This window comes from Podarcis pityusensis, assembly GCF_964106645.2.
Source record: "Podarcis pityusensis genome assembly, chromosome: 14".
NCBI lineage: Eukaryota > Metazoa > Chordata > Lepidosauria > Squamata > Lacertidae > Podarcis > Podarcis pityusensis.
The window spans coordinates 36579996-36868353 of NC_138039.1; the positions used below are offsets into that span (position 1 = coordinate 36579996).

General features: G+C 44.6%; 7 protein-coding genes across 15 annotated transcripts; 3 read left to right on the forward strand and 4 right to left on the reverse strand.

Annotated features, from left to right (window-relative positions):
- Positions 1-37243: 37243 nt before the first annotated feature.
- RHCG (Rh family C glycoprotein) lies at positions 37244-71321 on the reverse strand. The gene is made up of 11 exons (XM_080980461.1): positions 70855-71321; positions 56244-56430; positions 54206-54356; positions 51347-51494; positions 50352-50518; positions 46659-46796; positions 43618-43754; positions 42126-42250; positions 40480-40553; positions 39336-39429; positions 37244-38341 (listed from the first exon to the last, which is right to left on the reverse strand). Exons 1-10 carry the CDS (start codon positions 71045-71047, stop codon positions 39358-39360), a joined length of 1392 nt encoding a protein of 463 aa, XP_080836587.1. The 5' UTR covers positions 71048-71321; the 3' UTR covers positions 37244-38341; positions 39336-39357.
- A 354-nt stretch (positions 71322-71675) lies between these two features.
- On the forward strand, positions 71676-110138 carry TICRR (TOPBP1 interacting checkpoint and replication regulator). 3 transcript variants are annotated; one of them, XM_080980229.1, is made up of 22 exons: positions 71676-71695; positions 88499-88784; positions 89806-90047; positions 90575-90809; positions 91841-91979; positions 92615-92757; positions 92962-93171; positions 94349-94482; positions 95618-95718; positions 96240-96333; positions 97421-97500; positions 100637-100876; positions 101173-101269; positions 101552-101615; positions 102563-102709; positions 103827-103917; positions 104055-104116; positions 104550-104690; positions 105942-106087; positions 106306-108433; positions 109304-109423; positions 109745-110138. In XM_080980229.1, exons 2-22 carry the CDS (start codon positions 88532-88534, stop codon positions 109858-109860), a joined length of 4983 nt encoding a protein of 1660 aa, XP_080836355.1. In that variant the 5' UTR covers positions 71676-71695; positions 88499-88531; the 3' UTR covers positions 109861-110138. The 3 variants fall into 3 exon arrangements, with proteins under 3 accessions (XP_080836355.1, XP_080836354.1, XP_080836353.1); XM_080980228.1 differs by lacking the exon at positions 71676-71695 and adding an exon at positions 80378-80396; XM_080980227.1 differs by lacking the exon at positions 71676-71695 and adding an exon at positions 86720-87712.
- Positions 110139-110419: 281 nt separating this feature from the next.
- Positions 110420-132063, reverse strand: KIF7 (kinesin family member 7). Its single transcript, XM_080980274.1, has 18 exons — positions 131616-132063; positions 130263-130463; positions 129331-129748; positions 128268-128805; positions 127624-127767; positions 126576-126773; positions 125304-125497; positions 122362-122474; positions 120828-120980; positions 119382-119584; positions 119044-119241; positions 117881-118006; positions 117104-117280; positions 115509-115724; positions 114617-114823; positions 112929-113127; positions 112618-112764; positions 110420-111173 (listed from the first exon to the last, which is right to left on the reverse strand). The coding sequence occupies exons 1-18, from the start codon at positions 131941-131943 to the stop codon at positions 110797-110799; spliced, it is 4137 nt and encodes a 1378-aa protein (XP_080836400.1). The 5' UTR covers positions 131944-132063; the 3' UTR covers positions 110420-110796.
- A 6768-nt stretch (positions 132064-138831) lies between these two features.
- On the forward strand, positions 138832-144708 carry LOC308462673 (ras-related and estrogen-regulated growth inhibitor-like protein). The gene is made up of 4 exons (XM_080980540.1): positions 138832-139067; positions 140774-140827; positions 142372-142448; positions 143908-144708. Exons 1-4 carry the CDS (start codon positions 138929-138931, stop codon positions 144331-144333), a joined length of 696 nt encoding a protein of 231 aa, XP_080836666.1. The 5' UTR covers positions 138832-138928; the 3' UTR covers positions 144334-144708.
- A 7592-nt stretch (positions 144709-152300) lies between these two features.
- PLIN1 (perilipin 1) lies at positions 152301-173715 on the reverse strand. 2 transcript variants are annotated; one of them, XM_080980431.1, is made up of 9 exons: positions 173584-173715; positions 172549-172612; positions 171240-171444; positions 168336-168418; positions 166401-166653; positions 163050-163204; positions 159354-159497; positions 156548-156790; positions 152301-154465 (listed from the first exon to the last, which is right to left on the reverse strand). In XM_080980431.1, exons 2-9 carry the CDS (start codon positions 172591-172593, stop codon positions 154061-154063), a joined length of 1533 nt encoding a protein of 510 aa, XP_080836557.1. In that variant the 5' UTR covers positions 172594-172612; positions 173584-173715; the 3' UTR covers positions 152301-154060. The 2 variants fall into 2 exon arrangements, with proteins under 2 accessions (XP_080836557.1, XP_080836558.1); XM_080980432.1 differs by lacking the exon at positions 156548-156790.
- A 7124-nt stretch (positions 173716-180839) lies between these two features.
- On the reverse strand, positions 180840-194859 carry PEX11A (peroxisomal biogenesis factor 11 alpha). 2 transcript variants are annotated; one of them, XM_080980554.1, is made up of 3 exons: positions 194558-194859; positions 184404-184519; positions 180840-182126 (listed from the first exon to the last, which is right to left on the reverse strand). In XM_080980554.1, exons 2-3 carry the CDS (start codon positions 184498-184500, stop codon positions 181570-181572), a joined length of 654 nt encoding a protein of 217 aa, XP_080836680.1. In that variant the 5' UTR covers positions 184501-184519; positions 194558-194859; the 3' UTR covers positions 180840-181569. The 2 variants fall into 2 exon arrangements, with proteins under 2 accessions (XP_080836680.1, XP_080836679.1); XM_080980553.1 differs by lacking the exon at positions 194558-194859 and adding an exon at positions 188565-188700.
- Positions 188732-215195, forward strand: WDR93 (WD repeat domain 93). 5 transcript variants are annotated; one of them, XM_080980368.1, is made up of 18 exons: positions 188732-188852; positions 190427-190755; positions 191186-191396; positions 193177-193241; positions 195016-195098; positions 197036-197201; positions 198580-198621; positions 200043-200130; positions 201232-201415; positions 202739-202809; positions 203047-203133; positions 204267-204398; positions 206021-206228; positions 207072-207132; positions 207907-208063; positions 211572-211722; positions 213182-213301; positions 214585-215195. In XM_080980368.1, the coding sequence occupies exons 2-18, from the start codon at positions 190489-190491 to the stop codon at positions 214601-214603; spliced, it is 2112 nt and encodes a 703-aa protein (XP_080836494.1). In that variant the 5' UTR covers positions 188732-188852; positions 190427-190488; the 3' UTR covers positions 214604-215195. The 5 variants fall into 5 exon arrangements, with proteins under 5 accessions (XP_080836494.1, XP_080836491.1, XP_080836495.1 ...); XM_080980365.1 differs by having other exon boundaries at positions 195016-195094; positions 197029-197201; XM_080980369.1 differs by having other exon boundaries at positions 195016-195094; positions 197029-197186.
- The last annotated feature ends 73163 nt before the right edge of the window (positions 215196-288358 follow it).

Sequence of the window (288358 nt, forward strand, 5' to 3'; positions counted from 1 at the left end):
AAATTGAAACAGACCAGTTCACCCATCCCTACAAAACTATGGTTTGCTGCCACATCTGAACTGGACTAGCAGCTGACCTGGGTTTTTATGGGATAACTCTTTTCCTTATCTGGTGTTTTTAAGCTAGCAGCTGTTTTAACCAATGTTATTTCATTCAAAGAGAATTACTGTATTGTTTTTAATGATTCCACTAGCTGCTCTGGACCTCTTCAAAAGCAAGAGAGAAGCGATATAATAATAATAATAATAATAATAATAAATTGAATGCCTGCACTTGCTTGCTTTAGCCCACCGAAAATGGAGGCCTTTTCAGGATGTAAGATCTTCAGGGTTAGGCAGAAGCTGTAAAACGTATACCTTAGCTGTTCATGTGGCCGCTTTCTCTCCCCCTTGCTCCAAGCATTTGAAAAAATACCAACTCTGTTTTTTCCATCCCCTCCCTCATTGGGGGAGGGAAAAAATGGGGGAGAACAACCCTGATAATAAAGTTCTTATTTCCAGCACATTTGCCATTTCCTGGTCTAAGTAAAGAGTGTCATAAGAGTGACAAGCTAAAAGCCACTGATTACTGTGGATTCATGGCATTTATTCTCCCAGTGAAAAGAGCAAACATCAGAAATAATGTGGTCCAGCCTGCCTTGGAGCCTAACCCTGCAATTAATCAGCATTCATGTGAAGAAGGTGCAAAGCACATCTGATATGTATGGAGAGAGAGAGAGAGAGTAATTAAAGGCAGATGCTTTGGGGGAGGCGGGGGGGGACTCAGAGAAGGGGAGAGCATCCTTAAAACATGCAGAGGGCTGAAATGCTCTAGAGGCAGCTGCTGATGCCAGCGCTGCCTTTGTCCCTAATATTCAGGCACACTATATAGGCATAGCAAGCCCAGATTACTGAGTGAGCATTCTCATTCGGTAAAATGGCACCAGCTACGCACAAGGGAAGAGGTACAGTATCAGCAGGCTTAGGAGGGACATTAAGGTTTCAGGAGCACAGAAAAACTTTAGGTGAATAGCAGTAAGCTAGAGGTAAAGGGACCCCTGACCATTAGGTCCAGTCATGGCCGACTCTGGGGTTGCGGCGCTCATCTCGCTTTACTGGTCAAGGGAGCTGGCGTACAGCTTCCAGGTCATGTAGCCAGCATGACTAAACCGCTTCTGGCGAACCAGAGCAGCGCACAGAAACGCCGTTTACCTTGCCGGCGGAGCGGTACCTATTTATCTACTTGTTCTTTGATGTGCTTTTGAACAGCTAGGTTGGCAGGAGCAGAGACCGAGCAACGGGAGCTCAGTCATGGGGATTCGAACCGCCAACCTTCTGATCAGCAAGTCCTAGGCTCTGTGGTTTAACTCACAGCGCCAATAGCGGAGGGACCACTTAAATAGCTGAAAGAGCTGAAAAGAGAGACTCATTGTGGCATAATGCAGTGTTGCCTCAACCAGGGCCCCCAAGGATATTCCAAGGGGGCCACAGGTGAAAATCTCATAAGTGGGGGGCCATGGCATGAGACTACAGGACCACAAACCAAAAACTCAGACAAGAATGGCAATGTTTTGAAGAATATATGGATAAACACCGTTCCAGAAACAACAACAACCTGCCGATATGTCTAGATTAAAGGAGTAAAGGGAAATAGAACCTAGTGATAAATCACTTTATAAAGAGAACAAAATGCAACAACCCAAAATATTGCAATGTTTGGCATCAAATTTAAAGCATACAGAAGTCATGGTGGGGTGGAGGGAAGCCATTGTGATGGGTAGTCATGGGGGTGGGTATGATTTTTGTTTGTGTAAATAGCAGTTTACTTTCTGTATGTCTATGCTGTCCCCCCCCCGCTTTCTGTATTTATAAAACTCAGTAAAAATTAAAAAATTAAAGAGACTAGAGGGCCAGAGAGGGAAGTGAGAAGGGGAGGAAACAGAGAAGTAACCGAGAAAAGAAAGCAGAAAAGAAAAAATGATGCAGATGTTTCTTTGCAAGAAGCGTTGAGCTACACAGCGACATAGCAGCCAAAGTAACTTTCAGTCAAGGAAAACACCGTTTTTTTTGATAAAGAATACAATATCAAAAAAGTTTCCTCAGCTTTGGGATAAAGCGAAATAGTTTTTCATGGCATTTCCTACTTCGTATTTGGTAGAATCGGGTTCCAGTTGTGTGACTCATTCACTCAGCCAAACGCAGAATCGCCTTAACATAATGGACAGAGGTGGTCTTCGGTTATTCCCTCACAGGGATAGAACCAGATATATGAAAAAAGCTTGTTGCTGGTCATCAAGCACAAGGGTCACATTGATCAAGAAAAACTTAAAGTACAATTTTTTGTGTAATTGTATTTTGTATAAATTATAAAAACGATAAAGAAAACACGTTCAATTTACAAAGAAAACTTTTAAATAGCTACCTTTCTAACAGTAGGACGGAGGTGGGGGGCACAGGAAGGAAACAAGGTCAGAAGGGGCCATGGTTGGAAAAAGGTTGAGAAACACTGGTATAGTGGTTATGGTGTCAGATTAGGATTAAGGAGACCAGGGTTCGAATCCCAACTTGGCCATGAAGCTCATTAGGTGACCTTGGGCCAGTCACTGTCTCTCAGGCTAACCTACCTCACAGGGTTGTTGTTAGGATAAAAGGGGGGAGAATTATGTATGCCCCCTTGAACTCCTTGGAGGACAAAAGGTGGGATAATGAATAGATTTATTACTACTATTAATAGTAATAATATCAAAGATTAATGTGGCGCTGTGGGTTAAACCACAGAGCCTAGAACTTGCCGATCAGAAGGTCAGTGGTTCGAATCCCCACGACGGGGTGAGCTCCCGTTGCTCGGTGCCTGCTCCTGCCAACCTAGCAGTTCGAAAGCGCATCAAAGTGCAAGTAGATAAATAGGTACTGCTCCGGCGGGAAGGTAAACGGCGTTTCCGTGCGCTGCTCTGGTTTGCCACAAGCGGCTTAGTCATGCTGGCCACATGACCCGGAAGCTGTATACCGGCTCCCACGGCCAATAAAGCGAGATGAGCACCGCAACCCCAGAGTCAGCCACCACTGGACCTAATGGTCGGGGTCCCTTTACCTTTACCTTTTAAATGTGGGGCTTAGGAACACAGGAAGCTGCCTGATGCCAAATCAGATCATTGGTCCATCAAGCTCATTATTCCCCACACAGGCAGGCAGCTTTCCAGGGTTTTATGGCAGGGAAATTTCCCACCACACCTGAAGGGGATTGAAACTGGGACCTTCTGCATGCAAGACAACTGCTCTGCCACGGGTATAACTTTTTATGCCAGCTTATCTGAACAATGTCGCAGCTGATGTGCAATGGTATTTTGCATTTGGCAACTGGCATTCGGTCAATACTTGACTCTGTTTGAGAGCTTGCAACATTTGCATTTGTTCAATAGTTGGCACGCAATGGTAATAGTATGTGACTGTCAGCAGTTTGTGAGATCTCATAGAGGGTTTCTTTTTTTAAAAAAAAAAAGCAAATCACATTCAAAATGTTAGCTTAAATTTCAAATATGAATGGAGGAAATGGTGTGTTTTGGCAAATATGCAAAATTTGCAGAAATTCGTTTCGGGTCTAACCCCGAACAAGAAGTCGTTTTGGGTTCAAATCCGGCATGGGTGCAATTTGACCCAGTTCCTTCACTCTCTTTCTCCACTGATTAATTCTTTTCCCTGCAGATTGTTCTCAAATCAGCACCAGGTAACCTTTGCTGAAATTCCCTGCAGCACAGACAGACTTCCAGATCAGCCTATATCACAAGGAAAGGTGGAGGCGGGAAGGCCACCCTCTCATCTTACAGCAAGTCCTTTCCTCTCGCAAAGGGAAACAGGCTGTTTGTTTTGCTAAGTGAACAAGAAGATTTTCAGAGGAATGCTCTTTAATTCAGCTTTCGAATCGATTATCTGAACCTTGTCACAGCTCAGCGGTGCAGAAAGGAGATGTGAGCGAGGATGTGGTCGGGGATAAATTGCTCTCCTCATCGTCAGGCTGCCCTGCCCTATCGCTGGCTCACTCTGTCGGGCTTGGGGACAACCCCGTAGAGACCTTTAATCCACAGGGATCAGTAAATTAAGCCACTAAAGCATGAAGAGCCTGAGCTGTGTTTAATCGCCCTCTTTTGTGTACTGCAGTGGCTAAATGACCGTACAAAGAGAAAAACCCACATAGGGGTCAATAAAGGATGCAGTGGGCGATTAACCCTCCTAACCTCTCTGTTGCTAGGGCAAAGGGCCTGACCAGGAGCCAAGATACTGCTGGGGAAACAGGACTAGCGGTTGCCAACAGGTGAAATGGGGAAAACTAAGAAGAGCCTTGCTGGAGGAAGCCAATGGCCAGTCTAGTCCAGTATCCTGTTTTCATAGCAGCCAAATAGGTGTGTGTTGGAAAGCCACTAGCAAGACCCAAACAGAAGAGGAGGGTAATAACAGCATGAGTCAGAGGGCAATAAGAAAGATTCTAAATTTGGTTCCCTTGGTGTGGGTCCCTATGTAGTCAAAGCAGCACCATTTGTGCTCAAGGAGGAGGAGGGATCAGCAGGCTAGGGAAAACCCCAAGGTTTGCAGAACTACCCACTAAAAATAATAATAATTGGGGGAGGAGGAGACATAAGTGGGAGAAATTCTGCAAAGAAACATCTCAATAAGGACTCTCTCTGTGGTTGTCCTAGGCCCATGGAATGACCACAAGGGGAAGCAGGATGGAAAATAATACTAATAATAATAATAATAATAATAATAATAATAATAATAATACCTTTATTGTCATTGTACAACCTGTGTACAGTGGTACCTCGGGTTACAGACGCCTCAGGTTATAGACGCTTCAGGTTAGAGACTCTTCTAACCCAGAAATAGTACCTCAGGTTAAGAACTTTGCTTCAGGATAAGAACAGAAATTGCGCGTGGGCAGCACAGCAGCAGTGGGAGGCCCCATTAGCTAAAGTGGTGCTTCAGGTTAAGAACAGTTTCAGGTTAAGAACTGACCTCCAGAGCGGATTAAGTTCTTAACCCGAGGTACCACTGTACAATGAAATTAAATGAGCCTCCGTCCGTCCCCCAACACTCAGTCTCTTCTCAAGCAACACACCACCACGTAAGTCAATTTCGCAATGTTATTTTTCATTCAACAGCCTAACAGCCCACAGATAGAAGCTATTTTTTAGCCTGTTGGTACAGCTGATTATACTTCTATATCTCCTGCCCAAGGGTAGAAGATTAAAGAGGTGATGGCCATCGTGTGAGTCATCCCTGAGAATTTTTCTCGCTCTCCTAAGGCAATGATCCCTTGCGATGTCATCTAGCAGACTCAAGGGACAGCCCATGATATCATGTGCTGTATTCACCACCCTCTGTAGAGACTTTCTGTCCATGGCTGTCAGGCCAGCATACCACACTGTGATACACTTTCTATTGTGGACCGGTAGAAGGAGTTCATCAGTTGTTGTTTAACATTATTTTTTCTCCAGACCCTGAGGAAATGGAGTCTCTGTTGGGCCTTTCTGACCCCCTGAGTTATATTGATTTTCCAAGTGAGGCGCTCACTAAGGTAAACTCCCAGGAATTTAAAGGAGTTTACTTTAGTGAGGACCTCACTTGGGAAATCAGTGAGGAATATCCCAGGAAAGGGCGTGGCTGACTGGAAGAAGAAGAAGAAAAAGAGTTTGGATTTGATATCCTGCTTTATCACTACCCGAAGGAGTCTCAAAGCGGCTAACAATCTCCTTTCCCTTCCTCCCCCACAACAAACAGGTGAGTGAGTGGGGCTGAGAGACTTCAGAGAAGTGTGACTGGCCCAAGGTCACCCAGCAGCTGCAAGTGGAGGAGCGGAGACGCGAACCCGGTTCACCAGATTTTGAGTCTACCGCTCTTAACCACTGCACCACGCTGGAACTCTGAGCGACAGCACTTTGCACAGTAATATTTCATTGCAACTGCCACTCATTTATTCCACCCTCATCAATAATCTTACGTCCCTTTGGATATTACATCTATCTCATTTTTTCCATTGTTCAGCTCAGTGGTAATGCATCTCCTTTGCTTGCAGGGGGTTCCTGGCACAATCCTCAGCATCTCTGGGTTAGGCTGGGAGAGACTCCCTGCCTAAAACCCTGGAGAGCTTCTGCCAGTCAGGGCAGGCAACACTGAACTGGATTGACTGGTGTGACTGAGTACAAGGCAGCTTCCTATCTTCCTATGTCTTCAGGGAAGCACCATCCTCAATCAGGGATGGTGGATCTACAGTGGTGCCTCGCAAGACGAAATTAATCCGTTCGGCGAGTCTCTTCGTCTTGCGGTTTTTTCGTCTTGCAAAGCACGGCTATTAGCGGCTTAGCGGCTATTAGCGGCTTAGCGGCTATTAGCGGCTTAGCGGCTTAGCGGCTATTAACTGCTTAGCGGCTATTAACGGCTTAGCGGCTTAGCGGCTTTAAGAAAAAGGAAACAAACTCGCAAGAACTCGCAAGACGTTTTGTCTTGCGAAGCAAGCCCATAGGGAAATTCGTCTTGTGGAACGACTCAAAAAACGGAAAACTCTTTCGTCTAGCGAGTTTTTCGTCTTGCGAGGCATTCGTCTTGCGGGGCACCACTGTAGCTTGCTTGCAGATGATCCCCGGTGCAATTTCTGGTATCTGCAGGAAAGGATGGGTGAAAGCCTTGTCTGATAACCCAGGAGAGCTGCTGTCAGTCAGTGTGGATAACCTTGAGCAAGACAGAGTCAACAACAACAATCTTTATTACGGTCCAGAGACCCAACAAATTGTTACAAAGCAATACACAATTCATACAGCCTACCTCCAGGTTAAACAAGCATTTTGTTCAGAATATAGGGATCATTGGTTCTTGCAACCACCAATAAGAACTTTGCCCCTGCTAATGTTCTAGCATTTGTCTGGTCTTCCAAAAGGAACTTGACATAGTGAGCCTCTGATTTTCCCGGGAAAGGTACCAGCAAGGGTAGCATCAGTTCAGCCCTGGCTTGCTCATATTTTGCACAGTGCAACAAAATAGGTTTTATGGAATCGATGCAAGACAGATTCCTATGTTCCTTCGTGTGGCCCCGCAAGTGAATACCACTACGTGAGCAGCAAGCACTTCCATGTGCAACCCACCATTGAAAGGCTTCTGTTTTTCCTTTATTTAAGGCAGTTTACTTCTCCATACTCTTGCCATCCACTGGCTTTGTCTGCCTTTCTGATGAAAAACGGATGCAAATGTTAAGCCAGAGGGTGGGGAAACATCAAGTCTAAAGCATTGCTTTTAGCCTCTACTGCTAAGCAAGAGCTGCCACCTTCTGATGGCTGTCTGCAATATAAGTTAGCAGAAGAGCGAACTGATCTGCTTTCCTAGGGTTTGGCATCTACAGTCCGTAAGCAATTGCAATCTGCCTCCTTATTAGCAGACCGATCATGAAATCAACCTTCTTTTGTGGAGAATCGTTCTGCCATCATCATCATCTTCATCATCATCATCATCATCATCATCATCATCATCATCATGACCCCTTGCCTGTCTCTATCCCAGCACTAAGAAATTCATCCCCCCACATGGTGAGGCAAAGAAAAGGAAATTCATGTTATGGAAGCTCAGTGCTCAATGGAGAACACGTTCACAGCTGTGCGAGAAGGGAAACACTTCAACAAAAGAAAGCTTACCGGTCACAACATCTAAGGATTGGGGAGAGATTCAATGCAGTTCACATTTAAAGGCGAATCTACCAAATTAGCTGTTTCCGAAATACTACAGAAATTGAAATGCAGCCGTCTTTCGAAATCTTCACTACTCTGAATTTTGCAATGCACTTCTCCAGTAATGTGTGCAAAAATGCATAAACTGGGGTAAAATGCACAGGAAAATCGGAATGTTCATGAAAATAGCATGCAAAAAAGTGTTGCATTTGAGGAAATGGCTTTGCAAAAATGTGCATAATATGCAAAATTGTATAAAATTGTATAAAAAAATGCAGTGCAATGCTGATGAATTTTCATGAGGACTTTAAAAAAAAAAATGCAAACTGGTGTGGAAATATGGAGAACTGGATTTAAAATTGGAAAAAAGAGAAACAGAGAGAAATAGACAGATTCGCCATTCCCTAACCACATCTTGTTGTTAGGGAAACCTGCACCCATTTCTGCCCACCATGCCGTTTCTAACAAAAAAGGGCAACTCTAATAACTGGTCCTCCATTATGCAAAATCACAGACCAATGGGAGTGTGTGGCTCTGTCATTGCTTTGTTCTAAACTGGATCGTAGCATGAATGTAAAAAGAGACATTGCTGGGAGGGGCATAGAATTTTGGGAGATTCAGAATGTTGGACCATTCCGAATGCTTCTGAATACCAATTGCTGGAAGCCACAGGAGGGGAGAATGCTCTTGCGCTCGTCTCCCGCTTGTGGCATTCCCACAGGTGTCTGGTTGGCCACTGTGAGAACAGGATGCTGGACTAGATGGGCCATTGACTGGACTAGATGAGCCATTGGCCTGTTGATTTATCTAGCTCAATGTTGTGGGATCTTCCTGTGTTCTTATGCACTGTGTCCAGTCATGCTTGCCATATTTTAAGAAGGACATTGATCAATTGGAGGGTACCCAAAGGAGGGTGTCCGCATTGGCGATGGGGTGAGGTAAGCAAATCCTATGAAGAATGGTTTTTTAAAAAAACTGAATGCTTCTCTTGAAGAAGAGGAGACAAAGGGGAGAAACGACAGAGGTCTTCCCATAGCTGAAGGGCAGGAGGTGGAGGCAAATATGTCAACCTCTTCTCTTTCATTTCCTTCTACTTTAGGAACATAGTAACCTGCCTTATACTGAACCAGGCTGTTGATTCATCTAGTTCAGTGTTGTCTACACTGACTGGCAGCAGCTCTCCAGGGTTTCAGGTAGGAGAGAGCTCATGCCAAGGTTGCAGGTTTGATCTCCATGTGGGACAGCTGCATATTCCTGCATAACAGGGGGTTTGACTAGATGATCCTCAGGGTCTCTTCCTACTGTACAATTCTATGATATTCCCAGCTCTACCTGGAGATGCTGGGGATCAAACCTGGGACCTTCTGCATGCAAAAAAGATGCTCAGCCCCTGAGCTATAACTCTTCCCCTTCTGCCCTTGTCTTCATATTGCCTCAGCAAACTGGGTTTCTGGGAACTAAGTGTACCCACCAGTGTAGTGTTCCAACCTTTGTGAGTATTTCTCTCTTTTTCTCTCTAAACAGCTGGGTATATGCACCAGGAATCCTTTCTTCTTCAGAAAGGAAGGTGCCTGCTTGACCTTTGTTAATAATATCACTATAAATGTTGCAAGGTGTTTCATGAAAGGGGGGAACATCCTCAACAATGCTCTTCGAATAAACAGTTTTATTGCAATTAAATCATGCACAGATTAAGGAAAGAGCCCTTTGAACCTCACTGGGAGTGTTGGGCACACAGACAGACACACATCGCCCATTTAAATCTCTCGTGAAATTTCAGAGACTTGCTGCAAAGTCACCCTCCACAAGTTAAACCACACTATAGCAAAATGAAGAATATTTATGCTGCAACCAGGAGGCACAGAATATTGCTTTTGAAAAACAATTCTGGAATTCTATTCCACCCGCCACAAACATGTGTGCGTTATGTATCAAATGTGGGGAGGGGACGACGACGACAACTACATTTTGGTAGTCTTGAATGAAAAGCCTGGTTACTCATCCCCAAAACATCACTGGCCCATCCCATAGCTTCCCCCTGCCCTTAATCCCTTTTCAGTTTCCTTTTGAAGGAGAATAACCTGTAGTATTCCTCCCTCCCCTTTCCAGAAACTAATGGACTCCTTAAATAGCAAAAATTGCACACTGTAATTAAGATCTTGCTTTTTAAATGATTAATCATTCTAATCCCTTCAAGCAGCTTCCCACTTATTTCTCCTCACACGTTGAAATGCAGATCGGAGAAACGGGGGGGGGTGCGGAGAGGTGGGGAGGGAGCTGAGGAGAATGGCTGCAGACTGGAGGAGCAATTATATCTCTCACAGCTGTCCTTCTGTGTGGCAGTCTCTCCAGATGTCCAGTTATCACAAGGCAGAAGGGTGTCTGAGCAGCACCCAGCGAGAGGTGTCGTGTCAGCAGGCTCAGCCTGTGCTAGCAAATGGGAGGCCCACCCATGGGCTCGCCACTCTGTTTTCATGATAGCCAGCAGTTTCGTGGTAGTCATCATACGGCATGAAAAAGAATGGGGGCGGGAATGAGAATTCCCTTCCCTAGGTCAATCTGATTGAGGGATTTTGTTTTCTGCTGTTCTGGGAGGAAGGGCCTGAGCAAAGCAGTAGCGCTCCTGCTTTGCATGCAGAAGGTTCGATTCCCGACATCTCCAGGTCGGGCTGGGAATGCCCCTGGTCTGAAACTCTGGAAAACTACTGCCATTCAATGTGTAGACAACACTGAACTGGATGAGCCATTGGCCTGGCTCAATATATGGCAGCTTTCTGCATTCCTAATAATAATAATAATAATAATTTATTATTTATACCCTGCTCATCTGGCTGGGTTTCCCCAGCCACTCTGGGTGTCTTCCAACAGAATATTAAAATACAATAGTCTATTAAACATCAAAAGCTTCCCTAAACAGGGCTGCCTTCAGATGTCTTCTAAAAGTCTGGTAGTTGTTTTTCTCTTTGACAACTGGTGGGAGGGTGTTCCACAGGGCAGGTGCCACTACCGAGAAGGCCCTCTGCCTGCTTCCCTGTAACTTGGCTTCTCGCAGTGAGGGAACTGTCAGAAGGCCCTCAGTACTGGACCTCAGTGTCCGGGCAGAACGATGGGGGTGAAGACGCTCCTTTAGGTATATCTGAACCAAGAGGCTCAAACCATAACACATGCTGCCCTGCTGCTTCAGATGGTAATGTTTCTCATTGCTTCACATACTTCAAAATGTGGTAAGCCAGTCCTGGTTTGAGTTTGGTCTCTAATGACACAGATCTCCTTAAGTTTTAAGAGAGCTAATGCGGAACAGTGATTAAAGTGTTTGCCCTTTGACCTAGGAGACAAGGCTTCAAATCCCCAATCCACCATGAAGCTCTCATTGGGTGATCTTGGTGCCAGTCAATAAAAAAGTTAAGAGATAAATTCAGCAGCAGCAAACCATAGCTGAAAAGGACTAATGGAGGACTAATGCCTGGTAAATTTTTTTTTATAAAGGTCTTCTTCACCTGATGCCAGAAAAACCATATTGTGGGCACCAGGTGAGCCTCTCTGGGGAGAGCATTACATAACCAAGGTGTCACCACCACCATCCCTATCAGTTGGATAGCCCCTCTTGTGCCTCCTACCACTGGGGGTGGTGTTGTGGTCTAATCCACTGAGCCTCTTGGACTTGCCGATCAGGAGGTCGGCGGTTTGAATCCTCACAACGGGGTGATCTCCTGTTGCTCTGTCCCAGCTCCTGCCAACCTAGCAGTTCGAAAGCACACCAGTGCAAGTAGATAAATAGGTACCGCTACGGTAGGAAGCTAAACGGCATTTCCGTGCGCTCTGGTTTCCATCACAGTGTCCCGTTGCACCAGAAGTGGTTTAGTCATGCTGGCCACATGACCCGGAGAGCTGTCTGTGGACAAACGCCAACTCCCTCGATCTGAAAGCGAGATGAGTGCCACAACCCTATAGTCACCTTTGACTGGGTTTAATTGTCCATGGATCCTTTTCCTTTACCACTGCATTAGGTGAGGTTGGTTGGAACTAATGAATGGCCCTTCTATATTGCTTCTCTTAGAATGTAGGACCCCTGCTCTAGAAGATCTAACCAGCTTTTTTCCTGGTGGAGTCTCAGTGCCTTCTGAAGGCTTCTTTCACCAGATGAGTCCTTGGCTGAATCAGTCTTCCAGTCTATCTTCCCTGGTTCCTTTGTGACTTATTTTTTAACAGACGTTCCCCGTCTGGTTTTGTTTTGAATTTGTTTCCTTTTTAATTTGCTGATGCGAAAAGGCAGGACAGAAAGATTGCAGCATATGCACGTACTTAAAAAACAGCAGCAGCACTGTCCTGAGATAAAGACTAACTAAAATATTGGGGCATAGGATTTTGTTGCGTCTTAAAGGTTGAGCAATACATTGTCATATCTCATACATATAAGACACATTGGGGAAGGGGTGGAATAGCAGCCATGTCCTCATTCAAGCATTCTGAAACCGCACAGAAACCAACTCTGTTTGATTTAGCATCCTGTGACCTCACTGAACATGGAATACATCCTGCAACAGAACTGGCTGGGTTGTGTGCAAGAGCGCCCCCTGGTGAGAGCCACCTCAAGGAGCACCAAGGCCATCTTTTGCCAGTTGCTTGAGACGATGTGTAATAACATGTTTTTTTATGCCCAGGCTTTCCCAGACACATAGGATTGAACCCTGCTATTAATGAATTCCTGTTTTTAGAGTACTGTTTTATGAGGTTTTGTGTTGTAGCTCTGATTTTTAGTGATAATATTTTACTGTTTTTATGTTGCATTTTTCTGTACACCGCTTAGAGATTTTAAAATATTAAGTGGGTTAGAAAATCAATCAATCAATCAATCAATCAATCAATCAGTAAGAGATTCGCTTGGCTTCTAATGGGAATAACATAAAACTAATACAGGAAGGAAGGGAAGGGAAGGGAAGGGAAGGGAAGGGAAGGGAGGAAGGACCCACTTGGAGCAGAAGATCATTAGCAAAGAACTAGTTAGGTGGCAGTTTCAAAAGGTAGTGATGACGACTGACTTGGATGGCTTTATAAGAACATTAGACAAATCCACATAGGATAAGGCTATCAGTGGCATTTGGTGGCTATGTTCTGCCTCCAAGGTCTGCCCACCCACATTCAAGGGTGGCAGGCTCTGAGGCACACATGCATACAATTGTGCATCCTCCAGCATCACACCTCTGTTCACTCACTGCTTTGCCTGGCATCTGCTTGATGCTGACCCAAACAAATGCTTCAGTGGAGCAGTAGAGGTACCAGTGGGCCTGCCATTTGACCAGTGTGTGTTATCTGAGTGGAGCAAAGCATGCACACAAGCCATGCCTACTGGAGTGGAGGTACTTCGATGGAAGTTGCCTCTTTGCTTGCATACTCGGTTGGAGGAACTTTCCCAGCACCAGTGTGTGCCCCTGCAGATTCCTTTTCATCGTGTATGCATGATGGTTTGTGCTCATTATGGTATTGGGGCAGTTCCACATGAACCTGAATTGCGTGGGGTTGGCGGTCCCTTCCAGTGGCGTGCAGAGAAACTTTTCATAGGGGAACAGTTAAGGTCAGAGTTGATATCTTGCAAGAGCAATGGGGGGGGGGGAGGTGATATCTCACACACGATAATAATAATAATAATATTTTTTTATTTATACCTCGCCCTTCCCGGTTCAGAAAACCAGGCTCAGGGCTGCTAACAACAAATTTAAAACACTTAATTGTAAAAGCAGCATAAAATACAGTAAAAAAACATGAATAACGATAAAATTCAAAATTCAGAAATCAATTTGGGTGAAATCCTCTAATAAGCATTAGATAGTCACCAGGACTAGCTGGCTGAATTAGTCCTACTTGGGCCAGCGAGGAGGCCAGGGGAGAATTAGCTGTGGGGTCTCAGAGCGGGTAATCTTCATAAAAGGGGAGGGGGAGGGAAGAGAAGGGAAATAAAAGATCAGGCTGAATTCAAATTAAAGGCCAGGCGGAATAGCTCTGTCTTACAGGCCCGATGGAAGGAGGATAGAGCATTCCACCAGGTCGGAGCCATCACTGAAAAGGCCCTGGCTCTGGTAGAGGATAGTCTGACTTCCTTAGGGCCCGGGACCTCTAAACTATGGACCTTAAGGTCCTCTGCAGGGCATACCAGGAGAGGCTGTCCCATAAATACGAGGGCCCTAAGGCACATAAGCATCACACCTCCCTCCCTAAGCCAGGCAAAAGCTTCCTGGGCTTTAGGAAGGAGATGCAAGGCCTCTGACAGGATGCTGGATCCCTTTTGCCTCCTTCGCAAAGCCAAGCAGGCTTTGGGAAGGTAGCAGGAGGGCTCTTGGTCCCCATCAGAGCATCACACCTCCCTCCCTAAACCAGGCAGAAGTTTCCTGGGCTTTAGGAAGCAGGCTCCAGGCTTTAATACTTTAATACTCTAATTTACCGGGAACTTTTAGGGGACTAGCCTAGTCCCCCTAGTTGACCGACTGCATGCCACTGGTCTCTTCCAGCTCTACAATTCCATGATTCATGTTTGCACCCGTTTCATACTGCTTTTTCCCCAGTCAGTGCATGCATGACCTGTAACTTCCTGATCAAAAACTGCAACTTTTTATACCTTGGATGTTCCAGGGGTGGAGAGGGCTGGAGGATTGTCCTGTTTTTGTGGTGCTGTGGCACCAGAGTGGCCCTCCAGACAGCAGTAATGCAATAATCTCAGAACAACAAATATTATGGAATTCCTCTCCCAAGAGAGGTTAGATTCCTTCCTTCTTTGCTATCCTTCGGTTGGCAGGCTAAGACCTTCCTGTTCAGGCAGACCTTTGAAGTGCAGATGATGTTGATCACTGGGCTGCTGCCAGGGCAAATTGTATTGTCATTGCTGGTTCTAAATGTGTTTTAATGTATTTTAATCCCCCCCTATTATTTTTTATTTTAAAATAATGTTTTCAAATGTTGGAAGCTGCCATGATTCCCAACTTGGGAGAAAGGTGGGACAGAAAAACTGTTAACAATAATAAGTGGGCAGTCTAGTATAAATCCAACACATTATTGCATCAATGACGTTGCTGAACACACCTGTACACAGACCAACAAATGCAGCAGTCTGATAACAGCTTAAAAAAAATTTGAGGGGAGCATATCTCCTACTATATCTGAATGTATGGAGGAGGGCAAATGTTGTCCCTATTTTCAAAAAGGGGGAAAGAGAGGACCCAAATAATTACCGCCTAGTCAGTCTGACATCAATACCAGGGAAGATTCTGGAGCAGATCATTAAGCAAACAGTCTGTGAGCACGTAGAAAGGAATGCTGTGATCACCAATAGTCAGCATGGATTTCTGAAAAATAAGTCATGTCAGACTAACCTGATCTCGTTTTTTGACAGAATTACAAGCCTGGTAGATGAAGGGAACGCAGTGGATGTAGCCTACCTTGATTTCAGCAAGGCATTTGACAAGGTGCCCCATGATATTCTTGTAAAGAAACTGGTAAAATGCAGTCTTGACTATGCTACCACTCAGTGGATTTGTAACTGGCTGACTGACCGAACCCAAAGGGTGCTCATCAATGGTTCCTCTTCATCCTGGAGAAGAGTGACTAGTGGGGTGCCACAGGGTTCTGTCTTGGGCCCGGTCTTATTCAACATCTTTATCAACGACTTGGATGATGGACTCAAGGGCATCCTGATCAAATTTGCAGATGACACCATACTGGGAGGGGTGGCTAACACCCCAGAGGACAGGATCACACTTCAAAACGACCTTGACAGATTAGAGAACTGGGCAAAAACAAACAAGATGAATTTTAACAGGGAGAAATGTAAAGTATTGCACTTGGGCAAAAAAAATGAGAGGCACAAATACAAGATGGGTGACACCTGGCTTGAGAGCAGTACATGTGAAAAGGATCTAGGAGTCTTGGTTGACCACAAACTTGACATGAGCCAACAGTGTGACGTGGCAGCTAAAAAAGCCAATGCAATTCTGGGCTGCATCAATAGGAGTATAGCATCTAGATCAAGGGAAGTAATAGTGCCACTGTATTCTGCTCTGGTCAGACCTCACCTGGAGTACTGTGTCCAGTTCTGGGCACCACAGTTCAAGAAGGACACTGACAAACTGGAACGTGTCCAGAGGAGGGCAACCAAAATGGTCAAAGGCCTGGAAACGATGCCTTATGAGGAACGGCTAAGGGAGCTGGGCATGTTTAGCCCAGAGAAGAGGAGGTTAAGGGGTGATATGATAGCCATGTTCAAATATATAAAAGGATGTCACATAGAGGAGGGAGAAAGGTTGTTTTCTGCTGCTCCAGAGAAGCGGACACGGAGCAATGGATCCAAACTACAAGAAAGAAGATTCCACCTAAACATTAGGAAGAACTTCCTGACAGTAAGAGCTGTTCGACAGTGGAATTTACTGCCAAGGAGTGTGGTGGAGCCTCCTTCTTTGGAGGTCTTTAAGCAGAGGCTTGACAACCATATGTCAGGAGTGCTCTGATGGTGTTTCCTGCTTGGCAGGGGGTTGGACTCGATGGCCCTTGTGGTCTCTTCCAACTCTATGATTCTATGATTCTATTGAGAAAATTTGGTCCTTTGTGACTATGATTAAACCAACTTACTATAGACCAACCAGCCTAACACGCGTGTTGTTGTTGTTGTTGTTTTGGGGGGGATTGTAATGTTTCAGAACAAGTTCAGTGATAATGCCCAATCTTATGGTGCTTTCAACCTGCCACAACGGTATTTCTTTATGGCCTTTATCTTTGGTTTATTCTGTTTAATGATAAGAATAATAAAATTACAAACCAATCCGAAACAAACTTTTAGTGCTTTGAGTACATTTGAAAATTAAAAGTCGGTATTTGGCCAAGTGCACTCAAATGAATAAGAGCACAATCCTATATAGCTGTGTTTCTAGGCCCTCTGTAAGACTTGAGTGGAGCTTACTTGCAAGAAATTGGCTGTAGGATCTACACTTTAGTGCTAATAATAATAATAATAATAATAATAATAATAATAATAAATTAGTATTATTTATACCCCGCCCATCTGGCTGGGTTTCCCCAGCCACTCTGGATAGCTCCCAACAGAATTAAAAGCACAATACAATATCAAACATTAAAAACTTCCCTAAACAGGGCTGCCTTCAGATGTCTTCTAAAAGTCAGATAGTTATTTATCTCCTTGACATCTGATGGGAGCGCATTCCACAGGGCGGGGGCCACTACCGAGAGGGCCCTCTGCCTGGTTCCCTGTAACCTCTTTTCTCACAGGGAGGGAACCACCAGAATCTGCTTTAAACAAAAAACCACCAGAATGGAGGGGACCTGTCTAGGTGACAGTCTGGTTTCTAGGTGAGACAGCCAGTCCAGACCAGCAGCAAACATGTATCACTTGTCACTGGGCAGTGGGATCAAGAAGGTAGGAGCGGCTGCAACCAGCATCTGTTTCCTGAGGCAATCTGCCTAATGATAGGGCCAGCCTGATCTGAAGTTCATCCTAAACTCTAACGTCCTCCTCTCATTCCATAACAATTTCCCCATAGTCAGATATGTTGTGAAACAGCCTGAAAAGAATCATTCCCCGTATTTGTGTATATGAAACGTATACATCAATAAATTCATTGGTGATATTCATAGAGCAGAAGAAAGAAGCTCTGTAATTATAGGCTGGAGTTCTAAAAATGATTTCTCTCTCTCTCTCCCCCAAGGAGTACAATTCTGAAACAGCCTCTCTCAAACTGTCATGGGAATAAAGAGGCTCGTGAGCTTTAAAATGCTGCTGGATACATTTTGAAGGGTATTTGATTGCATGATTCATCTGCTTCGTTTGATGGACTCCGCTGAATTTCCCCACACGCCTTTCCTTCCAAACATACCTCTTGGTTCGTTGATGGACACAACTTGAGACAGGACCAGGGTTTGCAAGCTTTCTTTATTGTATTTTCCTGAACTTGTCTGGGCAGGATATTGACAAACTGAAGACACATGGAAGGAAGAGCAAGACAGATGATGAGGGGCCTGGAGACTGAGTCCTTTGAGGAAAAGTCAGAAGAACTATGTATACTTAGCTTGGGAAACATACAGTTGGGAGGTAATAGAATTGCCATCTTTAAATATTTGAAGGGCTGTTACGTACATGGACGGACAAATCTGGCAGTTTCAGTTTCTCCTTTCAGTCTTTCGTTCAGTTCCTCACATTTCCACTTCAGTTTGCAGTTGCTGCTTTTTAAAGTCCTCGTGAAAATTTACCACCATTTTGGTGGAAATTTCTCCTAATAGCCATGTTCATATGCAACAGACACATTTTTTGCAAAGCAATTTCCGCTAAAATACTGTGATTTGTTCTATGCTATTTTCACGAATGTGTGTGTTGTGATGCTCAATTTACTCTAGCATATGCATTTTTGTACACATTACCTGAATGGAGACGTGCATTGCAAAATTTGAAGGAGTATGAATTTTGAAGGAATATTTTTGTGAATTAGGTACATTTACCTTTAAAGGTGAACTGAATCAAATTTCTCCCCCACCTTAGTTACAAAAATGGACCCCATTTGTTTCCTGCTGCTTCATAGCAGAGGCACCAGCTCCAGGGATCCGAGCCCACCCCCCCCTATATTTTGGTAGTTGGGTCTGCCCCCCAATATTCTAAAAGCTCAGAGGCGAAGCACTGAGCCAACTGAATGTCCTCCCTTGGGGAGACCCTGTTTGGATCTTTGCTAAGGTGGCCATGTGTCCTGACTTCCAGAAGGCAGCCTTCTCTTTGAAGGAGCCCTCAATCTGGAGAGCTGTCAAGTCCAGTTTACAGATAAAAACCCATTACAAGGGAAAGCAGGAAAGGTCTTGAAGTTGCCCATCAATGGTTATCCTCTGGATGGCAGATGGGGGAGAAAACTGATTCAGTTCACATGTAAAGATGAACGTACCAAATTTTAACTTTCCGAAACAACATGCAAATTGAAACACAGCCATCCTTTAAGTGTTGCACTTTTCAAAATTCTGCAATTCAGCTCTCTGGCCAAGTGACACAATGCTGGATTTTGGGCAGCGCAAGCAGTTCTCCTGCACAGGGCACTGAGCCAAGGGGGTGCAGAACAGAGGGCAAGAGGGAGGAAGGCATGAGAAGAAGAAATATTTAGGGGGGCACCTAATTTTGTCCTCACTCAGGGCAACATATTACCAACGTCTGCCCCGAGTAGTGTGTGCAAAAATGCTTATTCTAGAGGAAATCGTACATAAAAATGCACATTTTAGTGAAAGTCTCACAAACAGGCACCACAAGGTAAAACTGCTTTGCAAAAATGCATACTAGGCAGAAATGCATACGAACATGTGTTTATTTGGAGAAATTCACAGCAAAATACTGATAATTTTTTATGGGGAAGATATATGTATCACAAAGTACTGCAGAAATGTGGAGAACTGAATTTAAGACTGGGAAATTGAGAAATGGCTAGAAGCAAAACTGACAGATCTGTCCATCTCTTGCAGGCAGGCAGGCAGGCCACCTGGTCACAGTTTGCACACCATGGTGAGAACCAATGCATTTCTCTTTCAATTGCAATAATTATTTTGAAATTTGCACCTATATATATATAAAGCAACATATGACAGTTTTATGAACATCTGTGTTGTCTTTCGTCCTGTTTTGGGGATGTGTTTCCTTTTGGGGGGCAGTGAGTGTGTGGCCACCATACTCTACGAAGCGGGTAGACGAAGGTGGGCTCCGTGGAGATAAAAACCCGTCAGTGAATGCATACAAGGAAGTCTAGAATCAAATGGTATATAATGACTTTCTTTCACCTTCTTCTTCCATTGGTAGTTTATCTGCTCCTCAGTGGGAGTTCCCAGTAGCAGGATCCCAGACTGGGATCCCTTGTTTTGTCTGACCAGTCTGTTCCTGTCAACTCCATTGTGACTTGACCAAAGTTGACTGGAATTTTTCCCCCTTTTTCTTTTTTAAGCCTTAATGTAGTCAGAATGGCGATCCCAATAGAGCGGCAGGCGGGTTGAGACTTTGCCTTTCATTCCAACACTAACAAACAACGTAGATATCCTTTTCTACTGGGCCCTTCATTGCCCAGGCTCCAGACAACAGCTCTGGCCTAGACTAAAGTAATGCCAAATCAGTATGCAGAAGTGGAAGCCACGCCAATGGATTAGCATAAAGCACTCTAGGAGGTAAATAGACATACAAGCAGCCACTGTGAGCCATGAGGAGATTCCCCTTTGTTCGGGGACTTCTATTGTCACGGTCCCTGAAGAACAGTGACAGAGAGAGGCCTCTGTGTTGGTTTCTTACACTTTTGACTGCTGGATAAAAGGTGGGGGACATAAAGGAATGGGGGAGAACTTTATTTTAATTTTTTAAAAGTACAGACGAAGTTACAGACGTCTGTTAAACGTCAATTATGTCTGGATAAAGACGTCTGCTTAAGGCTTAGTTATGGCCCTTTCTCCCACAGAGATTTTTTTTTGAAAAAACTAAGGCTAGCCAAGGATGCCTTTGGCAACCTAATTTGGAGATTGTAACTATAAACAAGCCCAGTATTAATGGAGGCTGGCAAGAATGCAAATGAACGAGAGTCTGTAGCTGTGGAAGAGGCGACAGTCTTGAAACTTTGAGGGTGAAGGGTGAGAGAGTACATGAAAGGAGAGAGTGGAAAGGGGTCGTCTCCAATGTTGCCTGGAGCTATAGACATTAGGGTGCTATATTCTTCTGATTTTCATATTCACCCTCTTGGGTTCTTGGGCTCATTAGAATATTTAGAAATCACCGCTTATGTCGTTAATGTGGTTGAATTAAGGAGAGCAAGTTTTTAAATTCAGACACTAGCTTATGTGTATTTACAAACCAGAAAGGGATGGGGGCGGAATCTACAGTCAAGGGACAACTTCTTCCCAATCCCAAATATGGCAGTCAGACTGGATGACTTCCAATTGTGGGAGCAATCCAAACTGAATATTCACAAGCATGAGCAAGTTGGGATCCTGTGGCTCTCCGACCCAGCTGGCCAATTCCTGGCACTATGCTGGCCCACATACTGGCTCAGTCGCAAATACACCAGGGTAACTCTCTCATCCCGGCTCAGCTGGGGCTTAGCCAGCTGAGTTGAACCTGGTCGAATTTTATGCTGGTATAAACCCTGAAAAATTGGCATTCTGGGGGAGAGGTGGGGATGAGACCAGGCAGGCGGCAGCGGGTTTTGTTTTACACTGGATCCTATCTTGGTTCAGCTCAGCCATATGACCTGACAACCCAGAGGAAATCAGCACCAGCAAAACGGGTGGTGTATCAAACTAAAATTTAAAGGATTGTTTCCCTCTGCCAGACTTGAGTTAGCTGAGCAGGCAGTAGCCTCACTCCTGAAACAATCATATTTTACACTGACTTAACTTAAACTGGCATAGATTTCACTGGCTTATTTATTTATTTATTTATTTTTATTTACTAAGCCTTCACCCTATGGTCCACTGAGCATGCAGTTTTGGTTGTCTGGATTCTCTTCACAGCTTTGGGTGTCTCATATATTGCGGTATTAATGGTTAAGAGACCTGTGCTCTGTGAATTTGTCTAATCCCTTTTAATGGGCACCACAACATCTGGCAATGAATTCTATAAGTTGATATGTTGGTGTTTCCTTTTCTTTGTCCTGCATCTATTTGCAGCCAATGTCATTCAATGGTCTTGGATTCTTGGGGGGGGGGTGTGTATGTGTCCCACCAGCAGAGCATCATACCACTTTTAACAGACATTCATTCCCCCAATGAATCCTGGGAATTGTAATTTGTTAATGGTGTTGGGTGTTGTTAGGACACACCATTCCCCTCACAGAACTACAATTCCCAGAGTTCCCTGGGAAAAGGGATTGAATGCCAAACCACTCTGAGAATTGTGAGAGGAATAGGGGTCTCCTAACAACTCTCAGCACCTTTTACAAAATTTTACACACCAAAAATTCTTTGGGGGAAGCCATGACTGTTATTCAGACTAATAACTTCATGACTAATAACTCTGTTTCCTCCTAGCTTTGGTAGTATTGGGCCACAATATTCAGCCCCCTTTCCATTTTTCATTAAAGTAGGATCAAGAATACATGTTAACCGGTCATGATTTACGTTGCAAGCCAGAGGCAAGATCATGGCGATATCTCACTGGAAGATTCATGCAGTGGGTGACCAACAATCTGGAAATGTAGACACCAAAGGGAATAAATGAGAATCAGAATATGGCTTCAGCAGACGTTATTGTCTTTCGTTCTTGCCTCCCTCTGTCTCCATCCCAGACATAACACACACACACACACACACACACACACTTTCTCTCTCAGTAAAGTTGTTTGAAAGTCTGCTGGCAGTTTTAATGGCAACGAATAACCCATTAGCCATGATCTGATCGGCTTCGTATCTAAGCTGTATTCTCCCTGCTGACAAGTATTTGAAAGAGGGGAGGGACCACTTTCAGCCCAAACGATGAATCTTTCACAGACAAGAATGGGCCTTTTCTCTCAGGCTGTTTCGGCGGCTGGTTGCTAGGCGAGGCGGTTGCAGGCCAGGGCCTAGTCTGGCAGGCCTCAGGTTAACGGGATAAGGAGATTCAGACCAAACATCTTGTTTTGTAGAGTTTCTTTCTTCCTTGGCGTTTGATTGGCAGATAACATCTCGCCTTGAATTCCAACCCAGATAATCACAACAGCTTCTTGAGTTATGGGGCTAGAGAAGGGAACGTGGAGACATTGGTATTGGGGGTCGGTGGGTGGGTGCAATTTCCCAACCTCTCCCCAATGACCATAAAAAGGAATCTGTGAGGAGGCTTGCCATGAATAACAATTTGTTTGAACCCAGTTAGAAACTTCCAGGCTTTGATTGATAAGGCTCCTTCCCTGAGGAACAGCTGTTTTGTTCCATTCCATTCCCACAAAGGTAGACTTTCCCACTCCATGAAAGCGTCAAATTCCTTCAGGGAGCTCAGTGCGATGTTAAAATAAAGGCAGTCTTAGTCTTGAGAACAAAAATGAAAGCAATCAAAAAGCTATGCCGCTCTCACATGTGAAATACTCTATCTCTGTGTGTCTGCTGCCATTACAAAAATTGCTCCAAAAATCGCATTGCAAAAATTGTATTAAAAATGGCAGCTAAGGCAACAATCATATATATGCTTGCCTGAGAGTAAGCCCCACTGAGTGCAATGGTGCAATCCCATACATATCGACTCAAAAGTGAGTCCCTTTGAGTTCACTGAGGTTTTACTTCAGTCCCAGGGCAGCCTCAGCTGCTTATACGATGGCTGGTTTTATAAGTTATTAGTCTGAACATTCTAGCTCATCTTCCTGTACAATGGGAAAGATGTTTGTTTCGTACTTTCAAGCTGTTAACACACCAGCTGAAGTTATCTTTGACTATTAAGAGCTTGGGCGTATGAAAGAACAAGCTCCCTTCTCATTTACAAACACTTCCCAAAGCTGGTTGCCTACAGTATGTTTCTATATACAAGCAAATATACAAGCAGCATTGTTTTTGACATCTCTTTTTCACTGAAATTGATCAGAGTGAATTGCATAAATAGTTACCAAAGATTTGGTCATAACAGATAGCAATATGAATATCGTTGTTTCTAGCAGAAGCAAAAATGTAGCAAAACAGAAACAGCGCCAATTGTCCCTTCTGCTCCCACCCAACCACCCCCCTTCCCCCCTACAATCAGAACAGATTGTAATGCACTTTTGTGTGTTCTTTTCATGTGTTTTTACACACACTTTAACCCCTGGCATGTGCATATATATATTTTACATGTCACTTGACTGGAGAACTGTATCGCAAAAGTCAGATAAGGACAACTTTTTGACGGATGGCTGTGATTTTTCTTCACATGTTTCTAACAGTGTGAATTTGATAGATCTGCCTTTCAATGCAAACTGAATCAAACTTCTTCTCCCTTTTGTCCATATTAATATACTTTGTTCCTTCTGTGCCTGCCTATATATATATATATATATTCCATGCATCAACATTCAAGGTGGTGGAACTGGACCAGACCAAGGAAAGAGAGTAGGTGGCAATTAATGGGCTATTATACCATAAATCAGAACCTCTTCTCTCTCTCAGTAGGAATTCTATAGTCTTCTTCAGCCCTGCAATATTCATGCTGGACATTCACTTCCTCCTTCTGTTACCCTGGACCACTCCCAAGACCCTCAGTGATCCCAGATGACAAACTTCTGGCAAAAGCAATTACAAAGATGCCAGTTTACTATCTTACAGGAATCTTTGGGGGGCAACAACAGCAACAACGCAAGTCTTGTTTTATCACAGCTTCGAAGAGCAGATATGTAAAAAGTTCTATAAGCAAAACTCCCCAGAAGTCAAAGGTCAGCTGCAGGATTTTCTGATGGGTTCCTCACTAAGCACAGTTCCACTAAGAATTTGCAATAAGCTTGCCTATAGATAGTTTTGGTAATTGCTGCTGTCATTTTCTTGGCAGAAGTGTCGATAATTACTGTCGCCTGCTGCTTTGCATTGTGTTTGATTGATTTTTTTTATTTTATTTTATTTTTGGTTACAGCTTTTTTGTTACGGCTTTTAAAATCATTGCTATCTATCCTGAGATTGCGGAAGTGATGAAGGTTGAAATGTAAATGCAAGCAAATAAACAATTACGTGCCTGGGTACAGTACATGAAAGTTAGAAAGGACTTTGTTGACTTTTCGTAACAGAAACCTTATTTGTATGTTGTAGGAAAAGTAGCCCAGTCTTCCCCTGTATCCTAAAAGCCCTCCTTAAAAAATCCTCAGTAATAATAATAATAATAATAATAATAATAATAATAATAATTTATTATTTATACTCTGCCCATCTAGCTGAGTTTCCCCAGCCACTCTGGGTGCCTGCCAATCGAGTGTTAAAAACAATACAGCATTAAATATTAAAAACAGGGCTGCCTTCAGATGTCTTTTAAAAATAAGATAGCTGCTTATTTCCTTGACATCTGATGGGAAGGCATTCCACAGGGCGGGCGCCACTACCGAGAAGGCCCTCTGTCTGGTTCCCTATAACTTCACTTCTTGCAATGAGGGAACCACCAGAAGGCCCTTGGAGTTGGACCTCAGTGACTGGGTTGAACGATTGGGGTGGAGACGCTCCTTCAGGTATACAGGACCGAGGCCGTTTAGGGCTTTAAAGGTCAGCACCAACACTTTACATTGTGCTCAGAAACCTACTGGGAGCCAATGCAGATCTCTCAGGACTGGTGTTATGTGGTCCCGGCAGCCACTCCCATTGACCAGTCTAGCTGCCGCATTCTGGATTAATTGCAGTTTCCGGGTCACCTTCAAAGGTAGCCCCAGGTAGAGCACATTGCAGTAGTCCAAGCGGAAGATAACTAGAGCACGCACCACTCTGGCTAAGGAGGAGTCTGATTGCTGGACCATTACACCCAGGCATTTTGATGAATCATAGAAGAGTTGGAAGGGACCACAAGGATAATCTAGTCCAACCCCCTGCAATGCAGGAATCATTCGCCCCATGTGGGGCTAGAACCCATGACCTTCAGATTAAGAGACTCCAGAGGCAGAAAATCTAAATCTGGGAACCTTTTCCCATCTCATAGCTGCATTCCTTTTTGGCCAAACTTCCAGAGGTCAGAGGCCAAAGTGGGCAGAGTACAAAAGGTTCGTTTCTGCACTTGCTCACACATTTGCTGCTCTCCTCCATTCAGGGAAGCAAGAGGCCTTATCAGAGTTCAAGGACACACCACCCTGAGGCAGCAGTGGGGGAACTTTTCCAGTCTGAGGGCCACATTCCTTTCTGGGCAACCTTCTGAGGGCCACATAACCAGTGGTGGGTGAGGCCAGAGGCAAACATGGGTGGAGCAACAGAGGCAAATTTTACATTTGTACAGTAGGCTACTTTCTGCACCCACTCACTCACCTCAACCGGTCCCCCTCCTGGGGTGCAAAAGTTAAAGGACACAACCAAGATTGGCAGTTACACTCAAGGAAGGTGCAAAGCAGGGACAGTGGCTAGGGAAGTGGGGAGCCCCCTGGAATCGTGAGGGCTGGAAAGAGGGGTTTAGAGGTTTCTCACTCTTGATCTAAATGGCCCCCTCAGTTGGAATCCACAGTGCAATCCCCTCCCACTCTCTTGCACAGCTCCTGTTTATTTTAGTAGGAACTGTGCGGAAGAACTGCCCGGTTCTCTGTAGGGCCAGATCTATCTAGCTGTCAAACTGTGCTGCTTTTTAGGGTTACCCATCACCCACCGCCTGAGCCAGTGCATGGCTGCCTATGTGGCCCTGAAGCTCCCCTGCTCCCGCCCGTATTTCTCGTGCTCGGTTTTGTACGTGTGTGCATTGTGGTTGGGTGGGAGGTGGGATTTGCCAGCAGCAGATCTGCACAATGACTCCAAGGGCCGGCAGCATCTCCTGAAGTGAGGAGGCCGTGCTTCTCACTCCATTAGCACATGAATAAGGAGGGAAGGGGGGTGGTTGGGTGGGAGCAGAAGGGACAAGCCCCCACTGTCCACTCAAGCAAACAATTTGGCTAGTAAATTGACATAATTACAAGGGGGGAGCGAGAGAGAAGGGGGAAAGGACCCCCTTCTTCTGTGCTCTAGAGGGCCTGACCCCTACTGAGTTACTTAGACCCTTTGTGAGCCATGGTGCTAGGTACTGATTAGAAAGCATATGTCCTTTTCAAGGGCTCTAAGTGATTGGCTGCCTTAATCTGATTACACTTTTTTTTAGCAGAGCTTCTTCTGAAAAGGCCTGGAGAGTCTTGCAGACACACTGCTGGGGGAGGCTCAGCAAGAGGTGGACACACGGGCAAGGGCCCATGCAGAGACGCAAAGCCGAGCACGCACACACACATGAAGGAACATGGCAATTGACATAGAATCATAGAAGAGTTGGAAGGGACCACGAGGATCATCTAGTCCAACCCCTTGAAAAGCAGAAATATTTTGCCCAAAGTGGGGCTCAAACCAGCAACCCTGAGATTAAGGGTCTCATGCTCTATCAACCAAGCATGTGCATGTACGCACATGTATTCAGACCCAGATGTAAGTAAGGTAAAGGGACCCCTGACCATTAGGTCCAGTCGTGACTGACTCTGGGGTTGCGGCACTCATTTTGCTTTATTGGCCGAGGGAGCCGGTGTACAGCTTCCGGGTCATGTGGCCAGCAGGACTAATCCGCTTCTGGTGATCCATAGCAGCACACGGAAACGCCGTTTACCTTCCTGCCAGAGCGGTACCTATTTATCTACTTGCACTTTGACATGCTTTCAAACTGCTAGGTGGGCAAGAGCTGGGACTGAGCAACAGGAGCTCACCCCGTCGTGGGGATTCGAACCGCCGACCTTCAGATCGGCAAGTCCTAGGCTCTGTGGTTTAACCCACAGTGCCACCGGCGTCCCTAGACCCACATGTACATTTATGCATATACACACCTGCAGTTGTGCACACAAAAAGAGGTATGAACGCAAGCCCAAGGCAACTGTCATGTGCACGCCTACACATAAGTTAAGCATGTGCATACATGCAGTCGTATGCCCACCCAGACACAAGAGACAGAGAGAGCTTGCCGTATACGTAAATCAACACCTGGTACAAAGAGATGGAGGCAAAAAGAGATTAACATTCAAAGTTCTATAGCAAAATCTACATAAACATTACACAAGAATGATATTGTGGACCACACACCTAAACAGGTGCTAATGTGCACTCAGAAGCACATGCAAAAACTAGACATGCCCCCTTCATTATGCACATAAATTGAAGGAGAGTTGCAGCATAGATCTATTGACATATATGCACATTATCACTGGGCCCGTAACTTAGTGGTAGTGCATTTGCTTTGCATTCAAAAGCTCCCTGGTTCAATCCCTGGCATTGCCAGGTAGGGCTGGGATAAATGCCTACCTGAAACCCTGGAAAGCTGCTGCCAGTCAGTGTGGACAGCACTGAGCTTGATGGATCAATGGTCTGATGCAGTATAAGGCAGTGCCTTATGTTCCTAAGAACAGACATGTAAAAAAGGTAAAAGGTAAAGCACCCCTGGACGGTTAAGTCCAGCCAAAGGCGACTATGGGGCTGCGGCACTCATCTCGCTTTCAGACCAAGGGAGCTGACGTTTGTGCACAGACAGCTTTCTGGGTCATGTGGCCAGCATGACTAAACCACTTCTGCCGCAATGGAACATCGTTACAGAAGCCAGAGCGCACGGAAATGCCATTTACCTTCCTGACGCAGTGGTACCTATTTATCTACTTGCACTGGTGTGCTTTCGACTGCTGGGTTGGCAGAAGCTGAGGCAAAGCAACGGGAGCTCACCCCGTCATGCGGATTTGAACCATTGACCTTCTGATCAGCAAGCCCAAGAGGCTCAGTGGTTTAGACCACAACGCCACCCGCATCCCTCACCACGTACCTGTGTACTCACCACATAGATACCCCTACATGCCATATATTCGACCTCACATAGAACAACTGAAGATGCATGAAAACTCATCAGTGTATAATGACATTTTGTCATGCAGGGAAATAATAAAAGGCATTTCACAATGAAAAAAATCACATACTAGCTGCGGGGTCCTATATATGTCTAGTCAAAGGGGCGTTACAATAAATTTGATGGGGTTTACTACCAGGTAAGTGGATATAGGATTGAATCCTAAGGTGGTAGTCAAAAGTCTTTGAAATTATTCGCCCACGCCATGGAAGCCCTGAGTTTTAATAGAATGCAGAATGTTGGGGGCAGATGGACAACAGCATGTAACACATCTGCTAAAATATCTAAACTGGCTGCCCATATCCTACTGAGCCAGGCTCAAGGCCCTTGGGTTGATACACAAAGCCCTGAACAACTTGGGTCCAGGATACCTTAAGGACCATCTGGGCCCAGGGTGACAACTTGAATAAAATATTGTGGGGCCCCAGGTAAGCCCCACCCCACACAAACGATCACATAACGTGGTGCACACACACCGTTTGAATTTGAATGCCCATCACCTTTGTGGGGGTGCGCCCCCCTCAAATAAATTATCTGGGCCCTTCTATCTGCAGAGGAGCACTATTAGATGTCTCCCATGTTACAGAGGTCCGAATGGCCTCAACCAGAAATTGGGCATTTTATGTTGTTTGTCCAGTGCTGTGGAACCCTCTTCAAGCAGGCATCCTTGCTTGTGATTTGCAGTTGTCTCTTGAATACAATTTTTTATGCTGACAGGTTTATGTAGTTTTAAAACTTCCCTAAGTAGCCTGTCATTTTAATGATGGCTTTGTATTGCTTTTAAAGGTTTCTATGTTGTTGATGTTTCGTGAGTGGGTGGTATGTAAACACACATACATCTATCTATCTATCATCTATCCTCTATCTATCTTTTAATGGCTACTTACTGATTTTTTTTAATTGCCTCTTTTGATTTTGTACTTGTAGTTGCTTATTTCATCATTCACTGCCCTGTGAACCAAACCTATTGAAGGGTTCTATGCGGATTTATAAGCATCAATAAAGCAAATAAGGAAGGACTGGTCAAACTTGACATAGGTGTGTTCAGCTACTTGAGGACTGTGCAGGACACAACTTTGACTTCCATGCGGGAAAGAGCCATCACAGATCAAGTACCAATGGCTGCCAGCTCAGATCACCTCCTCAAATGCAGTGGGTGTCATTTGCACATTCAGCCCTGAAGTAGTCCCAAGCAACATGCATATCTTAGTGGAGGGTGGTTCATTAGGACATACCTGATAGCCTTATTTGCATCCAATCCAGTGGGTGGCGAGGGATGTGAAAATATACCCATTTCAGTTTCTCTCAGTTTCTCATTTTTTCCCCAATCTTAAATTTGATTCTTCACATTGGTTTGTATATATATATATATTTTTAGATAAACGTCCTCGTGAAAATTCATCAACATTTCAGTGCAAATTCCTCCTAATACACATTTTTCAGGTGCAATTTTGCCTAAAATTTCTGCAAAGCAAAATACAATGCATTTTTGCATGTTATTTTCACTAAAGCGGGCAATTATCTGCACGCTTTATGCATTTTTGTACACATTACTTGATTAGAGAATGGCACTGCAAAATTCTAAGAAGCACACATTCTGAAGGATGCCCACGTTTCGATTTGCGTATTGTTCGGGAGGCTGCTAATTAAGCAGGTTCAGTTTTAGATGTGAACTGAACTGAACCTCTCCCCCATCTCTAAGGGTGACACTAGCTATGAGCTTCCTCCTCCTCCTCCTCCTTAGTCCTGGTGTTGCCCTTATCAAAACTTAGCAGGGAGGAGGATGGGGGCAAAACGAAGACTTGGTGGTTCTGCCTGCCGTCAGCTCTGGCTCCCCCTACTGTTGGACTCCCTGCCTTGCGCCCAACCAGCCCCAATGGGCGCCAGCCTCCACTTGCAAACATGTGTGAATATCTGACCCGTTACTCTCATGCCTACAGGGATGAATGCAGCGACACTTCCCCCATAGCTCAGTCCTTGTTCTTAAAGGGAGGCTACTGATCTGAATGAGGGCCTCCTCTGTCTAAGTAGCTCTACAGGGAATGGATCATGATCTAAGCCCACCCGCCTGCCTACTAACCATAGGATTAAGGGCTGCTGTTCTCTGGCCCGCCTCTTTCCCCGTTCCTCTGCTAACTAACATCATCCCCTGGGGTAAGCTACCATCTTTACATGATAATTTTTTTAACCTCATTTCTGCTTCTTGGCCTGCTGCTCTCAGGGGATTAGCTGCTAGGCTGGGCCCGAGAGCCTCCTTGAACGTGGCTTGCTTCAGCCACCCTCCACACCCCCCCATGGGAACCTGTCTCAGGCCAGCTTCGGTCAATGGCTTCATCCCTTTGCATTCAATTTGTACCTCCTAATCCCCCACAAAGACTTAGGCCTCAAGGTTTCAATGGCTCCTTTTCCCACATGCCTTTGGTCTCCCCCCGTCCCCTCCCCGCATGCACTTTGCCCTCCAAAACAGGATAGACTTTTGCTCTGTACAACCCTCAACGGGGAGGATACTTGCTTTTCCACTTAGGCTCATGACTGGCATTTGCTAGGGAAGAGGGGGAAGGTTGGTGGGGGAGCGCCAAAAGTAGACTGAAGCCTCAACAAATGGAACTCCACGGTCAGCTCAGCGCGAAAACACCTTGACTATTGAGGGATAAATTCCTTCCTCCGCCAGGGTCAAGGGAACCCTTCATGGCAAGAACTAGTGGAGGCTGACTTCATAATTACGCACATTCATCAAATGTTTCCTGTGACTTGAGAGCCTGGGCACTTCCCACCCTCGACGAAATATTAAAATGGCTTCTCTTAGACCCAGCGGCTCCCAAATTCTTTGCTGGGTCACACTGGTCAGTTATGCGAGGAGCTGCTGACAAAGCAGTCGTGTGTCCAGTTTTGCAAGGGAGGGTCTTCTGGCAGCTTGGGATGGGTTCATCTGTAACGCTTTACAACCTTAAATTTAGTTCTCCACATTTGCACATCAGCTTGTGAATCACAGTCATACCTTGGTTCTCAAACAGAGTGCGTTCTGGAAGTCTGTTCGACTCCTGGAACCCTTCAAAAACCAAGGCGTGGCTCCCAATTGGCTGCAGGAGCGTCCTGCAGCCAATCCGAAGCCGCGGAAGGCAAGCTGGACGTTCGGCGTCCGAAAATTGTTCAAAAACCAGAACACTCACTTCCGGTTTTCTATCATTCAGGAGCCGAAACATACAAGTACCAAGGCATTTTGGCAACAAGGTATGACTGTATTTAAAAACAAGTCCTTGTGAAAATGGATCAACCTTTTAGTGCAAATTTCTCCCGACATACACATTTTTGTATGCTATTTTCACTAATCTATGCATTTCTATGCACACTTTACCCCCAACATACCTATTTTTGTGCACATTACAGTGGTACCTTGGTTCTCGAACTTAATCCATTCTGGGAGTCCGTTCGACTCCCAAAACCATTCAAAAACCAAGACGCGCCTTCCGATTGGCTGCAGGAGCTTCCTGCACTCAAGCAGGAGCCGCGTTGAACATTCAGCTTCCGAAAAACATTCGCAAACCGTAACACTTACTTCCAGGTTTGTGGCGTTTGGGAGCTGATTTGTTTGGCAACGAAGCCGTTCGGCAAGAAAGGTTTGACTGTACTTTGCCAGAGACCTGCACTGCAGAATTTGTAGAAATACAAGATTGTATGGGTGGCTGTGTTTTGGTTTGTGTATTGTTTTGTAAAGTGCAAATTAGGTGATTTGCCTTTAAATGTAAAACTGAAACATATTTCTACCTTACTGGCAGAGCCACCTAGTTCAGGGATGGGCAGAAGGTAGATCAGGATCTGCAAGCAGATCTCAGAGTGATTTGAAGCTGATCAGCAAGGATCTGTGAATCCCCCTTGTTGAACAACAGCAAGAACAACGCATGTCTTGTATTGGAAGGGCTGTCCAGTTCAAGTCAAGTTTCAAGATAGAAACCAGAAGAAGGGAGGGTGACCAGCTGGGAACAGGGCCTGAAGTTGCCCTTTAGCAGGGAGCAGACTGGATTGCAGACTGAGCAGGTATAAAGGTCCATTGGTTGCAATCTTCCCCACTAAGGTGTGATGTGCTACAGTTTTATTTGAATTATAGTTATTACTTCTATAAGGATGCATATAAATTAGCATGTGCAAATGATAAATCTGTGCCCTCCTTTGTTTCTAATACACATTCTTCTATGCTGCTATCACAACTATGTACAATTAAAAGCACACTTTCCCCTCACGTACACATTTTTGTACACATCATTTGGTTGAAGAACTGCATTGTGAAAAGTGAGAACTTCAAAGGATAGGGTCACCTCGGCTCATGCATTGTTTCAGGACGTGTGAGTTCAGGAGTTTTGCATTAAAATGCAAGCTGAACCAAATTGCTCCCTCATTCCTAGCTGGGAATTATATTTCTGAATGCTTTCTTCTTTCAAAAATAACAATAATGCTTCCATGCAAGCAGAAAATTAGCACAGGAGAATCTTCTCCCTACCCCCCTTTTTTTTACTTCCAGGGAATTTTACACTTCAAAAATGGCATTTTGCACCTGCCATCTGAATTAGCACACAGTCCCCTCTGTTCCCTCAGGATTCTGCAGCCTCGTTTGATGGCACTTGCAGGCTAGATAAGAGACTCTTCGTTGGCGTCTTGTCTGCGTCTGATCTCACTTTGCCCAGGTCTGACATGCAGCTGCCCAGATTGTGGATCAGAACAGAAAATAGTAGTGCTTTTTTTGTCTTTCTCTCTCTTACACACAGACAGACAGACAGACAGACAGAGAGAGAGAGCATGTGCAGAGGGCATGATGGGTTCATAATAAACCTCTGCTCTAATGTCTTCCCCTTGATGAGAAACAACTCAGCAACATTGTTAAACCAACGTGGCTTGTCCAACCTTTTGACAACTGACCTCCCCTGGCCTTTGAGTAGGCCAGCTGATAAAATCCTTTAAAAGCAAACAGGGCATAATGTTGTTTGTGGGGGGACAGGAAGCAGAGGAGAGGCAGGTTTGAACCAAATTTACATGCTAAACCCTGTTAAGGGCAGCAGTCAAATTACAGATGGAAATGAGGCAGAAAGAGCAGAAAGGGAAATAGAGTTCATTGTGAAAACAGTATTGCTGTATTAGGAAGATGTTGGGAACCTGTGGCCTTCAGGATGTTGCTGGACTGCCACTCCCATCATCTCTGACCTTTGGCCATGCTAGCCAGGGCTGATGGGAGTTGGAGTTCAACAATATTCTGGAGCGCAAGTCGCCCATCCTTGCTTTATTGGAGCCACTGTCAAAGAAACAGCGACATGTGAAAAAAATGGGATGTCCCAGTTATCCTGGGACAGTTGAGGGGTATGCAGTAAGTGCTATTTAACACCAGTCCTACTCAGAGTAGACCCATTGAAATTAAAGGCCCCAGTAGCACTATATATCCCAAGCAGTATCATACCACTTTAAACAGTCATGGCTTCCCCCAAAGAATCTTGGGAACTGTAGTTTGTTAAGAGTGCTGAAATTTGTTAAGAAGCCCCTCTTCCCTGGGAAAAGGGATTGGTTGTTAAACCTCTCTGATAATTGTAGCTCTCTGAGGGGAACAGGGGTCTCTTAACAAATCTCAGCACCATTAACACACTGCAGTTCCTGGAATATTGGGGGGGGGGGGCGTGCCCTGACTGCTAAAAGTGGTATAATAGGGCTTTAAATATGTGCATATATGGCTTAACACTCTATTTTCTCTGTGTTAGTTTCCTCGCTGATAGTGGGCACGCAGAGGGGTTCATGAGCTCCCTGGTGTGGAGGGGGCTAGTTCCTTGGCTAGTAATATTTTAGAATAAATTGGCTGGCCCTTTCTTGCCTGAGCAGAGTCCAGATCCAAGGCCACATTCATGCATCCACTTTCTGAGGTTTTGTTAACTGAGAAATGTGAGGGCAACCCAAAACTGATTAAGAATGTGTTGTTGAATTGCCTGGCATTCATCCTCCAGAGATGCGTGGTAAAGCCCCCAATTAGCTGGAGGCACATTTCCTAACTGAAAAAATCACTAGGCACTGATTTGCTCCTCAGTTCAGTAAGCAAAACTGAGAGCTTATCCACGCATCCCTTTCCAGGCACAGATCTGCGCTTAAAAGCTCAGTGTCCTGTCCAGGCCCCAGAGCTTTCTCCATGAAAACCTGCTCTTTAGTGCTCAATCAGAGCAAATGTCGATTCAGGTTTTTGCTGTTTGCTCCAACTGAGCTTTAAAGAGCAGGTTTTTCATGGAGAAAGCTCTGGAGGAAACAAAAAGGCACTTGGACACAGAACTTTAAAGCACCAACCATGCCTGGAAAGAGTGGAGGAAAGATACCCTTTTGTGTAAGGTAGAGCCAATATTCCCTCCCTAGTTACCCAAAGTATGGTCCCCACCTGCAAAAGAAACAGGGACCAACTTTCGTTCTTGGGGAAGTGGAGGCATTCATTTTGATCTGTGTGGAGGAGGTGGTTGCTACTTATGAGGAAGTCCAGCCTGTGTAAATAGTCTCACTCTGTCCATACTTCCCAGAATGCCTCTGGGAAAGATGTGACGTTGCTTTTTTATTGCGCAGTTTTTGCCAATGCACACTTTCTTTTTGCAAGCGGCTTCTCCTGATAAATGCACTCTGGTAAACATCATTTGGTTGGAGAACAGCATCGCAAAATTCAGGTAAGACTTAAGAGCCAAGCAACCAACTTTGATACCTGAGGGCAAGCAGGTCAGCAAGCAAACCATCCCTTGATTCTATTCCCTTATAACTACACTACCCAGGGGTCTTTGGGGGGAAGCTATGACTTTCTAAGGGGACGTGGGTGGCACTGTGGGTTAAACCACAGAGCCTAGGACTTGCCGATCAGAAGGTCGGTGGTTCGAATCCCCAGGACGGGGTGAACTCCCGTTGCTCGGTCCCAGCTCCTGCCAACCTAGCAGTTCGAAAGCACGTCAAAGTGCAAGTAGATAAATAGGTACCGCTCCGGCAGGAAGGTAAACGGCGTTTCCATGTGCTGCTCTGGTTTGCCAGAAACGGCTTTGTCATGCTGGCCACATGACCCAGAAGCTGTACACTGGCTCCCTCAGCCAATAAAGCAAGATGAGCGCTGCAACCCCAGAGTCGGTCACAACTGGACCTAATGGTCAGGGGTCCCTTTACCTTTACCTTTATGACTTCCTAAAGTGGCATTATATGGCTTTTAAATGTATAGTGCAGACGGGGCCTTATGGCATCTCTTCCATGCTATAGCCGCCATGCAGCCAAAATTAATTGCCAGCCAGGGATGTAGGCAGTTTCTTGACTGTTGCACCCTTAAAGAAAAGTTACCTCAGGTCAACTGAAGCCAGACCGTCTTGGCTGATCACAGCATGCCGGATCACCTTCATCTCCAATTCCCATGCCGTGCGGTGGGAACTTGTCGCCTTTGCCACCACCTCCCCTCCCCATCCTCACAAAGCAAACTGTCCAATTAGAACAAGGTCTCTTTGCTTCCATCTTTGCCGACAGTTAATTAAGATGCAGTTGCTGGCAGCAGTTGACAAATCCCAGGACTGTGTTGTAAAGAGGTGTGTGTGTGTGTGTGTGGCTTTATCCAGCACGAGAAATCAGGGTGTTGTATCCTAAGGGGACATGCACAGCTGACGTTCAACTCCCTCTCTCTCTCCTCAGGTGTGAGAAGTACATGCAGACGCAGCAAAGAACAGCCACTTTCCCCTCTCTCTTTTGCATCTGGTCTCCTTTCCCACTCCACTTCTTATAAGCATCGCCTCCCGTGCCTGTTTCCTTGCTCCAAACGCTCCCTTGTCTGTTGTCCCAGATCCACCTTACTGGAAACAGCCTGTGAAATAAGTCTGTGTAGTGATAACTGAAGTCACATTACTAAAACACTTCTGATTCCTCTATCTCAAGATCATCCTCACTATTTTGCCAGGATGGCAACAGTTTCTCTCAAGTATCACGTATACTTTTCAAGATTGTGATCACCTACGAATAAGGTGTTGTTAGGGCTGGACTAGTGGGTGCCAGTCTAGGGCCCCATCCATCCCAGAGGAACCCACCTAGGCCAGGGAGCTCCCAAAATCCAAGCAGCACCATGGCCAAGTGGCCTTTATTTTTCTTTTGAGTGTTATGCTTCCTTCAGCAGCACAGAGCTCTGGTGGTGGCTTCCAACTCGGCAGCCGTTCCTGAGACACCTGGCATTGTGTAGTCATCAATGAGTTTCCTCCTCCCTCCCAATCCCTTTTCCTTTTGTGTTATGTCTGTTATATTTAAACCTGATGGAAGGAGCTGTCATAAAAGAATAATCTCTGCAAGCTGCTCTGGGTGCCTCTTTTTGTAGCTAAAGAGCAGGGTAGCAATGTGTGATATCCAATATAGACCCATTGAAATTAGGAACTTGCATTCATTAATTTCAGTGGGAATACTCTGAATAGGACTAGCATTGGCTTAGAAACAAATATAGTTCAATGAACTCCATGCTCTCTCTAACATACTGTGCTAAAGTTTCCCCAGTGTGACACTCCCTGCCTTTCTATAGAGCTTGGAACCAGGAAAAAACATTCCAGTGGTTCTCTCCATACCATCAGGTTTCTCCTGTGTCCACTACATCTATGTTCTTAGTTTACAGTAAAGCACTCCATTTCCCCCCCATCTTGGCTCAGAGGCTTCAAGAATTAGTAAATAAACAGCTATACATTGTCCCCTTTTCCAAAGATCTCTGGCAGATGAATTCCATCCTGCGGCTCTATGCAGGGATTCAAGCAAGGTTGTCTCCCAACCATAAGGACATAAGGAGAACCCGCTGGATCAGGCCAATGGCCCATCTAGTTCAGCATCCTAGCAGGACCCAAGCGCATAAAAACCTCTCTGCTCCTGTGGCTTCCAGCAACTGGCATTCAGAAGCATTTATGCCTCTGACTGCGCGTTGGCTGCCCTATTTGGAGAAGCCATTGCGAACTGAACCTGCAACCATCTGCGCACAAGGCAGATGCTGTGCCACTGAGCTAAAGGTAGTGCCTTTGCTGGTTATTAGAATGAAAAGAAGGAAAAACAAATTTGAGGGTACAGTCTAGCATTAAGCGCTTTTAATATCCACTGATTCCAACAGGAGGGATTTCGACAGCACGCGTTTCAAGTCTCCCCTTCTCCAGCTGCGTTATCACAGATCTTTCAGCACGCTAATCACAGGCTGGCTTTCGGAGCCTTGAGCATTTTGGTCTTCCTGACCCCAGACGCTGCCACCACGAGTGGGTCCACCGCGCACTTAGAGATGAGAGGGCATTCGAAAGCTCTCTTCCAGATTGCCTCTGGCTGAGAAGCTTCCTAGGGGGCGGGGGATGGAAGCAGAGAATCTCAGACCAATCTGAGGAATATGAAGGGGCCGAAACACAGCATTGCAAGCTCTTCTCAGATCAGCTCCAGCTTGGGAATTTCCCAGAAAAGGGGGCAGGGGAAAATCAGAGGGGACATCCCAAGCCCATCTGATAGTTCGGGAAAATGTATTACAAGCCACTTTTAGGATAGCTACATATTCCATCATTTTTCAAGCTTTGCTGCCTAACGATGCAGAATGCCTGGATGGAGGGAAAGAAGGAAAGGACAATATTATTCCCCTCTTCTTTCTTCTGCTCATACCGTTTCTGCTCTAGGCACCTTTGGATGAGGCTAGTCAGGGGAGCTGTTGTGGACATGCAGGGGAGGCCAGTAATTCTCCGGCTGAGATTTCAAACTGAGACGGTGAATACATTTGGGGCTTGCAAAGCTCACCTTCTTTTTAGGTGATCTTTCACATGTTCTGCAGCTTGTATCCAAGTCCTGAACTTGGGGGAACTTTGCTGCCGCTTCTAACCACATGATATTATAGATTTCCACTTGTCTTTGCAGGCAGCAGGAGGATGTAAACACTCTTTCTTCCAGGCTAACCTCACAACGGTGCAAGATGCAGGAAGAGAAATAATAATAATAATAATAAGGGCACAATCTATTCCATGAAGAATCTTTGCATCCAGACAAATGATGGTAGCAAATGTTACAGCTTCCAGAAAACCACCAACTTCTTGTGTAATAGAGAGTGTAGGAGGTTAAACAAAACAAAACAAAAATCACTCAAGGAATTCCAAAAAGAGAGGCTGATTATACTGATCTGGTTGTCTGCATTGTCCTATAAGAAAAGAAAAAGAGAGGCTCATGTGTAAAGACAGGGGAGAAATTCCACTACGTTTGCATTTATCATTCACTCTTTCCAAAACAATACAAAAACAGAAACACAGCCATCCTTTGAAATTCTCTGAATTTTTCAAGGCAGATCTCAAAGTAATTTGTACAGAAAGGCATAAAAATGCTGACCATTGGCTTGAAGAACAAGGGTTTAATTTTATTTGCATATACTAGGGTGAAGTATGCATGGAAATGCATTATATTAGGGAAAGCCAGTGGTTTTTTTCTGGGAGGACGCAGGTGTATGCGTACCTCTAAACATTTTGTGAATTGAAAGTTTGGCCTCATTGAGGGGCAGTATTTCAATATGAGTAGGAAAATGAGAGTACCTCTAAACTTTTTTTTTTTTTTTTTAAAGCACTGGGGGAAACTGATTTGCAAAAATGAGTCCATTAGGCAAAATTGCATCCCAAAAAGTGTGCATTAGGAGAAATTCACACAGTTATAAAGAACTAATTAAAACCTTTTTAAAACAATTAAAACCAACGATAAGTTAAAAAGTCAAACTAGAACACATGTCAATGTTCTCCATGCCTAGACACACTTGCCTAAAGAAAAATGGTTTTTAGCAGTCACCAAAATTGAAGGCACTTCCGAAGTGTGGGTTCTGTCACACTAAAATATCAGTTTACTACAAATGAGGGGAAAGCATTATGTGGCACTTGTAATGGTGTCGGTTCTGCAGACTGAAGGGGCTGAGTGAGTATAGATGGGTAAGGTGAACTTTCATGTAAATTGGCCCCAGACTGTTAGATGAGATCAGGTGAGATTGTGTGTGCAAGGTGGGACTAGGTGAGATCATGTACAGGTTATGTATACTAGGAGAAACCTGGATGAAAACACACACATAAAATTTCCTGCAGGTGAACTGAACTCAAGTCTCGAAAAATCTGAAATTGTCAAGATTCATTTGTCCCGAAATAGGGGTCCAATTTTACCATTGGCATGGACTCCAGTGGATTAAGGGTCTGTCACAGGCTTTGCGTTTGAGTCGTTCATACAATACAGGCTGCTCTCTTCATCCCCAGGTACCTGATAAGGCGAAAACATCTGTTAGGTCCCAACTTATTTATTTATCACGGTTATCTGCAGCTTTTATGGCTCTGGAGAAAGGAGAGGCCCGGAAGACGCACAAAGAGGGAAAACAAAACAAAACTGTTATACAATGAAGTCCTCATGTGACAGGGAACAGCACCATCTCGTGGCTTAAAAAGGCTTGTTTTACTTTCCTCACCATAGAGTCCACACAAGGCTTAGATGTCTCAGACTACAACTCCCATCAGTCCTAGTCAGCATAACCGAGGGTGATGGGAGTTGTAGTCCTAAAAACATCTGCAGGGCAAAAGCTTGTGAAAAGGCTGGTCCACACCAATATGGTCTGTCTAGAAGTGTAGTTGTTATTAGTATGGATAAGAATAGAGAATATGAATGACAATCTACATATTTATTCAGTTTTGTTTACTGGATAACCTGCAATATGGACTGAGTTTGGTCATATTTTTGGTAAAGGGAGAATTTTGTATCAGAGCAAATTTATTTTGTTCTTATCCCACTGTTTAAGCACAAATGGCTCCCAGAGTGGCTTACGTATAATGAAAGCAAGACAGTCCCTACCACAACACACAAAGAAAAAGGAACAGGGAGGGAAGAGGAGAATTAAAATTCAGCCACCAATTTCAAGACAGTTGTTCTTATAATAACCAGCTGGCCCAGTTTAGGGGCAGAGGTTTAGCAGGAGCACGTGCTAAATCTGTCTGTTGCATAATATAGCATTGCTCCAGATAATATCTGACTTTCATTACATCAAAGATGGGGACCTGTGGGCCTCCAGATTTTGTTGGACTACAAATTCCATTATCCCTGGTTATCGGCCAGGCTGGCTGGGACTGATGGGAGTTTGAATCCAGCAACATCTGGAGAGTTACAGCTTTCCCCATCCTGTGCTAGATGCCCCATGTTCCAAATACTCGGCAAGACAAAAGATTATTCCACACTTTAGAGCTGTGGATCAAGTCAGCTGAATCAAACTCTGTAAAGACAGAATCCTTCAGCTGTCTGAACCTAGAGGTCTAAATCACTTACTTCCCAGTAAACATTATCCTCAAAGCAGTTTTCATCTGTGGGGTCTCCAAAGAAAGGCAGTTTCAAAATGCCACCTGAAGGAAAAATAACAGAGCACGGAGTTCATGCTATTATTTTTATTTTTTATTTAATTTATGTACCGCTTCTGTGCCAAAATGGCTTCTAAGTTGTTAGCAACTGTGTAATTAGATTATGAAAACAGCTTTAATTAAAAAATAAAAGAGAGACCCAGTTAAAAAGCTGTGCAATTAGAGCAGTTAAAAATAATTAAAGCAATATGACACGCACCTCAGGGCAATATGGTTTTTCATTAGGCCCCTGGCTGCAGTTTGGTGGGACAGGCCAACTAGGAATCAGGGATGCAGCAGAAATTTGATTCAGTTTGATTGTTGTTTCATTTAAAGGCACACCTGAGTTGAAATGCAGCCACCCTTCAGGATTTGCAGTTACCTGAATTTGGCAGTGCAGTTTTTCAATTAATGTTTACAAACATATAAAATATACTACGGGAATAGATAGAACTGAATAATAGGAGTGAAAATAAAATGTATTTTATTAGGGGATATACTGCGTGCCAAAATGTGTCTATCTGTTAAAACTGCAAAAAAACAACAACCAAAAAGTGATCATGAGAAACTCCTCAAGAAACGAATTTTGGGCCCAAGACTGTTTGATGTGTGCCAGGTAACAGTAAACTGAATTATTGGAAACATTGCAAATAGGTTGTTTTTAAAAAAACAACCAAAAAAACCCATAGCCCAACATGCCACAAGATGGCGGTAGTGAAACACCACAAAGAACCATGAGGCTAAAATTGTAGGCAGTTGCTGGGAAAAGACAGTAAAGAACTCAGGATGGTGGCGCAGGCTGGACTTTGAATACCAAGGAAGCAGAAGGACATTTGCCATTGTAGGCCCAGATCAAAGCCTGATCTGACTTAACACAACCTGGGCTCCCTGGGTCAGTCACATAAAACAAAGACCATATAACACCGGTCCTGAAAGACCTACATTGGCTCCCAATACTTTTCTGAGCACAATTCAAAGTGTTGGTGCTGACCTTTAAAGTCCTAAACAGCCTTGGCCCAGTATACCTGTCGTTCAGCCCAGACACTGAGGTCCAGTCCCGAGGGCCTTCTGGCGGTTCCCTCATTGCGAGAAGTGAAATTACAGGGAACCAGGCAGAGGGCCTTCTCGGTAGTGGCGCCCACCCTGTGGAACGCCTTCCCACCAGATGTCAAGGAAATAAACAAATATCTGACTTTTAGAAAACATCTGAAGGCAGCCCTGTTTAGGGAGGTTTTTAATGTTTGATGTTTTATTGTGCTTTTAATATTCTGCTGGGAGCCGCCCAGTGTGGCTGGGGAGTAATTAATAATAATAATAATAATAATAATAATAATAATAATAATACAGGTAGCATTCCTGTTTGTCAGATCAGAAAGGGACAAAAAGACTAATGTGACACGCAGCCTGAATTCCGAGTCAAAATGGAAAGGCACATTTGGACTTAGTCATGACTGGCATTCTCCAGAGTCTTAGGCAGAGGGGTCCTTCCCATCGCTTGCTTCCTGATTCTTCTCATTGCAGATGTCAAGGATTGAACCCTGGGCCGTCAGCATGCAAAGCTGTGGTTCTACCACGCACCTACGATGGCCCCTCCTGCCAAAGCCATGCCCAATGATACAGCGATGCCAGCTGCCTGGAAGCCGCCTTGGACGCTGGGCGTTCTGTGGCTGAAGTCTCCCGTGAAGTCAAAAGCGCGGATGAGCCTGCATGGAAGGGAAGCAACAGGGGAAAGGGAGGGGAGTCAGGCTTTCCCACATGTTCAGAGAGAGCAACCCAAAGTCCTTTCAGAAGCGTCACTGTTTTGCCAAAGCAAAGCCCATACTTTCCTCAGAATTGTGAGCTTTTCTTTAATACACAACGATATGGTTACACTTCAATCAGGGCTTGGAAATCCCAGGCCCAGGGCCAAATGTGGCCCCTTTGGCCTTTTTGCCTGGCCCTTGTGCCACACCCCATACTAGCCATGTTTTGCGCCCAGAATGTTTTGACTTCGCTGAACTGCACCCTTGAACTCTGATGATGATGATGATGATAATAATAATAATAATAATAATAAATTTTATACCCTGCCCTCCCCAGCCAAGGGAACGTGGGTGGCGCTGTGGGTTAAACCACAGAGCCTAGGACTTGCCGATCAGAAGGTCAGCGGTTTGAATCCCCGCGATGGGATGAGCTCCTGTTGCTTGGTCCCTGCTCCTGCCAACCTAGCAGTTCGAAAGCACGTAAAAGTGCATGTAGATAAATAGGTACCGCTCCAGTGGGAAGGTAAACGGCGTTTCCGTGCGCTGCTCTGGTTTGCCATAAGTGGCTTAGTCATGCTGGCCACATGACCCGGAAGCTGTATGCCGGCTCCCTCAGCCAATAAAGCGAGATGAGCACCGGAACCCCAGAGTCGGCCACGACTGGACCTAATGGTCAGGGGTCCCTTTACCTTTACCTTACCCTAGCCAAGACCGGGCTCAGGGTGGCTAACACCAGGTATAAAAACAATTGATTAAAATACAACTTAAAAACAAGATTAAAATACAACATTAAAATGCAGCCTCATTTCAGTAGAAACTCAAATCAAAAACTTTTGGGGGGATGAAAACGTCAAGTCTTCACCAAGGCCAACTATCCAAACCGGTCCTGTGTGGGCCAGAAAAAAGCCAGGGAAGTCGCCAAATAGGAGTTCCATCACAGAAGGAGAAAGGAAAAAGGAAAGAGGGGGAGGAGATCAAGTTGATTCCAAGTCAAAGGCCAGGCGGAACAACTGAACAATAATGCCTCTTTGCATCTAAGGAGGGGGGAATAAGAGAGGTGAGTGTGCGTCGAAAAGTAGCCTGCTGTACTAGGGTGAAATTTGCATTTGTTACCCCGCCCACATTTGCCTCTGGCCCCGCCCACCACTAGGAAGATTACCCTGAATGGAATGTGGCTCTTGAGTTGAAAAAGGTCTTCCAGCTTCTGCTAAGTAACAGGCATTAAAATAAAAATTAAAATGCAGGTGAATTGCCGCCATAGAGTCAAGTTCTATATCTCCTTCATCCCCCACCCCAAACAAAACACACCACCCTTCAGAGATGCTCACCCTTCCTTCCCGTAGACTCCTTCAGTCGCAGCGGCAGCCGTGACAGCCCCCACAATTCCTCCTATCAGTCCTGGCATCCCATGTAGGTTGTGGATACCGCATGTGTCTTGAATACGCAGTTTGGACTCCAGGAAAGGCTGGCAGGCATGAGGAGAGAACAAGGCATTTAGAAGCAGAACCCGAAACACAGTGTTGCAATGCGGGGTGCTCCTGTTCAGTCATGACCCACTTCTAGAATACTCCATTCCATGCCCACCGCCACACACTGGTTTTCTGTTCCCAAATAGTCAGCCAGTCACTGCTCAGTCAGCTGTTTCAAGGTTACCTCTCCCTCAGGATGCTTGTCTTTTTTAAAAAAAAATAATACAGTGGTACCTCGGGTTACAGACGCTTCAGGTTACAGACTCCACTAACCCAGAAATAGGAGCGCGGGCGGTTAAACCACAGACCCTAGGACTTGCCGATCAGAAGGTCGGCGGTTCAAATCCCTGTGATGGGGTGAGCTCCGGTTGCTCGGTCCCTGCTCCTGCCCACCTAGCAGTTCGAAAGCACGGCAAAGTGCAAGTAGATAAATAGGTACCGCTCTGGTGGGAAGGTAAACGGTGTTTCCATGCACTGCTCTGGTTCGCCAGAAGCAGCTTAGTCATGCTGGCAACATGACCTGGAAGCAGCGGCGTAGCGTGGGTTATCAGCACCCGGGGCAAGGCAAGTAATTTGCGCCCCCTAACCCGGGGCAAGGCAAATAATTTGCGCCCCCTAACCGGGGGCAAGGCAAGTACAGTAATTTACTCTCCCAAGCAGCAGCAGCAGCGAGGCTTCTCTTTCCCCCGCGCTCTCCTGGAGCTGCCTCTTTTCTTTCCTTTTTTCCCTTTCTCCAAGGCTTTTCGCTTTCTCTCCTTAATTGATTCCTCCTCCACACCGCAGCGTTTCCTAGCTGCTCCCCCCCCTTCCCCTCTCTCTCCTCCTCGCTCTGCTTGCCTTGCCCTGCACCGGCAGCAGCAGGCGCAGCCAGACCCCCGCCAGCCAGCCCGCCCGCCCGCCCGCCCACCCGGCTTCCTCTCCTTTTTTTGCCCGCGGCAGAAGGCTTCGCTCTCCCCCTTCCGCGACCTCCTCGCCAAGCCGAGCGAGCGCGGGCTCCCTAACCCGTGGATTTTAGTAGGGGCAGAGAGCTGCTAGTGCGAGCGCGCCCCCCGCCCATGTTGCGCCCGGTGCGGCCGGCCCCCCTGGCACCCCCCACGCTACGCCACTGCCTGGAAGATGTACGCCGGCTCCCTTGACCAATAAAGCAAGATGAGCGCCGCAACCCCATAGTCGGTTACGACTGGACCTAATGGTCAGGGGTCCCTTTACCCTTACCTTAACCCAGAAATAGTACCTCGGGTTAAGAACTCTGCTTCAGGATGAGAACAGAAATTGCACTGTGGTGGCATGGCAGCAGTGGTAGGCCCCATTAGCTAAAGTGGTGCTTCAGGTTAAGAACAGTTTCAGGTTAAGAACGGACCTCCGGAAAAAATTAAGTACATAACCAGAGGTACCACTGTAATGTTGTGCTTCAGCAAACCTCGAGGGTCCCTCAAGCTTACCAGTACCACCTGCTTGTGGTGAAGGTGCTGTTCTGGCTACATAGGGAGCCGTACCTGTCGTTCCCCCCCCCCAGCTGTTATTGGACTGCAGCTCCCATCATCCTTCACCATTGGTCATTCTGGCCAGGACTGATGGGAGATGTAGTCCAACGACATCTGGGTTCTCCGTGCCTAGTGCAGGGTAGAGGTTAGGCACAAGGAAACCCAGGTTCAGATCTCCACTTGGCGAAGTAGCTCACCGCGGGACTTGGGATCTCTCAGCCTAACCAACTTCGCAGGCTTGTTGTGAGAATCAAATGGAGGGGGAGGAGAGCCATGTATTCTGTCTTGAGCTCCAAGAAAGGAAGCCAAGATATAAACATAGTGGAGGGAGAAATAGGCCCCATCTGATTGGTCCTAGAACAATAGGATTCAGAATGCAGGAGTCTGATTGGTCCTAGAACAATGCAGCAGTATGATTGGTCCGCAGGAGCCACCCAATCCAGCTCCAGGTGGAAGTGAATCCACAACCTGATTGACCTATAGGAGAATCCCGGAATTAGCCAATCACGCGCAGCCCATTGTGTAAATAATGTATATAAAGCAGATATTTTGGGGGAACTTTCATTCCTCCTTACCACTATGAGCTGAATAAAGAGCATGAAATCCACTCTCGATTCCGAGTATATTTCACATGCATTGCCGAGGACTCTGGTACATATTATAGATCTACGGAGGGCAGAATATTGGAGATTCCCAATCCACAAGTACAGTTGAAAAGCTGCCATAAAGCATGTAGGACCAAAGGATCGTGTCACTTGTGGAGCATTTCACAATATAGTGGCATATTCGGAAGTGCAGGGTCATTTCATGATAGTCACAGCTATGCCCCTCAATGCCACACCCCTTCTACAATTAATATTTGAAATTTGAAATACTTTATTGTCACTTGTACAACTTGTATACAGTGAGATTACACGAGCACCCCCCACTCAGCTCTCTTAGTCTTAATTCCCCTTGTTTACTGACACCCACCCACCAAACCCGAAAGTCAGTTGCCCTGTGTTATCTTTTCATTCAGCAGCCTAACAGCCCATGGATAGAAGCTGTTCTTTACCCTGTTGGTGCGACTAATCATGCTTCTATATCTTCTGCCTGAAGGCAGGATATCAAGAAAGTGCCGGCTTCTAAACATATAAAATAATCTGAAAATTGTGCAATAATAATAAGGGGTGCATTGCAACATTGGAGCCGATTTGTAGGGGCCGAGGTAGTTTCCCCCCCAATGCATTTTTGAGGGGGCCAGGCCCCATCAATTTTCAGAGGACATTTGGCTCCGCCTTAGCTATTCAACAAATTGTATTGCACCCCCTCAACCAGCTGGAGAAGCTGGCGCTTCCTCATTGCAATGATCAATGCAGATCTCCATGTGTTGCCTTGAAGCTAGATCTAATATTTTCTAAAAAGAGGTGCCCTTACCGTGAAGTAGACAAACCCAATGGTAGACACAATGCCACAGATAAACCCAACAATGAGGGAGCCATATGCGGTTAGCATCATTTCTGCCGCAGTCCCCACAGCAACGCCCCCTGCCAGGGTGGCATTCTGGATGTGGACCTGCACAAAACAACAAATTCAGTATTTAATAATAATAATAATAATTTTATTATTTGTACCCTGACCATCTAGCTGTGTTCACGGAAGAACCTTAAGGACCACCGGGCTTCCTGTTTACTGAGGTGCAGTTAGGCCAGGAGTGGTGCCCTTCACACATTTTGGACCCCAATTCCCATCATTCCTGATGGTTGTCCACTGCTGGCTGGGGCTGACGGGAGCTGGAGTCCAGCAACATCTAGAAGACCATGGGTTCCCCATCTCTGTTTTACAAAGGATGGAAGTGAAACTCACATCCCTTATCTCTCACATGCTGGTCCATACAATCTTAGGCTGTGTACATTTATACTTCTGAAGTACAATCAGAGCACCTTTTACCCCTCAGAGAATCCTGGGCCCTGTACTTTACCCCTCGTAGGTACAATTCCTGGCAATTAAAAAGAAAATTACAAGGCCCAGAATTCTTTGAGGGAAGGAACGTGCTTTAAAGTAGGCATAGCCAAACTTGGCCCTCCAGATGTTTTGGGACTACAACTCCCATCACCCCTAGCTAACAGGACCAGGGGTCAGGGATGATGGGAACTGTAATCCCAAAACATCTGGAGGGCCAAGTTTGGCTTTAAAGTGTGTGTACTTTGCCTTATTCTCCTTCTGTCGTCACCCTTTCTGGAGTCCTGTGGTGATGTCTTCTTCCATCACTCTTCTATAAACTGTTGGAAGCCAACCAAACCTTCCCAGCTCATTCGTCAAGCCTCTGCCCTTCTCCTTTCACGGCATCTACCTCCTCTTGTCAGTTGCCCCTGCTGTTTGCTAGCCCTTTGCTCCTGGACATTTGCAGGTTATCTTCAACTCATTTTTACTCAAAACAGACCCCCCTTAAATTAATGGGCCTACGTTAGGCCATTAATTTCAATGGGTCTACCCTGACTAAAATTTAATTAGCTATAACCCTATGTTTACTTATGATTGCACATATTGTTTGTTTTGTACTCATTGCAGCTGAGATTGGAGCCTTCGCAGCCCATGGATCTTCAACAGCCATCTTCACTGAATTGTTTTCGGTGCCTGCTAAAATGCTGGTGTGTAATATGAAGTCTGGACATGTGGTTTTAATTAGGATAAGTGTTTTATTAGAGCATGGTGCGGGTAACGGCAAGGTTGCAGGTTCGATCCCCATATGGGACGGCTGCATATTCCTGCATTGCAGGTGTTCGGACTAGATGATCCTCAGGGTCCCTTCTATCTTTACAATTCTATGATAATGGTTTCATTTTATATTTTAATTTCTTTTATATAACTTGATTTCTTACCTTTGTTTTTATGTTTTTAAAAATCGCCATTTTAGATCGCATTTTGTAAATCCCTGGGAGGTATCCCTGTTCTAGTAAGTGACACATAAATGTTAAATAGAATAAATAAATAAACTGAGGTGTGCCCAGACTGTCAGTAGGGGGTGGGTTCAAGTGCACACTGAGAAACTGAGCTTTGTGCAGTTAAAGTGGATTAAAGTGCTTTGGTGACTTCAAGAAAATCACTTAACGGCAGCAACAACAGCTTTTGTGGTTAGGAAAGTGTTGGGGGAACGCGTTGAAAAGTGTATGATGAACCAATGATTCACAGGATATAAACACTGCAGAAGCAAAGGGGGATGAATGGTCATTGTCATATATAGGCTACCAGGAAATGAATAAGAATGAAAGCTCAGTCAACACGAGATATGATAATCTAACCCCATGAACTTTCTTCAAGCAAATCAGGATGACTGCTCAATGAGCATGTCATACAGATAAGTAGTAGAATTCCAAGCCTTGCATCAGGGCTAGCCAACTCCCATCAGACCCAGCCAGTATAGTCAAGGATCGGGGATGATGGAGGTTGCAGTTGGAACAATATCTGGAGGGAGACCACCTTGGCTACCCAAGGAATGTGAGAAGGGCTGTAGCTCAAAGGCAGAGCACACGTTTGTTCTCCAACTTTGTAGAGTTCAGTTCCCTATCAGGCATTAGAATCAAAGTCACAGAATCAAATAATTGTAGAGTTGGAAGGGACCAATATGCTGCCCCTACCGCTTATGGCTGTGGGATGTAGTCCATTGGAGCAGTCAAATGCAACATTCCTTGTTTGCCTAGAGTGGACACAGACAGGGGGATGTTGAACCAGCCAGCTGAACTCCCTGTCCCACCTGGTCTGGAGCATCCTCCCCCTGCATGTTACCAGGGAGGTGGGCGTGACCCTTGCAGACCCCACAAAAGGTCCAGCCACGCAGCCATCCTCCTCTTTTGATGCCTTTTCTTCTCTTGGACTGCAATGCTGGCTCCCTGCCAGCAGCACAGGGTCTCATCCTTACAAGGATGTAAGCCACACTGTATCTGTAACTATAAGCTAAAGCCTGCCTTCAGGGATCCAACTGTGAACTGAATGTGAGTAAACCTCTTACTACTTTTAAAAGAAGCTTCTTGTGTCTTTATTCTTTTTAGGAGGGATAAAAGGGGACTCACCAGGAACAGAACCCAATCTGAACAATGCCAGATTGGATTGCTTAAGTAAAGAGGTTCAAACGAATTTACCAACTACCTTCCTGCTATATATTGGGGAATGTCGCTCTGCTGCTGACTCACAAGCATGAGTTAGGAACGATACTATGAAATCAATAAATCTTCTTGTAGTATCTACAACATTCCAACAATAGCACCCATGAAAGGTCTCAATAAATATTTTTCAATAAATATGAGAGGTTGTTTGCTCCTCCTGCTCAGTTCCTGCTTGCACTGACACAGCCCCTCCTAGGCTGAACACGCCTCCTCAGAAATATCCAGATTTCATTGGATACTAGGATTAGGCACCTACCTGCCCTCACTTCCTTTCTGAAAAGAGGAGACATGCAAAGAGGTTCTCTCTGTGTACAAACATGGTAGTGACTGGTGCCCATGGGATTTGTTCCACCAGCTTCAAAAGCTTGGTGATCTTGCCCTACATCTGCACTCACATAATCTCAGGATTAGAAAGACCTCTCTCTGGATCCTGGGAGAGTTGTTGACAGTCTGAGCAGACAATAGTGGACTATAGTCTCAGTATAATGGAGTTTCCTGCATTCAGTAGGCTATACTCTTATCAAGGGAAAGTGACGCTCCTCCTCTTGCTCTCCAGAACCCAATTCTGTCTACTTGGTTCCACTGATTATCCTTCCATTCTTTATTTTCCACTGGTGCCAGCTGCACGGCTGAAGAGATAAGCCTTCTCAGTTAAAAGGCACACTGAATAGTGGCTTGCCTCTTCAACATTTAGCGGAAAACGTTAACATTTTTTCCTCCCTTGCTCTTCCATAATGACCATTGGCGGTCCTTGGAAAAGTGGTTTGAAACCACTACACCCAAGAATTTTGGAAACCTTTAATTTCTCTGCAACTCCCCCCAAAATAATTGCTTGCCAGAGGCGTGTGTGGATGTGTATCTCCCTACAGTTCCTATGAGCCCACAAAACACAAGGAGCAAAGAAGGGAGTGTGCTTATGTACCCCATGCTAGTGGTGGCAATGTGAAGATCGTCAGTCTTTGCTCACCATGTTCAGCTTGCCTTTCTTCTGCAACAAGCTCGAGAAGGCCACAGTCGTGAGGACACAGGCCGCCAGAGAGCAATAGGTGTTGATGGCGGCTCGGTGTTGGGCATCTCCATGATCAGAAATGGCAGAGTTGAAACTGGGCCAGTACATCCATAGAAATAAGGTGCCTGGAGGAGGAGGAAGGATGAACTAACTTGCAACATCAGATTAACAGAAGCATCTAGATCAGTGGTTCCCAACCTTTTCGGTATGTCAACCCACAAATCCAATTTTACTTGGGTTCACGACCCATTCATTCATTGTAACATGAATTTGGGGCTGTAGTTCTTCTTTGCCACCAGCGAGTGGTCCCCAAGAGTTAAAATATAAGGCTCAAGCCCTGCCAGTAACCATTATCAGGAATCCTGGCAGACAGGATTTCTGCTGTAGACCGATTCCTGTGATGTACGGTATTTCTGCTGTAGACCACCTCCTTTTATGATGTACGTATGATGTTTTGGGGGTTGGTCTTGGGCTACAGGGTGGGAAATTTCAAAAGTCTATATAAGGGGTTGCACACCATTGTTCAAGGTTCTCCCTCCAGCGTGTGGGGAGTGGGGACCCTGTTGCAACAGTTAATAAAAATCAGGCTTACTAGCCGCTTTGCTTCTCAATACCCTCTGGTTGGCCTCTGTTATTTTCTCCTACTGATAGGGGACCCACTTAAGGACTCTATACGGGCTCTTGGATACCCCATAAGGGAAAAGGAGCAGTTTTTTTCTATAACACACCACTGATGTAGAACAGGCTGACACTGAGCCTTGTGAGCTGACAAAGAAGCACGCTGTCATCTGCAGACCATTTCATTGTTCAATCTGTCTCTGAGCTACTTTGGCAGGATTAAGGATGGAGAGAAGGGACATTCTTCTCATTAGCAACTGGGGCCGATCTTCCCTAAGCCTGGCCACCCTGCAAGCTGAAGGCGGAAAGCATCAAAAACCAAAGGCAAATCTTACCAATCATAGAGAAGAGATCTGAGTGGTAGACAGAACCCTGCTTATCTTTGGTCTGCTCCAAGTTGGGCCGATACAAAATGGCGGTCACCACTAGTCCAAAGTAAGCGCCAAATGTGTGAATGGTCATGGATCCACCAGCATCTTTAACCTGCAGTGATGGGAGAGAACAGGGGTCAGTCTTGGGAAGGAACGGGAGGCTCTCCATGACTGTCCCACAAGCAGCTAGACCACAATGAGAAAATCCCCTCACAGAGCAACAATTCTCAGAGCGGTCTTACAATCCAATCCCTCTTCACAAAGAACTCTGGGAATTATAGTTCTGTGAGGGGAATAAGGGTCTCCTAACAACTCTCAGAACCCTTACCAAACTACAGCTCCCAGGATTATTTGGGAGAATCCATGACTGTTAAAAGTGTTTTAAATGTGTGGTGTTTTAAATGCATGCCCTCCAACATGTTATGGCGAAAAACTGGGATGCGCATCTTCCAGGCTGCGCTCCCAGAGTACACAGCCAAAACACCTCACATTTTGGGGCTCCATGATCTCATGACATATCGCGATCTCACATGTTTTCAGGTACCATGCTCTCACGCGAGAGCAGAGCCCCAAAATGGGATGTTCCCATTTAATCGGGGCAGTTGAGTGGTATGTAAAACATATGGTGTGAATGTGGCGAATCTTGGCAACAGTGGAAGCTTTCTCCAATGTAGTCAACGAACCCTCCCCAAGCTCAGGACCACAGCAGAAGTCAAAGGCTTAAAGCTCCCCAACACCCCAGATCTAGATTGAGGGAGGCCTGTGCTCACTCACCCTTTAAAATAGGGGTAGACAACCTAAGGCCTGTGGACCGAATGCGGCCCAATCACCTTCTCGATCCGGCCCGTGGACGGTCCGGGAATCAGCATGTTTTTACATGAGTAGAATGTGTCCTTTTATGTAAAATGCATCCCTGGGTTATTTGTGGGGCATAGGAAGTCGTTCATCCCCCCCCAAAATATATATATATATAGTCCGGCCCACCACATGGTCTGAGGGAAGGTGGACCGGCCCACGGCTAAAAAAGGTTGCTGACCCCTGCTTTAAAACAACTACTATTTGTGCAATTGCTAATCCCATGAGTGGTGTTCTGTCCAGTTTGGTTCTGAGCTTGCCACACAAAAACAGCCTTTTGGAGCTGATAAAAGAAGAATGTAATGCGGGAAAATATAGGAAACTAATCTGGCTTTCCGTTTATGGAGTGAATTCATTGTAATATTATTTGGTGCAACTGACATGAATTTGGCAAACAAGTAATATTTCCCAGCGCTTGCAACATTGGTGAGTGAAGCCCAAGGCTGTCCTTGCATCCCACACAGTGACCCAAAAAAATCTATTTTTGAGCTTGCCTCCCTCAGGGCACAGTCCAATTCCTCTATCTGATGGTCTGAGGAATGTCTTCCTCTGGGGGCCTTTACACACCATTGCACTACTTGTGCAATCACATTCCACAAGGCCAGGACTAACTCCAGGTTTTTGTGTGCTTTGGAAAAGAGACCTGCGCTGGGCAGGTCTTAAAGCTTAAAGTTCACCAACACCCCCTCCCCCATTTATTTATTTTTTTTGCCAGAGTCCTGATCTCGATTGGGGAAGGCCTGTGCCGACTCACCCTTTAAAACAACTACTATTTGTGCAATTGCTAATCCCAAGAGTGGTGTTCTGTTCAGTTTGGTTCTGTCCCTCAAGCAGTTTTCCTTTCATCCCTCCCCTTCCCACACAGGTAGGAATTTGCTCTGCTCCATCTGCACTATACATTTAAAGCAGTATCATACACAGTCATAGCTTCCCCCAAAGAATCCTGGGAAATGTAGCTGGTTAAGGGTGCTGAGAGTTGGAAGGAAATCCCCTATTGTCAGGATGCTGTCAGCGGCTCCCGGCTGGTTGCCCAGGAAAGTATAAAAACAAGGAAACGTTTCAGACAGTCCTTTTTTATTCCATACTTTACAGAACCCAGCCTCTTGGATAATGGCATGGTCCTGAGTAAATCTCCACTCCCCTTCTCTCCCACTTCTTCATTAGTCATCTCTTCTATGGGTGCTGATAAATGCCCTCTGTCTTTGAGCTCTTTGCTCTCCTACTTCTAAGTCTCGCCAGGTTCTGGGAGATGGTGGGTCTGGAATGCTTTCTAGTGATAACATGTCAGCCAGCTGCTGCTCCGGCCCTGCCTGCTCCTCCACTCCCCTGATTTCCCAACTTTCCCCTTCATCTGCCCTCACCCCCTTGTTGTAAAGCTGTACTGTCTTCCTCTTCCTCCTCCCTGGAAGGGTCAGGATGGGGAGGCAGTCTCCACCATTCATCCTCTGCCCAGACCCTGACACCTATTCTCCTTACAGAGCAGCAGAGGACTTTGGGCTTTCAGATTTCAGTGGCGCCCTATGCAATACCAAAATTTGGTGCCTCCCCCCTGGCCTCTCATCTTCCTTTGTTTGTCATTGTTACAACGTCCCTGCAGCACCCTCTAGGCTTGGCGCCCAGTGTGGGCGAAGCAGTCGCTCTGCCCTAAATCCACTTGTGTGCAGAGCTATATTCCCCAAAGTTTCCTGGGAAGGAGAATTAATTGTGAAACCACTTGGGCACTAGTAAGTGTCTGTGGACTCAGCTACATTGGCAAAGAAAAAGCGCCTCGTATGTGCTGTATATTCATTAAAACACTGTGACACCAGGTGGCGCTGTGGAGTTCCATTTTTGCCAACCCGATTTCTTATACAAAGTTTACGGCGCGTTTAACTGAAACACTTCTTGGATGTGTCTAGATCCAGCCTGTGTGTGTGTGTGTGTGTGTGTGTGAGAGAGAGAGAGAGAGAGAGAGTTAAATAGCCTTACATGGAGCAGGTCCAGTAGGATGTATTCATTAACGGAGAAGAGAGTCACTTGAAACAGTGTCATGATCAGCAGCTGCACAGGACTGATTTTGCCCAGGACGGCGCCAAAGGCGATGCAGACAGAACCCACACAGAAATCTGCACCAATCATGCTGAGAGGAAGAGGAAGAGGAAGGTTAGAAATGAAGCACATTTATGTATATACAGTGGTACCTCAGGTTACAGATGCTTCAGGTTATGCGTTTTCGGGTTGCGCACCGCGCCGAACCGGAACGGGTTACTTCCGGGTTTCGGCGCTTGCGCATGCACAGAAGTGCTAAATTGCGCTTTGTGCATGCACAGAAGCACCGAATCACGACCCGTGCATGTGCAGATGTGGCGCTGCGGGTTGCGAACATGCCTCCCTCACGGATCACGTTCGCAACCCGAGGTTCCACTGTATATCAAAACCTGTATAAACCAGTGTACTTCCACCTTGAGTCCCCAGACGTTGTTGGACCAGTAGCGGATCGTGTGTTGGGTGGCAAGCAGGTATGGTGCAAACAGACCTGCGGGAGCCCTGGATGGGCACATCACCGCATCATTTTCACCATACCACTGTCCTTCTGCCTCTAATTCCACCCATATGACTGACTGGAGATCAGGCAAGCACCACTGCCTCCCCATGCTACTCCCCATGCTCCCCAATGCTACTGCGTTGGATCACAACTCCCATCATCCTGACCATTAGCTAAGCTGGCTATGGTGATGATGGGAGTTGTAGTCCAACATCTAGGACCCAAGGATGAAGCAACGCTGGGATAAACTGAATCCCTTCCGTATCAGGAGGCCCTCAAGATTCACAGGGAGGACAGAAACACCACGTGTGGATCTTCCGTGTTTCCTGGTCTCCCTTGCCTCTCCTTTACTTTACTTTCCTGTTACAGTGGTACCTCAGGTTAAGTACTTAATTTGTTCTGGAGGTCTGTACTTAACCTGAAACTGTTCTTAACCTGAAGCACCACTTTAGCTAATGGGGCCTCCCACTGCCGCCGGAGCACAATTTTTGTTCTCATCCTGAAGCAAAGTTCTTAACCTGAGGTACTATTTCTGGGTTAGCAGAGTATGTAACCTGAAGCGTATGTAACCTGAAGTGTATGTAACCCGAGGTACCACTGTATTTGTTTTCTAAATGCCTGTTTTAAAGTGTACAGTGGTACCTCGGGTTACATACGCTTCAGGTTACAGACTCCGATAACCCAGAAATAGTACCTCGGGTTAAGAACTTTGCTTCAGGATGAGAACAGAAATCGTGCTCCGGCGGTGTGGCGGCAGCAGGAGGCCCCATTAGCTAAAGTGGTACTTCAGGTTAAGAACAGTTTCAGGTTAAGAATGGACCTCCGGAACAAATTAAGTTCTTAACCTGAGGTACCACTGTAGATTCCTTGAAGCAGGGACCTGTATTTCTGACTTAACTGACCCTGTGGTGGTATGCTACAGAGATATAGTAAACAACAACTGGGCTATTGTCTTGATCCAACTGGCTCATCTTATATTCTTCTGCCTATTCAGACTCTTAATGCCATATTTTAATGCTCTAAGCATTCATTTTGTCCTATTAACAATTCTGTGAAACTCAAAAGTTTCCATATCTTTCTGATTCCCTATAGGGCAAATGGATTCTGTCTCACTCGCCAGCCCTCCTTCCCTGTTCGTATCTTTACATTTAAATACAGTGGTACCTCGGGTTGAGAACTTAATTCGTTCTGGAGGTCTGTTCTTAACCTGAAACTGTTCTTAACCTGAGGTACCACTTTAGCTAATGGGGCCTCCCACTGCCGCCGTGCGATTTCTGTTCTCATCCTGAAGCAAAGTTCTTAACCCGAGGTACTATTTCTGGGTTAGTGGAGTCTGGAACCTGAACTGTCTGTAACCCGAGGTACCACTGTACAACAAACTGGTTCTTTTCACCAGTGTATCACACTAACCTTATAGTCCAGCCAAGAAATACGGGACCCCCACCCACCCACCCCAGCCAGGTTCCATATGGGCAAACTTACCTTTCCACTCCAATGAGTATCTTCCCATTCTCAAAGGTATGAAACCAGCCCTGAACCAGGAGAGCCCACTGGATCCCAAAGGCGGCAAGGAGGAAGTTGAATGCGACAGCCCCAAAACCGTAGCGTTGAAGAAATGTCATGAGGAACCCAAAGCCCACAAAAATCATCACATGAACATCTTGGAAAGCTGCGTTAAAGAAAGAAATTTCATTGACATTGGTTCAAAAACGTGTGTTCAATAGAATAAGAAAACAAGAAGAACATAACGTTTAGAGAAGATTGGAAAGCGTTTATGGAATATATGGGAAATAACTGTGTACAGCTGAAAACGCTGGCAGTGTTAAGATAAATTCAAGAGTGTAAATAAGTTATGATGGATGTAATAATGGAATGGGACGCGGGTGGCGCTGTGGGTTAAACCGCAGAGCCTAGGACTTGCCGATCAGAAGGTCAGCAGTTCAAATCCCCACGACGGGGTGAGCTCCCGTTGCTCGGTCCCAGCTCCTGCCCACCTAGCAGTTCGAAAGCATGTCAAAGTGCAAGTAGATAAATAGGTACTGCTCCAGCGGGAAGTTAAACGATGTTTCCATGCGCTGCTCTGGTTCTCCAGAAGCGGCTTAGTCATGCTGGCCACATGACCCAGAAGCTGTATGCCGGCTCCCTCGGCCAATAAAGCGAGATGAGCGCCGCAACCCCAGAGTCGGCCATGACTGGACCTAATAGTCAGGGGTCCCTTTACCTTTACTAATAATGGAATACTGAATGGTATAGTTTCTGTAAAATATGCAGGGATTGTAACAAGAACCATGGAATGAGAAGAAGGGAAGTCATCTTAAGGATGTGAAAATGAGTACTTTAAATTGTAAAACAGAAAATTTAATAAAAATTATATATAAAAACAAAAGTATGTGTTCACCCCAACCCTCATCTCACTTTATCTGCATATCTAGCAACCATGCTCGCTTCCTGTTTTATTTCATTTCACTTTTAATTCCCACACCACCTTTGAATATTACTATGCACAAGGCACTTTACAGCAACAGAATATGCAACAAAGAACACACACCAGATGATAATCTGATCCAATACAAAAAGTCATAATAAAACATAACTTTAAAATGGAACGGCTTAAATCAAACAAAGTAATATTCAATAATCTATTAGAATATAAGAGTACACAATAAAATCAACTCTCAAAATACCAGCAAATAATAATTAAACAGAAATTCACTCTTAACAATCACAGTAAATAATTGCTAAACTATGATCAATAAAAATAACTGCAAGTTGTGATGCATAAAATGCCACAGTACCTACAAAACCATGTAAAAGGATCAAGTTGAGAAACAAAGATGCACAACTTATAAAACTATTTTTTAAAAAAAATCCCAAATCTAAAAATCCCTAAAAATCTCTAAATGCTGCTGAGGACTCTCACACACAAGTGGCATCGAATGATGCCTTAAGAATACAAAAACATAAGTAGAATTCTGCTGGATCAATGGAATATACTTAGGAAACTGCATCATACGAAGTCAGATCATTGGCCAATCTAGCATACTATTGTCCAATGACAATGACTTTCAAGAAGGAGCCTTTTCCTAGTCCAGCTGGAGATGCTGGGGACTGAACCTAGGAAGCAAAACCTCCTGCAAGCAAAACAGATGCTTAACCATTATAGTCTTTCCCTCTTAGTATCAGACCAGGGGACCACCTAATTGCGTTGGTTTTAAAATTTCGTTTGTTGTTTTGGTTAGAGGGGAAATACTTTAGATATATTAAAAAGGAGAATTCCCTGGGTGTCTAGATCAAGGTTTGGGGTAAGTACTCTTTGATGAGAGAGCACCAGCAGAGATTTAAAAGCACAAACATGCAGCAAAGTAAAGCAAGGAAATATAGGCTATTAGACTTTTAAAATATCCCCTTCTAAGTTGCCTCCAAAGCCCCCCATTTCCCTTAGCATAGAAAGAGACCACATGTTTGGTAAGTTAAAAAATGATTTACTTACCAACTTTTCAAAGGTCAGATTCATGTGTTTTTCCATACAGCAGCAAGAAAAGACAGGCGGTATAACTTAGGCTGCTGAATGGTAAATGTTTCTAAATTATTTGTATAGAAACACAAAGATGGCTTGCTTAAGCCATGCGGTCTAAGCTTGGACCTCCTCACTAGTCAGATTTACAGAGTGGAAGAGAGAGAACAGAGTTTGGTAACCTTTTCTCCCAAGGTGAAGGGGTTTGACCCAGTTAAGCTGGGCAGGACAGCTTATCCTATGGTAATCTTATAATTATACAATAATAATAACTAGCGATGCATTGCAATGACCAATGCAGACCCCATGTGTTGCTTTGCAGCTAGATCTACTGCTGTGCACATATGCGGCAAATGGTTTGGTATACTCCAGTATCTTCTTTCAAAGTGACTTAAGTTGTGTTTCCCATGAAATTCCATTGTATGTAGCAGAACTTGCATATCATTCTCTTGAAACTGAAGCAGCTGGAGTTTCATTCCTAAATGCTTAGGTTTGGGGACATACAGAACAACTCTGAGCTCATCAAGACTTCGTTCAGCTCCGAGGGCCTTCTGGCGGTTCCCTCACTGCGAGAAGTAAGGTGACAGGGAACCAGGCAGAGGGTCTTCTCGGTGGTGGTACCCGCCATGTGGAACGGCCTCCCATCAGATGTCAAAGAAATAAACAACTATCTGACTTTTAGAAGACAACTGAAGGCAGCCCTGTTTAGGGAAGCTTTTAATGTTCAATGTTTTATCGTGTTTTTAATATTTGTTGGGAGCTGGCCAGAGTGGCTGGGGAAACCCAGTCAGATGGGCGGGGTATAAATAAATGATGATGATGATGTGAAAGCAAGCATATTTGTGAAACCCCAAACTATGGACTTCTCATTCAGAAACCGCTAGAAGAGACCGGAAACATCCTGTTATTTGACGTTGCTATTGACGTATCCTCTGTGTGTGTGTGTGTGTGTGTGTGTGTGTGTGTGACAAAATTAGTAAAACGTATCACACGCTGATATACTGGCCATTTGCACTACACAAGGTACACAGTGCACAGCAATTTCCCACCCACCCCCTTGGGCTTCTGCAACTCTGTCTGCATTGCAAAACAAGTCTATACATTTCCAGCCACTTGCCATCCATCATGTCCTCGAGATAGAAATCAGCTCCAGTGATGTAAAATGACACTCAGCAATTATCAGTGGTCCAGGAGGTCCTTAGGCTGCTGAATAAGACCAAGATGAGGGTTATGTTTCCTCCATCATTTGGCCTGGGAATTCCCACCATACACAAACAAGTAAACTTGCATGAATCAGCCCATATTCTGCCCTCATGCATTTAAAGGGCATATGCACTGTGGCTTATTCACTTGCATTTCGAATCTGGCCCATCCCTAAGAAATGGAACATGAATCACTGGGCTAAGTATATTCCTGTTCAGAATGGAAAGAAGCAGAAGTCCCAGCAAAGGACGAATGGATACAAAAACTTATGGAATATGCAGAAATGGCGAAAATCACCGGAAGAATAAGAAATCAAGATAGCAAACTTTTTTAAATAAAATAATGGAAATGGTTTATTGAATATTTACAGATGAACTGCAAACAGATAAAAGTGTTGGCAGGATTATTGTAATAACCTGCAGTTTCGTAAGAGTTTATATTTAAAGTAGATAATTAAATGAGCAAATTAAATGAATTTGGATATGCAGAAGATATTAAAAAATAAATTTAAGGAACTGCAGAAAGAGCAGGGGGGAAGTCAAACTTTGAAATGTTAAAATAATTGTAAAATTTATGAAATGTATAAATTTGAAAAGTATAAATAAAAACTTTTTTTAAAGGGAATGGGTACACAGCTGGCAAACCAGATGAAAAAGGTAAAAAGCACGCACTCTGTGCCCCCAAGATCATATGTGCTTCCTCTTCCATGGAGGATTTAATGGTGGGAATTGGTAAAAGGATATATTAATCATATTTAATCCTACAGAGACCTGTGTGGGTGTGTTAATAACAAAGAAAAGTGGCAGCAAGCCTGTATTCCAAAGTGTGGGGCTTTAGCAGTCTCTCTGATGGGGAGAAAACCCCTAACAGAATTTCATTCTTATCCTTAGGCAGAATAGCGATGCATGGGAATATGCTGTTAAACCTTATTTATTCCGTTTAGCTGTATAAAGCAGCTGATGCCCCTTTCTATCCCTCCTGCAATGAAGCAGACCACACACTGAAGTAAGTTTAAAATACTTTACTTACGTATTTGATGTCACAGTCCTGCATTATTCTATGCAGCAACGATAAGAAATGCAGGCATATGGGTAAAAAGAAAGCAGCAAGATAGCTTCAGACAGGTGTCTAGAGCTGGAAGCTATTGAGAGACACATGCTGCTTCCATAGCTACATCGTAAAGAAAGGAGAAGGGGAAAAGAAGATAAGATATACAGCATTTCCTTCCTCACTGGGGGTGAGGGGACATGACCTAACTGAACCTTCTCTAGCAATTAGAGCTCTGTGGTCCTTGACCCTTTTCATATACTAACAATCATGCAGTTATGTCTGACTACAAAATCTCCCAGAGATCTGGTCAAGTAGGATCTGGAGCCCTCAGAAACAGCCCAGAACAGTAAAGGGGGAGTCAGGCCTTTATGGGAGACTGGCAGGGATCTCTCCCCCAGAAAGGGAACTTGGCCTCTGAAGCAGAGGTGTAACAACCCCTAAGACCCCGGAAGTGATGGCACCAATGCCCTATCTATCCCAGCATCCTGTTCTCACAGTGACCAACTCCCACTGGATGCCCATGGGAAATACTCAGGCAGGATCTGAGCAGAAGATCACTCTCCCCTCCAGTGGTTTCCAGCAACTGGTATTCAGAAGCATCACAAAAAGTATGTGAAAGATGTACCTCAAGGCTGTCAGAGGAAGGGCAAGGGGTTGTTCAATGAATCCCATAAAATCTTGCTTTGTTTTCACTAATGTTTGCTTCTGCTACCAGACAGGCTGGATCTACCAATGTATTTAGAGAAGCCTTGTCAAAGTTAACCTGCAGAGGTGGAAAGGATGGTAGCAGGACCAAGCAGGATTGAATTCCCCAAGAGCATCGGTAGGCAAACTAAGGCCCAGGGGCCGGATCCAGCCCAATCGCCTTCTAAATCCAGCCCATGGACGGTCCGGGAATCAGCATGTTTTTACATGAGTAGAATGTGTCCTTTTATTTAAAACGCATCTCTGGGTTATTTGTGGGGCATGGGAATTCGTTCTTTTCTTTTTTTTCAAAATATAGTCCGGCCCCCCACAAGGTCTGAGGGACATTGGACCGGCCCCCTGCTGAAAAAGTTTGCTGACCCCTGCTCAAGAGGATAAAAACTTTCTAAAAGAATGGGGAAAATTTACAAGTTATCTAGGAGACCACTGTAAGCTGATGGAAGCAAGAGCAGGATTTTGACACACTTGTAGTGTAAAAAATATTATGGCAATATGGTTCGATATAAAAACTGGACTACAGAGTAATGTGCAGTTGTAGATGTTTTAAAACAAGACCCCATGGACAGGATGAGGGAAAGACGTGAGATTCAGGGAATCTCCACATATAGTATTACTTTATTGATGTGTGTTTATTTGTATTTTATATTTGTAAAATTAATAAAATGGTGTGTTTTTTAAAAAAAAGAATTTCCCATTCATTAGTTGATGGGCAGTGGGAGCCGACCAGCTTTCTTCAGGTACATGAAAGATTTCCACACAGGGAGCTCTCTCATACACCCAGACCCAACAGCACTGGACTCCCCACAAGGTGGTACAGTCCTTTCTTCAGGGATTGGCTGTGTAAGGCAATCCAGCCACTTTTCCAGCGGTCCCACACTTGATGTAACATTTGAAGCCAACAGCTGGGATAGTTCCGTCGATAGAGCTTGAGACTCTTAATCTTAGGTTTGTGAGTTCAAGCCCCACGTTGCACAAAAGATTCCTGCATAACAAGGGGTTGGATTAGATGACCCTGGTGTTCAATTCCAACTCTACAATTCTATGAATCTATGAACAGTCATGGCACCCCCTCTTCATGAGGAGGGGGAAACTTCCTGGGATTGCTTTGGGAACTCGTGTGATTCAGAGGCAAAGTTAAAATGTGTCAGCTAAATTTCAAGTTAGTACAATAAGTACAGAAAGAATAAAGTAAGCGCTGTCTGGTCTCCTAGAATACAAAGGAATGTTAATCCTATGCAAAAGTGGAGGAGGAAAGAGATAAAATTGCACGTCAATAGGAAACAGGATTGTCCAGTTCAGATTGTATCCCTTAACCGACACAAATGAAGAACTTTGGCAGCTGAGTCAATCATAACCAACATGTTCTATCCCTAATATAATATATTCATGTCGACTCCCAGAAGAAGAAAATGTTGTAACGCTACTACTGCCACCAGTAGAGGAAGTTTAATGATTAAACAGTGTCTGGCTTAATCCAGGCTTTCTACTGATGTGAGGGTGAGACTGAGCAGCTAAGCTTTCCAGGGACTGAGGGAACTAGCCGAGATTCTCATCTCAAACTCGTGTTTAATGAAGTGAGGTGTTTTGTTTATGAAACCCAAGTGAGGAGCGTGTGATTTTCCCCAAGCACGTCGCGTCGGAACTCTGTTAATATCAATGCCACTGTAAAAGTCTTGGGTGAGTGGGAGCATTTGGGAGAGGCTGCATAATAGAGAAAAAACAAAACACCCAGGCTTTGCCATACTACCAAAGTGGTGGCAGTTCGTGAATGAGGAAGACATCCGGTGACATCACACCCAGCTGAAATTAAGTAAGGTTACCATCTGCACCATACGTTTAAAGCAGTAGCATACCACTTTAAGCAGTCATAGCTTCTCACAGAGAATCCTGGGAAAGGTAGTTTGTTCAAGGGTGCTGAGAGTTGCAGTCCTCGAGAGTGGTTTAACAATCACTCCCTCTTCCCAGGGAACTCTGGGAAATGTAGGCCATTTCCTTCAAGGGTACAGTACTTGGAACTGCAGCTCTTTGAAGGGTAATCCACAGTTCCCAGGGTTCTTTAGGGGAAGCTATGTGTTTTCTATGCATGGTGTGGAATGCGTGTGACCTCAAAAAACAGGGTGCCTCTGAGAAGATGCTTAGACTTGTAATTTGTTTCCACTACCAGAACTGAACTAAGCTTACGGTCTATTCACACAAAATTCCACTCCTGGTTACAGTGGTACCTCGGGTTACATACACTTCAGGTTACATTCGCTTCAGGTTACAGACTCCGCTAACCCAGAAATATTACCTCGGGTTAAGAACTTTGCTTCAAGATGAGAACAGAAATCGTGCTCTAGTGGCGCAGCGGCAGCGGGAGGCCCCATTAGCTAAAGTGGTGCTTCAGGTTAAGTACAATTTCAGGTTAAGAACGGACCTCCGGAACAAATTAAGTACTTAACCCGAGGTACCACTGTGTCTTTCTTCCGTTCAGCAGCCTACTTTAGGTGGAAAAAGTCAGCTTGTTGTTGCTACTGTTAAACAACTGAGAGTCAGAAATCCTGGCTTAGGAAAAGCTAACATGCTGCTCTACAGATGTTGTGTGGACTATAATTCCCATCAGCCACAGCCAGCATGGTGAATGATCAGGGATGATGGGAGTTCCAGTCCACAACAGCTCGAAGGCGCCACATTGCCCACCACTGTCCTTGCCAATCTCCTTCAAATTAGCCAGGGATCCCAGTTGACTTTAAAGCAAACTAGTTGGCCCAACCAAAAGATCTAATGACTCCTTTTCAGTCCCTTCATATTCTGTGGAATCCACAGGGTTGCAAAGACCAACAACAATACTAGTCAGTGCTATAAAAAAGAGGTGCCATGAACTACTGCATATAATGTATGTTTGCATGTATTTGAGAAAGGGTGGTAGTAATTCTTTCCTTGAAACCTGAGAAACAGCGCACAGTTTCTCCCCAATCCTGTGACTGCTTTTGTCCTCCAGCCTATACCGCTTGAAGTGAGTCAGGCTTCACCATCTCTCTGTTTGGCACCTATCCAAATCGGGCAAAACAACACACATCCTGATACACCCATTAACCTCCATCCCCAAATGGTTGTATACAGGGAAGAACCAGGCACAAGAACCAAGACAGGTAAGATGAGAAGGAATAGAGAGGATGGGCTGCTCAGGGGCGATGGGCACAGAATGGGGAAAGCGCTCCAAACATTACAAAGAGGGATGGGAGAGGAATTTGCTTTCCTTTGCAATTTAAGGTGAAACTACCCAATTCATGGTGGGACGCGGGTGACGCTGTGGGTTAAACCACAGAGCCTAGGGCTTGCCGATCAGAAGGTCGGCGGTTCGAATCCCCACGACGGGGTGAGATCCCATTGCTTGGTCCCTGCTCCTGCCAACCTAGCAGTTTGAAAGCACAAAGTGCAAGTAGCACAGTGTTTCCATGCACTGCTCTAGTTTGCCAGAAGCGACTTAGTCATGCTGGCCACATGACCCGGAAGCTGTATGCTGGCTCCCTCAGCCAATAAAGCGAGATGAGCGCCACAACCCCCAGAGTCATCTGTGATTGGACCTAATGGTCAGGGATCCCTTTACCTTTACCTTTACCCAATTCACACCTCTTGAACCGATAAAGGTAAAGGTAAAGGGACCCCTGACCATTAGGTCCAGTCGTGACCGACTCTGGGGTTGCGGCGCTCATCTCGCTTTATTGGCCGAGGGAGCCGGCGTTTGTCTGCAGACAGCTTCCAGGTCATGTGGTCAGCATGACTATGCCACTTCTGGTGAACCAGAGCAGCACACGGAAATGCCGTTTACCTTCCCGCCGGAGCGGTGCTTTCGAACTGCTAGGTTGGCAGGAGCAGGGACCGAGCAAAGGGAGTTGACCCCGTCGTGGGGATTCGAACTGCCGACCTTCTGATCAGCAAGTCCTAGGCTCTGTGGTTTAACCCCCAGCGCCACCGCGTCCCTCCTCGAACCGATACATGAATGTAAAAGACATTTATCCTTTGTAAGGTCCACTTTTCAGAATTCTGCAGTGCAATTCTCCAACCAAGCTGCATATATTAGAGGGAGGTGTGCATACAAATGCATATATTAGTAAAAAAAACAAAAACAATGCACATTCTGCTTGCCCAAATGAGTATGTTAGTCAAAACTGCCTGCAAAAACATATCATTAGGAGAAATTAGTGCTAGAACGTTGACAAATTTTCATTAGCATTTCTTAATAATTGCAAACTGCTATGGAAATGTAGATAACTTGAGTTTAAGATTTGAAAAAATTGAGAAACTTAAATGGACAGTTTCTCCGATAATGGAGTTGTTCAACACATGTGGAGAATAGCTGCACTGCCTAAGATTTATCTTGAGGCTTGCTAACGGTGGCCAGTTTTTCTCTGCTCTTTTCTTCCCTATTCTCCCAAGGGACCAGGGTATTCCTTTTGGCATTGGCAAAAGAAACAAAGACTTGCTGACATTTAGGCTTGACATTTCCTTTCCCCCATAGCCTTTGGTTCAAATGGAAATCTTGTTTTGCTGACCCCAGTCTGATCAAATTCAGTATTCATTTCCATGTACATTTACCTGAAGGGAAGCCCCTTGAACTCAGTGAGCCTGACAGTGCAATCCTACCCATGTCAAAGCAAGACCCATTGACTTACTCTCTGGTAAGAGATTCAGAGTTCTGTGGAACTCAGAAGCTTACTCATTTGTTGATCACTTGTTGAAATTTTTCTTTGCACAAGTATTGCACTGTTGTGGATTTCCACCCCACCCAGCCCCTTACCCATTACATATGGCAATGTTAAGGCACCCAGTCTGTAGTACATGAATAGGAAACCTGTGGCCTTTCAGATGTTGTTGGACTTCAACTCCCAGCATCCTTGGCCAGCGTGACCAATGGCCAGGTAATGATGGGAGTTGTAGTTCATCAACATCTGAAAAACCACCCTGGTCTTTCCTCTTAGTGCTTAAACTGGTGAAACCATCATTCTCTCCCCACATGGATTTCTAAGAGCTGTGGTCCTATGTGAGTTGCATACAGATTTATAAGAGAATTCTCAGCATCCCCACCAAGCTACAGTTCACAGGATTTATTTTTATTTTTTTAGAGCCATGCCTGCTAAGCTGATACAAAACCAATATAAATTAGAAATGCAGATGTTCCTGAATTCTCCATTAGAGTGTAATCAATACAGATCACAAATTTAAAGCCCAAGGCTGCCCCCCAAAGAATCTTGGGAACTGTAGTTTACCCCCACACAGAGCTATAGTCTACAGTTTCCAGGGAACTACAGTTCCCAGGATTCTTTGGGGAGAGTCACATGCTTTAAATTTATGGCATGGGTGTGTCGATTGCACATTAAACCAATTCACACATTTGGCTGCTGCTGAAGCAGAGATCTGGATCCCACTCCAAACTCCTAGCTTGTCCATTTTCCAATTTGCGTGAAACTTACTTAATAAGTGGCTGTTGGAAGATTTCTGCCTTAGGCTGCTACTGTTTTAGCTCTCTCGAGGTGGGTTGTTAGTCTTTTGCAGCAATAGACAACAAAGACCTGGGGCACCTTAAAAGATGAACCAATTTATTATCGCATAAGCTTTCGTGGACTCAAGGCCACTTTGTAAGATGTGCAAAGTGAAATCTTAGTTGGCAGGGAGAAAACTGGGAGTTGGGCGACAATGAGATACAACCCCACTTCAACAAATCAGTTGTAACTAAAGCACAAATCTATGTTGAAAAGGCACACCCTTCAGTGTAGCAGATTGGTGATCACATACTCAGCATTGCTAAGATGATTGTATCAACACCTGTATTGCGGCAGGAACCAATACAGATAACCATTGATAACAACAGATATCCTGGCATTGGTCAACTAATTAGGCTTACAAAGACAATCAAGAACGCATCTTTCCTTAACAGCTGATTTCTGATTTTAACATTTTTATATGGTTCTATCGTATGATTTTATGCATAATTGTTGTAACCCACTCTGCTATTTTTTTTTATGAACGGTGGGATACAATTTTTAAATACAAATAACAATGCAAAGTTAGTATACGTAGGGTGGTTTTTAAAAACCTTTACCTCAATGAATTGTAATTCTGTTTATAGGTAGGTAGCTATGTTGGTCTGCTGTAGTCGAAACAAAATAAAAAAAAAATCCTTCCAGTAGCACCTTAGAGACCAAATAAGTTTGTTATTGGCATGAGCTTTCGTGTACTGGAAGGAATTTTTGTAATTCTGTTGTTTCACAACAAATATTTTGTGAATATTACATGTGAATAACTGCGCATGTGTACAGCTCAGGGTCTGTGTACCCAGGCAGAGGGATTGCAACCCATTGAATATGAACACCCCTATTGTATTCTTGCTTTGTGATCCTTTTATTTCTGAATGGCAACCTTGAGGTCAGTTACAGAGTGTCCTGGGAGTTTGAAAGATTCTCCCACTGGTTCATGAATAGTGCAATCTCATTACATGAATGTAACATTTTTTCCTTTGTTTCAGCTTGTTAGCTGTTTTCACATTTTGGCTGGGGGGGGTGGGGAGGAATGTCGAGATTTGTGCCCGCTTATTCTTCTACATAGAGACTGGCACATCTGTCCTATGTAGAATACCGATGGGCATTGCTACTAGATGACGGCACGAGGGAGAGAGAAAAATCAGCATCCCAAAACCCCTTTGCCAGGGAAGTTTTTAATGTTTGACATTTTATCATGTTTTAATATTCCGTTGGAAGCTGCCCAGATTACTACTACTACTACTATTATTATTATTATTATTATTATTATTATTATTATTATTACAGTTGCCACTAGGATTGTTTAAGCAGAAGAACTTGTGGAGGCCCAGTGTGGTGTCCTGAACAGAGTATTCACTTGAACTGAGAAGGAAGCGTGTTTTGCCATGAAAGGTCATTGCATAACCTTTGGACAGAAACTACCACCTCAGCCCAACATTCCTCATAGGATTCCCATTTAGACATAATGGTAAAGCCAGTGAATGGTACAATCAGTGAGGGGTCTGAATGAGGAGAGTTTTGAGGGCCATAGATAGAGGCCTAGAGGTCCACATTTGGTCCTCAGGCTTGAGGTACTTCACTGTTGTCCATAGAGGTTCTTACTTGGCTCAGGCTCCATCCACACTCAACACTGAAAGCCCATGACTTCCCCCAAAGAATAATAACTGAATTTTTAAAGGGGGCTGGGAAATGGTAAGCAAACCACAGTTCCCAGGATTCTCAGGGGGCAGCCATGACTGTTGAAGTGCTATAAATGTGCTTTAAATGTAGTGTGGATGTGACCTCATCCTTTTAACTTGGTTTTATTTAATTAGTTGGTTGCATTTATATTTGAGGGAGTGTCTCCACCCCCATTGTTCAGCCTGGACACTGAGGTCCAGCTCCGAGGGCCTTCTGATGGTTCCCTCATTGCAAGAAGTGAGGTTACAGGGAACCAGGCAGAGGGCCTTCTCAGTAGTGGTGCCCACCCTGTGGACCGCCCTTCCACCAGATGTCAAGGAAATAAACAACTATCTGACTTTTAGAAGACATCTGAAGGCAGCCCTGTTTAGGGAAGTTTTTAATGTTTGATGTTTTATCGTGTTTTTAATACTCTGTTGGGAGCCTCCCAGAGTGGCTGGGGAAACCCTACCACATGAGCAGGGTATAAATAATAAATCATCATCATCATCATCATCATCATCATCATCAGTGCTTTTTTCTGGGGGTACGCAGGGGTACACAAACCCCTAAACATTTTGTGAATCTAACTTTGTCCTCATTGAGAGACAGTATTTCAATATGAGTAGGAAAAGGAGAGTACCCCTAAACATTTTTTAAGGAAAAAAAAGCACTGATGATGATGATATCCCACTTTTTTCTCCCAGGAGCTCACAAGGTGGGGTACATGGTTTTCCCCTTCCTCACTGAATCCACACAACACCCCTGTTAAGTAAGTTAAGCTGAGAGGCAAGGTGAGCTTCCTGGCAAAGTTAGGCTTTGAATCCTGGTCTCTCAGGTTTGGTCCTAGTTCAACATCTCTTCCCTAAGCAGGGTCATCTATTCCTTTCTCAAGCTGCCCTTGCCCTCCAATATGCACACTTAGCTGCAGTGATGCCTGTAGGGCAGGAGTCTAGCCCCCACTTCAGCAGAAGGAGCAGAAGGACCCTCAAAAGTCAGTTGGGTGGGCTTACCATGGTCTCCCATCCAAAGAGCACTATCCCATAAGAACACCAAGTCCACAGTTCTACCTAACCTAACCATACCAATTGTTCAACCGAATAAGCTCAAGGATGGTCACTGGCTCAGAATGCTTCCGTAAATCAGGTGTGAGGGTAGCTCAGTCTGTAAAGCATGAGGCTCTTAATTTCAAGGTTGTTGGTTCGAGCCCCACGTTAGGCAAAAAGAGCACTACATTGCAGGGGGTTGGACTAGATGCCCCACGTGGCCCCTTCCAACTCTACAATTCTGTGAACCTTTGGCCCTCCAGATGTTGCTGAACTACATCTCCCATCAGTCCCAGCAAGCATGGCCAATGAGCAAGGATGATGGGAGCTGCAGTTCAGCAACATCTGAGGGAGAGAACTAAAGGTTCCTCACACCTGCAGAAAAGGCTTTGCTCTCTGCATTTAACTATATCAAGACTCCTTTGTGCAAAACTGCATTAAAGTTACGTTTTTGCTGCTAGAAATAGTTTATTTCTGTATCAGAATGCCCGAGCACACTGCCCACCCCTTCCCCTAAGTGAGGAGGAAACTAGTCTTGTCTAAAGCTAGGACTGGCCCAAAATTCTTTTTGGCCTGAAGCAGAACAGAAAACAGAAAACCTCTCCCCAAGTCACGGTATACAGTATTTTGGCACCTGAGAAAAATCCCTGCCTCAAAATAGAATTAAAAAATAGATACTTGATCATTGTTGCCCTTTCACAGCATCTAAGATCAGCTGCCTGAAACAGCCACGGCACTTTGTCCAATGGTAGGGCTGGCTGTATATGACCAGAACACTGAAATTAAACTGATCTGGGACTGAAATCATTCCTCTGTGATAACTTGCCTCACCAATGCAGGATCATGATTCCCGTTTAACCCCTTTCCTTTGGGTGCTTGCCAACACCCAGTGTGCAGTGGTTGGGGTCCCAAGGTCTACATATAGATGGTGCCCCATGGATGGGGTCCAATGGGAGAAATAAAGAACCACTGGGCTCCTCTGGATCACCTGTTTACTGAGCAGCTATCCTGATTCCCTTGCGCAAAGCTTACACAGAGGCTAGTTTATACCTGGTGTTTCTTGAGCATTGATTTTGATTTGTTTGCAGGAATTTTATACAACAATGAGCATTCATCCTGATTTTCTTGCAGGGGTTTTATGCAGCTTTCTGCTAAACCATTCGTGCACCCCTCACTTTCGAACACCGTCAACTGTCCCGTCACTTTCTTAACTGCAAACAGTCTGTTTCTTTTCTTTAAAAAGTGCCTTTGTTGCACCAGAGTGACAGAATGCTTTGATCCTCATCAGTCACCCAAACCTAAATTTCCTGGTATGCAGTAAGAACCCCTCCTTCAAAAATCCCGACAATCTGGAAAGGCCCCCGTAACGTTAATGGCCAAATGTCAACATTACTTACACGGGTATCTGAAGTAGAAGTCATTCTCGGCGTCGCTCGTGATGTTCTTCTCCTGCTTCGCCTTCTCCCAGCCGGCTATATCGGATTCTGCGTTGAAGCGCACGAAGACGCCAAAAAGGATGATCATGGCAAGCTCCCAGAGGAGGCAAACCAGCGGCAGACGCCAGCGCATGTCGGTGTTCCTCGCCATCATAGTCCTCGCAATCAGTTTGTCATTTGCCTGCTTGTTTGGTGAAGGGGAAAGAGGAGCTGTGTGTGAGCTGGGAGGTGCGAAGTTACAGTCCCAACTGCTGGGGGAAGTTCATTCATTTTATGTCATCTGGGGAGAAGTGGGTGTGACCGTGCGGCTGTCAGTCATCACTTCAGACACTCAAGGACACTGGCAACCAGTCCCATTTCAGAGCTTGCTTAATAGATCAGGGCACTCTCTCATATAACCAGCCACAAACAAAGGGGCGAGGCACATGTGTCGGGCCGCCTTAAGAAACTGAGTGCATTCTGTGTGCTCAGCATCACAGATGAATAGATTCAGCATCACGGCTGGATGGATTCCATGATTAGCATCACAGCATCCTAAGGTGGGAGCGGCTAGAGGTTGATAAGCCAGGGTTATCTGTGGGGTACACACAGTGGCTGAGTTTGTGCTGGTGCGGGGAGGCAGCCGCAGTGCCATCACAGCTAAGAAAATGACCACTCTATGTATCTCATCTACATTTGCACTCTGCTTAGGAACCATACCTGTTGCACTGCGTTCTCATGTGGACTCACTGTTTCAGTTTGCGAGTAGGAGGAGTGACAATCTTTACCTCCCCAGGTGAGCGATGGGGAAGGGACTTAGCAGGTGAGAGAGTCGGGAGGGAAGGCTGACATTCAAGGGATGTAAGTTAACTGTGGTGAATCTATGCGGACTGGTTTTTTGAAACGGAGATCCCCCCCCCCTTTTGGCCTTATATACTGCTGTTTTATTTCTGCGCTAAGCTTGATCCTCGCACCTGTTTAGTTTCAAGCTGTTAAAACAGTCTATTGATTTGTACAAAGTTGCTTGCACAGGTTGATTTTTTAATGATATATTTAAAGACTGACATTATGGGTTATTTGTAATGGTTCCTAACATGGTTTCTGAATTGCGGTTGTCCTTTGTGCGGTGTAGTGTGAGCTGCTTCGGGCACACGTGTGTGCGTGTGTGTTTGTGTGCGTGTGTATTGACAGCATACATTTAAAGCACTACGACACCACTTTAAATGTATGAAAGAACCAAGGCCAGAGCAGGGAATGATTTAGAGAAGCAGTGGGTAGCCTCCCCTGCGTATCTGTATTTTGGGTCCACAGGATCCTTCATTGATTTCATTCTTTCATCTCCTGCACTACACTAAGAGCTATTTACTTATTACATTTCTGACCTTTCAAGATGGTGTACATGGTTTCCCCCCTCCCCTACCAGTCATCAGCACAACGACCCTGTGAGGTAGGCTAGGTTAAAGAGAAATGTTCAGTTCAAATATCCCCCAATGATTTTATGGCTGGGTATGGAGATATGGATTTTGCTTTCTCCCGGGCCTAGTCTGAAACTCTAGCTGTTACACAGGAGTTTTCTTGCGGCATATAAAATGCAGAACTAGCACCTTATTATATATTACTCTCTAATTCTAGATGGGTGGAAGCTGGCTGTAGTTATTAAGTGTAGCATGGGGAAATAGACTCTGCATGTGCTCAGAGGAATTCTCTTCTAATGCAGCTTTTAAACTCCTAGGACTTGATCCTGTCATTAAAAGCCACCATTTTATTTTATTTTTTATATATAATTTTTATTAATGTTTTTTGTTTTACAATATAGAATACTCATTTAAACATCAAAATATCAATGACTTCTTCTCTTTCCATAGTTCATTTTACATATCATAAATCCCTGCATATTTTACATAAACTAAACCATTCAGTATTCCATTACAGTGGTACCTCGGGTTACATATGCTTCAGGTTACAGACTCCGCTAACCCAGAAATAGTACCTCGGGTTAAGAACTTTGCTTCAGGATGAGAACAGAAATCAGGAGGCCCCATTAGCTAAAGTGGTGCTTCAGGTTAAGAACAGTTTCAGGTTAAGAACGGACCTCCGGAACGAACCTCCAAGTACTTAACCTGAAGTACCACTGTATTACGTCCATCAAAACTTATTTACACTGTTGAATTTATCTTAATGCTGCCAGCATTTTCAAGTCAACACAACCCCCCCCCCATATTCAATAAACATTTTCCAGTCTTCTCTAAAAGTACCGTATCTTCTTCTTCTTCTTCTCTTATTCTATATGTTAAGTCCGCAAGCTGTGCATATTCCATCATTTTAAAACCTTACCTCTTGCTGCTCTCAGCAATGAAGTTGAACGTTCGAAGATTCAGGACAGATCAAAAAACATACTTCTTCATGCAGTGCATAGTTGAACTGTGGAACTCTGTCCCACTGGAGGCAGTGATGACCACTAACTTAAAGGTAAAGGGACCCCTGACCATTAGGTCCAGTCACAGACGACTTTGGGGTTGTGGCGCTCATCTTGCTTTATTGGCCGAGGGAGCCAGCGTACAGCTTCTGGGTCATGTGGCCAGCATGACTAAGCCACTTCTGGTGAACCAGAGCAGTGCACGGAAACGCCGTTTACCTTCCCGCCGGAGCGGTACCTGTTTATCTACTTGCACTTTGAGGTGCATTCGAACTGCTAGGTTGGCAGGAGCTGGGACCGAGCAACGGGAGCTCACCCCGTCGCGGGGATTCGAACCGCCAACCTTCTGATCGGCAAGTCCTAGGCTCTGTGGTTTAACCCACAGCGCCACCCGCGTCCCCACCACTAACTTAGATGGCTTTAAAAGAGAATGAGTCAGATTCATGAAGGTCATGACCCATGATGGCTATGCTTGGTCTTCCCCAGGAGGCGAGAGTGGTCTTGTGCTTGAGTCCTCCATGCTGGTTTCCCACAGGCATCTGGTGAGCGTCTATGAGAACAAGATGCTGGACTAGATGGGCCATTCAGCAGGCTCTTCTTATCTTCTTCTGGCCTCTTGGTTTTCCTCCAACTCACAGCAGGCCTTGCTGCCCTTCCCTTTCACCTCTTCCCCCCTCCCGTTTTCTTCCCTAACCTCCTAAGGAACACAGAAGGCCATTCCAGAATTGCCTGCAGCTGTCTCTATGGGGATGGCATGTAAACCGTCTGGCTTGGTCACTGGGTGTAAAAAAACCCCCAACTGCCACTGGGGCACTGCGGTGTACATTGTTAGCCGTTATCTAACTTATACTCATCATTAGAACTACTAATGCAGGTTTTTAAGTTGCCGTTCACCTGGGGGCAAGTTTTAATTGACTCCTTGGCAATCGTTCTCAAGTAGCAAGTTGCACGGTGCTGTTTTGCTTTATATTTTTGTTACTTATTTTATTTTATTTTAAATGCATTATCTGCCCTTTACCACCAGGTCCCAGGGCAAGTTACAACAGTTTAAGATTAAGAACAGTTAAAACAAATTACAGTAACAGGGAAAAGTGCACCCCCCAACCCCCAACCCCCCACATCTCAGGTATCAAAGGCCAAAGTAAAGAGATATGCCCTCAGCATTTGCCAAAAGCAGCAAAAAAGGTAAAAATGTAAAGGACCTCTTGACGGTTAAGTCCAGTCAAAGCCGACTGTGGGGTGCGGAGCTCGTCTCGCTTTCAGGCCGAGGTAGCTGGTGTTTGTCCACAGACAGCTTTCTGGGTCATGTGGCCAGCATGACTAAACTGCTTCTGGTGCAACAGAACACCGTGACGGAAACCAGAGTGCACAGAAACGCCGTTTACCTTCCCACCAGAGCGGTACCTATTTATCTACTTGCATTGGTGTGCTTTCAAACTGTTAGGTTGTCAGGAGCTGGGACTAAGCAACGGGAGCTCACCCCGTCGTGGGATTCAAACCGCTGACCTTCTGATCGGCAAGCCCAAGAGGCTCGGTGGTTTAGACCACAGCGCCACCCCTGCAAGTGTCCTGGAAAAAATGGGACAGCCCCCCCCCTTTGAGAGCACGGCGGCCCCAAAGAAAGTGCTTTTTCAGGGCCACAATCCCGTGCTTTTTCGGGGCCGCCTGTCTCCTTACTTACATCCAGTCCAGGGATCCAGTCCTCTTTAGACGTAGCGTCGCCAATGTCATTCTAGATCTCTGCAGAGGCTAAAGTAGAAGTATTTGCCTCTTCCTGTCATTGGCTCTGACTCTACCCTTGGGGTTTTTGTCTCTCTCCCCCCACCCCATGAGTCTCTATGGGCACCAGACTTCATTCATCCCATTTGGGACTTATGTAGCTCTGGGAGTGATCTTGCTCTGCCTCTGTTTTACCATCCAGTGGTGGCCGATCAGAATTGTAACCCAAAACATCTGTAGGGTGGCAGAGATCGAGTTAAGCAAATACTTTTTTTTCCACTGGAAAGAAAGCAGAGAGTCTTTCTTTCCTTGTTTGCACCCATTATGGAAACCAAATAACGTCTTTTCCACTGAAGCAATAGACTCTCTCACCTTGCCTTATTTTCCACCAGTTCTCACCTTATCGGTCTTTGGGATCAGAACTTTGTGGGCAGTCTTCCAAACCATGAAGTTGCCTGCATGGTCCAGTGATTCTCCTCTAGTCTAAACACAACCTCTCTCCCATTTCTCACCCCACTGTGAGGATCACAGTTGGCTGCTAAAAATCATGGCCCAACTGCACTGGCTGCCAATTAGTTTCCGGGTCCAATTCACAGGGCTGGTTTTGACCTACAAAGCCTTAAATGGCTATACTTCAAGGACTGCCTCTCCTCACGTGAACAGACCTGGACCCTGCAATCATCATTCACGCGTGCCCTCTCCACAAGAGGTCTGGAAGGTGGCAACACGAGAACAGGCTTTTCTGCAGTGACTCCCCGTTTGTGGAATGCTCTCCCCAAGGAGGTTTGGCTGGCGCCTTCATTATACACCTTTAGGTGCCAGGCAAAAATGCTCCTCTTATTTTAAATGTGTTTATGGGAGTGGGTGGAGGGAGAGGGTTATTGGTCTGTGTTTGCTGTTGTTTTGTTCTTTTTATCATCTTTTAATTTTATGTTGTGAATTGCCCTGGGATCTGCGGAGGATGGGTGGTATACACATTTAATAAATAATAATATTTCCGGTCATCAGCTAAGGCACAGAAGGGGAACCCATCTGGATATTTGTCGGACTACAACTCCCATCGTCCCAGGCCATTGGTCATGATGGGAGTTGGAGTCCAACAATGTCTGGAGGGCCACAGATTCACCGCCATTACTTGCAACACTATCTTCAGATGCTTTGTTTTCTTCCCAACAACCTATGGGGAAACCCAGCCAGATGGGTGGAGGAGGAGGAGGAGGAGGAGGAGGAGAAGAAGAAGTCACAATATGTTTGCACAGGCTTGCAGGGTGGTTAGACAATGTCAGCCATTTTGTCAAGCATTCCCTCTTATTTCCTTACAGGGTAGTTATACAATGCCGTGTCAAGCAGGTGTATCCCACATTTCCCCTGTCACTTTCCTTATTGCAAAAAGTCTTGATTTGTGGGGTGGGGGAAAGCATGTTTGCTGTGCATGTTGTGGAAGCATCCTACAACCCCCTATCTTTCCCGGTTGTCACCCATTGTTGGCTAGTGTTGATGGGATTTGGATTACAACAACATCCAGAAGGCCACAGGGTCCTCCATCCCTGATCTAAGGGAACGACAAACGCTGCTGGAAATGGTTGAAACAGAACAGCTGAAATTTGAAATGGTTACAAGGAGATCCTGGTAGAATGAATGGAAGTCTGGGTAACATGAAAGGACAGTCATCTAAGGGACAAGTGCTTTGTTTTTCCTGTACGCAGTGTTTTGAAACACATCTTGACATTGTTTTCATTTGAAAGCATTGTATCACCAAGGAATGGGACAATGCAAATGCCAATCAAGGTGTGGTTAAAGGAAAACATGTTGCTCACTGCTTCACTTGCAAGGAAGAGGGAAAAAACCAGGGCTGTCTCTAGACCACATTGTGCCCCGGGCGAGGATAGCCTTTGCCACTCCCTTCTCTTTGTTCAACTTTTGAATAGCTTCTTTTTCATTTCCTTGGCATCCCAGTTCCTGGCTTTTGCAGATGATTGTCGTGCAGGACTTCTCCCTGTCATCAACCACTATCAAGTTCAGGGCCGGATTTACAGGTCAGGGCTGGGCAACATTTCGCCCTCCAGATATTCCTGAAACTCCAACTCCAACCATTCCTGGTCACTGACCATGCTTGCTGGGGCTGATGGGAGTTGTACTTCAGGAGCATCTGGAGGGCCAATGATCCCCGCACCTGGCATAGGTGTTCTGGAAGGGACAAAAAGGAAAAATCAACACTGCCCTTTTAAGAGAGCAAAGTAGCAGCTTATGGGGGTAGAGTGAAGAGCTTTTGACATGGGATCTGTTCATAGAATTGTAGAGATGAAAGGGGCTATGAGGGTCATCTAGTCCAACCCCCTGCAATGCAGGCATCTTTTGCCCAACGTGGGGCTTGAACCCTCAGATTAAGGATTCTCATGAAGAACCCTGAGATTAAGAGTCTCATGCTCTACCGATTAAGCTATCCTTTAATGATTTTATCTTCTGCTTCTTAATCTGAACTGTTTTCAGTCTGCTCTTAGCCTTATGATGGTGCTTTTAGTAATTTTGGGTCATTTGTTTTGGGTCAGAAGGCATTAGTTATTTATTTGTTTCAGTGTTTGCTAGTAAAGCTGCATCTGCATTTGCTTATAAAGAAAGCAAGGAGGAAACGTGCAAAGTAAAAATATATGCTTCATAGTGTTTGCAATGTGCAGTCTTCAAGCAAAACTTAGAAATGTGATTTCTATTTTAAAAAAATCAGCAACTGTGCTTATAAATGATAACAACACCCAGAGTTCTTCCCACTGTGTAAAAATGATATAAAAAGTAGAGTATAAAAAGTAGCAACAGTGCAAGGGAGATATGACCATTTCCACCCACCTCTGTCCTCTGATAAGGCAAGTGAAGGAGGTCACTCTGGTATCAATTTCAGTTTCAGGAGAATGGGGTGTTGTTTGGTGGTTTGAATACAATAGCACATCAGTTCAGGGAGCGCAAATGTTGCAGGTTTCCATTCGCTTCAGGCAATGCCAAGAAAGGTTTCAAGAGCATATCAGTCTTACAGCTTGTAGCATTACATTCTCGATTGCCAGCCTTTGGCAAACCCCCCAAAATTAAATGTATGATTTTGATTTTTCTCCATGGCAAAATGATGCCCCACCACTGACATCCTCAGCAAGGAGTTTTCCTGCAGAAAGAATACTTTTCATTGTGTTTATATCCTACTTTTTCCTCCAAGGAGCTGAAGGTATTGTACATGGTTCCTTATGCATTTTATTTAATGAGACTCAGCTAATTCAATGAGCCATAACACGGCCTGAGGACTAAGCTTCATGAATGATAACGGTCTGAGAAATCACACTCCCTGTTCTCTAGACTTCCCAGCATAATTGTGCTTATTAGGGAAGATGGCCTACAAAAAAATGTGTATGTGTATGTTAGGTGTTATTCACAATAAAGTGCTGATGAATTTTCAGAAAGCATTAAAAAACAACAACACAAGGGAACATTCTTTCATATGTGGTGGACCTGTAAAAGGGTAAAAGAGCATTGGGGGGAAATCCATAATGAATTGAAAAAAAATGTTTAAAAGTACTTTCCCCCCAAAAAACAGAGTCCATTGGGTTGGGGATAATTCAGATGGAAATTCCCAGGTGTCAGAAAAGGTTATTTGTGTATGCCACTACTGTGGCTGGTGTTTTGTTAGCCCCAAAATGGAAAACGAGTGAGGTCCCAAGTAAAGAAGAATGGCAACTTAAACTGATGGAATATGCACAGCTTGCAGATCTATCTTATAGAATAAGAGAACAAGAAGAATATACATTTAAAGAAGACTGGAAAATGTTTGTTGAATATATGGGGGGGAATCGTGTACACTTGAAAATGTTGGCAGCATTAAGATAAATTCAACAGTGTAAATAGGTTTTGGTGGATGTAATAATGGAATACTGAATGCTTTAGTTTATGTAAAACATGCAGGAATTTATGATATGTAAAATGAAACATGTAAAGAGAAGAAGGGAAGTCGCTGATATTTTAAGATTGTTTAATGGAATATTCTAAATTGTAAAACAGAAAACACACACACACGTAAACTGCAAACTGATGTGGAAATGCAGAGAACTGAACTTAAGATTGGAAAAATGAGAAACCGTAATTTAGAGCTGATAACGTCAAAGCCTTGGGGTTGGAAGCTGATCTGATTGGGTCACCCATCCCTACTTGCCAGCTTAGATCCATGCTAATGCTGGACTTCTGGGTGACAAGAGTGCGCAAAAAGGTGACACTGGCAGCAAGATGCATTGCTGACGAAGGAGTGAAGGAAGGAGACTGCAAAGAGCAAGGGAGGAACGAAAGAGCCACAGCAACTTGCCTGGAGCAGGACAACCCAGTTGGATCAGCTTCCAACCCCAAGGCTTTGACGTTATCAGCTCTTAACCTGGCGGTTGTCAACCAACAGATTTTTATGGATCCTATCTTTCCATCAGAAGTCAGTTAGAAAACTCCGCTAGGCTCTTTGTTGTTTTCTGTTCTCTTGCCACTGCTGATAAGGCAGGTTGTGACTTCACCTTTCCTACATGTCCCTTTCAGGTCGCTTCGACAGGTACATTCTGGCATGGGCCATTCAAACACCTATAAGAACACAGGAAGCCCGTCTTGCACCATGGCTGGCCATTGGTCCATCTAAGTCAATCAACCAAATATGTATTACGGTCATAGAACAGCATAAGTAGGGTGGGGTACAATCATGTGTAAAATGTTTTGGAAAGCTAAAAAGTATTAAAACAGAAGGTATATCTAAAAGGAGAGATGCGGCTGGCGCTGTGGGTTAAACCACAGAGCCTAGGACTTGCCGATCAGAAGGTCGGCGGTTCGAATCCCTGTGACCAGGTGAGCTCCCATTGTTCGGTCCCTGCTCCTGCCAACCTAGCAGTTCGAAAGCACGTCAAAGTGCAAGTAGATAAATAGGTACCACTCCAGCGGGAAGGTAAACAGTGTTTTCGCGCGCTGCTCTGGTTTGCCAGAAGTGGCTTAGTCATGCTGGCCACATGACCCGGAAGCTGTACGCTGGCTCCCTCAGCCAATAAAGCGAGATGAGCACCGCAACCCCAGAGTCGGTCACAACTGGACCTAATGGTCCGGGGTCCCTTTACCTTTACCTATATCTAAAAGACTATAGGAAAAATCTAAAAGAAACTAAAAGAATCTAAAAGAAGGGTTAGGAAGAAGAAGAAGAGTTTGGATTTGATATCCCGCTTTATCACTACCCGAAGGAGTCTCAAAGCGGCTAACATTCTCCTTTCCCTTCCTCCCCCACAATAAACACTCTGTGAGGTGAGTGAGGCTGAGAGACTTCAAGGAAGTGTGACTAGGCCAAGGTCACCCAGCAGCTCTTGCCACATTAAACGGATATGAAAGAGCATAAAAGGTTAGTATATAAAAGACTACAACTATCAGTGCAGAGAGCACTCTGATGTGAGTGTTCATTCAATCTAGTTTGTGGCACAGGTCATCATCTGACAAATTTTGAATGCTGCTGTGCAGAATCTGGCAGCAATGTATGTTGTAGCAGGATTGGTATCTGACAGCAGCTGGGAGGTATAAAATAAAATTGTCCTGTGTGCCCTGGGTACAGTGGTACCTCAGGTTAAGTACTTAATTCGTTCCAGAGGTCCGTTCTTAACCTGAAACTGTTCTTAACCTGAAGCACCACTTTAGCTAATGGGGCCTCCTGCTGCCGCCGCGCCACCGCTGCACGATTTCTGTTCTCATCCTGAAGCAAAGTTCTTAACCTGAAGCACTATTTCTGGGTTAGCGGAGTCTGTAACCTGAAGCATATGTAACCTGAAGCGTATGTAACCTGAGGTACCACTGTACTTATGGAGTAGTGGGGAGATGAGGCTAATATGAGTGTCTCTATACAGTATAGGCACTGGAGAAGCACATGCTCTATTGTATCTATCTGACCAGAGTCACAGGGGCATTGTCTCTCCGAGTAAGCAATCTTCCTGTAACGACCTACAATGACAGCCGAGGGGAGGGCGTGACATCGTGCCAGGGTAAAAGCTCTCCGGAGCTTAGGGACTTTGAGTTTAGCTAGATATGCTATGGGGGAGGCAGAGTACCTGGTGGATTCATTGGCAGTTAAAGTTGACATCCTGGCTAAATCCAATCAGCGCTCTGTGTCTGCTACATGTTGTTCAATGAGTCCATCCAGTGGCGTAGCGTGGGTTGTCAGCACCCGGGGCAAGGCAAGTAATTTGCGCCCCCTAACCCGTGGATTTGCACCCCCTAACCCTAACCCCCAGATGTTGCGCCCGGTGCGGCCGGGCCCCCCTGCACCCCCCACGCTACGCCACTGAGTCCATCTATCTCAGTATTACCTGCACTGACTGGCAGAGGCTCTTCAGGGTTTCAGGCTGGATTCTCTTCCCAGCCCTACCAAGAGCCAGTGTGGTGTAGTGGTTAAGAGCGGTGGACTCGTAATTTGGTGAACCGGGTTCGCCTCCCTGCTCCTCCACATGCAGCTGCTGGGTGACCTTGGGCCAGTCACACTTCTTTGAAGTCTCTCAGCCCCACTCACCTCACAGAGTGTTTGTTGTGGGGAAGGAAGGGAAAGGAGAATGTTAGCCACTAAGAGACTCCCTAGGGTAGTGATAAAGCGGGATAGCAAATCCAAACTCTTCTTCTACCAGGAGATTGAACCTTGGACTGTCTGTATGCAGAGCATGTGCTCTCTCACTGAACTACGGCTCTTTCTGAGTCATCAAGTGGCCATCAAGTAAGCATCCTTCTGAAAGCAGATAGTCTAATGCTCGAGGCCCGTGCTTTCATTCTGGTTTTCTCTTATCTGTTAGTACCAGGTTCTGAAGGCCACTGGCTATTGCTGTTTTCATGTTACATTTTAGCTTCATTGGATTTCTGGGTTATAAACTCATTTGGTTATCTGCCATAAGGAAAGCCAGTGTAGTAATTTAAAAATAAATAAATGTGCATGGATGATCCAGGAAGAGTTCTACAGTGGAACCTTGGTTGTCAAACAGCTTGGCTCCTGAACAAATTGTCTCCCAAATGTCGCAAACCCAGAAGTGTTCTGGTTTGCAAACGTTTTCTGAAAGCCAAACGTCCAACACAGCTTCTAATTGAGTGCAAGAAGCTCCTGCACCCAATCAGAAGTCACGCCTTGGTTTTCAAATGGTTCTGGGAGTCGAATGGACTCCCGGAACGGATTAAGTTCGACAACAAATGTACCACTGTATTTATCTTTGACATAATCAAGAGGGTATAGGATGAAAGTTGCCTTCTAATAATAATATAAATAGTCCACCTGTCCAGCCATGCACAGCTATACTCACCTCTATCCAGAAGTCTGTTTCCAAAACTTCTCTCATTCGTTGCTCTGAATATACAGCTTCCTCCCTTAAATCTCATCTCTTCACCAGCTCCCTGTCTATTCGGAGATCATTGCAAAACTCCTTATCCTGACCTTTAATACAGTGGTACCTCGGGTTACATATGCTTCAGGTTACATACGCTTCAGGTTACAGACTCCGCTAACCCAGAAATAGTACCTCGGGTTAAGAACTTTGCTTCAGGATGAGAACAGAAATTGTGCAGTGGCAGCGGGAGGCCCCATTAGCTAAAGTGGTGCTTCAGGTTAAGAACAGTTTCAGGTTAAGAACGGACCTCCAGAACGAAGTAAGTACGTAACCAGAGGCACCACTGTATTCCCCTCCCTGTTTTATCTCTGGTCCCATATCATGATAAATTATATATATATATCATGATATATATATCAGCAGGAAATGCAGCCCCACCTACCTCTGATCTACATGGTGACTAAGGGCTCTCCCCTTAGTCACTACCCATCCCATTCCTCTATCACATAGGTAGGATCCGCTACCCCACTATGGCTACATTACTTTAGGTGGCTTCAACTATTCCTGAGAAAACAACCATTCATAAGAACTTACATGTTTCATCTCCCATTAACTGAGACAACTTTGTGGCATGGTTACCTCCGTTCATCAACATGATCTCTGTGGACGCTATCAGTTGTGCTGATATATTCCTTTCCCTTATATTAATCTGTAATTGTCAGACAGGGTTGTTGTTTTTTTAATGATTATGCCTTGTTTCTTATTGACAACACAATTATGAAAACTCAATAAACACTTTATTAAGTGCAATAGGTTATCTTTCAGAAAGGAGAGGGCAGCTGATAGGGTGAAAGTTTTATTTGTCAAGACGAGGGGCTCCAGGTATTGCTTTTCTTCATCTCTGGCCATTGGCTATGTTGGCTGGGGCTGATGAGAGTTGGAGTCCAACAACATCTAGGGAGCCACAGATTCCCCACTCCAAAGCTCTAAGAAGAAGAAGAAGAAGAGTTTGGATTTGATATCCCGCTTTATCACTACCTGAAGGAGTCTCAAAGCGGCTAACATTCTCCTTTCCCTTCCTCCCCCCCCCCCAAACACTCTGTGAGGTGAGTGGGGCTGAGAGACTTCAAAGAAGTGTGACTGGCCCAAGGTCACCCAGCAGCTGCATGTGAAGGTGCAGGGAAGCGAACCCAGTTCACCAGATTACGAGTCCACCGCTCTTATCCACTACACCACACTGGCTCTCTAAGGAAGAAACTGTACCAGTATTTCTAATTTGCTAAACAATTAACAAAAATCAACGTCAAAAATAGATACTTCTAAATTGCCTTTGCATCCCAGGAGCACAGAACTGCATAGCTGACCCCACCCCACCCCATTTTACCCTCACAACAATCCTTTAGGCTAAGAGGTAGTGATTGCTCCAAGATCACCCAGGAGCTCCATGGCTGAGTGAAAAATTTAAGCCAGATCTTCCCAGCTTTAGTCCACAAGTCTAAACGCTACATGTGTAATTGGGGTGATTTAAAAAATAAATAAACCAGTGACTTGTTTTTAGAAAATGCAACTCTAAAAGGTTTAAAGGTTCAATTTCCAGTCATGAAACTCCCATTTCATGTGTTGCTGGACTTATGTCCCACTAAGTTCAATGGGACTGTCAGTCTCACGCAAGTGTTGAAAGCCAGTGTTATAAGAAAAAACTGCTCCTTTTCGCTTATCAGGTATGCAAGAGCCCGTATAGTCCTTAATTGGGTTCCCTATCAGCAGGAGAAAATAACAGAGGCCAACCAGAGTATATTGAGAAGCAAAGCAGCTAGTAAGCCTGATCTTTATTGCAATAAAAAAGTACTGTTGCAACAGGGTCCCCACTCCCCACACAAAGGAGGGAGGAAAGAATCCAGAACAATGGTGCACAAGCCCTTATATAGACTTTTGAAATTGCCCACCCTGTAGCTCAAGACCACCCCCCAAAACATCATATATACATCACAGAAGGAGGCTGTCTACAGCAGAAATCCTGTCTGCCAGGATACCTGATAATGGTCACTGATTGCTTTACCTGGGCAGCCTAGCCATTCTTTTGTGATGGGAAATACTTTAGTTCCTGAATTCAGGTCACAGGCTCACCCTATTAATACACAAATACACCCTTTATGAAAGGATTTGCAAGCAAAAGACAATGTGAAGGCTTTCCCCATTTTCCTCCCTTACTGCAGAGGAATATTTGAGGTCACTGGGAGAGTCAAAATGGCTTCAGGATGGCTCTCCTGTACTATTTCAGACATGTGGTTTATATACTTATGTATGTGTTTGCCTCGTACATTTCTGAACATTTAATTTATGTTTGAGACCTTAGAATTCTTATAACACCAGTGTGGCATAGTGGTTGGAGTGTTGAACTAGGACCTAGGTGACCAGGGTTCAAATGCCCACTCGGCCATGAAGCTCACCTGGGTGAGCTTAGGCAAATAACTCACCCTCAGTCTAGCCTACCTCACAGGGATGTTGTTGAGGATAAAAATGGCAAAGAGAAGTAGAAGTATGTAAGCTACCTTGAGCTCCTTAGAAGAAAGGTGGGATATAAATCAAATAAATAATTTATTACAATTAGCATGCAGCCTTACTTGGGTGGAAAATAACCTAGCTCTATCCGAACAAGCAATCATTTCCTTATAAGTGAGCCTATATTGACATCTAGTGGTAAAAAAGAGAAAGAAACAGTAAGGCTTATTATCTCAAGGCTTATTTGCCTGACAAACTTGTATCGGTTTCATAACCGTCTTAACAGTTCTGGCATTGCTGTTCCCCCGAGATTCCTGGAAATTGATGAGAGATTAGTGAACTGACTGGCCAGGACCAAGAAATCGGTTTCACAATAGGAAACACCATCATTTAACTTTAAAACAAAAACAAAACAAAAAACATATTCAGGACGATTATTATTATTATTATTATTATTTTACTAAGAGAAGGGAGAGGGACCCAAAAAGTGGAAGGGAAAAGAGGAAGATTGTAGAAGACAGGAAGAGATGAATATGCACTATTCAAAAATTAAAATTTGCTATAATGTTGTAGGTTCAGGTTATAGGCGAGTCTCTGGTCCAAACAGACGGAAAACTACTGCATCCAGTCCATCAAAGCTTATCCTACAATGCAACCCCTCCCAGAATTACAATACTAAGCACACTTGTCTAAACGTAAGTCCAATGGAACTCGGTGGGGCTTTCTCCTGAGTAAACATTTTACAAGATTGCACTGTAATCTGCCAAGGTGGTGCAAGACCCTGTTTGTCCGTTGCACACAGCTCTGAAGATTACAGCACTTTATCTTGGCTTTACTGCCTTATAGGCTAACAGAGATGCTCCTTTGAATACCAGTATTTGTGTGTTCTGTTTAACAAACTATCACTGTCCTTATTAGGTCAGGGTTCCTTTCCAATAGCTTATTATTAACAGACTCTGCTATTACTCCCCACCCACCAGTCACCTCCTTTCCCCTCCAATGCAAACTCTTTAACATTTAAATTCAAAATAACTCCGCCCACAGTCCAATCTGTGCCTCCCAATTGCCAGCCAATGGGAGCTCGCGTCCCAGAGCTACTGGCCAATGAAAGTGAAGCAGGAAGCTGGCCGGGGGAGAAAAACCAAAGAAATATAATGCCTAGAACAGCCTAGAGGCAAAACATAGCTAAGCAAACCGACGACCCAGTAATCTGGAGGGCCAATAACAGGGATAGAAAATTATACAGATCTTCAGTGAGGTTTGCTCCTAGGTCAGCGTGCAACTGGCACAGGCAAAAACCTCTGGACACTTCCGGCCTAAGAACTGATTTTCCATAGAGAGAAGTCCAGAGCGGCAGGATTACTTTTTAGCCGGAAGTTCGGCCTCCACGTCTTCCTAGATGAAGGGGAGAGGGAATCCGCTCTTCCGCCACTCAAGCAGTTAGCCAATCAGAAGAAGCCCAGCGCTGTTTTGTAAAAGGAACAGGAGTCCGAAGGAGCTCGCGAGAGCGGGGCGGAGCCTAGGAAGCCACCCGGGCCAATGGCGAGGGCGGCTGCGAGGCGTCTTGAAGCCAATCAGAAGAGCGAAGAGGGGAGCGCGCCAGCAGTTCGACTGAGGGATGCGCGCAGGAGATAATGGCGGCGGCGACATAAGAAACGGGGGCCTGTTTTTATTCTGAAGCTGTGGTGCGGTTGATCCCGAGGGGGCTTAGAGAAGCTAGTGGGGCCCTTTTAAGACTTGAAAATAGCAGTTAACCGAGTGCTCCCTTAGTATTAAGCTGTTACTCTTATTAAGAGCCCCCTTTTAGGGAGGGTTGGGGGGAGAAGGTGGCAGTGAGGGGCGTGAGAGGAATTCGCTGGGGAGGTTTGTTAATGCAGGGGGTGGGGGAGGGGCAATAGGACTTAAATCTTAAGGGAAACGTATTTTTGGCGTCCCAGGCAGAATAGAAAATTCAGTTTGTTTACAAGCCTGGCCCTAAGAATGCTTGCCTGGAAGTAAGTTCCCCCAGTTGCCTCTTCAGTGGGGCTAATCTTTCTTAAGGAAGTGTATCCAGGAGCAGCCTTGGGATGCTAAGGCAAGGAGGCTGAGCTGGGTTTGTCCTTAGATTGCCGGCTGGTTTATGTAATCTGCATTTTCGTGAGCGCCGCCCTGGACTGCCGGACCGCAGGCACCATACCAAAAAAAAAGCACTTTCTGTAGCGTCATGACTTGCTCCTACAATGTGGTTTTCCTGTTGGACACTGCCAGTTCTGAGCGGAAGATTCACCTTCACCTGGGCACCTTGAGGATCTTGAACTACTTGGGCTGCAAGTTTGGCCTAGCTAAAATCCGGTGGGGCTTCAAGTTCTTTGACTCCTCAGGCGCCCGGGGCAGAACTTCGCGAGTGGGCAATTTCCGTGAGCTTGGATCCCGCAGTTGGGAAGAATTCGAGGAGGAGCTGGATGCAAAGTTTGGAAACCAGGACTGCAACCCAAAGTCATCTGGCTCGGTACCCCGAGCCACACTCACTCAGAACATACTGAAAGAATCGTTACTTGACTATCAGTGGGACCGGCCTGAAATTGCTTCGCCATCCAAACCAGTGTTGAGGAACCAGAAAAGCAAGTTAACTGTGACCCTGAACAAACCTCCAGGGAGTTATATTCCTTCTGAGGGCTTCGTGAATGCTATTTTCCTCTTCTCTCCTTGCCCTCATTCCCAGAGAGAGCTGCTGCAATTTGTTTCTGGAAGTCCTACTCATTTCTCTGATGAACTGCTTGCTTCATGTGATCTGACAGAAAAGTTCATCCCTAAGAGAATCCGGGAAATGATGGCTAGCCAGAAAATCTCATTGTATTGGGTGGACACTGCTGACTGGATCAAGGTAATATGAGAGAATTAATCATTATGGATGCTGCATCACAAATGATTACCCTGCCATCTTATGTGGCATGTTGCTAGTTTTGTTTGTTTCCCTCTCTTCCCCAAAGAAGCACATGGTGTCAAATGCTGGGCTTGCCATTTTATCCTCCCCCAAACTTGTTAATGTAGGTTAGGCAGAGAGAGAGATTGGTGGTGCCATGGTGATGTTGTGGGCTTTATGCCTCAATTACTATTTGAACCCAGATCTCACTGGTCAGGGTCCAATACTATCTTCTACAACCCATTACGCTCCTCTGGTTTTCACAGATCGTGACACTGCAAGGGTATGTTTGTATAAGTGTGCAGTCCACATTATGAGATGTGCATAGAACTTCTGTGCATGTGGACTACCTGTTCTCTTCAACAGAGATGACAGCACTTAGCTACATACACAAATATGCATGCACAGAGTTACCTCCTGCTGAACCTCAGACCCATTAGGATGTGTAGGGAAGCAGGTGGTCTTTCAGATGCTTACCCTGATTGCCTGGAGGTTACTTTTTAGAAGCCTGCTTTTAGTATATATGCCTTGGTTCTTTGCTAAAAACAAAAACAAACCACCAAACGTTCAACCAGCACTGAACAGTTGTTTTCATAGCAATATTTAATAACAAAAATTGCATAATTGAAATCTCTCAGACCATAATATTTCTTTTCCCTCTGCTTGTAGGCAGAATACATTGTATCATTAGCCTTTGGTCATCCTACTAATACCACTAACCTGAGCCTTTCTGTTGCCTTGTTTCAGCTTCTTGGAACGTCAGACCACATTGGCTACTGGATGTTGGTTGAACTGATGCGCTTATTGGGGGGCAACATCTTGCCATCTGAGACTTTAATTCAGTGTTTGAGTCACCACTGTACAGGGGATACCCCTGACTTTCCTATGGAGCCTGTGTCCTCTGGGCAACCATTCACACCATTGACTACAACCCTGCCTTTTGATTCAACTTTGAACTGCCTGTTTACCTCGCCTTCCTCATTGCAAGCGTCCTTCCCTCATGTAGAAGGAGTGTTGTACCTCAAATCTGATGGTAATGAAAGTCTGTTTTGGCAATCATTCGTAGCCGAGTAAGATTGTCTTCCATAAGCACGGCTTTAACAGTGAGGCCGTAAGTGACTGTGGAGGCCAATTCTGGATCCACACGTCCTTCCACAGTGGGGAGATAGGTTTCCGGGTGGGTGTTGATCACGGTGAGGGTTTGCCAAACATGCCTTCCTCTTAGCACGTTTTCCCCTTTCATCCTGAGTTCGAGCGTCTTCAAAGCCCATGACACCTTTGGTAAAGGCTGTCCTGGTCCAGCTGGAGCGCTCACAGGCCAGTATTTCCCAGTTGTTCACCACCAGCATGACACTTTCCATTTTTAAGTTCGGAATAGAGTCATTACCATCAATAATGATGTTAATGAAAGTAATGCCTGGATATAGCCAGCAAGTACTTCTTTTCGCTTTTCTGTACAGCTCAAGTGCTGTGAAAAGGATACATTATTCCAGCGCTGGGTAACTTGTGGTCCTCCAGAAGTTGTTTGATACCAACTTGCAACAGCCCCAACCAGCGTGACAAGTGGCCAGAGAGGAGCTGTAGGATCTCCATCCCTGTTTTATTCTTTTAAGTAGTTGTACTTTCAAACTGACCAATTAAATTGTTTCCCAATTGAAGATGTTTCTAAATTCTTCAGCAAACAATTAGGGTAACAATGAAGTTGTTCTCTGGAAAGCTGCTGTCTTGAGTCTTACCTTAAATGTGAGATTGTTAATCTTTTAGCTAAAACATGTAGCTTGTTGCTGAGAGCATCCTTATAAGAAGACAGAGAGACAGCAAATGTAATACCTGCGTTAGTATTATTACTAACATCTGTCTCAACTAAACTTGTAAGAAGCTATAAGGATCAGTTCTATGCTTCTCAACCTAGTAAATAAAGTGTAAATCTCTTTATTTTTTCCATAGTCGCTGAGTTCTCAGTTAATTAATAATTTATTTCCTGCTTTAATTAACTATTTCTTTTCCATTTTAAAAGCTCTTAAACCTTAACTCTTGTGTTTTCCCTTAAACAGGAGTTGAAGAGGCACAAAGCTGTGGTGTAGTCTTGGAGCCTCTAACTCTAAGCCAGAGGCACCTCAAAAGTCCAGTCAGTATTACTCTGAAATGCACTATGACCAGCTGGAATGCAGTGCATGCTGGGAGCTTTCACACACAGAGCTGGATACTGCGAAGCACATTGTCAGGACTGTCAGTCCAAGAGACTTCATTGTTTCAGCAGTTTGTAAAACCCCTCCAAGCACAAGGGCTACACATGGTAAGGGTTGTGTCTGTTCAAAATAGCAACTCTCATTTAGCTGTGAAGAGCTAGCTAGTTTTCAATATTTATTTGTCACATTTATGACTCATTCTACTTGTTGAACGTTCAGTAGTACATGTATCACTTTTTCCACGGGAGATCTTATATTAGCCTGAGTTGCACCTTTCAAAACCTCAGATATAGAGCTGAATCAGATATTTTGGCACCATTCTCTAGTCCAGGGATTACCATACTGTGGTCTGTGAACTGCTAGTGGTCCAAGACCTTCATTCAGGTGGTCTGTGGTGTATCTATAAAAATACATTTACATATCCTACAGCATCTAGCACAGAGTGCAATACCCTTTCCACAACAGGCAGAAAAGTCATTAAGTGATTTACCAAGATTCTGAGCAGTTTTCAAGTGGTCCATGTCTATGCACTACAAATACTGAGGGTTGTCCTGAATACTGAATAGTGTTTCCTTTCTGAGCAAAGGTAGAGCTGCCTACATGATTTTTTTTTTCTTCCTTACCTTTTTGAAAGGTTGCTGAAGTGTCTCCATCTGGGGCCTATTGTCCCTGTACTGGGATTTTCTCTCCCACCTCGAATACCACTGCAGTTCTTTCTTTACTCTGTGCCGAGAGAGCACCAGAAGTTGAGAGAGCCTTCCTTCAAACAGCTCTAGAAGGGAATCTTTCGAAAGAGGAGTCTAGCCTTCCAGAAATCGTGAGCAGCGTGGTAAATCAAGTTGGTGATGACTTTGATCTGGCAAGTTCTGGTACGTTTACATGCTTGCTTGCTTAGAACTTTCCAGTGAACCCCACCCATGTTGTTTCGTCTGCTGAGGAATCCTCAGGCCTGCTGTGCCTCTTGTTTTATTTATTTATTTAGATTTTTAGCCTCCCTTTCAATCAACTGGTTTACAATGGATTATAACCACACATAACAGACACACAACTTTTCAGCCCTGAATTCTCTTTAGTTGGAGCCAAGGCACACTTCCATTCAGCTGTTCAGTTGGAGCTAAGTGATTTCCAGGAGAGTGTGGGTGGGGAGAGAGCAAGCTCCCTACAGCTGCTCCTTCTCGTCAGTGGATGAGGCCAGAGTGGTCTTCCCCTTGCCATGATGTTCTTCCTGGGTGATGCAGGAAGAACATCATGGGGGATGCATCAAGGGGATGCAGTTTCCCAATGGCCCTTGGTTCCATAGTTCCAACAGAAATCAACCAGAGTTGCTTCCCTTCAGTTCTCCACTAACAGTGCCCTACTTGAATTGAGAAACATGCCCTTAAAACATAACCCACCTTCTCTTGCAGCTGCACATTGCAGGGGAAAGTTGGTAACGAGGAGAAAGGCATCTTTAATCAGAGCATCTCATTGAGAAACCCCAGATAACTATCCAAGAAACTCCAGTGTTTGCTGGAATATAGCTTTAAAGCCACTGATCTAAAAGAGTGATGCCCTGCCTGTTTAAAGCAGTTTTGTGGGCAAAATGTATCTAATGTCTGTGGTGTGTTGGGGAGGACGGGGTGTTTGAATCTTTGCTCTGGTTAGTTTGCTATAGACTCATCCATATTGTTGGAAAGTAGAATTGTACGCAGATGACTTGGAAAATGAACTCTGGGGAATTAATTTCTAAGTAAATGAAATAAAATATCACCTTGAAGTATTTTTTTAAAAGAAAAGTATGGTATAATAAATAGTTAAATAACTAAATAAACATGCATAACATTTGCAGCAACTTCATTCCTAACTGTGGGATAGACTGCAGTCGTTACAATTCTTGGATGTTTTTATTCTGTCTTTGCAGACCCAGCAGAAACTCTGATTCCAGAGTGGGCACAGCAGGAGCTGTCCTGCACCCACCCCTGGAGTCCTGCCGTGATTGAAGGCTGGTACTCTTTCTCAAACCTCTGTGGAGCAAGTTCTCACTTGATGGAATCATTCAGGTGATTCTTTTTTGCTCTGCCTTCAAAGCCAGTCTAATTTTGGGAAGAGCAGGTCTGTGATGTGGAGGGTTCTATAATCAGCCTTACAAAATATACAGTCGTACCTTGGAAGCTGAATGGAATCCATTCCGGAAGTCCGTTCGACTTCCAAAACGTTCGGCTTCCAAGCGCAGCTTCCAATTGGCTGCAAGAAGCACCGCCAGACATTCAGCTTCCAAAAGAACGTTCACAAACCAGAACACTCACTTCCGGGTTTGCGGTGTTCAGGAGCCAAAACGTTCAACTGCTAAGGCGTTTGTCAACCAACGTACGACTGTATTTGTATTGGCTATGCCTTATCCGTTTTTTTTTCTTCTTCACATGGTATTTCCATGGTATTTCCATGTTAAATAAATGCAAAATTAGAATTATATAAGATATGGTTTTCAGAGCTTCACATTTCAACATGAATGAATATGTCCTATTCGGACAAGAGATTGGCCTCAGGTCTAGGATGACTAGGAAGACTTGCAGAGTTCAGCGGAGCTGGTTAGACATGCTACATATTGCAAGCTTTCAACTGTAGTGGAAAGGAAAATCTTTGCTTTTGCTGTCAAAATAAGATTTATAAACAGAAGCAATCTTTCCCTACACAGGTTGCTGCAGGCAGGGTCTTCTACTGAGGAAAAGGAGGCTCCAAAGCATGAAAGGGAACTTACCCACTGTCTGTCTGAATTTTACCAGAAGAAAGCCTCTGGCGTCTCTGCTACATCCCAACAGCGGGATCACAGGAAGAGACGTATGCACATTCCACTGTCACTTGTCTACCCTCTTCCATTCTTCAAGATAGCTGCCTCTCTTGTGCTTTAATAAACACCCTGCTTCTACTTTCATTTTTTAAAAAGCTACTTTATATGCATGTGGTATTCTTTTCTTCTGTTGGATGTGGTTCACTATGATTTCTCTAACTCCAAGTTATGCCTATGTCTGTTGATTTGAGCAGGCGGAGTTCCCCGGACTCCTGTTAGGCAAAAAATGAAGACCATGCCTCGCTCCCTTCAAATGCTAAACGCTGCAAGGCTGAATGTAAAGGCTCAAAAGTTCCAGCCAGATGGAGAGCTGCCAGTCAGTGAGAATGTTTCCCAAAAGTTATTACCGAGAAGATTGAATGATAAAGTGGAAGAAAGGGGGGAAGCAAAGAAAACCAAGATAGGTATGTACAAGATGAAGTCCTCTGCCCATCCTGTGTTTTGGAGAGTGCAAGAGAGAGGCTTTGTAGGAGAAGCAATGGGTTTTGCAATGGCTTCGGAAGTAGAGGGGGAAGGAAAATGTTTAGGATATTCTAGCTATAAGAGCATGAGTAGAAGGCACTGTGCTAAATGTAGTAGAATTGTGGAGTATTTCTTGCTACTGTTGGCACCAGTATGGGGACTAGTGCAATCTGTGAGCCAAGGTATGAGAAACCTGCAATGGTAGAATTGCTTTTTTATTGCTCCCTCACTGGAAAAAGCATTTATGAAAGAACGTTCTTTCACGTGTGGTGGACCTGTAAAAGGGTAAAAGAGTATTGGGAAATCATTTATAATGAATTGGAAAAAAATGTTTAAAAGCACCTTTCCAAAAAATCCTTTCCAAAAAAACCCAGAGTCCTTTTTGTTGGGGATAATTCAGACTTAAATTCCCAAATGTCAAAAAATGTTTTGTTAGCCCCAAAATGGAAAACGAGCGAGGTCCCAACCAAAGAAGAATGGCAGCTTAAACTGATGGAATATGTGCAGCTTGCGGACCTAACATACAGAATAAGAGAACAAGAAGAACATGAATTTAGAAAAGATTGGAAAATGTTTATTGAATATATGGGGGGAAATTGTGTACACTTGAAAACACTGGCAGCAATAAGAAATATTCAGCAGTGTAAACAAGTTTTGATGGAAGTAATAATCGAATCTGCAGGGATTTATGCTGTGTAAAATGAACCATGGAAAGAGAAGGGAAGTCACTTATATTTTAAGGTTGTATAAATGAATATTCCAAATTGTAAAACAGAAACTTTAATAATTTTTTTTTTTAAAAAAAGGAAAAAGCATTTATGGTTGCCTACCTCATGGGTAGTCAACACGGTGTCCTCCCACTGTGGTCATACTTGAATTCCCTTAGCCCCAGGCAGCATGGCCCAGTGGTTGGGGTAATGGAAGTTGAAGTCCCGTCTACACCTGGAGGACACCATGTGGCTACCCCTGGCCATTCCTTTCTTTTACCTACTAAAGATATGTGTTTCAAATAATCCTTTAGCGCTATTCCTTAAGTGTTTGATTGCATGAACTGTTCATGGCAAGTTCTTGATTCCCCCCTCCCACTTTGGTTTACCTATGTGTGCATTTGTTTTGTAGGCTTCAGGACTGAGGAGGAGATGCTTTCTTTTATATCTACAAACTACCAGAAGGCGGTGACAAGCGGAGAGAATTTGTTTGCGTATGCCCAGGAGACGGTGGCAGCTGTTAATGCGTTGCAGAAATCAAATGAGGTAGGGTAGCTAGACATGCCTGCTTTTCCATTTAAATATAAACATATAGGAAGGTGTTTGGGGGTAGGAAGAATGTACAACAGTTTATTAAAACAGGAGGCGATTTCATGCCGTTTTAGAGTTGGAATGGAAATGGAAGAAAATGCTGGATATTCAGGCAGCAGCACCAATGAGGCCTTTCTTTACAGATCTCTGTCTGCCTGCAATGAGCACAACTTTGTGGGACACAGATGTCTTTTGCTGTAAAACATACCATCCATTGACCTCTTTTGGCAACATGCTTTGGGGAAATTTCACTGGGGTTTTTTTCTTTTTTGCCGGTTTGCATTCCTCCCTCCAGCCCCTCTAATAATCAAAACAAGGATTCTGTTCTTGCACAAACCAAGATACTTCATCACAAAAAGGAGGTCCCTTTCAGCTCAGTCCTAGATTATTCATCCAGAGCAGAGTTTTGGAACCTGTTGCTGGACTACAACTCACATCAGCACCAACCAGTATGGCTCGCGGTTGGGGGTGATGGGATCTGTGATCCGCCGACATCTGCAGGGTCAAAGGTTCCCCACCCTAATCCAGAGCAATAAATTGCAGGAATTGTGCTTCAAGCACAGTAGCAACATTCCCAGTGTTGGGATATATTTCCTGGTGAGAATCAGTGTGTTTGCTAAGGTCAAATTAGATGGCATGTTACATGCATGGTTGTTCTTAATGTCTCATCTGGTTTGGTGCTAAATCTTGCTGGCAGTGGCAAATATACATTTTTGTGTTGTACATGCCCTTTTCTTAATAAATCAATTAAAAACCTTTAATCCTTGAACCTAGTTGTTTGTCCATTGCTATTTGAGTTTACATGTTGGGTGTAACTGCACTGAACCTAGGAAATACTTAAAAAAACTGAAGTTGGTAGGAAGCCTGAAGGTAAAGATCCAGTGTTAACATTTTATATCCTAACACAAAACCCCCTAGAAGTCTTAACCCTGTTGCTCCTGAATGTCTCCTTGACACTGATCATTCTGTCCGCTCAAATATTTCATTTTGCCCTTGCAATTAAACAGTTCAGCTGTTATTTCATTGCATTGCTTCTAAAGTTGCTGCCTGTCCTCGGAGCGTTACATGCTTTCTGATTTTAAATCTACAGGCAGCTGGTGTGGATACAATCCGAAGCAATCTGCTGAAAACCAGCAAAGCCCTCCGTCAGCAGCTTGGCAACGATCCTGATAAGGAAATCAAAGTCAGAGAGTACGAGATGCTATTACTTTCCCAGATAGGTTGTTCTGATAATTGTGGAATAGATTGCTGTAGTGCTGAAGAGATTGCCTTACCAAATTCTCTTGTGCAGTAGTGGAGGAATTCACTAGTGAACGCTACAAAAATAACAATTGCCCTTTGTTTTAATTTTCAAGGATATATTTGTGTAGTGGTGTGTACCATCTAGATAATATGCTGAATGTGTAAATAACCTTGCAAAATCACTTTATGTTAATCTGTTTTACAATGTTTGTATACTGCTTTTGATAGGCAGATATCACCCTTGCACTAACAAACCAGAATACCAGTCAATATCCATGGTATCTTAACAATAACGTGTGGCTCCTTGCTCAGCTTTTTGGAAGATGGTGGCAGCAAGGAAGGCACTGGGTGGAAACATTTGTAGCTCTTCCTGCTGCTAATGTCGCTACTACTCTCAGCAGGTGATATAAAATTGGCAGCAGGGCATACCTTCTCTTCCATTCATATTTCCCTCTCCCTCTCTTTAACAGGTGTCAGCTTCAGGTCTATCTGCGCCTTGAAATGTGCCTGCAGTGCCCTTCTTTGCAAAATAGCACAGATGAGATGGAACAGCTTGTGGAAGAGGTAGATGAACAAGCCTTGCCTCTGGGTTCCAGAAGTTGAAAACAGCAATTCTCAGCCAGCATGTGAAATCTTCACATCTCAATTGCTGTTGAGCCGCAACTATGGTCTTGGTGACCCGGCCAGCATATAATGTGGAACCAAACAATAACTTAGCACAAATGAACAAAGATGCTACTTCCTGGTGTGAAGATCACTGCCGTTGCACTCTTCCCCTGGTCTTGCTACTGATGGACTATGCAGGGCTAAGCTGTTGTTTGTCTCAGGGTTAATGTCCAAACCCGGGTTTGTGGTTTATCTCATTCCAGACAAGTCACAAGCTTGTAACCAAAGTTTGTTCTTAGTGTACCACTCCTTGTGTGTCTGCTAGGTTTGAGATGCACTGCTAATTTAAACATTGACGTAACCATGCCAATCGATTAAACATGTCAGTTGACATGTTTAATCGGAAAAAAGTCATTGTTAACATTTGTTAAAGACTTTTTTGCATGAAAAAGAAAATGAATTACCGGTAATTAAATTTGGATTTGAGGAATGAAGATAAGGTTTGTTTTTTAGAAAGTGACTTTGTTGGGTGTTATATTGGAGTAGATGAAGTGAATATTGTTTATATATAGCTGACAGACGAAGTCCCCTACCTTCTGATTTATTTCTTTTCCTTTATTTCTCTCTTTCTCTTTCTTTATTCCTTTCTCCCCTTCCCTCGCCATTTCTCTTTATGTTTTTTATTGCAAAGTCTTAGTTTGGATAAAAAGAAAAAAAATGATACTAAGTTTTCTATTTTTCTCCATAAGCCTCGAAAAAATGTATTCAAACAAACATTGACTTAACCCTGGATTGCATGGGTCTAGGAAAGGAGCACAGCAGCCCTAGTGTTCACCCCAGGAACCTGCATGTTTGCTCATGTGCGCTTAAGTCGAGGTTTGGCTTTATGTTATATCTGAACAAAGGTCAATGAGGCCATAGTGGAAACAGTAGAGCTTCACATTTGTCTGTTCATGCTAAATCATGCTTTGGCCTGGCATTACATGTGAACTGGCCTGCTATCATTAACCCTTGACCAATTTTTTGCCGCTCAACTTGCTTGCAGATGACAGAGATGCTGCGGATTTTGTGTTTGACTGAAGACCCAGGATACCTTGCCAGGTTTTTGGAAGAAGTTGTAGAAACGTAAGTGCTCTTGTGTGCTGGCTAATTTTATTCATTCATTTACAAAACGATGAGTGGAGCAGGGAAGGCTGAACAAATTCTGTTATGCAGAGGACTTGAGAGCTGCATGACTATTAATGCAGAACGTGAGCTAAAGAGCTGGTTATCTGAATTGCCAGTATTTTATATTTACCATTCTTTTTTTCTTCTTTTTTATAATAATTTTTATTCATTTTTCCATTATACAAGTTTACCATAACAAATCATTTTCATAAATTTCAACTTTTTGACTTCCATCAGCTTCTCTGTCAATCATCCATATTTAAGTTTTTGTTACGCATTCCCTAAATTCAATATTGCCTTTTAGTATACCCCTCCTAACCTGTTTTCCTTTTTTACAATACTCCTCTAACTTTCACAGAGCTTCTTTAAATCTCACTAGCGTTGTTTGTTCATCACATATACTTTCCAGATATTCTGTGAATTTCCCCCAGTCCTCAGTGAACTTGTGCTCTCGTTGATATCTAATCTTCCCAGTTAGTTTGTCCAGTTCTGCATAGTCCATAAGTTTCATTCTCCATTCTTCCACAATTGGTAAATCCTCCTGCTTCCATTTTTGGGCCATTAATATTCTTGCCGCTGTTACAGCATATTGGAAAAGTTTACAGTCCCTTCTATTTATCTCTCTTCCTGTTATTCCTAGAAGAAAAGCTTCTGGTTTCTTTACAAATGTATATCTCAACATCTTCTTCAATTCATTATAAATCATCTCCCAGAAACCCTTCACTTTCTTACACTCCCACCACATATGATAAAATGACCCTTCTTTTTCTTTACATTTCCAACGCTTATTACATGTTTTAAACATTTTTGCTAATTTAACCGGTGTAATATACCATCTATATAGCATTTTCATAACATTTTCCTTTAACGTAATACATGCTGTAAATTTTATATTTTCTTCCATATTTTTTTCCCAATCTTCCAATTGTATATTATATCCAAAATCTCTGGCCCAATGTATCATAACCGATTTGACTTCCTCATCCATCGTATGCCATTCCAACAGTATTTTGTACATTTTTGACAGTATCTTATAATTATTTATTATTTCAGTTTGGAATTTCGATTCTTTTTCTAAATATCCACTCTTTAAGATCTTTTTTAAACATTTCATTTACTTGGAAATAATGCAACCATCCAAACACGTATTCTTTTACTTGTTCATATGGTTTCATTTTCCATTTTCCTCCTTCTTTAATTATCAGTTCTCTATATGTAACCTCTAATGGTGACAGCCAGTGTGGAACTTTTGGTTCTAATAGATTTCTATACCTATCCCATATTTCTATTAAAGATCTCCTGAAGATATGGTTCTCAAATCCTTTGACTTTTCTTCTTTTCTAACCATAAATACGCATGCCATCCAAATCTGTTATCAAATCCTTCTAAATCTAGCAATTTTGTATTTTTAAATTTTATCCATTCTTTTAACCAACAGAGACACGATGCTTCGTAATATAATTTCAAGTCTGGCAGGGCAAAGCCTCCTCTTTCCTTCGCATCTGTTAATAACTTGAATTTTATTCTCAGCTTTTTGCCCTGCCATATATACCTTGAAATTACTCTTTGCCACTCTTTAAAGATTGTTGTCCCTTTAATTATTGGAATCATTTGGAATAAAAATAACATCTTTGGAAGCACACTCATTTTAATCGTTGAAATTCTACCCCAAAAGGAAAATTTCATCCTTCCCCACACCTCCAGATATATTTACCATTCTTAGGCTCATTGCAGCCTTCCTGAACCAGAATTAAAACAAAATTGACTGTATTTCAACTTATCACTATTTAAATAGTTGGGGATGTTTCAAATTAAGTCTAGGGTGTTTTTTTTCTTCTCTAGCTGCTACAAATTTATTTGGGGTTGCATCCAACGTTAGTCTTACTCAGAGTAGGTCCACTGAAATTAAGAGACAAGACCAACTTAGGTCCATGAATTTCACCGAGTTTAATCTAAAGAACACTTTGGTTTCTTTTGGTTGATGTTTGTTTGTTTAAAGTTTCCAAATATAGACCAGAGTACTTGGGTAGTACTGTTGCTTGATGGAGTGTAGTAAATTTATTTATTCACTTGTAAGCATACTTAAGGTAAAGGTAAAGGGACCCCTGACCATTAGGTCCAGTCGTGGCCGACTCTGGGGTTGTGGCGCTCATCTCGCTTTATTGGCCAAGGGAGCCGGTGTACAGCTTCCAGGTCATGTGGCCAGCATGACTAAGCCGCTTCTGGTGAACCAGAGCAGCACATGGAAATGCTGTTTACCTTCCCACCGGAGTGGTACCTATTTATCTACTTGCACTTTGACGTGCTTTCGAACTGCTAGGTTGGCAGGAGCAGGAACCGAGCAACGGGAGCTCACCCCATCGCAGGGATTCAAACCGCCAACCTTCTGATTGGCAAGTCCTAGGCTCTGTGGTTTAACCGACAGCGCCACCCGTGTCCCTTTGTAAGCATACTTATATACCATCAATTCATTAGCGATATCAGAACAGTGTGTAACAAATCTGTAGGTGGTATATTGCTTTATTTCACTGGTTAAGATTTCTACCCATCGATTTCAATTGGCCCTACTTTTGAGCAAACATACAGAAGATCTCAGGTGGCACAATGGGTCAGTGATTCTGGCTCTTAGCCAGAAGGTTGGTGGTTCGAGCCCACCCAGGCGGTTGGACTTGATGACCCTCAGGGTCCCTTCCAACTCTACGGTTCTATGATTCTAAGATTGCACTGTGAATCCACTGAAGGCACAACAAGTATTTTGGTTGCTCAGCTGGATACCTGGTTGTGTGAAAACTTTCTGGCTGGCCTAAATCGTCAAATGAAGGAAACATAACTCAGTTGGGAAAGAGGGATAATTGGACTAGTAGTGAGTGAACATGCCTTCTGATTAATTTATTTTTATGGCAGATTTGTATGCTTTCCATTATTGCCACAACCACCCCTCTTCTTCAACTGAAACCATAGGCATACTCTTAAAAGCAAGAGCTTGCAAGTTTAATAAAGTTGGGTGCAGAATCAGGTAACAAAATCTCACAAAGGTTAGAGTCCTTGGTAAGTAGCATGTCTGATGCATGCTTGTGTTACGATGTCTCTGTAGGTATCTGGAATCTATGCCAAAGACCCTTGGGGATTTGTACTACAGTCTGGGGACACAGATTCCCCCAAAGCTGGCCTCTGTCCTGCCAGCAGACTTCTTCAGTGACGATTCCCTCAGTCAGGAGAGCCAAACCCCATCCCTGCCTCCTTCTGCATCCTCAGTTCCTGTTTCCAGAACAGCTTCCTTAAGTACCGATGCAGAACAACTGGAAGAACTACGCACCAGATCTGCCAAGAAAAGGTGACTGCAAGGCGTAAATGGCATTGGATTAAAATTAGACTGGGTTGCAATTTCTTTCTGAATAAGGAAATTCCTTCTGAAGTTTATCAAAGGATATTGCAAACATTTCAAAGGTGTGTCCATGTGGGCTTCCTGTTGGTGTTAGATTACCTTGAGGGCAGCATGGGAGAATGTCACTTTGTGTTGAAAACAATGAACCTTATTTCAAGGTGGCTGCATGAAAAGCCCCTACTTTTTAAAAAAATTGTTGAAATGTAATTGTGCGCCTTGCTCAAGATTTTACTTGGTACTTCTAGAAAGAACACGCTGGGCAGACACCGGAGTGTAACAGAAGCATCACAGAACTTGCGCCAAATAGAGATTCCTCAAGTACCCAGAAACCGTACTAGGAAGGTAACGTTTCCTCCCCCCCCCCCCCGGCAATATCTTTCTGGAAAACCAGAAAATGCATGTAGCAGCTGTAAAACTCCTGTGTCTCTATGCCTGTTTGAATAGTCTTTCTGATGTTAAAACACCTTTATGTGGAAAGCTGTTACACTGATTTAGTTTTCACTGGAACAAAGGGAAGTCCTTTTCCAAATAAATGGATTTCAGTTTCCGGCATTATTTTTTCCAAATTACCTATAAATAGATGTAATTCTGAAATCATTCTAATACTATATTCTAATAATTCAGGACAGCTCTCATGTGTGCCTTGATGTGAAATCAGTACCATCTGTACAGAAAGTGGCAGTGCAAGGTAAACTTCTTCTTCCTTCCTTATTAGAGAACTAGATGGTAGGGCTGTGATCTGATTCAGATTAATCCCTTGGAGGGATTTTGGGGCTTGTCAAGAGGTGAAGCAAGAGGTCTGTATAAAGTGGCATTTATCCACCTACTAGTGGACCTATTAGTTTGCAATTTGGCGAGTTTCTTCCCCAGGGGCATCTCTCCTGTCCTCAATTTTCAGACCAATTGCCCACAATACACTAGGAGAAATTCAATAATTCCTTTTTTTTATCCATCCCAAAACTGTAACCACTGCAGCTGACTTTCTCAAATTTGGCACAGTGCTTGGTTTATTTAAAGAATAGCCATATATATGTTTTAAAAGCTTTGTCCAGGCTTATGAGGATGGAAATAATTTTATATTTACCAAACTTTTCTCTTTTGATCCAACAATAAGTGCCATGAAATGTGCATTTATTGCCAGAGTCCCTAGTGTCTATCGATAGTAATCCAGAATGTATCACTAAATTCAGGTTGTGCATTGTGGAGAAAAGCAATTCGTATCTCCACTGCGTTCAACAGGATACGTGATTCAGTTCAGCAGCAATGCATTTGGGCTCTATGTGATTCATATTCTGGATCTTCTTAATTTCTTGAGAGTTAGATCCAGTGGTAATCCTACTCAGAGTAGAGCCACTGAAATTTATGGACATGACTAACTAAGCCCATTAATTTCAATGGGTCTACTTGGGATAGAAATTAGTTGGATACAACCCAGTGTCTTCCTTTTGGTTCTCTTTGTGTCCAGGATTCAAAACAAAGAAAAAAATACATAATTATGAAAAAAAATAATCTGACACTTTATATTAATTCTCGGATTTTGAACTGCACAGAAAGATAATATTTTCTCCAGAGTGCTTTGTCTTGTGAACAGCAATCAAAACTCAGTTCCTTCTTTTGGCTTTTTGATGCTTCCAGAAGTGACAAAGGTACGAAGGAACCTCTTCAATGAAGAAATGCTTCCTCCAGGCAAAAGATCCCTATCAAAGATTCCTCGAAGCCAGTCAGTATCAGCTGTAGAAGGTTTAAAAAACAGGCGGAACCGAGCTAAGGAGTGTGCAAGAGGTGAGAGGTTAGATAGATAGATAATTTACTACGGTCGGAGACCAGCTTATAAAACACACTTGGGGTACAGTCACAGAAGGAAAACAAGCAATTGAAACAATGTACAACAATAAATTTAAAAACAATGTACAACAATAAACTACCGCAGGGAGCTGACCCAGAGTCACCCATAGAACCAAGTTTGGGGATTTTCTTAACAAACTAGTTTGTGATGGGAGATGGTCTCCACCTACAGATCTGTACACAGAATCTGGTGACCACCTGGGTCATCTTCTGATCTTTGCCTAACAGGAGAAGGTCGCATTTTTGCTTTTCCGGGAGGTCAGGGAGCCTCACCAGTAGGAGATCAGTGGTCTTACTACGTGCCTCTTCATAAAAGGGACATCTAAAGAACAGGTTCTCTGGGCTTCCTATCTCCCCCAATGAACAGTCGCAAAGTCTCTGAGCATATGGGACTTTTTTAAAGGCTCCTTCCAGGAACGGCGAGCTATATATCTCTCGATTTCTCCAATTTTATAGTCGGGGCACCTTGAGCAGTCCCATTGTCTCTCGGTGTCAATGATTGTTTAGGTGAGAGGTTACTTAAATGAGTGCTTTGCTGTACAGGCAGCGACTGTTGTGCGTGCGTCCGATCTGTGCGCAACACATGCATTGCTCCAAACCCAGAAGTGACCCCAAAACATCACAAAAGGGGATGAGGCGGGGGCAGAACAGGGTGTTTGCAGGCTTTTTCAATAGTGTTTCAGATATACACAATTTCACTTAAATGTGTGGTGCCTTGGAACGTAACTCCCACTGCTTGTCTTGGCTTATGTAGGATGGCTGGGGCAAAAGCAGTAAGTGGGAAAATATGGAACACCAGGGAAGGTGTCTACTATGGAAGGGATTAAGTGAATGTGGAGCCAGGAGGACTTCCCACCCCAGAGAGTCAAAGGGTATTTTGGAAGGGAAGGGAAGGGAAAAACTTAGATGCGGGGGCTGAAGCCGTTTGGAATCTGAAAAAGTACTTGCTTCTAAACTTCAAAACGTCAAATATGTTATCCTCACCTGGCTTACACAATGCAAGTCATTGTGCAGACTTGCTACCTTGCGATAATTATTCTTTGGTCCTTTTCAGATAATCTCAAACTGCTGACCAAGAGTGTGGCAGAAACACCGTTGCACAAGCAGATCTCCAGGCGGCTGCTGCACAAGCAGATTAAAGGCCGGTGAGTGAAGGCACCAGATTCACTGATCAAGCAACTTACTGTTTTTGGTAGAAAGTGGAACTTTTCTGGATACCTTTCTGCACTTGGATGTCCTTTGCCATTGTGCTTGAACTTCTAAAGCAGTGTTTCCTTCATAGGAATTCAGACCCTGGATCTGAAGTTGGCATTGTAGAAGAATCTCCTGAAAAAGCCATACCATGTAGGTGTTGATTTTATGTGACCTTTTTATTTGCATGTTTGGGGAGCTCCAGCTCTTTGGCTATAGCTTAAATTCATTTGTTAACAGGGCAGAAGGTGGCAAAAATTCCGATTTTTATTTCATTTTTATCCTACCTTTCGTTCAAGGAGTTCCGGACAGTTTACAGTGGGTATGGGGAACATGTTGGATTCCAACATCAGTCACGGCCATCCAGCATGGTCAATGGTAGTCCAGCAATATCTGGGAAGATCACTGGTTCTCCCTCCATTTTATCATCTCAACACTCGGACACGACTAAATGACTAAACAACAACAACAAAATGCTGAGTTGCAGACCAGTTCTTAGATTCCCCTTTATTGGTGGCACTGACTTGGTACTATATGGCTGTGAGTTTAAAGACGAACCTTGTTTCTTCCACATACAAACCCAAAGGTGGATTAAGAAGAAGTCCACGGATCAAGCAACTTTTACAGGATAGAGCAGTCTCTGGTTCCTTCTACTGCTCTCAACCCAGCAAGAAGAGTGTACAGCAAATGCAGTCGGAAGCACCTGATGTACAAGACAGTTTAACAGGTATGGAAGCAAGCAACGGATTGCTTTTGGTTCCAGGGATTGATTACAAGATTGGCTTGAACACATGAGAGTTCAGTCAGAGGCAAAGTAGATGCTGCTTTATTTTACCTGGGTGTTCCTACTGTGCTATTTGCTCCACCTGCAACTTTTCTATTGCTTATTTGCTTGGGAGATTTTGTACTTTTCTTCTAATGCTTGTTTGATGTTGTACTGTCATGAAAAACTCTATAAATGAAAGGTATTTTTTTTAGGCAAAGTAGACGTTAATCTACATCTACTTTGTTTTGATGGGGAAAGATAAGCTCCCTTATCTTTCCCCATCAAAACAAATTGATTAGCCAATAAAAAAAAAAATGATAGATACTCGTTTCTCAAACAGACTGATTTTCACACAAAATCAGCAACACACGACGACGTGTGGTGAGCTTGCTGCATCCTTTCTTTCAGAACATTGAAGGGAGAGGTAAGCCAGCCTCCTTGGGTAGGGTATTCCACAGGTACGGTACCACAACCTAAAACTACTCTCCCTATATTTCCTTGGAGGTAGACAGCCCCACTTCTCAGTGGTAGATGGATTGGTACAGAAAACTACTGTCTATCTAACAATCACCTGGGTCCTACTCCTACTTTCATTCATTCCTCCTACAGGCCTCATAGTCTGCTAGTGATATTCATATATCTGCCATAAGTAAAGTTGTACCTCGGGTTAAGAACTTAATTCGTTCTGGAGGTCCGTTCTTAACCTGAAACTGTTCTTAACCTGAGGTACCACTTTACCTAATGGGGCCTCCTGCCGCTGCGCAGTTTCTGTTCTCATCCTGAAGCAAAGTTCTTAACCTGAGGTACTATTTTTGGGTTAGCGGAGTCTGTAACCTGAAGCGTCTGTAACCTGAGGTACCACTGTACATGATAGAGGGCAATTTGAAGCAGATAGTAAAAGGGAGGTCTAACCTGTCCCTGCATGCTAACTTGTCCCTCCAGTTGCAGTTGTAGGCGATACCTGCCACTTGTTGCTGCTGAAAGTAATTATTCCACTTTGTCACTGCAGAGACCAAGGTTTGTATGGCACGGTCTCTCAGCGTAGCAAGTCAGTCATACATTTAGTCAGACATCTAGAAGTTGGAAATGTTTGGTTTGTAGTTACTAACTAGTTCATGCCAATGTGGGTAGCCAGGAACATGCTGCCTTAAAAGCTTGAGCCTACAGCAGCTGACACTTGTGTGGACTGTTTGCTATCTTTTTGTTTTACAGGCTTAGCATCTCCTCTTGTGAAAAAAGCCACCCAGTCCCCAAAGAGCCTTCTCTTTGGAGCAGTTCTTGATGTGTTTGGTTCTGAAGGGATGGACTCACCCAGAACAAGAAGAAAAACTTTAGCCTCCAGTGAGCTTGTTTATCAGGTAAAATTGCTGTCTTATGTTTCTTTCCATACCTACTTATCTAGTCTACATGCCACCTTAATTTCCCACTTCTAGTGTACAGCCTTAATATGTAATGTCAATAGTCAAATACATAAGTGATTCTGTAAGTAGAAATGATATTAAGCTCCATATGTAGTCTGTTCTGTTGCTGTAGTCCTAGACAAAAGCAGTTACCCATTTTCACTCTCCTTCCACAGACACCAAGGAAAGCATCCCTTCGGTCTTCCCCAAAGCTCTTAAGTCCCCCTAATAACACACCAGGAAGAACTATTCTGGAGAAGCTACAGCAGACCCCCCAAAAGAGCCGAGCCCCAAAGCATAGTGCAGCCAAAAGTTTGGGAAATCTCTTCTCACCTTGTAGACAGAAGAGCAAGTCCTTGCCTGAAGCCACTGAAAAGAAAGGGGATTGTTTTGCACGCACGGCTCTGATGAAGGAAATATTTTCTTCCCCGCACAAGGCAGCACAGCTGCAAACATCTGGAATGCAGGCAGGGGATGAGGTGCCTGATGATGTATTTGCTTCGCCTGCAAGTGGTTCCTGTTCGGCAGCTGCTCTGCTCTCTCCAGTCCCATCAAATTCACCAGGAACGTGGCTCTCACAACTGCAGTCCCCAAGGCGCTCCTTGAGAGTTGCCTGGAGAATTGCCTCTCCAGCTTCTGCTCAGAAACAGCCTCTTGAGGCAGAACAACTTACAGAGCCACTTTCAGCATTGGAGCTGGACTCTGCGGTGTCAGAAGTGACACCTACAGTATCCAGAGGCAGACTTTCAGAACCATCTTCGAGTCCAAAGAACACCAAGCTTAGTGAAGCCTTTTCCCCACCTGGTGATCCTGTTTTGATGCCCGATGTTAACTCATTGCCATATAGCCCACCCCCAAATGCCATAGCCACATCCACACTTTCTCCTACTGGGACTTGGGATCTGCGCAGGAAGTCTTGTACTCCCCAAAAGACTCCTTTGAAACGCCAGAGGGTCACAAACATGTACCCAGCCAAAGCCCTCCAGTCACCTGCCTGCCTGCCTGCCGAGCAGCATCCCTGCTATACAGACTTGAATCTTTCTGCTAAAACTAAAGCAGAGAGCACCCCCTCCGTGAAGAGACGTGGAGTGAGGACTCCAAGTAAGAGGAGGGGGTTAGAAAGACACCTGCCTCCTGAGCTCTCCACAAAGGACCACATACTTCTCCCAGATGCTGTGGTTCTGTGCGAGCGCCTAGATGCTTCCTCCCTAACCAATGTCTTCGCCACTGGCAGTTCTGAAGCAGAAGGTGGCCCAGGTACAGTTTTGCCAGGGGAGAAGGCAGTAAGTCTCCAGCCTCTGCTCCTCCAGAACCCTCCTGCGTGTGACCAGGCCTCCTTGCCCGAAACCCCAAAGTCTGGCTCTAGTGCCTATTCACTGCGTCACACCCCAGACAGAAGGCAGCGGGAGGCTGCAGCGCGGCTGGGGAAGCCCGAGAAGGGGGCAACATTCAGCACACCTAGGACTGCTCACACTCTGCCTCTGGCAACGAGCCCACGAACTTATGAGATTGAGCTCGAGATGCAAGCTTCTGGCCTGCCCAAGCTCCGAATTAAAAGGGTTGGCTCTGGGCCAGCTTTGGATCCTCAGTCTCATTTGCAGTCTGGAAAGCCCAAAGGAGATGAAAGCGATTTTGCTGCAGGGGATCTTTCCGTGACCTGGTGCGGCAGGCACTCTGGGAAACTGGAAAGCCTCTCCATCTCGCCATCTTGTAATCGATCTGCTCACAGTACCCCTGCGAAGTTCGGGGGTGGGGGGCAGACCTATATATGTCAGTCGTACACTCCAACTCATTGCACTCCCAACTCCACTTCCCCATCCCAGGGCAATGTTGGCCTTCCCTGGACACCTTCTCCAAAGCATAAAGGGAAAGTGACCCCTGAAGCAATCAAGGACTGGCCGCGAAGGAAAAGGGCCACTGTGGGCTGCAGCAAAAGCGAGAGGCACGTGGAGGTGGCTGGGGAAACTAGAGCTTCTGACCTTGGCGTCAATAAAGCACTGCCTTTGGGGGACTTTGAACTTGAAGGCATCTGTAGGCTTCAGGACCAGTCGCCTTGCAGCGATGCAGAGCCCAGTGGAGACGAGAGCACCTGCAGAGGGACCCCTGGCCTAAAGTTCAGAAAAAGGCCCTTTGGCCACGTGTCTCCTGAGGAGGAAGTCAGCCAGGAAGTGAAAAAAAGGCACTGCGCAAAGAGAGGCAACCCAAACGCGGCAGTGTATGCAGCCGAACTGAGTACAGGAAAAGGTGTAGCGTCCTTAAACAAGACAATACTGGAAGAGGAAGAGGAGGCCTTCAGCATTTCAGGTAATTTTGGACTGAAATTCAGCTACAGTGAAAAGGAACAGAGTAGAGGATACAAACAGAGAAAAGGCTCCTTTGCGTCTTTCCGCACACACCTTTATTGCTCTAGAATTACCCTCTGGCCAGCCCTACCAACACACCAAGCAAGGCTCAGTCTTTAAAATATCCCAGCTGTAGGAACCGTTCTACAGTGTACCTGCTTGATTGTGGCATGGTAGATCCAAAGGTCATGCCTTTGAGAAGGGCCTTGAATCAAAACTTAATCTCTTCCAGCTCTGCTTTTATGAACTTTCAATTTACTACTGTCTTTTTTAAATTAATACTCCCAAATTAATAAATTAATATGCCAAATTTATACAGAACCATTAATCTGCATTGCAATTTACAGGGTTAACAAACAAGTCTAATTGCTTCCCTAATGAGCTAGTGGTATTTCTTTCCCCCCAGCAGTTTTGGGGCAACACACATCTTGTGTCAAGGGCTATCAGTGGATCAGATGTTTTTAAGATGCAGTCCTATGCACACCATTGAAGTAGACTCCATTGAGCATAGTGGGACTTATGAGTAAATTTGCATAGGATTGTTCTGTTAATTTATTAAAGGCAGATAACTAAACAGTCAATTTGCATATTACCAAAATGTCGACCAGTCGTTTAGATACGTCTTAACTTTCCTTCAGTATTTTAGAATTTAGTAAACAGAAGGTTGCACTTGCATGCTCAAAGGAAGGATCAAGCTGTAGTTGATTAATCTATTCACCTTAACCCAAGCCCTATTTTTGCCATTTTGCACATATGAATACTACATAGCTACCAGAAGTGTTGGAACCTCCAACCAGGGTTTGTGTCTAATATCTTTTGTCACGTCTCCTAGGTATGACTCCACCAACGTCTTCAGGGAAGAGCACAATCTCTGCTACTGGACTTCGGGCACTGACGCAGTCCCCGCTGCTCTATCAAGGCCACACCACATCCCTGAGGAAATGGCCCACAGGTAAATGCAGTTTATTTGAACCCGAGTGGTGTTCAGAAGAAGCCTGAACTGCAAAGAGCCAAATTGCAAACACATATATAGTCCAATGGTTCTTGTAAGACCTTCCTGTAGCAATAAAATACCCAGTTCCCTTTAGGTTCTCGCAGAACAGGATATGAAGGCTATATTCTTAAACTGCTTTGGGTTCTTTCACCAGCTATCCGATATTTTGCTCTCTTGTGGAAAGTTGCTGTTCCACGGAGGGAAATAGCTGACTTACAACTGCTTGCCTCTCCTGTCTATGCCTGCCAGTATTTTTCATATTATTGCTTTCCTACACAGGAGACAACAATGATGCATTTGGAGCTGCAGAGGAAGAACTCTCCCCCTTTCACAGTACAACCAGGAGACAACATTCCATCAGGAGGACCTACTCACGGAAAAGGCTGCTCAGCTGAACCTGGGAAAAAGATGGTGAACATGACAAAGCCATTTTGGATGACTTTAAAACCAAAATGAAGATGATATTGCCAGCCACAATGGAAGCACCTCTTGCGCATGAACTCACAGTTGTGTTCTGTGAGGAAAAGCTGTAGTGTCTCCATATAAATTTAAGCTATGAGCGTGTCATCATAGGGCTCCTCTCAGGGTTTCAGCACTAAAGGGTATAAATGATGGGTGAAACTGACTGCTTTTAAAAAGTACTTTTGTAAAATAAATTAATATGGTAAGTTGCTCTTATGGTACTGAAAGAATGTTATTTATTTGTGCTAGCTAAATACTAGGGAACTGGATATCTCTTACGTACCATGCAAAAAACAATTTCACATCTTCCTTGCCAAGAAACGAAGGAAACTAATATTTATTGTTAGGTTTTAAAGCTCATAAATTAACTGAAATTAGCATCAGTCTACCCTCCAAAGCTGTATGGTACTTGAATACTGCTAGGAAGGGAGTATAAATAGTAATACTTTTGGTTAAATTGTGAACAGGAAGGAAACAATGTATTTCAAGCCCTTATAAAAGTTACTCATTTATTAGAAGCTACAGTATAAAAGGCTAGTTAAACTATTTACATGTCTCTAGGCCTACAGCAGAAAATATTTCTGACTTTCCTATCTCTCCAGAGACAGGCATTTTGCCAGAGGTAGTGGTCTTCCCTCTGGGAGGTACTGCAGCTAAATACAAAGGTCACTGCTGTAGAGGAAAAAGTCTGACATACTGCTTTTCTGCCCTCCAAAAAAAATCCTCTCTAGTGTATGACAGAAGGCTAATTTGCACCTTAAGTTAAGCATAGCCATCAATTACTACTTGTAGCAACTTGTAACAATACACTTGTTCTGTAGGCAATACCCCTCAAGCTTTGAGCAAGAGTAGCAGGGAGAAGCTGGGACCTAGAATGGGTTTTTCCTGACATCAATGATTTCTGGATATGACAGCCCAGTCCTGTACAGCTCCATGTGAGACTTCAGCAGAGGAGCTAGGCTCAGTGGCAGAGATGCTTCCTTGATCTGGCCACCTCTGGATAAGAAGTCTGTCTCTTTCTGGCAAAAGTCTTCCGGTACTAAGGTGTTGGCACTGGATAATGAAGACCGCCTCCAGGTGGATGGCAAGGCTGCATGCACCAGGTCCCGGGGTTCATCCCCGCTTCTGTGGGTTCTTTCGGAGAGCTCTATCTGCACGGTATCCAACATGCTACTCGCACTAAAGTCACCATGTATTCTAATCGAACCAGGTCTGTCCTCGGCTGCACAAGTGATTCTTTCCATACCTGTATGAGAAGAGGAGAACATTTTAGAAAGTAATTTCCTAGGGTCTGTGCTGTGTAATGAACAAAAATGGACCAAAAAATCGGCAATTCCCTGTACAGAGAAAACCAACAGGAGTATAGTAAAATTAAGCCATTTGGTCATTGAGCTCAACACTGCCTGCTTTCTGCCCAACTTTGGTATTGCAGGAGAGACCTCTGGGTGATTTGAAGTAGATCAGCAAGGGTTTCCAAATCCCACTTGTTTTGTTACTACCATTAAACAACACACCCAAATTATACTACTAAAGTGAAGAAAGCTTGACCTAACCAGGGACAATCATCGTGCCAGGGTATGGGGGACCATTCCTGGGCTTAGAATTCTTTTGATTTTTAGTGCATGTCTTTTTGCATTTGCCTATGGATTGTGGATCTTGGGAGCTAATAGAAGACCCTAAGTAAGCCTGAAGTCTGTCCACCTCTGCAATCTCTGTTCACATGCTCAGATAAAAAGCTGTGGAGGTAACAAAAGCATACATATATTTTTTTCTGATGGCAGAAATTGATAATGTGGCCCTGGTCAATATAGCTTCAGAGAGACTGGGCCCTATCTCTTTCAGAAATACAGTGCTGGTGAGCTCAACTGGTTTCCCCCTGCAAATGGCTTTCATAACAATACTGGTTTTGAGAATGCCAGGGCTGACAAAATATATTAAAATGGGCTGTGTTGATTTCACCTTTTACCTACCTGGAGATTAAAGCTGAGCATTTTTCCATGCTGGGCATATGTGCTACAGCCCTTCCAACATCAGTGTACATCTCTCCACAAAGCAGGTTCCAAAACATTTTAAGACTGATGGCCCACAACAACCACGTAGAGCCACTGTCTGAGCAACTTCCCTTCAAATGCTGCTCCAGTCCATAACTCCCTTGTTCTCCAAAGCCTAATTATCATTTCCAACTGTAACCAAGTGGGTGTAACAACAATGGTCCCCATTCATTCACCTCTACTTCCCTGTTTTCAGGTTTAAATTTTTTTTGGCAGCAAGCACCAGTCTATTTTGGCCTCTGTTACTTTTAAGGCACGGGTAGGTCTAAGGTTCAAATACAGCCCTCCCAAGCCACACCACTCCCAATGCCCGGCTGGCGTGTGTCCTTGAATTCTGATAAGGTATATCGTTTGGATGGAGAGCAGAAAATGCCTGCAAAAACTAGTTTACAGTGTTAAGGTGAAATTTACTCCAAATGCCCTGCCCACTTTTGCCTGACCCCACTCAGCACAGGAATTTGGACCTCTGAATGAAAAAGGTTGCTCATCCCTGTTCTAAGGAACCCAGTCCACCGCTTTGCCTTTCAAGACGTGGTTGGGACTGTGTGCTTGGCTTGCTGTGTAGAATAGCCACATCTGAACTGTCATCAGTGGCGGTGATAAAAAGACTTAAGCCTCCAGAGCCGAGGTTATCCTCACCTTTGCCTTGTCCCTCCAAATCGCTCATGCTCAGCTTCTGAGTCAGCTCGTGGTTGGCCCACTTGTAATGCGCCAATTCTTTTTCCAGTGCCTGGATCCTTCCTTGGTACTGAAGCCTGCTGTTTGCCTGCCCCTCTTCCATGTGCTCTGTGAGAGAAGGGAATTAAATACGCAGTCTGCTGAGGACTGGCAAACTTTGTCCAACTGAAGATTTAACATGCCATGTAATTCACCAATGACTACAAAGGCCCAAATCAAATCAAATCAAATCAAATGATTTGATTTGATTTGATACAAAGGCCCTTTGTTACCCCGGCTCTGCTGGAGCAGAAGCTGAATGTTCTGCTCATGCTCCTTCTGCTGCAAGGTGAGCTGGCGGTCCATCTCCAAGCACTGGCGCTCCAGTGCTACTTCCAGCCAAAATACCAGCTGCAGCTGCTCCTCCAGTTGCATCTCCAGTTCGGAAAAGGCAATGTGCTGCCTGTGTTGATCCTCTCGCAGAGTCACCACCTGGCCAAAAACACAAACTTTCTGCATGGTCTTCTCACAACTAAGGCATCATCTTGTTAACAGAACTGAAACAATGTACGCGTATGACACTGACAGATTCATGAAGTGAGAGATTCCCAGTGATAATGTGGGAAGCCATTGCTTGGGTCTGGATTGGACCGCCACGGCAGATGGAGGCTGGGAGCTCCTCTGTGCAAAACATAAATGAAAAATCCCCCTGAAATGGGTATTTCAGGGAGAAGGGTTCCAATCTAACCCCAGACATCCTAGTTTTCTATGTGTAGGGATGCCTTCTTGCTCCCTTCCTATGCAACCTACTGCCCAAAATGGTGGCAGTCCAAATGCGGGTTTAAGGTATTGTGCTTGTTTTTACTTCTACCTCCCTGAAGCTCAGCACTGGCACCCCACAGGGATGTGTGCTGAGTCCCTACCTGTACTCATTGTAGACATATGACTATTTCATCTGATCCATCTACTGCAATTATGAAGTCTGCAGATGATACTACCACAATGGGTCTAATTACAGGTGGAGATGAATCAGCATACAGAGGGGAGGTTCAGAAAGTATTTACATGGTGCCTAGAGAATAACTTGCACCTAAATATTAGCAAGACAAAGGAGACAGTGTTGGACTTTCGGAGGAAGAGAGGGGAACTAGCCCTGTTGTATATTGGGGGAGTTGTATGGAGAGAGTCTCTTCCTTTAAAGTCCTTCCTTAGTGAAGACCTCACTTGGAAAATCAACTTAACTCAGGTGGTCAGAAAGGCCCAACAGAGACTCCATTTGCTCAGGGTCTTGCGAAAGAGCAATGTTAAACAACAATTGATGACCTCCTTCTACCAGTCCACAATAGAAAGTGTCCTCTCATACTGTATCACATTGTGGTACGTTGGCTTGACAGCCACGGATAGAAAGTCTTTACAGAGGGTGGTGAATACAGCACATGATATCATGGGCTGTCCCCTGACTCTGCTAGATAACATCACAAGGGATTGTTGCCTTAGGAGAGCGAGAAAAATTCTCGGGCGATTCACACCCCAGCCAGCACCTCTTTAATCTTCTACCCTTGGGCAGGAGATATAGAAGTATAATCAGTCGTACCAACAGGCTAAAAAACAGTTTCTATCCGTGGGGCTGTTAGGCTGCTGAACGGAAAATAATATAGTGCAACTGACTTTCGGGGTTGGTGTGTTGTGCGACAAGCACACAGAGTGCAATGAGATTGAGTGTTTGGGGGGGGGGGAGGAGGCTCGGTTAATTTCATTGTACACAGGTTGTACATTGACAATAAAGGTATTATATTTATTATATTTTAAGAACCAGGAAAACCATTGAGGGAGCTTTGCTCTGAAAGCTGCAGGGAGGAGCTGGCTTGGAGGGAAAGAGAGAGACCTAAGCTTGACTAAAAGTTTTGCACCCCTGGGCCTCTCATGTGCTCATACTGGACAGTGCATTGCTCCATGGAGCAGAGCCACAATTCAACACCTGCCTTATCAAAATACTTGCAAAGCAGTGCCCGGGTCTCGGAGGATGAGAGGTAGCTGAGTTTGGCCATCAGGTTCATTTCGCATTGGGATAGGAGACTGGCTGAGGACCGCAAAACACGTTGCCGGCAAGTGATTGACTCGTTTTTGTATTCAATGGCAGCATCTAGAGCCTCAATGGCTTCATCTAGCTGGAAAAGGATTCGTTCCTCCTGAATGGAGAGGAAGAAAGCAAGAAAACTTTTGTGAGGGAAAGGATAACTTTAGTTGTTTTGCAACTAATAACGTTTAGTTCTGCTGGGCAGAGAGGTTCCCAGTCCTTACATTTAGCTGCTCTCATAAACCTGAAATATAGTTTTAGTGTGACTCCCACTTTGCGTACAAAGGCTGATCATAATTTGCTTGAAGCCTTTTTGCTCAAGTCCTTGGCCAAGCAGGGACCCGAGTTTAAAATTTAGCATCTAGGAAAGAAATAGGATGGCACTCATGGACACAGTGCCCCAAGAGCCAAGATACCAGATATATTTTCATTTTATTAAACTTACATCCCACACTTCCTCCCAAATGAACCCAGGGTGTCATGTCACAGTTCCACTAATGACCTAGTTTTAAGATTCCCGCACTCCACGGAGGCTCATTTGTTCCACCTTATCGAGCAGTTGTGTTCTGCACTCATGGCAATCGCACCCTTGTTTAAAGATGAGAGGAACTGTGCATCATAAATTAATGAATAAATGAAGATGCACACAAGTCATTTTCAAAGCACTTTCAGAGAAAGTTCCCTCTGAAATATACTGTGAAGAATGTTTATAGTAAGAACCTACAAATCACAGAAAAAGAAACAAATCATCTCTAGTACATCAACTATACTTGCAACAAGAAAGACTGCCAATTAACCTCTGGGGACAGCAAGGTGCCCTGGCGTAGCTTGTTGTCTATCTCCAGCCTTTGTTTGAGCAACTGGTCCTTCTCTTGCCGCAAGTTGTTAATTTCTTGCCGGATCTGTTGTTGATCATGCGTGCTGCTGTGGCAAAGCTGCCCATTCTTCTGCGTCAGTTCCTTTTCCAGGTACTCCAGGCGGCTGGACACCCGCATGATGTCATCATTCAGGGCCTAAGCCAGAAAGAATCAAGGGACAGGGAAGGGAGAGAGATCCTTAGGATGGCAAGTCTGCCGGTTGCAGCTTATGTCCTTGTGGTTTACCAACCATCGCTTGGTTTTAATTCCTCAGGGGAGGGAGCTAACAGAGCTAATTCTATTCAAAGAAGGAATAGCATAGCAACTATAAGGGAAAAGAGGGGACACATCTTGGCATAGCATAAAACAATTATAGTGGTACCTCAGTTTACGAACTTAATCCGTTCCGGAAGTCCGTTCTTAAACCGTAACTGTTCTTAAACTGAGGCGCGCTTTCCCTAATGAGGCCTCCTGCCACCAGTGCCCTTCCACTGTTCGGATTCCGTTCTTAGACAGAGCTAAAGTTCGCAAACCGGGACACTACTTCCGGTTTTGCAGAGTTCATAAACCAAATCGTTTGTAAACAGTACTGTTCTTAAACCGAGGTCCCCCTCTATATTTTTGAAGGGAGGATGGCAGCTAGCCTTGATCGAGTCCCCTGTTCATGAAGGAGGACCCTATTCATTTATCCTAAGGGGGAGGGGCACCTCCCTTCAACCCTCAGGCAACTTTCTGCCTTCATGAAGATTTCAGCGGATAATTCTGTGTCGTCGTCCTCCCCTCCCCCCCCCGCAAGTGGAATGAGTTGTGAAAGGCGAAAACCAAGAAGGAACTCTCTCCTCAGGTCTCGTCCCCAGCAGCCACTATACACTGTATAGTGGTACCTCGGGTTACATACTCTTCAGGTTACAGACTCCGCTAACCCAGAAATATTACCTCAGGTTAAGAACTTTGCTTCAGGATAGGAACAGAAATTGTGCTCTGGCGGCGCGGCGGCAGTGGGAGGCCCCATTAGCTAAAGTGGTGCTTCAGGTTAAGAACAGTTTCAGGTTAAGAACGGACCTCCAGAACGAATTAAGTACTTAACCCGAGGTTCCACTGTAATGGGGAGGAGTCTCTGCACAGGCCACATTCTCCTAGGTGGGCACCAAACAATGAACAAGGGAGTGAACTGGGCTGCTGCCACCACATAGCCACCTTTCCCCACTGCATCTCTCCTAAGCAGCAACCCCCACCCCTCTCTTCCTTCAGCTTCCTTCTGCCACCAGCATATTTTGGTCATTACGGCCAAATCCTATATATATTTACTTGTAAATTAAGCCAAAAAAAATTCAATGAAGTGTTTGCAATGAAGTGTTTCTTCCTCATTTTCGTTTACACCTTCTCCATGAACAGATTCATTAATGTAAGCTTCGTTTTTGTACTCCCCCACCCCAGGTTTACTAAAAAAAACACCATTCAGAATGGATTATGTTATACTTGCCACAAAGAAAATAATGGCAACGAGCAGCTCACCTTCCACACCCAAGGCTCACCTGGCTAGAGCGGAGTCTCTTGTTTTCAAGGCCATTCTTCTCCTGAAGGAGCGCTTCCTTTTTGGCCACTATGGCTTCCCGTTTGGTCAGCTCATCTTCCAGCTCATCCAAGGCACGGCGTTGCTCAAGGACTTTTTCCATCTCAAGGTCCAGCCATTTCTTCTGCTCTTCAATTTTCTGATGGGAAGGCAAGGCAGAGGGAGAAGCTGTCAGAGGGACTCAGGCTGTCAGAGACTCCGATCCCTGGCATCTCCCAAAAGGGCTGGGAAAGGGGGACTCCTGCCTGAAGCCCTAAACAGCCACTGCCAGCCAGAGTAGACAATACTAAATGAAGCTATGGTCTGACTCAGTGTAATGCAGCTTCCTATGTTCCCCCAATTTCAGGACATAACACAACTGAATAAAATAAAGACAAGACTTGTAAACCCAGGAAACAATTTAACTATTATACAGTCATACCTTGGAAGTCGAAGGGAATCCATTGTGGAAGTATGTTCGACTTCCAAAACGTTTGAAAACCAAAGCGGGGCTTCTTCATTGGCTGCAGGAGCTTCCTGCAGCCAATCAGAAGCCCCGTTGGACGTTCGGCTTCCAAAAATAGTTCGCAAACCGAAGCAGTCACTTCCGGGGTTTGCGGTGTTTAGGAGCCAAACCGTTCTACTCACAAGGTGTTCGTCAACTAAGGTACAACTGTATTAACCCTTCAAAAAGCACTTATTGCTCCCAATCCTGCCCTTTTGAAGGGGCATTTCACACTCCAACCTCGAGCCCCATTACCTGCTGCTGTTCTAAACTGATCATCGAGTCATTGCTGCCACTCCTGCGCTTCCTTTGGAATGCTGCTATCTCCTCGGTCTTGATGCGCAAGATCTTCTGGTGCTGCTCATGCTGCAGCTCCAACTCCTGAAGATGAGTGGAGAGGAAACTGTCAGACCCGCAAGGTATCGTTTATTTAAAGGCATTTCTATGCACAACCCTTCATAGCAACATCAAAACATATTCAGAAAGCCAAATGGGTAACTCAGTTCCCGGTAGTTATATTTATTATGTATATTGTTCTCCAGTGCTGTTTTTCTAGAAAAAGAGGTGCCAGAAAAAACCCTGTTCTTCTCCATTAAAATTAGAACTTCAATTCATTTAAAATGCCCCAGAGAATAAAAAAAGACTTAACCTGGTGACAAAGTTAATATGGGTACCAAATTATAATTGGGTACCAAATGGGACGCAGGTAGAGCTGTGATCTAGACTACTGAGTCTTTTGGGCTTGCCAATTGGAAGGTCAGCGGTTCAAATTTGAGCTCCCATTGCTCTGTCCCATCTTCTGCCAACCTAGCAGTTCGAAAGCACACCAGTGCAAATAGATAAATAAGTACCGCTGCAGCAGGAAGGTAAACGGTGTTTCTGTGCCCTCTGGCACTCGTCTCGGTCCTCCGTGTGCCAGTAGTGGTTTACTCATGACCTGGCCACATGACCTGGAAAGCTGTCTGTGGACAAATGCCAGCTCCCACAGCCTGAAGTGAGATGAGCGCTGCACCCCACAGTTGCCTTTGACTGGACATAACCATCCAGGGGGTCCTTCACCGTACCTTTATATTACCTTTTATGGGTACCAAATGAATGGATTACATAGCAAGAGTGTCGCCAATGAAGGAGACTTCTTTTGTTTCCACCTGCTTGATTACTGGTTGTGGAAGTCAGAGGAGCCTCAATGGAAAATGTTATTCTCTCACAGGTTGATACAAGGAGTCCCTGGATCCCAAAGGCTTGAAGGGCTTTTAAGGTTAAAACTAGCTTCTTTAACCTGAGGTCAGAATATGGCAGCAACCAGTGTTGTTCTCTTTAAAATGGTCCCTTCCGACTCTACAATTCTGTGAATGCCTAGGGCCATCACTGCTCCTGAATACTCTCTGGCCTTGGCACTGAAGCCCAGCCACCCCTACCTTGACACGGTGCTGCCCTTTGTGCATCTCTGTCTCCAGGCGCCGCTTCTGGTCCACCTCCTCCCGCAGCCGCCTCTGCAGCTGCCCCTGTTGCTGCCGCATCAGCTGCACGTTCCTCTCCAGCTCCTGCAAGCGCTTCTCGTTCTGAGCGGAGAGAGAGGCCAGCTTCTCAGTCGCTCGCTTCTTCTCTTGCAGGATCTGTTGCAGGACGGACAATAAGGCAGGACAGCTAATGCCAGGGACCGAAAGGAGGCTCTCAAAATGGAAGAGGCCTTTTTGAGACACCCTGGCACTCTGCCACCCCCCACCCCCCCATATAGTAGTGCTCCGGGGCTCACCTTTGCCTTGCTCTGAGCTGCTGCCACTTTGGTACGGTATTCCTGGAGCTTCCGCTTCTCTGCGGGGTTTCGGGACTCCTTGCCCTCCAGCTCCCAAAGCTGCCTCTGGCCATCGTTTAATTCCACTCGCACCAGCTCTGCTTCCTGCTCCAAGTCGCGGATTTTCTGACAATACTGCTTGTTCATCGTCTGCGCATGCTTCCCTGAAAGACACAGACGCTTGGCATCACCACCAAAGGCCAGTCTGGCACCTGGGGTGGGCTTTTGTGGGGAGGGGGGTCAGTGGAGCTGCATAAACAAAATCATTTTAAGGAGGGGAAGGGAAACTTCATGGAGATCAATTGCAGGTCAAAATCAAGACACTCCAAGACAGACTCCTATCTCTGCTTCCACAGCAATTAGGAAGAGGAAGACGTGACAGCAGCAGTCTTATCAGCTCAGTGTTTGGTAAGGATGTAATAGTAACTGTAAACCAGGATGGGAATAATAGAGAAGGAATAACTCTTGCAATGTTACAAAGACTTTGGATGCTTTGGAGGATTGTAATTTGGATGAACTATAATATGCAGTTGATTAAGCTATACAAAGGACCCATGGAGTGGAGGAGGGAAGTCCTACAATTCGGAAGAATCTTATTTGATTTGATAATTTAATTTTGTTAAACCAATAAAAATCATTTTTTTTTAAAAAGGGAATAGAGAAGGAAAGTTAGACCAGGAAAAAGAGAGGACAAGCAGAAGTTGTGATGGGGAACAGGAATGGAAAGAAAAGGAATAAGAAGGCTGAATGGCAGTAAATATTTGTTATTGCGGCATGACACAGATAAGAATTAATTATCCCTTTACCACAGGGGGTTGGCAACCTTTTTTTTTTATGGGGGCTGCATGCTGGAAGGGGCAGAGCCAGAGACAATGACTGGCAGAGCCAGAGACAAAAGCGTTCTGGATAAAACCAGAGTATTTTAAAAACTTGCACACCACTTTTCACGTATAAAATATTGACACACACACAAGAAAACACCTTGTCTTGCTTCAATTTTCACTAAGAATACCTCAGGTAAGAATTTCCAGTTCAATGCAAGCCTGTTCAGAAGTTAGTCCCTCTGGGTTTGATGGAGATGCTCTCAAGTTAAGTATACAGAGGCTGCATTTATTTTGGGAACACAAAACAATACAGCTACTACTCTTGAAAGAAAACCAAAGTAATTCCTTTCTGGCTTTATGTGCTGTACACATACACATGGCAGAAGACTGCCAAATGGCTCTCATTCAGGTTGGAGAGAGGTGAATGCTTTTCCTCAAGCCATACAACCAAGATATTATATATTATACACACACACACACACACACACCCCTTCCAGTTGTTCTGAGAATATATAAAGGGGGAAACTCCCCTATCCTCAAGTCAATCACCCAAGCTACATCTCTACTTAAGAGTGCTCCTCACCTGTCTTGATGAGTTCCACAATCAGGTCTTCCTTCATGCGGATGTTGATTGCCAGTTCACGGATCTTCTGGTGGGCTTGAAGCAGCCGCCACTCTGAATCCTTCCCTGAAAAGCCTTCTCCAAGGCTGCTCAGCTCTGTTCTCCTGCAGTCCTCTGCGGAAAAAAAGAAGCAAAATATAGAAGTGCCCTGGCAAGAATCCAATCCAAATAGGTGAAGGGACAGAAGGCACCAAGGCAAGAGTTGCCTAAAAGAGATATTGGGCATAATATTCAATTTTCATACTGGGAAAAGTTATGAAAGAAGGACTTAAAATTTTCATTGAAAGAGAACTATATTAAAATGAAGTATCGTTGGTATTTAATTTATGCTGGAGAAGGAAGGCACGTTCTACCTTATGCAGTGGATGTGCAAAATAACAAAGCTTTCTGGGAAATGATATATAATGAGTTGAAAGAAATGTTTAAGATAACGTTGGGGGGGGGGGGAGAAGAAGCATTTTTTACTAGGAATTTTAGATGCAGAGATACCAAAGGGGCAGAAACTATTATTTATGCATGCGGCGACAGCAGCGCTGATACTACTGGCCAGAGATGTGTCAGGGAACTGCCATCGGAGCTAGAGGCGGAGGGAAGGCTCCAGAGGGATGCAGGAGAGGGTCCCAGTAGGGAGAGAGACAGCCCATCTGCTGGGGAAGGAAATCAGCGTAACACCAGTGGAGAAGGGGGGCAGATGGGGGGATCGGAGAGGAGGCTCCAAGACTCCTCGCCGGAGACCAGCGGAGAGAGTACGGGTACTCCGCTGCCTACACCCTCCCTGCGCAGAAGACTTCCGCGCAGGGAGAGTAGGAGGAGACTTGGCGTCAAACAACTTTTATGCTGGAAAAGGTTCAAGAAACGCCCATTGACGGATTCTGCCAGCGACTGAGACAGTCACGATGCTGGAGGCTGTTCAGTCAGAAAGGGTTTAACCAGGTAACCTCGCCAGCAGTGGCGGCAACTTACGCACCAGCAACCCCTAAATCCATTACAAGATGGAAAGAAGATAAAGTCCCGACCAGAGACGAATGGTTGATGAAGATGATGGACTATGCCGAAATGGCAAAAATTGCCGGGGAAATCAGAAATCAGGTAGAAACCTTAATAAGGATTGGGAAAAATTTAGAATTTACTTAAGAGAACACTGTAAACAACTAAAAACTTTGGCAGGATTTGAGTAACACTTGTAATGTATTGAAAACTAAGGTAAATACGGATTATTTTAAGAAAAATGGAGAAAATATATGATGCAGCAGAAAAAGTTTCATATTGGAAACCATGAAAGGGTGGAGGGAAGTCTAAGGATTCGGGGAATCCTAAATGTTGATGATTTTGATTAAGGCTTGAAGTCAAATGTATAGTGTAAAATTGAATATAATAATAAATAATAAAAATATTTTTTTTTTAAAAAAGAGTTGCCTAGTCCAGGTATAGCTTGAGGCATTCAGGGTGTCCTGTCATTGAGAGTTCTGAGAGGGGCAACTCAATCTCCTCTTACCTCTAGAGGGTTCTGGAGGCTCCTCCTGGATCTGTGCTGGATTGCTCTTATTCCATTGTCTGCTGCTCCTCTTATCCGAAACCTCCTCCTGGCAGCAGCTGTAGATCCCATTTCTAGAACGGCAACCAAATTGGTCACTTTATCCAGAGGGCTTGCATAAACAATGCGGGAGAGAAACGTTGAAATTATAAAGCACACACCCCACCCTGAGTCCAGACAGAAGTAAAGCTGGTGGCATCTCAGTCAGTTTCCCCTTCGTTGTACGGAATTCATCACCTTTGATGAATTAAAGTTAAGGGATCACACAAGAAATAGAATCAGGTAGGTAGCCGTGTTGGTCCGACACAGTCGAGATATATATATATATATATATATATATATATATATATATATATACACACACACACACACACACACACACACACACACGACCAAATAAGTTTGTTCTTGGTATAAGCTTCCGTGTGCATGGACACAAAAGCTTATAACAAGAACAAACTTAGTTGGTCTCTAAGGTGCCACTGGACTTTTTTTATATATATTTCAACAAGAAATAGAAGATTTTGTGCACAGAGCAACATCCTTTCTGCAACAGGGCTAATGTTCTATTTTATTATCTGAACTGCCCTCTTCCAAGCTGGCAGCATCTGCATGCCTGCTCAGCCAGTCAGTAACATTCCCCTATATTGTTAAGGGCAGTTCATGCATAAAATGTTCTCCCACTTGTATTAGCTGGGTGTTTGCAAGAGCTGGGCCTCAGACATTCCAATTTCAGACACTGACAATTTCAGACCTGACAAGGAAGTCGCTGAGTCTAGCAGAAAGGCAAGGTATTTCACACAATCAGTATCCCTCCAAAACAGTGTTTCCCAAACTTAGGTCTCCAGCTTTTTGAACTACATTTCCTTTACATATATTTATTAAATTCTGTTTTACAATTTAGAATACTCATTTAAACATCCTTAAAATATCAATGACTTCCCTTCGTCTCTTTCCATAGTTCATTTTGCATATCATAGATCCCTGCATATTTTACAAACTAAACCATTCAGTAGTCCATTATCACATCCATCATAACAAATTTACACGGTTGAATTTATCTTAATGCTGCCAACATTTTCAAGTGTACACAATTTCCCCCCATATAGTCAAGAAACATTTTTCAGTCTTCTCTAAATGTATGTTCTTTTTGTTCTCTTATTCTATATGTTAAGTCTGCAAGCTGTGCATATCCCAAGTTGCCATTCTTCTTTAGTTGGGACCTCGCTCGTTTTCCATTTAGATGATTTTTATTGAGATTTCAGTAAAAGATTAAACAGAAAAACATAAAAAGAAATACACAAATACACAGTACATAATCCAAAGAAGAAGAAAAAAAACACAGAAAACAACAAAAAAACCCAAAAAAGAAACAGAACAATTAAAAACAATATCACCTTTTCATTTCTGTTTTTAAATTTACTTATTTTCTGGACCTCCTCATACCTCCCTCTTTTGTATTCCAGTCCAAATTGTTTGTCCAGCAATTTCTTTTCCACTTTTTTAATCCCAATCTTTAATCTTAATATAATATAGCATTAAAATTTTACCTCTTAAATACCAAATTTCCATTTCCTTAAACTTCTTTAATCCTAATCTTTAATCTTAGTCTATCTATAACTTTGAATCCTGTACAGATGGAAACCACTTATTTTCAATCCTACATCACTCTAGCATTCTTTAATTTTGCAGTGTTTCTGTAGATAATCTTTGAATTTCTTCCAATCTTCCTCCACCGACTCTTCTCCCTGGTCACGGACTCTGCCAGTCATTTCCGCCAGTTCCATATAGTCCATCAGTTTCATCTGCCATTCGTCCAGCGTGGGAAGTTCTTGTGTTTTCCAATACTTTGCGATGAGTATTCTTGCTGCTGTTGTTGCATACATAAAGAAAGTTCTATCCTTTTTTATCACCATTTGGCCGACCATGCCCAGGAGAAAGGCCTCTGGTTTCTTAGGGAAGGTATATTTGAATACCTTTTTTAATTCATTATATATCATTTCCCAGAAAGCCTTAATCTTTGGGCACGTCCACCAAAGGTGAAAAAATGTACCTTCAATTTCTTTACATTTCCAACATTTATTATCGGGCAAATGATAGATTTTTGCAAGCTTGACTGGGGTTTTGTACCACCTGTATATCATTTTCATAATAGTCTCTCTTAAGGCATTACATGCCGTAAATTTCATACCTGTGGTCCACAACTGTTCCCAGTCAGCGAACATAATGTTATGTCCAACGTCTTGTGCCCATTTAATCATAGCCGATTTTACCGTTTCATCCTGAGTGTTCCATTTCAGCAGCAAGTTATACATTATTGACAAATTCTTAGTTTTGGGTTCTAACAGTTCAGTTTCTAATTTTGATTTTTCCACCTGGAAGCCAATTTTCTTGTCCAATTTAAATACCTCCATTATCTGAAAATAATGAAGCCAGTCTCGCACTTTGTTTTTTAGTAGCTCGTTTTCCATTTAGGGGCTGCAGTAGTGGCATAACCTTTTTTGACACCTGGGAATTTCCATCTGGAAAAAAGGACTCGTTTTTTTATTAAAAAAGTACTTTTAAACATTTCCCCCCCAATTCATTATGGATTAGTTCCAATTCATTATGGATTATTTCCCAAAACTCTTTTACCCTTTTACAGGTACAACACATATGAAAGAAGGTTCCCTCAACCTCATCGCATCTCCTAGCAATGAACTACAATTCCCATCATCCCTGACCACTGGTCCTGCTAGCTAGGGATGATGGGAGTTGGTAGTCCAAAAACCACTGGGGACCCAAGTTTGGGAAACACTGCTCCAAAGTCTCAGGAAGAGATAGCCAAGTGGAGTGCTAGAGACTGAACCAGAGTTATGTGAAGTAGGTAGGTCTGTAAGTCCAGCATCAGGCTCTTCACTCACCTGCGTCGGTAAAGGGACCTTATCTGTTCACGGTCTCCCTTCTCTACAGATGGCTCCGCTGCCTGCTCTGAAGTCCTGTCAATCTCCTGTGTTTGTATTGTACTGCTAGCCTCCAAGCTGCTCGTCAAGCCACAAGGCAGTCTTTGGCGGTACACCAACAAGTTCTTCCCATTGAGGGTTGGGGCACTGCACAGCTGTTTAGAGGGAGAGAAAGGGATAATAAGTGAAATGTCCCTGACGTGATGCCTGCACCCTGAAATTATTTGTCCTCTGAAGGGGAAACTTCAGATCCTTAGCTCTAACTCCTTCAAGGAAGTCTGAAAGAGTAACAGGTTCACCAGATTATCTAACCCGTTTTCTACCCCGACACTCCCTTACCTGAAGATGTAATTGTGGCAGATATATCCAGTAAAAGCACACACAAGATACCTGTGATCCGCAAATAGCTTCTTAATATTTCTAGGCAAAAAAGTAAAAGGTAAAGGACCCCTGGATGGTTAAGTCCAGTCAATGGCGACTATGGGGTTGCGGCGCTCATCTCGCTTTCAGGCCGAGGGAGCCGGCGTTTCTCCACAGACGGATTTCAGGGTCATGTGACCAGCATGACTAAACCGCTTCTGGCGCAACGGGACACCGTGATGGAAAGCAGAGTGCATGGAAACGCCGTTTACCTTCCCGCCACAGACGTACTTATTTATCTACTTGCACTGGCGTGCTTTCGAACTGCTAGGCTGCCAGGAGCTGGGATAGAGCAACGGGAGCTTAGCCCGTCGCGGGGATTTAAATCGCCAACCTTCAGATCAGCAAACCCAAGAGGCTCAGTGGTTTAGACTACAGCATGGTCTTGCATTAGACTTACTATGCTGTTAATTCTTTTCAGTGGGTGGACAAATGATATACTGGGAGGCTCCTCCCACTCACTCCAGAGTTATGCTAAAACTGTGTGAGGAAGCACCTCCCAATTTTACATGAAAAGTTGTCGAGAGAAGAAAAGAAATGAAGGAAAAGCCCTCACAAAAACATTGCATCAGAAGTATTTTCTACACACAAAGTCTATGTTGTCTTCTCTGCCTCACCTTGAATAAAAGCAATATGGTATTTACATCTCTCACCACTTTAAATTCAAATCTCCAGGACATCCAACTCTACTGTTGCAGAATTTGCTTAAATTGATGGGCTGGTGGGAGGTGAAATAGGTTGTTCCTAGACAACACTCAAGAGGAAGCAAAACTCAATGTATCATGATAGAATACCCCAAGGCAGCTCACAAACCTTGCTGTGCTCATCACGGGCAAGCCTAAGCCGGTGGTGAGACTGGGCAGCATCCACAGGAGCTGTGTGAGGCCTTTGGTCAAGCTGTACCAAGAAGACGTTCTGCAGCAATTCAGGAACACCAAGTCTGGGCATCTCCATCTGCAGGTATGTTTGTAGTTTGCAGATGATGTCATGTTGTTCCTGCAGCTTGTCACTCTGTGGGGGAAGGGCGAAACAAGTTTTGGTGGCCTCACAGGGTAGTCAATGTGGTGACCTCCAGAAGATGTTGAACTGCAGCTCTCATCATCCTGGACTGCTGGCTAGGCTGGATTCTAACAGCATCTGGATAGACCTGCCTTAGAGTAAAGGGACCCCTGACCATTAGGTCCAATCATGGCCGACTCTGGGGTTGTGGCGCTCATCTTACTTTATCGGCCAAGGGAGCCAGCGTACAGCTTCTGGGTCATGTAGCCAGCTTGACTAAGCCGCTTCTGGCGAACCAGAGAAGCACACAGAAACGCTGTTTACCTTCCCGCTGGAGCGGTACCTGTTTATCTACTTGCACTTTGACATGCTTTCAAACTGCTAGGTTGGCAGGAGCAGGGACCGAGCAATGGGAGCTCACCCCATCGTGGGGATTCGAACCGCCGACCTTCTGATCGGCAAGTCCTAGACTCTGTGGTTTAACCCACAGCACCACCCACGTCCCTTTACCTTAGAGTAACAATACGCAAGATGATAGAAGATGGACTCTTCCATGTATTAAGAGCCCAGCAGATACTGCTGGGTACCCCATCCAGTGACAGCTTAGCTGAACGAAGACTGCAAGCAAAAATCCCGAAACTCAAAGGTTGGAAAGGTGACCTGTAAAAATGCTGGTGTGGGCTCATTTTCAAAAGATGAACCAATTGTCTTCCTAGTGGAGTGAAGGAAAGAAGAGAGCACGAAACCTTAATGAAAGTAAAAGGGAGGAGAAGAAGAATCTGGCTGCAAATATGGATTTCTCTGTCTGAAGATCACCATTGTGCCCACAAGAGAGGAAGTCTGCACATGGCCTAAGTGATACCTGCAGCTTGTACTGTTCCATGGCATCCTCAAGGGCGGCTAGAAAATCCCGATTCTCCTCCTCTAAACGCTCCACCTGCCTCTCCAACCTTGCCATGTGTTCTTCTCTCACAGCTTCGGATCCTTCCATGGGGTCTTCTTGCTTCTGCCAAAGAGAAAGGAGGGTGACACTTGCTACCTAAGGTACTGGAGTCCTGAGGTTTTATAGGTCAAAAACAGTACTTGGAATTCAATCAGGAAGTTAGAAGGCAGCCACCATAGTCGGGGTTATATGATTGTTGTTATACAGTGGTACCTCGGGTTAAGTACTTAATTTGTTCCGGAGGTCCGTACTTAACCTGAAACTGTTCTTAACCTGAAGCACCACTTTAGCTAATGGGGCCACCTGCTGCTGCTGCGCCGCCAGAGCACAATTTCTGTTCTCATCCTGTAGCAAAGTTCTTAACCTGAAGCACTATTTCTGGGTTAGTGGAGTCTGTAACCTGAAGCGTATGTAACCTGAAGCGTATGTAACCCGAGGTACCACTGTATTTTAAAGTGTGTGGGGGGTTTTTTTGTTTTTTTTAAATGGGATTTTAAAAAATGGTTGTGGCTCACCCTTGTGGCTAAGAAATCTGAAAAAATAATAGCAGCAAATAATAGTACCTGAGACTTAGTTGGCTTGGAACTTGCCGCCTTATGGTTTTGATCTTCCACTGAAGTGCTCTCAATGCCACTGTCTAAGCCAGAGGCTGAGCTCAGCTCGCTCCTCTCATTCTCCACAGCACACAACCACTCCTTCACCCGCAGGATCTGGTCCACAGTCAGATTGCCTTCCCCTTGCAATTCCATGAAGAGCTGGTACGCGGCGTCCGTACAGGTCCTGTAGCGGCTACACTCTGCATGCAAGCGGGTGGCATTATCCTGTGAAGGCCGCTTGATGGGAGCTTCGGAACGGTTGATGATGCGTGTCTCGGAGCGGTGTCGCTGCTCTAGCGCCCTCTGCAGGCTCTTTATCTGCAACTGCAGCTGCTCCATGTGCTCCGTCTCCTTGCAGCAGTTCACCACCGCCCGGTTCTTGATATTCTGCGCACGGTTGGCATAATTCAGCGTGGTCAAGCTTTCGTCAAAGTCAGAGGAGGAAGGGCTGAGGCAGGCAATCATCACAGTCTTGGCATTCCCACCAAGAGAATCTTTCAGGATCCTGAAGAATATGACAGGAATCAGTACAGTGGTACCTTGGTTGTCAAATGGCTTGGCTCCTGAACAAATCGGCTCCCGGACGCCACAAACCCAGAAATAAGTGTTCCGATTTGCAAACATTTTTTGGAAGCCGAATGTCTGACGCGGCTTCTGATTGAGTGCAGGAAGCTCCTGCAGCCAATCGGAAGCTGCACCTTGGTTTTCAAATGGTTTTGAGAGTTGAACAGACTCCCGGAATGGATTAAGTTTGAGAACCAAGGTACCACTGTACATCCATTAGCAAGGCTGAAGCTGAACAGACAAGGAGGACAATAAAATTGAACATTCCGACTACTGAGCCTGCCTCAGAAGCAGCAATCGGGACAAAACTCGCAGAGATTCCAAGCAGCAAGTCCAAGTTAGGAAACACAGAAAGAGAAGAACCCCCCCCCCCCCAAGTGGAACGACAGCACAGTCAAGACATGAGAAAACAGGACTGTGCCCTAATGCATGCCACTGTGGATAAAAAGAACAGCATACTACTTACCTGGTAATTTTGGAATCCCGGTAAGGAATGTGGCTGCCTTTCCGGCGGGGGTCTCCTAATGCGCTAATTACATTGCCCAGAGCCAGAAGACTGCTGTTGATCTGGATGCTCTCCTTGAGCCTCTCCCCAGTGTTCCCCGTCTTCACCACCCGCTCAGAGCCTGCCAGATCCACAAAGTGAAATTTGGAGGAAAGAACCTGGCCAGAGGCTGGAACCAAGACCTTCTCTTGAAGGGTGAGGCGAGTAAGACGCCCGGCACTGCGGCGCTGCTCCATGGTCACGGTGAAGATGGAGTGCGAGCGGCTTGACTTTCTGTTGATGTGGGTGGCCCCAGTGTGCTTGGCCATGTTGCCCATTTCCAGTAGGCTCAGGACCTCATCCAGGCCTTCCACTTCGGTCTCCTTCACCCCATGCAGCACTGCAACAAGAGGGATAGCAAAGAGGGAAAATCAAGAGCTAAAGGGAGCTCCAGCTGATGAAGCTTTTCTGCCCCAGCTGATGAAAGCATCAAGGTGAGTTAAACAGCTGAGCAACAAGAGGGTAAGTAAAACCCATTTAATTAATTAAGTAATGAAAGCAATAACTCGGGCTAATAATGGCACAGCAAGGTCACTGTGTACAGGGAGCCAAATCCTGAAATAATGTATGATTCAAGAGGTAAATCCTGGGGCAAGAAGCCTGTACAAGCCTAGTTTTCAGCCATGCCAGGGAAGCTGGAGGGAACTAAACTCCAGTTTGGGAGAAGAGGTAAAAAGGGAAGTGCTAGATTGTTAAATCCACAAAATGCAGACCAGGCAAACCAAAGTGCTACCTGCTCAATTTGCCACCTAGCAATGGCAAGGAAAAGGAGCAATGCCAATTGAAACTACAACGAGAAATCAGGCTTTTAAAGATGCAGGAAGCAATAGCAGCAACCGTTTGTTCACTTTTACCAATATTGCCCTTGTCATCTTCCCGGATCTGTATGTCCTTGCTAGCTGTCTCCACCTGCAGCAGGTCCCGAAATTCCTCCTTATACACTTCTAGATAAGAAATGCGGACCGTGTAATCCAGCAAGTCATTCTCATCCATGATCTTGAAGGCTTCAGCCATGGCTCGTGGGATTATGCCCTGCTCATCTTCATTGATGGAAGCTGGAAGCAACAAAGAAAACACGTTTGTTGGGGGGAAATTGCAAGCTGTAATGGATGTGTGGGGAACTAATTTAATCATCAGGAAGAAAGTTATTATACTCAAGGGGGTTATTGTTTGCTTTTAACCAAACTGATTCAGAAGGCAACTTGGCTGCAGAACACAGGTTTCAGTAACAGTTCAGCATGAATTTAGCAATCCACTCCTTAAAGTGTGTCCCGCACACTTTAAGGGGACACATATCTACTCAATAAATCAGACAGCCAAATCCCAGCAGATATTACACTGATTATCCAAGAGTCCCCAGTTGTCTCAAGTAAGGCATGAAGCTGAAAAATGTTTCTGTCCCCACCTGAGACTGTACAGCAGCCTTGCAAAAGGAATCCACAAAAGTTGCTAACCCACAAAGTACAGTCATACCTTGGATCTCAAACGCCTTGGCTCCCGAACAAATCAGCTCCCGAACGATCAAAACACGGAAGTGAGTGTTTGTTTCTGAAAAATTTTCAGAAGCCAAAAGTCCGACGGGGCTTCCTGCAGCCAATCAGAAGCTGCATTTTGGTTTCCAAACATTTTGGAAGACAAACGGACTTCCGGAACGGATTCCGTTTGACTTCAAAGGTACGACTGTACTTTATTAGCCCACTTGCCACAAACACACATATGATAGCGCTAGTGGCACAGTGTTATGGGTGTCAAGGAACCAAGCTTCCTCCAAAGTTTACCCTCTTAGCTCCCTTGGAGTGAATCATTCTTACAAAAGCTTTTTTAGAAACCTGATTGAAAAATTTCCTCAAAACATTTAAATCGGCTTCACATTTTTGGAGAGAGTAAATCGGCTACACTGGGTGCTTTAAAGTCTCAACTTCCTTACTTGAAAGCACACAGTCACTTGCCACCACTGTGTCATCAAGTGATTGACAGATGGGCAGCTCCACCCACCTATGAAATCAGGCCCTTGAGGCTGGATCCTTTTGTGAACTACAGTCCACTTGCTCAGATGCAGGCTATGGTTTATCTTATTTGTTTAAAGAGTGGCTTACATACAATACAGTCCCTGCCTTTACAATAAAAAGTAATAGGGCTACATGTACCCTGGGTAGAGAGGAAAGAAGAATGCAGGACATGCTATTCATGCAAAAGATGGAACTCACAGACACTAGCTTCTCCAATGGTGTAGGTCTTCCCTGAGCCTGTCTGGCCATAGGCAAACACAGTAACATTGAAACCTTCAAAGAAAGCTTCCACCAGCGGCTGTACACAAGCAGCATACACAGACTCCTGGTCCGAGGATTCGGTGAAGACTGTGTCAAAGTGGAAATGGCGGCTGCGCCCAAGAGTAACTTCCTTAGTCTCTGGGTCACCTTGTAGGCAAGTTTGGTGCCCATGCAGTCGTTCCTTGGGAAGTAAAGGTCGAATGCGTACAGCCACCCTGACAGGAACCTCCACAGTTGGTGGTTGGAGTTTGGCTTTCAGACCCATGGCTGGTAGCAAATGAAGAGTCAGGACATCTGAAAACTAAGTAGGAGTGTCATCTCTATGCCTGACATGCAATGAGAAGAGGAAAAGGCAAGTTAGAATAGACAGCACAAGCAATAAATAAATAAATAAATACATACATACTGGTTAAGGCATATGTTATGTATTTTGGGGTATCTAGGTCACCTTTCAGCTAAAGTTTCCAAAGCAGTTAACAATACAAATACAATACAGAAAATAAAACGAGCCCTGCTGGATCAGGCCGAAGATTTAAATAGTCCAGAACCATGTTCTGAGTGGCCAATCAGATGCCTGTGGGAAGGCTGCAAGCAGGACCCAAATGCAACAGAAATCTCCCCACTTGCTATTCCCAGAAACTGGTTGAATAACATTGCACCAAAGCAAGTGTTATCATCCCACACCTTCCAGTGCATCTTCCTGTCACTTTTCCTACTGCAAAATGTCAAGACCTCTCAATCAACTAAAATTGCGCAACCTAAATTGGCCAGTACATGATTGAATTCCACCTGAAAATAGTGACAGCTTGAAAGCACCCATAAACAGCAGCCAGTTTCAAAGAAATCTAACAGGTTTTTAAATAAATCTCAACATTTTAACCCTTCTCCCTTAACCCAGCTTTGCCCATCTGCAGCTCAGCACCTGTTTTTAAAGAAGGGCTAGACAACATTATAGTCAGTGTGATGTAATGGTTAGTGTGTCGTACCAGGACCCTAGGAGACCAGGGTTCAAATCCCCATGCGGCCGTGAAGCTCACAGGCTGAACTTGGGACAGACAGCCTAACCTACCTCACAGGGTTGTTGTGGGGACTAAATGAGGGGGCAGGAACAACATATGCCTCATTTGGAGAAAAAAGGTGTGATAGAAACACAATAAATGAATAATAATAAGAGGCAACTTTAATTGCCCTATAAAAAAGTTGCACTAGCAGCAGAGCACGTAGAAATTATAGGCGTAACTTTTTCCGAATAACTTGGCTCCAAAGTCCCAAAGACTTTCCCAAAGAGAAGCATCAGGCGCGTGGCTCGCTGGAGTCACCCTTGAGCACCCCGCGAGAAAATGTGGGGTGGGCATAGGTCGCATAGGCAAAAAAGGGGGGGCGTTGAGGGGTTTTTTTTGGAGGGGGAGACAGTCAGGGACCGAGAAATCCCCCTACAATGGGAGGGTCGAGGAAATTAAGAGGGGGGGAGACCTGCATGGGAGATGCAGCGGGACAAACGGCTCCATGCCCCCTGCAGGGAAATAAGCCTTGAGCACACCAAGCCCGAGAGAGCGGGACACCGGTACTCCCTGCACATGCTCAGAGGCACCCTTCCCAGGGAAGCCGCTGACGAAGCGCTGTGCGCTTTCCCACCTCACCTCGCCGCCGCCTCCTTTTGAGCCTTGGCGCGGCGATACCTACCCAGAGTCGAGGCGTCGGCGCTGGGCGGGCCCGACTAGGCCGGCGCGGGGAAATGGCGTCGGCAGGAGACCCCGCCTCTTTCCTTGGCGAGGGAGCCGTCGAGTGAGGGAGGATTTTGGAGAGGAGAAGGAGGCGGCGGCGGGGGGAAGATGTGGCTTTTAAAAATGAGGGAGGAGGAGCCGCCGCTGCCGCCTTCGCCTTCTTTCTCCTCAGGGCGCCGTCGAGGAGGCCTCGTTTTCAGGCCCTGCCAGGGAAGCTGATGCTCCCTGCGTGGTTTTGTTTTTTTCTCCAGAGGATGCTGTGTTGTGTGGATGTCTGCAACCCACAGAAGCCCAACGACCCACGCACCAGAAATAGTTAAAAAAAATTAAAATCAGTCAATACATGCTTTGCAGAAAAAGAGACATAACATTTTGCAAGCACAGGAAGAAACACCCCAGACAGAATAAATGTCACACACAGGAAGAACAAGGATATATAGTTCGAGATCTTCACTCCTTGTTATGTACTGAGTTGAATAGGATCCAAACTGCAGCAGTCTGATTGGTCCTAGAACAATAGGATCCAAAATGCAGCAGTCTGATTGGTCCTAGAACAATAGGATTCAGAATGCAGCAGTCTGATTGGTCCTAGAACAATGCAGCAGTATGATTGGTTGGCAGGAACCACCCAATCATGCTCCAGATAGAAGTGAATCCACAACCTGATTGGCTTACAGTAGAATTCCGGAATTAGCCAATCATTTGCAGCCCATTGTGTGAATAATGTATATAAAGCAGATACTTTGAGGGGACATTCATTCATTCCTCCTCACCACTATGAGCTGAATAAAGAGCATGAAATCCACTCTCGACTCCGAGTATATTTCACTCCTAAAATCATAAATCCAGTCCTTTTTTTCTTAAAAAAAAAAAAATGTTTGGAGAAAAATCCCTTTTGACTCAAGGAAATCACCATTTTATAGTTCAAATCAGGGGAAATAAATGGTTAATGGATGGACAAAAGTCTAAAGATTCACAAAATGTTTAGGGGTATGCGTACCCCTGCATCCTCCCCCCCCCAAAAAAGCCTTGCATAAATCACTTAATGCGTCAACACGAATAGAAGTTGTAAATATTGCAGCTGTTGCATAAGGGATTATGATGATGACCGGAGCGTAATTGAAATCAATAAGGCTTTGGAACACAGAAACAGAAAATCAGTTCTTGCACGTGAGGGTGGGCCAGCTTATCTAAATTATATAATTTGGTTCAATGATTGATATTGGTAATTGTATTATAAATTGGTATTGTTATAATGAGGCTATTATTGGATTATAATTGAAAATAAAGATTATTATATAAATAAAGAAGTTGCATCATTTTGCACTCAGGGTGACGCCTGCTTCAACATCCCAAACAACGAAAGAGCCTTGTTCACCTCTTGAATGCATTTTCTTTTATTCTTTATGAATGGTGATCAAATTTCTGACATGCCAACCACATGTTTTCGGTTGCACCTTGAAGCCTTATTTTAGAGTCTTGTGGTGCCTTAAATACTGTTTTAGAGCCAAAAAACAGCAAAGTGGGGTTTCTGTGATACCACAAAAAAGACTTTGTTTTAAAAAAGCAACTGGAAAGTGCTTGTTTTTATTGCATCACATTTGCTTACGAAAAAAGACACTGACTTTCCAGCGGCATGTTAAACAAAGCAAATCCAGCAGCAGCATGATTTCAAAATGAGAAAGCAACAATATAGCAGCAGCAGAGATGAAAATCATTGGTGCTTCCAGATAGGGACTTAATAGTGCAAATGGGTCATTCAGATATATTTGATGTTGCAAGCAGGTCATTGGCAATAGTTTTTTTTTAATGTGTGTGTCCCCCCCCCAAAAAAAATTTCCAGTCTAGAGGAGCTAGTACACCAAAGGGGGACAAAAATAAATCAGAACATTTGTAGCATTAGAAGTTACGGGATTTAAGTGGGAAGTTTTGGAATATGCACTAATTGGAAATGAAGCTGCGTGATTGCCCCAAAACTTTTGCGGGTGCAAATGGTATTAAAAGCAGGATCATATATGGCTGCCCCATAGCAAAATAGAAAAATGTGACCCATGGAGCCAGGATTTTGAAAATGCACTAATATGTGGCATGCAGCTCAAGATTCTAGAAATGCCAAAGTGGAAAAAAATTGCACAATAACTTGAACTGTGGGGTCAGGATTCTGAACAATGCAGAAAAAATGGTCCATTGTTAAAGATTCTGAAAAACACATAAAACTGTGACTAACAAATTGGGTTTAAAAAAATATGCAAAAAAGGGTCAAGATTCAGAGTGGTACAGATTGTGAATACAAGATGGTCTGTTGGAATTGCATGCAGATGAGAAGAAACAGCACCACAAGAGAAACAAATTTGCTGTATTGCTAACAGCCTGCAAATAAATACTTGGTGGTGATAATGGGCAATAATTAACAGAAGCAGAACTGTAAGCAATGCTACCCATTGCACAAGGAGTTCTGGCAAGCCAGTCTAAAGAACCAGAACCAATTATGGGATTCTCACAAGCGGAGAGGACAGGCCGAGCTCACATAGGTTTATGAACAATTTTACTTAACTAATTGATTTCGTGCTTGGGAATTGTGGAAAACAAGTGACTGGGTCAGTTACTGCAAAGCCCATCCCTAATCACCCGCTGAAGACTCATTTGCTTTCACAGGTCTTTGTAAAGGCAGGGATAGGTAACCTTTATTCAGCCTGAGGGTCTCATTGTCTGATGGCCTCTTCTAGGGTCCGCATGCCAGGGTTGAGGCGATCATAAATGCAGCAACAGATGTGACTCCTACCTTTGTACATTAGATTACATTCCAGCCACACAAAAGCCAGAAGTTTCTGCACACCCCTCTCTCCAGTTGCTTTGAGACGACCTGTTTCATGAACATACATCTTGATTTGCTTGTGGGGAGATTAGTCAACATCGTGTCAAACAAATGTCATCTCACACTTTCTAGTTCACAACGCCATCTCTTTTATTATCGCCCAAAGTCCTGTCTGTGCCGGGAAGTTGGCTTGTTTCATAAGAGCTCTGCATTAGCTTGAATTGTTTGCTGGGATGCGATTAAATCTCACCTGAAAATAATGATGGTATAGGAGTGCCCTCCATCCTGATGAGTGTGTGCTTCCAAATTGAATTCAAAATAAAGGCTACTGCAGCTATTTCAATCCATCCTTTTTCGATATAGTTTTCTGTATTGCTATGAGCAATTTTGCAAAGGCAATAGGTAACATTTTGTTAATAAGAAAGTAACACCATAACCTTGTAGCTTCTGGGGCAGGTGCTATTCTGGATGCGAGTGGCGCTGTGGTCTAAACCACTGAGCCTCTTGGACTTGCCAATCAAAAGGTCGGCAATTCGAATCCCAGCGACAGGGTGAGCTCCTGTTGCTGTCCCTGCTCCTGCCAACCTAGCAGTTCGAAAGCATGCCGATGCAAGTAGATAAATAGGTACCGCTGCAGCAGGAAGGTAAATGGTGTTTCTGTCATGGTGTCCTGTTGCGCCAGAAATGGTATAGTCATGCTGGCCACATGACCAGGAAAGCTGTCTGTGGACACACACTGGCTCCTTCAGCCTGAAAGCAAGATGAGCGCTGCAACCCCATAGTCGCCTTTGACTGGACTCAACCATCCAGGGGTCATTTACCTTTACTTTTTTACCTATTCTGGAACATGCCATGCTTAAAGTGGCCTGCGACATGTTGTCGAAAAAGAGGACAAAAGAGGGCATAATTTGCAAATATTATAATTATAATTAATTATAATTAATTATATTTATAATTCTAATTATAAATTTGCATAGCCTAATTTATATGTTGAGATGCAGATTTAGAAATAATTACTGTCATTTAAACAGAAATACAACAGATTATACCAGAGTGCAAAACAAGACTGTGCCCAGGTGACCTGGGGGCCGGCCTGCTCAGTCTACTGTTAGGTGCTGTTAACTGTTGATGGGCAACTTCAAGTCGCCTGCTCTCCCTTCTTAAGATTCATTGGGTGGTGTCCAGTGCTAGTTCTACTCAGAGTAAACCCATTGGTGTTAACGAACACCATGGTTAGGTTCATTCATTTCAATAGGTCCACTCTGAGAAGAACTTAGATGGACACACAACCCTACAAACTTTCCCCTCCATGGACCATGTGAAAATGGTTGAAGACCCCGGAGGACCACTTTACAATTTTCCTGCCTGTTGCAGCAACTGTAATTCACTGTGCTAGATGCTGTGCGATTTTTGATTGAAATGTTATTGGTTCTCTTCTTCCTTGTATTGCAGTATGATTTGAATTCTGTAGAATTCATATTGTAAATGTTCCTCACAGGGGGTCACCTGAATGAAGTTTGTGAACCTCTGCTTGGAAACCCCTGGAACAGACAGCTCTTCAAACAGAAAACACCTTCAAACAGAGGCCTTCATATGCACTTTGTTTTTGTTTTTTATAATTTTATTGGGTTTTTAATAATTTTATACATATAAAACATAACCATTTCAAACATTAAAATACAAGGGGGAACCCCCTTCCCTCCCTCCATGGGTTCCATGTTTAGGTTTAAAATTGCTGCATCTTTTACCATTATCCATCTATTTTATTATCATAATTACCATAAGTAATTCCACATTACAAGTATCATTACATCCCTGCCAAAGGTTTTAACTGTTTACAGTGGCCTTTTAAATAAATTACAAATTTACTCCAGTCTTTAGAAAATACTTGATCTTCCTGGTTTCGGATCTTCCCCTTCAGTTTTGCCATCTCCGCATACTCCCACCAGTTTCATTTGCCATTCTTCTTTTGTTGGTATTTCTCCTTCCTTCCATCTCTGGGCTAGTAGCATTCTCACTGCCGTCATTGCATACATAAAAAGTCTTTTATCCTCTCTTGGTATGTCTTCACCTATTATTCCTAACAAAAAGGCTTCTGGGTTTTTTTAAAACAAATGTATTTTTAAACATTTTCTTTAGTTCATTATATATCATTTCCCAGAAAGCCTTTACCCATGTACATGTCCACCACATATGGTAAAAAGTACCCTCCTTCTCTTTACATTTCCAACACAATTTTGAACTTGTTTTGCACATTTTTACTCAATTTTACTCAGTGTTAGATACCAATCATATGCACTTTGAAGACATGGTGGGGTTCATCTTATCCCATATTGGGCTTTGTGTATAATAAATGGAAAATACTGGAGGTGAAATTTATATAGAAAGAATGAGCCCCACCTGGATTCTCCCACTACTCCAATGCAGGGAGGGTCAATCTCACCAATAGTTCCTCTTGACAATTTTATTGTGAATAAAATTAGCCTGCTACATTGCTGTCATGGTCTGTTTTTCAATAGCTGGGGATCTGTTCACCTAGCAGCTCCCCTGAGCGAAACCCCTCCCGTTCATTAGGAATGGTATGATCCATGCAAATCACTCCTCCAGCTGCAGTGAGAAAGGGAGTCATTCCCTTTCTGACTGAACAGAGAGAGGAAAGCAGCAAAGAGACAAGTCAGTGGTTGACAGATTGGGTGGGAACAGATCCACCAATGGTCCTCCGAATCCCTCTGCGTAGAAGTGCCAGCTTCACCCCAGACCACCAGTCTGGGGTGGAGGCACCCACTCCTTCACCACTGAAAGTGGAAGCCAATGTGGTGGTCCTTGGAGCAGACAGCGTGGGAAAATCAGGTGAGTTCTGTCACTGGGCGAAAGTAAACGAAAGGTGAGCCAAACGATGGAAACCTGGAAACTAGATGCTGCGAAACACCCCCTCAGAGACAGAAACCCTCTATTTTTGGGACTTCTCAACTTGATCTGCATGCAAAACTTAAATTTAACGTGTGGAGAGTTCTCTTTTGCCTTTCAGAAAAGGTAGCTAGGGTGGAACACAACTCAGCAATGTTTTGTGAGTTCGATATTTACAGTACACAAGAAAAGTTGCATGATCCACTATGATCCAGTTGTATGAGCCAATTGCTAACCTCTCATCAGATTTGCTAAATGATGTGAAGTGCAGAGGGAAGATTGCAGTATTTCACAGCTCACTCAAATGTCTTCTTTTTAAAAATTATTTTTTGTTTCTTAACTCTTTCGCAGTATATATTTCCAGTGGACTTCTGTGCATGTTTGCTCAGAAGTAGATCCGGCTGATTTCAATGGGACTTACTCTCAAGTAGACGTACAAATGATTGCAGCCTTACTTTAAAGAAACTCTAATCTGAAGCATAATGATTGCATCCATACATGAAATATATTCTGTAATTTGTCAATAGCTGCATCTTTTTTTGTGAGTTTTTGCATACTAACTTGGATGTTAATTGAGGCATTGCTAGCAAATGGCCTGTAGGCAAACAAAGTGACCATCTTGTCATAGCTAAGCAGGCTTGAGTCTGGTTAATGCCTGGATGGGTAACTGTGTGGGAACTATATTTATGTCACCTTGGGTTCTATGGTGGAAGAAAGGTGGAGCAGAAATGTAAGAAATAAAGAAAAAATAACAGCCCAGTCATATGCTCCCCAAGTGTTACGGAACTCGGTATGAAGGAAATTCCACAAAAATTCAATTGAACTTAGAAATAAGGCTGCTATCCTGAATACAATTATTAGGGAGCAAGCTCCACAGAATGCAGTGAACTGGTGTGCGTGTAACGCTAAACCAAACCATGCTTTAGTGCAAATGCACAAGTGTGAAGGTTCCCAGAAAGAAGATCGTGTGTGCTCCTTGCCCCGTTCTCCTCCTGCTGCATTTATGTGAGCCACGCCATAATTTGGCTTACTGTATCATTTGAGCCCCGATTCTTGATTTGTCTCCTCCAAACAAACCGTGAGCTGCAAAAGAATGAACAAACCTTAGCTATAAATGGTTTGTCTAGAATGAGACAAACCACAAGCTCGGGTTCAAATGGAATGCTAAACCAAACCATGGCTTAGGCCCAGGTCGTATGCTGGCAACAATACCAGGAGAGGAGTTGCAATTCTCCTCGTGTTCATGCTAAGCCATGGTTTGGCACAGCATTACATGCAAACCAGCTCAGTGGAACTAAACATGATTGGGATTGTTCTATAATTATAGATGTTTACAGGGGTAGCGACCTACAACTGTGCAAACATCTTTAATTGGAAATGGCCATAAGCACATACTTATAAACCATGTGCAAAATTATGCTTTCGGCTCTGTAAAACTTAATATTTTCTCCTCGGGGGGAAAAAATAGCTGTCAGATCAGCTACAAATCCAGCAAACTTAATTTTGATAACTTTCATATTTGCAGGTTTGAGTTTATGTCTGTGGTGGTGTGGTTTTGTTCTGTTTTTCTGAGAATAGAACAAAGGTCCCCCCCCCCCATCTCAATATCTGTCCTACATAACAGTTACAACTCCCACTCTTTTTCACAGCTTTGACAGTGCGCTTTCTCACTAGAAGGTTCATCGGGGAATATGGAGACATGGGTGAGTGTCATAATTGCATCATTGCACGGACAGATTTGTGCCTGTTAATTTCATGTCACCCTTGGGGAGGCTGGATGGTTTGAAAAAACAAGAAAAAAAATCCCAATTGCAAAAATGGATGGTGTGCAAAGGGCTGGGTTGTTTCCTTCTGCCGTGAAATGTGGAGCAGGAAGGGATGGGTAGATCGGAATACCATCCAGTGAGGGGATTCTAGGAAAAACCAGTGCCAGCATATGGGATTCTCAGGCAGCTGCCAGAGTCTGTCTCTGCGCTGATGCCTGCTTCTCCAAATCTGAAACCAGCCCTGGGACCTCCGTCCTGTAGTGGATCTGCTTTGCATGCAGAAAGTGCCAGATTCAATCTTCTGACATCTCTAGGTAGGGCTTGGACACCCTAGTCCAGGGGTCAGCAACCTTTTTCAGCTGTGGGCCAGTCCACCGTCCCTCGGACCATGTGGTGGGCCAGACTATATTTTGAAAAAATAATAATGAACGAATTCCTATGCCCACAAATAACCCAGAGATGCTTTTTAAATAAAAGGACACATTCTACTCATGTAAAAACACGCTGATTCCTGGACCGTCCGTGGGCTGTGTTGAGAAAGCGATTGGGTCACACGAGCCTTAGGTTGTCTACCCCTGCCCTAGTCTGCCAGTCAGTGTGGGCAGTACTGAGCTAGGTGAGCCAATAAGGGAACTTCCTATGACCTCTGCCATTTTAGCATCATATGGTGGCTCCAACATAGCACTACTCCTGGGCACTATGGAAAATTAAAATGGCAGCTCTAAGCTATCCGGCACTGGCTGTAGCACCATCAACAAGGCCAGATAAGCCCATCCAGATCCACCAGAACCTGGAGGCTGCTTTCCCCAGGACCTGCTCAGTCCTCCAGCTGGTCCAGATTCTTAGCCTTCTGCTCAGCTGCCACAAGGAAGCCACTTATAACTAACACTGCATAGTAGCTGCCTCCACACAGTGTGCCATTTTGTGTGTACAATCAAACCTTGGTTGTTGAATGTAATCCGTTCTGGAAGCCCATTCAGCTTCTGAAATGTTCAACAAACAAGGCACGGCTTCCGATTGGCTGCAAGAGCTTCCTGCACTCAAGCAGAAGCTGTGCCAGATGTTCGGCTTCTGAAAAACATTAGAAAACCGGAACACTTACTTCTGGGTTTTTGTCTTTTGGGAGCCGAAACATTCCAAAATGGAGGTGTTTGGGAACTGAGGTTTGGCTGTATAAAGTTGCCACTAAGGAGGAAGGAGAAATCTTGATTCATAGAATTGTTGAGTTAGAAGGTACCCTGAGGATTATCTCGCCCAACCACCTGCAGTGCAGGAATATGCTGCTGTCCCATCCAGGGATTGAAACCGTATAAAACTTTTCAGTTCTCGTTTCTTGCTTTACGAGGCTGCCAGTTGCTAACACCTGGAGAGGTTGGAAAGGGAGTGGCAGAGGAGCAGACACACAGAGGGGAAGTGAGAGAACAGAACTATTGGGAGTGGCTTTTTGGCAAACCTGAACTGTATGCTTTTTCCCCACCCAGAGTCTATCTACACCCACACTTTGGCAGCGGAAGGCAGAGAGATCCTCTTCCACATCTGGGATTTCCCTTGCTCGCAGGTGAGGGGGTTATCCTACGCTATCACTGATCAGAAGGTTGGTGTTTCAAATCCCTGCAACGGGGTGAGCTCCCGTTGCTCTGTCCCAGCTCCTGCCAACCTAGCAGTTTGAAAGCATGGCAGTGCAAGTAGATAAACAGGTACCGCTGTGGCGAGAAGGTAAACGGTGTTTCCGTGCGCTCTGGTTTCTGTCACAGTGTTCCGTTACACCAGAAGCAGTTTGGTCTTGCTGGTCACATGACCTGGAAAGCTGTCTGTGGACAAACGCTGGCTCCCTCGACCTGAAAGCAAGATGAGTGCTGCAATCCCATAGTCACCTTTGACTGGACTTAACCATCCACACTATCACCTTCATTTGACTTCCAGTACTTATACTCCGCCTTTGAACAGCTATGACAAAAGGTTGACAAGAGATTCATGGGCAGTGCCATGATTGTGGGGGGTGGGGATTTTTTTTTAATAAGAAAGTAAACTATTTAAAACAAATGCAAAGCGAGCAACAGTTAAGAATATAAATATTTCCAGTTGATCTCAGTTAGTTCCCAAAGGTCTGGCAGACGATCAGTACCTTTAAATTACAAGCTTCGTGCCAAATTCCTCTGTGTGTGTGTAAAACTCCACTTTCTGAGGCCCCATCTGCCCTCTTATATCACTTTAAACAGCCGTGGCTTTCCACGAAGAATTCTGGGAACTATCGTTTGTTAAGGGTGCTGAGAGTTGTTCCCCTTCACGGAGCTACAATTCCCAGAGTGGTTTAACAATCAATCCCTCTTCCCAGGGAGCTCAGGGAATTATTGCTCTACAAGGGGAATAGGAGTCTCCTCTTGACGAGAGTGCAGCAAGTTTAAAAGCCGTGTGTGAGACTGTTGCACAGGATTAGTCTCTTGAGAAGTACCTGACTACCGTAACTATGGGAATTCCGGCCAATGGCGTTTGTTTCTTGACTTGAGCTGATATGGGATCTCAACCAAACTGAGGATGTAGATGATATGATTCTATGGTGCTCCTCTGAAAGACCAGCCTTGTTAATGTTATTTTATTGCATCTTCTGGGTTCTCAACTTATTTGTCATCTGATTAAATTAGATTACATTTTAGTCACATGAGCTTCAGTCAATAAACTGAATAAATCTGCATATGTGAAAAACAATAATTGTGATGAAGAAGATATTATTATTATTATTTCTTTCATATTGGGTTGGAAGGGCTCAATATGTTGCTGCAACTCCCATCATTCCTGACCATTGGCAATCCTGCTTGAGGCTGAGTCCAACAGCATTGCAGAACTGCAGGTTCTCCAATCCAGCTTAGAAGATACATCTTTCCTTCTCTCTCCCCGCCAAGGGAATGCTTTATATTTGCCGACCAACTGTTTAATAAGGGCATTGCTTTTATCAATAAAAAAGAGCAACCAATCAATAGACTAAACATGGGAACCCTTACATTTTCCTTCCTTTTCAGGAGCGGACAGATGAGAGCTCTTCTGAGGACAAGCGCATCCAGTGGGCTGATGGCTTTGTCTTGGTCTACAGCATCTGTGACCGAGCCAGCTTTAACAGTGTGCAACCCAAAATCCAGTTCATCAAGGCAGCCAAGGAAGGACCAGCCCAGGAGAAAGTGCCCATTGTCATTGTGGGCAACAAGCGAGACTTGCATCACCGGCGCACGGTCTCCAGCGAGGAGGGCAGGCTCCTGGCTCTCTCCTTAGACTGTGAGTTCTATGAGGTGTCAGCAGCAGAGGCCTACCACGGGGCCCTCGTGGTCTTCAACAGCCTGGCGGAACGCATCTGTGAGGCCAAACTTGCCGTGAAGAAGGGCACTGGTATCCGTAGCATCGTGAAGAGCGTGTCTGCTGTGTTTGCCCGGAAGAGAACAGACTCCATGTGAGACATGGTGGAAGCTGGTCCGCCAGGGCGAACAGGGCACTGCCCCACCAACCTCAGTCTGCTCTCAGCCAGCTCCCGCCTGCCTGCCTGCCTGCCTGCCTGCCTTCTTATGTACGACCCATCAGTACAGGCTCGGACTGTCAGTGGCTGTGGCGCCACCTACTGTTGGTCTCCTTGCCTTCTGCCCTTCCAGTCCCAATGGGCACCCACCACCACTGGTGAGATGGACTGAGAATATGAGAAACACCATGGCACCCAGCCTTCACTGCCTGGAGTAGGGTATCTCATTCTTCTAACCTTGCTCCAGAGGCAGGAGTCTGCAGGGCAATGCGACTCAATAGGCAATAAAGTGATTCCTTGTGGTGTTGAAATACAAGAGGTGCCAGGCTGCCCTTAAGGGGGGATGAACGTTCCCTTCCCCCTGAACTTTCACACAGTAGGAATTGGATCAGGGGCAGCTAGCTTCTTGCCCAAGACCCTTGATTTAAGCTGGAGGGGGGGGGTCTGCATTTCAATCTCCTGTATTGATGCACGAGAGCTGCTATAAAACCTTGGTTTTTGCACAGGGCCATATCTCTAGACCAACCTTTCTCAACCTTGGATTCCTAGTTGTTGTTGGACCACAACTCCTGTCATTCCTAGCCAGCATGGCCAGTGTTCAGGGATGATGGGGGAGGTAGTTCAAGAGCCCCTGAGAACCCAAGATTGAAAAAAAGGCTGTTTTGGACCGATGGCCGAAAGAGACAACGGTTGCATCCACACCATATTTTTAATTCATATTTAAAGTGTGCCCTCGCCCTGCAAAGAATACTGGGAACTGTATTTTGTTTGGGGTATTGGGAATTGTAGCTTTTTGAGGGGTAAATGACAACTCCCATGATTATTTGGGTTTGGGCCATAAACATGCTTTAAATGTGTGGATGCGACCGTCCAACATCTTCATTTTACACCCCATGGCACAGATGGGAATTTCACTCAATGTATGGGATTGCAAATCTCATTGTCAGCTCTGGAATAGGAATAACTCTGTACAGAGCTATCTTACACTGAGTCACCCACCTGGCCCAGTACATCCTAATTTGGCTTGCTGGCAACAACTCTTACAGAGGATTCCCCAGGTCTGCTACCCAAGAGCCTTTAACTGGAGAGGCCAGGGATTCAGGTGACTTCAGCATGGTCCCCTCTGGTGGTCCTTCCTCTGCACTGGTGGCCACCAACAGGCTTATCAGCGCTGCTGCAGGCCCCGGGGCAGGGGTTGGGTGCGCCCCGCCATTTTAATTTCCAGTCGTGCCCCTGAGCAACGTTATGGGGCATTGTGGGAAATTAAAACCCAGCTGCGGTCTCCAACACTGGTGGGGCTGCTTGGTGATGCTGGACCTGAACAGTAGAATCTGGGACTTTATTCATGCAAAGCATTCCCATCTCTTAAGCTCCGTGGAGGCTGAATGGGCAAGCTTATATGGTATGATCTTAGCCTCTCCCTGTTCACGTTGGTGTCGAGTCCTCGCTCCTCCCGCCTTGGTAACAGCAGCTTGGAAGAAGCATACTGTCAGCTGTGTGTTCTGAGCAAAGAGGCAAGAATCTTTGCCAAGTCTTCCTCCAGCCTCCGGTTCTGTCTTGCTTGCTTTCGACTTGACTGCTTTACTGCTGAGCTACAGCGATGTGAGTAGGTGCCTGGAACTCCATGTCCTAATCAGCCACCCCTCCCTCCCGATCCGTTGGCTGGCAGCAGGCAGCTGCTGTTCTTAAGTGATGTACAGCACACGCCTGTGCAAAGGGAGACATGGCTTCCTTCCAGGGCCTTGTGTGGGTGTGGTAGGTCTTAAATAGCCCGATCCCAGAGAGGAGCTGGAGCTTGTCTTCTGCTGGAAAATTGTCCCCGGGGCCCCTAAGAAGCGATGGAAAGTGCAAGCAATTGGGAGCAGTCGACTCCTCTGGCAGAGAAAGGAGGTTGCAAGGAGATGATCTGCCCTTTCACCCTAGATGCGCAGATTGGGTTGGGCAGTGGCTGTTCAGTGCAGAGGGAGAAGCACTCGATATGCGCTATTGAAAACAATCCTTTGCATGCAAAGGAAACCAATTCCCAGTTAGCAGCCTAGTGGAGAGAAGTTACAAGGTCTACCTGGAGTTGGTTTCTTTGGAATGAGATCGCGGTATACATGGTGTTGAACTTCAGCTCCCATCAGCTCCATCGGCCGGTCATCACAAACTGGAGCTTTTGTCCAGCAATACCTGGGGGGCGGGCAGGATTCTCCACTTCTGTTCTAGTGTTGCAGCCTACAACTGTTGTTTCCACAAAGCATAGCCACTTCCTGAATATATGTGTGTAATTTCAAGTCACTACCATGTGCTCCTCTTTCTATGGTGAGCTGAGAAGGCTGAGTGTGTAAATAAGACGGATGTGGCTGTTTCTAGACTCATTTCTGTGCTGGTACTTTGCTTTTGTGCACAAGGGAGTAAAATAAACACAGATCACCTCTTGTTCAGGCAGTTTTGGGGTCATCTTTTGTTCTCAACAGGGTGAAGGAAAGGGAACATTCCTGGAGCCAGGTGACAAGGAGCAGGGCAGCTGTCATATGGCCCAGAAAATGGGCAGAGAACAAGATGTTTATTTGTTTACTTGGATTTCTGTTTTTGTCCACGCTAGAAGGAATACGCTGTAGGGCAGGGATGGGGAACCCTCTAGGTGTCTCTATCTGGCCCTTGAGATTCTCCCCCTCCTAAGCCCACACTCGATCACACCCTCCTTGGATGTTTTTGTACTCTGGTGCATGCCTGGATGAGGGACACGGGTGGCGCTGTGGGTTAGACCACAGAGCCTAGGACTTGCCGATCAGAAGGTCGGCGGTTTGAATCCCCGCAACGGGGTGAGCTCCCGTTGCTCGGTCTCTGCTCCTGCCAACCTTGCAGTTTGAAAGCACGTCAAAGTGCAAGTAGATAAATAGGTACCGCTCTGGCGGGAAGCTAAACGGCGTTTCCCTGCGCTGCTCTGGTTCGCCAGAAGCGGCTTAGTCATGCTGGCCACATGACCCCGAAGCTGTACGCCAGCTCCCTCGGCCAATAAAGTGAGATGAGTACCGCAACCCCAGAGTCGGTCACGACTGGACCTAATGGTCAGGGGTCCCTTTACCTTTACATGCCTGGATGAAAGATAAGAGAGGGTTGTGTGTAGTAATCAGCCTCCTACGTAATGTTAAAATGGTAACACTGAGATTTGGTGCTCCTCCCACTTTTGCCTCTGGCCCTGCCCACCACTGGCATGAGGCCCCTGGAAGGTTGCACAGAAGCTAAGGTGGCCCCAGGCTGAAAAAAGGCTCCCTGCTGTAGAATTAAACTACACGGGGGAGGGGAGCAGGAGGGGCTCTTCACCAGCCTGACTCACCTCTGCCTCTTGGCCTCCCTCTTCCCCTGCTTCAGCTTCTGCCTCTGAATGTGGACTGCTCTCTACCACGGACTCACCCCCGCTCACTAAGCCCTGTTGCCCCTTCAGCTTCTGACACCAACTCCTCCCAGTCTTCTCCCTCTTCTTCCTCTGACCACTCATCGTCATCCCACCACCCATCCCCAGGCTCTGAGCCTGCTTCCCTTGGGGTTCCCCAGCTGGTTTCTCCCACCATTCCTCTGCCTCCAAGCAGTCCATCACACTGGCTCATCCATGTTGCACAAGTATACTGTAGTTCATTGGGAGGTATTGCACAACAAACTTTCCCCCCAAAGCTAATTGCAGTAAGGAAAGTGACAGGAAAATGCACTGGAACCTGTGAGATAATGCATGCTTTGACGCAATGGCATCTAACCTCCCCACAAACGAATCTCCCTCCAAGTGTATCAGGATGAATGCTCAATGACAACTCATCTAGAAGTGCCTTCCGTCTTCAACTCTGTCCCCCTCCCTTGCTGCAGAACTCCCAGAGATATGAGGTCTGCTTCTGCTACTGTGATTCCAGGCAGGAATGTTCCCTGTTTTGCCCATTTGTTTTCATCAGCACCCGTCGCTTTGCTAAGGTGGCTGTTTATGTAGCTTTCCGCTTCTCCCTGGATAAACTGTTCTTTCCAGTCACTGACCACATACTAGGTGAGCCCTGGCTTAGATCAGAGCAAAGAAGACCTGCCAAGCACGTGTGCACAAACACAACGCACGCTTTGCTGCTGTAACAGTAAGTTTGCGCCAGATGCTGAAGACCCCCTTATTCAGAAATGAAAAATGGTTTTAGATGCAACATCACTTGTAGGTGGTTTCCAAAGCAAAGCAGCGATATGCCGAGAGATCAAAACAACCCAAATTACGTGATGCATCATTCTGTCAGCCCTTTAAAAGATGGCCCAGCGCTCAAATCAATGTGAGTCAGAAGTAGGGATGGATGAAGCTGTCCAGTCCTCTTTTTTTTTCATTTTTCCACATCATATTCCTATATACAATCGTACCTTGGTTGACGAACGCCTTGCGGCTTGAATGTTTTGGCTCCCGAATGCTGCAAACTCGGAAGTGAGTGTTCCGGTTTGCGAACGTTCTTTGGAACCTGAACACCTGACACGGCTTCCGCGGCTTCCGATTGGCTGCAGGAGCTTCCTGCAGCCAATCGGAAGCCGCGCCTTGGTTTCTGAATGCTTTGGAAGTTGAACGGACTTCCAGAACAGATTCCGTTCAGCTTCCGAGGTGCCACTGTGTGTGTGTGTGTGTGTGTGTGTGTGTGTGTGTGTGTGTATTCTCTTGCATCTTTTGCTAATGATTTTTCTCTTTGTTTTCTTTATCTCACTCTTCTCTCATTCTCTTTATCCTTTATTTCTAGCATCTGTTTCTCTTCTTTGTTTATCTCCATATTTACTCTATTATGTTTTAATTATAAATGTTTTAATAACAACAACAAATACCGGCCGTTTGGCTTTCTTGGGCTGGGTGTGCTCACGATGCTCTCTTAGTGTCACATTTGTCCAGCTTTACAGGGGACAGTCTTCTGTTTGAAAGAGTCTTCTATTTGAAAGGCTGACCACATACTGAACCATCGGAAGGGAGAAGAGGCAGCGCCGGATTTAGGGCAGTGTGGGTGGTTCCCACATACAGGGCACTGAGCTGAGGGGGCACAGAATGGAAGGCAAGAGGGAGGAGGGCATGAAAATAAATAAATATATTTGGGGAGGGGTGCCAAATTTTGTCCTTGCTTAAAGCATCATATTACCAAAGTCCACCTGAAGGAGCATCTCCACCCCCGTTATTCAGCACAGACACTGAGGTCCAGCTCTGAGGGCCTTCTGGTGGTTCCCTCAGTGCAAGATGTGAGTTACAGGGAACCAGGCAGAGGGCCTTCTCAGTGGTGGCGCCCACCCTGTGGAACACCCTCCCATTGGGTGTCAAGGAAATAAACAACTATCTGATTTTTAGAAGACATCTGAAGGCAGCCCTGTTCAGGGAAGTTTTTAATGTTTGATGTTCTATCGTGTTTTTAATACTCTGTTGGGAGCCACCCAGAGTGGCTGGGGAAACCTAGCCAGATGGGCAGGGTATAAATAATAAAATATTATTATTATTACTGGAAGAGGGGCCCCAGAAGAGCCCATCAACTCTTATCAGCACATGAATGACAGTCAGGCACAGAGGTGACCTGATCACATTACTTCATTCACACAGCTGCCCACCCAGATCCACTCTTGTTCAGAGTTAGAATTACAGGAGTTGGGGGAGTGGGGTGGTAGGTGGCCTCAACAGGCAGGAATTGAACAGGTGACTTTTCTTCCCACGCACTGATGGGAAAAAGCTTTATCAGTTGGATTTCCATTTGTCACAAAGCCACAGCAGCCTCTTACTAGGGGAAAGATTGGTAGCCCCAGTGGAGACAGCTTTCTGACTTATCTCATGAAATCTGGGAGAAGCCAGTAATTAGACCAAGCAGAAACCTCACATAGATGTCAGCAGTTATTATTTATTCCAGTTCGAGGGTTCCTTCCTCGCTGCTGCTGTCATCAAGTGACCTGCTGGCTCCAAAGGCTTAGATGCTAATTTCTCTGCCAGGACCATGCAAAGCACAAATCAGCCCTATTTATAGGCATGGAGACAGGAAAGTGCAACAGAGCAACTCAGAGATTCAAAGGCTGTATAACAGACTGGGCAGAATGCACAAAATGATAGAACGTGTTACTTAAGAGTGTCCCCTTACACATAACTAAAAGAAATGAGAATGACAACAGTTCCACGTACAATTTGCACATGCTAAAGGGCGTGTTACAAACTGAGAAATAAATACTATAATTTAAATAGGAAAAACAATACATCTCACCTGGTGGAAAGGCAGCCACCAGGTAACTTCCTCCTTCAAGATTCCCCCGATCCCTTCCTATGTTTTTTATCCTTATTTGAATGTGTTCCCTATTTAAAGGGCAGTTTGGTCCAAGTCTGGTCTAAACTACCCTTTAAATAGGGACATTTTCGAATAAAGGATAGTGCTCTGAATAATGGGATACATAGCTACCATACTAACCTGTTGGTATTCTTTTCTGGACTTTTGGGGAATGTACCACATACGTTCCTAAGTCCAACCAAGAAATGATTTACCTGTACTAGACCATCTTACATCTTACATAGACAGTCTTACATAGATTGAGACTGGCATTTCTATGCCTTTCTTGGCAGCTTGATGTGCTGCAAATTTCTGTCTGCCTGGGGGCCAATAGAACACTGAAAGAGGGCAATTAATATATATTTTTTTAAAAAGTGACAATCCTACTGGCTTTTAGATTTGTTCTGTCCGGAGACATGCACTATATTTACCTTGACATTCCCAAAGGCAGAGGCCACAGCATCTCCCACACATCAACCCTGTATCCTGCCTGTTGTGTGGCATCTCTGCATTTCTGCTCATTACAGCAAGTGTGTGCATGTAGGGGAGCGGCAGGATAACAGTTAAAGAGAAATTCCAGCTGGCAAGGATTCATAAAGCTGGAGAAGGACTTGTTGGCTTGGTGCAGAAAGTCTACAGCAGGAACCTGTGGCCTCCCAGATGTTGCTTAACTACAATTCTCCTTTATAAATATTTTTATTAAATTTTACATAACAAATTTCAGTTTAAGCACATCATTCACCATCACATTTAGGATTCTCAGAATCCCTTGACTTCCCACTGCCTTTCCCTGGTTTCCACTATCAATCTCCTTTTCCTTCAGCTTATCCTATTTTCTCTATCTTGTTAGAAATATTATTAACCATTTTCCCATTGTATTTTGTACCTTACAAGTTTTAATCTAATACTGCCAAAGTTTTTAGTTGTTTACAGTGTTCTCTTAAATACATTATGTCTTCCCATTCTTTCTTGAATTTCTTCTCTTCCTGGTCTCTCCAGAGCGACCCAAACCAAGCAAAAAGTTATTAACAGTAACTCACTCCCACACCGCCCTCGACAATACCAGAAAAGCAGCCCTCGTGGAAACCTGTCCCAAGCAGCCTCAGCCCATTTCAACCTGACCAAGCCTTGGAAACCTTCCAGGCAGCTGAAACCTGGCAAGAATATCCCCGCCGCCCCTCTTGACCTCCAGAGGGAGCCTCGCTCTCTTCCCAGCTGGCTGCGCCGGAACTCTCCTGGTTCCATGGAGACTTACTGTACCAAAGCGAGCAGGTGAGGAAGATGGAGAGGTGAGGGTTGTCGAACGCTACTAGCCATAAAGGCTACCATAAAGGCTGTGCTCTGCCTGCAAAGTTGGAGGCAGAAATGCTTCTAGTTTCTGAAAACTAGAGGGGAGAGTGCTCCTGCTGTGGCATAGGAAGGGGCGTATGGTGGGTGAGGGAGTTATTTTTTGTCACCCTCCTCAGTGATGACACCCGGGGCTGCCCACACCTCTCTTCCTATGCCACTGCTCCAGAGCGTAGGACTTGACCCAAGTTACAAGAAAGAATGTTCTGACCAAACACCAGGAAGAACTTTCTGACTGAAAGAGCTGCTTGACAGGTGGAACAGAATAAGAGAACAAGAAGAACACACGTTTAGAGAAGATTGGAAAATGTTTATTGAATACATGGGAAATAACTGTGTACAGCTGAAAACGCTGGCAGCATTAAGATAAATTCAACAGTGTAAATAAGTTATGATGGATGTAATAATGGAACTCTGAATGGTATAGTTTCTGTAAAATATGCAGGGATTGTAAAATGAACCATGGAACGAGAAGAAGGGAAGTCACGGATATTTTAAGGATGTAAAAATGAGTACTTTAAATTGTAAAACAGAAAACTCTCTCTCTCTCTCTCTCTCTCTCTCTCTCTCTCTCTCTCTCTCTCTCTTTCTCTCTCTCTCTTTCTCTCTTTCCTTTTAGCCGCTCTGATGGGGTAGTGAAATGCTTAAAAGGGAATAATGTCTAGCAAATTATTTTATTTATGGAAAGTAGATAAAAGCTTCCAAATATAAAATCACTGTTCATATTATACATTTCTGACACTAACAATTCATAGACACTAAAAACACACAGACACACCTGAGCTTGATGGTGGGGTTTAAGATGATCGAAGGAGGCGTGTTTGCTGGCCAGGGATAGCTCAGTTTGGTAGAGAATGAGGGTCTTAATCTCAGGGTTGTAGCTTCGAGCCCCACATTGGGCAAAATATCCCTGCATTGTAAGGGATTGGACTAGATGACCTTTGTGGTCCCTTTCAACTCTACAATTCTATGGTTCCATGTTTCTGTCGGCTAGGAGGAAATCACTGATTTGCCATTCATTTAAAGCCCCAACTGGGAATGTAAGTAGCCCAACCAAGTAAGGAAGGTTGTCTTTAGCTATGGTTCTTAAGGTCAAACAAGGCGTTATGTTAAGCATGTCAATGCGTTTGGCAGGGCTGAGGAATCTGTGGCCCTCCAATGTTCATCATTCACGACCACTGACTGTACTAGTGTCCAACAAAACTCAAGAGGGTAGGAATGGGGAGAAATTAAATTCAGTTCGCATTTAAAGGTGAACCTGCCTTATTCACAACACGTGAGCCAAAACTAAACCGTCCCTCGAGATTTGCACATGTTCAAACTTTGCTGTGTCATTCTCCAGCCAATTAGAGTGTTCAAAAAATGCACGCGCTTGGGTAAAGTGTGCCTAGAAATGAGTATGTTAGTGAAATTAGCTTACAAAAATGCATTATATTTGGGGAAATTCCTTGACAAAAAAATGTGCATATTAGGCAAAAATCATGCATTTGTTCAGAGAAATTAGCCCTGAAATGTCAATTAATTTTCACAAGGTTTTTTTTTTTTAAAAAAAGAAAAATTGAAAACTAATACGGAACTAAAAAACCCCCTGAAAGAAACGAAATTGACAGAGTCACCCATCCCTACCAGAGGGTCACAGGTTCCCCATTCCTTATTTAACATGTCTGGAGGTTTGTTTTGTTTGTTTTAAATACAGATTAGGACTGTGACACAGTGTGGGGTGATAACACATAACTCCTCAGGTTGTGGCCCTGATAAGAATTGTCAAAGCTATTTCTCTTCATCACTGGATGAGGAATAGAAGGTTTGGAGGAGAATATTTTTTCTCTGGTGTGGGGAAATGGATTACTAGCCTCACGTACTGTGGTCCTTATCCTGATCACACACTCCTAGGGGTTGAGTCAGTTCCTCACCCCACAATGTTCTTTTTGAGGAGGCCGGGCTCTACCTGATATATTCTAATGTTATACAGCTTGCAAAGCCAGCAAGGGCAGTAGACTCAAGAGACTGAACAAGTTATTAAGCAGAGGGTTTGGGCCTCTTATTGGCTTAGTCTTTCTTGAAGGTGGTGCTATGGAGGCTTGCATGAGCCCTGGTGTACACAACCTGCGAACTGGGGCGGCACAGCCCTTCGCTCATTCTCCTGCTGCCAGCCCAATCCTTGTAAGGGGAGAAGGCAGATTTGCGGGATCCTGCATACTCAGCTTCAAAGGCTGGGCTCCGATGTTGGGAGGCGGCTGGCTGAGGAGGAAGGGGCCCATCCAGATTGAGGAAGGAGAGGGGATGGTGACCTCGGCTAGACCGCCGAATTCCTAGGAGCTGATACGCCAGTCCCCTCTTCTCCTCCTCAGCATCTGTGCTCACAGGCTGGGTACCTTCCTGGTCTTGACTTGACTCAGAATTAGCCACAGGCACGCTTGCAGTCTCCTCTTGTTTCACTGAGATCTTTGGAACCTAAACCAGGGATGGGAGAGAGTGGATATGGAAAGAGAGAGAGGTGTGAATTTCGGATGGGTAAACCCAGACCCTATAATTTTTCAGGAAATTCCTCCCAACTCAACCTTTGGAGATTGGTTTCTGCAGGATGGGTTCAAGCACTTACGACAGAACTTTGCACAAACATTCTTACTATTGGCAAAACCTATTGGTGTTTCACAACTTTTCTGACTAGTCGCAGGACCTTAGCCAGACCTAGCAGAGTACACGCAGAATCCACGGAAGCAATTGGCAACTTGGCTGCAGACAGGATCGATGAAGCAGGAACCAGGAACTTGTAGTTAGGTGTTTATTATATACAGTGGACTATTTACAGGAACGGGGACGCGGGTGGCGCTGTGGGTAAAACCTCAGTGCCTAGGACTTGCCGATCGTCAGGTCGGCGGTTCGAATCCCCGAGGCGGGGTGCGCTCCCGTTGCTCGGTCCGAGCGCCTGCCAACCTAGCAGTTCGAAAGCACCCCCGGGTGCAAGTAGATAAATAGGGACCGCTTACTAGCGGGAAGGTAAATGGCGTTTCCGTATGCTGCGCTGGCTCGCCAGATGCAGCTTGTCACGCTGGCCACGTGACCCGGAAGTGACTTCGGACAGTGCTGGCCCCCGGCCTCTTAAGCGAGATGGGCGCGCAACCCCAGAGTCGGACACGACTGGCCCGTACAGGCAGGGGTACCTTTACCTTTACCTTTATTTACAGGAACAGAACACAGATCTTTTGTTAGCTCTCTCATACACTACTCACAACTCCTACACTGACAAACAGAACTCTAAACCTCTGAACACTGAACTCCCAGTTACTAGGCCATTAATTATCACTCCCTTGAGAGAGCTTGACCAACCAGGCAGTTGTCTCCATGTCTCTGTTATCACCAGGCAGACTTACTCCTTCAGATTGCCTTCTGGCTGTCTGCCAAATCTTAATTGACTCTGTGTGAGTAGCTGCACGTACACAGTTTCCCAACACTTACGATACTGGGGCACACTACTGATGCCAACAACAGGTGTGGCCTCTGAGCAGGAGTGAGGAAGTGTGGCCCTCCAGATTTTGGTGGACTACAGCTCCTATCATCCTTGACCACTGGCCATGCTGGCTGAGGCTGATGGGAGCTGAAGTACAACAAGATCTGTAGGGCTACAGGTTCTACACCACTGCTTTAGAGATCTCTGCAAAGGCAGCAGCCCGCACAGATATAGGCCACATCCTACAGTCTTCAACCTTTGCCATTGTGCTGTATGCGCATGACCATTGCACCTGCATAAGCAGTGCCTTTCTACCCAGTATGTCCCTGGCCCAAAGGGGGGGGGGGTGTCAGCAGCGTGGGAAGACCCATTCAATGAGCTACATCCAGGTGGTTGTGGTATTTACATCCACATAGGGTAGAATCACAGGAAAGCTACTCCCATGTGGCCTGGGCACATAGGAAAAAGACCTAAGGCAACCAGCAAATCTGTTTCTGTGTGTGTTTGTGAGAGAGATGGATAGAGAATGGTGACTATGTCAATTTCAGTTTCTCATTCTTTCAATTCAGTTCTCCATGTTACCACATCAGTCTGCATTTTTTTAACAAACAGAAGTCCTCATGAAAATTCATCAGCATTTTCGCACAAATGTCTCCCCAAAGACAATTTTTTTGTACGCAATTTTGCCTAGTATACACATTTTGGCAAAACAATTTCCCCTGATACGTTTTTGTATGAATATACGTCATTGCTGTATGCTAGTGATGCATTTATCTGCATTTTTGTACCTATTACCTGGCTGTAGAGCTGCACTGCAACATTCGGAGGGTTGCAAATTTCAAATGATGGTTGTGTTTTGGTTCACACATTGTTTTGGAAAAATGCCAGTTAGAGGTAGGTCCACTTTGAAATGTGAAATGAATCGGATTTCGCCTCCCCATTCTAAATGACAAGCTAGTTTGTGCATAGGCAAATGGTTCACAAAGATTCAAGCTGCAACACACCCCACTCCAATTATGCAGATCCGAACTCCAAATATGCCCACCACCCCACCTCTCATCCTACAGGAGGGAGATGTGACTTACAGGTACATAGGAGGAGAATGTTCCCAGCAGGTTGCTTGTGATATTATGAAAGGTCTCTTTCAACAGGTCCACTTTGTCTCCTGCCTCAGACATGGCCCTCTGTGGAGAAACCTGCAGAAGCTGCCCAGCCGCATTCCAGACAGTAGCAGGGGCATCCTTCACCCTTGAGGCGATGGAGAAGCACGTCTGCAGGTTCTGAGACACACTGCCCACCAAGCTCTGTGCTTCGACTTGCTTTGCTGTCTAGAAGCAGAAAATAAAGCCAAGGATCTTGGTTGAGCAAGCATGACTTTCCCATATGAGTACCCGTGACCACATCTGCACCATTCATTTGAAGTGGTTTCATATCACTTTAAATACTACTACTACTATATTGACACCCCACACATCTGGCTGGGCCTCCTCAGCCACTCTGGGCAGCTCCCAACAGAATACTAAAAACACTATAAAACATCAAACATTAAAAACTTCCCTAAACAGGGCTGCCTTCAGATGTCTTCTAAAAGTCAGATAGTTGTTTATTTCCTTGACATCTGATGGGAGGGCATTCCACAGGGTGGGCACCACTACCGAGAAGGCCCTCTGTCTGCTTCCCTGCAACCTCACTTCTCGCAGGGAGGGAACTGCCAGAAGGCTCCCAGAGGTGGACTTCAGTATCTGGGCTGTATGATGGGGGTGGAGACGCTCCTTCCGGTATACTGGGCAGAGGCCATTTAGGGCTTTAAAAATCAGCACCAACGTTTTGAATTGTGCTCGGAAACATACTGGGAGCCAATGTAGGTCTTTCAGGACTGGTGTTATGTGGTCTCGGTGACCACTCCCAGTCACCAGTCTAGCTGCTGCGTTCTGGATTAGTTGTAGTTCCCAGGTCACCAGTTCCCCATAGAATCCTGGGAACTGCAGTTTGTTAAGGGTGCTAAGCATCATTAGGTCTAGGTTGTGGAGCAATAGGACCAGAAGCAGGGTGAGCCATGTGTGAATCTGAGAACATCTTGGATCTGATGGATCCCAAACTCTACTGTACCCCTGACGTAACCCCAAGAAGGATGATAAACTAGTGTCAACGGGAACCAGTTAGTATCAATGAGGATTTAAACTTTTTTTTTTTTTAAGGCTGAACCAGGTCAGGGTGTGCTACAAATAAAATTATCCCCCTCACCAACTCTTTGCCCTGGCTGGTGTGATCTCACAGACTTTAGGGGACGTGATGGCTTCTCTCCCACAGAATCTCTCCCACCACTAGGGATGGAGAATTCTGGCAATTTTAATTTCTCTCAGTTTCACATTTCCCCAATATTACCATGTTTCTGCAGTAATTTGAAAATGTTCCAGCATTTCTGTGCAAATTTCTCTTAACCAACACATTTCTTAATTCTGTTTTGAGTAATATGCAATTTTTTTCAAGCATTTTTTCCTGCTACGATGCATTCTTGTATGCTGTTTCCACTAACCTATGCATTTTTACACACGTTTCCACTCAATATGTGCATTTTTGTACATGTTGGTTGGTTGGCAAACTGAATTGCAGAATTCGGAGCAGTACAAATTTAAAAGCTTAACTGCGTGTCAGCTCACATACTGGCTTTGCAGAAGGGTGAATTAGGTGGTTTTTCATTAAAATGCAAACAAAAATAAAATCACATTTCTCCCACATCCCAACCCTTCTGCTCCCAATACACAGGAGCACATTCAATTTTCTCTGGTTAAACATGTCAAATCAGAGCTCCATCAATTTAGGACAATGGAAAAATTGTAAATTTAAAGTTTTCCTGAAAGTCCCCACCACAGAACAGAGGTCATAATAGTAATAACATCAGAATTTCCAGGGTCTTTGATATAATCAAAGACCCCGTGCTTGGCTTTTTAATGCCATGTCCCCTTGGGAAAGAGCTCCCGCTATTTCCTTCCCCTGGCTGTTTGGATAGAGGATGAATTTCCTGTGGAAATTTGGCCTCTGGTTTGACTCCCCCAGTTGCACCCAATGGAGGAAAAAAGCAAAATGCCTGGCTGCCTCAAACCCAAAACAGCTGGATTCAACAAGTTAACACCATTTATTTACATGCCAAAGCTAATCTCCTAAAAAGCTAACTCTGCTTCTCCAGTGCAGAACAGAACTCTGCTGGATACAGTGGTACCTCGGGTTAAGTACTTAGTTCGTTCCTGAGGTCCGTTCTTAACCTGAAACTGTTCTTAACCTGAAGCACCACTTTAGCTAATGGGGCCTCCTGCTGCTGCTGCGCCGCTGGAGCACGATTTCTGTTCTTATCCTGAAGCAAAGTTCTTAACCTGAGGTACAACTTCCAGGTTAGCGGAGTCTGTAACCTGAAGCGTATGTAACCTGAAGCGTATGTAACCCGAGGTACCACTGTATTATATATCTCCACATTGAAAGATTTGGAAAGCTGCTCCCCTTTTGCATTACACTAAAAACTACCCTTCTTTGTTCCTGAGGTTTTCTTTTAAGCAAGATGAAAGTCTTGGTGGGGAGTAATTATTCTACGTAAGGGTGGAAGGATCTGTTCATTTCAGTTCCCTAAGTTTCTCATTTTCCCAACATTAAATTCAATCCACCACATATCTGCAGCATTTTGTGCTTAAAAATAACCCCCATGAAAACTCATCAGCATTTTAGTGCAAATTTATCTTAAACACATTTTTCTATGCAGTTTCCTATAGGCCTACCTGGACATGGCAAGGATTGAACCTGGGACCCTCTGCGTGCGAAGGATAGTTTCTGTCATTGATCTATGTTCTACACACGCACCACACACATGGGGTCCAAGAATAATGATTTCAAAAGTTGTACCTTTCTCCCAGTGTCATCTTTCTTGGTTTCCTCCTCTTCCTTTGGCACCTTCTGAACCTTCTTGCTTAGCCAGCCGGTTTCTGCGCTCTGAACACCAGTGATGATCTTCAGGACCTTCTTTGAGCTCTGCCGGGCCAAGACAACCTGCACAGAAGAAGATGGTGAAGAGTCCATGCGTTTCCAGGACCAAAGAAGGCATGCGGATTAAAATTAATTGGACATGGGTGAGAAATGATTTCTTTGTCCCTTTGGGCACATCAAAGTGTAAATTTCAAAGGGTCTGTCAGACGCTGATGGTGGTTGCTCGTGAGTAACCAGGCAGGACTCCGACTTGTCTTTTACGGGTTTTATTGTGCAAACTATTTACAGTGCATATCTACAAAATTCATGTCTGTCTTAGTCACTTGCAGAATCCGGGAGTGGCCGCTTCCGGATTCTCCCCCGACATAAGAACTTCGGCACCCCAAGCCTCCTCCCCCCTCCTTGCATTTCACCCCTCTGCGCAAGCTGGGCGACGGAAATGGCATGCGTCCCTCCTGGCCAGCCTGGCAAGGTGAGGCGCTGGGGCTCTCAGCAGCATCCTCAAGCCCTTTCCTCGCTTGGCTGGCCCCTTCCCTCTCTTCTCCACTGGAGGTGTGGCTTTTCCCACCGCTGGAAGAGGAACTGCTCCTCAGGAGTTTCGGAGACTCTCTGTATCCCAACAGCCCCCCTGCCTCCTTCCCCTGTTCTGATGGCAGTCCCCTGACAGGGTCAGTGATTTCTATGTATTGGTGTAAGTGTAGAAATCAGAGAATCATAGAATTGTAGAGTTGGAAGGGACCACAAGGATCATCTAATCCAACTCTCTGCAATGAAGGAAAGTTGCCCAGCGTGTGACTCAAACCCATGACCCTGAGACTTAGAGCCTCATGCTCTACCAACTGAGCTATCCCTGGCTGGCAAACACACCTCATTCAAGCATCTAGAACCCCATCATCAAGCTCACGTATCTCTCTGTGTTTTAACGGTCTATAAATTGTTAGAGTCATGAATGTATAAATTGAATATGAAGAGTTATTATTATATTTGAAAGCTTTTATGTACGCATAATGAACACGTTCCATAAATAAAATAATTTGCTACACATTATTCACTTTTAAGCATTTCACTACCCCAACAGAGCAGCTAAAAGGAGTTCTTCCCCACCTCCCAGTATGGCTCATGCTACAGGAAAAGGTCACCAGGTACAAAGGTTGGTGGTTAAGTACTGTATCTTATGTAGGAATACAATACACCTCACCTTAATGGGGAAAACTTGTGCCCAGGTGGCCGATGTTTTTGTGAACTTCAAGATCCCTCCTGCTCTCCCTTCTTAGAGTTCTTTATCTTTTAACCCAGCTTGGCTTGGGCAGCCCTTCAAACAGAAGACTCCTAAATAACATGCAGACCTTCAAACAGAGGATTCTCCTCTGTAAAGTAGGTCATGTGGCCGCTCTACTTTATCTTCTCATCAACCTTATAAAGTAGATTAGGCTAAGAGATAGCAAATGACCTAAGTCCAGTGGTTTTTCCCCCTGGGGGGTACGCAGGGATACGCGTACCCCTAAACATGTTGTGAATCTAACGGGAGAAAAAACTAAAGTTGTTAAAAATTTTAGTTTCTTCTCTAGCACGGTGAATTGTCCGTTCCATTGCTACCCCATGTTGGATTGTAAAACTTGGCCAGATAATCCGCCTTTAACCTTTGGCAAAACAGAAACAATTAACTGGTGCGACAGAGTTGGACTTCTTGATAGATAAATCCTCAGGGGTTTTTGAGAGTACTCTTCAGAAAAGAAGATTCTATCATCTCTTATGCCTCTTTTAAACATAATCAAGAACATCCCAATTTCAACAAGTGAGTGTGAACATGGCTTCTCTCAGATGAATTTAATACTGACTCCAACAAGAGCTTCATTGCATTTAAACCCTGTAGCCAACTTAATGTTTATAAAACTGGTAGGCCCTCCTTTGAGCCTTCAAGTGTATGTAAATTCATGGTTTTTGAAAGGACGACATCTGGCGACGGACATCAACAGCAAGCAGAGGAATCGGGAAGATGTTAGTGCACACAACCTCATGCCAATGTGGAAGTTACTGTGAGCTGGCAGCTGTGTAATATGAGGTAACACATGTTCTTTGTACTTTTGTCCATTTGATGTATTTATTTTCCCAGATTTGAACTATAAAATGGTGGTTTTCTTGAGTCAAAATGAGAGAACCCCTAAACATTTTTTAGGGGGGGGGGAAACAAAACCACTGCCTAAGCCCATCAACTGAGTGTGGCAGAGGGGCAATTTGAACCCGGGTTTCCCTCTCTGCAGTCCTAGTCCAACACCCTAAACTACTACACCACATGAGCATTCAAGAGTGAAAACACTCTTCAGAGTGCTTGGTAGCTTCCTCCAGAAGCTGCACATGCAAATCCTAGCTCAAGGGAACCACCACATGTTCTGCTTAATCTTGGGCACCCAAGACATCTCTCTGTATTGGGACTGGAGCCAGGAGGACCCAATCCTTGGGAGATATACATGGGGAGTGGGGGGAAAGAAGACCTTGGGAGGGGAAGTAGCTATGTGATGGTTCCCAGGCACAAACTCAACAGGATGTTGGAAAGGAGGTACCAAGGGGGATAATTTGTGTGTCTTCCTCCTCCTGTTCAAAACCCATGCTCCCATGACTCCACAAGGGAGAGTTCATGGCTTTAGGAAGGATGTTAATCAAAGTCATGAATCAATACAGAGCCAGTTAAAAATAAACCAGCCTTTTCATCTTCATTTGTGAACCTAGTGCCCAGAGATAAAGTCTTTACTAGAGATCAGAACCCCACACTAAAAGGAAACACAGGAAACTATTATATAATCCTAAAAATAAATTAGGAACAGAGTTAGGAATTGGCTGACTTAGGAATGTAGGTCAAATTATTTCTCTATGCAGGCCAATAGTGTAGTGCAATGGTTAGAGCAAGGGTGGAGAACCTAAGGTCCAGGGTCCCCAGGCCTCTCTATCAGGCCCTCGGAATCTCCTGATGTCACTCTTGCCAGAAAGCATCTCCAAAAGAGACCAAGGACCAAACTATGGCCCTTTGAACTGTGTGTGGATGGGTTATTTTGTTTGTTTGTTATTATGTTGCATATTTTTGTATTCTTATGTTGTAAACCGTCCTGTGATACTAGAATGAGGAGCAGTAAAATAATAATAATAATAATAATAATAATAATAATAATAATAGTAATAATAATAGTAAGTTCTGAGTGTTTTGGTTCTTTCTTAAAGTTCCACGCTTGACATGCACCAGATGGGCTTCATGGCATTTCTGTTTACTTCTTGTTTGTTTACTTTATTTTTATTTTTCCAGTCCTCATGAGCACAGTGAGAGCATTAAGAATCGAGAAGGAAATACGGTCTAAAGAAACAAAGGCGTTATGATTTTTACGACTGTGTCCTGACGATGGCTCGTTTAATTTTGGGCAGGGAATTCAAACGGTCCTAGAACAGTGGGAGCCATGGGGAAAGTTATTATGAGTGATGCTTAAAATAGAAAATGAATGTGTAGCTAAGCCCTAAATTAAACTATCACATGCTAAGCCCTAAATTAAACTTTTACGTGCTAATCCAGCACTTGGTACAACAGCCACGCTCACTTTAGCCAAGGGAATTCCAGGCAGAGACACTTACCAGACCTGGGATCCACGTTGCCAAATCCTGCCCTTTGTCTCTTACGTGCTGGATGTTTTGGGTGGTCTTTTTGTATGCACGGTGGAAAGCAGTAACAGCTAAAGATCTTATCCTCCCAAAGGTGCTCAACTCACACCTCCCCGGAGGCTTGTGCACTAGAGAAAAAAAATGTGGGGAGGTGAGAATATACATGCAATCAAGGAGCAAGACCAGCGATATTAGACAAAGAGGTTAAATGCCTCTGCACTTTCTAAGACATCAGAGCATCCCTACTAATAAACGGGAACCCAGGTGGCGCTGTGGTCTAAACCACTGAGCCGCTTGGGCTTGCCGATCAGAAGGTTGGCGGTTTGAAACCCCAAGACGGGGTGAGCTCCCGATGCTCTGTCCCTGCTCCTGCCAAACCAGCAGTTCAAAAGCACACCAGTGCAAGTAGATAAATAGGTACTGCTGCAGCAGGAAGGTAAACGGCGTTTCCGTGTGCTCTGGCTTCGGTCGTGGTGTCCCATTGTGCCAGAAGTGGTTTAGTCCTGCTGGCCACATGACCCAGAAAGCTGTCTGTGGACAAACGCCAGCTCCCTCGGCCTGAAAGCGAGATGGGCGCCACACCCCATAGCTGCCTTTGACTGGACTTAACCATCCAGGGGTCCTTTACCTTTACCTACTAATAAACAGGCCAGGTGATAGGCAGCTGATGACTAACAAATCCATTAGTTCCATCTTTATAAATATAAGTAAGATCATCTCTCCTCTTTCTGCTTCAATTTTCTTTCAAGTAGCAGACTCAGGCCTACTTTCTCAAAAATTAAATAGAATGGCAAGACAGTTTGGTGCGAGTATAAGCTACACCTTACACTTCCACAGTAGCTGTCAAAGGTGACAGTTTTAAATTAAGGTTAAAGAAATTTTAGGCTGCAATCCTATACACGCTTTCTTGGGAATAAGTCCTACTGAACTTGAAAGAATTGACTTCTAGCTGGACATGCATAAGGTTGCATAGTTAACCAATCCATCAGACTAGTTTTAATGAACTAATCAAAGAATGACATCTGCATAATCTTTCCCATTCATTAATTCCCCCAGCTTTTTAGGGCAGTTCACATAAAAACTGGCATAGGGCATACAGTCTCATTCCCTCTGGTTCCCTTTGGACAATCTGTTTATTGCACAAAGCTTCCATAGAGGTTAGAATATGTCCATTCTTTATTGAGCATCCATCTTTATTTGTTTGCTTGGAAGTTCTACATCTTTCCGTCAATCGATTGTTTATCTCACACTTCTTTTTTTCGTTCATTTCCCAGTTACTTTCCTTTCTGCAAAAAGTCTGTTGTAGATGTTGTCAAAAGTGTATTTGTTGTGGCAGAGCACCAGAGCCTTGTTTCAGAAACTGTGAATTAGGCAGGTTCACCATTAAATGTGAATGGAATCAAATTTATCCCGCATCCTTACCGTCACCCACAGTTTTAAAAACAACTGATGTTAAAAATAATTAATATTTTAGATCATATGCTGCTGGTTAATCAAGATTGTCTTTTTTGGTATTCCATTTATAAGGGATTGTCTTGAAATCAATGATGTTCTTGTACTGGCAGAAAGGTTCCTTTGATTCTGTGGAGGGTTCCATCAGTGGAACATGGAGGGCAGCTATTTTTCCTGACTCACCCTCCCCTCTACACCCCTCTACCAACTCCCATGATGCCCTGAAGGGTAAACTCCCCCTCTCTGGAGAAGGTTGGAGGAAATCGGGGTGATGGAGGGGGTACAGAGGGGAGAGTGAATATGGAAACATTGCCTGCCTTCCCCATTCTGCTGATAGAAGGTTCCACGATCAAAGACCCTTCCATCATCCAAGTGATAATATTGGATAGAACTCCCAGTTTTTAATTAGTTTAAGGGTTTAACCCAGTCTTAATGACTTGCTGCTAAGCAGAAAAAAATGGTGCTTGTAATTTCAGCTAACAATACTCTGTCTCAATGGCCATGTTACCTCAGGTTTTTTTTTAATTAATTTCAGATGGGACATGTTAAGCAATTTGCAGTATGAGTTTCTGTTAAAAATAAATAATCAACTGTGGTTTGAATCCAAATAGTTCCATGAAGTAACCCCCGAGTACTGGAAACAGAAGCATCTCCAGTGCCACCTTGTGGAAATTACTGAATTCCCATATGCGATACATAGTAGGAAAGGGCTGTAGCCCAGTGATAAGAGCATCTGCTTTGCATGCAGAAGGCCTCCGGTTCAATACCTGACATCTACAGGAAGGGCTGGGAGAGACCCCTGCAGGAACCCCTAGTAAAAGTCGTTGCAAGCTAGGTGAACTTTCTAGACAGTAGAAAGCAGTTTTCTTTGTTTCTATTTGGGGATTGGCAACATTGGGGACGCGGGTGGCATTGTGGGTTAAACCACAGAGCCTAGGACTTGCCGATCAGAAGGTCGGTGGTTCGAATCCCCACGATGGGGTGAGCTCCCACACGTCAAAGTGCAAGTAGATAAATAGGTACCACTCCGGCGGGAAGGTAAACGGCATTTCCATGCGCTGCTCTGGTTTGCCAGAAGCGGCTTAGTCATGCTGGCCACATGAATCAGAAAGCTGTACACCGGCTCCCTCGGCCAATAAAGCAAGATGAGCGCCGCAACCCCAGAGTCGGTCACGACTGGACCTAATGGTCAGGGGTCCCTTTACCTTTAACATTGGGGAAGATGTGTGGATAATCCACCACAAATTCACCACCTCCGTTTTTGCAACACCAGGGCTGCTTTGTTCTCTTTTGGCATTTCTGCCACCTAACCTCAGCTAGGGTTGCCATACGTCCTCTTTTTTCTAGGACACGTCGTCTTTTTCAGGGGCATGTAAAATGAGAATCATCCCAGCGATCCATAGTTCAAAGTAGAAGTTGGCAAATGTGTCCTCTTTTTTGCTCTTCAAAATAGGGCAACCCGACGACCCACCCACAAAATCAGGTACAGTGGTACCTCAGGTTACAAACACCTCGGGTTACAGACTCCGCTAACCTAGAAGTAGTACCTCGGGTTGAGAACTTTACCTCAGGATGGGAACAGAAATCGTGCGGCAGCAGCGGGAGGCCCCATTAGCTAAAGTGGTACCTCAGATTAAGAACGGTTTCAGGTTAAGAACGGACCTCTGGAACGAATTAAGTTCGTAACCATAGATACCACTGTAATGGTACTAAGCAGCGCTGGATTTAGAGTGGTGCAGACAGTTTCCCCACACAGGGCATTGCAAGTTGCAAGTCTGAGAAGATCTCTAATTGAGAAGATCTCAAATTTTGGCTTGGCACAGGGCGCCATATTACGAAAGATTACCAAAGTCTGTCCCTGTACTAACTAACCTGACTCATGCTCAGTTTTTGGTAGGAAGAAGTCCACCAGCATCTCCAGTTTGCCAATGGCCGCGTCTACTCCAGCTTCAGCCAGCTGGCTCACTCGACTGGTCCTGGCATACTCTGCTGCGTCCCTCAAGCTACCCTTGGGCTGCTTGCAGCTTTTGACACCCAGTCCCATGACTCGGTCCAAGGTGTGCATAACTGAGCGCATAGCACTTTGCATGTAAGTTACGATGGAGTCCTTTAGATCAGATGTAACCTAAAGCGGAGATAACAGAGAAGAAGATTGTTATTTTACTTTTTTTAAAAGGGTGCTTACCTGTCTGTCACTATAACGTTTCAGGGCAGGTTACAACAACATAATGTATACTGTTATGAAATCAAATAAAACTATTACAGTTATAAAGGTAAAACACAAAATTCTTATAATGGCTGAAACACAACAGAATAGATTCAACTGAAGAAGTGTGTCCCAGATCTACACACATGCAAGATGAAAACAAAGAGAGAATTAGTACAGAAACAACAAGTAAGGATTTAAAGGGGAGAGGCAAGGAACTGGGAGACCACATTTGTTTTTGCTTTTGCTGTATCAGATATTGCTAAGTATACAGGCAGGAATTGAAAACTAGACAGCTGAGGGAGAAGGAGAAAGAATTAAATTGGAAAATGTGAAATTCAAGATTAGATATAAGGGTTGAAATGTGAATTGGAATATAAAGCAGTAAAAAGGAAATTATAGGGACCGAACAACCTAAAATGTATAGAAACTTATTCATGTATGCAATTACAGTGGCAAGAATGTTACTTGCTCCCAAATGGAAAGAAGCAGAAGTCCCAGCAAAGGAAGAATGGATACAAAAACATATGGAATATGCAAAAATGGCAAAACTTACCAGAATAAGAAGAAATCAAGAAAACAATTTTTTTTATACAAAAGAATGGAAATTGTTTATTGAATATTTAAATTATAAACTGATAAAAAATTGGCAGGATTACTGTAATAACCTGCAGTTTTATAAGAGTATATATTTAAAGAAGATGAACAAAAGAGTAAATCAAGTCACCGTATTTTTCACTCTATTAGACGCACCGGACCATAAGATGCACCGCCCGCAAAAGCCAGGGATAGCCGTGCAAAGCCTCCGCAGGGCAGCGGGATGAAGGCTCCCCGCTGCCCTGTGGAGGCTTCGCGCCGCTAAGGCAGAAGCTAGAACAGCTAGAGGGAGCACTGCACAGCGCTCCCTGTAGCTGTTCTGGCTTCGCAGGCTACCCCAGAGCAGCTCAGGAGCACAGGGCATCTGAGCGCAGCCTGCCTGCTGCTCGCAGGACTGGAGGGGGAAGCCTGCGTTTCCCCCGTCAGCCCCAAAGAGCAGCTCAGGAGCGTGCCGCACTCCGGCAATTTAGCTCCAGGGGCCCCACATTCACTCCATAAGACGCACAGACATTTCCTCTTTGTTTTTAAGAGGAAAAAAGTGTGTCTTATGGAGCAAACAATTTGGAGATGCAGAAGGTATTAAAAACAAATGTAAGGAACTGCAGAAAGAGGGGGAAGTCAAGTTTTGAAATGTCAAAATGATTGTAAAGTTAGTGAAATGTATAAAACAAGTTTATACTTGAAAAGTATAAACAAACAAAAAATAAAATTGGAAAAAAGCAGTAAATAGGGGGGAGTAGGGACACATCTAGGAAGAAGAATGGGAAGTCATCTTATTTGAAAAAAATGTAGTACATTTGATGTAATATGGTATTGATTGGTTGAAATCTGGAAAACGATTAAAAACTATTTGGGAAAAGATGAAGTGGGTCCCACATAACAAAATATCTTAAAAGTCAAAGGCTGGGCAAAGAGGTGCATCTTAGCAACATTTGAATGAGCTGGCTTTCTACATTTTTACCTAGACTTTAGGCCTCATCCAGCAAAGCGGTCTCATAACTTACTTTCTCCACTGGCTGGTTGAGGGCAGGAATCTTCTGCTCCAAATGGTCCAGACCTCGACAAGTCAGGATGTTGGCTGCTGCAACTGAATCAAGGAGGATACAGATACTAACACAGTTCTAGGGCAGAGCCAGGGTGAAGGAGCAAGCTGTAAATTGGTTGATTCAATCAGTCCATGCACAACACACACTTAACGATTTCTAAACAAGTCAAATTCCAAGTCCAGCATCCAAATTCTCCATCTCTGCATCATACCCTCCAACATTTCTCCAATGAAAACAGGGACGTCCCATTCCATAAAGATAATTTTACTGTTTACACCCCACACATCTTACTGGGTTGCCCCAGCTACTCTGTGCAGCTTCCAGCATATATAAAAATGTAATAAAACATTTAGCATTTAAAAACACCTTCCCTATACAGGATTGCCTTGAGACGGCTTGGGAGTTGAATAACTCCATACCCTCAAACATTTCTCCAATGAAAATAGGGACATTCTAAGAAAAAGTGGGACATTCCGGGATCAAATCAGAAACATGGAAAATAGGAACACTTGAAGGGTCTGTTGCATATTGTGAACAGGAGGCTTTTGTTTGACCCTGGTAAAGGTAAAGGTAAAGGTAAAGGTAAAGGTACCCCTGCCCGTACGGGCCAGTCTTGACAGACTCTAGGGTTGTGCGCTCATCTCACTCTAGAGGCCGGGAGCCAGCGCTGTCCGCAGACACTCCCGGGTCACGTGGCCAGCGTGACGAAGCTACTCTGGCGAGCCAGAGCCACACACGGAAACGCTGTTTACCTTCCCGCTGGTAAGCGGTCCCTATTTATCTACTTGCACCCGGGGGTGCTTTCGAACTGCTAGGTTGGCAGGCGCTGGGACTGAGCAGTGGGAGCGCACCCCGCCGCGGGGATTCGAACCGCCGACCATGGTGGTTTGACCCTGGTGCCTGGGTATAATTGCTATATCTCATAAAGGTAAAGGGACCCCTTACCATTAGGTCCAGTCGTGGTTGACTCTGGGATTGTGGCACTCATCTCGCTTTATTGGCCGAGGGAGCCAGCGTACAGCTTCCAGGTCATGTGGCCAGCAAGACTAAGCTGCTTCTGGCAAACCAGAGCAGCACACGGAAACGCCGTTTACCTTCCCGCCGGAGTGGTACCTATTTATCTACTTGCACTGTTACGTGCTTTTGAACTGCTAGGTGGGCAGGAGCAGGGACCGAACAACGGGAGCTCACCCTGTCGCGGGGATTCGAACCGCCAACCTTCTGATCAGCAAGTCCTAGGCTCTGTGGTTTAACCCACAGCGCCACCCGCGTCCCTTCCTATATCTAATACTTGCTCGTTAAAGTTGAAAGCACAAAGGAGGTGTGTGTGTTGTAGTGGGACGGGGACCCTGCACACAATTCCTCACTCCCAGGGTTTTCCTTCCACATCCTCGGAGCTATATAAGAAACATGTGGCAGAGAAGCCATCTTTGTTTTATTATGTGTTTTCCTGGTTCATGTACAAAGCAAGGTGGCAGGGGAAGATCTAATTTTATAATGAAAAGAGGGAAGTGAAAAGCACAATCCTTCTGTTCTGCTGCCTGACCTTCCATGACACATTTCATCCAAAAGCATTTCAATTATAGCTGAGCCGACAGAGCCGGCCCTGTCATTAGGTACAGAGAGGCGAATGCCTCGGGCTGCTGATTTTGGGAGTCCTGAAAGGAGAGAAATGTTTATTTCATTTATTATTTGTGTGTGTTTGTTTGTTTGTTTGTTTGTTTGTTTGTGTGTGTGTTTTAGTGTGAGACATGTGGAGAGGTGCTTGTAGGACATTTTCCCTCAAAAGAAACTTAGCTGAAACTTATGCACCTTGATTTGAGCAGATGTTTGTCTGCACACATGTGTATCACTGTTGCGCTAACCCAGGCAGCAAAATTTGTGGGCCTGCTGCCCTTAGTTACAGTGGAGGATGCTGTTCCCTCACCATTGTGGAAACTGGATTCAACTGCCATTCCTGTTGGCTTCTGTCATGGCTCCATATTTCCCTTTCCCTGGCCTTGTCATGGTGAACCCACACAGGATTTTGTGGTCCCATTATCCGCCTGAGAATGTATGGGGCCAATCCAGGCCAGGAATTAAACAAATGCACTTGTTTCCTTTGTGTCATTTCCAGCCCTCAAACAATACAGTATTTACATCAGGGGTGGGGAACACTTTTCTGCCTGAGGGCCAAGTTCCCTCCAGGGTAACCTTCCAAGGGCCACATCCTGGTGGTGGAAAAGGCCAGAAGCAAAAATGGGTGATGATGTGAATGTAAATTTCACCTTTGTAAAAGGTAAAGGGACCCCTGACCATTAGGTCCAGTCATGGCCGACTCTGGGGTTGCGGCGCTCATCTCGCTTTATTGGCTGAGGGAGCCGGTGTACAGCTTCCAGGTCATGTGGCCAGCATGACTAAGCCACTTCTGGCGAACCAGAGCAGCACACGGAAACGCCGTTTACCTTCCCGCCAGAGCGGTACCTATTTATCTACTTGCACTTTGACGTGCTTTCGAACTGCTAGGTTGGCAGGAGCAGGGACTGAGCAACGGGAGCTCACCCTGTCGTGGGGATTCGAACCACTAACCTTCTGATCAGCAAGTCCTAGGCTCTGTGGTTTAACCCACAGCGCCACCCACATCCCTTCCCCCTTTGTACAGTAGGGCTAGTTTCTACACCCAACCATACACTCCTCTCCATCCTCTACCCAAACAAGCAAGAGGTGTTAGAAAGGTTCAAGGCCAAATTACAGCCAGGCAAGAAGCGTCAGGGTGCAAAGCTGTGGGTGTGGCTGAGGGAGAGTTCCGGGGGCCAGATAGAGATGCCTGGAGAGCCACATTTGCCCCCCCCCCCGGCCAGAGATCCCCCACTTTTGACTTACGTTGAGGTTCCAGCTTCTTCACCACAGGCTTCACACTCGATGCAGCTATGGAGCCGGCATTCTGGAGGCCTCGCTCATAAGCCCCACACACGGACGCCATCAGGGGATGAACTTCTTTGGTGACGGAATATGCCTTCTGGAGGTTGCTGCATGCTGAATTGACCACCGGTAGGTGCAAGACCCTCTGCAATGCATTATCATTTCCCTGTTGGGGAAGGAAGGTAAGGGACTAAGACTGGGAAGGCTTCCAGGTTCAATTCCTCAAACACTCATCCTGGCCTACCTCACAGGGTTGTTGTGAAGCAGTCATATACGCTGCCTTGAGTTCATTGGAGAAAAGGCAGTAAATACAGTATTGACCTGAATATAAGCCTCATTCCTCCCCAAATTCCAACCGTGAAAAGTTAAAGTGCGGCTTATATTTGCAACCTTGATGTATGCATCCAGGAGCGCTGGGCAAACAGTGCCAGGAGCTCAGCAAAGCGGCGCCCGCCCTGCGTGTAGTCTCCTATCCTTTCCCCCAAGGCCGGGAAAGGAGAGAGCGAGGAAGGGGAAAGGCCGCCGGCAACACAGCGTGGCTCCCCCCACCCCAAGTATGCAGCCAGGAGCAGCAAGGAATAAAGTGGCTTCTATTTGGGTATTATAATTTTTTTCTCTCTCCCCCTCCCTTAATTTGTGGCTTATATTCGGGTGCGGCTTATATTTAGGCCAATACAGTAAACACAATGAATGAATGTAGAAGGTTGAGGGCAGTTTAAAAGGTAAAGGTAAAGGGACCCCATTAGCTCCAGTCGTGGCCGACTCTGGGGTTGTGGCACTCATCTCGCTTTATTGGCCAAGGGAGCTGGCTTACAGCTTCTGGCTCATGTGGCCAGCAGGACTAAGCCGCTTCTGGTGAACCAGAGCAGCGCACGGAAACGCTGTTTACCTTCCCGCCAGAGCGGTACCTATTTATCTACTTGTACTTTGATGTGTTTTCGAACTGCTAGGTTGGCAGGAGCAGGGACTGAGTAACGGGAGCTCTCGCCGTCGCAGGGATTTGAACCGCCAACCTTCTGATCGGCAAGTCCTAGGCTCTGTGGTTTAACCCACCCGAGGGCAGTTTAGGAACAACATTTGTCCCACAAGTGACTGGAGCTTTGTCAGGCCAGCAGCAACATTTGTGCAAGCTGCTTCAATCATTCTGTAGACTTGGAAAGTTCAAGGTTGCTTCTGAAGGAACCTGTGTTTCAAAATGCACTGAGCCGTCATAAATCCTCTCTCTTTAGGGAACAAGTTTCTCCGTCTTGATTTCTACCCACGCACTTACCTTAGGGGTTCCGTTCTGCATTAGCTGCTTGCTTTTGGCTGCCATCCTTGCATTAGCCTGTAAACTAAAGTGCAAAAAACAAATTAATCCGCAGCGCAAAGGCAAGAGATTCTTCCCGTGTGGTTTCTTCGGAAGCCCTCGGAAGAATCTAAGCTTGTACAATCCTGGAACTTCAACCCTGACACAGGAAAAGCGGCTTTGGGTGCCAGGACTCAGTGAGGAAAACAGCTGTCTTGGGGATCTTTACATATAATTACACATGCAATAAACGTGCAATTATCCCTCGAACAATGTGGGAAACACAGTTTATTTTTTTCTCATGCTCTCAAGTACACATTACATTTGCATTAAGAAATTTAAAGTTGCAGTTATTCCCTGTTAATAGAATCAAAAGCAGCCCTTGGGGAGCAACAAGTTTGTTCATTTCTTTCTTTTAAAAAATAAATAAATATTGCTTTATTGATTTCCAATATATAACAACAATTACAAAATACATGCATTTTAATTCTACCATAATAGATGTATTTTTTTGCACCCATTACTTGCACTGCAAAATACAGAGCAGTGAGAACGCTGAAGGAAAGCTGTGTTTCGTTTTGCATGTTATTTCAGTAAGTGAAATGCAATGCAAAGCGAATAAAAAATTCTCACCCATTCCTGCTCACAATTTTTTGCTTCCTTCCTGAATTTTGGTACAATCAACATTTTACCTTTCTTTTCTTTTTTTAACCACTCAGTGCTGAATTTGTGACAGGCTAAGTTCTCAAACATCTTTTTTTTTATTTTAGTGGAATATCTAAATAAAAAGATGCATCTGAGCATAAGAAAGTAAGACAATTCTGCTGGATCAGACCACAGCCACATATGGTCCAGTATCCGGTTTTCATAGTGGACCACCAAATGCCTCTAGGGAGCCTGAAAAGATTGCAGCCTTAATCTACATTGCTCCAGGAAAGAGTCTCCAGAAGTCACATATATCAGCATCTCCTCTATATAGGTGTCTTTTTGCAATAACCAAATTAGAACGGTACTCACCGGCTTCACAAGTCAAACCGCCTTTAGCAAGGTGCCAGAAGTGGAGAACATGCAGCAGTGCTGTCTCAACTCTGACAGAGACAAGTCTTGCCCCAGACAGTAACGCAAGCAAGCCCCACCTTCCAGCTAATAGGGTCAGGGGTCTTGCCAAGCTGCTGTGGAAATTGGGCAAAAGAGCTTCCTTGGATTCTGTAAAACTCAGGCGGATGCCCGAAACATTGCCCAACTGTGATCTTCAAATGGCCAAATCTGCAAGAGGCAAATCATACATCCAAAGGGACAAATTATATCCCCTTGGGTCAGAGTCTTCAGATCTTCAGAAAGCACCTAAACCTTTTTTAAAAAAAAAAATTCAGGTGCTTTCAGGGAATGCACTGCCAGTTCCCCTTCTGGGATATCTTTCTGTCTCTGGCTTCCTTGCTTAAAAAGTGCTCAAGTTAATGAGTACATTTTTGGTTACATTCCATAAGCACCTGAAGCTCAAATTGCATTCTAATTGTGCCTTGTAATATATCAACGGCTGACAGTGTGATTATGAATATACGTAGGAGTAGTAAGAGCTGAATTATATTGTTGCTGTTGAGCACAGGGGTGGTCCGTGCATAAGGCAAGGTGAAGCCATTTGCTTCAGGCGGCGGATCTGAGCCCTGCTTTTGCTGTTGTGCTGCCAGCCCTGCTGGGGATTCGTCCAAACCAAGCATAGGCAAACTCGGCCCTCCAGATGTTTTGGGACTACAATTTCCATGATCCCTGACCACTGGTCCTGTTAGCTAGGGGTGATGGGATGACATCCTGTGTGCCCTGGGTACTTATGGAGTAGTTGGGAGATGAGGGTAATATGAATGTCTCTATAGTATAGGCACTGGAGAAAATAATAATAATAATAATAATAATAATAATAATAATAATAAAAATAATAAAAATATTCCCTGCCCATCTGGCTGGGTTTCCCCAGCAACTCTGGATGGCTTCCAACAAAATATTAAAAATACAATAAAACATCAGATGCTAAAAACTTCCATAAACAAAGCTGTCTTCAGAAGCACATGCTCTAGCCAGTGTTTCTATTTGTATACCACTTTAAACAGCCATGGCTTCCTCCCTCTCAAAATCCTGGGGAATGCAGTTTGCTCCAGGTTCTGCGAACTGGTAGGAGACCCCCTATTGCCCTCCTAGAGCTCCAATTCCCAGAGTTTCCTGTGAAAATGGATTGTTAAATCACTCTGCAAATGGTAGCATAGGGGTTTCTTACCAGTTCTCCGGAATCCATAACGAACTACGGTCCCCCATTTTTTTGCAGGGAAGCCAAAACTGTTTCAAGTGGTATGATACTGCTTTAAATGCATAGTGCAGATGGGACCCACCAGTGGTCTCAGACCAGGCATTTTGGCAACAGGGCCTAGACTTTATTTCCAGCGTCAACTGGCCCTTCAAACCAGCCCATGTCTCTGCATGGCTTTCTCCTCCTCCTCCTTCCTCAAATCCATTGTTGCCACAAATATAGGTGAAGAAGCAAAGCTGCTGCAACCAAGTGGAAATTATTTCCTTAGGTCTGGGAATTAATCATTCCTCTCCGCAGACAGAAGTCCAAAGTGCAGCAGTTGCTCCCCAACAGCGGGCTGGGCACTTGGCAAAGGAAACTCTGCTTGGCATAGACGACAAGAGAGAGAGAGAGAGAGAGAGAGAGAGAGAGAGAGAGAGAGAGAGAAAGACCAGCCACCATCCCACAGCACAAGTGCTCCTTGTCCTAGACTGAAATGGGGTTAAATCAGACCACTTGGTTTTCAGCCCAATGAAACACATGCACAGAAAGAAAATGCACAGCAGCCGTAAATCCTGGCTTTGCACTTTGAAGCAAGTAGCTCCCATTCCCCACCTTGTTACACTTTCAGACTCCCATCCACAGACCCACACAGGATAGTTATTTCCAGTGCTTTTTTTCGGGGGTGGGGAGAGACTCAAGGGTACGCATACCCTTAGTATGAATAGTATGAGCATAGTATGAATCTTTGTACTTGTTGTCCCTTCACTGTACAGTGATACCTTGGTTTACAACCGTAATCTGTTCTGGAGGTCCGGTTGTAAACCAAAACAGGTTGTAACCCAAGTCGCGTTTTCGCCAATGGGGCCTCCAAAAAAAATATATAATGGGTTGTAATCCAAAAAAAATGGGTTGTAATCTAAAAAAAGGGACACCCACTTCAGGGTTTGACGTGGTTGTAATCCAAAATGGTTGTAATCCAAAATGGTTGCAAACCAAGGTACCACTGTATTTATTCCCTCCGATCTGAACTATAAAATGGTGATTTTCTTGAGTCAAAATGAGAGTACCCCTAAACATTTCTTTAAAGAAAAAAAGAAAGCGCACTGGCTATTTCTGATTTAAATAGCTACCATAAGATCAAAGCGTTGTGGGTGATTGTATCTTCAGGACTGCCATTAAGGAAGTGTCAAGCGCAGGGTTGAGGGCTCCTGTTCAGCATTTCTGCCAGCCCTGCCCATTTCCAGGATACGCCATTCTTCCTCCCTCTTGTTATTCCATTCCCATTGAACCGTTGGTCAGTATTGTATGGCCACTGAGCATTCTCAGCCCTCCATGGGCTGCTGCTTCATCTTTTGGAGTGCGGGGAGAGGTTGCACCCTTAATCTTTTCCCCTGAAGATGTTCTGCATTTCAGAGTTCACCAGGGCAAGCTGTCACCTCTCTCTCGTTTCTCCCTTTTGGCCACAATCCTGTCAGACAACCAGCCGCAAAAGCGGGAAAGTACAAATGGCAGGCAAATGAATAAAATAAACTAGGGGCTGAAAACAAAATTTATTCTGGGCTCAACATGGTTCAGAACAAGTCCTTCCTCAGAGAGACATTTGGACCTGGAATAAATTTCGTGCCAAGCACATGAGAGTTACCCCTTCACTGTCTCTGTCTCTCCTTGCCTACAGTCCTGCCAGTGCTCGCCAGCTAAGTTTACAGGAACACCAGAAGAAGCTGCAGGTCTCAGCCAGGGAGTTTTATCCCAACCCTACCTGGAGATAGGGATGCGGGTGGCGCTGTGGGTTAAACCACAGAACCTAGGACTTGCCGATCAGAAGGTCGGTGGTTCGAATCCCCGCGACCGGGTTGCTTCGTCCCTACTCCTGCCAACCTAGCAGTTCGAAAGCACATCAAAGTGCAAGTAGACAAGTAGGTACCGCTCCGGTAGGAAGGCTCTCCAGAAGTGGCTTAGTCATGCTGGCCACGTGACCCGGAAGCTGTACACCAGCTCCCTCGGCCAATAAAGCGAGATGAGCGCCGCAACCCCAGAGTTGGTCACGACTGGACCTAATGGTCAGGGGTCCCTTTACCTTTACCTTTACCTGGAGGTACTGGGGATTGAACCTGCAACCTTCTGCATGCAAGGCAGACGCTCTTCCACTGAGCCATGGCCCTTTCATGTGAAGGGAACTATTCAAATGATTGATGTGCTGCTTCTTTCCCATCCAACATGCAAAGACTGGCTGTTATACCGTTCTCTTGTTCTGTTTGAGACAAGAGCAGAACACTTGATTGACTCGTCTTATTGTACAACACTGCCGTCCTACACATTCTTGCCTGCAATTAGGTCTGCGAGATGGATGCAGTGAGACCTGCTAAACTCAAATAGTGGAATATAAACAGCTGAAGAATAGGTTTTAAAATTCAAGAGCTTCACAGGAGCGCTACTAGGTGCCACATCACAGTTTATCAATGAAGCTGCAGAACAGTTAGGATGGGGAACCTGTGGCCCCTCCAGATGTTGCTGGACTCCAACTCCCATCAGACCCAGCAAACATGGTCATTGGTCAGCAGTGATGGTAGTTGTAGTTCAAGAACATCTGGAAGACCACAGGTTCTCCATCTCTGTTCCACGGCCTGAATTCATAGGGGTGAGCTGGTGCTTAAACCACGTTTTACCACCTAAAGTAGCCTTACACAACCTTGGGTCCCCAGATCTTGTTGGACTACAACTCCCATCATCTGTAGCTAGCAGGACCAGTGGGGAGGGAAAGGCGGACCTACATTATTCAGTTCCAACCACCTTTGAATGTATGTTGCAAAGCTGAAAGAAGGCTGAAATGTCCTCTAAGATGGTTTTACAAGAAGCAATAAAAAATTGGAAGCAGCAGGGGATCTGTTTTTTGATGTGACAATCTGGAGGCTGACAGACATCTTGCTGAATCGGATTGTTCTTGAGAGATTCCACAGGAATTCATTCCTCTTAAGGTCTGGTTAGGCTGCAAAGCCAGCAGCTGGGTGAAGTTTTATAGCTGAACAGTGAAGTACACATTGCAAGGCTCCATTCTTGTATTCCATTTTTAGAAAGGAACAAACACCAATTTCTCTATCAGTGACTTTTTTCACCTACCATGTGCAAACCAAACACAAGACTCAAATTCAAACTCAGAAGTTTGCAATTGCTTTTCTTTTTTTTCTGGAAAAAATGAAAGTACAGTATAGCAGCTTTTATTCCAGATAATGTGATATTCAAGGTGATGGGTGCTCTTTAAAATTCATGTTATTAAACTTGTTAGTTGCTCATTGCAGAAAAAGGTCACAAAGCAACTTACAACATATTCAAAATATTAGCATAAGTTAAAATCTCTTATAATATAAACACCGTTAAAAAATTCCCAATATGCAAGATTAAAAGGCACCAAGAAAAGGATTCCACCCTGTCCCAAGTCACACAAATATGGCTTAATTTCATAGCTTTTAGAAATCCTAATGTGTGAGCTCCCAACAGTTTACTCCCAGATTTTAGTCTTAAAAATGAGCCTTTTCAATACAGTATCTTCTTTTGTAGGGCGATTCTGACAGCACCTGCTAGCATTGCCCAACAGCCCTAATCTCATGAGACAGAAATACATCTCATTACTTTCATCAGAATTCTGTTGAACACAAGAAGACAATGCATTTCTAGGTCATGAGTTTATGTCTGTTGGGCTTACAGGTGCAGTCAAAAGCATCCTCGGCAAAAGGGAACAGTTACAAAATATTAAGAGAGTAAGAAGCAGGAAAACTAGAATCGTTGGGTTGGAAAGGACCCCAAGGGTCATGCGGGAAGCACAGCTAAAGCATCTCTGATAGATGACCATACAACCTCTATTTAAAATCTTACAACGAAGGGGAGTCCACCACCTTCTGAGACCAGACAACCTAGACTCTTGTTTGCTTATTTCATTTGCCCGTCCCTCCAAGAAGCTGTACACTGGATTGCCTCACAACAACCCTGCAAAGTAGGGGTGCGGTTTTTTTGGCGGCGGGGGGGGGGGAGAATTAATGACTTGCTAAAACTCAGAAACCTGCAGGCTTGCATTAGAAATGGAATTCCAAAGTCAACTTGCATCCTCTACACCAAAAGAGCCGGGCTCTTAAAGTATCCAAGGTAAAGGGACCCCTGACCATTAGGTCCAGTCGTGGCCGACTCTGGGGTTGTGGCGCTCATCTTGCTTTGTTGGCCGAGGGAGCTGGCGTACAGCTTCCGGGTCATGTGACTAATCTGCCTGCTTCTGAGCAGCGTAAACCAGAGCAGCGCATAGAAACGCTGTTTACCTTCCCGCCGGAGCAGTACCTATTTATCTACTTGCACTTTGACGTGCTTTCGAATTGCTAGGTTGGCAGGAGCAGGGACCGAGCAACGGGAGCTCACCCCGTCGCGGGGATTCAAACCACCAACCTTCTGATTGGCAAGCCCTAGGCTCTGTGGTTTAACCCACAGCGCCACCTGCGTCCCCTTAATGTATCCTATTACACCCTTAATTTTCAAAACCAAACCAAAACCTACTGCTGCCTGGAAGTTTGTGTGTGTGTGTGTGTGTGTGTGTGTGTGTGTGTAGGGGAGAACCACGAAGCTCAGATAATGCTAAGATTGCTTGCTCAGAACCTTACAAAATTGCTGGCAACATTGCACAACGTTCTCCCGTCTCAAGCCACCCAGCTTGTTCCTCGGGCCTTTCTCCAACTACAGCTAACCTATGGTTTCCTTTTGTTGCAAAGCAACCCCTTCCTTTTGTTGTAAAGCAAGTTTTGCCTTAACTCAAATTCATCTGTGTGCATACACTGCACCCCCACATGCCCCCCCCCACAAGGGGGCAGGGAAACACAAACAAAGCATTCACCCAGTGACATTTGGAAAAAGTGATTTTCCCACTACCATAAGCAACAAGAAAGGCAGTGCTATCTGAGAAAGTAAGGCATATTCTGTGCTAGGTCTGGCATCCCTATATGTTCGGAGGCTGGGAGTGAGAATCTGCAGACTGGCCAGGATAAATATGGGCCAGGAGGTAGCCCTATAAAGAACATGCACAGAATTCCTGGATACCTGCAATTGCATACAGTTGTACCTTGGTTTTCGAACAACTTAGTTCTTGAAAGGTTTGGCTCCTGAATGCCGCAAACTCGGAAGTGACTGTTCCAGTTTGCGAACTATTTTTGGAAACCAAACGTCCGAAGGGGCTTCCGTTTGGCTGCAAGAGATTTCTGCAGCCAATTGGAAGCTGAGCTTTGGTTTCCAAACGTTTTGGAAGTCAAACGGACTTTTGGAACGGATTCCGTTCGACTTCCAAGGTACAACTGTATTTGGGCCGTCATAGAGTCCATAAAGGGACTCAGGTGGTGCTGTGGGTTAAACCACAGAGCCTAGAGCTTGCCGATCAGAAGGTCGGCGGTTTGAATCCCCATGACGGGGTGAGCTCCCGTTGCTCGGTCCCTGCTCCTGCCAACCTAGCAGTTCGAAAGCACGAAGTGCAAGTAGATAAATAGGTACTGCTCTGGCGGGAAGGTAAACGGCATTTCCGTGCACTGCTCTGGTTCTCCAGAAGCAGTTTAGTCATGCTGGCCACATGACCCGGAAGCTGTACACCGGCTCCCTCGGCCAGTAAAGTGAGATGAACGCTGCAACCCCAGAGTCGTTCGTGACTGAACCTAACGGTCAGGGGTCCCTTTACCTTTTTTAGAGTCCATATCAAGAGTCAGTAGCCACACTGTTTCCCACAACACATTTTTCTGCCTCCCCCCCATGCCTTCACATCTTTTGGGTGCAGGGAGAAGTTCCCCACTCTCCAAAGAGTCAAATGGTTTCCTCATAGTATGCATACTCATGTCATTATACAAAAGGTGAACTAGGTTTTGCACTTTTATATATTCTGTTTGACTGGAAGCAGCATTTGGATAAAATGAAGTTGTACACACAACAGCCTTCTTGTTGTTGGGTTTTTTTTACAAGGCTTTGCTTTCCCTCCCCCTTCCCAAATCTGCTCTGGAAGGTTAGGGAAAGCCCCCAGAATAGGTTTCAAGGGTGAGCAGGGGAGGAGAGGGGGAGATCAGAATATCTGTTTAGTGCTACATTGGACATAACCCGCTGACTGCCCTCAGCCAAAGTCTCTTGAGGGCCACGGGCCATTTTTTTTCTACATTCAGACCCAAATCTTGACTGTACAATTTCACATTCTTTGTTACATAGTTCCGAAGTCATTTCCTTCAGTCTTTCCTAGAGCTGGATTTAGGTTTGATGAGGCCCTAAGCTACTGAAGGTAATGGGGCCTTTTATATGTTCAGCTGTCCTTTGTCAACAACAAATTGCCGCTGTTTTTTGTGTCGAATAGATGCCTTATGTTAATTTATGGACCTAATAGGTATCTAAAGCCATTTGCACATAACAAAGTATGTATTTTATCAAAGTACACCCAGTGGTTTTTTTTCCTTTAAATTTTTTTGGGGCCCCCAAGAGAGTGGGGCCCTAAGCTATAGCTTGTTTAGCTTGTACATAAATCCGGCACACTCTTTCTGATGCCATCACTGATTGATGCCTTCTCCCATCGAAGGGCGGCAAAACCATATGAGGAAAGATGCGGAAACGTAGGCAGTGGCAGAGAACAAGTCCGCTGACAGGACAGAGGAAGCCCACCCAACTGGGCTTGATATCCAAAGAACTGCTCTGCAAACCGGAAGCCATCAGGGAAGTGTCAAAAGTCAAGGCTTCAGTCTCAATTGTGGGACGGCGATGGTGAGGATCCCCACCAAGGAGGAGATAAGGCCACAGAGCCCAATGATTCCGGGATTGGTTTTGTAGATTCCCAGCACGTCCAACGGACTAGAGAGATCGCAAAGGTTCTTCACCGTGTCCAGAAGCAAAGGAGGATGTTTTTTCAGTGTGATGTAGAGGAGGAGGAGGAATGGCTGCAGGCCACTAGTTGCCAGAGAAGTTAAGCTCTGGAGCCGAGATGAGTCCCCTTGAAGCTTCTCTTTCCGTGCGGCCTGCTCCATGCGCCAGCAGAGCTCGTACAAGTCGTTGACCAGGTTTATCAGCAGGGAATAGTAGTAGTATTTGGTCGCCCGGCTGCGCCACTTCTTCTTGTCAATATCCGAGATGAGCCCCACGCTCTTCACCCACAAGACAGTGTCGCACATGAAGTACAGGACACGGTTGAGGTTGGAGGCAGTCAGGCAGCAGCGGGGAACCAAATCTGGCAACTGGGAGGTGTGTCTGGCAGAAACGAAGGCATGCAGCATGTTACCAAGCCTGAACACTGCAAGAGAACCCACAATTGTTAGAAGGGCCTTGTTTCCAGACAGCCTGTTTACTGAGCTTTCATCCCAATTTGCTTGCTCAAAGTTTGCACAGGAGATTATACGACAGCCACCGTTCACTGAGCATACATTCTGATGTTTTTGTGGGGGTGACTGTACGACATAATGTAAAGCAATTATCTCTACCCCCCCCCCCACTTTTCAGGGGATTTTCCCATTACTTTCCTTACCACAAATATATGTATCTTGTGTGTGTGTGTGTGTGTGTGTGTGTGTGTGTGAATGTACATATGTGTAAGGAAAGTGCTTACAAAAACACACGCACACGAAGCCAGCTGGTTGCACAAGAGTGCCAAATCCACTTTAACTGCACATCTTGAATTTGCTGGTTTGTGAGTGAATCCCACCCACAAAATCCCACCTGGAACTGGCTGGAGTTAATCGCATTTATTATCCCAATTACACTCCATCATTTGGCTGGATGGACAGGGTCCTACAGTCTTCTAAATATCAGCTTCTTGGATATGGTTGCAGGCAAGCAAACAATATATAACAGCAACACATAATGCAAGTTAGGGTCTTTAGAAGAGTAAAGTAAAGGTAAAGGGACCCCTGACCATCAGGTCCAGTCATGGCCGACTCTGGGGTTGCGGTGCTCATCTCGCTTTATTGGCCGAGGGAGCCGGCATACAGCTTCCGGGTCATGTGGCCAGCATGACTAAGCCACTTCTGGCGAACCAGAGCAGAAGAGTACTTAAAAACAAAACAGATTTACTACATGGCTTCAGCAATACAAAAGGTGATGAGATGGGTAGACTTGCACACCTATTGCACAAAAAGTATTCTGCCAAGGAGAAAGAGGTGAAGAGGCTGGGCAGGCCTCAATTTATCCTCCAGGAGACCACACTTGCTGGCTGGGCACTCCCCACCAAGCCGTCACTGCCAGATTGTGAATGGGGATGAGGCTAGGCCGAAAAGCCGCCTGACCGTTAAAGGTACGGTAAGTGGACGTGTCAACAACAAGCAAATGATAAAGCAGCTTTCATTTTTTGTTTTTCTATTTCATAAAAGTTATACACTGTTTGATTGAAAACAACAACAAAACCCTCAAACCTCATCACCCAGTCAACAGACATGGATGCTTCTGGTATAGGAACTTAATCCAAGATCCATCAATATACCTCACACTGGGTACCAACAGCCCACCAGATAACGCTGGATATTGGAGGAGATAAGACTTATACAGGAAGAATTGGGCTCAGATCTCTGGAACAGGGCACATTTTCATGGCGAGCACAGCATCCCCCTTTCCCACACAGTTTTAGAAGGAAGCTAACAGGCAAGATCTGCCCTTGGGAATCAGTCATGGGTTTTAAAACTATTTCAACCACTTGGCTCCCCCCCCCCCCCCCAGTGTACACTGCTTACTTACATGTTGAGCAATTTATTTATTAAAAGCCAATTAAGGTGACATGCTGAAACTGTGCAAAAGCAAAGGAGGATGTACAGGATTTTATTTGCAAGCATGTCCTCCTCAAATGGAGCATTTCCAGGTATAAGGGTGGATGAAATGCAGCCTGAGTCACTATGTCCATTCATGTCTACATCAATGAAATCACACATATAATTAATGCAAATTACTTAATTTAAAAAACCTTGCAAAAACCTCTGTTGTGTTTGATCTCAGGCCCATTGGCTGAATGCAGTCCTCCAAAATTTTCTATTTAGCCTTTGATACTGTCCCTAGACCATACCCCTCCCTGGTCCTGCTTTGCACCCCCCTTGGTTGTTTTTGCCTGTCTGGAACGTGTCCTTGAACTCTGATAATGCCTTGTGCTTGGCTGGCTGGAGTGGGATTGTGTGGGTGTGTACCAACTAGCTTATGGTACAAAGATAACATTTACATACATTTTGCCTCTAGCCCCACCCACCACTGCCATGTGGCCCCCATAAAGTTGCCCAGAAGGGAATGTGGACCTTGGGCTTTCAAAGGTCCCCCACCCCTACAACAGACCATTTTTGATAGATCTGATGAAGACTTATAAGCATGTGCTCTTCTCATTTCAATTAACAGGACTCCAAACTAGCTCAAGTACAGCAACACAGGCTCTACTGTTTTCATCATCATTTGTGATCTGTTTCAATTATATATTGCTTTTGTGCATTTGCAACTGGTCCTTTTTTTCTGCTCCCCATCCCCAGATTATGCCTACAAAAGACGTGCCTCTCTCTATCTCTCTCTCTTTTGGTATTTCCTTATAAGAAAACATACTTACACTTGCGGCCGGAGCGCATGCTCGCCTCCAGGTTTTTGAGCTTCATTATCACTTCCTCTCGGCTGGTCTTATGCTCTAACATATAGCTAAGCAGCATGCATGCATACTGAGTTGCTCTGGAATGGGGAGGAAAAACACGGAGAACCCAATTCACATCACAGGCAAAAGCAGAGGGACAGGACTGTCTCTCCCACAATTAAATTAAGGCAGAAGCATCAAAGGGGCAGAACTATCCTTTTCCTCGGGGCGACTGCTCACAAAATATCCTTACGCACACAATTATGTTTCCTGGTTTAGGAGGCAACTCAAGCAATGTGAACATGCACATTGGACATGCACACTATAATCAAGAATCCATTACTGCAACATGCTGTGTGTGGGGCGACCATTGTGGCTGATCCGGAAATTCCAGCTAGTGCAAAATGCTGCGTTTGATGAGGACAGACTACCGCCAGTACACAGCATTGGTGATTAAAAACTTACACTGGTTGCTCATATGGGTCCAGGATCTATTAAGCCTGGTCCCTTATATCATGGCCCATTCATTGTGATCTTTGTGGAGTCCCTTGATGGTTATCCCATGGCTCATAACTTTTAGAAGCCATTCTTTCAGTGCCTGTGGAACTCCTTCCCAATTGAGATCAAACAGCCAGCCTCCTTGCTCAACCTCAGACACACGGTTATTGGTTATAGGCTTGTTGTTCCAGCAAGCATTGAAAGGTGGTCTTTGGTTTCCTTCTAACTTTGTATTGTTTTATTGACCCATTTTCTGTGGGTTGTTGTTGTTTTTTTATGTCCAGCACCTAGAAATGATTAAGTGGTATGTAAATGAATCAAAATATATAAATTAAAAATATATATTATTAGCAAACACCCAAGAGTAAGAGCAGGTATTCTTGAAATGTGTTGGCTTGGAGCATGCAAGCATCTCCCTGACTCCCATTTCTTTCCTAAAGTCTGGCCCAGTTCACACATTGTGCTAAACCAAGGTTAATGATGTGCCTTCCTGGACTGTTTAGAAAACAAACCATGACCCCCTGATTGAGGTGCGACTCTAAGCCAGGGACTGTGCTTTGTTTCCTCCCAAATATCTGGAGGGCGTCAGGTTGGCAAAGGCTGCCTGGCACCAGTTCTACAGAATTTCAGACAGGAGCATCTTACAGCACCTCCCAAAGATACCAAGGACTGAATCTGGCACCTTCTGTGTGCAAAGAATTTGCCCTATTACTGAGTTATGACTAAGTGAGGCAGCTTTCTCCCTTCGGCTGCTTCGCACATCAGCTGCATTCCTGTTTTTCTAGCACTACCAGGGATGGATGAACCTGTCCTTTTTGACTTCTATTAACTTTCTCATTTTTTCCAGCCTCAGGTTGAGTCCTCCACATTTCTCCGGAAATTTGTGGCTGTTATTTTGTTTTTTAATCCTCATAAAAATCCACCAGTATTTTTCCACGTGAATTTTACCTGTTTTTGTATGCCGTTCCAACCAAGACACACCATCTTTGCAAGCGGTTCCCTCCCCCTCCAATATACAGCGGTACCTCGGGTTATATATGCTTCAGGTTACAGACTCCGCTAATCCAGAAATAGTACCTCGGGTTAAGAACTTTGCTTCAGGATGAGAACAGAAATCGTGCTCCGGCGGTGTGGCGGCAGCAGGAGGCCCCCTTAGCTAAAGTGGTGCTTCAGGTTAAGAACAGTTTCAGGTTAAGAACGGACCTCAGGAACGAACAAAGTACTTAACCTGAGGTACCACTGTATCGCATGCTTATGTGTTACTTTCACCAATAAATGTATTTTCACGCACACTTTCCCCCGATATATGCATTGATGTGTACATTTTCTGTCGGGAGACCAGCCTCGCAAAAATCAAAGGAGTGTGAATTTTGAAGAATAGTTGGTAATGGTTTCCCTGTTGGTTCAAAAAGCTTCTCATAAAAATGCAATCATAACAGATTTGCTTCCCCACCCTCTCTTGTAGAGTTTTGTTTTAGTAAAGTCTGTGCATGATTTGATGAAATTCGGTCTGGTCTGAGTTCCTGAACCCTTTAATTTTGACCACGCTTTTCGGAGCAAGGGTCATCCACCACACAGGGCAACAAGTCTGCCAAATCTTCTGCACGACAGCCCTTCAGATATGTGAATACTTCTCTTCTCCAGGCTAAACATAACTAGCTTTGCTGGTCCTCACATGATTGGGTTTTCACAGAAGAGAGATCGAGAGATCAGCTGTTCATTGCTCCAGATTAAACTGCTGCTGACAAGAGCACCGCAGTTTCAAAAATAATTATAATCAATTTCTTTTATAAGCCACTTCCGCCTCCTGAAGCTCAGACAATACATGCCTAATTTTTATCCTCACAAAAGCCCAATGAGATAGGCAAGGCTGAGAACTAGTGACTGGCCCAAAGTCACCCAGTGAGCTTCATGTTGATATTATTATTAGTATTATTTTTATTAATACCCCGCCCATCTGGCTAGGTTTCACCAGCCACTCTGGGAGGTTCCCAACAGAATATTAAAAACACAATAAAACATCAAACATTAAAAACTTCCCTGAACAGGGCTGCCTTCAGATGTCTTCTAAAAGTCAGAGAGTTGTTTATTTCCTTGACATCTGGTGGGAGAGCATTCCACAGGGCGGGCGCCACTACTGAGAAGGCCCTCTGCCTGGTTCCCTGTAAGCTCACTTCTCACAGGGAGGGAACCGCCAGAAGGCCCTCGGAGCTGGACCTCAGTATCTGGGCTGAATGACGGGGGTGGAGACTTGATTTGAACCTCAGTTTTTCTAGCTCCAGTGTTACACTCAGTAGAAGGCAGTATTTTATGTTTGTTCTATGAGTCAGACCACTGACCCATCGAGCTCAGTATGTTGGCACAATGGGTCTGGCTGTTAACCAGAAGGTTGGCAGTTTGAACCTACCCAGGGACAGCTGTGGACCACAGATTGTTAAATTTGCCAAAGGCCTAGGAAAAGAGGAATGTTTTTGGCTGGCACCTAAAGATATGGAACGAAGGCACCATGCATTGTAGGGGGTTCGGCTAGATGACCCTCGGGTTCCCTTCCAACTCTATGATTCTATAATAATCTACTGCCTACTCGGACTGGTAGCAGCCTCTCCAGGGTTTCAGGCAGGGGACACCCCTTATGGTTTAGAGCAGGCATAGGCAAACTCGACCCTCCAGATGTTTTGGGACTACAACGCCCATCATCCCTGACCACTGGTCAGATCATGGGAGTTGTAGTCCCCAAACATCTGGAGGGTCGAGTTTGCCTATGCCTGGTTCAGAGGGGTGTTCCTGGGTCCATTTCATTTCTGTGAAGTTGTATGCAATACTTAAGGCAGAGATCCTACAACCTAATTTACCAGGGAGTAAGTCCTTCTGAGTTTAACGGGAGCTACTACCAAGCATAGGGACACGGGTGGCGCTGTGGGTAAAACCTCAGCGCCTAGGACTTGCTGATCGCATGGTCGGCGGTTCGAATCCCCGCGGCGGGGTGCGCTCCCGTCGTTCGGTCCCAGCGCCTGCCAACCTAGCAGTTCAAAAGTACCTCTGGGTGCAAGTAGATAAATAGGGACCGCTTACCAGCGGGAAGGTAAACGGCGTTCCGTGTGCTGCGCTGGCTCCCCAGATGCAGCTTGTCACGCTGGCCACGTGACCTGGAAGTGTCTGCAGACAGCGCTGGCTCCTGGCCTATAGAGTGAGATGAGCGCACAACCCTAGAGTCTGGCAAGACTGGTCCATACGGGCAGGGGTACCTTTACCTTTACCTTTTACTGCCGAGCATACAGTGCTTTTTTCCTGGGGGTACACATACCCCCAAACATTTTGTGAATCTTTGTACTTTTGTCCATTTACTGTATTTATTTCCCCCCGATTTGAACTCTAAAATGGTGATTTTCTTGAGTCAAAATGAGTACCCCTAAACTTTTAGAAAAAAAGCACGGCGAGTATATAGGATTGCACAATTGCTTCTCTCTCTCTCTCTGTTTTTGGTGTGGTGGGAAAGGCTTGCGAAATCGACAACTCTATCTGAACACCGCCTTAAAAGTGCCTTTAGCAATAAATGCAAAATAAAGCTAAAACAAAAACAAAACTTTTGGAGGACACCTGCCATTCAGCCCGCCCACCCACTCGCCTCTTTCCTTCCCCCCTCACCGAAAGAGCCGATCTCGACCCTGGGTCTGGTTGGTGAAGTGCACAAACGCTTCCATTTGCAAAGGCGGCGGCAAACCCCACGCCGGACGGCGGCCAAGCAGCTCGGAACCCCGACACGGAACTTCCCGCAACGCGCCACCTGTGCGATCAGCTGGCTCTCGGGGAGTGGGCGTGGTCAGAGTTAGCCCCGCCTCCCCGCCCGTAGATCGCCCAGCCCCTCAAAAACGGCCGGCCTTCCTTCCTTCCGGGTCTGGGTTACTATGGCAACGTGTCAACTTCCGGAAACAGGTGCAGGGTGCTGTGTGTGTGTGTGTGTGTGTGTGCGCGCGCGTGTGTACACGTGTATAGGTGCGGGGCTGGGGTTTGGAAAGCGGAGTAAGGGGTTGTGATTTGTTATTGTGAAATCAATTAATAAGATTCATTAACATGTCTCTAGAGCTCAGCACCGTGTGTGTGTGTGTGTGTGTGTGTACACACACACACACACACACACACACATTTATCTTCCTCACATGCACTTTTTTTTTTAATGGGGCCAGTTGGTTTGAGTGTAAGAGTGGAGATGAGGAACTATATAACCTTTAGAATGGTTTGTTGAATATTTACAGATAAATTGTAAAGAGATTAAAAACATTGGCGGGATTATTGCAATAACCTGCAGTTTCATAAGTGTATATATTTAAAGAAGATGAATAAATGAACAAATTAAGTTAATGTGGATATGCAGAAGATGTTAAAAATAAATTTAAGGAACTGCAGAAGTCGGGGGAGGAAGTCAAGTTTTGAAATCAGTGAAAATGTATAAATCTGAAAAGTATAAATTATATATTACAGTACTTTTTTCGGGGGGGGGGGGACACAAACCCCTAAACATTTTGTGAATCTTTGTACTTTTGTCCATTTACTGTATTTAATTTTCCCAATTTTTAAGGAAAAAAAAAAGCTCTCTCTCTCTCTCTCTCTCTCTCTCTCTGTGTGTGTGTGTGTGTGTGTAAAACACCTTTAGAAGACATCCCTGTATAGGGAAGTTTTTTTTTAATGTTTAATGTTTTATTTTGTTTTTATATATGTTGGAAGCTGCCCAGAGTGGCTGAGGCAACTCAGTGAGATACGTGGGATACAAATAAATAATAATAATAATTCTTATTATGACACTAGGTCCAGGGAGATCCAGGTTCAAATCCCTCACGTACCCATAAAGCTCGTTGTGTGACCTTGGGCTGCTTACACAGACACACCCAGTGTAATCTACCTCATAGGGTGGTTGTGCAGATTCAACTGGGAGGAGGAACCATCTACACTCTCTGGAGCCCTTTAGTGTATAAGGTGATTATAAAACACACACACCTGCACACAGCCCTGTGAGGTAGCTTAAGCTGAGGGAAAGCAACTGATCCAGGGTTTCACCCAGTTGAGTATCCATTTGGATGATAAAGTTATTAGTCTAGTGTTGGAGACAGCATGCCTTTGAATAACATCTGCTGGGGATCCCTAGTAGGAGAGCACTGTTTTATCTGTTTTATCAAGCAAGACTCTCCTGAACTTTACTTCTGAGGAGTCAGGGGCATATTTGCTTTCTAGTGAGGAACAGAGTCACACTGAATTCTATTCTGGTAGAGTAGAACATAAGAAGAGCTATGCTGGATCAGATGAAAGTCCCATTTAGTTAGGCATCTTGTTCTCATGGTGGCTAACTTGATGCCTATGGGAAGCCCAAATGCTGGACCTCAGCACCATAGTGCTGTCCTCACCCTCCCTTTTGGTTGCCGTGGTATGAAGCAGGTATTGCTTTTCAAAATATAATGAACTGCTTTTGAGTGGGGGGAAATACCTGATCAATAATTGATTATATTTTACTACAGGGCTTTCTTAATATTCAAAGCTGCCAAACTGCTTGTTGAGGGACAATAAAAGTGGCACAAAAATGCCCGTCTTCCTCCGGAAGCAGCCCCTGGACATACCTTCACCCACTGAAAAGGACTGGATTAAGAAAGACGAAGAAGAGGACATATACTTGAAAGATCCATATGAGTACCTTGATTCTTTGCCTCAGCCTTATCGGATGATCAATAAACTGGTGAATCTTTTGCTTGAGCGGACCTGGGAAATTGTTGAGGGGCCGCAACCATTACAGGAAACCAGGCAGCCGAAGGTTCCTCCCCCAAAGTACCCACCTTCATCTGAATTCCAGGTACTCATTCCCGGGCAAATTGTGGGATGAGTACTTCTTACTTAGCCGTAGCTCCCCAATGAATTCAGTAGGATATAACAAAGAGTCTTGTGGCACCTTAAAGGCTAACAAAGTTATTATGGCATAAGCTTTTGTGGACTAGAAACTACTTCACCATATGTATGAAGTGTTTTTCTGAGGTGGTAGGCATATAATATACACATGATTGTTAGTGGGTGGGATGGTGAGGTAAGAGGGAAATGAACTGCAGTAAGCACAGACTGTGGTGGTTATTTAACAGGCTACTAACATGTGTGCAAAATGGCTAGTGTGGTTATTAATATGGCAGCATTGAAAATAACACTAATATTTATCAGCAGTGCATTAATGCATGTAATGGGATTAATTGCTGAACTGGGCATTGTGCTTTCTTCACTTTCCATATTCCCAGGTTGAGGGAAGGGCAAACTGCACGGTAGCCGCTGGAGAATTCATCTTCATTGGCTTTTCTATGGGACTATCTGTCTTCAGCATACCCACATGTGAAAAGCCCACATGCGAGAAGGTATGTGCTTGGGAGGCAGCCAACGTTGAGATTTGTGCCATCAAGGTTTCAAACTTTGGCAGTAGCTCCTATCTCATTGGTTCAGTGGATGAGCTGGGTAAGTATATTTAACACCCATCTGCAAATTAATTATGTTTTCTACACTATTTTCTATCCCACCTGTCTTATGAGGAGCTCAGGCCTCTGTTATGTTTGTCCTATCAACCCTGTGAGAGGGATCTGTATTGTTTCTGTTTTACAGAAGGGAGAACTAAAGGAAGAAAGTGGCTTGCTCGGGATCACATAGTGGCCCCATGCCTTTTCTCGTTGCCTGGTTGTATTCTGAAAACCTCCCTGTGCTTTAATGACAACTAAGAAGCACAAATCCTGCCTGAGACTATGTTGTTTATTGTCTTTTTCAGCTTAATTTTGGCAACTGAAGCAGCTCTGCAGTCATATGTCTGAGTTGTCCTGCTACTTGGATACCCACATTCAGCCAGTTCTGTGCCAGAACTGGTGCATGACTCGGATTTTGCAAGAAACTGCCCCCACGCTAGCAACCATTCTCTTTTTCAAATAAGAGAGTAAGGTGTGATGAGTACGCTGATGATGCCCAGCTCTATTTTTTTGTGTATCATCTAATTTAGGAAAGCTGTGTAAGCCATGGACCAGCACCTGGGCTTGATGGTAGGCTGGAGGAGGGTCAGCAAATTGAATCTGAATCTTGGCAAGATGGAGGTGCACTGCCTGACCAATTCCAGTCTGGATAATTGATCAATTGCCTACTATAGATATACTTCCCCTGAGGTGCTCCTGGATTTATTTCTGTGACTGGAGCTCAGGTGACCTCAGTGGCTAGGATTCCCTTTTACCAAGATAGTAAGATAGTACAATTACTGTTCTCCATGCTGTAGTAACCTCCCAGCTGGATTACTGCAATTCATTGCAGTGCTTTCTATGTAGGGTTGTCCTTGAAGTTGGGCTGGTGCAAAATTCAGCAGCCGAACTTGGGACAGGATACCACCAGCACGTTCCCCTGCTGTTGGAAGAATTGCACTGGCTGCCAGCTACTAAGCTAAGTTCATGGTGCGGGTTTTGGTGCAGAAATCGCTATACAACTTGGGACCAGGATAACTGAAATAATGTTCCTTCCCTTATGAAACTGCAGATACCATCTCATCAGGAGGCCTGTTCCATACTATGTTGGAATTGGGATTTTAGCATGACAGCACCGGTCTTTTCCATTGTGTTTCAAACCAGCACCATCTCTATTGGATCATAGCCAATGTTAGTCCTGCTCAGAGTAAACCCACTGAGATGAATGACCATGGCTAACTTAGATAAGTTGATCTCAGCTGTTGTCAGGGATAGAACCTGGGACCTTCTGCATGCAGAGCAGATTCTCTGCCACTTAACTACAGCGATCCCTTTGCTACATAAAACCCACCCCCTTTTGCTATTGCTTCTCCAGTTGGTGACTTGCTGGATTGCTGATGGTCACAGGTAAGAGATGTTCACAGGTAAGCAGCAAGCCTGGTAGCATGAGATGCTAGGGTTCAAAGGAGCAGGGCTGCTCCTCAGCTATGCAGATGTTATATCTTGCCTTTACTCCAGGGCACTCAAGGCACAGCATCCACGATTCTCCCGCTTCTATTTTACCCTCACCACAACTCTATGAGGTAGGTTAGGCTACAAGATAGTAGCTGGCCCAAGGTCACGAGCGAACTTCATGGATGAGCAGGAATTAGTATTTGCACCTCTCAGAACTCTCCGAAGGGAAAACTGATCATTTATAAGACTTGTCATTTAATGGATAATGGAAAAGAGGAAACCTGATGTGCTGATGAACATGAAAGAAAAGGTATCCTAGTGCAATTTCTTCTGTTGTTGTGTTCCAGGTATTGCTCGTCTTTTTTACTTTTTCAAGGAGAATCTGCTGTCTATAAAAGCCATAAATGAAGTGGTGAGTCCCCACTATATATCTATCTCTTATAGTTACCGGTTATCTGAATCTCAGCTTTTGGAAAACCCAGTTATCCAAATCCATTGTGCCCATATTGTACCCATATTGGTACAATTCTAAGTAAAAGGCACTTCCATCCATCCATATGTATAATTATTCACACACAACACACACACACATCTTTCCCCCATACTATTTGATATACAGCCTGATAACAGTCATGCTTTACTTGGAAGTAAGACGTATATTTTCAGTGGTGTTTATATTTTCAGTGATGTTTCTAAAACAGTGCCCCAACTTTCTGCATGCTTACTTGGACTTGCTTACTTACAAGTCCCATTTCACTCAGTAGGCCATCTGAGTAAACGTGCTTTGGCTCGGTCTGAATGTAAAATGAGGTTAAATGTGAATGACCGACAGCGGCCAAACTTAAACCATAAGAAGTCTCACAGATGCCAGTGGAAGAGATGCATGACTCAGTCCTATGCATCTTTACTCCAAAGTAGGTCTGACCTTGTACAGGATTTGTACAGGAGGGCTTGCTACATGATACATACATGATAAAGCCAATTTTAGCCATTTCACCCCTTGTTTTTTCCTGTAAGACCAATTGCAGTCCTTAACGGTCGTCAACAGGTTTACCACACCTATCAGCCAATCACCCATTCCCACCACCCTTCTGAGTAATACCCCTCCCCACCCTCTCACTATATAGACGGGTCTGGTAACTTCTGTTTCAGTGTATCTGAAGAAGTGTGCATGCACACGAAAGCTCATACCAATAACAAACTTAGTTGGTCTCTAAGGTGCTACTGGAAGGTTTTTTTGTTGTTGCTTGCTACTTAGTATGTGTGTATAAAATTGAACCATTAGCATATCCTTTCCCGTAAATATTAATGGGACTTAATTTTGGTTGTACTATGTCAGCAGTTATTGTTGACTTTATGCATGCATGCTAAAAGTCCCGACTGGTGCTGCTTCAAGGTTTTACATATCTGCTATACTCAGGGCTAGCCCACCTACAAGGCAAGATGAAGCAGCCACTTTGGGCAGCAGAAAGTCTCACCCCATTGCCTCTGCTGCCAATTTCTGGCAATTTTTTGCTGAAATTTTGAAAGATCTCGCAGAGTGTGAGAGATCTCGCCAGATTTTGGTGAGATCTCACTGGAAATCGGCGCTGGCTTGCTTCTCCACTAGCAGCGGAGAGGGTGGGGTGCTGCTTTTTCATTTTGCTTCAAGCAGCAAAACTGGATGTGTCAGCCCTGACTATACTTATCCTTCCAAGCCTCTTGCAGCCAGCCTATACTCTGCATTACCTGCATAGAACTGTCACTTCTGGGCTGAGTGTTTTGATGGTCCACCTTCCTGTTGATGCCAGCTGTCTTCCTGAATGAGGTCCTCTGCGTTCATCAACTGTCCAGCGGCAGGCGGAAAATCAATAGGCACAGCTTTCCCCACTGTGTAGTCCTTATCTGCAGCCAAGTCCAACTGTTAAAATGAGTTACTTCTATTGAACTCTGGAGGCAATGATGAATGTGATAAAGCCACGTATGCTTTATTGTGCATTTCTCTGGCAGAACATCAAGGTTTCTTCATCAGAGTCTTCTAATGATAGGTGGTGTGCTCAGAGTCAAACACATAAATGACAAAAGAGCTTCTTTTGCAACAAACCTGCCAGATCAGGTTTCCCGACTTGGCATTCCAGCTTCCACAAGCCCAGCCCGCTCTAATTTCAGAATATATATTTACCATCTTCTTATCTCTTTTTTGGCAGGAAGATATTAGTAAGCGAAATACATGTGTTGCACTGGAACTCTCTCGCGGGGCTGATTATGCAGGCTTTCTGCTGCAAGGCAAGTCTCAACATTTGTCAAACTTAGCCAGACAAGTTGCAACCTGCAGGCTGGAGTGTGGCACTTTTTATATTTTTATATCCTTCAGGTTTCCCTTTGGAATCTCTCTTTTTACCATGATGTGTTTTGGGTAGTTCGTTTTGTGATACTGCACCCACTCGGTCTAATCTTCCAAATAAAAAATCCAGACCACTCTCCGCAGACAAGTAACTTTTCAAATACATATTTATAGCTTTAAAAAAAGGGGGACCAAGTCCTCAGAAGATAGCTTACAGAAATAGTCATTATAATCACAATAGGTAAAGGTAAAGGGACCCCTGACCATTAGGTCCAGTTGTGGCCGACTCTGGGGTTGCGGCGCTCATCTCGCTTTATTGGCTGAGGGAGCCGGCGTACAGCTTCCGGGTGATGTGGCCAGCATGACTAAGCCGCTTCTGGCGAACCAGAGCAGTGCATGGAAACGCCGTTTACCTTCCCGCCGGAGCGGTACCTATTTATTTACTTGCACTTTGATGTGCTTTCGAACTGCTAGGTTGGCAGGAGCAGGGACTTAGCAACGGGAGCTCACCCCATCGTGGGGATTCGAACTGCTGACATTCTGATTGGCAAGTCCTAGGCTCTGTGGTTTAACCGACAGCGCCACCCGGGTCTCTATAATCACAATACATCTCAATAAAAAAGCCTCATCAATTAAAATATGAGGAAGGGACCGGTGGCCTTCAGATGTTCTTGGACTACAACGCTTTTCATCTCTGGCTATTGGCCACACTGGTTGGAGCTAATGGACGTTGAAGTCCAACAACATATGGGTGGCCACACGTTCCCTGCTGCTGAATTAAAACATATGGCACCTGCATAAAATCGATGTGAAAGGGCTTTATTATTATTAATAATAATAATAATAATAAGTTTCTAAGCAATCTGGGGCTCTCACTGGTACATCTGCACATGCTTATACTCACTTCTGCCCTGCCTCAGCCCCTTCAAGGCAAGCTGCAACAATTCTGCTGTTTGGGGGGTGGTTCTGTCCCACCACACTGGCGGCTGGTAGGTCTAACTGAAGACCAGTTAGAGAAAGGGCCTTCATGGAATTCTAGACATATGGGGTCACCACCAATAAGGCCCTACCTCTGGTATATGGATACAACAGGCCTTTCCTGTTCATTCCTTAAGGCTGCAAACCTCTATCCACTTACTGGGAGTAAGTGCCGTTAAACTCAGTGGGGCTTACTTCTGAGTAGACATGTATAGGATTGCACTGTAAGTCAGTCACGCATATGGTGAGGAAGTTGTTTCTGTTCCCTACAGAGGTCGATTCCATTTCCTTTGGCTTTCACCGAGAATATACGACGCTGCTAATATAAAACTATTAGGAGAAGCATCCTCAAAGAGCTTTAGAAAACACCCCTTATCAAACCGTAGGGGTTTCTGATCCTCAGCATAGTTTTTTTTTACACTGTTGGGTATATTTGTAGAATGTATTTACATGTATGGACTTTATCACAAAAAGAATAAATCAATCTGGATGGTAAAGGACCAGAATTTTGGCAAGTAACTGCATCAGCATATTGCATGACTTAGTTGCAGAGTTTTTGTGGCACAATCCAAGCTATGACACTGACATGGAAACTTTCTCAATAGGGTTTGAGGTTTCTAAATAGGATGCTTTCAGATATTGGGTAATGGATACTTTGAATGTGTGTGACTTTTTGTGTGTTTTGGTAAGATTCCTCCCCCCTTCCTCATATGCTTCGAAACTTTAAGAGCCACTTACATGCCTATATATATATGTATCTCCCAACATACTATGTATAAGTGGCCAAGAGTAAGCATGAATTTGCCTTTCAGGGAGCAAAACTAGAAAGATTGCTTGACTAAGAGACCTTTCTTCTCCTTCCCCATTGCTTCATCTGTTTTCTTCTGTTTCCTCACAGCAGGCAGCTCGGAGGCTTGGCTGGAGATCTACCGATTGCCTAAGGATTCTTGGCTAAAAGAAACAGAAAATGCCCAGACTGTCGCACTTACAACTCCAGCAAACACCAAGGACATGAAAGTTAACCAGGCAACCCTGCCAGAGAAGGCTGGGGTAGAGGTGGATAAAAAAAATGTAATTCCTATGGATCATATCTAGCCCTTCAAAAGTTTTTTGTGCCCTTCCCCTCCATGACCTTTCAATTGTCATTAGAATGAATGAATGAATGAACACATGAATAAATGAATGAATGTGGCTTTCCAAATGTTGTTGGACTCCAACTTCCATCAGCCAGCATGACCAGTGTTCAGGGACGATGGGAGTTTTAGTCCGACATAATTTGATAATAATTTTTATTAGTTTTCAGTTACAAGAATCCAATAATAGCCTCATTATAACAATGCAAAATTATAATACAATTACTAATAGCAATCATTCAGATGCCAAATTATATAATTTAGGTGCCCCCTCCCCCGCATTCTAGAATTGATGGTTTACTTTATTTCTGCATTCCAAAAATCTTATTAATTTCAATTACACTACAGTCAAAATAGCAATGTTAACGACTTCCATTCGTATCAACACATCAAATGATTTATAAACCTGCAGGTGAAGCATTCAAACTATATCCTTGTTCTTCCTGTGTGTGGCAATTATCCTGTCCTTGTAAAATATTATATCTATCTTTTCTCAGTTGTTGCTGTTCTCCATCATGCCTTGGGCGGAGCTAATATCCCATTGCTGTTTCAGAAATTCCCCATTGCTCCGTCCCATGCTTCATTGTTTTGCAACTTTAAAAGCAGCTGCAAAAATCACATCGTCCCATTGAATATCCTGTTTTCGCCATTTTCCCTCTCAGCCTGGGAAGGAGAGTGAGCTGCAAATAACTCAGTAATGAACATTACTGAGTCCAACATCATTTGAAGGGAAATGGGCGCCCTATTTCCACTGTAGTTCTTCAAGAGAGTTTTGTCTTTAGTTCTTTTCTGTCCCGATACCATTTATACACAGGTGTACGTTCCAAACTTTTTCAGAGGCAGAAAATTTGTATTCAGTGAAGCCAAATGACAATGTTTCAGGGTACTCTTCTCACGAGCAAGTAGTCTTTCTATTGTGGATAGACATGCCTGGAAATTATTTATTTGTATGAACCACTTGATCAAAAAATATTTCTCTTCGATTGGTGTGCAGATAAAATAACAGATAAACCAATGCTGAGATCCACAAACCCATGAATGTGCTGCCCCTTCATTTGTAACGTTAGCACAAGCAAACCTTTCAGAAATGGGCTTGCATGTTCCCCATTTCCTCCTCTTTCAAGGAGGAATTACCACCTGCTCCCTGTGTGTTTTCCTTTTCTTTTACTGGGAGCAGGACTGAGCATGTCTTAAAGGTTTGTTGAGCTGAGGGCGCTGCAGTGGTCCTAGGTGAGATTGGGGTATCCTGGACCACCTTGTATGTTATAGGGACTCCAGTGTGTATATAATAATTGCTGCCTTTTGTGGTTCTGTAGAAGAAGGCTCCGGAAATCCAAGGATTGGTTGCTGAAGAGGTGGTAAGTAGTCTAACAGTGGTCTAAACCACTGAGCCTCTTGGGCTCACTGATCTGAAGGGTTGGCGGTTCGAATCCCCGTGACGAGATGAACTCCCGCTGCTCTGTCCCAGCTCCTGCCAACCTAGCAGTTCAAAAGCACACCGGTGCAAGTAGATAAATAGGTAGCGCTGCGGCAGGAAAGCAAATGACATTTCTGTGCGCTCTGGTTTCCATCACAGTGTCCTGTTGCGCCAGAATGTTGCTGGTCACATGACCTGGAAAGCTGTTGGTGGACAAATGCCGGCTCCCTCGGCCTGAAAGCGAGATGAGCGCTGCAACCCCATAGTCGCCTTTGACTGGACTTAACCGTCCAGGGGTCCTTTACCTTTACCTTTTTTTACAGTTCCTAGCATTATTTGGAGGAAACCATGACTGTTAAGGTGATATAACTGTTCTTGAAGTGAAGGGTATTGGTTGATGTGATCAGGGTCCTTTATTTATTTATTTATTTTTAAAAAAGATATTTATTAAGGTTTCCAATAAAAAGAACACATCGATAAAAAAATAAAAAATAAAAAAAGAAATACACAACTCAAAAGTACACAATACATAATCCAGAAAAAAAACAAACAAAAAACAAAAGACAAAAAAGAAAACAGTTAAAAACAATACCACCTTTTCATCTCCATTTTTAAATTTACTTATTTTCTGGACCTCCTCATACCTCCCTCTTTTGTATTCCAGTTCAAATTGTTTGTCCAGCAATTTCTTTCCCTCTTTTTTAATCCCAAGTGATCAGGGTCCTTTAACACAGATGAGTTATGCCATAACTATTGAGAGATTCTGAACATGCCGTCTTGTTTGAAAAACACAACACACATCGCCGGATCACAGAAATGCTAGTAAACAAAAAAAGTAGACCACGCAAGGTGGAAGTCGGCCAATTCCCGCTGCAGTTTATCTGTAAAGGAAGCCTCTTATGAAAGAATTAACCATTTATATGCTCTGAGACAGGCAGAATTGCAACAAACTTGAAGATCATATTCCTAAATGCTACTCCTTTACACCATTATTGCTTCTTGGTTGACAACTCGTGGGGGGGGGGGGGCAGCCAGCAGCCATTACAGGGCTGGTTTGGACTTTGCAGCCTTAATTTCTGGCCCCTATTTTTGCTTTAGATGAGTGCAACGCTTATACCATGCATTGTCCTGTGTCTTGGACCTGGAGTGGCACTATGAGACACATGCACTATTTTTGGAGTCCAGCCACTTTTATTGTAGGATAGAGGAGGTCCCCCAGTCTTCGTATCAAGTGATTGGTTAACATTCCAAAGAGGATAGCCAGAAATTGCTTGGCTTCGGAAAATCTCAGTGTATGGGGCGAGATGGGAAGTGAACTCTGGAAGTGGTATTGTTTAGAATTGCCTCTCTGCTTCATTACAGGATCCTCAAGTGCTTCTAAGCAGGCTTGAATCGAGGCTGATTCCCCCTGTTCTGTTGCTGAAGATCAGATCACCCAAACCATTTGCACGTATGAACTCTCCTTACCTTCTTCTGTTTACCTGTCTTTTCTGTTTCTGTGTTTTGTTGAAATAGTGCAACAGTAAAAATACAAAATGTAAAAATAGTATGATAAATGCATGTATTAGGACCAACTAAAATGTACATAAATAAAACAACCCTCTCCTGCTGTGGTTCTCCAGCAATTGGTGTTCAGTGGCATGCTGTCTCTGGTCCTGGGATTTGAATTTTGCCATTGTGACTAGTTGCCGCTGATGCTCTCCATGTATTTGTCCAACCCCCTTCTAAAGCAATTTCTGTGGATGGTCATTCAAATTTCATTGTCTTATCTTTGCACACTGAAGAAATACTCCCTTTTGTCCATTCTGAATGTGCTACTACTGTTCAGTTTCATGGGCTGATTGCAGGTTCTAGTATGGTGAGAGAGGGAGAAAAAGTTCTTTCTGTCCACCTTCTTTACACAAAGGATAAGTAAAGCATGTTTGGAGTGGTACAGTTTTATTTTTATTTTTTAAAGAAAGCCCCCGCCTCCAGGCACACAATCTAAAAAAATAAAATAGCAAGGGGAGTTGGAATGAAATGGGAACTTGGGGTGTGCGTGTTGTTTGGCAAGGCATGTTCATTGCACCTCCTTAGCCTGCAGGAGGTGGGGACATAAATATTAAGACTTTTCATGCACTTCCTCCAACTTTCTCAAGTGCCTCTTCCACCATTAACAGGGAGTGTTTCCTTTGTCAGAAATGGAGAGCACTACCAGCATTGACCAGCAGAGACCAGCAGAGCCCAGAGCTGGTCTGTCTTTGCAATCCCTGCAGAACCCGGTCTTCTATACTGAACAACATTTAGTGCACCGAAATAAAATAGAATGTTTTCAATTGATGCCTACTGTTTCTCCTTCCCTGATTAAAGGCCATTAGGAGGGGAGGATTCTCTCTCTAAAAAATGACCAGTGAGAATACAATGTGCAAATTTGCAACAGGTTTCCTGTCTAGGCTAGTAGGACATGACGTAGCCCTTTGTGACTGGCTCCTGCTGCGTATCAGACAAGGATTCTTCATGGCAAGGACTCCATGACCGATTCTAACACTGTCTTGTATACATTTAAACTCAGCAAGCACATTTAAGCATCCTTATGAAGCCTTAATGAAGAGCGATGATGGCAGTGTGATTGGCTTGGGATACAACCATATGCTCAAGGAAAGCCAATGGGAGCGGCAGGAGGCAATATTTAGCAGCACTTTCCAACAGTATCTGGAGACAGAAGATGAGCTAGAGATCAAGGAGGAGAAACCCTGGTGAGTGGGGGTTGAATTACATCTAACATTTACTTCAATCTTCCATCCTTCTCATGCTCCTGGGAGCAGCAAGACCCCCAGAGTTTATTTCTGCTGCAGTAGTAAAGCTGGAAAGATTCACCTCCAGCCCACCCTGGGTTCATGGGACAATATATTAATCAGTGGCTTGATTTCTTTCTATATACATAGGAATGTAAGGCTGTCGTCACGCTGCAGTTCACGTGGCTGCTGATAGGTGGCCACACCAGCTCCAGCGGGACGGCATGCAGGTGAGTGAGAAGTGCAGGCAGCCGGCAGCCCAGGTGAGCCATTTAATGGACGGGCGGGGGGAGATGATTCACAGAACAGTATGGCAAACCAGTCTGTGAAGTGCCTTCCCCTTCTGTTAAATGCAGCTGCAGCGTAGTTTAATGTAGGGAGGGAGACGCTTCAGAAAACTACTCTCTGAAGTGCCTCCCCCTTCTTTAAAATGTGTGAGGAGAAGTGGGTTGAGCTGTGAGGGGGATAGGTGAGGTGGGGGGTAAGGTGTAAAAGGAATGGGGTTTGGTCAGATGCAAAGGCATCTAGACTGGTGACTGGAAGTGGCTGCCGGAACCACGTAACACCAGTCTTGAAAGAGCTACATTGGCTCCCAGTACGTTTCTGAGCACAATTCAAAGAGTTGGTGCTGACCTTTAAAGCCCTAAATGGCCTTGGCCCAGTATACCTGAAGGAGCATCTCCACCCCCATCGTTCAGCCTGAGGTCCAGCTCCAAGGGCCTTCTGGTGCTTTCCTCACTGCGAGAAGTGAGGTTACAGGGAACCAGGCAGAGGGCCTTCTCAATAGTGGCGCCTGCCTGTGGAACGCCCTCCCATCAGATGTCAAGGAAATAAACAACCGTCTGACTTTTAGAAGACATCTGAAGGCAGCCCTGTTTTAGAGAAGTTATTAATGCCTGATGTTTTATTGTATTTTTAATATTTTGTTGGAAGCCGCCCAGGGTAGCTGGGGAAACCCAGCCAGATGGGCAGGGTATAAATAAATTATTATTATTATTATTATTAGGCAGGAGGAGGTGGCCAGGTGTGGGGGTTGGCAGGTAGGTGAACGGACATGTGGAGTGAGCAGGGGTGGCAGCCCCTAGTATAATGTATGCTTTAACAGGAAGTCACATTGCAATGTTTGTTGTTGCTTTTTGTGGTGGTTTAGCATAAACATTACTTATACCAGTGTCATTGACTATCTCCCCCCCCGAACCTTTATATATATCCTATATGTTTTAAAATGATTTATTCTCTCTCTTTCTCTCTCTCCCTCCCCCCCGCCCCTGGCCGCCATTTCAGCAATGCTATGTTCCATTTTCACTTGCCTGGCCGCACTTTGCCTGTTGGAACCGAATTCAGAGCTGAGCCAGGTAATTGTACTGCAGAAGTTCCTTCTGCAGAATTAGAGAGGCAAGCCTGAACAAAACTAGGTGGGGAACCTGGAACTTTGTGTCTGGGATTTGAAATTTGCATGGCCCACCCACCTCTGTTTTTGGCTTTCTCATTTTGCTCCCAGAATTGGGGAGAGGGGAGCTGCTGGGGTTCTGAAGTGCCTATCTTCCCTGTTGGCTCTTTATTTATTTCCTTCTCTTTCTCTTGTTCTCCAGATATGCCCATTGCTCTCAGCATTCACTGGAGCAGGAGCCACAACCTCTGCTACTACTTTCTCAGTCGCCCAGCAAAGGAGAAAATTGGTAATGCAGTGTGCAAGTAACAGCTGCAATTTTATGTGCATTGTCAAACCTCCTCATGATCCATCCCAGAAAGACTCTTCTCGTCATATCTGCAACGGAACTGTGGCATTTTTAAGCTGAGCTTCGGCCTCCTACTCCTGCCACTTGTGGGCTCCCATCCCCTTGCTGCTTTCTCCACTGTAATGTCTAGTGTTCCCATGATACAATATTGCTGTTCAGAGATGCCAGTTTTGGCATAAGCCTAATCTGTCTGGCAGTGTAGTTCTGACCCTTGGCATGATGTAAGAGGGTCCACAATAGCCGTTCGGCCCTGTGTACTTGAAGGAAGCTCTCACCCGCCCCACCATCATTTAGCCTGGACACTGAAGTCCAGCTCGGAGGGCCTTCTGGTGGTTCCCTCATTGCGGGAAGGAAGGTTACAGGGAACCAGGCAGAGGGCCCTCTTGGTGGTGGCATACTGTTGTGTTTTGTATATTCTTTTGGAAGCCACCCAGAGCGGCTGGGGCAACCTAGTCAGATGGGCAGGGTACCCCCTCAGTGTGAAAAAAGATGTAGGGCCAAATAGCAACTCATAGGAGGCTGGATTCTTTTATTTATAATAGTTTTATTAAATTTTTAATTTTACATTTCCAAATAAACATTTTACAAACTTTGAAATATACAATGGCATCCCTTCTTCTCTTTCCATGGTTCATTTTACATATCATACATCCCTGCATATTTTACTATAACCATTCAAATGAGTTTTCCATTTTACATCCACCAAAAATTATTTACTCTGCTGAATTTATCTTAATGCTGCCAGCGTTTTCAGTTGTATACAGTTATTTTCCATATATTCAGTAAATGTTTTCCAGTCTTCTTTAAATGTACCATACATTCTTCTTCCTCTCTTATTCTATATGTTCAATCTGCAAGTTCTGCATATTCTGTCAACTTAAGTTGCCAATCCTTTTTAGTTGGGACCTTGCTCACTTTCCAATATGAGGCTGGGTTCAGCATGCTGGTCACCTTGGTGCTCTGAGGCACAGGAGGAAAACAGTGCATAAATGAAGGGTAGCACTAAGCAAAAGGCACTGTCTCTTTCCTTCCTGCAGGCCGCATCATTCATAAGCTCTTTCATTCCTTTCCAGATTCTGATCCAAAACCGGACATGGTTTGGCCCTGTGCCTCTCCACTCACGTACTCAGCCGTCACACCTTGCTCCTCTTACCTGGCTTTTGCTTGCGAAGATGGAACCATTACGGTTTGGGAAAAATCTATTGGTGAGCCTTGCCAGCTTTCATGAGATTGCCATGGGGCTATTCCCTTGCCAACCATAAGCGAAGGCACTTGGTGAATTTAAAAAAGGGGAGTTCTAGAAATGAGGCACCACAACCAAAAATGTCCTGGTGGGGGTGGCACCCTGAGCATGGTGTCCAAAGATCTTAATGATTGGGCCAATCCATGTGGGAAATGGGGTCCTCCCTTAAAGAGGGCACATGTTGCAGTGAGACCTGGCAACCTAACCCTGTATTGTGGGTGGGTACGCTTGGATAGCCACAACACCCAATTGGAAGGTTCCTTAATGTAGGGTTCAGTCAGGCCAATGGGACACAGGCTAAACGGATCAAGGGACCTATATATACCTATGCATGTGACCCAGAGCTTCCTCTTTCGGTGCGTTCATCGGAACACCCGCCCACCTCTCCCTATATTTAGGGCTTGTGTGCTTGACCTTGCTATGCCGTCGTGTGTCGTCTGTCATTGAGACAGGAGAACAGCAGGAATTTCCCCACTTGGCTGATTGGCTGTTGCCATTTGGATTTCGCCTGCCGCATAGCAAATAGTCACAGCGTAAGGTTGCGGATAGGCTCTGGTTCAGGTGATAGGGATGGGAGAACGCTCTTGCCATCCCTATGTGAAGGGTATTCCGTTAAAGGAATTCAGGGACTCAATGGTTTGGTCAACCCCTGTGAGCGGGTTGTGCCCGTGCCTCAGTCCAGGGGAGCATTTGGGTGGTGGAGATAGCCTGTTCCTGGCTTTCCACTTATCCAGATGTTCACCCTTGGCTGACTTATGCTGGTGCCCTGGGTCAGCGCTACCTGCAATGGTGCAGGGAGCTAGTTGAACCAGAGCCTATGCAACCAGTCACTTGCTGCAATCAATAAAGTTGTGGCCTAAATTCTGCCAAAAACCAAACCAAAATTTGAGTCTTGTCTGAATTAATTTAAGGAGGAGGTTTAAAGGTCTAAACACGCAACAGCCATGAACCTCCAAGTACTCTGGACCCAGGTTGTTTAAGGATTTGTAGGTCAGGCTTCAGCAGTGTGAGGGGAAAAACAGGGCCATTCCATCAGCTCTGACAGGAGACCAGCTTTGTTTGATTTCTCTTCTCCCTGAACTGTTTCCATTCCAGCTAGCCACTATAATAACTCCTGTGTAACTTTAAGAATTGGCGCGTGGCTTTGTTAGTTTTCTTTTCCCTTTTGTATCATGTATTTTAGATTATTAGACTGTAGGTGAGCACGCTTCTTGTTTTTACCGATCTCATGTAATGATAAGACAGCCATTCTGGGAGCCTTTTTAGCTTAAGAGCAGGATAAAAAACACTTTAAATAAATAAAACCTTGCACTTTGAATTGTGCCTGGAAACAAGTGGGTAAACTAAGAAATATAAAGGAACACATCTTCTAATATGCTACAGCATGTGATAGATGTGGGCTGGCCAGCAAATTGCAAAATCCAAGCATTGGATAAGTGTGGCTCTCAGATGTGAAGAATGGTTGCTGTCAGGTCACACCCACCCACCTATCAGCCAGTCTAGTAGAAACCATCTGTCTTATCTTGGCCAGGAGGATCCTGCTGTCATTCCTGTTCTCCCTCTGTGATGTTTATGCTTTCCTAGGGTTCCCGTTGTCTGTGACTGTGCTCCCTGATGGATACGTTATACGAAGCATCCAGTTCATGCCATGTTTACCCTCACTCTGCGAGAAAGCGCCTGGCTCCAGTGAAGTTCTTGCGAGCACCAAAGTGAAGCTTCTGGTGTTGTGCACAGATGGGTCTCTCCACATGATTACATCGGGGGCCAAAGAATTTGACACCAAGCTGCTGGGGTACGGATGAGGCAGGATCCTGGCTGTTTACAGACCCAGAACCTTGTTTGAAGGGTGGGAGAGGTTCTCCTATTGAGAGGACTCTTTAGCCCAGGCCCCCCAAAGACAAATAGGGCTGCATACCTTGTCTTCCACTCCTGTACTTCCCGGAAGAAGAGGGTACTTAATTTTCTAGTCCTCTTTTTATTGGAGTTGGTTGGGACTACTCTGGTTCCAAGAGAGTATTGGGAGTTGGAATTCATAGTTGTGGCTGGAAAATACCACCCAGAGGGACAAGGGAAGGCCACTTGGGATACAAGGGGGTATTGTTAGGGAAACAGAGCATAAGTAGGTAAGAGCAGGTGCAGATAAACTAAGTGACCTCTAACAAGATAATCCTGAAGGCCAAGGAACTGGGTGAAATGTGGAAGTCCAGTTTCTCATTAATTAAAATGAATACCTCCACTCCTAGAGTTTTAAAGCATTTAGAGGAAGTTTCTGATATATTCTCAGGATTTCACCCAGCAATCCTGACTGACAACATAGTGGGGTTTTTTTTGGGGGGGGGGGGGTTGTTTGTTTTTTGAGAAATGAAACCAAAGTGGAAATCTGAGACTTGTGTTGTTTAAAAATGATAATAAAATAAAATAAAAGAACACATCAGGCTATGTCTGCTGGAGGCAATGACTTTTGAACATTGTAGAACACTCTGTTGGCCTCATTTGCAATATGAAGCAAAACCAAACCATTTCCCCAGAATAGTTATGTGAATCCACCTCTCTGCTCTCACTGATGTGCTTTCCCCGCAAGATGCCCAATGAAGAAATGCACAAAGAGTAACATAAACTTGGGTTTCTTTCTTAGGCCTGAGACTCCCAATCAGACCATCACTGCTATAGCAACCATTTCTTCCTTACCTGATACAGTGAGTGTTTTCTGATTACCTCCCATAATGTCTTCTGCATCTTCTGAATACCAGAATTGTGAAAGCAGTATTGCGGGTGGGCGGGGGGGGGGGAGAGAGGATAGAGGAGATACTGTTTTAGTTAGATTAACACACCAAGATTAAGGTATCTGGGCATGAAATTTTCAGTTAAGACTTACAATTTCTTGTGGGTAGAGTATGGATGCTGTATAGACAGCTAGCCCATAGAAGTGTGTGGGCAGCCATAACACATCTAAACTGGGGCCTAGAGTAGTTGTCAGACTTAAAAAAACCCCCACTATCCACATAAACTATGCTTGTATACTTAAAAGCACACAAAACCAAAAGGTCAGTAGCCCTAACAGGGCCTGTCCAGTCCAACAACAGTAGTGATCATCTGTCTACAGTTTATATTGAGTTGAACTGCTTTTCTCTCCATGTGGAGAACTGAGGCTAAGAAACTGAGTTTTCTCAGCATCAGTTAATACATTTTTAGCTGAAGTGGGATTTGTACTTCTGCCTAGCCCTACATCTTTCATCCTCTGGATTTTGAGGGAAGGACGAAGCCAGACTGGTAGGCTTTGGCCCTGTTACGTTGCACTGTTAAAATCCTGAAAAAATCTTCTGCTCAGCTGTGCCTGCGAATGTGAATCATAACCTACCTGGGAAAAAGCCAAGACCCACTGCTGATCCCATCCAACAAAGTAGCTATGGAAACACTATCAGCTCATTAGGTGGGTTTCTGTCATAAGTGATGAACTTTCATTATTCCAGGTGCTGCTTTTTTTCTGGGATGGCACGGTCATTCTGATGGACACCACCACAGAAGATTATATTTCCCAGTTCATCATGCCTCCCTCCTACAAGGTGGCAACTTCCTGGCAGCCCGTTTTTTCTGTGGATACTCAGGGCCAATACTTGCTCCTCCAAGGTAGGATCTCCTAGATACAAAAGGGAGCAGGCACTCAAAACTCAGAAATAGCACTTGAAGGCATTCAAGCCCTTCCCCTGAAGTGGGAAGACCCCATAACATGCCTCAGGTGGTTAGCAAATGTCTTTCTATTGTGGTCTCTGCAGCATCCCAGAGAACTCTTTAAGATGCCTGCTTGTTGTGCCCTGGCTTGGCTCAATCCAGGAGATGATGGATTAAAGCAAGGGACTTACTGGCATTGCAGGGCAGCATCTGATAGGGCAAAGTTAAAGGAGACTATGCAGGATTACAACAGGCAAGGCAAAGCATGGCCTTTCAGGACCCTGGACAGGTAGCTGTGGCAGATGCCGGCTGAAACTTGCCCAAGGAGAGCTGTTACAGTGGTACCTCGGGTTACATACGCTTCGTGTTACATACGCTTCAGGTTACAGACTCCGCTAACCCAGAAATAGTACCTCAGGTTAAGAACTTTGCTTCAGGATGAGAACAGAAATCGTGCTCCGGCGGTGCGGTGGCAGCAGGAGGCCCCATTAGCTAAAGTGGTGCTTCAGGTTAAGAACAGTTTCAGGTTAAGAACAGACCTCCGGAACGAATTAAGTACTTAACCTGCGGTACCACTGTATTTCAGTAGCATGCTGAGGCCCTGTGGTGGAGGCTGACTAGTCTGGACCTGCAGATAACTTGCTACCTCTGAGGTGCTTGTCAGTGTTTCTCAAAAGGGCTGTTGTCCGATTCAGCAGCCACCAACCCCTATTATGCGACTGAGTCTGAGGAGTTAAGTAAAGAGCCACACAATCTGGACTCTATGAGGGCAGAAGGAAAGTTGCTTCTTGGGCGATGCCTCCTCCCACTGAGTCTTCCTCTGACCTGGGAAGATGGGGGAATTGAGGCTGGAGAACATAATACTGTTCGGCAGCCCTGTTTAGGGAACTTTTTAGTGTTTGAAGTTTTATTCTGTTTTTAGTGTTCTGTTGGGAGCTGCCCAGAGTGGCTGGGGAAACCCAGCCAGATGGGCAGGGTATAAATAAAATAATAATAATAATAATAATAATAATAATAATAATAATAATTATTATTTATTAATTAATTATCATCATGCCCTCTCTCCTTTTCCCTTCCCCCACTTCTACCATTCTATTTTTCTTACGTCCTGTTTAAAAGAAAAGGATTGCTTATGTTTTCTCCAGGAATCTCTAGTACAGTGGTACCTCAGGTTATATACGCTTCAGGTTACAGACTCTGCTAACCCAGAAATAGTACCTTGGGTTAAGAACTTTGCTTCAGGATGAGAACAGAAATCATGCTCCGGCGGCGCAGCGGCAGCAGGAGGCTCCATTAGCTAAAGTGGTGCTTCAGGTTAAGAACAGTTTCAGGTTAAGAATGGACCTCCAGAACCAATTAAGTATTTAACCCGAGGTACCACTTTAGATATCACAACACACATATGGGAAGAAGGCCAAGATCTGATAGACAGATGGGGTGGCCATGTGCCCTACATTTCAGAGGTCAGACCTCAACTTGAAGGAGTCCTCTATTTGGAAGGCTGCCCAATTAAAGTTTGGTTAATGGTAAAAACAGAAGAAGTGAGGGCAGGAGCTTTGAAGCTGCCCAATAGTGGTTAACACTTGAACAGGAAACAGAGCAAGGACACAGGTCACTTGCCCAGAGTCTTCCCTGATATGATGCAATATATTTCTATTTAAATCACAATAATTGCTTCTAAATTTGCATCTCTCTCTCTCTCTCTCTCTCTCTCTCTCTCTCTCAATTAGCATTTGAAAATCTTTGCTCTCTTTAGTCCTCTTTTGCTGAAGCATTTCCTCTCTTTTGGCGATTTGGAGTTTTTGAATAATTTTTTAATTGATTGGTGGTTCACAAAAATCAGTTTAAGAACATAAAGCAAGCCTTCTAGATCAGGCCAATGTGCCCATTGAGTTCAGGATCCAGTTCTTACAGTGGCCAACCAGATGCTTCTACTAAAACTTCTGTAATTACAGAACCCCCCTTCCAAAATTTGCAACTTTTTTTGCTTTGTATCTGCACTGTAGACTGTTGTGGTATGTAAAATTTCCTGTGCGGCCCCATTGCCTTGGCCGCCAGGTCACGTAGGAGAAATTAGATTGCCAAGTCAATGGTTTCAGCTGAAATGTGGCCAATTTGGTTCAACAGTGAGCATGCACAAAGCCCAACTCCAGCTGCCTTTGACCATATAGTTCAAGGCTGGAACTTTCATTAGCCCCAACTAGCCAGGACTGCTGAGAATTGTAGGGCAATGGCATCTCAAAGGCCACAGGTTCCCCATCTCTCGATGGAAGACTCATGCCATGCATGTGCAAGATTGTAGTTCATACTATTTCCAGTCAAATTGCAAGTAACCCTCCCACCCTGTTTCTGAGGCAATGAAGCTTGCATGCAGCAATTTACAAGTTGAGTGACTTCCTTTCTGGTCTAATTCCTGGCTAATTAACAGTTCCCACTGTTGTAACCTCATGAACAAATGAAGGTGGCATATACCGTTAAACCCCTGACCCATCTAGTCCAGCAGTGTCTTCTCTGACTTTCAATGACTCTCCTGAGTCTTAGGCAAAGGCCTTTCTTATTACTGGCTACCTGATCCTTTCAATTGGAGATGCTAGGGATTGTATCTGGGGCCTTCTGTATGCAAAATGTGCTCACTTTGAGACTGCTGGGCTTTTTTGGTTCACAGGAAGTGAAAGTGAGCGTCACATTTGTAAGTGACACAAAAAAGCCTGCCCGCCCCCACATGGTTCTTTCCAGTTCTTATCAGGTTCCTTTTAGTTGAGGGAATCTCCAAGGGAGAAATGTATCAATTAGCAGGCAGCGGACTTTCAGATATCCTATTGCAGTGATCCAGCACACCCGCTGTTTAATGTGGAATCTCCCTGTGTCTTCTCTCCTCTCTAGAAGTTTCCTGGTCCTATTTATTGAACTTTGTTGCTTGCACCTGGAGGCAAGAACCAAGAACCACTCTGCCAAGCTGATAAGCTTATCATATCAATGAATGAATGAGTTTGTCTGTTTGTCACTGTCAACCACAAAGACTCAAATTACTTTCAACAGTAGAATACAGTCATACCTTGGAAGTCAAATGGAATCTGTACCGGAAGTCCATTCGACTTCCAAAACGTTTGGAAGCCCAAGCACGGCTTCTGATTGGTAGCAGGAAGCTCCTGCAGCCAATTGGAAGCCGCGGACGCCCCGTCGGATGTTCGGCTTCCAAAAATAGTTTGCAAACTGGAACAGTTATTTCCTGGTTTGCGACGTTCGGGAGCCAAAACATTCGGGAGCTGAGCTGTTCAACTTCCAAGGCACGACTGTATGTGATTTAAAAACAATAACACATTAGTGGCATGCGACTCCTAACAAATTTCTCCCACGGGAGTACAGCCCCCAAAAGAGAAAAATAGTGCCCATCCCAACTTTGTGTGTGTGTGTGTGTGTGTGTGTGTATTTCTCTCTAGGCAAGTTGTTCTCTTTCTGCCCACAGGGGTCAAGCAGCAAACTGAAACTATTTTCATCTTTGACTTCACGACTTACCCATTCATGGAAGCTTTTGCCTTGAAAGCCGAAGAGCAACCCGAAGCCTTAGCCGTAGTCCTACCCTGGGACAAGCGCTGTAACATCTTCCTAAAAGATAGGTAAGTTTCTTGAATCGGAAAAAGACCTGGAGCTGGCGAGCCATTTTTGCTCATGTGATTGCGACAGGGGACTGGAGCAGGAATGTTCTCTGGAGAGATCAGCACCCTACCTAACAGTGTTAGACTCTCAAACAAACTCGGTGCATCTCGACTCTCCTCTGGCATAGCACCAAGGACATAAGGAAAACATATATTCTGTTCAGGCTGAGTTCAAGGTGCTGATACAGATATGCACATCTACACACAGCTTGGGGCCCAGGATACCTGGAATATAATCTCATCACATACCCAACCAGTTGCTTCACCAGTCTGCAGGAGGGCAGATACCATATAATCCGGATGTCCGTTCTGGGATTTAGGCATATAGTGTGGCAACAACACTTGCCCTCCCTCCCATTCCATGTCCAACAAGTGCTGTCTCTATTGACTTTTGGGTGCCTCTTGGAGACCTTCCGTTCCCAACAAGCCTTTTATGTGGATACTTTTATCCCAGCTTTTCTTTGCACTGGACTTGAAATTGTTTTCATAAACGATTTTATTGCTGATGTAAAAACTGATGTTAGTTGCTTCAGGATGTTTTAGGGGAAGCAATTCATAAATGAAATAAACAATCCACAGAATAGTGGCCACTGTTAATGGAGCAACGGGGTGTACCCCAGGTCCCAAGATTTCCAGATTTAATAGCAGCCATATGCCTATAGATTAGTACTTGCCTTGACAGTTCAATGCTTTTGGGCGGAGGTGCTGCTGTATACTTTGGGTGCAGTAGAGAAGACTTGTGATCTCCTCGGATAAACTATGTATCAAGCCCCAATTTCAGGGAAGATTGTATACTGCATTTATTGTGATGTGTTCCACAGGGTGCAATTTGTTTGTAATGTCATCAGATGGCAGTACAACATGATCCACACAGATGAGCACCATGAAACTTTATACTGAGTATTCCCTATTCTGAGGGCTAAATTGGCCTAAACTGCTGTCCTGGTCTCCTTTGAGAGGAAAGATATAATTTGAATTCATAATAATAATAGTAATAGTAATAGTAATTTTATTTACTCATGCTTTTATACTACTTATCCAGTTGTGTCCTCTAGGTGGTTGACAGCATGTTAAAACCAATGCAACAATAATATGAAACAACCAAAACCAGTTAAAATGGTACGAGGAGGTGATGAGGATTAATTGCATTATTTATAAAAGTTTTTATATGTCTCGTTTTTACATTTGTCCTGATCACTTACTTTTATGTGGCTGTTATAAAAATGAACAAATGTGAATCACTTTGAGAACTTGAAAGTGAGAACTACGAAGGATAAGCCTTACTTACAGTGTTGGGGAGCACCATTTTGACTTAACTCCTTATCGCATAACCATCTGGCACTGAGTGAATGAGGCATGGCAAAGTGGGCTCAGGCAGGAGCCCAGGGAGATGGAATCTCTGTCTTTGTCTCATTGCCAGCTTGCAGCGGCTGTCCACAATTAGCCAACAGATGCCCGAGTGCTGGAGCCTGCTGAAGAACTGTGCAAAATCCTTAGCAAAGGGAGAGTCACAAGAAGTGGTAGAGGAAGAGGAGACTAGGTGAGTTGGTCACTCTCAGAGGCTGATTTTGTGTTGCTGTATCTTTCATCAACCCATGCCTGTCATCTTAATGACAGCTGCTTATCCATCCTTTGCCAGTCCAGGCGATTTCCTAAAGCAGGTTATTTTGCTGTCATGAGGAGCTTTTTACCCTTTTGCCTCCTGCTAGGAAGGATGTTATTGACCAGTTAGTGTTAGAAAAATGTCTGTGTCTAATGGTCCTCTGCCTGGTTCCCTGTAACTTCACTTCTTGCAGTGACGGAACCGCCAGAAGGCCCTCGGTGCTAGATCTCAGTGTCCAGGCTGAACGGTGGGGGTAGAGATGCTCCTTCAGGGATACTGGGCCAAGGCCGTTTAGGGCAAGCACTTCAGTGATACAAAAGGAAGATAGAGGGACACATTTTTTAAATATTTAAGAACCATCAAAAGCATTTTGAAACAGCAAGCACAGTGAAACATTAAAACTTAAAAACAGAGATAAGGTAAAGGTAAAGGGACCCCTGACTGTTAGGTCCAGTGGTGGCTGACTCTGGGGATGCGACGCTCATCTTGCTTTAGTGGCCGAGGGAGCTGGCGTGCAGCTTCCGGGTCATGTGGCCAGCATGACTAAGCCGCTTCTGGCAAACCAGAGCAGTGCACGGAAAGGCCATTTACCTTCCTGCCGGAGCAGTACCTATTTATCTACTTGCATTTTGATGTGCTTTTGAACTGCTTGGTTGGCAGGAGCAGAGACCGAGCAACGGGAGCTCACCCCGTCACGGGGATTCGAACCACCGACCTTCTGATCGGCAAACCCTAGGCTCTGTGGTTTAGACCACAGCACCACCTGTGTCCCAAAAACAGAGGTGTAGGACTTCAAATGATAAAATCAAAACCTTTGAGCTGAGTCCTGTAGGATAATTGGCAGCTCTTAGGTTATCATGAAGGGTTGTGCTAAACTAGGGTTGCCATATTTCATTAAGTGAAAATCCAGACACAAAAGTTGTGTCCAGATATGTACGGGAAATTCCAGACATATGGCAGCCCTAGCTAAACCCATTTCCTGTCCCTTATGAGCACAGTGCCTAAAAGTGCAGCCAACTTCTAGCTGCAAAACCCTACTCTGGGTTCTTCCTTGCTTCCAGCTCCAATGCACTGCACTTGCTCCAGCCCAGAGACCTCTGGAAAGCTTAAATGGTATAGCGACTGTGGGTGTGCCTGCATACATTTCCCTCCCAGCCTTGCATATGGCAGCTATTAAATCAGCAGTTAATTCTGCTTTCGTGCTCTAACTTCTTTCCCAGGGATACTGAAGAGCCATGACACATCGGCTGGCACACTAGTCAGAGGACTCAGTGATGAGCCAATGAATTACATTCTGCGCTTTGAGGAATTCCGGCTGTGAGCGTAACTTGGCTATTTTGTCCCATAACCTTTTTTTGGATCCTTTCAAAGAGCACCCGATCCACCATCACAAGCCTTCAGGCTCTGAACCCAATAGGTAATGAGTTCCAAAACGGGAATAGACTGTGAAGCTTAAAGGGCAAACCTTGTTAAAATGTAATTAATGTCAGAGAAGGGCAAGGGGGAAGTGGAGCAAAATACAGGAGACATAGGCAAAGATACTGGGAAACTGGAATATGTGGTGCTACAGAATATTGAAGAAATCTCTGCAAGTGCGCTAAGTCTACTGTCTCTTCCATCACCGCCTCCTCATCTGCTCAGAACCTGAACCTATAGATAGGGCCTAGGTTTGATTGCTTTTTAATTCTTGCATGGCACCTACCAGTATTTGACATCTTAAAAATGAACAGTACTGCTACTACAATACAGCAAATAAATATCAGAAGACACTATGTTCATTTTGTTAATATGGGAACCTTACATGCAAATAAATTGCAGAGGAGCAAGAAAATGTGGTCTGTGCTGCTTCTATTTGCAGGTACTTTTAGTGTTGGAGATACAGTCACAATTGTTTCCCACTGGCAGTTACAGTGGTACCTCTGGTTACGTACTTAATTTGTTCCAGAGGTCCGTTCTTAACCTGAAACTGTTCTTAACCTGAAGCACCACTTTAGCTAATGGGGCCGCCGCGCAATTTCTGTTCTCATCCTGAAGCAAAGTTCTTAACCCAAGGTATTATTTCTGGGTTAGCAGAGTCTGTAACCTGAAGTGTATGTAACCTGAAGCGTATGTAACCCGAGGTACCACTGTAGTTGTATTTCCAAATCACAGTGGAGCGCTCTTCGTTGGCCCAGGGTCCCACAGGCTGCAAGGTGGCTCAAACATAATGGCAATCCACGGTTTGTGTGGACAAATGAAGAGGAGCCTTGGAATGATGCACTCATTATTTTCTTTGCATACCTGTCTCTCATCCTGGTTTGAGGCATATTAGAGTTTGGCATTTAGTCTGAGCCTCAGAACAAGGATTTGCACTTAATAGGATGAAATGGCACATCATAGTTTGTTTCAAACCTAGGGTAGAGGGAGAAAGCACGTTATCTCAAGGCTTCTCTATCCTTGTTCACATTGTGCTAAACCATGGTTAGGACTGTAAGTCCGAAACACCCGGCTCTTTGGGATTGCAATAACCTTTCACAAAATGGCTCGGGGGTTCCTTAAAAAGCTAACAACCCTACTGTGGAATAAGCTTTGGTGAACTTGAATCCGCATCTCAGCGATCCAGTTGGGTAGTACTTGTGAGAGCTGGCAATCTTGCTTATGAGTTTAAGAGGTATTTTCCGAGCAGAATGTCAACAGCATAACTTTCCACTAGAGAGCGCTGCATTGCCACAGCCAAAGTAGGCAGCTGATTCAGGAGTCTTCCTTAAAATGCAGACGAACCATCAGCATATTTATCTTGTGTGTTGATGTGGAAATACTCCTGACAACCATCTTAAAAGTTTAATCCACAAATGTGAATAAGCCGCAGGCCTCTGGTGTGTTGTTAAGCTGTCTCTTAGGGCGACGCTTTATGGGACAATTTGGCTTCCATCCTAAGGGAGACCCTCCCCCAACATCAGCATATAATTGTAGCAATCAATTATTATTAACCTGGCTTTGGTAGTCCTATGGGTACAGCAAGCCAACAGCCATCATCAATGTGATGCAGGTGTTTTTTGTTTGTGGCTGTGTTCTGCAACATGCAATTGATGCAATAATAGGTGCATCATTAATAGTGGATTTATAAGCATCATTCTGCGATGCTTCCCTGTTATCACATTATTATTGCCTGGAGGGACACTCGTTGCGCTGTAATCCAACAAAAGTGGGACAACCCCTCCACCCCCGAACATTTGTAGCATAAATGTTACAGGATTTTAGTAGGGAGCTACAGGACATGCACTAATTGCAAATGAAGCAGTTCTCAAACAGTATCGGCAGCGGAATTGCGGATAACTTCTCTGATACCATCATGCACACAAGTCATCATGAATGCACAATATGAGGACGGTCTGGAGGGGACATACGTTGGGATACTATGCATTTCTAGTGCAGAAGGTGAGGAGAAAACAGAAGTACTCTAAAGCACACGACAAGCAACTGTACCATCCGTACCCAAGTGTCCTTGGAAGCACTGCGAATTCCCACTCTCATGTCAGCCAGGCATGAATGGAGCCAGTTGAAGCATAGGGAGTTGGGAGATGCTTCCACAAAGTCCCTCTACCATGATATACACAGAATACACTATCTGCCAGACGCAGAGATAACAGAGTACCTTGCATTGCATGGACTGCTGCAGAAAGGCAGCAAAAGCCCAGTTACTGCAAGCTTCTTGCATTCTCTGAACTACTCACGCACACCCATTTGTCAGCAAGACACAAATGGAAGGGATTTTTTTGTTATTAAAAAACAGCACAGCTAAACTGAGATCCCAGCATTGCCATTTAAGGTTTTCCAACCCACCTATCCTATTTGGAACAGAATCTGAACTCCTGCTTTGTGATTTGGCTTTTTCAGTGCAGCTTCATTTAAGAGACTTTTAAAATCCATTTCCCCTCTGAACATTATAGAGGAGTCTCCTTGCAGTGTAATTATTTTGTTAGTAGATGCACATGATTTTCTTGTACATTCCAGCCTTTTGAAAAATCTGGTTGTGTTTTCATTTGGATAGCGCATTATTATAGTAGTTGCTTCCGTGTACTGCTAGAACATAGGGTTATTTTCCTTTCTATTGTCATGAGACAAGTGTAAAAGCTAAAGTCATTCTAAATTGTGTTCTACCTCCCAAGAAGGTCATCTGGCAGTTACGAAGCACTGCAGAAATGATTGATGAGATACTTTTTAAAGGGCATTCCTGTAATTGCCAGTCTAAAAGACCTGCAGAGTAGAATTTTAGTGTTCATGATTAGGAAACCTTTATTAACTGATTTATTGTTTCTCTGTACACACAAAAACAGGAACCCATATATTACATCATGTTTGGGGATCTTGAATTTGGAGACACAGTGGCTGTTGCACTATGTTAGTATTAATTTAGAATTACCAATACTGTCTTGATTACTTGAAGGATTTGGCGAGAATCAACAAATGTCAAGATAAATGCAAATAAAATATTTAGTTACTCATTGTCTGTCATTTTGTGTAAATCGGCTTTGAAGCTTGAAGTGCCAGTACAGCATGCATAAAACAGGGAGATGGCTAGTTGTTGCAAGCTATTGCACAGGCTACCCAAAACCAGGTGTGTGACCCGTATACTTATACTTGGAACAGTTACTAATGTAGTGATAGAAACAATCGGAGGATGGAGAATTGCCACACATGCAGTGAGATGGATTCTGTAGAACCAGCACTCGATGCTTGAATGCAGATGTTGGTTTGGATAATGCAAGGATTGGAAGACAGCAACATTTTGAGAATGAGATAAGTAAGCGTTGGAGAGAGAAGCGAGATGCTAATGATTACCAGGAAGGGAGTGCAAAAAGAAGCCTTTCCCAAAATTTCACCATGATCTATGGGTGCAAGGTTGAGGCTATATATAGATTCTTGCCAGCAGTTCAATTGTTTGGGTGGCTGGTTCCTCCACCAGAGAGAATCAGCCCCAGCTGCCTCTGTTTTCAGAAAGAAATATACAGCCTTAGGCCAGGATGAAGCGACCAGGAATAGGTTGGCCTTGAACCATAACCAGATTCCTGTTCTAGGTTCCTTCAAACCCTTTTTAATGTGGTTCAGAAATCCAAAGAGCTTTCCTGGCTTGTAATTTCTGCAAGGGCCCCGACTAATTGGAAGAAAATAACAACCGTACCTGAGAGGCAAGGAGAAGGGATCTAGCTAAGTTAAAGAGCGACCAGAAATTGTTTTTATATGCAACAACAGCGGTAAGGTTACTGCTAGCCCAGGTCTGGAAACAACAGCAAATACCAACAGTAGAAGAATGGCGACAGAAGGTAATGGAATATGCAGAAATAGCCAAATTAACTGGGAAAATTAGGCAACAGGACGAGGAAACATTTGAAAAAGAATGGGAAAAAATTATGTCGTATATAGGAAAGATAAGATGAAATAGTGAAACCAGTAGAATTGGAAATAAACCTCATAACGGGAAAGATTAAGAAAAGTGATGGATAATGAAAATAATAAGCAAAATGTATAAGGAGATTAATATAACTAACAGTAGTTGTAAATGAATACAGACAGACAACAAGAATTGTATAAACAGGAGGATTTATTTGTTTATGGATATACTATGGACAAATATGGAAAATGAATAACAATATACAAAATGGATGAAAATAATGCGATAAAATTATATGTGATATAAAAAACCAGAAGAAGGAAGGAGAGAAGTCAGCGCTTAGGAGCAAGTATAAATGTAAAATGCAACACATTATGTGTATGTGGAGTATGTAACCGGAAAACTAATAAAGATTATTTGGAAAAAAGAAAGAGTGTCATCCATGGAGTAAAGCAGGCTTGAAGGAAAATGTGGAGCAGCCTAGCAAGCATTAAACTCATGCAGTGCACACTTTTGGGAACCCCTGAGATTCTCATTTATAGGAAAGAATCTTGCTGACGGGTGTTAGAACTAAGACAATAGATAACAATGTTGGCGATATGGCTGGAAGAGACATTGGCCCATGGACACAGGTAAACTGTCAGCAAGCATAACAATACAGAATAACTGAATGGTCATGGATGGTTCCTTAGCTAATTAGGACACTGATCCAAGTGGCCAAAGTTCCCCACATTGAAGAAAAGTGGTGATGTTACCCCAGGAAATGGAAATTTTGACTCCAAAATTGCTAGTGGAAGATGCTTGCTGGAAGGAAGCCTCTTGTTCTTGTCAGAGTTAATCCATACTCCAAGAGAGGTAAATACTTCCATTAAATATGGCAGAGTTCCAGGGTATAATTGGGCTATCTATCTATCTATCTATCTATCTGTGCATTTCAACTGATGTTGCTGTGCAATCCCACACCTAGCTGCTAAAGGAGATTTTCCAGCTTAGACAAATGCTGCTTTGTTGTTTTGCAGTGGCACCACACTAATTGCTCATATCGCAGCCAAAATAACTACATAATTCCAGGGGACGTGCAGAGTTCTAGCCAAACCAAGCTTCTCAGTAACACATCTCACTGGTTCTATGGCATAATATTTACTGAGGTTTTTCCTTGTTAAAGCCATGTAATTGCCTGCAAGGGGATAGCAAACCAAATTATAGCTTTGTCCTACTTTAGTTTCCAAATGAGTTCCCTGGGTTGGCAGGAAAAGCAGCTGTGGAGAGGACTTGTTGCGGAGAACCCGGGTGAGGGAAGGGTTTTGAGGGGCTTCCCACAAACCTGCCTAACACAGGTGTTGGGAGCCTTTAGCCCCCCAGTTGTTGCCGAGCTAGATTTTCCATCAGCCTTGGCCATTGGCCATGCTTGCTCAGGCTAATTGAAGCTGTGATTCAGCAAGATCTGGAAGGCCAAAATTTCCCCACTCCTGCCCTAACATCATTTTGCCACATCGAAAGCAAATAGGGGCTTGAGAATCAGCAAGACTGCTAACAAGCTTCTAACTTTGCCTTTGTCACGATTATCCTTTTAAAAAGGCTGTGAAAATCAGCAAAACCTTCTGAAATCTTCATGAACTTAGCCAAATCTTTAAGGACAAGGTACTAAAAGTCTGTAATGGAAGGATCATGTTTGGAATTCCATTGTACACAGAACATTGCACATTGTTCTGTTCTGTTCACTTACTGCACCCTAAGTATCTTTTGTAATTGCTGTTCAGAAACCACTTAAGCTCAAGTGTATGGTCGTACCTTGGAAGTCAAACAGAATCTGTTCCGGAAGTCCGATCAACTTCCGAAACGTTCAACTTCCAAAGCGTGGCTTCTGATTAGCTGCAGGAAGTTCCTGCAGCCAATCGGAAGCCGTGGAAGCCCCATTGGATGTTTGGCTTCTGAAAAGATGTTCAAAAGCCGGAACACTCACTTCTGGTTTTCGATCATTTGGGAGCCGGAACGTTTGACTCCCAAGGCATTCGGGAGCCGAGGTACGACTGTATGTACCTTTAGGTTTGATCGCACATTTTCATTTTCCAATTGTCCTGTCTGTTCGGGTAGAAATTCCTTTGTGCTCTCATTTTGACATCAGGGGAGGACCTTTTGGGGGAAAACACACACTTACCTGTTATGTGTATATGTGTTCGTATGTATGTGTACAATCGTAGCTGCTGCTTTTAATTGTTGTCTTTCAGTGCAATTTGATTTTTTAATTTATTTTTGTCTCCTTCCCCCCCCCCCCTGATTTTAATTCTGTTTTGTACTTTGGGCCAAAGGACGGTGTTGAAATGGTATTAAATTAAATATAAGAAATATTATATAAACAACCTTTCTAGCTATAGCAAATTCCCCTTAACCCTGACTGGGCAGGGATGATTACTTGTGCTAATGCCCTACTCTCTGTTGAACAACATTGAAGCCATATTTAATATGGGAAAGGGTTATTGCAATGCTATCTGCACTGTTATGGCTCACTCTAAACCACATTGCTAAGTTTTTAATTAAACTTGCCAATGTTTTCCTTGGTTCCTGCCGGTCCTGGCTCAAGTAGCAAAACAGTGGGGTATGTTTGGCTTGGTTTCTGTTATGGTTTATTGAGGAATGAAGGGGAAAAGATAAGCATTTTGGCAAGGAGGTGGGATTCACGGTTTTGAAACGACACAGGCAATATGCTATTGTGATGACAGAACGTGAAATTGTGTGTGATCGTTTCAGAAAGGGCAGAAGCAGGGGGAATTGGACAGTTCTGGTGTTATTTATTTCTTGGGCCATTTGTCTTAGGTCAGAATATTATTTCTCAGTTGATATGAAGCATTTTTATCCCACTCTTCAACTAAAGAAGGCTCTTAACAATCATAGAATCACAGAATCATGGAATTATAGAATTGTAGAGTCGGAAGGGACGCTGAGGGTCATCTAGTCGCAACTCCCTGCAATGCAGGAATCTCAACTAAGTCATGCATGACAGGTGGCCATCCAATCTCTGCTTAAAAACCTCCCTAGAAAGAAAATCTGTTCCACCGTCAAACAGCTCTTACTGCCAGAGAGTTCTTCCTGATCTTTAGCCAGAGTCTCCAGTAATAAGATAGTCCTTGCCCTCAGGGTTACAATATAAAAGACACAACAGAAAAGGAAAATTGATTGGGAGAGAGGAGAAAAACATCAAATCAAGCACTAGTTCTCAGTTTTGAAGTTCTTAAAATGATAGAGGTGTATCATATTCTGCATGGCACAGAGAAAGTGAAGGAGTAGTTTGTCTCCATCTTTCATAATACCCAGCAAAGCTCACCTGCTGCAGTCCCTTATCTTTTCAGTGTGTTTTAGAAAATATCACCTGGGTTTTGTTGGGACCGATGAGTTTATCTGTGGTTGTTGTTTTAAATGTTTTTCTGTCATGCTTCCCTATTATGCTGTATTAATCCTTTCTTCGTTGATAAGCGTATCGGCATTTTGTAAACCACTTGGGGGGAGGCTGTAAAGCAATATAGCATTCTCTCTGTTTTTCATGTTCAGATGTGAGTGCTGCTGCTTATGAAGTCAAAATGACACAAAAGAGGAAGGTACATGTAGGCTTGAGCATTGCTACCTTTCTAGAAAGAGAGGTGCCGAAACTCACCAGTTCTCTTAATTTAGACCAATGTTTCCCAAACATGGGTCTCTTCTAGCTATTTTTGGACTACAACTCCCACCATCCACCCCTAGCTAGCAGGACCAGTGGTCGGGGATGATGGGAATTGTAGTCTCAAAACTGGAGACCCAAGTTTGGGAAATAATGGTTTAAACCTTGAGCAGGGGGTGAAACACTTTTCCCTCTGGTCTTTCCAATGAGAGGAACTCTCTAAACAGGGAGTGATAAACAGCATGACAGTTATGTCCTTATGCATAAGCAGTGCTATTTTTCTAGAAAAAGAGGTGTTGGAACTCACCATGAATCTCTCCCTCTTTCCTTTAGAATGATAACGTTGCACACCTGAGAGGTGCCAGAGCTGAGTTCTGGCGCATTCTGGCTGGGGTGGGGGGGGAAGCTCTGGGCTTGAGGAGATTTATAAAACTACATTTAAAAATCCCCCAAACTGCCCAATGAGGACTGACTATCCACAGTGGCTACAGGATTGTGACTGGCTGTTGGGGTGGGTTGGGTTGGATTTGAGCCTCGTAGATGGCGGCATTGACTAGCTGGCTGTAACAATGAACAGAAGCATTCCACGTCACAGTTACATTTATCAGAGAGCAAGAAGTGGCTGCAGTTCACTGTTGAATGTAACCTTATTGGAAAACTGGGTCATCGATAGGGCTGTGCGCCGGCTTTGGCCGAATCCCAGATCCTGAACAGAATTGACCCAGAATTTGGACAGAGTGGGTTGAGGCAGCTCAAGGTTGGATCAGATCCACACCAAGCAACCCAAAGCAGTCTGACAGCAAGGAGGAGGGGGAGAAGGAGAAGCATTCCTCCTCAGTTCCTGAACACATGTTTGGGCAGGGTTTTAAACCATAAGTAAACATTATGCAACCCCATGACAGAGCTCAGGAAAGCAGGGTGCAAGGGGGTACATCATATCCCAGCCCGGGGTCAAAAAGGGGTCCCAGGAGCCAAAGGAGCGGAGCCAGAAATTTCCTGGGACCTGATGGACCTGTAAAAGGGTAAAATGGTACAGTCATACCTCGGGTTAAATATGCTTCGGGTTGAGCACTTTCGGGTTGCGCTCCACGGTGACCTGGAAGTAACAGAATGCGTTACTTCCAGGTTTCGCGACTCACGGATGTGCCTACGGTCAAAATGATGTCATGTGCATGCACGGAAGCGGTGAATTGCGACCTGTGCATGCACAGATGCGCAGGTGCGGCTTATGTTCACTTCAGGATGCGAACGGGGTTCCGGAATGGATCCCGTTCGTATCCAGAGGTACCACTGTATTGGGGAAAAAATTGTAATGAATTGGGGGGGGGGGTGTTTAAAAGTACTTTCCCCAAAAAACCCAGGGTCCTTTTTGTTGGGGATAATTCAGATGGAAATTCCCAGGTGTCAAAAAAGATTATTTTTGTATGCCGCTACTGCTGCAGGTGTTTCGTTAGCCCCAAAATGGAAAACAAGTGCGGTCCAGGGGCGTAGCAAGCTGCTCCGGCACCTGGAGTGGCGGGGGCTGGGCGAGCCGCCCATGGGGGTGCTGCGGCGATCCGCGCATGGAGTCCGCCTGGTGGATGCAAGCCCCACGCTGTCGTTTCGGGCAGGAGAGACGTGTCGCTCAGGCGTGCTGTAGGTCAGGCCCCACGGTAAGAGCTGCCCCCTGCGGTCTGCCATTTTGTCACCCCCTCAGGGATGACACCCAGGGAAGACCACAACCCTCGCACCCCCCTTCCTACGCCCCTGGCGAGGTCCCAACTGAAGAAGAATGGCAACATAAACTGACAGAATATGCGCAGCTTGCAGGCTTATCATACAGAATAAGAGAACAAGAAGAACATACGCTTAAATAAGATTGGGAAAGGTTGATTGCTTATATGGGGGAAATTGCATACACTTGAAACATTGGCAGCGTTAAGATAAATTCAACAGTGTAAATAAGTTTTGATAGATGTAATAATGGAATACTGAGTGGTTTAGTTTATGTAAAATATACAGGGATTTATGATATGCAAAACCTACCATGGAAGGAGAAGAAGGGTAGTCATTGATAGTTTAAGGTTGTTTAAATGAAGATACTAAAATGTGAAACAGAAAATTTAATAAAAATTATAGAAAATATTTTTTTCCTGGGACCTCAGAAAACGTTTGCATATATTTGTGAAGACTAGCATATACTGTATTTTTCGCTCTATAAGATACACCTAGTTTTTAGAGGAGGAAAACAAGAAAACAATGCAAAGCCTCTTGAGCGAAGAGGCAGGAGAGCTCCCACTGTGCCCAAGAGGCTATGCGTGGCTATCCCTGAAGCCAGAAGAGCAAGACGGATCGTGCGCAACGATCCCTCTTGCTGTTCTGGCTTCTGGGATAGCTGCGCAGGCTGCAATCGCTCCATAAGACACACACACATTTCCCCTTACTTTTTAGGAGGGAAAAAGTGTGTCTTATAGAGCGAAAAATACAGTACATTTTCTGTAAGTCTGCTTCCTCGTTTGACACTGTGCCCCTGCGTACTTCTCCTATGGGCAATCCAGAGAGGCAGTGAAAGAGAGCAGAAGTAGGCGAGATGAAAAGGTGGGATTGCCTTGCCTCTCCTGTGGGCGATGCACCCTACCTAAGAGGGGACAGAGTGAAGGGCAGCAGGTGTCAGCACTGACTGTGGTCCCCCCTTTAAGCAGAGGAGGGTGAAACAGCTCTTTGCCACCATTATTATCATGAACAAATGATGTGCCGACTATATCTGGTCAAATTATATTTTCTAAACAACTCTCCTAAGGATCAGGAGATAGTTAGTAGTTGCATTGATTCAAATTCTATTTGTAAAGGTATAATAAAAACAAAATCCAAACTCCACACTCAACACATCCACGACGTTTCATAGTGCTCTGCTTTACTAAGCCTCAGTGCTGGATTTACATATAAACTAAACAAGCTATAGCTTAGGGCCCCACGCTCTTGGGGCCCCCCAAAAATTCAAAGAAAAAACAACACCAAGGATGTACATTTCCAAAATATAAGATAGAAAACAAATAAAATGGCTTTAGATACCTATTAGGTCCATAAATTACCATATAGCATATACTCAACACAAAAAACAGCGGCAATTTGTTGTTGACAAAGGACAGCTGGACATATAAAAGGCCCCATTATCTTCAGGGACCCGGGTAGCGCTGTGGGTAAAAGCCTCGGCGCCTAGGACTTGCTGATCGAAAGGTCGGCGGTTCGAATCCCCGCGGCGGGGTGCGCTCCCGTCGCTCGGTCCCAGCGCCTGCCAACCTAGCAGTTCGAAAGCACCCCCGGGTGCAAGTAGATAAATAGGGACCGCTTACTAGCGGGAAGGTAAACGGCGTTCCGTGTGCTGCGCTGGCTCGCCAGATGCAGCTTGTCACGCTGGCCACGTGACCCGGAAGTGTCTGTGGACAGCGCTGGCTCCCAGCCTCTAGAGTGAGATGAGCGCACAACTCTAGAGTCTGGCAAGACTGGCCCGTACGGGCAGGGGTAGCTTTACCTTTACCTTATCTTCAGTAGCTTAGAGCCTCCTCAAACCTAAATCCAGCCCTGTTAAGACTGGATAATTTTTCATCTCTATCTTGTTAATTTGGAATTATTGGTTAACCTGAGAAACGGTGTTGCTCAGATATAATGAACGGAGAATTTTAAAGCACAACTCAAGTTATTTCAGCCAACTTGCAACAAGGCAAAGTTTTCAGAGGCTCTCTTGGTGCATTGTTGTCGTTTTGAGCAAGCAAGCACAGCTAGGTGCTGCGATTTCTACTTACATTTGTAATATTGATTACAAACAAAGCTGAACCTGACAGAAAGAATGGTGAAGCCCGGAGAGCATTTTTAAAGTTGAACAGAGGGAGATCAGTTATAGCATGAAGTATGTTACAGCAGATAAAAGGGCTAGTCACATCTCAACAGTGCCGTTGCAAATACATACTGAAATTTCAAAGCACTAATGGAGAAGTACATTTAACACAGTGGCTTGCCTGAAGTCAACAGATATAGCCTTATATTGCTTTCCACGTCAATTGTTTTGATACCAGACAGTCAAGACTAGCACTTCTGCCTCTACATCTGCACTGATATTTGCTGAAGACTGGGATTCTAATGCCTGTTGTCTTTGTCGGATAGTGTTCTCGAAGCTACCAGCATGAGTTTGACCAAACTGCGGGAGGCAGTGGAAGACAGGAGTGCCTGGCGTGCTCTGGTCCATAGAGTCACAAAGAGTCAGACATGACTAAACGACTAAACAACAACAACAAGGGATTCTAATGGGAAGCGGCAGAAACTTTCCTACAGGATCTCAGAACATGAAAAAGGCAATAGTCACAGAGACTGTTACTTAGCTTGGTGGGTACTAGAAAGGTACCTGCTGTCTGAGACAGGAGTTGACATCATCTTAGAAGAATAAGCAAAACTGAAGCTATGAAATGGAACAACCTTTTAAAGTGCATCATCAATGTTGTATTCTTCTTGGGAGAAGATGGCCTAGTATTTAATGGTTTATCCCAACACATTTAGGACTCATTGAACTGCTCTCCAGGTAAGGCCCCATCCTTCCGGAATAATAATAATAATAATAATAATAATAATAATAATAATAATATACCCCGTCCATCTGTCTGGGCCTCCCCAGTCACTCTGGGCAGCTTCCAACAGGATATTAAAAACACAATATGATATCAAACATTAAAAACTTCCCTAAACTGGAACAGGTGCTAAGTGTGGAGGAGTCACAGAAAAGGAGTGACTCAAGTTCATTATCTGTTGCCGGACTCACAAAATGAATTTTATTGCAGAATCCTCGAATCTTGTGACACAACACATTTTGCTTGAGGGGCAGCCTGCGAAGTACTTTGCAGAAATAGTAGACTCCACACCAGAAAACAATCTTCCGTTTGAGATACTTCTCTCTCACCATGTTTAAAAGTGAGGGAATCTTCATCAGAGCAATATCCTGCTGACCTTAATGGTGATGATTTTGGAAAAGAAACGCAACATTTACCCTCCGTAGGTAAAGCAAATGTTGTAAATGCACAGTTAAAGCCATTAGATCTGAACTTGTTAACAGAGTACAGACTTGGTGACCTGTTTCCAATTGTTTGTGTCATCCTAAGAATACTATTAAAAATTCCAGCAACAGTAGCTTCTGGGGAGAGGTCATTTAGCAAACCTAAGCCATTTAAGAATCATTTAAGGTTTACAATGTCTCAGCAAAGTCTTGTGGATTTGGCCAGGCTAAGTATTGAATCAAACATTACCACAACAATTAATTTTCATGATGTGATTTGAAATTTTTCACAAGAAGGCTGGAAAACTGTTTTTCAAAAATAAAGTTTGTCTACTTAAAAAAAACCCTAATGCTAATGTTTCTGATTATCTGAACTTCATTGCAACATGAAAGCATGCTTCAGTGTGAATTATTTCTCCTTAATCTGTATTGTAGCATAAACAAAAATTTTCAGATCAAATGAGCTTTCTTATCTCTGATTCTATTTTATTTTATTGATCATTATTGATATTTATATTATATTTATCTGGTGGTTCCCTCCCTGTGAGAAGTGAGGTTACAGGGAACCAGACAGAGAGCCTTCTCAGTAGTGGCGCCCTCCCATCAGATGTCAAGGAAATAAACAACTATCTGACTTTTAGAAGATATATGAAGGCAGCCCTGTTTAGGGAAGTTTTTAATGTTTGAAATTTTATTCTGTTTTTATTGTTCTGTTGGGACCCACCCAGCCAGATGGGCGGGGTATAAATAATAAAATTATCACCATCATCATCATCTGAGTAAAAGAGCATAAGACCTTAAATGCAGAAAATTAACAGAGCATTGCATCCATCCCTCTCTCATCTTCCATACCCTAGTTGACCTTATAGACTGCAGCTCATGGCATAAATCCGTAGTGGATAAAAGCAGAATGGAGGAGAATGTGGTATCAAACTTTATTTTGCTTTCAGACTAGCATAGAGAATGAAAGAAAAAAAGAAATCATTGTCTGATTTGGAGTTTAGATTCAGGTTGGTTGGTCCTGAATCATTCCAGGTTAAATTCAGGCCACTTTGGAGCACCAGAACAGGCCCTGAATCAAAACAGGTGGGGTATTCACAGCAGTAGTAATCAACATGGTGCCCTCCAGGCAGTGGCGTAGCGTGGGTTGTCAGCACCCGGGGCAAGGCAAGTGATTTGCGCCCCCTAACCCATGGATTTTAGCGCTGCGAGTGTGAGCGCGCACCCCCAGATGTTGCGCCCGGGGCGGCCGGCCCCCCCTGCACCCCCCACGCTAGGCCACTGCCTCCAGGCCTTATGGACTATAATGCTCCCATCATTATGAACTACAAGTCCCATCATCCCTGACAATTGACTCTGCTGAGGCTGATGGGAATTATCATCAGCAACATATCAAAAGCACCACATTGACCTCTCCCTGAAATAATCCATGGCATGGCCTTCAGACCCTGAGCTGGCTAGGCTTTGCTTAAAGCCAACAAGCACTCACATTTTATAAATACTACAGGTCTTTTACCAAATGGCCTTAAAACTGTGTTTGCCAAAGGGGAAAAAATGTATTCATTATTCCCCCTCTCGAAGCAAAAGGCAAGTTAATCTATGTTCCCGAGAAGGCCGTGTGGTAGCATTTCGGAAACTGATGAGATCCTGGAACTCATGCGGAACACGGGTAATAAAATCATTCCATTTTGCTCAGGAATGCAGAGAAAGCGTGTGCTGGGAGTGGGAGACTGGAGTCCGCAAGAAAAATAATGGGATCGGTTTGTCACTCTTCCCCGACGATGGGGGATGTAATATTTTTCTCATTAGTTTACATAGACTTCTTTGTAGTGAGGCCTTTGAAAAGGAGAAAAAGAAATCACAATGCAAGATAAAAAGTCAAAGGAACAGCTGTGGTGCAAAACACCCTGGTCCGCACTTCAAACTGTGTCACTAGGGAAGCATTTCACTCCGTAGGAAGACGAGAAGGGAGGGGAGGAGAAGAAAAACGGCTGTTTTCCTTGTGTGGTTGCTGCTGCCTGCTTGTTTTGCTGTGCTGTGCTGTTTCTTCTTTTTTCTTTTGCCAGGATGACTCCAGATACGAGTTAGAACCTGAGGGAAAACCCAAAACATGGCAGCAGCAGCATCCCTGCCATGCAGCAGGGTGAAGTGAACTAGTGAAGAGTGACTAGTGGGGTGCCACAGGGTTCTGTCTTGGGCCCGGTCTTATTCAACATCTTTATCAACGACTTGGATGATGGACTCAAGGGCATCCTGATCAAATTTGCAGATGACACCAAACTGGGAGGGGTGGCTAACACCCCAGAGGACAGGATCACACTTCAAAACGACCTTGACAGATTAGAGAACTGGGCCAAAACAAACAAGATGAATTTTAACAGGGAGAAATGTAAAGTATTGCACTTGGGCAAAAAAAAAATGAGAGGCACAAATACAAGATGGGTGACACCTGGCTTGAGAGCAGTACATGTGAAAAGGATCTAGGAGTCTTGGTTGACCACAAACTTGACATGAGCCAACAGTGTGACGCGGCAGCTAAAAAAGCCAATGCAATTCTGGGCTGCATCAATAGGAGTATAGCATCTAGATCAAGGGAAGTAATAGTGCCACTGTATTCTGCTCTGGTCAGACCTCACCTGGAGTACTGTGTCCAGTTCTGGGCACCACAGTTCAAGAAGGACACTGACAAACTGGAACGTGTCCAGAGGAGGGCAACCAAAATGGTCAAAGGCCTGGAAACGATGCCTTATGAGGAACGGCTAAGGGAGCTGGGCATGTTTAGCCTGGAGAAGAGGAGGTTAAGGGGTGATATGATAGCCATGTTCAAATATATAAAAGGATGTCACATAGAGGAGGGAGAAAGGTTGTTTTCTGCTGCTCCAGAGAAGCGGACACGGAGCAATGGATCCAAACTACAAGAAAGAAGATTCCACCTAAACATTAGGAAGAACTTCCTGACAGTAAGAGCTGTTCGACAGTGGAATTTGCTGCCAAGGAGTGTGGTGGAGTCTCCTTCTTTGGGGGTCTTTAAGCAGAGGCTTGACAACCATATGTCAGGAGTGCTCTGATGGTGTTTCCTGCTTGGCAGGGGGTTGGACTCGATGGCCCTTGTGGTCTCTTCCAACTCTATGATTCTATGATTCTACTTCAGTTGACACCATGTGGGGTGGAAGATGGAAGACAGGAATTGGTGTATGAATGGTGTAGCCCAGCTGGATCTCCAGCTGTTGCGTGTTGAGGTCCCCAAGCCACCCCAATAACTCACACATCACACGTAATTTTTGTTTAAGGTTTTTGGCATAATTTTGGCCACAACTTTATTTAAATACATAACTGTGAGTGGTTGCTTAGGCATTGGTTCCGACTATCTATCCCCCCGCCCATGGACAGAACTGACATCCAGATTTCAGCGGAAGCCAGTCAGGGAAAACAATATTGGGGAGAAATGAAGCTGGGCATCGGACCCTCACCTCTCCCCGCATGCTCCCAGAGGCCCAAGCCCGATGCCAGGGACTTGGACGAAAACATGGCAAGCCCCCGGATTCCTTTAATGGAATTCCCTTGCAGCACCAGCATTGGAGGGGTAGGCACTTACCCCTCCACCAACCAATTTTTTAACCAATGCCTAAGCACAAACCTTACAAGTTGTGACGATTTGCTACGCAGTAGGCAAAAACCAAATGGCTCCAGCCAATCAGCCATAGGACAAAATTCCTACCAGGCCCCTGCCCCAAAAGTAGGCGACCCCATGACAGGCATAGCAAGGTCAAGAGCAAAATCCCCATTTCAGGTTGGGTGGGCGGGTGATCCAGTGCACACAGCAAAAGAGGATGCTCAAAGCTGCGTGCCCAGTATTTAAAACTTTTTAGCCCAACCCACAAATTGGATACATCAAATTCTCCCCAGAAACACAAGTACCCAATCACAGCCTGTGGCCATCCAAACAGATCAGCCCAGCAACAGTGGGATGGCCTGCTAGACCCCACCGAGACACGTGCTCTCTATTAGTGAGAACACGCTTTGTTGGACCACAACTCCCATCATTCCTAGCTAGCAGAACCAGCAGTCAGGGATGGTGGGAATTGTAGCCCAGAAACCTCTGGAGACCCAAATTTGGGAAACCCTGGTGTAGCCTAACATTTTTGGGCTGCGTACATTTATGGTGGGAGTATGGCAAGCTTACTGGGTTTCGGCAAAGCATTTTTGATGTTTCTCATATTGCTGGCAAACCATTGAACTCAAACCATGCTCTGGCCCTTCTTCCACTAAATGCCGATCCAGTCGCTTCTCTTATACCTAAAGACCTAACTGCCATGCTGTTTACCTTGTTCTGAGAGCGCCTCTCGTTGGAAAGACCGCAGGAAAAAGGGTTTCGCCCCCTGCTCAAGATCTAAACTGAACCTCAAAAGATTAGACTAGGCTGAACCTCAATTATTTAAACCACTTAACCGTTGCGTTCCGATATTGCTTTGGAAACCAAACACATTGTCGAAGCCAATTGCCAATTAAAATTCATTTTTCAGTTAAAGGTCAAAACAACAAATTGAAACCAGCTGCGGCTTATAATTTCTAGCCACGCTGTAATTTGTGTGTGATTGCATTATTACATTTCCGCCAAACTAATGTCTCTTGTTGTGTTTTGCTCCGTGTGCCGGAGTGGCTTTTAGCAACTCTATTAATTAAGAGGGTTTTCAAAAATGTTGATTATTAAGGGATTTGGTTTAAAAAGGAAGTGAAAGAAATGCATTCTGCAGGGAAGCACCAAGATTCTTATGCTATACAGAGGGAAATGAAATAGGAGTGGCCTTTGAATAGGGTGCAAGCACTTTAGTTAACAATGAGCTCGATAAACCTACCAGGTTTATGCATTTCAAGTAGATGAATGCACACTGCTGCCTTAGTTCAACAGATCCCCTTGAATCTATACAGTGTACTGCAGAGGTGGCTCTTGGAGTCTCAAAGCTCAGTGACTCCCTGTGCAACACCAAAATGTGTCCCCCTGCCTCTCGCCTTCCATTCTACTTCATAGTTGTGCTGCCCCTGAGGCTTCATGCACAGTGCGCCTGAACCAGTCCCACTATCCTAAATCCACCCCTGTATACTGTGTGTAGGGATGCGGGTGGCGCTGTGGGTTAAACCACAGAGCCTAGGGCTTGCCGATCAGAAGGTCGGTGGTTCGAATCCCCGCGATGGGGTGAGCTCCCGTTGCTCGGTCCCTGCTCCTGCCAACCTAGCAGTTCGAAAGCATGTCAAAGTGCAAGTAGATAAATAGGTACCACTCTGGCGGGAAGGTAAACGGTGTTTCCGTGCGCTGCTCTGGTTCGCCAGAAGTGGCTTAGTCATGCTGGCCACATGACCCGGAAGCTGTACACCAGCTCCCTCGGCCAATAAAGCGAGATGAGCGCCTCAACCCCAGAGTCGGTCACAACTGGACCTAATGGTCAGGGGTCCCTTTACCTTTACCTATATCTAAAAGACTATAGGAAGAATCTAAAAGAAACTAAAAGAAGGGTTAGGAAGAAGAAGAAGAAGAGTTTGGATTTGATATCCCGCCTTTCACTCCCTTTCAGGAGTCTCAAAGCGGCTCACATTCTCCTTTCCCTTCCTCCCCCACAACAAATACTCTGTGAGGTGAGTGGGGCTGAGAGACTTCAAAGAAGTGTGACTAGCCCAAGGTCACCCAGCAGCTGCATGTGAAGGAGCGGAGACGCAAACCCAGTTCACCAGATTACGAGACTACCGCTCTTAACCACTACACCACACTGGCTCTCTACTACTACTACTACTAGTAGTAGTAGTAATAATAATAATAATAATAATAATAATAATAATAACAATAATACTTTGGTTTGGAAAATGATGGGAAAATGCATTGAAAGGTATGACTAATAGGAAGATGTGTAAACACCCACCTTAAAAGTAGGATCATGGCCATCCTACGACTAAGACTCCCATTATCACTTGTCATGCTAGCTGGGGCTGATGGGAGTTGTGGTCCAACAGTACCTGAAATAATAATAATAATAATAATAATAATAATAATAATAATTATTATTATTATTATTATTATTATTATTATGCCCCAGCCACTCTGGGCGGCTTCCAGCACACACAACAACAACAATAATAAAACATCAAACATGAATAGTAACAATCAGATCCTATATAAAGAGTCACAATAACTTTAAAATAAAGAACCTATATCAAATAAAGAAATATGCCATAATGCATTGAAGGAAACACAGGTTTCCTTAAAGGAAGGGTCTTATAGGTCCCTCCATACAGTTGTGTTTTCTGCAACAGTTTGAGGGGGGGGTGTCTAGCACTCCTCAATCCCAGCGGACTCTGAGAATTGTAGATTCATGAGGAGAACAGGGTTTCATCCTAACAACTCTCGGGACCCTTAACAAACTACAGTTCCCAGGATTCTTTGGGGAAGCCATACAGTGGTACCTCTGGTTACGTACTTAATTTGTTCCGGAGATCCGTTCTGAACCTGAAACTGTTCTTAACCTGAAGCGCCACTTTAGCTAATGGGGCCTCCCGCTGCTGCCGTGCCGCCGTCACGCGATTTCTGTTCTCATCCTGAAGCAAAGTTCTTAACCCGAGGTACTATTTCTGGGTTAGCAGAGTCTGTAACCTGAAGAGTCTGTTACCTGAAGCGTATGTAACCTGAGGTACCACTGTAATTGCTTAAAGTGTTCTGATATGGCTTTAATTATCTAGTGCAATGAGCCCAACAGCATTTATTCAGATGCACCTTTTGTTTCCTTGGCCTATTCCTTTTTGTCTTTCTCTTGTTGTCGAAATGTAGCTGTAAGCTCCACTTTTCTTTCTGCCTCCACTTGTACATTCAAGTACATTGTCGGTGGGGAACAAATATTATTATCTGTGCCCACTGGCCTTTCGTTTTTTTGCTCTTTTGACAAATATTTTACAAATGTCCCCCCCCCCCAACGCATTTACAAAGAAGAAAGAGGAGGTGGGAGCAGAAGAACCCCAGGACAAGATATGAAAATATGGTGAGGGAGATGGATGAGACAGTTAACTCGATGTTGCAAATTCCATCGGCTGTTGATGTCCTTAGCTATATTTGCAGTTGAGGTGGGGCTGGCAGGCTGGGGTGGAAATGGGATGGCTGCCAAGGTGAGCATTTTGCAGAGGCATGTGTGCAAATCGGATTCAGCGGTGGGACAGATGCAATAAATCATTATGCCAATTCCCGGCTCTTGTCTACAACTGCGGCTTCATCCAAATGCATAAGAACTTGCAGCACAGCCCAGTGGGTGTCTGTCTACTCGGAAATAAGTCTCAGCGAATTGCCATTGTGTATTATTATTATTGTTATTATTATTATAGTCATACCTTGTAAGTCGAACGGAATCCGTTCCGGAAGTCCATTCGGCTTCCAAAATGTTCAAAAACCGAATCGCAGCTTCTGATTGGCTACAGGAAGCTTTTGCAGCCAATCAGAAGCCATGGAAGCCCCGTCAGACATTCGGCTTCCAAATATAGTTCGCAAACCCTAACAGTCACTTCCGGGTTTGTGATGTTCGGGAGCCAAAACATTTAGGAACTAAGTTATTATTATTATTAATAATATACGACTGCAACCTGTGAATGGTATAACTTAAGTTTCCCCATTCCCTTAGTAGGAATGGAATTACTAATAGCATAAGGAGCGTTCTCTCTCTCTCTCTCTCTCTCTCTCTCTCTCTCTCACACACACACACACACACACACACACATATCTGTTTGCATCACACACCGTTTTAGAGAGCTGCTTTTTCTGTTCACCTAGATGAGTGGCTAGCCAGTGCGTGGGGCTCCTACCACTGCCACCCAACTCGTTCCTTTGTAGCAATGCCCCCATAGTAACAGAAGACAGTGCATTACAATGAGACAGATCCTTGGTCCACCTCGTTCAGTATTGCCTGCAGTAACTAGGACCAGCTTTCCAAGGTTTCAAGATGGGGGTGCCAGACCTGGAAATTGAGCCTGGGGCCTTCTGCAAGCAAAGCAGATTCTCTTGTCACTGAGCAATGGTCCTTCTCGCACATTACTTGATGATGTGCTGTCACTCTTCAGGGAGCGTTGTGCTGGGGAGTGGCAACTAGAAAACATATACCCGCTATACAGATGAGGAACACTGAGGCAGAGATTAATTAGTTTATTAATAATAATAATAATAATAATAATAATAATAATAATGTAAGCAGTCTAGAAACTGCTTTAATTAATTAATTAATTAATTAATTAATTACATTGCTATACATCTGAGGATCACAGGGCAGTTTACAATAAAATAATGCAAAAATACACACCACAGCAACAAACAAAACAATACCCACCTACCCCATCCAGTCTAAAAGGCCATAGATTGTTTAATTCGCCAAAGGCCTGGGAAAAGAGGGATGTATTTGGCTGGTGCCTAGAGAAATGCAATGAAGGCACCAAGGGAGTTTCCCTGGGGATAGCATTCACAGACAGGGAGCAACCACAGAAAAGGCCTGTTCTCTTGACCTCTTGCCAAGGAGGGTCACAACAAAGGACTGTTGCGATTGCTTGGCTCTGAGGAGGAAATGCAGGGGCCGTGATGTAGAATATGTCCCTATTTTCATCTGAGGTGAATATTTGAGGGGATGTGGAGTGCCTCAGTCAACCCTTGTGCCTGTAAATCCTCCCCACCCCCCACCATTTTGCTTTTGTTTTTTAAAAATATTTTTCTACTTCTGGAAACCCCAGGGGTTTCCCTGGCACTCACCAGCTGGGTTTCCTATTATAAAGGACATGAAATTAAAGCCCAGGCTGATCTTGAACGAAGTGACTTTCAAAGCTGTTCCCAGTAGTGATTTGAATACAGCCTTGTTGGGGGATCATTTCCATTTTTTTGATCTCTCCCTGCACATTTACCACCTCCTTGATGGGATTCAGTTTTGATTCAAAGTGATTAATGCCTGTAAATTTAATCAATGCATATTCACCCGGCAGCCTCTTTATTCTACTCATTTTGATTTTTAAGCAGTGTGTGTCTTGATGCGTGAGGTGTATTATCTCATTTGACAGCAGTGACATTTCTATTTTGTAATTACTAAGCAGAGACAATCTCCTTAGTGGGAAGAAACACACACACACACACACACACACACACACACACACACACAAAGTCCTGCACAAATACAACCCTTTCTTTAGGGAGACAAAGCAGAACTCCTTGTGCCATTTTGAACTGTGTGCAAATTTCAGTTCTGGGAATTTAAAAAAGCAGTGGTGCAGTGACCTTCTCCTAAATGCAGAAACAATGGCAGCATTTTTAATTATTATGTTTGGTACCCACTCTAAGCACTGCAGTGTCAAAGGAGCGTTATGGAGGATGAATGCAGAACTTACCCAATTTGCACATCCTGAAACTCTGCGAATGGAAACACGGCCCTTTCGAAATCCCCCTTCTCTGAATTTTGCAACCCAGTTGTCCCGCCAGGCAATACGTACAAAAATGCATGTACTAAATTGTGCATTAAAATGCATATATTAGTGAAGATAAGACACAACATTGCATTTTATTAAGGAAAAAAATGCTTTGCAGAACAGTGTATATTTGGCAAAAGTGCATGCAAAATGTATAATCAGGGGAAATTTGTAGTAAAATGTTGATGAATTACAAAGACATTTTTAAAACAACAACAACAACAACAAGCTGATGTGGAAATGCAGAGAACTAAATTTAAGTCTGGAAACATGAGAAACAAAAGTGACAAATTCCTCCACCTCTAGTGAGGACATAGGAAGCTGCCTCCTACTAGGTCAGCCTATTTGTCCATGTAACCCAGTATTCCCCACTCTGATGGGCAACAGCTCTCCAGGCCCTCAGGCAGAGGTCTTTTCTATCTCCTCTTACCAGTGTAATGGCCTGGGACTTGGGCTTGGACTCAGAACCAGAGGAGACTCCATCTGCACCTGATCCTTTGCCTCAGGCATCATCTGAACCAAGTCTGGGGCCTGGTCCTGAAGAGTCCCAGTCTGCACGGGTTCCCCTGCAACAAACACCAGCTGTTGAGTCAGGGGCCTGGGTCTGCCCTGGCTCCAGATACAGGGATCACCTCGTTGCCTTCAGCTGGGCCATCACTTACAGCTGCTCCACTACTGGTTGGGTCAGGGGAGGCTGAGGCAGCCCCTGGGTCTAGTAACCCACTGACGTCTCCTGAGCTGCAGAGACTAAGGTCTGAGAGAAGGAGAGACCTGAGTGCTCGCAGGAGGAGTGCTCGCCTTCGGGCGAAACAGGGAGGTGAGTCACCGGGGGATCAGGACCGGCCGTTACCCCGACAAAGATAAAAGGTTGTCGGACCCTGCCCCAGGTTGTGGGAGCAACATTGTGTATTCTAGATCCTGCCTGAGATCCTGTACCTGTCCTTGCCTGGTTTCCTGCCTCGTGTCCTGCCTTGGCCCTGTTAGACTGTCCCATGAGAGCCAGTGTGGTATAGTGGTTAAGAGCGGTGGACTCGTAATCTGGTGAACCGGGTTCGTGTCCCTGCTCCTCCACATGCAGCTGCTGGGTGACCTTGGGCTAGTCACACTTCTCTGAAGTCTCTCAGCCCCACTCACCTCACAGAGTGTTTGTTGTGAGGGAGGAAGGGAAAGGAGATTGTGAGCCGCTTTGAGACTCCTTAGGGTAGTGATAAAGCGGGATATCAAATCCAAACCCTTCTTCCCAGCAGAAACTTCAAATTCTGGACCCGATTCTCGGGTTACCCCCGGGCCCAGCACAATCGGATTCCTTCAACTGGAGATGCCAGAGATTGAACCTGAGACATTCTGCATGCAAAGTGTGTGCATTGACACAAAACCTTTAGTTACAGGTGATTCTTTGCGAGGGAAAGGTCAGCTGAAACTCACTCCAAAAACCTTTAATTTGTTATTGTCACATGTCCCATGGTGCTAAACAAGAAGGATGGGGAGGGCTCAAGCAGTGTGCTTGGAGAGGGTACCACCCTGACATTTCACCCACCAGTAGTCTGATTTAGGATTAGGCAGCCCCCTATGTTCCTAAGCTCCCCGCCCCCCGCTACCTAACTTTATTTATTATTATTTGTATTACTATTATTTATTAATTTTATATACCACCCTATACACACAGGTCTCAGGGCGGTTCACGGGATAAAATCAGAATACAAAACCACAAAATAAATCATCAAAATAAAATAAAATAAACAATCCAATAACCCCCAACACATACAGTGTTGGGCATACAGTGGCAACTAGGTTCTCGAACTTAATCCATTCTGGGAGTCTGTTCGACTCCCAAAATGGTTCGAAAACCAAGGCATGGCTTCCAATTGGCTGCAGAAGCTTCCTGCACTCAGTCAGTAGCCATGGAAGCTGCATCGGACGTTCGACTTCCGAAAAATGTTCGCAAAGCGGAACACTCACTTCCGGGTAGCCGATTTCTTTGGGAGCCAAGTCTTTTGAGTGCCAAGGTACCACTGCATTCATTCATTCACCTTCATCCAAGAATCACAGGGTGGTTTACAGTATAAAATACATAACATTATAACATAATAACAATCAAAACAATGCAAACCTTGGCGAATGGGGTGACACTGAGCAGAGTCTCTGATGAAGCACTCAAGGGAAGTGCAACGCAATTCCAAATTGGCAAAATCTGCAATCCCTTGGTCAACAGCACAAGTGATTCTTGGTCTTTGACCTACAGTTTCTCGGCCCTCATCTAGACTCAAGATCTGCAGGGTAGACTCAGTTCAAAGATCCCATGATTAATAAAACTGAGACAGAGCAGGGCCTTTTCTGCATTTGCCCCAAGGCTATGGACTGACCTAGGGAAGATGGATTCTGGGCTCCTTCCTTTTCATTTCCCAAAAGGTAGCGAAGAGAAGCCTAGTTAGTTGCACACAGTCTCTGAGGTTTTCTTTTGTTTTAAAAACATCTAGCTAGGTTATGTTGTCACTATCTGCCATTAGCTTGATTTTTGGATCTTGTTTTTAGTGGTGTTTAGATTTGCAACCTGCCTGGAGCATTTAGAGGGGTTGCATCTAAATAAACAAGTGAACAAACTGATAAAAATTAAACATAAGGGGAAGTAAGAGAAAGCAAGGAAGCAAGGAAGTCAACAGGGCCTTATATGGGATTTTCTTCTCTTCTCTGCAGCAGCAGTAGAATAGAGGGCGGGGCAGCATTTTCAGAGGAACAGCAGGGAAGCAGGCAGAAGTAATCGCCATTTCCTGGAGAGATGATTATAGAATACTGAAAAATTGGTCAATTCAGGACAGAATGCGGAATGTTAAAATGTGATATAAATCTTGACAAACTACAGGGAAATGGCACCACACTAGCCAAGCGATTTATATTTAAAGAATGCAGGATTGCTATAGTGAAGATGAAAAGAATGAGACTAGCTGTAGTGGGAGAAGCTAGTTCTGAGCATGAACATTCCTGCATAAACAGACACATGCCCCTCCATTGGGTGGCTGAGAATTGTGGAGGCATTTCAGCTAATCTTCCAAGGCGATTGGGGAGGGGGCCAGCTCCTACTGTCAACTCATCATTCTCTTCCACACCCCACACCCCCGTCTCTGAGCTGACTTGGTACAGTAATACCTTGTAAGCCGAACGGAATCCATTCCGGAAGTCCGTTTGACTTCCAAAGCATTCAAAAACCGAAGCACGGCTTCTGATTGGCTGAAGGAAGCTCCTGCAGCCAATCGGAAGTTGCGGAAGCCACGTCGGATGTTCAGCTTCCAAAAGAACGTTAAAAAACCGGAACAGTCACTTCTGGGTTTCGATCGTTCGAGAGCCAAAACTTTGAGAACTAGGCTGTTCAAAAACCAAGGTACAACCGTATTGTGTTAATTCTGCTGTTGCATGCAGAACTCCATATGCTAATTTTAGTGAAATGAATCCTTGCTTGGAGCACACCTTCAACTGGAAGAGACTTGACATAAAACAAGAAAGCTGAGGCTTCTTATAAGAAGGACATAGTGCAGACATTAATATTGAGTATCTTGAAGCAACTGTGAGCATAAAAAAGAGAAAAGAAGAGAAACATTGTCGGGGCCCATAAGTTCAATTATAGCTTTACTTGCAGAACTTTCTTCAAAACGGGACAAAAAACAGTAAATGATACACCCAAAATATCCATAAGATCATGTGCCAGTCCAGCACAGTCTCAGCTTCTTAAAACGTATGAAATACTCCAAACAGATCTAAAATCAGAGGTCTGCTCTCTTTGCTGTCTCCATTCTGCCTGGAGCTGTATTTACTCAACGGAGAGGGTCATTTACACATCCTTACTCCCACAAAGCCTGAGAACAAAGACTCAGCCACCCAGCTTCCATGATGGTGAGATTCCACTTCATCTGCTTCCCATGTGGCCTAAAGTGAAACACTCACATATTAGCTACCAGAGAACAACTAACAGTGAATTTTCAACCCATGGAGGAGCTCAGAGAGCACTTGGTATACTCCAGAAGAATTTCCCCACGTTAAACCTTTTTCAGCAATACACATAGGCATTCTCCATTTCAGTGTCAATTAAGCAATTATACTTAACAGGATGGGCTCTGGTCTAAACCACCGAGCCTCTTGGGCTTGCCAGTCATAAGGTTGGCAGTTCGAATATGCATGATGGGGTGAGCTCCCATTGCTCTGTCCCAGCTCTTGCCAACCTAGCAGTTCAAAAGCATACCAGCACAAGTAGATAAATAGGCACCACTGTGGCGGGAAGGTAAATCCCATATGAACCTACCTGGACCCTGAGATAATCTTCTGAAGCCCTCCTTTGTGTGCCGTCTCGTCAAGAGGTCCCGAGGGGTGGCAACAGGAGAATGGGTCTTCTCTGCAGTGGCTCCCCATCTGTGGAATGCTCTGCCCAGGGAAGTTTGCCAGGCGCCTTCATTATACACCTTTAGGTGCCGGGCAAAAACGTTCCATTTTAACCAGGCCTTGGGTTGATCTTATTGACATCCAACACCCTTTTAGAATGTGGCTCTTTGGGGGGGGGGGGTTATTGGGTTATTGTTTTTGGTTTGATTTTATATGTTGTGGTCTTGTTTGTGAACCACCCTGAGACCTCCGGGTATAGGGCGGTGTATAAATTGAAGAAATAAATAACTAAAATAAATAAATAAATGGCATTTCCATGCGCTCTGGCTTCTGTTCCGTTGTTCCGTTGTGCCAGAAGTGGTTTTGTCTTGCTAGCCACATGACCCAGAAAGTTGTCTGCGGACAAACACCGGCTCCCTCAGCCTGAAAGTGAGATGAACACCACACATAGCTGTCAACTTTTCCCTTTTCTTGTGAGGAATCCTATTCGGAATAAGGGAATTTCCCTTTTAAAAAGGGAAACGTTGACAGCTATGGTGCCACAACCCCATAGTTGAATTCAGCTGGACTTAATCATCCAGGGGTCCTTTGCCCTTTACCTTACATGTACCTACACTTAACAGGACTTTCTTTGCAGGACAGAATTCTACAGTACCAGCTGACTAACTTGGTGGTGAAACAAAGAAACCCTGATTGCCCCTTTGCTGTCAGAAGATGCCTCCAGACTTGAGGTCCAGAGAAACATGAGAGGCGAGGCAGAAATGAGAGAGTATCCAGCTTAACATATCACTTTGCCTTCAATGGATAAGTCAGCACAGAGACCAAAGAGACGGGGACAGTTTAGGAGTCTGGAGGTCCCCCACTTTGTCTTAACTTCATTCACACCCTTCTGAGGAAGCTGAGTTGCTCCTCAGCTTCCAACATAATGTGGGGACAACAGCAGCAGCCAAGAGGTAGCTGCTGAGAAGAGCATCATTGCCTGCACATTTACCACATATCTGGCAGTACCACGTGTGGGTCCTTTGTTTTTCACTTGGGACTTGTTTGTTTGTTTGTTTTTGCTGCCAACCATGCCAGTGGTGGAAAGGGCAGGGCAGCTCATTGGCAGAGTGGGACAATGGCCTCAGGAGGACAATGCCAGGGATGGCAGTAGTTCCTCCCAGAATCCCCCTCAGCTAGCCTGCTCTAAGATAGTTTTCTGCCTTCAGGTACAGTGTCCCATTCCGACTTATGTAATAAGATTCACCTGCCAGTCCAGTCATGTTCTGCACATTGAATTGTGAACCCACCATCTAGTCTTCTGCTGCAGGCAGCAACTGAGCTGGTGAAGGGGCATGCGCAATGGGAATTCCAAAGGTGTGGTGCCACTTCGAAAAGGCTCTGCCTTTGGTACCCAGAAATCTAACTGATCCTCATGGCAGGGTGCTCAAGCACTGCAGGAAACTCTACGTGCTCCAGTTCAGGAATTAATTTTAGAATATGTAAACAAGAATGCAGGAGTGGAACGCCCAGCAGAGCAAACCGGAGGATAATAATGGAATAGAACTGGGGAACTCCTCATGCCTCTTCTGATTTGAGCAGAGAGCTCACAGAATGAAATAATTTGCATACTGCCTCCAGGTAGGTAGGTGGCATCCAACGCGTTCTCCGTCACTGTCTTAGGAAGTTATGCAAAGCAATCTAGTGAGAGACTAAACGAGGGAGATGGTGTTTACATTTCCACGTGTTCCCTACATTTGGAGAATCGGGGCAGAAAATCCCAAAAGGCAGCTTGTGCCTAAATGCCAATACTGTTCATTATGTCAATGAGCCTCAAGGTAAGGACGCCGAGGGCTCATTTTCTGGCCGACCTGAAAGAGCAGCGTTTGCACCGCCAAATATTGCAGGGGGCAATTTGTTGGTGTTTGGCATCGTTTTCGAGTGAATCGGAAGATGTCAGATGATTGGCACCGTAACCCCCCTGCAATGTTTGGCAGTACAAGCGCCACATTTCCAGGTAAGCCAAAAAATGAGCCCTTGGTGCCCTGTCCCACGAGTCACGGTTTTCGCCAAAATCCGACGTCCTCCGATTCACTAGGAAATGGTGCCAACCAACTGCAAATTGCCCGCTGCAACTTTTGGGGGTGCAAACGCCACATTTCACTCGAAAACAGTGCCAATCACCTGCAGATTGCCCCCTGCAACGTTTGTTGGTGCAAACGCTGCGTTTCTAGGTAGGTCAAAAAATGATCCCTTAGCATCCTTATCCATGGGTCACAGTTTTCACCAAATTCTGACGTCATCCAATTCACTCGAACGTGGTACCAAACACCTGCAAATTGCCCCTTGCAACATTTGGCAGTGCAAACGCTGCGTTTCCAGGTAGGCCAAAACAATGAGCCCTCAGTGTCCTTACCTTAGAGGGTTCATTTTTTGGCCTACTTGCGTTTCCACCACAAACGTCCCAGGGGGCAATTTGCAGGTGTTTGTCACCATTTACAAGTGTTTGTCACCATTTGCAGGTCATGGCGCTGAGGGCTCCTTTTTTGACCTATTGGGAAACGTGGCGATTGCACTGCCAAATGCTGCAGGGGCAATTTGTAGCTGTTCGTCACCATTTTCGAGTGAATCGGACGACGTCATTTTTATGGTGAAAACCAACTTATGGAGGCCTGGTGGCCAGGACACAGGCCTTGGTTTCTGAATGTTTTGGAAGTTGAACGGACTTCCGGAACGGTTTCCCTTCAACTTCCAAGGTACAGCTATACTTAACTGGCCAGCCAAAGTAATTATATTCCAAAGAAACCTGCCTGACCCTTTCAGCTGTCCTTTCAGGCTTCAGAACCTGAATGGAAAACAGTGGTATTTTGTTACCTCTTTCATTCCATTGTATGCAAACCTCAGATTGACCCAAGCCTTCTTCGTAAGGGAGCATTTTCTGGAATTCTATTCATTATAGCTTGTACTGGTGTCACCAAAGACTCTCCGCGAGAGAACTGTAAATAACATAATCTGTAATTTTCCAAGGTCTGCAAAGCGACTTGGCGATTGATATGTCACAAAGCAGATATTGCTGCTGACCGTCTCTAGTCAGGATTTATCTTTTCTACGGTATGTAATTTATACCAATTGCAGCCTGATGGTCACGCGTCCCCTGCTCCCGTCGGCCTTCTCTGTGGTGCATCGCTCTTCCAAAGCAAATGTTTATCGACAACTACCTCAATGAATTACAAAATGCACACCACACATTGCCAAGCGCTCACTTTTGGCAGGGCATGCATAGATGCCAACTGTGACAAACAGCCAGATCCTCCAAGTTGTTTCGTTCCATTAAGCCAGAAGCTGTAAAAAGTAGCGCAACGATGACATACAACGTCAGAATTAATATAATATCAGACTTAAATGAATGGCTCACCTTTCATAGTCATAGACGTACTGGCCAGATGACAAAGTGGTTTGTTAATTTACAAGTTAAGTTTTCTCCGATTTAAAAAAAAAAAAAATTTCCCCCACTTCTTTCCCCCCCAAAATTACGACAGGTTGTGATGATTTATAGACTCTTTGTCTTTTTCGTATATAAGAAGTTCATAACTCAAAGGGGAAGGCATGAAATATTTAGGCGAGATTCATTCCGGATGTCATCGTTATGAGTGCTTTCGTTATGCCAATGCTCATTTTATGACATAATGCTGTTTAGGTACATATATATATCACTCCATAGGCATATGGTGGAGAACTAAGGAGGGACACTGTGACTGGAGCTATGCTCTGGCTCACTGCCACCCCACAACAGTTTTCAACTTCTTTTTAAAGAGCTGCTGCATCTTCCATGGGTGCCGTTTCTTAAACATCGAATGAAAAAAAGGGACGGAGAGGAAGCCATCATCACAATAAGCTCCTTTTCTCCCCTGAAACACCTAGAGTGGGGGGCAGCGAACTTTTTACAGCCTGGGGGCCACATTTGCTTCTGGGGGCCACATGCCAATGCTGGATGGGGCTCGGAAGCAACATTGAAAAATACTTGTGAGCTCAGAGGTCTGCTGTCCATTCAACCAAACTGCATATGGCTATGGCTTGATGGCCCTAGTTGTATGTACTGCATCCCATCCTTGTGTTCTGCTTTTCGATTTGTCAGGGCTTTTAGCTAGCACAACAATAAAGCGATTTACTTACATATGGCTATACAAGAGATATATGTTAGTTCTCACAGGACACGGTAAACGGATTGTAATCTTGGCCACGGTTGATTGGCCTTCAGCCCAAATCAACAGGAGGTGGGGGCAGGTTTAGACATCCACCCCCAATGATGTCATTGCGTGGGCCATTTTATTTTCTCCTATATTAGCACATGACTGTCATTTGGGGAAATGTAAAACACTACATATGAGGGGGCAATGTTACCCTCAGGACAGTGGTTGATAAAGGAGTTGATGACACATAAACGGAGTATGTTTTGGTCATTAGAGCCAGTGTGGTGTAGTGGTTAAGAGCGGTAGACTCAGAATCTGGGGAACTGGGTTCGCTTCCCCGCTCCTCCACATGCAGCTGCTGGGTGACCTTGGGCTAGTCACACTTCTCTGAAGTCTCTCAGCCCCACTCACCTCACCGAGTGTTTGTTGTGGGGGAGGAAGGGAAAGGAGAATGTTAGCGGCTTTGAGACTCCTTCGGGTAGTGATAAAGCGGGATATCAAATCCAAACTCCTCCTCCTCTTCTTCTTCTTCTTCTTCTTCTTCTTCTTCTTCTTCTTCTTCATTTGTGTGTACACCTGTAGTACTCTTGAAATGAATTTGATTTCTCTGTGAGAGCTACTGTACCTGCAATGACCTTTTTGATGCAATAGAATGTTTGACTGGTTAATCACAATTTTGACTGATTAATCACAATTCTGAACTGATCATGTATGCCTTTCCTTTCTATAACAGGAGGATATTTTCATGCTTCAGGTTGAACCAAGGAGTTATTTGAGGAACAGATCAGTGTTATTAATTAGAGTTAGGGAGTTAGATTTTGGAACATAGGTGGTGGAATTCTGCTCACGTGCAATTTCCATAAAAGTACATGTGTGTGTATCCCACAATTGCATTATCACAATATTCCCATGCAAGAAACAGTGAGCTTGAAAGAGGCTGTAACTCGGAAAATTCCTTCTTTCAAGATCCTTGGGGCAAGAATGTATTCAGGTCTGGGTTGCTCTCCTGTGCCCCTCAGATGTTGTTGGGTCTGCATTCTCTTCGAATTACACCATTACCCCATATTGTCATTTTGCTAAATAATCCAATTATATGATAATAATCAACCCATCAATAGTAAACGAAGGGGAAAATAAATAAACAAAACATTTATTTCAACATTCTAACCTGGAAAAAATTCTAAGAAATATTCAGAATCCAAATGTTCCTATGTGAAAATGATGTCACAAATGCAGAACTGCAAAATTCAGGCTGGAATCAGGTTGAAGTGGATTCCGTAAGCAACTCTAGTTATCCTTATCAAGAAAGTCCTTTTCAGCTCAAGACAGACACCTTGAGATCTGTCAGAGAGCCAGCAGAGAGACAACCTAATTGCCCTGGTGACATTTTGTGCCAACTTTTTTGGGCCCTTAGAATGCTTGCCTTATATAGGAAGACAAAAATACGGTGCACATAATCCGCTTATTCCACAGAGTGAAATGAGTTGTTGGCTTGAACGACCTGCTTAATTTGCTTTGATTTAATAAACTTGCAGGGGGGGGAGGGAGTTTCAAAGTTAAAAAGGTAACTACTCTTGGCCTGTTCATGCCTACAGAGATATGCTGGTTTCTAGATGTGCCCTTGGCTTTGATTGATTTTAACTTTACTGACTCTTCTACCTCACGTTGTCTTTCCCTTGCAGGGGGACTTCCTGTCTGCTTGTAAAGGGAACAGGAGCTTGGGCCTCTAAAGCCTTATGCGGGTCAGTACCCCAATACCTAAAGGATTGCCTCTCCCCATATGAACCCACTTGGACCATGCCTTCATAATTTGATGTCTTCTCCAGGTGCCCCTTGGCAAACCCTCACCATGATCAACTCCCACCGAGAAACCTATGTCCCCACTATGGAAGGAAGGATGTGTGAGTCCAGAATTGGCCTCCACTGTCACTTATGGACTCACTTTTAAAACTGTGTTTATGGAAGACAATCATACTCAGCTATGGGTGATCACCCAAGAAGAAGAAGATAATTACCGGTATGTACTATGTGAATATTTGCTTCCTTTTGTCTTTCCTGAATATTCAAACGTTCAGTTTAATCTGAGGGTCCTGGGTCCTATGATGATTCTTGTGCTATGCACAAAGCTATTCCTGTTGGATGTGCTTCAATAGCACATCTAGGGATGTTTAAAACGGCACTCCTGTCCTTGTGATTCCAATCCAGTTTGGCTAAGACAAACGGGTGTTTGAAAGGAGTTTATTCTCATCAGTAATGTATGATGATTTCCTTTATGGAGATGGGTTTCCTGTAGGCAAGAGAATAAACATTTGTCACCACTGATTGTCATCAGAATTTGAGGTGAACAATCGCATTAAAAGAAAATGAGTTGCCCAAATTAGATTGAAATAAATAAATATGGAAGAGCATTCTTGAATTTCAGAATAATACGAACAGACAGTTTTAATCTTGTTTTGGGTTGCACGGTACACAAAAAGATAAGGATAGATTCAGTCACTTGTGTCAATCACTTGCTTTTGAATACTGTTTATTTGTTGAAGATTCAGCTTCCATGGCTCACAAGGCAAAGGGGATTTCTGCACTTTCTCCACAACCACCCCGCTTCTTACCTGATGGGACCCCCCCTTTGAAACCCCCAGTGTCAAGGGCACTTCCAGCCAAAGGAATGCACACAGCAGAGACTTCACTCTTTATTGTCAAAGGTAAAACTTGTACAGTCAATTCTACAGCTCTGGATATGCACACACATCAGTCTAGCATCTAGGCAGCTACTCCCAGGTCCGGGCTGTATGGAGCAGTAGCAGCAGCTGGGTACCATTCTCCCTCCACCAGTTTATGTGCCTTCCCACACTTAGCTGGAGACTTCACCTGCATGGAAACTGCCTCTGCTCTTCCCCCTTCAATTCTCTTCTGGTTCTGGGAGACAGTGGTGCAGGAGAGGGTGGGGCAGCACCCGGCCCTTCACTTGCCTGGCCTAACTCTTCCTCCTATTCTTCAAGCTCTGAAGCTTTACCAGCCTCTGATTCTAGCCTTCTAGATGGTACACGGTTCCACAAACCGCTGCCCCCCTCTTCTGAGTCAGGCTCCAGCCCTCCTTCTCCCGCTGCTCACCTGGCAGCATCCTGCCGCTCCCTGACACCCAGCCTCAAGCACTTGAGGAATTCACTTCCTGTGGATTCTGATGTGAACAGACCTGGTCCATACCTTCCAGACTAATAACAATAATAATTAATTTATACCCAGCCACTTTGGACGGCTCCCAAGAGAATATGAAAAGCACAATAAAACATCAAACATAAAAACTTCCCTAAACAAGGCTGACTTCAGATGTCTTCTAAAAGTCAGTTAGTTGTTTACAGTGGTACCTCGGGTTACAGACGCTACAGGTTACAGACACTGCTAACCCAGAAATAGTACCTCGGGTTAAGAACTATGCTTTAGGATGAGAACAGAAATCACGCAGCAGCGGCACGGCAGCAGCGGGAGGCCCCATTAGCTAAAGTGGTGCTTCAGGTTAAGAACAGTTTCAGGTTAAGAATGGACCTCCAGAATGAATTAATTTCTTAACCCGAGGTACCACTGTATTTCCTTGACATCTGATGGAAGGGCGTTCCACAGGGCAGGCACCACTGCCAAGAAGGCCCTCTGCCTGGTTCCCTGTAGCTTCACGTCTCGCAGGGAGGGAACCGACAGAAGGCCCTCAGAGCTGGACCTCTGTGTCCGGGCTGGACGATGCGGGTGGAGACGCTTCTTCAGGTATCGTATTGGCCCGAATATAAGCTGCACCAGAATATCAGCTGCACATTTAAAATTGGAGGGGGGGGGGAGAAAAAAAGAAAAAATACCCGAATGTAAGCCGCTCCATTCCTCGCTGCTCCTGGTTGCATACTGGCTGGGGAGGAACCACACTGCATTGCCAGCGGCCTATCCCCTTCCTCGCTCTTTCCCCTTCCAGCCTTGGGGAAGAGGATGGGGGACTATGCACAGGGCAGACACCGCTTTGCCGTGCTCCTGGCACTGTTTGCATTGCACTCATGGCTGTATATCGTAAGGTCTCAAATATAAGCCGCACTTTAACTTTTCACGGTCGGAATCTGGGGAAAAAATGAGGCTTATATTCGGGCCAATACGGTATGTGCAGATCAGAACCCTATAGATTTTGCTCTTTTCTGAATTGTGCAATGCACTTCTCAGCTCAATAAATGTATCAAAATGCATATTTTAGGAACAGATACCTTCAGAAATGCATGCACTGAGATGAAAAACATATTTAATAAGGTTGTGCATTGAATTCAGATGAATCCCAAGCTGAAGTGGGGTGCCTTGGAGGCATTTGGGGCTTGTCAATTATGTAATGGGATTTGCACAATGCAAAATAAGTAGAAACCAGGACCTTCAAAGTGTTTCATAGTAATCCACACATTATTATTTTTTAAATGCTGCAGACAAAGTCTGTTAAGAGCAAAAGCAATGTCTCTAAGCTCACCATAACAGTATAATGCGAGGGTGGAGAATTTGTACAGGGAAGATCTAATCTCTTTTGTTGTTTTTGTTTAGTTATTTAGTCGTGTCCGACTCTTCGTGACCCCATGGACCAGAGCACTCCAGGCACTCCTGTCTTCCACTGCCTCCCGCAGTTTGGTCAAACTCATGCTGGTAGCTTCGAGAACACTGTCCAACCATCTCGTTCTCTGTCATCCCCTTCTCCTTGTGGCCTCAATCTTACCCAACATCAGGGTCTTTTCCAGGGAGTCTTCTCTTCTCATGAGGTGGCCAAAGTATTGGAGCCTCCGCTTCAGGATCTGTCCTTCCAGTGAGCACTCAGGGCTGATTTCCTTCAGAATGGATAGGTTTGATCTTCTTGCAGTCCATGGGACTCTCAAGAGTCTCCTCCAGCACCATAATTCAAAAGCATCCATTCTTCGGCGATCAGCCTTCTTTATGGTCCAGCTCTCACTTCCATACATCACTACTGGGAAAACCATAGCTTTAACTATACGGGCCTTTGTTGGCAAGGTGATGTCTCTCCTCTTTTAGATCACCACAAATAGAAGTTTAAAGGTGCCCCGAACAAAAACCTCTGATCCCATTTTCCTGTATTTTGGCAAACATTAGCCACACTAGACAGCCCCCCCCCTAATTTTCAAGTCCCCTCCAAAAAAAATGTGCCTTCTCATCTAAGCATTCTCTAGTTTGAAGCTAGTGATGGGGGTAAAATCTGGTTCAGTTTTCATTTTAAGGTGAACTTACCTGATGCACACTTCCCGAAACAACAGGCAAACTGAAATATGCCCATCCTTTGAAATTTGCGCATTTCTGAATATTGTAGTGCAGTTCTCCAGCCAAGTAATGTGTGCAAAAAAAGCATATACCAGGGTAAAGTATGCATACAAATGTGTATGTTTGTTAAAATAACACACAAAGAGAATCATTATTGGAAAAACCAGAAACTTAGAGAAACCAAAAGTGACTGATTTTTCCATCCCTACTCCCCAGATTGATGTGAAATTGTGGAGCTTGGCCATTTTCAACAACAACAACAACAATAATAACAACAACAATTTATTCTTTATACTCCCATCTGGCTGGGTTTCCCCAGCCACTCTGTGCGGCTCCCAACAGATTAAAAACAGAATAAAACATTAAACATTAAAAACTTCCCTAAACAGGGCTGCCTTCAGATGTTTTCTAAAAGTCAAATAGTTGTTTATTTCCTTGACATCTGATGGGAGGGTGTTCCACAGGGTGGGCGCCACTACTGAGAAGGCCCTCTGCCTGGTTCCCTTCTTGCAGGGAGGGAACTACCAGAAGGCCCCCAGAGCTGGACCTCGATGTCCGGTCTGAATGATGGGGTGGAGATGCTTCTTTAGATATACTGGGCCGAGGCCGTTTAGGGCTTTAAAGGTCGGTGCTCGGAAACATACTGGGAGCCAATGTAGGTCTTTCAGGGCCAGTACTATATGGTCTTGGTGGCCACACCCTGTCACCAATCTTGCAGCCGCATTCTGGATTAGTTGTGGTTTCTGGGTCACCTTCAAAGATAGCCCCACGCAGAGTGCATTGCAGTAGTCCAAGCGGGAGATAACAAGAACATGCACCACTCTGGTGAGATGGTCTGTGGGCAGGTAGGGTCTCAGCCTGTGTAACAGTTGGAGCTGGTAGACAGCTGCCCTGGACACAGAATTGACCTGGTATCTTTGGGTCAAGTCAGGTGCTATTTGAAGAGAATTTTTTTAAGCTAAACATGTGGCTCATGGGGCAAAAAAGTTACACACTAAGGCTGAACAGAGCCCCACTTCAGTTTGATCTGGACCTAGTCCAGCACTTTAGAGCATCCTCAATCCAATTTGAGGCCAGGCCAGCCTTTCCCTGAGCCCTGAACTGAATTGGGACCTTGCACAGTGCTTAATTGGGGTATGAAACACGAATTAAACATGCAGTTGGGAGAGTGTGGGAGAAGGAGCTGCAGGTAAGCTGCCTTCTTTCTCTTGCCTTTTCTCCTCCTTGCTGCTGCACCACCTCCCTTTTGACAGACCTGGATTGCTCCAGGTGAGCCTGAGCTGACCTCAGCCATTCCAGAGCTGCCTCAGCTTGCTCTGGCTGAATCCTTGGAAGATGCCAACCAGCCCAATCAGATTCGGAATCTGAAATTTGGCCAGAGCAGTTGCAGAGCCCTATGCACCCCTGTCTCCACCATGGTCCCCTGCCCAGCCAGCCCAGTGGGTGGATCTACACACAGGAAAAACTGTTATAAATAAGTCTTAAGTTAAATCATTACAACAAAGGAAAAAGAAGCTCTATGTAAAATCGCATAGAAAAGTTTTGTGCTCTAGAGTGCCATCTGGTGTTGCATGTTTATAACGCATTTAAAACGATAATTGTGTTGGGTTTTTTTTACTAATGTAGCTGAGTCTAGTGTCTGGCTGAGCTGGCTTAACAACAGGCATCATCAAGATTATGAAATGATATGCACTTGATAAGAAATTTAGGGAACCAGAAATGGGGGGGAGGAGGGAAGTCATGGGATTCAGAGAATCCCACTTTATGGACGTGGTATGGTTTTATGTATATTTTTCTTTGTTTGTGAATATTATTGCATTTGTTACTGTTTGTTTTTATTTTTTATTTTTTCATTTTATTTATTTAATTATTTTATTCACTTTTGTTGAAAACTTAATAAAAATACTATTTTTAAAAAAAGATTATGAGTCATGGGGGCATTGAGACTATGTGCATGAACTTAAAAGGACTTAGCTTATTTTTTTTAGTTGCTATTTTGTTAATATTGTTTTATAGATTATAAATGGCGTATTGATCCGTTAATAACAGAATATTACTTTTGCTGCAGTTGTAATGTTTAGCATATTTTTTTTTTTGTTGCTGCTTAGTTAATAGGGTTTTTCTTTTGTAGATTGGAATAATTATTTTATATGGTCTATGCTGTAGTTGTGATGGTCTATTATGTTCTGTTATGCTATTGTTATTTATGGTTTGCAAGCTGCATTGAAATAGAAAAAATCAAACCAAATCACCCACTCTTGGCATGACCCATTTAAAAATAATAATCTTAATAAAGGAAAATAGCTGGCTGCTGCCTCCAGTTTCCCTCAGTGTAAAATTGACAATGTGTCCATTTCCTCTCTTTGCTGTTGACCGACGTGTGGCTGGCAGATGCCTACTGGTGTTGAGTCAGCCCCGTGTCACCTGGGATTTTATTGCAAAAATATGTTTTAATAAGGGCTCCGGAGTCAGAAATTAATGCAGCGAATTATCTGCCTCGCCACCTGTACTGGAGATAACTTATCTTGCCCAGGGAGCTTGAAACCTCACACTCTTTAACTCTGTATTTAGAGCTGCTGCACCATGATCTGTAAATCAGACGTTATATAGTGACTGCATGGATTGCCTAAGCTTCTCCAGTTGCAGCCAGCGATTTCGCTGGCATTTCAGGTTCCCTTCGGAATGACAGTATGTTGCACGAGCAGCGAAAAGGAAATACTCAATGCAAAACGGGGGATGTGAAAATGATGGGCTTTAGATGTCTCCATATTTTAGGACCAGGGCTCGTTTATTTCCAACAGGAGAGTGATGCTTTATGATTCATTTGCTTACTGTATTGAACTGTCTTTCTACATACTGGAAGGGAATTCCAAAGAAATCCTTGGCGTTTAGGTTGGAGAGCAGTCAGCTGCCTGCTACTTTTAATTCCCTCCTTTAAAAAATAAATAGCTAGCAAGATGTGATTTGCCAAGGAAATAAGCATTCCGAATTTGTTCATGCTGTAGCTTCTTTGTGTCCAAGTTAGTTTCTATTTCTGTTGCCTTTAAAAAAAAAAAAAAACTTTTATATTGTTAAACTGGTTTCTTTTTCTCATGGCCTAACGACTAGAAGGTGGGACATGGGTGGCGCTGTGGGTCACACCACAGAGCCTAGGACTTGCCGATCGTAAGGTCAGCAGTTCGAATTTCCACGATGGAGTGAGCTCCTGTTTCTCAGTCCCTGCTCCTGCCCACCTAGCAGTTCAAAATCACGTCAAAGTGCAAGTAGATAAATAGGTACCGCTCCAGCGGGAAGGTAAATGGCATTTCCGTGCACTGCTCTGGTTCGCCAGAAGTGGCTTAGTCCTGCTGGCCACATGACCTGGAAGCTGTACGCTGGCTCCCTCAGCCAATAAAGCGAGATGAGCGCCACAACCCCAGAGTCGGTCACGACTGGACCTAATGGTCAGGGGTCCCTTTTCCTTTACCTTTAATGACTAGAAACAAATAAATGAATTTCATTTGATCTTTAAAAACTTGTACAGTGGATGCTCGGGTTGCGAACGTGATCCGTGCGGGAGGCACGTTCGCAACCCACAGTGTTTGCAGCCCACAGCACTGCGTCTGCACACGTGCAGGTTGCGATTCGCCACTTCTGCACATGCACAAAGTGCGATTTAGTGTTTCTGCACATGCTTGAGCGCCGAAACACGGAAATAATCCATTCTGGTACTTCCAGGTTTTGGCGCGTCTGTAACCCGAAAAAATGCAACCTGAAGCGTCTGTAACCCGAGGTATGACTGTATTTGAGATGTTTCTAGGGTATTAGGAAAGCTTAAGTTACCATCTCATAATTAAAACAAGCCCTAGAAGCTTAAAGGAGGGGGTTGTTGTTGTTGTTGTTGAGGCCTTCTGCCTGATTGCCTGTTGAAATAATGAAGCTATTGATAGAAGGAGCTTGGAAGAATCAATAAGCTGCGAAGCCAATCACTCATCAGGAAAGTCTTGCAATCGGTTTTCAGACACCGGACATTCTCTTTTTCTTCATTCCAATTTCCATAGATGTAACCTGACACCTGCATAGCTTCTAATCTATCAAGTCTGTTACCTCTTCCGACTCTCCATCTTAAGACCAATGCAGACCTTATGGCTTTAAGACAAAGCCAGCTTCACTGTCTCCCTCACTTCTTCCTCTCTTTGCTTAACATCCAGTGTGAAAAAGCCTTCTAGGAAAGTCAAAAGCTCACCTGCTATTTTGTGACGCTCTGCTTGGGCTAATCGAAGGCATTGGCCACCTATGGATTCCAAAATAAATTTCTCGAGAGCCAGCAGCAGAAATTGGACAAACCAAATGCAGGAAGAGGATGACACCGGTAGGATAATTCAAGCAGAACAATCTCTCTGCTAAGCTCTTTGTTGGTGTCGAAAACAGCAGTTGCTGCCCTCCAGATTGCAAAACTCAGATTATGTTTTTTCTTTCTCTTCTTCTTCTTTTTTATTTTGATTTTTCAGGTTTTTCAAATTTTATTTTGATTTTTCAGGTTTTTCACTCTATAGGCCGAGGGAGCCGGCGTTTGTCCGCAGACAGCTTCTGGGTCATGTGGCCAGCATGACTAAGCCACTTCTGGCGAACCAGAGCAGCGCATGGAAATGCCGTTCCCCTTTCCGCCGGAGCGGTACCTATTTATCTACTTGCACTTTTATGTGCTTTCAAACTGCTAGGTGGGCAGGAGCTGGGACCAAGCAACGGGAGCTCACCCTGTCGCAGGGATTCGAACTGCCGACCTTCTAACTGGCAAGCCCTAGGCTCTGTGGTTTAGACCACAGCTCCACCCGCGTCCCCCTCAATCCTCACACATCCCAAATTGCTGCTCATGGGTCAGTTCTCCCTTAAGCACTATTCTTACAAAGGAGACCTTGTTCCAGGGATTGGGGAAACTGGGGGTCTCCAGGTGTTACTTGACTTAAACTCCCATCAGCCATCAATGATGGTCAGTGGCTGGGGGGTGATGGGAACGGTAGTCCAACAACATCTGGAGGACTTCAGGTTCTCCAACCCTGTATTCCTCAACCACACAAATCTAAGTCACAAGAAACTAAGCAGCAAAGACCCTTCCAATATTTTAAATGACATATCCATGGTAGTAAGAGGGCGCAGGTTTAGTATGAAATGAGAGCATCTATTTAACCAAATAAACAAACATGATGATTTAGGGGAGGATATAAATGGGGGGGGGGAGTAATAGCTCACATTAATTAAAAACTCAGCAGACTAATTTGAGTGTTATGACAGCCGTTCGCCGACAATTGTTCCTCGCCCACAACAATGTCATTAATTACTGCGTTCTTGTACGGAGTAAAACAAGAACTTCCCCAAACCCATCATTTATTTCTGGTTTGCCTGCCTGTTAGGAGGTATCTTGCAAAGACCACTTCAGCTTTAATAAATCCAAGACAAAGACAGCTCTTAATTTTCCAGTTGGCTACGCAGGTTTTATAATTAAAGCCAAATTCTGTGGAAATTGGTTCCCCTCCCCCACCCCAGCCAGCAGCCTCCTGTCCATCAAGCTCAGGCAAATCTGGGAACAATAGGCACGGAGAAAGGCATTAGACGATGGCAGTCAAGATTAAGGATGCCAATTGCTTGTTGTGGGCCGGTGGCTTGGAATTTCGATGTTTGGCTGACGATTGAAAGAGAGAGGCCAATGGCCAGGTGAGAGGTCTGGGAGAACTTAATGCGCCTTGTGGAATGCCCTCCCATCAGGTGTGAAGGAAATACAATGATACCTCGGGTTACATACGCTTCAGGTTACGTACACTTCAGGTTACAGACTCTGCTAACCCCGAAATAGTGTTTCAGGTTAAGAACTTTGCTTCAGGATGAGAACAAAAATTGTGCTCCGGCGGCACGGCAGCAGCAGAAGGCCCCATTAGCTAAAGTGGTGCTTCAAGTTAAGAACAGTTTCAGGTTAAGTACAGACCTCCGGAACGAATTAAGTACTTAACCAGAGGTACCACTGCAAACAACTATCTGACTTTTAGAAGACATCTGAAGGCAGCCCTGTTTAGGGAGTTTTTAATGTTTGATATTTTATCATGTTTTTAATATTCTGTTGGGAGCTGCCCAGAGTGGCTGGGGAAACCCAGGCAGATGGGTGGGGTATAAATAATTTATTATTATTATTATTATTTTTATTATTATTATTAGTAGTAGTAGTAGTAGTAGTAGTATGTGTGGCCTGGTGATCCTTGGATGGTGAACCATGGAAACCCAGATATAAACTGCATCCGCTCGACAGCTTTTCCTGCTTTCCTGATTTTTTCCTAACTGTAAAAAAGGAAAAGGTAAAGGGACCCCTGACCATTAGGTCCAGTCATGACCGACTCTGTGGTTGCGGCACTCATCTCGCTTTATTGGCCGAGGGAGCCGGCGTACAACTTCCGGGTCATGTGGCCAGCATGACAAAGCTGCTTCGGTGAACCAGAGCAGCGCATGGAAACACCGTTTATCTTCCCGCCGGAGCGGTACCTATTTATCTACTTGCACTTTGACGTGCTGTCGAACTGCTAGGAACCGCGTCACGGGGATTCAAACCGCTGACCTTCTGATCGGCAAGTCCTAGGCTCTGTGGTTTAATCCTTTGTGTTTGAACTTTCACATGACATAAATGCTACTTCCAGAAAACTAACAGAACATAGTGCATGTTTAGCGCTTACTGAAGTTATTGTGATCCCTCCATTGCAGGGAGTTGGACTAGATGTTCATCAGAATCTCTTCCAACTCTACAGTTCTATTATTCTATGTTTTATGTGTTATTTGATTCGGGGGGGGGGGGGGAATCTGTTTTCAGCTGCCTCAACCTGAAAAATCCTGAGAGTAAAGAGATGAAATCTGAGGTACTGGCAGAAAACGTCGGAAGCATTAAGATAAATTCAATGGTTTAAATAAGTTTTGATGGATGTAATAATGGAATACTGAATGGCTTGGTTTATTTAAAATATGCAGGGATTTGTGTTACGCAGATTAAACCATGGAAGGAGAAGAAGGGAAGTCATTGATATTTTAAGGTTGGTTAAATGAATATTCTAAATTGTAAAAGAGAAAATTTCATAAAAATTAGATATATAAATATAAAAAGAAATCTGAGGTAGTGGCCTACAGTTCTTCCCTGCTGTTTTCAGGGGGAATCATGGGGTAATAGAAACATGTGTGTCCAGATAAGGTGGTGGTAGCAAGGACACTGTCCAATGACAGCTGGTTGGAGCTGAGGGGAATTGTAGTCCAAAACCTTTGGGAGAGCACCCGGTTGGTGAAGCACTACATAAATGCTCTTAAGAGAACCTCAGTAGCTAGGAGTCCCGTTGACCAGCTATGGCTGGTATACCAACTGCAGCCATTATTGGATAATCAGGCCATGGTGACTCGATTATTGCCATCTGCTGTACATGGGGCTGCCCTTGCACCAGATCCAGAGGCTCCAGCTTGGTGGGTAGACTGTAGTTGGAGACCAGCTATCGCCCAGCACATAGCCCTGGTTCTCAACAGCCTGCACGGGCTGCCCATACATTAATGCCCTAGGTCCAAGGTTCTTGCATGAATTTACAAGGCCCTACAGCCGCAACAGGGATGTGGGTGGCGCTGTGGGTTATACCACAGAGCCTAGGACTTGCCGATTAGAAGGTCGGAATTTCGAATCCCTGCGACGGGGTGAGCTCCCGATGCTCGGTCCTTGCTCCTGCCAGCCTAGCAGATCGAAAGCACGTCAAAGTGCAAGTAGATAAATAGGTACCGCTCCGGCGGGAAGGTAAAAGGCATTTCCGTGCGCTGCTCTGGTTTGCCAGAAGCGGCTTAGTCATGCTGGCCACATGACCCGGAAGCTGTACACCAGCTTCCTCGGCCAATAAAGTGAGATGAGCACCGCAACCCCAGAGTCGGCCACGACTGGACCTAATGGTCAGGGGTCCCTTTACCTTTACCTTTACCTTTACCTTTACAGCCACAGCAGGCACTGTAACTCTTCAACAATTTGACTTTGCCCTCAAAGGTGCACTCTTCAATTGTCTCCCGAGGCAATTGTTTCAAACTTTGCAGATTGTTGACAAGATGGATTGTTTCAAGAGGTGGCAGAAAGATATTTCTAAATTTGTCTGGCAGGGCAAGAAACCCAGAATAAAATTTAAAATACTAACGGATGCAAAGGAAAGAGGTGGATTTGCCCTGCCAGACCTTAAACTGTACTATGAATCAGCAGCTTTTTGCTGGTTGAAAGAATGGCTACTTCTTGAAAACACTGACATTTTGGATCTAGAAGGTTTTAATAATGTATTTGGATGGCATGCATATTTATGGTATGATAAGGTCAAAGCACATAAAGCATTTAAAAACCACATTGTCAGGAAAGCGCTGTTTAATGTTTGGATAAGATATAAGGATTTGCTAGAAAATAAAACCCCAAGGTGGCTGTCACCAATGGAAGCGAAAGCCTTGAAAAAGCTCAATATGGAGGTCAAATGGCCGAAATATTGGGAAATTTTGGAACAAGACGGAGATAGACTGAAATTGCAGAGTTTTGAAAAACTAAAAAACAAAGTGCGAGACTGGCTTCATTATTATCAAATAATGGAGGTATTTAAATTGGACAGGAAAATTGGCTTCCAGGTGGAAAGATCCAAATTGGAAACAGAATTGTTAGAACCCAAGACTAAGAATTTGTCAAGAATGTATAACTTGCTGCTGAAATGGAATACTCAAGATGAAACGGTAAAATCGGCTATGATTAAATGGGCACAGGACGTTGGACATAACATTATGTTTGCTGACTGGGAACAGTTATGGACCACAGGTATGAAATTTACGGCATGTAATGCCTTAAGAGAGAATATTATGAAAATGATATACAGGTGGTACATAACCCCAGTCAAGCTTGCGAAAATCTATCACTTGCCCGATAACAAATGTTGGAAATGTAAAGAAACTGAAGGTACATTTTTTCACCTTTGGTGGACGTGCCCAAAGATTAAGGCTTTCTGGGAAATGATATATAATGAATTAAAAAAGGTATTTAAGTATACCTTCCCTAAGAAACCAGAGGCCTTTCTCCTGGGCATAGTCGGCCAAATGGTGTTAAAAAAGGATAGAACTTTCTTTATGTATGCAACAACAGCAGCAAGAATAGTCATCGCAAAGTATTGGAAGACACAAGAACTTCCCACGCTGGAGGAATGGCAGATGAAACTTATGGACTATATGGAACTGGCTGAAATGACTGGTAGAATCCGTGACCAGGGAGAAGAGTCGATGGAGGAAGACTGGAAGAAATTCAAAGGCTATCTTCAGAAACACTGCAAAATTAAGGAATGTTAGAGTGATGTTGGACTGAAAACAAGTGGTTTCCAGCTGCACAGGTTAAAGTTAAAGTTAAGGATAGATTAAGATTAAAGATCAAGATTAAAGATGTTTAAAGAAATGGAAATTTGATATTAAAAGGGAAAACTTTAAAGTTATATGATATTAAGATCAAGGATTAGGTTTAAAAAAAGTTGAAGTTATATATTTTAACATTTTATTAAATTAAAGATTGGGATTAAAAAAGTGGAAAAGAAACTGCTGGACAAATAATGTGGACTGGAATACAAAAGAGGGAGGTATGAGGAAGTCTAGAAAATAAGTAATTTAAAATTGGAAATGGAAAAGAGAGTTTGTTTTTAATTGTTGTGCTTTGTGTTTTTATTGTTAAGTTTTGTATTGTTTTTTGTATGTGTTGTTTTTCTTGTTTTGTTGTTTAAAACTTTAATAAAAAATTATTAAAAAAAAATAAAATCAATTGTCTCCCGAGGCAGACGAATTCCAAGCAACCTTCCCAACTTATATCCCTTATATCCCTGCTCGATCCCTGAGGTCTTTCAGGGAGCCACTACTAGTGGATATACATGTCTCATATCTCCAGAATTCAGTATTTTGGGCCCAATATTGTGATACTCCCTTCCAGCTGGGGACAGACGACCCCCTTTCGTGTTGACATTCTTCTGCTTCTTGGATACATTTTGTACTTCAGCAGGCTTTTTATTGAATTCTGATTTTATTGCTTAAACTTATTTCTTAAACCTTATTGCATTGAGTCCCCTGCGTGCCTCTTAAAGGCGATGGTGATTAAGCCGCATACGACTGGTTGAAATAATCAGATAACAAAATGAAGCACTAAACACGTGCTAAAATTGCGCTGAAAGTAATAGGAATGCTAGTGGATGGAGGAACCCTCAGTGCAATCGACTGTCTCTGAAACAGAATTTGATTCCTTTCATTCAAATATTTGTATGCAGTCTTTACAGAGAGTAACTTGATTGTGATTTCATGCTTCTTTCTGGAACGCTTCAATCACACTGTGTTCCAGTTAAACCTTAACTATTAGTACATAGCGCCAGAGGGATAATGGCCCCCAGTGACAGCGGTTTCTCATTTTGGACTGTGCTGCTCCTCTGACATTCATGCTAGTTACTTTGGAAAGAGTTCCACCTGTTTTCAGAAGATGATGAAAACGGTTCCTCCCCCTCCCCACCCCCTCCGCTTTCTAGTAGCATGGACTGGCGGTGTTAGTGAAAATCAGCTTTGCCAGCAAGCGAGGCGCTTTGGGAAATTGAAGTTGTCTGTCAAAGTGTATTGTGTCTCTGGAGGTGGCGACACGCTGACATCCTGTCTTGTTCACCTTCGATAACTCAAGTGTGGACTTGACTGTAAAGCTTCGGTTACAGACAACCCAGCTCCACAGCCAAGCCAGGGAGATCTCTGTGCAGAACAAGGCTAAGTTGTGGAAAAAAACAGTGCCAGGTCCTAGTTTTAGAAGGCTTAAAACTAGGGATGAGAGAGAAAGAGAGAGAGAGAGAGAGAGAGAGATCTGATTCAGTTTGCATTGAAAGCCCAGCTTGCCTAATTTACAGCCATTCTTTGAAAATTGCTTTTCTATGAATTTTGCAATGCAAGTTCTCAAACCAAAGTGTGTGTTCAAAAATGCACATGCCAGAGTAAACTGTGCAAACAATTGCACATGTTAGCAGAACTGAAGAAATTCACACTACAAAGCTAATGAATTTTCAGATGGATTTTTTTAGCAGAATGCATTAAGAAACATGTTAGCGAGGATGAAATTAGATAAAACAGAGCCTTAAAATGCAATTGTACATAATCTGGGTTATAAACATGAATGTTTGGATAGCGGGAAGTCACCAGTTTTGTTGACTTGAAATATACTGTATTTTTTCATGTAGAAGACTATATTTTTTCCTAAATTTTTGAAGTTTAATATAAGCGGTTGTCTTATACACGGATAGTGCATAGTGCATTTTCTTAATTTTCGGTTTTAAAAAATAGGGGTCGTCTTATACATGGGGGCGTCTTATACACAGAAAAATACAGTAAATTTGAGTAACAAATGTAACTTTCTATATGAATTTTTTTATGATTATTAAATAAAAGGAAACCTGCAAATTTGTTTTATCTGCATACTGTTGCAGAATTCATTTTTACTTTATCCACAATGTGGAGTGACTTGGTACAAAATAATTTCAGAGCATATACATGCATGTTTGGGCTTTTCCTGTTCTTGTTTTTAGCAGAGACTGTTGTAAAAAGTACCATATCTGAATGGTTTGTCATTATCATTGAGACACTGAACACTGTTTGCTTGTCAATCAGGTATTTCTCCATACAACAATTTCTACGGTTCCTCTTCAGTAAAGATTTCATCTGAGATAAAATTATAGCTCTCTGAATGAGAACAATTTTCAGTAAACACTTTTGAAAGGGTGATATTTCCTGGGTGAAGACTGGAAGCTCTTTCTCATTTTTCAAAATATAGCATCTCCACCAGTTTTAAGGATTTCTAAAAGGCCCTTGTATTTAGAATTGCATGGTGTCCACCCCACATGGATGGAGGAGGAAATTAATTTAGTACAAATTTAAATCTAATCTATCAAAATTCACGTTTCCTAAACAATATACGAACATAAACACAGCTGTCCTTTGACATAAGCACTTATCCAAATGTTGCGACACAGTTCTTCCCCCAATGTTTACAAAAATGCATATATTGGGGCAAGTCTACATAAAATGAAACTATTAGTGAAAATAACATACAAGATGTGTTGTATTAGGGGAAACCACTTGCAAAAACATGTACATTAGTCAATCCTGCATATAAAAACGTGTTTAGCAAGAGAAATTCACACTAAGATGGTGATGAATTTTCACGAGATTTATTTTTTTAAATGCAAATTGCTACAAAATGTAGAGAACTGAATTTAAGAGAAGAATAATGAGAAACTGGGAGAACCAAAATTGACAGAGCCTTCCATCCCTACCATGCGACAACCTGTATTGGATGTGTTGACTAAAATGTTAGCCCCCTTCAGTTCCAAGCACTCCAACTAAACCCGTTGAACAGTACCTTATTCTTTTACCTTTATTAGAACTTGCCAAAAATTGGGAGCGAAGGGGAATTGCTTTCAAATTCAGTGAAACCTTATTGACTGAGGGCCAATGCGGTTGAGAGAGAGGTACTTTAGATGGCTGTGTGGGAAGTTAGAAGGTCTTTGGGGGATTTGACTTGTAATTCTGGTGTAAACTGAGCTGAGACCTCAATCCTTGGCCAATGTGGCTTTCAGATTTTTGCACCTCTGCATTTTGCAATGCAGTATTTGGCTCCAACGATGAGCCGGACTATGTCAAAAACACTTATTCTGTGATAAAGCATGCTTAGAAATGCACACGTTGAGATAAAATACATAGTGAAATATGACTCTTGTGAAAACCTATATTTATGAATATTTGTGCAGATTTTGCTTTGTTGTTTAAAACTTCATATAAATGCTGAACAACTGGAAGCACATGCAAACTCACCGCATACTAGAAACAAATCGCTCAGTCCATTCCTGTGGGTATTTTGTTTACCCAAGGGAGTGATCGTCATCCTGCGCTTGACAAAATCGTACTCCCCCTGAAGGAAACAGTTGGTCACTAGGGAGTGTTCCAATACAGCTATACGAAGTCATTGCTTGCAGTCATTAAAAGTTTGGAGTCGAATAGTATTGTGGGCCCACTTTGATGGAAACCCCTTCCATTTGGGGTCAGGCACACTCTCTCCATGTTAAAAGCCCAGCACACACTGAATATGTTCTTTTTTAATCATCATGCATTTTAACTGGATTCTGATTTATTAATTTTTCTAATTTACATTTCAAAATATTCATTTAAACAACTTCAAATCAATGACTTCCCTTCTTCTCTTTCCATGGTTCATCTTGCATACCACACATCCCTGCATATTTTACATGAACCAAACCATTCAGTAATCCATTGTTACATCCATCGAAACTTTTTTACACTGTTGAATTTATCTCATTGCTACCAGTGTTTTAAAATAAGCACAACCCTTCATATATTCAGTAAACATTTTCCAGTCTTCTTTAAACGTACATTCTTCTTGTTCTCTTATTTTATATGTTAAATCTGCAAGCTGTGCATATTCTATCAGTTTAAGCAGCCATTCTTCTTTAGTTGGGACCTCACTCATTTTCCATTTTGGGGCTAACAAAACGCAGGCCGCAGTGTGATTTAATGATTTTAACTCACATTTCTATTTATTGTATTAAGAATTTACACACTGCTTAGGGATGATGGCGATTAAGTGGTATATAAATTGTCTAAATAAATAAATAATCCTTGCCAGTTGTCGACTAGACAACCTTCAAGGTCACTTCCAACTCTCTCATTCTATGGGGATATTATGGGTTGCCAGTTGGGTACTTGTAACGTGGAATGGTAGCTTCAGTTGCATGGATTCCATCTGCCTTTTCAAGTGAACAGACAAATCCAGGTCTTGGCTTCACCATTTTGCTACTGACCGCCATAGGGAGGGGGTGGCACTGTGGTCTAAACCACTGAGCCTCTTGGGTTTGCTGATCTGAAGGTCGGCGGTTCAAATCCGTGCGACGGAGTGAGCTCCCGTTGCTCTGTCCCAGTGCAACCCATAGTTGCCTTTCACTGGACGTAACCATCCAGGGGTCATTTACCTTTACCTTTACTGACCGCCATCCATCTTCAGGGCAGTGGTGAAGCTGACACTAACCACAGGAAGCTGGGTGCTATATCTTATTCATATTCCTTAAATAACAGCCATAGGATGCATAGGACAGGGGTAGGCAAACTAAGGCCCGGGGGCCAGATGCGGCCCAATCACCTTCTAAATCCAGTCCGCGGGCGGTCTGGGAATCAGCGTGTTTTTACATGAGTAGAATGTGTCCTTTTATTTAAAATGCATCTCTGGGTTATTTGTGGGGCCTGCCTGGTGTTTTTACATGAGTAGAATGTGTGCTTTGATTTAAAATGCATCTCTGGGTTATTTGTGGGGCATAGGAATTTGTTCATTTCCCCCCTTCAAAATATAGTCCGGTCCACCACATGGTCTGAGGGACAGTGGACCGGCCCACGGCTGAAAAAGGTTGCTGACCCTTGGCATAGGATATCCTATCCCTAAAGCAACTGTAATTTCACAGCATTTTGGGAGCCCTCAGTGAACTTAAGAAACCCTTAGCACAATTGAAAAGGGTTTTTTTGTGGGAGGGCAGTCATTGAATTTTTTTTATTATTATTTCAGTACTCAGGTTTCATAGTGAAATCAGACTTTCATAGGCACAAACTCTACAAACGCATTTCTCCAAATTCTCACTGAATGCATTTTTTCATTTGCGAATTTTGATGACAGTTGCTTTCTTGGGATTCAGCTGAAGCTGTAACTTCAACATCATGTTCTAATACAAAATGATGTCTTCTGCTAATTCAGCCATTGCAGTGTGACTTGCCAACTTATTCTCTCTTCAAGCTTCTTGCATTGAAGAAATCCATATTCCCCCCTCCCTATTATTTAACTGAAGTTCTACTTGCTGTTAGCATGGAGCTTTCCCCCCTTTCGTGGTAATTAATTTGCCCTTGGCAGGAACCCAATAGAAATGCCATTGTTTCTGTGGGTAGCTTAATATATAATCCATAATCCAATCTATAATGTAATTTATTGCATTCTTAAATCGATGGTGTGTGTCAGCTGGTATCAGTAGCACTTGCTGCCTCCAGACAGATTCCTTGCTCCCTTCTACTTTGTGGGAGAAGCAGGGATGGGAAACGCTTTTCAGCCCAAGGCCTTGCAAGCAGCCATCCAAAGACTGCATGTCAGTGGTGGGCAGGGCCTGAGGCAAAGGTGGGTGGTACAATACATGTGACACATCTGTACAGGAAGGAGGCTGCATCCCAGCCATGCAAAGTCAGAGGCTCCTACAGACACATCTCTCTACTGAGGCCAGCAAGAGCTATTATACAGTAGGGTTACCAGACGTCCCCGGTTCCCGGGGACAGTCCCCGGATTTGCAGATCTGTCCATAGACAAATTCTGTCCCTGGAATGTCCCCAGATTTGCAAATCTGTCCCCAGGAAACGTGGCAGCGGCAGCCGCGGCAGCCGCGGCAGCCTCAGCAGCCCGGAGCCAGCCTGTTAGCGCAGTTGGCTCTGGCTGGCTTCAGGAGCTGCTTGCTGCTGTGGTGCCCGCCATTTTTCCTGCGCCACGGCAGCGAGCAGCTCCTGAAGCCAGCCAGAGCCAACTGCACTACCAGGCTGGCCCCTCCTGGGCAACGCCCACCCGCCCGTGACTCCCGAGCCTCCCCTGATCTGTCAAAATAAAGGGGGAAGGGGAAAGGAGATCAGGGAAGGCTTGGGAGTCGCAGGCAGGTGGTGCGCCATTGCCCAGTTTTTTTAAAAAACTGTGCATTTATGTTTCACAGGGTGCGAAAGAAGGGCTTTGCACCTTTACACAATATGCATGTGTGCTTGGGCCCAGGGTCTTTTGCCTCACCATCCCCACAACTGACTCCCTGTTGCTGTTGTTTAGTCATTTAGTCGTGTCCAACTCTTCGCAACCCCATGAACCAGAGCATGCCAGGCACTCCTGTCTTCCACTGCCTCCCGCAGTTTGGTCAAACTCGTCTGGTAGCTTCGAGAACACTGTCCAATCATCTCGTCCTCTGTCGTCCCCTTCTCCTTTCCCAACATCAGGGTCTTTTCCAGGGAGTCTTCTTTTCTCATGAGGTGGCCAAAGTATTGGAGCCTCCGCTTCAGGATCTGTCCTTCCAGTGAGCACTCAGGGCTGATTTCCTTCAGAATGGATAGGTTTGATCTTCTTGCAGTCCATGGGACTCTCAAGAGTCTCCTCCAGCACCATAATTCAAAAGCATCAATTCTTCTACGATTAGCCTTCTTTATGGTCCTGCTCTCACTTCCATACAGCTTCAAAAAAAAAAGAACAGGAAAAAAAGGGGGATCCCCGGATTCATTGAAAAAAATCTGGTAACCATATTATACAGTTCACGGACACGTCTCCCTAGAAAAGGGACAACTGGAGCAGGACCAGTGGCTGTTGTCCAGAGGAGGGGAAAACTTAAACATGTTGCAGAGTTTCCCCAAAATAGACTAGAGGCAATTGTATTACATCTAGCAGAGCTTTACTGCTACTGAAGGCAAATGAGCATAATGGTCACAAATCCAATACATTCAGGATTGGCACTGTCCATAAGAAATCCAGTTGCAGCAGACCTAACTTAAATTTACAAACTTGTAACAAGGCTAAAACTTAATACTAAGCATACTATTTACAGAACACCACACCAGAAGGAAAAGAGATAGAACGAGAAAGTAAAACCCAGGCTCCTTCTGGCCTTACTTATATAGTCACCATGACCTTTGACAGAAGAGATAAGAGAACCAGTTGAAGCCAGCTGTACTCAGCTTCTCTGAAGGAATAACCCAAACATCAGGAACCTTCTGCTGGCTTCTTTCACACAGAGAAGCCTCCAGAACCTTCTTGAACTAAGCAGAACAGGAAAGATCTCTGCACATCAGATCCATAATTTCTGTACTAAGAAATGCAAACTGACAATGGCCTGGGAAGAGGAGGATGTGGCCATGGGATGGGGTGTGACTTAGGGACAGTCTTGAGGGTCAGCTAAGGAGGCCTGGAATACCACATTTTAAAGCCACACAAGATGGTGGCCATCACCACAGCTTGTGGGAGCAAATTGCATGGCTTAACTATGCTGTGTGAAGAAATATTTTCTTCTGCCTGTTTTGCATAGCAAAAGATACACATCAAATACATAGGCAGGTTAATTAACCTATATTTCTTTGTGGGTCCCTCACTGCAATTCAGATGTCTGAAAGACGTCGTTTCCAGTTTGGTAAAACCAAGAGAGAGGACAGGCTTATTGCAATGGGACACTCAGCGGATAGTTACCCATCTGAAGGTTTATGACGTTTCTCCTTGGGCTGGTTTGATGGATGTGCAAATTAATTTCCTTTGGGTTTTCTAATTCCTGTTCCACATATCCTTCTACAGCAGAAATGTGATTATGTTCCAAGGCTGGACAATGAAATCTGCGGAATTAAAAATAGTGTTGAAACCAAAGAGACGTTATATTTGTTTACTGACATTTACGAGGTCATTGGGCCGTCTTGTGCTCAGCCCTTAATGAACTCCAGCTCAATTACTTCCCTCTTCTAATCAATCCAGTTGCTTGTGCACTGGATTATAACACATGTACCATAGTATTAATAAAACCTTATTTTATCAGATGTCAAGCGCCACTGTTACGGTTCTCTTGCATAACTCATTCTGTTGTTTGTTACTTTTTTCTTATGAGACGGGAGAGTCATCCAGGCCTATTGGAAACCCAGTTCTCTGTTCTTCCTCAGCTTCTAAGATACTGTTTATTCCCTGGGTTCAGGAAGGCTAGGGCTTGGGGCTCTTTCATAAGCCATGAAGCACCTCAGAACAGGACCTTAAATATGCCTTGGGAAGGGGGAGAAATTTAATTCAGTTTCTATTTAAAGGCGAACCTACCAAATCCACACTTCTCAAAAGAATATGCAAAACCAAAGCACAGCCATCTATCCAAATTTGAAATTTGCAAAATTTTTGCAATGCAGGTCTCCAGTCAAACGATATGTACAAAAATGCCCATCAGGGCAGAAAAACCTGTATTGATGGAAATATCATGTACCAAATGTCATTATATTATGGAACACTGCTTTGCAAAAATGTGTCTACTAGGAGAAATTTGCACTGAAATGCTAATGAATTCTTATGAGGACTGACAGCAGCAGCAGCAGCAGCAGCAACAACTGATGTGGAATTGTGGAGAGCTGAAATTAAGATAGGGAAAGATGAGAGACAGAGAAACTGAAATTGTTGTTGGCCTCCATCTGTCTCCGGAGACAATGGAGGAGTATGCCTTTGGAAGTGAAGTCAGACCATAGGAGAGTTACAGCGCCTGCTGTGGCTGTAGAGACTGATAAAGGAGAGACATGTTTTGTTGCAGCTGAGACAGGTGAGACATCTAGTTGGGCTGCTGCAGTTGCACCATGGTGTCCCTTCTCTCTGTGCTCCTCCCAGCATTCGTTCTTCCTCTGGCCCCTGCTATGGATGCGCAACCTGACTGATGGTCCCCAGGCACTGCGGTCTTCTGCAAGGGATTCCCACACAGTGGGATTGTTGTCGCCAACCTTCACGTCACGTTTGCAGACACCAGCTCCCTATATATAGGAGTTGGAGACTCCGCCCCTTCCTGGCTCTCAGGAAACTGCTTCCATGCTTTCTGCCCCCTCCTTGTGTGTCACGGGATAACCACTCCAGCTGTGGCCAGATGTTCCTGTTTGGCTCACTGGCTCCTCTGCTCCTGTGGACCTGAGGGAGTCAACTAGCAACCTACATAGCTGGTGTGATGATTTCTACATAACATTGGTCCTGAAAGACCTGCATTGGCTCCCAGTACGTTTCTGAGCACAATTCAAAGTGTTGGTGCTGACCTTTAAAGCCCTAAACGGCCTCAGCCCAGTATACCTGAAGGAGCGTCTCCACCCCCATCGTCTAGCCCAGACACTGAGGTCCTGCTCCGAGGGCCTTCTGGTGATTCCCTCTCTGTGAGAAGTGAAGTTACAGGGAACCAAGCAGAGGGCCTTCTTGGTAATGGCGCTCACCCTGTGGAATGCCCTCCCATCAGATGTCAAGGAAATAAACAACTACAGTGGTACCTCGGGTTACAGACGCTTCAGGTTACAGACACTTCAGGTTACAGACTCCGCTAATCCAGAAATAGTACCTCGGGTTAAGAACTTTGCTTCAGGATGAGAACAGAAATCGAGCAGCGGCAGAGGGAGGCCCGATTAGCTAAAGTGGTGCTTCAGGTTAAGTACAGTTTCAGGTTAAGAACGGACCTCCAGAATGAATTAAGTTCTTAACCCGAGGTACCACTGTATCTGACTTCTAGAAAACATCTGAAGGCAGTCCTGTTCAGGGAAGTTTTTAGTGTTTGATGTTTTATTCTGTTTTTAGTGTTGTGTTGGAATATTATTTTTATTATTGCTACCCCTAGAACAGAGCTGTCTGGTTCCAACAGCTCTTCTGGGTCACTGGCAATGTGGGGATCTTCTGGGGGAATTTAGAGCCACTCCTCTTTAGAAACCTCATGTTCTAGGTTTGTTCTGCTCCAAACCCTGACAGATTTTGCTATGCGGTGCTTGCACATTATTTTCACAGTTGCATGGCAAGTTATGGGCTGTCGGTAAACTGAGCTGCGCACAAGCCTTTGGGGGCTCATTAACTCCCCCAAATACTAACAATGTAGGGTCCTGGGGGACTGATATGGGTAGGAAGTTCAACAAATGGTCAGTGGTCTTGTTAAGTTAGGACTTTGGGGCAGACGTCTAGGGTCCCACTTCTTGACAGAATGACCAAAGGGCCCCCAACAGCTATATAACAGGCACAAATCAATGTGAGTTTTTGTTTCAACAATGTGTCTCCATGACAGGGAAACTCACCCCTATTGGTTTTTTAAAAAAACCTGTCAAGAAACTGTTAAAGGCCCAGAATTATGGTTTATAAGGAAGGTAGCAACTTATGAAGTACCTGTGGGAGAGGTGGAATCTGCACACATATAAAAAAAACACTATGAAAATGCTTTTTAAAAAAGTTTTGAAAATACATTGAATTTGGCGTAGTTTGTAGTGTCCCATTTGTATATTGGACTTTACAAAACACATTTAAAACGTTTTATTTGTAGCTGCATAGCTGAGTCCAGAGACTGCTTTTCTGAAGCTTGTTGTTGTGAACTCAAGAGGGGGAAGGGGGAAATAAAATAAGAGCGGGGAAGGGGAGGGAAGCAAACCGCGATTGCCACGGTCTCTTGACAAATTGGGCTTTAAAAAATGTCCCTGCATCAGGTGACTTACAATCAAATCATACAAACTGGTGTCCAGTGTGCCACAAAGTAGACCAGAAGGATATATCCTCAAGCTGGACAGCAGGTAATTTCATTTATACTTCAGAGAGATCGGCTGCTATGGTTTTCTTAAAAAAACCAAAAAAAAAAAACCAAACCCACTTCAGTGTTGCTATTGTGTTGATGGATGATCTGGCAGCTTCATTGAGGGTGAGACCTCTGGCTACCACAATCATTTTATTGCTTCTGTTTTACGGGTTTTTCTCCTCTCCCTTCCGCTGCTCCCTCACACCCGCTTTTACTGTCTGTTACAACTTTGCAGCCTATGGGAAAGGGTCAGAAAAGAAAAAAATGCAGGGGAAATGAAAAAAAACAAAACTAGCTTCCTTTTAAGAGTCGTGGAAGGAGACTGACTAAGAGTATGATAGAAAGCCCTCAGTTCAAATGTACAGTGGTACCGCAAGTTAAGTACTTAATTTGTTTCAGAGGTCCGTTCTTAACCTGAAACTGTTCTTAACCTGAAGCACCACTTTAGCTAATGGGGCCTCCTGCTGCCGCTGCGCCGCCGGAGCACGATTTCTGTTCTCATCCTGAAGCAAAGTTCTTAACTTGAGGTACTATTTCTGGGTTAGCAAAAAAAAACGAAAAACTGAGTCAAGAATTTGTAAGAACCTAGTAAAATCTGATATTGCAAGTTCACTTTATTTTAGGTAGTTTGTAAGTCTCCATGGCACTCTGTAAGTAATTGTCTCTTTCTCACATATTTGATAAATGGTGTAAAATTATTTTTGAACAACTGTGTGAATATTTGTCGCCAACGTGCTGTACGAGTTGCACTATCTTTATTAGCGGCACAGGTTGCATTTTTCTAGTGTACTGGAAGAAGCAAAGATCACCAGTGTTGAAACAATGATTCTTCAATGTCAACTTTGTTGGACTGGTCATGTTGTGTGGATGCCTGATGATCGTCTTCCAAAGCAACTACTCTACTCCGAACTTAAAAATGGAAAGCGTAATGCCGGTGGTCAACAAAAGAGATTAAAAGACTCTCTCAAGGCAAATATTTTAAAAGTAGTATAAACACCGACAACTGGAAAACACTGGCCTGTGAATGCTCCAATTGGATAACAGCCTTTACCAAAGGTGTTATGCATTTTGAAGACGTTCGAACTCAGGACGAAAGGGAGAAACGCGCTAAGAGGAAGGCATGCTTGGCACACCCTCACCATGATCAACTCCCGCCCAGAAACCTATGTCCCCACTGTGGAAAGATGTGTGAATCCAGAATTGGCCTCCTCAGTCACTTATGGACTCACTGTTAAAACTATGTTTATGGAAGACAATCTTACTCAGTTACGAGTGATCACCAAAGAAGAAGGAGGAGGAGGTACTGCTTTAAATGCATAGTGCAGATGAAGACTTTTTCTTTCCTTCTGCCAATAGATTTTATTAAACTTTAGTGCAGATGCCGTCTAAATCTCACCAATGCCCCTTGAACAGCCTGCAAGATCCACTCCACCATCCTTTCACTTTGCAATTTAGTATTCTTAATGAAATTGGCTAGAGTGAGGCGCTTAAATTACAGAAGACAGCTGATCTGGCGCTGTTGTGAAAGTGTGCTATCTTAAACCAATCAAATCCAGCCATCAACATTTTGCCTTCAGTCTCCAGGCTTTTCATCAATGATACATGCAAAGTCAGGAAAAGAATATGTCTCACCATATATTAGGGAGAACAAGCAATTACGTATTGTCAGGCCCTCAATCAAGACTTTATAAACAGCTGGTGGTGCAGAACTAGCATATTCATTTGAAATTAGAGAACTGTTTCTTTTAAAGCAATCTTCCAAAAAAAAAAAAAATCTCCCATATAAAAATATCTCCTTTCCTTCCTTTTTTAAAAAATTCCTCTAACTGAAGCCCTTATTAGTTTCCAGTAAATAGGATGTATTTTTTTCTTTATTTTAAGGAAGGAATATGCAGAAAGTGTCAGGTTTTTTTAAAGCCTTCTGAGGAGAGCTAATCAGACTAGAAGACTGAAATAAGAGTTGCTCTGCAACATTGTTTACAAAATTATTCTCATTTGAATTCTCCCTGGATTTAGATGTTTTAAAAATGCATGCTTGAGGAATTTGGGAGTACAGTGGTACCTCAGGTTAAGAACTTAATTCGTTCTGGAGGTCTGTTCTTAACCTGAAACTGTTCTTAACCTGAAGCACCACTTTAGCTAATGGGGCCTCCTGCTGCCGCTGCACCGCTGCTGGGGCATGATTTCTGTTCTCATCCTGAAGCAAAGTTCTTAACCCGAGGTACTATTTCTGGGTTAGCGGAGTCTGTAACCTGAAGCGTATGTAATCTGAAGCGTATCGAACCCGAGGTACCACTGTATTGCCAACTAACTCTGCTCAGTGTAGATCGATTGAAATTTATAGACCCAAGTAAGTTGTGTACTTTAACTTCAGTAAGTCTACTCAGTGTAGGACCAATGTTTGTTATCATCCTCAGTCTCTACAAATTGTGTGGAACAGAACGTTCCACTGAATTTTACACTTTGATGAATATTGTACTGAAGTTCAAAACTTCTTAATAAGGTAGCAAAATTGCATTACAATATATGACTTTAACCCTTGCCTCACTTTGCCCTGGAGACACTGCAGAGTAAACTGGGCCTTCTGCAAGCAAAGCATATGTCCATTCACTCACTCTCATTTTCCCATGTGTGCGAAAGCTACTTAAAATCCATCACTTTTCCTCTTTTTCCATTGTTGAAAACCTAGATCCTCAAAAACCTGCTGCAGATTCCAAATTACTGCCTGGCCATAGATTATTGCCTTCAATGCACAGGCCATCACAGAGCTTTTTATTTTCATTTTGGCAGAGCGGAAGGGTGTATTTTTCCTCTCGTAGAGCAAATTATCAGTTTGCAAACAAAACAAGACGTATGCCTCCAAGCCTAATAACTGCTTGGCAGCAGACTCTCGCAAAAGCCCGAGTTGTTTTGCTAGCCCGTAAACTGAAGCAAAAAATATTTGTCATGATAAACAATGGGCATTCTTTCCTTTTTAACCTGCAGGGTAGCGGGATTTTGCCTTGCCTCCTTTAGTTGCTGCCACTGAATCAAAGTCAAATGGAGTCTACAAGGAACATAAGAAGAATGTAACTCCCGCATCCTCGGCTCACAGTGACCAAGGAGGCATGGGAGGCGTGGGGCTGAAGGAGAAAGCAGCGGTACAAAGGGGGGCTGCAGAACAGAACAGAGAAATGGCTTCAGAAATGGGGTGGGGAAGGTGAAAAGCAAGCTGGGTAGTTGTATGGTGTGGGAAGTGGAAGCTCTAGGGCAGAGCTTCCCAAACTTGGGTCTCCAGATGGTTTTGGACTACAGTTTCCATCATCCCTGACCTGTGAGCTAGGGATGATGGGAGTTGTAGTCCAAAAACAGCTGGAGAGCCAGGTTTGGGAAACACTGAACTGGATGGACCAATGGGAGTGCAGGTAACGCTCTGCTTTGCGAAGACAAACCTCGCACCAGACGTACAACAGTATGTCAAGGAGCGTTGCGCTTGCTTCCCCTGACATTTTACCTTCTTGGCTAGAAAACAGGGAGTTCACCTTTGGTCCTCTCACAATTTGTTTGTTAGACATATCTCTTGGCTGGAGCATGACCGGGGACAAAGATGTAATCAAGTTTCGGGGGGAACATTTTAGGGAAACACCTGCTGACACATGTACCTTAATTTTCACTCTATAGGACGCACCTGACCATAGGACGCACCTTGTTTTAGAGGGGGAGAACAGGGGAAAAAATTCTCCCCCTCTCTGCTCAGCTCCCCTTCAGTGAAGTGGCAGGAGAAATGGAGCCCCTTCCATTTCTCCTCCCGCTTCACTGAAGGGGCGCTGCCCAGAGAGGGAAAACTGTGCAGCGCCTCTCCAGCGAAGCGAAGCCTGGAGAGCAAGAGGGATCAGTGTGCACCGACCCCTCTTGCTCTCCAGGCTTCAGTGAAGGCAACCCAAAGCCTTCGGAGCGCAGCAGGAGCTCCCGCTATGCTCCGGAGGCTTCAGGCAGCTTCAGCGAAAGCAACGCGAAGCCTCCGGAGCACGGTGGGAGCGCTCCCTCTGCGCTTCGGAGGCTTTGCGTTGCTATCGCTGAAGCCAAGGAGCCTGCATTCGCTCCATAAGACGCACACACATTTCCCCTTAATTTTTGAAGGGGAAAAAGTGTGTCTTATAGAGTGAAAAATATGGTATTTGCCAATGCTGGAAATGTGCTTAGATGGAAATACGTTAAGTTCAGTGTGGTTTCATTACTGTTTCCGATTGTTGACTTCTGCTAATAAAAGGAGCTTTGGCAGAGCTAGCCGGCAGCTTGCTTGGAGCATGTTTGCCAGTGTGCTTCTGCATAGCTCACCTGCATCCAACCTCCTGTCGTCTCCGTTAGTCCTACAAATGGGTCTGACTCAGTATAAGACAGCTTCTGATGAATCTGGGAGAAACCTCCATTGTATCTTATGGCTTTCCCTCTCAAGGGCCATAGGATCGCAGTCTAAAACAAAACAGCAATTCGTTTTTAAAATATCTAACATTTTAAACTCCAATACTGGAAAAAAATAAGATGTATTCATTTCATTTCATTTTATTAAAATCGTTTCTGGCGTTATTTTGCCATTGCACGTGTTCCACAAGCAAAAGACCTAAACCAGGTTAATTCCATTCCCCATTTTGTGAAAGCTCTCAGTAAAACCATAAGCAAATTAGGCAGAATGCTTTCCTTCTTCCTCTGTCCACATCACTCATTTGCCTAGCACATTTATTAGTTTCTGGAGTATTCTTAGAGGAGTACATTATACTGGAAGGTCTTAATAAATATTGCAAATTCTCCTGCAGAACTCATCTGTATTCCGTATAGTTCTCTCTCACCTTTCTCCTTCAGGTGTCTATAAAAATAAGAATAAGCAGGCAGCGTTCATCGTTAAAAAGTGGAGATCCTGGAATCAGGCTGCTTCCCAGGAGAATTAGGCAGTAGCACTGCCTTGGCAAACTCATTCACACATGTGCAAGTGAAAGGCTACAGATAATAAATACCAAATAGTTTCTATTAGTGATGCAAATATTTGATAGGGTTGCAGTTTTGAGAGTCAGTCTAAAATAATGATTTTTTTGGAGAGGGGATTAGAAATGTTTTCCCGAAACACCTTTTCGTTTCATACTAGCCAGTGCCACTGAGTGCCAGGAGTGGTTTAGTGATAAACCTCTTTCCCAGAGGCAGATTTAGGACAGTGTGATTGGTTTCCCAACACTGGGTGCCAAGTCTAGGGGATGCTTCAGGATATCACAACTATGACGTAGTGAATTGAGCAGAGCAGAAAGCAAGAGGCAGGGGCGCTTAATTTTTGCATCACACAGGGCGCCACTGAAGTTTGAAAACCAAAGTCCACTCCTGCCTCTCCCCAGGGAACTGTGGCTCTGTGAGGGAAAGAGGAGTCTCTTGAGAACCCTCAGCACCCTTAAAAAAACTTTAGGGCAAGCTATGACCATTTCAAGTGGTATCCTAGCACAGTTGTACCTTGGAAGCCGAACACCTTGGCATTTGAACATTTTGGCTCCCAAACGCTGCAAACCCGGTAGTGAGTGTTCCAGTTTGTGAACGTTCTTTGGAACCCGGATGTCCAACGAGGCTTCTGATTGGCTGCAGGAGCTTCCTGCAGCCAATCGGAAGCTGCGCCTTGGTTTCTGAACATTTTGGAAGTTGAACGGACTTCCGGAACTGATTCTGTTCGGCTTCAGAGGTTCCACTGTACTTTAAATATATGGCCTTTCAGCAGGATACTTGGCTAAATTATTACCGCTGCTGGTGTTTGTTCTTGGCTATCTGTTTTAAATGATAGTTTTACCAATAGTTCTTATCTGCCTAAAGGGTCCTGTTTTTTAGGATGGAAAGGCAGGATGCATATACAGAATGAATTTATGAACAAATGAATGGTTTGCCTGTGGCTTTCTGTAAGGATGTAGTTGGCAAATCCAGGTTTGCCCTTGTGTGGTGCATAGCGACGGGGGAGAAATTTGACTCAGTTCACATTTAAAGACAGAGCTACTCAGTTTGCAATTTCCGAAAACAATGCATCAATAGAAACACAGCTATCCTAGAAAATTCACACTTCTCGGAATTTTGCAATGCATTTCTACAACCAAGAAATACGAGCAAAAGTTACTTTACCTGAGTAAACAATGCATCTCTTTGAGGTAATGACTTACAAAAATGCATTAATTCCTTTGCAAAAATGTATATATAAGGAGGAATTCGCACTAAATTTTCATGAGGACTTTTTTTAAAAAAATGCAAAATAATGTGGAAATGTGAAGAGCTGAACTGAAGACTGGAAAAATGAGAAATTGAGAGTAACTGAAATAGAGAGATTTGCCCATCTGTTACCAAGTATGAAGAGCCATAGCTCAGGAGTAGAGCACATGCTTTGCGCACAAAAGGTGCCAGTTTCAATCCCTCGCACCTCCAAGTAAGACGGAGACAGGCGGCTTCTCCGAGAACCTGGAGAGCCATTGCAAGTCAATGCAGAGCAGCCATCTCCAAACTTGTACAGTGGTACCTCAGGTTAAGTACTTATTTGGTTCCGGAAGTCTGTACTTAACCTGAAGTGTTCTTAACCTGGAGCAGACTTTCCCATTGAATGTAATGGAAAGTGGATTGATCCGTTCCAGACGATGAAAAACACCCCCTAAAACAGCAATTTAACACGAATTTTACTGTTTCACGAGACCATTGATCCATAAAATGAAGGCAATCATTAATGTACTGTACTATAAAATAAATAAGACAGTATTTTAGATGGGAAAAAAATTTATTTCCAAACTCACTGTTTGGAGGGGGCTCAGGGTCCTCTTCCACAGTCACAATCGGCTTGGCTCCTGGCATTCGTGGAGGCCTCAGAGAGCTCCTGCAGCTGAAGCCCAGTCACAGAGCCTCTGCAGGCCCCGTGGACGTTGGGGCTTGGCTCCCGGTATTCGCAGAGGCCTCAGAGAGCTCTGTAGGCCCTGCCAATGTCCAGGTTTGCCTCCAGGCAGCGGCGAGGCCTCCGAGAGCTTGGACAACTTACTTCCGGGTTACAATCGTTTGTAACCTGAAAAAACGTAAGTTGAAGCGTTCATAACCCGAGGTACCACTGTACCCTCCAGACACTATGGACTATAAGTCCCATAAGCTCCCCCACTCTCCAATACAGCATGGCCATGAAGGGCACCATCTTGGGGAATATTAGAGTAAATCAGTCGTGGGAAGAATGCAGATTGGAACCTACTTGTCGATCTCAGGGCAATTTCCAGGACAGCAGCAAGAGTGCTCAGCCTGGTCTACCAGTGGCACCAGACCTGAGATCACTGCCATATTCTTGCACCTCCCAAACGTGGTCTTGACTCAGTGCTTACAGTATTCTTTGTATCTTTCCTCTGTCAGTTTTAATGTTCCTCTGCTTTCGTCTCCTCTGGTTCCCTGACCTCTCCTCTGCCCTATTCCTTCTTCCCCTGCCTTCCCTTGTGTTCTTTTCTGAAGCCACCGAGTTAATGAAGCATATGATGGGCTTGAAGTGTTTATGACTTCCTTTGCTTTGGGGGGGGGGGAGAGAAAAACATTGCATTGGCCGTCCTTTGCTGTAGCTGTTCCCAAGGATCAGTCGTACGTGTTATGGACCTCGTCTTCTTTTTGATATACTTATTATTTCTTTTACAGAACTGCCACGGCCATCCATTCAGTAGAGGCACCTCTGCCAGCTCCCTGGAAGGCTCCCAGATTTTGCTACTGGGGGCTGCTAGAGGGGGCAGTGGCAGGGGAAGAGGGGTGCGGGGGGAGCACACCGCCCCTGGCAGCACGATCCCGGTGGGGTGCCATCGCGGCTGCCCCCACCCACCCTGGGCACCACTGGGGGGGGGACATTCCTGGTGAGCACCACAAGATAGAAGCTGAACCCTCACGCCAATTTGCAGGCAAACAGTTGCAGAGTGGGTAGAGTATCCAGGTTGGGGGGACAGATGAGATGAGATGGGCAGATATGTCAGTTTTGGATCTCTCAGTTTCCAACCCCCCCACCCCCAGTTTTAAGTTCAGTTCTTCACATCTATGCAGCAATTTGCAAATCACAACAAAATCTCAATAAAGACTGGATATGGTCTGAGTTCTGCAAAGGATTGACATAAAACTTGTAGTTAAAAATCTGAATTAAGGAATATTTTAAGATTTATTAAAAATTGGAGGGGGAAATTGTGTGTGGGTGTATGTATTTAAGGATCCACAAAAGGGGGGAGGGAAGTCAAAGGGAATGTGTGTATTGTTTTTTGTTGTTGTTTTTTACAGTGGTACCTCGGGTTAAGAACTTAATTGGTTCCGGAGGTCCATTCTTAAGCTGAAACTGTTCTTAACCTGAGACACCACTTTAGCTAATGGGGCCTCCAGCTGCCGCCATGACGCCAGAGCACGATTTCTGTTCTTATCCTGAAGCAAAGTTCTTAATTCGAGGTACTATTTCTGGGTTAGCGGAGTCTGCAACCTGAAGTGTCTGTAACCTGAAGCATCTGTAACCCGAGGTACCACTGTATTTGAGGTTTGTAAAACTGAAAAATTCAAAAATTATATATTTAAAAAAATAGTCTGAGTTCTGCATAAGAATGAATGCACTTCTGGAGGAGACCTATCCCCATAGAAAGAGGGCAAGAATAGGCCCAGCTCTAGATATTTTTTATTTGTGGGGGGGGGGGGACTGCATTTGATATTCCTCAGCATCTTCTGCTGCCAACGTGCCCCCCCCCCGTGATGGTGCTGCTGCTGCCATCCTTTCCCTGCTGCTCCCCGTTGCTCTCACTTGCAGCCACATTACAATGTCACCTCTGACACACTGCCCACAAAGCCATGAGCGGCATGCAGCCCGAAGCCTCCGACACACAGCTCTGCCTGCCGTGCCACTATACAGCTGCCAGTATGCTAAAAAGAGGAGCCGGAACACACCAAAGAAGAACTCAGTTCTGGTGAGTTTCGGCTGAAAAAAAGCCCTGGTCCCAAGGAAAATGGACCAATGGTCTGACACATGGCAGCTTCCTATGTCCCTGTGGGAAGTGCCCCGGGAGCTCAGGAAGGGTGTCTGTGAGAAGCTGTCACTGCCACCTCTGAGCATCTACCACCTGAGGCAGCAATCTCATCCTGCCTGGTAGGGATGGACATGACCTGTAGATAAATGTGGATGAGGAGAATATTCAAAACACCCCTATTTCCACGCCAAATGGATCCCTGACACCTCTTTCTTACCACACTGATCCCAGAGGGCCGCACCTCTGAGCAAAGCGTTCCCAGAACCGTACCTTTCTTGGACCATTGCTTTGACTAAAGTATAGAAGGTAAGGTAAAGGTAAAGGTACCCCTGCCCGTACGGGCCAGTCGTGTCCAACTCTAGGGTTGTGCGCCCATCTCACTTAAGAGGCCGGGGGCCAGCGCTGTCTGGAGACACTTCCGGGTCACGTGGCCAGCGTGACGAAGCTGCTCTGGCGAGCCAGCACCAGCGCAGCACACAGAAACGCCGTTTACCTTCCCGCTATAAAGCGGTACCTATTTATCTACTTGCACTTTGACGTGCTTTCGAACTGCTAGGTGGGCTGGAGCTGGGACCGAAAGACGGGAGCTCACCCCGCCGTGGGGATTCGAACCGCCGACCATGCGATCGGCAAGCCCTAGGCGCTGAGGTTTTACCCACAGCGCCACGCGTGCCCGTGTATAGAAGGTAGCCCTTCATTATATGAGCAAAGCTCAACCATGGTCATTGTCTCTGCTTGGAATTTCCCTGAAAACCAAATTCACACTGTGCTTAATTCGCAAGTCGAGAACAGCCAAGAGCTTGCTATAAAAGGGGGCTCAGAGCGTGCCATTGTGAGCTATTTTGTCGCTGCAGGATGCGGTTTTAGGAGAAATGGAAATAGATAAAATGCCATTACGTTTTTTAAAGTGCCAATTAATTTATGTTCCCTAATGCTTTAAAAGGAGAAGAAGAAGAATTGGGGTGGGGGGGTGGGACACGCCAGTGGATTAACTGGTTTGGCTTCCAATGCTGCTGGATTTCTTCTGCTGTAGATAATAGCGGGAGAAGTAATAAGAATAGAACGACTGCTAAATTGGACACGCTTTTAACATACCTTATTGGATTTTGGTTGCACCTCAGCAACAGGGCCTAAAAATAATAGCAAATTACAGCTAATAGGTGTGAATTGGAGTAGAGCCTTAACCAAACTGCAGGAGGTTTTCAGCTTGAGTGTGACTGCATTCTGTTCTAACAGTTCTAACTTGGAACCATCATAGCCGGCCCTGCCATTAGGCAGAGTGAGCAAGTCGCCCCAGGCAGCAGATACAGGGGTGGGCAGCAGCAGTTGCCCCGGTACTTCATCCTGACCCTGCTGTTGCTTTCTGTATCTTGACTGGGAGAAGGCCTTTGCTTCAGGCAGCAAAATATCTCGGGCTGCATAGGGCATAAGGCAGGGACGTCCAATATGGTGCCCTTCAGATGTTTCTGACTTCCAGGTGTTCCCTTTGAACCTGCAGACCTCCTGCAGTTGTTGAACTCTGAACTCCCATCAGCTTCTGCTGGCATAGCCAACGGTCAAGGATGATGGGAGTTGTAGTCCAATGGCATCTGTAGAGCATTGCATTGGCAACCTCTGCCATAAGCCCTCTAAGCTGTGCCAAAGGAAGCCAGAAACTGTGGCATGCATCTGTTCATTCTCATGGGGTAAACTTGCTATCTTCAGACAGACCCGCGTCCCAGGGAGAGATTCAAATCGTAGCCATTCCTCTGATCAGGAGCATTTCCCATCAATAAATGATGAAATGTTGCATCCTTCGCATGCAAAAGTTCAAAACGCAGGTGTCCTTTAAAGACCAGGGTAGTCTCACAGGATCCAATTTATATTGGGGTCTCTTCAAGGGTCTTTTTAATTGCACAATCTTCATCATTACTCGTTCTGTTTCTGAGTTGTTGCCTTTTCCTCTGCTGTGATGAAAACTTTTTTTTCCTGTTTCAACTATGAGAAGAGGGTGGTGAGTCTGTGAATGCATATTCATAAGCTCACTCTCTTTTTAAAGGCATCTCACTCGTGATCAAATGTGCTAGTTCGAAACAGCCTTTGCCAGAATTGGAAAGATGACTCACAATGTTTATTGCCTCCGTATTTCCATTCATGTTTTAGTTCTATAGGGTGTTTTTTATTTTTTTAACCCACTCTCTTGCTCTGCCTTCCTTCACCTTATGGAAAGCGTGAGCCCTGAGTTTATTTCCAGGTCCTAACATTAATGGGGAGGCTTAAATCCTAAAATACAACTTATCCAAGTGATAACTCCCCAGAGATGAGCTCTGAGTCAGAGGATTAAGGCTCACATTATATTTAACCCAGGAGATCCACTGAGTGTGGCATAGTGGTTAGAGTGTCACACTGGGAGTGGGGAGACCAAAGTTCAAATATTGATGCAGCCACAGACCTTACTGGATGGCCTAGGGCTAGAGATTTGTGAATCTCTCAGTTTTTGGCTTCTCTCTGTTCCTCCTTTTTAAGTTCTGTTCTCATCTCATCTATTGAATTTATAGTCTGCCCTATACCCAGAGGTCTCAGGGCGGTTCACAAAAAAGATCACAATATATAAAATCAAAATAAAAACAGTCATCCAATAATGTGCACCCCAAAACAGCCACATTTTAAAGGGTATAGAGTGTTGATCTAGGCCTGGTTAAAAAGGAACGTTTTTGCCTGGTGCCTAAAGGTGTCTAATGAAGGCACCAGGTGAACTTGCCTGGGGAGAGCATTCCACAGATGGGGAGCCACTGCAGAGAAGACCCCGTTCTCGTGTTGCCACCCTCCGGACCTCAAGTAGAGGAGGCACATGAAGAAGGGCCTCAGAAGATAATCTCAAGGTCTGGGTAGGTTCATATGGAAAGAGGCGGTCCTTGAGGTATTGCGGTCCTGAGCCATTTAAGGCTTTATAGGTCAAAACCAGCACTTTGAATTGGGCCAGGAAACTAATTGGTAGCCAGTGCAGTCAGACCAGGATGGGTGTAATATGCTCAAACCATCTTGCTCCGGTGAGCCACGTGGCAGCTGAATTCTGCACCACCTGAAGTTTCCTACCTGACTTCAGACGCAGCCCTACGTATAATGCAGTTCTGCACATCAGTTTGTATTTTTTTTTGTTTAGTTTTAAAGAGTCCTCGTGAAAAGCCATCAGCATTTCATTGCAAACCACCACCCCCATATACACATTTTTGCAATGCAAATTTCTAACATATAATGCATTTCTGTATGTTGTTTTCACAAATATTTGCATTTCTAGCATGTGCATTTTTGAACGCACTACATGGTTGGAGAATTGAATTGCAAAAGTCAGAGAATTGCGAATTTAGAAAGACAGCTGTGTTTCAGCTTGCATATCATTTTGGAAAGTGTGAACTAGGTGCATCATAGAAGAAAGCTGGAGTATATATGTAATAAATAAATATACCTGCTTCCATGCAACTGCAGAGATGGGCAGAAGTGAATTCCTGGTAGAACTCTCACTGATGTCTAGTATATGTTTAGAGCAAGCTTGTAGCTTAAGAAATATTATTAATATTGATCTGATCTTTCATCAGCTTTGGTCAGCGTGCCAGAAAATTTGATACAAGCCATCCCTCAATGAGAAGGGTTAGAACATTGAGTCTTCTTAGAAAAGCACACGGAACTGCAAATAATCTCACAAAACAAACAGTCCAGATGTAATGCTGTACCGAACCATGGCACTGCTCACAGCTGCAGGATTGGAGGAGGAGCAAAATAGCTAAAACCATGCCTTGGCTTGGATTACCTGAACACTAGGGTTACCTGGACACTAGGCCTCTTTGTAAGAAGAACATACCGTATTTTTCGCTCTATAACACGCACCCGACCATAACACGCACGTAGTTTTTAGAGGAGGAAAATCCGTAGGCATGCCACCCGTAGGCATTCCCTCCATAACACGCACAGACATTTCCCCTTACTTTCTAGGAGGAAAAAAGTGAGTGTTATGGTGCAAAAAATACGGTAATTTTAACCTGAGCTGTTCAATTTCGTCCCTGTTCCTTCAATGAGAAGGACAGCAATGAGATACGACTGTCCCTCGAAGGTCTGCAGAAATCATTATTGCCTATTATGCATTATTCATTAATATAATTCTACATTTCTAGTTTGGCTTTGACAAATGGGCCTAATTTTACCTTTTGTGTGTCTGGACCATTGAGTTGCAAGGTGGAAATGTGTTTATCACAGGAAAAAAGCTATATGACTGACACCACTGGCTTTGATACTCTTGAAAGGATATCAAAAAAGCTAGAGGGAAATTAATTCAGTCCTAAACACTGGCTGAAAACAAATGCATAATGCTTCTTTGCTAGGGTAAGCTCAGGGGGGGAAAGGTTTCTGTAGTTTTTCCTCAGCAATTCAAGTTGTTTTTTTTTAACATATACACACTGAATTGAAAATTGTGCAAATGCCTACAAAAGTGATGGTGAATGATTAAATGATAATTAAACAGATGGTTATTAATTCTATTATTTAATTCATTTATTCCAATAGTGATGGCTCCCCACATCAATTGGGGGGTGCCTTTTGCATGGTCGTGCGCAGACCCCCAAATCCCAGTGCGCCCCTGGTAGTTTGGGCTGGCTTCATCTTCCCCAGGCTGGATACCTGGAGGTCTCCGCCTACCTCAGCCAATCACCCAATCCTGCCTGGGGAGGCATTGCCAGGGGATTGGCCAGGTAAGGGGAGGGACCGCCCTGCCCACACAACAGAAGGTGAATCTTACCTGCAAAGTGTCAGTTGGCTCCAGAGCTTCTCCCACCCTGCCCTCACTCACTTAAGTCTCTTTTTGCAGCTTAACTTCTTTTCCACAGGTACGCAGACGCTGCTACATCAGGGTCGCTGCTGAAGGGCCGGAAAGGAATTTCCCTGCATTGGCAGGTTTTGCCTTTCCCGTAGCAAAACGTCACAACTTTGGCGGTTTCAGGCCTTGGGTGGAATCCTTTAGTCTATCTTCCCTAAATGGGGTGGTGGTGAAGCGGTGACCCACGCCCCCCTTGTGGTGGTGATCCCAGGGTTCCCCGTTAAGGGGGTCTTGAGGGGAGGCATTGGCCATACGCCAAGAGGTTGTCATTGCTCTCCCCTCCAACGGTGGCAAAACAGGGGGCGGGTTCTCTGCTTGAACATATGTTCTCCAGAGCCAGCCCAATCCCCACACATTCTGGATAACCCTGATGTCTCCCAGATCCCCGTCTGGGGACTGGGAAGGATAAACGCCCAATGCCTGAGCCAAGGTCTCCCTACATCTGAAACTTAATAAAGTTGTGGCCAATTTTAATCCCATAGCACGTTGTCTTGAGTCATCATTCCGCTCGGGGGTCGCCTGGGGCTGGGGGGGCTCCGCCTGTCCACGCAAATACATTTACACCCCTACTTTCCTCCAGGAGAGCAATTCTAGGCAGCCACAAAAAGGCATTTTTTTTTAAAAAAAGGGAAAAGTCATTAAAATAGTTGACATCACATAATGAAATGTCAAAAACAGTAGCTATCAATCAAGTCAACATAATGCTAGCAACCACATCATTGCTTCAAGCTTGCCTCCCTTTCATCTGGACTTTTTAATATTTTTACACCATCCGTTCTGGTTGTGTTAGTCATGGGGAAAGCCCCTTTTAAGGCAGGGGAGCTTAACCCTCAAGGCACTGAAAATTTCCCCCAGTCACATCTCTGTCTTCTGACATTTCAGCAGGTATTGCCTAAACACTTCACACTTATTCATGCCAAACTTAGACCCCGGGAGCCCTACAAATAGAGGGTGGCTTCAAACAAAGGACTCCTTCCAACACACAGCCTTTCTCAACCTGTGGGTCCCCAGATGTTGTTGAACTACAACTCCCATCACCCCTAGCTAGCAAGGCCAGAGCTCAGGGATGATGGGAGTTGTAGTCCAACAACATCTGGGGACTCACAGGTTGAGAACTGCTGCAAGAGAGGAATGCCTTATGCCAGTGGTTTTCAACCAGGAATGCCTTGAATGATGGTCAGAGGTGCTGTGGGCAACACTGGCCTCTGTCCCTCTTTCCTTCCCTCCCTCCTGTGTTGCCTTCTCGCATCTCTGCCTCCCAAAGCCTTGCACAGCTGTTTGTTGCAGCAGCCCTGGCTATAAGCTCCACAGGTGAATGGTGCCTCTGGGGATGGCTAATGGATGTTTCCCAGGCCTCTGTGGGGCAGTGTGAGGAAGCACCACTCTTTGGGGCAAGGGAGGTAGCTCAGAGACGGGGTTGGCAGCAGCGGCTGCCCAGAGGACTCCCAAGGAAGAGAGGGGAAGAGGCTGAGGGAACCCTCCACAAGGGAGGGTTTTCGAAAAAGGGCAAGAGGCTGCCAGCTCTGCAGGCAAGGGGTAACATAACTGGGCTTCTGAGCCCCACAGGGGTGCTGCAGAAAGAATGTAGTTGGTCAAGGGAGCCGTGGACCCAAAAAGGTTGAAAAGCTCTGCCTTATATAAAGTAGGATGCATGGCAAGCCTAGCTGCTGCATTCTGCACTGGCTGCAGCTTCCAGACTAAGCCCAGGGGAAGCTAGCTCCACACAGAATGCATTGCATTATGAAGGCACCTTTTATCATATGTGGTGGAAATGTAAGGTAGTGAAAGGATTTGGGGAAATGATGTATAATTGGGGGGACGGAGTTTAAAAAGCCTGAAGCCTTCCTTTTAGGAATTCTAGTTGCCGAAATCCCAAGGGAGCAGAAAAGACCTTTTATGTATGCAACCATGGTTGTGCAGATGTTATAGGCCCAGCGATGGAAAGAAGATAAAGTCCCAACCAGAGAAGAATGGCAGATGAAGTTGATAGATTATGCCGAAATGGCTAAAATGACCGGAAGAATCAGAAATCAGGAAGACCAAAATTTTAATAAGGAATGGGGGGAAATTATAACTTATCTTTAAAACCATTGTAAACAGTTAAAATCGTTAGTAGGATTGGAATAACCCTTGTAGTTTAATGGTGAATTTTGGATACAACGGAGAGGTAAAATTATTATAAAAGATGCAGGAAGAAATGATTAAAAATAGGGCCCACAAAGGGGAGGAGAGGAGTCCAGGAGATTGTCTGGAATCTTGTTTCTATGATCTATGTTGGATATGTGACTGTAATTTTTTTATGTGAAAACCAAATAAATAAATTTATAAAAACAAAATGCGTTGCATTACTCCATTCTTAAGCTTACCAAGACCACAGTTGCCAAGCTATCTTGGCCAAGGAATGGCTGGAACTGGTAAAAGACACTGAGGTCAGAGATGGATACAGGAGCATCCCTGGACTTCATCCCATGTTTCTTCAGAGAGACTACATCCCCATCCAGAACAGGTAGCTAACCTGATTCCCAGCATCTCCAGGCAGGACTGGAATAGCCTTCTGTCTGCATCTCGGAAGAGCTTCTGCCAGTCAGTGTGGGCAATGCTGAAATAGATAGACCAATTGCACGACTGACGATAACGAGACTTCTGTTTCTGTCACTGTGGCACAGACAACTTGGAATGGATCAGGGCCCAGGCCTGCCTTGCAAAAGAGCACAAAGCAAATTGTGTTTTGAAAGCAAGTCAACAGCTATGGCGCAGGAAGAATAAATTGAGCCTGGAGTGGAAGCAGATTGGCAGGCGACCCCAAAACTAGGCTTTTAATAGCCCTGCCGCAACTGCACCCTCTTCACAAAGCTCAGTCTCCCCCTTTTCCCCCCTGCTCTTGAAATCCTTGGAATATGTAGCGGCTGCTCCAGTGGGACTTGAGGAACGGGTGTGCAGCTGTAGTCACACCAGCGCCTGGAGCACATTGCAATTAGGGCTGCCGTTCTGGCTATATTTGCTGATTTAGAAATGTAAATGTTGGAGGTTTTCACCAAGAATCTGGATCCCTTTCTAAAAGCAATTAATTGTCTGCTAAGGAGCCGCCGCCACCTCTCTCATTTCCCCTCATTAGACCCGCACTGGTCCAGACAACAACAGCAAAACGTCACGCACTGCGTTCTAGTAATGGAAGGGATGACAACAATCACCTTTCATTAATCAGCAGGAAATTTCTCCCAGTTGTGTGTAGAGCTGGTTTTATGCGCTTCCTTTTCAAAGATTTGTAACAGTCCAGGACAAGTCTTCCCTAGGAGGTTCACTTCGAAAGCCACACCACCTGATTTATAGGCCACGAAAGTCGCAATCCAAAACTAAGAGCGCGACGGTGATAATCTTACACCCACTTATCTGGGAGCGAGTCTCAGTGAGCTCAACAGGACTTAGGTCTGAGTAGGCATGGTGCCAGG

Coding starts and splice junctions, on each gene's coding strand:
- KIF7 (XM_080980274.1), bottom strand. CDS start 131,943: ATGGGTCTGAAAGCCAAACTCCAACCACCAACTGTGGAGGTTCCTGTC. Junction 127,768..128,267: donor CCAAGCCAACTAAGTCTCAG/GTACTATTATTT, acceptor TCTCTTTGGCAG/AAGCAAGAAGACCCCATGGA. Junction 120,981..122,361: donor GCCTCCAGAACCCTCTAGAG/GTAAGAGGAGAT, acceptor TTTTTTCCGCAG/AGGACTGCAGGAGAACAGAG.
- TICRR (XM_080980227.1), top strand. CDS start 87,053: ATGACTTGCTCCTACAATGTGGTTTTCCTGTTGGACACTGCCAGTTCT. Junction 97,501..100,636: donor TTGGAAGAAGTTGTAGAAAC/GTAAGTGCTCTT, acceptor ATGTCTCTGTAG/GTATCTGGAATCTATGCCAA. Junction 101,616..102,562: donor ACAGAAAGTGGCAGTGCAAG/GTAAACTTCTTC, acceptor TGATGCTTCCAG/AAGTGACAAAGGTACGAAGG.
- LOC308462673 (XM_080980540.1), top strand. CDS start 138,929: ATGGTCCTCCGAATCCCTCTGCGTAGAAGTGCCAGCTTCACCCCAGAC. Junction 140,828..142,371: donor CGGGGAATATGGAGACATGG/GTGAGTGTCATA, acceptor TTCCCCACCCAG/AGTCTATCTACACCCACACT. Junction 142,449..143,907: donor GGGATTTCCCTTGCTCGCAG/GTGAGGGGGTTA, acceptor CTTCCTTTTCAG/GAGCGGACAGATGAGAGCTC.
- PEX11A (XM_080980553.1), bottom strand. CDS start 188,620: ATGGAAGCGTTTGTGCACTTCACCAACCAGACCCAGGGTCGAGATCGG. Junction 184,520..188,564: donor GGTCGAGATCGGCTCTTTCG/GTGAGGGGGGAA, acceptor TCCCCATTCCAG/AGCAACTCAGTATGCATGCA. Junction 182,127..184,403: donor CATGCGCTCCGGCCGCAAGT/GTAAGTATGTTT, acceptor GTTCTCTTGCAG/TGTTCAGGCTTGGTAACATG.
- WDR93 (XM_080980365.1), top strand. CDS start 190,489: ATGCCCGTCTTCCTCCGGAAGCAGCCCCTGGACATACCTTCACCCACT. Junction 190,756..191,185: donor CACCTTCATCTGAATTCCAG/GTACTCATTCCC, acceptor CCATATTCCCAG/GTTGAGGGAAGGGCAAACTG. Junction 198,622..200,042: donor GATTGGTTGCTGAAGAGGTG/GTAAGTAGTCTA, acceptor GCTTCATTACAG/GATCCTCAAGTGCTTCTAAG.
- PLIN1 (XM_080980431.1), bottom strand. CDS start 172,593: ATGGCAGCCAAAAGCAAGCAGCTAATGCAGAACGGAACCCCTAAG. Junction 168,419..171,239: donor GAAGAAGCTGGAACCTCAAC/GTAAGTCAAAAG, acceptor TCCTTGATTCAG/TTGCAGCAGCCAACATCCTG. Junction 154,466..156,547: donor CATTCTCCTCCTATGTACCT/GTAAGTCACATC, acceptor TCCCTGGTTTAG/GTTCCAAAGATCTCAGTGAA.
- RHCG (XM_080980461.1), bottom strand. CDS start 71,047: ATGATGGCGAGGAACACCGACATGCGCTGGCGTCTGCCGCTGGTTTGC. Junction 43,755..46,658: donor TTGGGTTTGTCTACTTCACG/GTAAGGGCACCT, acceptor CATGCCTGCCAG/CCTTTCCTGGAGTCCAAACT. Junction 42,251..43,617: donor GGAGTCTACGGGAAGGAAGG/GTGAGCATCTCT, acceptor CCTTCCATGCAG/GCTCATCCGCGCTTTTGACT.